The sequence below is a fragment of the Rhodnius prolixus genome, unplaced genomic scaffold (genome assembly GCF_049639745.1).
Source record: "Rhodnius prolixus isolate KJV_2025 unplaced genomic scaffold, Rpr scaffold_2, whole genome shotgun sequence".
Classification (NCBI taxonomy): Eukaryota; Metazoa; Arthropoda; class Insecta; order Hemiptera; family Reduviidae; genus Rhodnius; species Rhodnius prolixus.
Genome location: NW_027411592.1, coordinates 28,818,436 through 29,089,691, shown reverse-complemented (window position 1 = coordinate 29,089,691; position 271,256 = coordinate 28,818,436). Strand labels below are relative to the sequence as shown.

Below are 271,256 nucleotides of genomic sequence, written 5' to 3'. Positions count from 1 at the left end.
CACTAAACCTGTCGATGAAGACTTGTCACAGCATATCTATCCTGAACTTGGAAATTTCGTTTAATTAACCAGTTCTTTTTGTTTTCAAAAAAGTATTTTAAACGAATTTTTGATAGGGTTCATTTAATGAATAATTTTCTAGTTCTAATGGAAATATATAACATCTCTTTCTAATGCATCTAATTTTAAAGTAAAGAACATTTATAACCATCTTGAATTTTATAGTTATAATAGTCTAGGAAACTCATTTCATTTATACCAGAGTAAATAATTTCGTTATTCAAACTGAAATTACTTTTAAACATTTTCTGGTTTAGAATTCTAAATCTCAAAGATTAATCCACTGTCGGCTCTTTGGTTTAGAAATATGGATTCATAAGTGCATGGAAGCAAAATACGTCCCTTAAGATTTGAAAATGTAGAGATTTTTTTACAATGGAGTATCTTACAGATAAGCTAAATTTTGAAATTTTAGCTTTTTGCAACACCGCCAGGATACAGGGATAACGGATTGAGAAATCATTACAGATTGAAAATAATGAAGCTCACTCCAGCCCAATCTCATCAGTGGACTTTTCTCTAGAATCCCAGAGTGCCCAGGAGACTAGAAAACTGAAACAGTAATCATCGCCCAAGGAATTAAGAGTAGTATAGCAAATTAACTGTACTCTCTATGTTAGATGACCTAAGAGCCTTATTGGTGGTCTGGCTTCCTTGAAGAACCGAATATAAGTTTCAGTGAACCTAGTCAGCAGAACTGTCATTTCAATGATAATTACTAATCAACAAATGTTAATGTTCTCGAAAGAAGTCCGCTTTTGTTTGCTACAATTAGTTTTTTTTCTTTCACTTTATTTGCCATATTTACAACTACAACAAATGTTGCATCAAGTAAATTTGATGGTACTGGTTAAATTCACATGAAAGTCATGATAAGAGTAATCACCCATTGGTGAAACTCTTTCTCGGTGGATATTACACTCACATCAATAGATCCCTAGATCACTTCCGCTTCAAGCGACGAGGAGGATTGTCTGGAAGGTGTGGAGAGGAGAGTTGTTGCACAAGAGGATTAGGATGGAGAGCTAGGAGGCTGTGAAATTTGCGGTAGTGAGACTTTATTAGATCAGAGACAATAGAGATGTGAAGGTCATTGTGAATTGTAAGGTTAGAAATGTAGTGTGGAGCATTCAGGATTTTCTGTAGAATTTTAGACTGTAGTGTCTGCAGGCGTTTGGAGTTTGGAGGGTTTGGTTGAGCCCCACACTTCTGCTCCGTATGTCCATATTGTTCTTAACAGTGTCTTGTAAATAGTTAAGTTTGTGATTCAAGTCGAGTTTGGATCTGCGGTCAAGTCTAGTAAGTAGCTTGTAGCGTCTGTTCACGTCTTGTCGTTCAGTCGAGTATGTGGGTTCCACGTGAGTCTCTTATCAATGTACAGTCCTAGGTATCGTACTACGTTAGCTGGAGGAATCGTTACACCGTTCAGTCGAACTGGTGGACTCGCAGATTTTCGTAAAGTAAACGTATTACAGTCTTTAAATCTAGTTTTTATTTCTATCTACCCATCTGTGCATTTACTACCTTATTTACCTACTAACTAATGTATACGTAGGAAATATAGGAAAAATACGTAGGAATACTAATGTATTCGTAGGAAAATAAAAATAATGCTGCTTAAGTGTCAAACCATTACCTAAGCAAATATTTAAATTGACAAAATTCACCAGGAAATACGTATAAGGTAAATAATAGTTATTAAATTGATAAAACAAAGCAATACGAAAAAATAAAATTTAAAAAAAAACTTGTATTAGAACTAATAAAGTTTGTAGACAAATAACTCAGGAGAATCGGCTTTGCTCTACAGTCACAGAAGAGCGAAGATGCTAGCTTTCGCGGGCACGCGTACGCGTATGTAATATTTCAGAGTGTTACTTATACGATGTACGCTTCAATGACATGGAGAGATCTATGCCAGCAGTAGAGATGTGACTGCGTGTTCAGAAACACATATACCTCTAGTTCTAACAAAAATAGAACAGACGAAGCGAAGATAAGGGAAACACAGGCGGCCAGCTCTCTACGGCTCAAATAATTTTACTAACATAATTTGTTATCCAAAATTGGTGGCCTCCATATAATCTAACAAACCCTCTATTGAAACTGCAATTTGAAATTAATTAAAACTTTTTTTTTTTCTTTTTTAATATAAATCATTATTTAACTACTTCTTTCATTAATAAAGAGGCATACAAAAATATAGATAGTTTTTGTATTAATAGAAATTCTAAAAATATTTCTTTATACGTACCGTAGGATGATTTTTTACTTCTTTTATACATGAAAGGAACAAAGGGATATTGTAGGGAAATGAGAGTAACATAAGGGATGCTAGGGAGTATTTTTGTCTTCTTCCAGAAACTAATATTTTACTTGGCAATTTGTGCTGAGTAGGATGAAATCAGCTGAAACAAACATGTCATTGTTTTATTTCAGAAATATCAATAAATTCTATTAAGTCGTCCACAGTCTTTTTGATTGATACCGATGTAACTGAGAGGACTAAGTATTTGTAAGTAACAGTTACGTTATACTGGACTACTTTATAAACGTAGAAAGAAGTATGCATCTGACTACATTACACAAATTATGCAATCCTTATTACAATTTTCAGGTCCGAAGACTAATTGTTGCAGAACTACGTCAGAGGACATTAATGGGTACTAAACTTTTCAACCTCTCAAATGTACCTGAAATTACTATTTCAACATAAGCATAAGTTTAAGATATAATTTTAGCCATGGATATTAATAAAAGTATCACTAACTTACAAACATCTATAGTCATTAAATCAAAGTGATGTCAAAAATAGAAACTTAAGTTAGAGCCATCTAAGGCAGAAGCAAAAAACTTCTCAGTAGGTTTAGGAATAAAGATTTACCTTTAATTTCTAATAGCAACAACAAGGAATTGCTTGGTTTTACCAAACCTAGAAATGCGCTATATCTTCCTAATTCTAAAAATAAAATTCACCTGGAAACTTCTTGAAACTAAACTAAAAGTTTACACCCCTCTTTAAGTTAAATACTCCAATCAGGCATTCTTACATCTTACTGCTCTACAAGACACTCCTCAGGCCTCTTCTAACTTTCGCCAGATAGTTTCGATTGACATTCATACAGATGAAAGCATTAAAGACATTTAAAAATAAATTCTTCGTACTGTACTAAATATTACTTGGCTCATCAAAATCACAAACATTCACAGGGAACTCGACATCCAGATATACGTCTACAAATGACTAAAGTAAACTAACAGACTCCTCGTCACTCTACACTCTATCATCGGCTGCACAACATAGGTTAGCCCACCCACTTTTTTAAAGAAGACTGAAACATGGTAGAGTCTAGACTAGTTCAAAATTGTTTTGAAAGAATAATTTCACCAGTATTTGCGTAAAGCTCTAAGTGAGTTGGCCCATATTATAGTATGTAAATAAATAAATACGGGTGGACACCAAATACTGAATGGAGGAAACAGCCAACATTGTTTGAAAAGGTGTAATTGCTAAACTGTTCTGGTGCCATCCATGGAAAACAAAATGTAATAAGCCTCCAACAGCCAGTGGCAGTACATTTCTTAGCTATAAGAAATCGATACCATCAGCTTAATTTTGCGCATTACTTGAGTTTTCAAAACTAATTTTTGTTTTGTTGATAAAAGTGCATTTGTCTTAGATTATGAAACTTTTTAGTATTAAAAACTTAAATCACAAGTAAATGGCATTCAATTACCAATTATCAAAAGGTAGAAGGGTTTGAGAGAATATTTTTTGCATCCTGAATGAAGGTGGAGGATACTGTGTAAACTAATTTGTTTAAACACATCAAAGAACACATGAAGGACAGCTGAAATGCTTCATAATTGCATTATGAAAAAAACTTATTTAAGGAGAATATTGAGAACAAAAAAAATTATCGGTTTCTCTTATTCAAGAAAGTCATTATGAATATTTTGATTTTTCACTTACTGGTAAAGAAATATCTTTAAATTTTTAGAGGAAGCTCAAAAGAATAAACAAAAAAGTTATAGTTATATTAAAAATTGTAAACTTTTCAGAAACATAGTCTGTAACACCCTGAGGTTTGAAACGTCTTTTAAAAGAAGATAACTATAAATTCTGTTTCGTAAAATAAATATTTCAAAGATTACCTAAGGCTTTTACTACTTTTTAAAGAAATTAAATAATGGAAAGCATTAAATATATATTGGTTTAGTGACTGTAAAATATTAAATTAAGGATTCAAAATTGGCGAAGAATCAGCCAAATAAAAACAATTCGTCTTTTTACCAACGTTTCAAAAAATATGTTGCCTTCTTCAGGGTGTGGCTATGCGGGTTGGTTGAATAACAGAAAATCATTAAAGAGAAAAACTATTAAACGTAATTGAGGCCTAACAGAAAAAAAAAAAAAAATTAAATGAAATTTATCAATTGGATATTTTACAGACTTGAGGGCAAGAATATGACCAAAATCATTTTCTAACTCTGGTTATTTCATTGGATTAGTTAATTATTTAAGAAATCCTTAATTTCATTTATTAGTTTCCATTGTTTGTGTTTTTTTTTTCAGCTGGTTGGAGCAAAAATTGATGTTAGCTCTGAAAGGACTGAGGCTTTAGTAGATCAATAATCAGCCCTAGCACTCTGTAAGCCAAAAGTGTTTTCTAACACTCTCTAGTTCTTGAATATTAAGTTTTTAATGCTGAAAATCTTCTTAGTGTGAACTTTGTAAGGAAAACACTCAATCACCGACAAAATAAAAGTTACCCATATCTGAACTATCGCGCAAATATCCAGCCAAAGTATACTAGATGCTGTTGATAACTTGCAAATTTCTTTCAAAAAAATTAGCTTCTGATAACTATTCCATCTGCTAAATACTTCAGCAACAATGCCTAATATAGAGAATCAGTAATTGGGGACATAAACACCTAAAATAATCCAGCTAAACTTTTTATATATTTATATACTCCCAATTTATTACTGAAAGAAATAACTAATAATGGCCGGTTTTAAGCTGTCGGCTCACGATAAGTGTTCTTTTTCAACACTTCTTCAGCAGACAGTGACCAGTGGAGCTATTTGAAATTTTTATAAATTAATTGCTCTCAGGCTTAATTATATTGTATTTCTAAATTAAAATAAAAACTGCTGTAGTACAGAAATAATTAGTTAGTTAGTTAGTGCGCTAATATTTTTGCTAGAGTGCAGCAATGATAGTAAGTTAGTCCGCTAAAACTTCTGCTAGAGTGCAGCATATTACGGTGCGTTCCAGAATAATAGAATGCAGATAAAAAAAAACAAATTATATTTCAGTAAGCATATGCATCCATTGCCCGCAGAGGCGTTGATAAAAAAGTACCATTAGGAAGAAAACTCATTTTGGTGCTCCATTTGTTGTTTTGAGTTTTAAAAAATCCTACAAGGGCAGTGACTAAACTCACTCGTCATAACTAAATTGAGTTAGTGCCCCAGTATGGGTTATTTAATTTTCGAAACTAGTGCATCGTGCGCAATGAAAGAATTAATTATTATAAACTTCAAATAATTTCTTAAAAAATCATTAAGGTTCAATAAATTTATAATTTTCCTCTATATCTCACTCCCCTTGATAGATTTTTTTTTTTAACAACGTCAGAAGGAGTTTGGAATTTTCGCCAAATAATATTTGGTATAATTATTTACAATTTTCTTTCTTCGATACATCGAAAAAATCTTAACATCAGTTTGATACCCTTGTCACGTTGGTGCCAAGAACAGGTAGAAATTTTGCCTTAGACAGCTCGTTCTCACGATTAAAACCTGTAGTACATCGTTATAGGTCGGTGCTTAAGGTGTCCCTCAGGAGGAAAATAAAACTTGGATGTGCTGCGTCGTCGTCACCTTCAGCAAGCACAGCATTAGAAACCACAAAAGGAAACATTCTGGTAATCCCCATCTTATAAATAATATATTATCGTTAACCACGGTGACGTTTATTAAACTCTTTCTTTGAGTCCACTTTTTTAAAAACCATCTACTACATAAATTGTGAGGTTTCAAGGCTTTAACTTTACTTCTTTTGGAAGGTGCTAATTTTTTTAGTCACAATTATCTCTGCAATCTTATCAAAGTTACAATATTAATTTCAACAGAAATAAACGTTTTTTAGGTCCCGTAAGTTCAAAAATTCCTTTTTAGAATGCCTTTTCTCACTCTCACCTTTTTGAGTGAGTGAGTGAGTATGTCAAGAAACAAAATCTCAGATATTGTCCAGAGAGCCATTAAGCTGGTATTAACATGTTTGGATACTTTAAAGAACCCGTTAGAAGGTTATCATCTGACAACTTAAGTAAATTTCAAGCAAGAAAGATACTATGATCGTCTACACTCAATTCGTCGTAGAGAGGAGTTCAGTATCAACTTCTGAAGTAATAATAATTTGCAACATTTAATAATTTTTCTTATTTGTGTTAAATGTTAATGTACTAATTGGTGGATGCCAGAGATATAGGTAGATATATTTTTTCTTAACTTTCACTATTGCTATAGACATGAAAAGGAAACATGGGTGAATAAGAACAAATACAAACATAGATGAACAAGGGATAAAGTTGTAGATGTTGAGGTAAGAAGTGAAAGACAGCCGCAGTAGGCGAAAAAGATTGTTTTTGTACGGTGAGCCCCCTTCTCTTCAGGTGAAAGTGGAGGATGCTTGTGTGTGTATAGTGAAGTTTAGTGTAGAGCCGTTAGTCTTTGGTTTACCTGTTGTAGTGGCGCACTCTTCAATATATTATATAGTGTTTGCTGAAAACAAAAAATCTTAACTAAGCGATTGAATATCTGTAATAGTTTGAAATCATCAAATTAGCTGAAGAAGGCTGGTTCTCTTCGCCACCTAGCAAACCTGTTGTAAATATCATTTTAACATATTTATTAGTTTGTACTGATTAAATTCACCACGTTCAATATGTCATACATCCTGTGTACGTATTTTGCATGCCTGATTATGAATTCCTTATAATAACTCAACTCAGTTTCTGTGCAGCTCAAATGTACGTAACATTCGCACACATTTTTATTTTCTATATAATGATAATTTCATCAACATTCTAAGACTTTTTTACTCGCGTCTTAAAGTTGTTTGGAATTATAAAATACGCACTCATATACAAAAACATATGTGGCGATCCTCTTACACAAGTAGAAAGTTGACCATAGAGTTGCCGTCCGCGTTGATGAAGGCGAAAGTAGCCTCTCCTCTGGATGAAAGTTCCAACAGTGTTATGTCACGGACCGGTTCTTAAAGACTTCCCTAAAACGATACGCAAGTATCTTCTTCTTCCTTCTTCTTACAATCCTTATTGAGTACACATAGCCTGCCAGTGTTTGTGTAATTGTGTTATTTAGAGGTGTTTTTAACTTCATTTTAAAGCGATGATAATGACTAATTCTGATTAGCCTTAATTTTACTGTGAAAAAAGTAAGTTTAATATTTTAAACATTTCATGATTTTTGTTTAAATATTAATTTGTTGCTTCTGTAAATGTTTCGTAAATTTGCAAGGAGCAGCTATTAAATAGTAAGGTCAAGTTATTTCGAATATTCTGAGAATAATATTTATTCTACCATCGAGGATTAAAGAGACCAAAACATTAAAAGTAAAAATTGCTCATTTAAATCAAAATTCTCTTGTAAGAGTTTTTAACCCAAAATACAATACATTTTCTCTAAATTCACGTAAGAAACATCTGACAATATTATCTATATTTTGATGTATTTTAAAATTACACGCTTAGTATTATTAGCTGAAATAATACTAATGAAATGGGAGATTAGGGCTGCAAAAAGAAATTACCCATGAGTGCTGAGCCTTCAGAGACTCTAAACCCAACCCTTAAAAGTTTCATTTTACCATTCTAATTATAATATTTAAGCAAATCATTGACCTAGATATTTCAGTGTATAAATATCTAGCAAGTACCAGTTATTACTGGCATTCCGGAAACGTGGACACTGCCAAATATGATAGGTGGGCTGGCACACCCTATTCTTACGTTGATCTCCCTTCGGGTGGTATAAAGGTGACCATTGACAGTAGCTTATCCAGTCCTTCACCGCCATCAGAATCCTTAAATGCTTCTTTTCCAGTTCCGACAATGACCTTACAAGGTCTGAATTGATTCCCTTTATAAACTCTTTTAGGCTGACGACAGCCTCTCTCCTCTCCATCCAGAGTTTCTTCAATTCCTTCAGAGCTTTGTCTGTATCTCCATTGGAAGAGGAAGCTTTTTAACTTGAAAGGAAATGCATATTTTGATGTAAACATTTTTTATTTAAAATATATGGAAACATGTAAAAGTAATTCTCGATAAATTTATAATTTCAAATTTTCTAAAAATGCAGAATTATTTAAGTACAGTTTGAAGATACACAAATGGAGGAGGTTCAGAAAGTTTAGTACCACATATTATACTTACATAGAATACGTATTTTTAGTGAGATTTTTCTCAATTCAGAACTCAATAAAACAATTTATTAATAAAAGCCCTAAAGTTTGTATATTTAAATAAAAAGAAAGTGGTAATTGTTCTCAGAAACTTGCCCTTCCTCGTAAAAGATTTTGTCCGAAAGCTTCTTGCAGGTTATCCTGATAATTCCCGAGTCATTTACATTTTTTTTTTTTAAACCAAAAAACACTACCGGTTTTTTGGTTTTAAGAAATTTCAAACGGCAAATTGTACGTTGCGACACAAACTAATATCTAAGCATGCCTTTTTTTGGTACTACGAGTAGGTAGTCGTCAAACATATATGGCGAAAACTTGATATTCAACTCAAGCTAAAAATTGTTGCACTCTTCATTAATTTGTAAAATATTTATAGTAAATATACAACTAATGCGGGGAGAATAATACGAGTGTTGCTCAACTGTCAGGATCTGTTGAGGTTGATTCTAGAAGATCATTAATTAAATAAAATTATTTGAATAATTTTGAGGGTTTTTTGTCATTATCTATCAGAGTTTCTTTAATAATATTAAATTAAAAGTTATGCAGTGATTCTAATTTTAAAATGTTGACTTCGCTTACTTTTAGGTGAATTCTTTCCCAAGTTTAGTGTTAATATCGATTAATATTTGATATTGCTGCTATTGATTGCTTTCAATTGCGGTAACACTCACCTTTTTTGATTATTGCATAATCTTTCTTGTCTTTTAGTTAATGGAAATAAATTTAAAGTATTACGGATTTAAAATTAAAACCAATAAAATGATTGAAAAATAATAATTGAACTAATCTCTGCTAAAAATGAAAGTGACATTTAAACGTAATGACTCAAAAAAAAAAAAAAAAGCTGGGAAAAAAATAAGAAAAAGAAGGAAATATACGCTTAAATGAACAGGACTTGTATTCATATGTTCTGGCAGAAAGCATTCTAGCATAATGTTAAGAAAACTTCCGCGGCTCTATTAAGTACGTATGTTGTAATCTAGAAAGTTTGAAAAAAAAACAATGCACTTTGAATAATTTATTATAAACACAACATTGTTGAAACGTGAAATAATATTTACTTCTTTTCTATAAACTTTTATTGTACGTAAAAAAAATAAGTTAACTAGTTAAAAATGTCTACGATTTTCCTTTTTGAAACATTTAACTGTAATATCCCTGTGAAAATGAACGTAATTACTATTATTCAAGCAAATACTCAAATCCAGAACAGTCATGTGACAGGAAGTTACTATTTTATAGAATTAATGGCATAATTCATCAAATTTGTATGTTCATTTTATCCACGCAAATAAATGGCAAATATGAGATAGTATCAAGAATTCTTTGGTTTTCATTTTGTAACAAAAAAAACTGCCCAAAATTAGATTTCTATTTTATTAGAATGAATTGGCTAAAAATAAAAGTACAATCCATATATTGTACAATTTATTTACTTTTTTGAAAATCGTCATAATTAATAAATACTTAATTCCCAAGAAGCTTGTTCTTTATTATTAATTTTGTTTGTTCTTAAGATTTCTTAATTGTAAAATATTTAAAATTACATTTATTGCAATTCTCAACTCGGTGTTTGGTGAGAAACATTCGCATGACTTCCCGTAATCAACGTAATAAAATTTTCTTCCAACTATAATTGAAAAATTCGCTAAAAATCACAAATTTTATTCAGTTATGCATACGTAGCACTCTTACGAATTTTATTTAAATTTGAAATTTAACGTAGATCTTAAATCCTAGTGACATTACGCAGGTAATGAGGCCAATAATTAAATTACTTTTTAAATGCATTAACCCAAACTAAAATGAGCTTATGTAATTTATGAAAAATCGTTGGAGCAGTTTTGAGAAAATTCTAAAGAAAAAAAAACTGGGAAATTTATTCACTAAAGTTCTACTTTGTCATTGGAATGGTGGCACTCATTCCAAATATCGAATTTAAATTTTACTACAATTTGCCATTGTTTTGTTTTGCTGACCACTTACACTTATGCAGATCAATCAAAAACCACCTTTTCGATATAAGTGCCCAACACCAGATTCTCTAATTACTTATGTTCATTGTAGTTACTGAATTTCATGGTAAAAGTATCGAGATTATTACAAAATTATGATTAATTTGTTCAGTTGAAAATGAATATGAAAAAAATCTAGTGAAACAATCAAAAGGAAAACTAGATTGCATTACTTCATTGATACACATTTCTCACATTGAAACAGATTTCTTAATCACTTCCTCCGTCGACAAATACATCAGCCTTGGCTTTCTTACAGCGCAATCCTGGTTCTTACTGATGATATCTATTCACGAAATTTGCCTATTTTGTAAGTACTTCTTCTTTTTTTTTTATAACAAATTTCCATGGATTATTCCCTGAATAGAACGGTTAATCCATTACAAAACTTTCACTTTCTTTAATTAACAAACGCTTGGCCCATTTTCTTCAGACATAGAATGTTAACTGAATATTTAGTTGCTCATTACTAGGGAACGGATTCGTATGTATTTACATATTTTTTCTAGGCAATTTACAGACGTTTTTCAACTAGAAGTATTCATACTGACACTTTTTAAGCCGTTTGAGTCTACTTTTATTTCACATATTTCCACATATTTGGATGTTATCGCATATTTATACATATTTGATTAAAATAAATAAATATTTCTACATATTTAATCAAAATATGTACATATTTTTTCATATTTTTCATTTTGGGCATATTTTCATAATTGGGAGGTGGTTGACAGGAACTGTGAACCACAGACTGTAGGGCTGTGAATCACAGTGGGTACAATGCTTATTGTAATTTATACAGAATGCTGCTAAACAGTGACGGGCACTTGTTAGTTCTTTGAAGTTGTCTGTTCTTTCAGCTCGTTCGTTGAAGTGTCCAATTCATTTCGTTCGGTCACTTAGTGTATTCTTTTCTGACAATTGCGTATTTCTTGCACAAGCCATTACCCAACTTGAGTCCCAAAATGTTCGACTGACAGAAAACGTGTCCAACGTTAAAAAAGACATCGAAAAGGTGGAAGGAATACCTGGGAATAAGGGAGATCTGATCAGATCAAAACTGTTAGAAGTACTGAGCAAGAACAAAGGGTGGGAGACCATCTGCCAGATTTCTGATATTATCAGTGGAACAGAAGTCACCTCAGAACATCGTGTACCCTTTACAACCAACGAGATAACTTCTTTCAGCAAGGCACCTATAACATCTGTAGATGTTGAACCATCTTTTAGTCGTTAGAAGTCCATCTTACGCTCAGATCGTCGTCACTTTACGTTCCAACATTTGAAATTTCATGTGGTTGCAAACAATTTCGAAGAGTGAAGTTTTCAAAATTGAAAATTTAACACATCTTTTTATAAATAGTAAAAATGTTCTTTGTTGTATAAATCATTATAACTTGTAAAAACAAATTATTTTGTTCCTAATAAATTATTATAAATTGTAAAAATGTTCTTTTCTTGTATAAATAATTATAACTTGCCCCCCCCCCAAAAAAAAAATCCATTTTCATAAAAAAAAATGTCCATTTTACTTAAATATTTCAGAAAATATTTTAAGAAAATCACATATTTTCCACATAATTGACGAAAATAAATGCATATTTTTAATTAAATATTTGGTATTTTTAAATACATAAAAATCCGTTCCTTACTCATTACACTACTATTCTGACAGTTAGCATTGTGACCAACTACCTAACCAGAACTCCGATCTACCTTTCCATTGGGAGAAAAATGCAAACTCTCGATGCCATATAAATTGATTGTAATGGCGTATGCTGAATATTTCAAAAACTTTCGTTTATGAAATTTAAAGTCTCCAGAAGTTTCTAAATACATTTCTTGTTTTTATCTTGAAGGGTTTATAAATATTTCTTGTCGAGTTGGGAAAAGAACTTTTATCAAATAAATATTACATTTTGAAAATTCTTAATCTATAGTTTTTAATTTTTTAATGATTTAAGGCGCGTCAACATCTAAGGTTATTGGCGCCCGGAGCTTTTTTCAGTGCACTGCCGGACTCCGGAGAGTATTCTCTCGGTTCAGACAACACCGTCCATCACCGGACAGCGAGCTGTAAGAAGCTCCTAGGAAGAGAAAATCTAAGGGTCAGCAGCTGGATTCGAACCCGGGACCTCCACGTGGGAGTCCAGTACGCTAACCGCATAGCTAATCCCTTCCCAATCTATAGTTTACATACATATATACACATGTACATTTAATACATATATATACATTTAAAAACCTTCGATGAATTTTTTTTTTAGTGATTTGAAATAGAAAGAACATTTTGATCTCCAAAATTTGAAATATACCAACAAATTGCTTTTGTGTGAAAGTTCGATTGAGACCAATACGCTATCACTAAGTAGGAATTTCGAATTATATTCCAAGCAGTAGTAAGTTTTCTGAAAGACGATAATTGAAAACTGGCTATGTCCTCAGTGCTGGGTCCGCAGTGCTGACTTGGTCCGTCGTAGCTTGGGCGTGCTTTTCTTATTTCAGTTTTGGATTTTCACTCAACGTTAATGTGATTCATCAGATTATGGTAGAGATTTTAGCTTTCACTTAGAGAGATTCTGTCACACTGTACACTTTACGACTGAAATAGAAAGTTTAGTGCATTTACAGCCAGCCGGTAATCTCACTGCTCCTGCAGCTATACAAACAACATTTAGTATTGTTCTTGCAACCTTTTTTTTCTTCATTAATCTTGTTTCTTTTTGGTATTCAGAATATTTTTAAGGATCGATGCTCCCCCTTTCGGATATCTAGTCACTCTACAATTATCTAGGGTTCTCGGTCTACAAGAATGAGATGCCACTGCGTAATCTATGTATAAAACAAGACCATCCGGTTCAGAAGTCCCCCTAAGACTAAAGCACAACTCCTGTTTAGCAAAATTTAGAGCAGGTTAACCAGTTAAGTGTGTTTGACGTGATACACGGACAAACCAAATCTCTATTACGGTGCGTTCGACGTGTATACTAGTTGTGAAAAATATAAAATTGTCATTAACGATAAAAACTCGAAATTTTAATAAAATACAATAAGAATATTATTTGGTACGATGTTTCCTTTATCTTACCAACAGAACTGCTAAGTATTTTATACGCTGGGGGTCAGAGGGATTCAGCCAAATGATAAATGGTTGGTACATGTTTGGTCCCCGCATTAGAGATTGGGAATTACGGGCACAAATAAAAGCTCTCAACCTTTGAGCAATGCCGTTTTTACCTTAGATAGAGGTTCAGACCTCATTACGAGCATGATTTCATTTTGTACAGAATTCAAAGCTCTTTTCTTCCTTGTAAAAGCTCCTTGCGTCCCTAGTTAACTAGGCAATGCATGATTTTGAAATGCATAGAATGCTCTGTAATCTCAAGCCCCAGAGATTGCAGAAAAAGTGCTTGCAGTGACTATTAAGATGTTGTAAACTTTTGGTTGTTTTGCCCTGCGTTCGACGTGTATACACGTCATTGTCGTGTTTTTAATTCCGCTCACTTTGGGGGGGTTTTAAAACTAAATTCCACGCTTAACTGGCTAAGGTAATCTGAAGCAGAGCGTTCACTAGTCATTCCAATCATTGTTTCCCCCGGTCACAGACATTATTATTGCCGTTAAAATTATTATTAATTTTGATATTTTTCAGCGACAACTCGGCGCTTGTTTTAATTTGTACATCATAACACGTCCATTCGCCATTGTATTTTCTTTTATCAGATTACTTGTGTACGTAATAGCATTTTTTGACAGATTAGAGCACTATTTTTGTTTTTTATTTACTATTCTTAGGGTCCTTTGACCCAAAAAGTTATGACTCAATTCATTCATAAAGAAAATAACTTGAGAAAACGCTCATATATATGATAGAGTTAATTAATTGCAAAATACTAATTCAAGGTGCGACATTAGTTCCCACAGCGGTTTACATAAATTTGTAATTATTATAATTTTTTTTTTAAATTTCATTTCAATGCATAAATTACCTCAATTTATGATAGCACTTTTTATTATGATATTTGTTGACTAATGAATCATTGAGTGACGTTTATCCTTGGAAGTGGATTCTGATGGGTGCATTGTTTCGCCGATCGTTACTGTTCGTGGATGCATTGGAATCACTTTGAGATATCCACATCTTCGTGACATGAATACATTCGCAAAATATTTCACAAAGCACAGTACTGTAAACTAGCCCTGAGTGTCTCCTGCACTCCACTTCTCGACCGCATCCTCTTAAAAATATTAGCCACAAACTCCGCTAAAACATCCATTTTCCATCCGGCTTTCATAAAATCTATTAGATATTATTCGTAAAAAAAAAAGTGTTATCTGTTTCACCATTTTCGATTCTTACTCTGTGGTGATTAGCGCCAAAATACTATCATCAGTAAATAATAAGTTAAATTAATCCCTTGGTCAACCCTAAATAAGAAAACTTCTAAGTTCTTAATATGAATCTGTATTTCAGTTCATTTCTTCTGAGATTTTAATCAGCTCATAACATTTTTAATAAGCAATTATTCAACATTCATTTCCTTTTTTATTGTAATGTAAATTTATGAGTAAACTTCACTTTGTTGATGAAAAGTGTCGCATAATATTAATTTATTGTTTTGCTATTTTAATTGATTATAATAGTTAATTATTTTGTGAGAGTATAATTATTATAACTCTGTACTGTTTAACCCTTTAAAGTGTCGCGTGCTTTTCTAGCAGCTGAAGAACTCTTTTTGCTAATGTCGCAAAACTTTTACATTACGATGTATTTTAAATAATTAAGTATTGTTCATTGTTTTAGTGATTGATTCATTAAATCGGAAAGAAGATAGAAAATTGCCAATTTCAGACATTATTTTTACCAAGCTTACGACCTAGGGGACATGGTATATATAACTCTTTCGTAAATTATGTTCCACAGCCCTAAAGATGACCTAGTCCAGTGATGGTGAACCTATGACACGTGAGCTCATTTTTGGTGACGCGCATCTTCAAAGATAAAAAATTTCATAATTCAAATACTCGTATTTGTGTCTCATAACGGCCAGAGTTGGTTATTAATAATAATATTATTACTTACGTTAATAATAATTATAATTCATTAATACCAGACGTGCATGTACAAGTATAATAATATTGCGTAACAAATATACATATTAAAAACATTTAAATACATTATTTCAATATTGATATTAATATAAGAATGCCAAATTCTGGAAAGATGTACTTCGGGTACGCATCGAATGTAAATCATTGGTTTTATAATTTTGGTTTTTGTATTTTAAATGGCATTAAACAAATAATTAACTTGAAAAAATTATAAATATTTCTATTTTTTTTTAGTCTTTACTTTAGTGATGTGTGACACGCCACGAAAATTATGTTTCAATTTTTCAAAATTTCGACACACCGAGCTCAAAAGGTTCGCCATCACTAACCAAGTCCCTAAGTTGAAAGCTTGGCTGAAATAAAAATAATAATGACCGAAATGTGGCATTATTCTTTCTTCTTTTTTAAATAATTAAAAGAACACAAATTCATTATGCTAAAAGTACGTTAATATTTTTGTTTAGAGTTGTGTAATGTACGTAATATTTACTAACTACAATTAAGTAAGTGGCGAAAGAAGCAACATTAACAATGAACAGTATCCCTTATCTACTTTCATTCTTGTCCATGTCTACAAGTTTCGACATGCTTCAGAGAGTTCATTTGCAAATGCAATAAATTATGATGGATACATAAATCTCTCTTTTAGCGAAAATTAAACAAGTACTTTTTGATTTGAAAGTTCATTGACTTCTTTGCGACGACATTTTTATAATTTTTTAACGTTGAAATTTGAAAAAAATTTCAGTTTTGTTGCAAAAGAAAAAAAAAAAAATGTAGGTATCGTATCGTAAATGATAAATGCAGGACCGTTCTTCACTATTAAGAGACCTGATTGCAAAAAGCGTTTTAGGTTCCTCAAATTTTTTTTAACGTTAACATTCAAGATTTTGAAAAAAGATTATTAAAAAACCATCTTAACTGCAAATGATGTGACGCAGAAAAACAAAACAAGAAACATTCCAAATACATACTTATTAGGTTTACTGGCACAAAACAACAATATTAAATAAATTAACTGAGAAAAAATTATTAAATAAGTCAACTGAAACAAAAGTAACCCTGCCAACAACTAGTGAAAGAACGATTTACAATTAATTATTATTTAAAGTAAAATATTAATTTAAGCAAAAAAATCAAAATAAAACAAAAACTGTTATTCAACGATCAACTTACCTATATTTCTTAATAAATATTTATTTTAATGGTATTTCCTCCGACATTAAGGATTCTTTACAATTAAATATCTGTAAATCTTCTTTTTGACGCATTTTGTAGCAAATCCATTTAAGCGTTCTCCATTATGTACCACACGTATTTCTACATATATGATTCTTTCTCTAAACTTTTGTGTAGTTAATAAGCTAAAACTTGACTTCTAAATTGCTCTGCCAGTTTTACAGAATCTTCTTTTAGTTTGGGAAATACTTTTCTTCTTTTTCGAGTTTTTTTTTTAAGGAATTCAAGTTCCGATCTATCTACCATATGTGTCGTGGTCTTAATGATAGTTAAATTTTGATTTTATCAGAGTGAGTTATAATATAGTTGTTAACAACTGTTGATATACTTTTATGAAATTCTTGGTAAGCTTAATATAAATAACTCATAACAAATACAGACCTGTTATGTTATCGTTAATTGCAAACCAATTGACTACAAAGGGAAGTCAGTTCATACTTGGAAACCCGTTTTGTCTGCAACCATTTTCTACTTGATTTAGACTTAATATTTCGTTACTTTTTATAATTTCACAATTTTTTGTTGGTGCAGAAAATATTTAGTTATAAACGTTGCAATATTCCATTATAATGTAATATCACTTCTAGGCGTAGATCGTGAGGCTGGGTATCCAGTGGAAACTGCAAATAGAAAATCTGCATAATCAAAATATACTTCCACACTCCTAATAGAGTAAGACTAAATTATTTTATAAGCATATGGATATAACAAAAAAATTAAAGCTGTTTTATTCCAAACAGTATGTAGGTTAAATGCTGGAGGTAATAATACCTCAAGGCTTTACATGATCGCCAACTTTCTCAAAGTTCAACAACCTCGCCTTCACGTTCCAACTCAACCATACCCTTGCTTTATATTAGGTTCCTCTGATGTTATTTTCTAATTATTGTATTTTAAGAGATTTGATGTTGTTTAGCGATTGCCATAAACTATTAAAACTTGATTGGCTACTGGCAGATTTATTCAAAACAATTTAAAAAAAAAAAATACCAATCTCTTTTTTCAAACGTTTCGACAAGCTTTGCCTTTATTTTCAGAGGATTCCAAAATATGTGTAAAAATAAAAGTTAGAAAACAAAACGAACAAAAGTAAAGGTTTGCATGTTGTCTTCAGCGTCTGTATCAAATCTATCTCAATATTATTATTTTTATATAATTTATATTGTAAATATTATTTCAACATGCATACTCTTCTATAATCTTCTGAACTCGATAGCCACTGTAGAAGTTAAAAGGAATAATCTTAGGGCTGCTTTCCATTTAGCCTAAAATAAAAGAAAGAGTACACCATCATGGTGGGATCCAAGATCAATAACGGTGTGGTGGCCTGGGTAAACAGGCTTAAATTAGTCCTGCCAAGAAAACCTTAGAGAAAGTGCTGCGTTTAGGCTGCCTATGCAGGATGGTGCGCCTTGAGGACCTACCTGTCCCACGGTTGGGATGGAGAGCCTCCTTTATTTCACTACACCATCAGTACACTTATTTGTTGACAGGTAAACCAAAGGAGACGTCCTCAGAATGGACAGCAGAGTGGATATCCCTGTGAACAAAGAATAATCTGTATGCTGGTTTCCCTTATTATTTTCGTTTGCGATAGGTGCGGTGCATCTCTATCTGTAAATTCAATTAATGAAGAATCAGAATCTTGGTAAATTGTGGAAGTGCCTTCAAGAACAAATCCCCAGCAACCTAATTATCTACAGTGGCTCCTCTGTTCATATGCGTTTACTGAATATGTATGTATGTACATTAGGGTGTTTCAAAAAATGATGACATTTAAATTTTAAAGAGCGCCGGGCGGAAAATCAAAGTTCATTTAAAAACCAAAAGTTTCGTTCGAAATAGATCAAAATCGATTAATATTTAGAGGTCGCAACCATTGATCAAAATTTTTTGTTTTGCTTTTAATAAATATATATTTTTTATAAAGGGTTTTTAATTATTATTTTTTATTGTCCCTAAAGCGGTTTTAATGATTGCCCCTTTAATTTTTATAATTATCTCTTTAAACCTGAAACAATTTGAAAATTCTGTCTATAACATTTTTTTTTTCTGAGCCTCTTTTAATGTGATTGCTTCATCAAATAGCATTGTTTACTTCACCCAGTACTTGAATTTGGATACAAAACTTGAAAATTTGGGATTTTTTCAATCGTGAAATAACTTGTCAACCAAGTTACTACACAAACCTAACGTTATTATGCATAATTTTACCTATATTTGCGCTTTGGTATCTGTAAAATTATTTAGTGGCAGGAAAGTTTCAATTTAGTAGGTAGCATTTAACAATGGTGAGTGGGCTGAAAGATTTTTTTTTTAAATTCATTATGTGGAAGGAATCGAAAAGTAGGTTTGCATTAGTTGTACGTGATTATGGAGCCTTTACATGCTATTTACATAAACTTATCAAAAACACTGACCCCGACCCAACAGCTAGCTATTGCTCAACCGAGAGACATCAATAGTCCACTCCAATGCCGGCCTCGACCTCACACTCTAGTATTAAACTATTCTCTTAGTTTTTAAGTAGTAACTTTAAATATTGCACCTAGCGTTTAATTATATGTACTTGGATTACCACCTGGAAATTTGTGGCAACACAATATTTGTCCAGTTACACAATATTTAAAAATTATGTTAGCAGAACAATATAATAATTAAATAATTAGGTACTGTTTGTTGGGCTCTTAAGAACATTTCAAGCTGGCAAAAGTTCTTTTATTTCATTATATTTTTAATTGAGATCGGATCAAATTGTCTAAATAGAGTTTTCATCACTAAAACTTCATTTTATTGTAATTTTATAGATTTATAACATTAAATGCTAATTAGGATTAAATATTTAACCAAAATCCCAAATTTGAATAAAATCAAGTCCCAATTTACTAAATCAATTTTCAAGTTTTGGGTTTATTTCAAGAAAACAGGTCCTACAGTTTACTAGTTATACTAGGCACATTGATTGCCTAATAGATTGTTATACATTTATTTGGAACATTTCCAAGGAAAATTATTTATTATTATTTATTTGCAACCGGGGCCTTGCCCCACACAAAGGAGTTTGGGTACAATACTACAAAAGTATACAATAATAATAGCATTACAATAGTATAACCAAATATGAAATTTGAAACTGTTATTAGATTAGTAAATATTACAAAAAGTAATTGAAGATTACAAAAAAATGATTTTAGTTTGAAACAAAATAATGTGTAGATATAGAGACTACGGGTAGAATTTTGGAGAGCGTGTGAAAAGACAGAGCCAAAAGTTGTGATTGGTGAAAGAGCGAATAATGGTATGAATTTATTACGGAACATGTTATAGACTGGACAAATACTATAAAAGTGGTAAAGACTTTCTTCAATATTTTTACAAAACGGGCATAAATTTAGTGGATACAAATAATAGGTATTACCAGCTTTACCAGAAAATTTAAAAGTATGCTTGCCTGAGAGTCTAACTTGAAACATAAAGATTTCCAAGGAATATTAAAATGGGGTTCGTTTGTGTGGAGGAGTGAGGATTCTCAAAATGGCCATCCTAAAGCGATACCTCGCCATCTGTAAATCATTCGTATGAATTAAATAAGTAAAAGAGATCTTAAATCAAAATAAATAAATGATGATAACACCGATATGCAGGAAATCTCGAATATTTTTGACATTATAGAAATGTTTTTTTTTCCCATTATCTATAATTTTCTAGGTAGTTTAACAGAATTGAAACCTCTTTCTCAGAGAATGTGATGTGTTTCTATTGAAGCTGTGACGCTCCTTCTTTCCTTCAATAGAAATATTTATAAATAAGTAAAATTGTTCTAGAATGTTATTCACTTTTTGCAAATGTTCAATGAACTTTCGTAAGTGAACATCTTTTTTGTTCCTTTGCAACTCAGTTTATGTTTCAAACATAAGTAAAAAAAAAAAAGAAGTAAATAAACAAGTGATATAACGGAAAACTACTTAGAATAATGAACTGGAAAAGGTCAAGAACAATTTATTAAAGAAAACTGTGAAAATGTTGCACAATAGAAAATTTCTTCACGGCCAAATTAACGAAAAAAAAATTGTTTTTTTGAAAAATAATGATAAAAAATATTAAAAGGTCAAATCAGCTTGCGTCATTAGTAAAACAGGAAATTTTGAAAATTTTGTCCCAAAGTTTTATTTGATAATTACGTATTGAAATGATCAATTCTTCGAGATTAAATCTTTTATTGCAAATGTATATCATGTTCATAGCCATTAGTGATTCTATTGGACTCCAAAGTAAGAAACAGATTGTATTTGAGTGAAGATTCGGTCTCACTAAGCTTGAAAACAGGAGTGCAAGAGAACGTTCGTATGAAATCAGACGGAAACTGAATGGGTGAGAAATTAATATTTCAATGAAATATTAATTGGAAAGGGGAACTGATAAAATTTCTACTCTAAAATTGTTAACAATAAGATGTCGAGAAGTAAACCTATTTGCTTACAATTTATCGGAATTAGAAGTTTAATAATCGCAGTTATTTATTCACCAGCAAGCCACAATGGCTACAAATGGTTATAGAGAGTTTGTAGACGAACTGAGCCTTACTAAGTTCAGTCGCTTTTTGTACAAAAGATGCCGCTTCATACCAGTAGTGATTCCTCAGTTCAAAAATGAAATTTTAACCTCATTAATTTTTTTTTTTTACTTATTTTTAACAGAGGAGCTTCAGCTATATTGGGCGATTTGTAAACGGCAATTTCCGTTACAGACCCTGATTTAAGATAATTTCAGGTACCAAGTTAAAATCGCCTCAACCCTCTCTCCACATCAGGGATGCTGTATGTCGCCCACCCTTTTTAAAATATACCTTGACGTTGCTCTCAGAGGATGGAATGAGAAGTGTAGGAGAATGGGAATGAAGATTACTGATAATCTGTACATTTCTAATCTTCTGTCCGCAGACGACCAGTTCATTATTGCGGAAGATGTAGATGATGCGGGCTATATGCTGAGGAAGTTGTTGGAGAGTTATGCTGAATGTGGACTGGGTATAAATTTTCCATTATCCACCTATCCACTTCGAATGCAAGCACCTTAGAAATAGAAGGTTAAAAGGCATTAAAAGAGTGGATCATTTTAAATACCTTGGGTGAATAGTAGAAAAGGATGGCTCCTCCAAGCAGGAAGTAGAGAGGAGAATCAGGGAGGCGAAAAAAGTAATAGGCCTATTGAACCCAGTGCTATGGAGCGGAAATTTGTTGCCCAGAACCACGAGGCTGATCTGTACATCGATTCTCTAAGGTATCATATTGTATGCCGCAGAAACATGGGTGTTGAACAGAAGACAGCGCGAGAGATTCCAAGCAGTAGAAATGGATTTCTTGGAGGAGATCTGCGGGATGTTCGAGGCGGGACAAAGCGAGGAATGTTGATATCAGGGAAAGGAAGGGAGTGGAGAGAAACGTCCTGGAGATTAGAGAGGCTAAGGCACTCACATGGTATGGACATGTAAGGAGGATGGGTCCAGAGAGATTGCCTAAGGTGGTGATGGACAGCGAAGTGGATGGCCGGAGAAAGAGAGGAAGACCCAAAAGTGGGTGGAAGGACCAGATGAAGGAAATTGTGGCGGGATATGGTCTGCCAGAGGAATAGGCAGAGGATCGCGTCACTTGGAGGAAGGCATTTACTCGAGATGGCTCAAGGGAACCACGAGTTGTGGAGAACCCCTTTAATAATAAAAAATAAAACCCTGAAATGCTATAAGGTTCTTAACAGAACAGAGAAATCTGAGCGTCTTGAATTTGAGACATCGCGTTTCCTCCACCTGACGCACTTCCTCAGCCAAGCTCTCCTGTGGCTCTTACTTTGTTGGAAACATTATCAAGTAAACTAGTTTTTGGAGAGCTCAACAAACGTTTTTCACTAATGTGTTAATTTTGTAAAACGTTTTCTCTACAAGGAATAATTTCAGGAGATTTTATGGATTTTTATTTTATTTAGTAACAAGCCAAGGATTGAGAAGTTATCTTCATTAATCAGGACCTTAATTTTATTAATATAATATAGATGAAATTATTCCTTAAGTATTTATATCTGATGACTTTTTTAAATTTTGGACTTTAGTTTCTAATTGCTTTTAATTTTAACTTATCTTGGGCTTATTAGTAATACATATGTGTACGAGTATAGCTTTTTCTTATATTTTAGGCGTTTCTAGGAGGACGGGAAGTTATTTAAACTACTTTTTTCATTTTTAAATGAATCCCATTGAGTGTGTAGTCATTGGCGTCCAGAGCCTCTGTACTGGGCAACAATGTTCTTCCGTTATTGTCAACACTGGGCAGTAGTATTAAACAAAAAAGAATCAGAGTCTTTTTAGAGGATCTGTGGCGAACTTGTAGTTTTCTTTGGGAATTAAAGAAGTTGTATTGTAGATATAGTTTCAGGAAAAGAAGGTATAAATAGATTCCTGAGAATTTATATTGAAAAAAAAATGCAAGGTTTGTAAAAGGCGGAAGCCCAAAACAAAAACAGATAGCCTGAATGCCCTCTATATTTGGTCAGTATAAAAAACTTTAACGCCGTAACAACAAAGCATTCATTCCAGCATTCCAGTTTTATAGCATTCGAACATTATTAGTCAGTCATTCTATACGTCATTCTGAGTTCGTCTACCGTTTAGCCAATTCTATTATTATTTATTATAGTTTGGTCCTTCCTGATTGAATCACTTGTTAATTTTATAGATTAGTTTTAGAGCTAGCCCATAAAACATATTCGTAATTCTATATCTACTTAGCCCTTTCTATCTTCTATTCTTATTTAATAAACCATCTGCTCGGTATTTTATTAAACTTCATGCGTTTGATTGCATCTTCTACAACTTAACTTCATCATCTAGTCCGACTTTTTCCAGAAACGTGCTAGAAAAAAAATATACTCGGATCCCTAAAATCTGCATTTTTGGGCCATTCAAGTAAGGTCCACAAATAATTTCGTTGAATATTTCAACTGTTTCATAACAATGTTTATTCTTACCAAATTAAATCTACAATATCTATAGAAATGTTATAGAAAAGATTTCATTGCTTAAAAGAAGGAGATTTAAAAGTTTTATTTTGGCTGCTTAGGGACTGTAGAATAATGAATTTCTGTAATGTAGCCTACAAAATTAAATATGAGCTTGTATGAACGAGTTGATGACCAGAATTTGCTTGGAATAAGCAAAAGCTAATTAGTTGCATCCACCTTATAAATTTCTTCAAGCAGTAGTATACCGTTAAGGGTTTGGAATTGCAATTGAGCTAGTTCCTGATTTAGGGTTGGGATACCTCTGAAGAAGGAATTGATCTACGTTCTGCTCTGAGGAAAGAAATCTACTAGTACATTCAACTCTCAAGTTGAATTTCGAGGACGCACATATATTGACTTCTTTTCAAGGATTAATGTCCTCAGGAAAGTTAAAAACAGTTTTAGCGAATTAATGATCACTCTGTCAGCGATAATATGCTTAAACATTCTTTCAAAGTTGGAAAAAAAGACACAGCCGACACTATCTTGACAAGGGAAATATTTTGTCAAATTTTGAACTATACTTGTTAGAATCTTGATTTTGTAAGGATGTTTTACACGAAGCGCAATATATTATTGGTTGTTTAGGTGGCATGAGCAGTAATGGAATTAGAATCAAGCACAGCCAGCGAGTACGCGCTTACAATTCGTGGCGCTTACAAAAGGTATGGTGCTAACAACATCGTACTCAAAGGGCTCAACATGACCCTTCCTCAGGGTACTATGTAAGTAATAAACTATTATTTTTGTTTACAATTTCATTTCTATTTAAGTTTTTCACTTAAATAAAATGTTTCAAATAAAAGGTGTGATCTCGTTTGCACATTTGCAGTTACTCCCCTATTTCGCAGAAAATATAAAAAATTATTTCGCTTTAACAGTGATCAAGTTTAGTTCGTTCCCTTTGTTTGATGTCGCTATAAGCTGAAGAAAATTTTTGAGTTAATAGAGAATAGCTATAATATTTTCATTAAGAACGATGAACAATACTCTACACAATATTTTTGCGAGAAAGTTTATCGTGATTCTCTATCTCTGAGTCCGATGCGTTTTGGAATAGTCTGACACCTCCACTCTGCTCTTTGTTATTGATTGGTTCTGATCAGGGTGAAATACAGTTTAATTTATTTAATAGGATGAAAAAATAACTCAGTTTCTGTCATGATATATTATTATTAAAATGCCGAGCTTTCGACCTAGGGACTAGGTCATCTTCAGGGTTGTGAAACATATTTACAGTGTGTGAACAATAATTATATTAAAATGAAAATGTGTAATGTAACTAAATTTACAAAATTATTTACCTAATTTACACTGTAATATTTTACATCAGATTTCGTTACATTATACATTTTCAATTTAATATAATTATTGTTAACACACTGTAAATATGTTTCACAGCCCTGAAGATGACCTAGTCCCTAGGTCGAAAGCTCGGCATAATAAAAATATATCATGGCTGAAACTGGCAGTTATTTTTTCAACCTATTGAAATTAAGAATCAGTCACTAAAAATAATGAACAGTAATTAATTTATTTATTACTCAAATTTTGTTTTACTCCCATGTTGAGTTTATAAGTACTAATTGGATGTATTCATACTTGAGTAATATCTGTAGAACAGGTTTTAACCTAAGTTTTTATCAAATAAATAGAAAGAATATTTATTTATATCAAATAAAGAACAGAAAAATCAGTTTATACTTCTACTTCTTATAGATTCTATGAGAGCAGCCTAAAGTCTTTTGTGGTACTTACTCCACAAATGTACCATAAAAAGAATTAATCGAAATTTTAAAAATTAAATTGGCAATTATATTTATTAGTAATAAGAGTTTAAGTAAACTTTAAGCTAATTTTTATGAAAGTTATTTTTAGTTGGGTCATTTTAATTCTTTCTTCACTTAGTTGGTGACGCAATTTGAACTCGGATCTAACGGCCACATTCACTACTACTTTCGCTCACTACTACTAAGAAGGATTTATTGCAATCGTGACAAATTTTCAAAATTGATATTTCACTGGGGCGTGCATGTTTTGAGGTCTCCGGCGTTTCTAATAACGATATTTTCAGCTCATGGTCTGTGTGTGTATGTTATGTATGTGAACTTAGCTATTATTAGGTAACTCATCTCTTTTACTAGTTCGAGGTAAGGGATCCAACTTGTCTTGCGTACTTGTTCTGATTGGAGTTTTAATAAATTTCCATTGAGAAAATGAACGCTCAACTGAGAAACTTGGGGCCATTAATGTTAAAAAATTATCGAAAGCCTTAAGGAAAGGTGCATCAATATGTATGTTGTTTGCTTCAATCATATCCTTGTTTTAAATAAGTCAGTAAGAAGGGATACATCGGATTCGCTTAAAATTATATTATAAAGTTCAACAATATTTAATGTAAAGTTTAGCTCCTACCTAAACCTCCTCCACCAATGATTGAGTATACTTGGAACTAGCAAAAGCCACATTTACTTAAAGGCTGAATTGAATTTCACCTCATTCGTCAAAAATGGAACCGTTCCTTCGTACAGTTTTAAGGTTTACGTAACAACCAAAAAGGTCATAAAAACTAAAAAAAAAACTGTCGAAATGCTAATTTTTAAACCGTTATGTCTTCTGAACCGTTATTGAAATTAACTTCATTTTTTGTACAATTATTTATTTCGGACAGTTTAACAGTTTAGTCAAGTACGGATTTTTTTTTATAATTTTGAAGTGTTAAAAAAAATGTATTAATTTAATAATTTCAAACTGGAACTTTCATATTCATTTATCTTTAATCAATTCTTAATCCCCAAACAGGATTGTCAAGATTCCTGACTTACACTAAATTGATCCTCAGACATGGCAGTTTTAACATACATATATAATGCATTTTTCTTAGATTTCATAGTCTTAGATTGCCTAACGTAATAATTCTCAACTCATTCATACTATAAATCTTCGTTTATAAAAAAATGTATAAAAAATTAGCATTGATTTCAATTATACTCATGCCCCGAAAAGTTTTTAGGTATCGATAAAAGCGGTTTGGTTCTTCTAGTCTAATCTAAACGCTATTTATATTTTTCTATATTACATCTTTTGTAAGAAATTTACTTTTTAATGAGAACTGGGAAGACAATATCGAAAATTAGCGTTGAGTTTTTCGTACAAAATATCGATTAAGGTGGGCTTATTACTTAGTTTTCTTATTGTAATTATGTCGATATAGAGATCGGTGTTAGTGTTTATGAAGATAGCCTGAAGAAGAAACTGCTCGGGCTAAAAAGGAAGACAGAGCGGCAAATAGTTATGTTATAGTTAATTATAGTTACACGATTATAGTTATAATCAAGAAACCAAGTAAATTCTTTACTTCAATGAGATTTTATTACTTAAGCAATTAATAAAAAACGATTCCAACAATATGAACGTAAAATGTTTTTATTTCAGTTATGGTCTGTTGGGCCCTAGTGGTTGTGGTAAAACTACACTTCTAAACTGTATTGTCGGTAGAATAGAACTAGATGCTGGACAAATATCTACAAAAGCAAAGCATCGTGCCGACATTGGTTATATGCCTCAGGTGAGTTCACATTATTTTTAACAAAAAACCCTCTACCGACTTAATGCTTGATTATACCTGTATAGTTACGAGCTATTTTCCATTTTCTAAATAGGCAAAATTATTAACAAATCTAGATGAATAGTTTATTACTCAGACTCTGAAAATCTCCTGAAATTATTCCTTGTGCAGAAAACGTTTTACAAAATTAACACATTAGTGAAAAACGTTTGTTGAGCTCTCCAAAAAATTGTTTACTTGATAATGTTTCCAACGAATTCAGAGCCATAGGAGAGCTTGGCTGAGGAAGTGCGTCAGGTGGAGGAAACGCGATGTCCCGAATTCAAGACGCTCAGATTTCTCTCTTCTGTTAAGAACCTTATAGCATACAGTACAGGGTTTTATTTTTTATTATTAAAGGGGTTCTCCACAACTCGTGGTTCCCTTCTGCCATCTCGAGTAAATGCCTTCCTCCAAGCGACACGATCCTCTGCCTATTCCTCTGGCAGACCATATCCCGCCACAATTTCCTTCACCTGGTCCTTCCACCCACTTTTGGGTCTTCCTCTCTTTCTCCGGCCATCCACCTCGCTGTCCATCATCACCTTAGGCAATCTCTCTGGACCCATCCTCCTTACATGTCCATACCATGTGAGTGCCTTAGCCTCTTTAATCTCCAGGACGTTTCTCTCCACTCCCATCCTTTCCCAAAATTTTGTGAAGGATTTCTTAATGTGGAAGTCTGTCTTCAATAGTAGTGTGCCTAATCAATTTAATGTACTTAAAGAAGTATTGTTAACCTAAAATTTAAAGGGAGATCCTTATACTTATATAAATGCTTTCGCACCCAAACGGGATTACAAGTGCCATAGATGCTCGTTATGCTGGGAGCTGGTATGATTATGTACAGTCACCTTACAGCTACCAATATTATCATTTGGCTGCCAAATGTCAAGTGTGCTGTCACTCTTCTTGCTTTTAGAGCATTGAAATTCATTTCGCTGGAGGGGGTGAACATCTTGACGTAAACCGTCATAAAACTGGACTGGAACACCTCAAGTTGGCTGCTATAGTTTTTTGGCAGATTGAAAGAATATTTCTCGGTAAAATCGAGTTGAAGGGGCAACTTTCCTTGTATATTGAACATTATAATCTCTAAACTGTAGGGTTTCGTCTTTAAATTGAAAACCATTACTTTGATATACAAAACAAATCTGACATCTAGTCAAAATGTATCCCAAATAACTAAATTATAATGACCTCTTAGGCGCCACGGTAGCCGAGAGGTTAGAGGCGAGACCTGTAAAGCTAATATGCATTGTGGCACTGGGTTCGATTCCCTGTCTTAGGATTTGGATTTTATTTAATGGTTAACAAAAGAAGTTTACAGTAAAGTATGTTTGCTAGTCGCCTCCGTCCACGACACCTAATTGGTAGTTAGACGTAAAGCCCCGTCTGAAAAAATAGGCGATTACTTTACTTTTTTTTTTAATGATCTCTTGACTAAATGTGAGTATCAAGTATTATATGGGTTCCGATAAGAAATTTAAAACTGTCCGTCTTTTTGGTGAAAAATAATTTCAGAAAATATAAAACATGATGAACAGTTGAAAGATTTTTTCAAGAATTGAAAATCTGTAGTACTATGGGGTTTTCCCTGAGAGTGGTTGTCTTAGAAGCCCAGCTACCTAGTTTGCCCTGTGTTCCCATAATGTTGTTTAGAGGGTCATAGGATCTAATGTACCAGACTTTCGTAGAAACCTTTAACGAGATATAGAGGAAGAAGCAACCCTCTTTGAGTAAATGATTCTGATTATCAGATCTTGGTATTGGTAGAGCTTTAGGCGCCCACTAGTTAGGCAAGACACCATTGTCATTACAATCAATAATTTGTACTGTGCCTAACATTTCTTTCTCCAGAAACACCCCAAAATTGATTTTGTTGAAAAACGTTACAAATAAAGTTATTGAAATAAATATTTGAAATTAGAAAATGACGTTTTGTGAAAAATCACAGGAAATGGTAAAAATACAGGCAATTCCGGTTAATTATAAAATTCAGGTTAATCCGGTTAATTGTAAAAACCATTATTCTGTTTCTGGTTCCACCTAAAAGAAAAAGTAATATAAGTTTTATTAAATTTTGAGTTTTGGTTACACAGACGGACAAATGGCACAGATCAAAATTAAAATACTCTGTAACTAAATTACCATATAAGTAAAAGATCCTTGTCCTCCTCAAGAGGCCAGAAAAGATTATTTTTCTGAAGAAAAAACTTCTTTAAATACCAAACCCCGTTCTGGGTTGAACTCTTCTCTCTTCAGTTTGTCATCCATTATTTTTCACTGCACTGAGCTACACAATTTTTGTTTCTACTCGAGAGTTGCGTGACTTATGGGTCATTATCCACACAATTGTTTCATAGCACTGTACAACGCTCAATTGTGGTACGAAAAGTTGACGGAGATTTAGACATAACCTTTTGTATTACCAGTAATTAATTTTTGTTTACGAAATATTCTATTTCTCTAATAAATAATGAATTATTGTAATGTGCGATTAATATTTATGCATCCAAACTAATTTTTTCATTCATAATTTTTTAATTTTCAAAATCAAGATAATAATCTAAAAAGGATATTAGATTACTGAAAATACACATTACAATTTGAATACAATGTCTTCAAATTTAATAAGATCAATGCCTTTAAAAAAAAAAAGTTGTGATATTCACAGGCTATAATAAATTATAAAATTAAACCTTGAAATAAGGTCTCGCAACATATCTCGTACTAGGAGACCTACATCCATTACAGAATACTTACGTCATAATTCGAATGTCGATACTACCAGATGAACTCTCCAGTCACGTCTTTATTAGGTTTACCTTTTTTATATGAACAATGAATTCATATTAATTTTTAAAATCAAATCAGATCAATTTGTATCAATTGAACTGAAATCGAGCTATTCTGTATTAGTTGCAGGTATTTTAGTAAATAAAATTTTAGGTGAAATTTAATTTCTTTATTTTGGTTCACATTCAGTTTTAAATTTTCTAAATGAGATATGATCATTTACTTGTTATTCAAATATAAAGCCCTTATTTAATGTACTCAATAAAAATCAAAATAAAATTCCTTATGAAGTTTTATTTGTGTAGATTAATTAGGTGATCAAAGATTAGAAGGTATTGTAGATCTGGGGCTTCGCATTTCACATTTCATAGACTCAGTCAGAATTGCATTTTGTTCCATTTAACTAATTAGATACTTAGGAGCAAATAGGTATTCGTCCCACATTTCTTTGGATAATTTAGAATCACATAAAAGTTCTACAAACCTACCCAAAAGTGCTCCATGCGCATCCACTTATTTATTATACAGGGTGTTCAGCATAAGACTACGGTAACTTCGGGAGGCGTTTCATGCCATCATTTGCAACAAAAAAATCCATATAAACTATGGCTCGATTCGGCTCCGTTTTATAGATATTTTTAATTTTATGTTTTTCAAGGTGTTACTACTTTTTAGCAAAAACGTTGTCTATATTTCTCAAACTATTAAAGCTACAGCTATTTTAATAAGCTCATTAGAAAGAAGGTTAAATTTCCTTTTAAATAAGCTAATTTTTTTCATATAAAATGTTTTTGAGAAAAATGAAGTCAAAGTTTTTGGAAAAAATTAGAAACTTGCTATTTCTTATGTTTGGGCCACAATTTGAAATATTTTATATTATATAATTAGAATACAAATTAGCTTATTTAAAAGGAAATTTAACCTTCTTTCTAATGAGCTTATTAAAATAGCTGTAGCTTTAATAGTTTGAGAAATATAGACAACTTTTTGCTAAAAAGTAGTAACACCTTGAAAAAACATAAAATTCAAAATATCTATAAAACGGAGCCGAATCGAGCCATAGTTTATATGGAATTTTTTGTTGCAAATGATGCCCAGAATCGCCTCCCGAAGTTACCGTAGTCTTATGCTGAACACCCTGTATACAGGGTGACCAAAGTTTTATGCTCCACCCACTTTTTTTTTAAACGGCGGGAAATTTCGAAAAAATAAAAAACACGTATTTAATTATTTTTAGTCTAGTTTATTTTCAGTGATTGACCCATTTTTTTAAACCCTTGTATCTCGAGATACAGCATCCAACTTTGTTTTTTCAAATGGAACGTTATAATTTTTTTTGCATATTTTTATAGTATTTGGGCTCCTAAAAAAAACAAAAAAAAAACTTTTGAAATCGGTTAGGTTTTTCAAAAGTAATGGTGGTTTAAAATATGAAAAACAAATTTCAGTTTATTGTCAAAATCGCGTTATTTTGTTTAAAGAATCTGTTCAAACTGGGCACAATTAACGGATAGGCAAGCCAAAACTCTGGACTCCCACGCTTTGCTTGTAGCAGCACTTAAGGTGGCGAAGTCAAGATCTAGGGAGGCTAGAGTTATTCGACGTTCAGGTTGTTTTTTCTACAAACGTTTGGTGTAGAGTTTTAGGAAATCAACTAATAGGCCCATACTTCTACAGAGAGAACTTAACTGGTGAAAGGTATCTAACTTTTTGTAAGAGACATTTTGCCAGTTCTGCTAGAAGATGTTCCTCTACAACATCGGCTAGATAAGTATTTTCAACAAGATGGTTGCCCGACACATAAGGCGAGAGTTTTTCGAGGTTACCAGGACAGAAATTTCCAGGAAAAGTGCTTAGAGACCCATTGTCCCATCCAATGGCCACCTCGATCTCTGGACTTGACCCCAATGGACTATTTTTTGTGGGGATATCTAAAAAATAAAGTGTACAGTAACCTTAATCCCATGGATTCAGTCGATGATCTAAAACGTCGAATAACTCTAGCCTGCCTAGATCTTGACTTCGCTACCATAAGTGCTGCTACAAGCAAAGCGTGGGAGTCCAGAGTTTTGGCTTGCCTATTCGTTGATTGTGCCCAGTTTGAACAGATTCTTTAAAAAAAATAACGTAATTTTGACAATAAACTGAAATTTGTTTTTCATATTTTAAATTACCATAACTTTTGAAAACCCTAACCGATTTCAAAAATTTTTTTTTTGTTTTTTTTAGAAGCTCAAATACTATAAAAATATGCACAAAAAAATATAACGTTCCATTTGAAAAAACAAAGTTGGTTGCTGTATCTCGAGATACAGGGGTTTAAAAAAATGGGTCAATCACTGAAAATAAACTAGACTAAAAATGATTAAATACGTGTTTTTTATTTTTTCAAAATTTTCCGCCGTTAAAAAAAAAAGTGGATGGAGCATATAACTCTGGTCACCCTGTATTTACGCACTTATTTAATCAATGAATTTATCACTTGTCCTATGAGTACCTTTTATTGTGTAGAAAAGGTTAATATAAAGAGAGAATACAATTTCATGTAAATCAAAATTTAATCAATTTATATTTCGAAAATAGAGGCTTCTATTCTGACAAAGAATATTCATATGAATACAGATATTGATAGTGGCTCGATAGCAGTTGAGCTATTTCTTAAGGAGCAGCTGTGCAAACCTTCAAGTTACTATTTTTAGTTACTATTCTTTCATCCAAGCTAATTAACTTCACATATACACGCTTGTCACTTTTATTTGTAATATTTTTCCAGTAAAATAGATTTTTGGAGGTTGCAGGAGGATCTATAATAAAAACCTTTCTTCTTAAATTTGATTCTGTTGAAACAAATCAAATTCAAAGAAAATCCTGTGAAATCTGGCAGTTTCTTTAAATTTCACTGAAGATCACGCTAGCGAGTGGTTAGTGGCGACGCTCGCAAAGCTAAGATGTGGTACTGGGTTCAATTCCCGGTCTAGACCTTAAATTATTTAGTGGTTAATAAAAGAAATTTACAGTAAAGTACAATATGTTTGCTAGTTGCCTCCGTTCACGACACCTGAAAAAATAGGCATTAATTTACTGCATTTTTTTAGATGTTTTCCCAGTAAAATGGATTTTTGCAGGATCTGTAATAATAGCTTTTCTTCTAAAGTGATCCTGTTGAAATAATTTTACATTTAAATATTCATTCACAATTTCCCCTTGGAATTCTGAACATCTTTCACCAAATTACCGTGAAAGCCAAATCTTTCTTAAATATGATAATGCAATAAAAGATTTATTACACTAAACGTTCCAATTTAAAAGAAAACTTTTTTTGTACGAAAAAAATCTTATGTTTTGTCATCTTTGTTGATATGTGAATTTTAAAAGAATTTTGATCATTTTCTTCTCAAGATTACTTTTTCGTTTATTTATTCATTTATTTAAATTCTTGTTAAGCATTTGAGAATATGAGATTCATTGAGGATGCTATGTATGCATCATTAGTTAAAAATTTAAAATTTTACGTCACCAAATAGATTTACATTGATACGTCTTTCGCTTTATGACTTCCCCGTAATTTTAAGAAATAGAAAATTTACATAATTAATTAAGAATATCAATTTAAATGCTAATTTGTTGAAAGTGTAAGTTTGTTAAAGTGTGTTTGTAAAAGTGTAAGTTTAATAATGCAGTAATTATTTTTTTGCAAAATAAGCAAATAATTTGGTTTTCTAATTGCAGGATGTGGCCCTTTACTCGGTGCTTAGTATTGCTGAAACGTTTCTCTATTATGGAAGACTGTTTGGTATGACTTACGCTCAAATTGAAAACAGAACAGAACAATTAATAAAATTACTAGAATTACCATCAGCTAAAACACTTGTTGAAAATCTTAGGTATATACAAGTTTAATGTATAGTTTATCGTTGTTTAGTTTTGTTTGTTGTAACAATTGTTTATTTGTAGCGGTGGGCAACAAAGAAGAGTCTCCTTCGCAGTTGCATTAATTCACGATCCACAGCTCTTAATTCTGGATGAACCTACTGTGGGACTTGACCCTCTACTCAGTCAAAGGTCAGTCTAATAATTCCCCAATTCTCACCCTTCAATAATAAGAATTGTAATTGACCTTTAAATAAATTTTACTTAATTTTGATTACAGTATATGGGAACATCTGCTAAAACTTGCATCAAATGGGAAAAAAACAATAATTATTACAACTCATTACATCGAAGAAGCAAGGCAAGCACACTTTGTAAGCAATGAACTAATTTTTTATTTCTTGATTCTAATACTAACCTATATTGTGGAACAATTTCTATAATTTCTAGAAATTATAAACAATGCTTAATACTAATGTGCTCGATTTGTTGCACATTGTACATGTATTGTACATTTTATAAATTTGTATCTACACAAAGATACACCCTTCATATAAGTTGAATTGTGAAGCAATCCATGCGGCAATAGTTAATATCATTTATGATATTAATAGTAAAAAAGGATGTAATTGTGTCTGTGAATAAAGAAATATTTAATGAACTGAAAATGTGGTAAGATATTCAATAGTTAATGCTAATTATTTCAGGCAGGGCTTGACGTCCAACTACCGATTAAGTGTATTGGTCGGGGGCGGAAGTTCATCTTCTTTGCTACATTTTTTTCTAACAAAAAGTAGCTAGCTACTCATGGGATTTTAGTTGGGGATCTCCCACTTACAAATCCACGTTCGTGACCACTTACACCACGTTTATTTTTTTAAATAATTAAACTGGGGAATATTGTAATAATTGTGACCGACTGATAAAATGTGAGGAAACCCCGAAACAGACAATATTCATATAAAATTGTTCCTTTCATTTATTTTAATTTTATCCATCAATAAAGCTTCGCTATTTTTACTAAAAATAATTTTGAAATTAATTAAATCTAAGTGATTTAAAAATTCATGAGCTCTGACTTGAATTAAAAACTGCTCTGATTTGAATCCATACAGATTTGTATTAATGTATTCTATAAAGAAAAAGACAGAAACTGTAAAATTTGTTAAAAAAATTATTGAATTTTTTTAGCCTTTCATTTTGTATACAATTGAAAGTAAATAAGAACACACTTAAGTTACATTCTCCTCATACTGCAGCACTTAGGAGTGTTGTAACGATAGAGGAGACTCGTTTTAATAGTCATGTAAGAATTTCTACCTGTACTTCTCATCTGCGGCACTAGTTATTATTACAAAATAAAAATAAAAGATGTACAATATTGTACAATGTATTACCTAAACTGTGAGTCTATTTTACCTTAACCTGGTTTATTTGTTCTGCAAAACAGTCTTCAAAATAAAAATAAAAACTTCGTCAAAATCCCTTGTTTGCAAAAATTAATTTTTAAAAACTTTATATACGTATATAAAGAGAAAAAAAAATGGTTTAGACGCACTCTATTTTACTTTTAGAGAAAAAAAACTTTTACAAAACCGAAAAAAAATTCGAAAAAATTTACTGTTAGAATTATTGTTTCATGTAAATACGGCCAAATCGCAAACATTTTTCAATAGTATAATTTAGTTACATAGCTTAATTTTACCATTAATTTTATTAATAATGTCTCATTGAAGGTGAATATATTCTCAGGTAGGCCTGATGAGAGGTGGCGTCCTGTTGTGCGAAGAAACACCTACACAACTAATGATTACTCACAATTGTAATAATTTGGAACAAGCTTTCTTGCAACTTAGCCATAAGCAACATAATGCTTTCAACGAAGAAGATGATCAGGTATTAATCGCTTATTTACAATATTGCAAGCAAAAATTAGACAGAAACAGCTGTCCAATCTAGCTTAGTACTCGTAGATAACATGGAAAATATTAAAAGTGCTGAATAAAAATATAATACATTGTTAGTTACGCTGAGTGCAATGTTACATTGCATTTTTTCATTTTTTTAAATCATAATAATTAATAAAGATGCATTTTAATTTTTTAAATTGCTGGCATTAAGTGTATTTCTATTTTTGCACAACTAACTCGTTCATCTGTGAAGGTTAAAATTTCATTTATTTAATTTTATTCTATTCTAAAGAGATAAAAAGAAAAGATATACATATTATTATAATTCTAAACTTAAATTTGTCCTATTAACATTTTATTTATTTATTTTTTAAATAAATTTGTTAAAAAAAAGGTGATGTACTTTTAATAACTGTTTAAACCGAAATTTGTTTTTAGTTCTAATGAATAAAATATAAAGTAAAAAAAGCAACTTGTTAGAACTAGCATTGAATCCAAAAAGAAATTTTTAAAAGAAACAAGTAATAAAAATGTTCACTTGATTTGTATTTTTTCTTGCATCTAGAAAGTAAAGGCACTCTATCGTGCAGATTTTTGCTTTTGGGTTATCACCGGAAATATACTTTTGAAGTCCAATGATTTCGAAGATATGGTTTTTACAAATTGGTCTTGTGTGGTAAGCATTACTAAAAAACCGGAAAATAAAGTTGATGTTTGATGATATAATATTAAATAATATTTTCCCAAAACACTTGGATTCGTCCTTATTCTTTCCTTTTGGAACTCCCATCAGGTTAAGGCATATCTCAAATTCTTGCCAGGCTTTGCTTTGAAAGTTAGAAACTAAACTAATGAAGTTCACTAATTCTAATAATTCTACACTTAAGTTGAGTTAAAAATAACATTTTTTTTTTTCAGGAAGAAATAAGTAATTATCCTGAATTAACAAAAGAAAAGTCAAGGCCACACTTGAGCGGAGAAGGATGGTTCTTGTGGTCAAGATTTATGGCCCAGCTTATTAAGAATTGGTTTTTTATGTGGCGAAATAAAGCGTAAGTTCATTTATTCATAAAAAGTTGAAATCAAATTTAGATAAGTTGACATTGAAAAAATATTGGTTCAGAATTGTAAATTCGGATTTGTAATACACTTCTCTTCTTAGGGTCGTAACCAGAAATTTTCTTTAGGGATGGGTTTTGGTGAGAGAAGTAAATGCATTACTTTTTCATTTCTACAATATTTTTTATTTAGGGTACAAGGACTTCTTAATAAGACTGTTTCTGTGAATATATATATCAAATAATTTAAGAAAATGTCCACGAACTATAATAATAATAATAATAGTAATAATTGAGTATTTAAATTACTCTTATGTAGTAAGCTTCTTTAATCGAATTACCTACATAAGAAACTTATTTGAACAATAAACATATGTGACATTTTTGCAGTAGGGTTTTTATTATTTTATTTATATTACTGAACCTAGCTTAAACTTATTAATTAATTGTTTTTTCTATTATTTTTTCTAGAATGATGATATTTTTATTAGGATTACCTTTAGTTCAATGTACATTTTATAATCTTGCAATTGGACACGATCCTGAAGGACTTAAAATAGCGGTAGTTGTGGATGAATTGACAAACGGCCTCACTGAATGTTTAACGATACCTAAAACTGGATGTACATTAGATTTCCCTCTTAGTTGCCGTTACTTAGACAAATTACAAAGTAGGACAATAAAAGTGGTAGGAATTATTATCAATATATTAATAATAATAATAATAATAAGTTGTTTATTGGCATTTCAAAATATACACATAAAAGTAAGTTTCACATTTTTAACATTTAAGCATGGACTTCTCGTCCGTCTGCTTGAGTTGCACTTTTGTACTTATCAATATATTATTATACATTTATATTATATTTCTTTGTTTGTTCACTATCCAACTTTTTAAAAAAGACAACGTTGGTCCGATTGTGTCTTTGTTGGTACAACAGAGCCTATGATCTTCCTAAATTTTTAGTATTTTAATTTAATGTTCTTTGAGAACTTTTTTGTTTTGTTTTATACTTACATAAATTAGAATTTATCGTGCCACATACATAACAAAAAATAGTGGATTAACTCATAAAGCATACTGTTCTCAAAATAGGTTGAATACCAAGGTTTAAGTGAAGGAAGAAATGCTGTTTCCACAAACAAAGCATGGGGCCTTCTTCATTTTGCACACAACTATTCTACAGCATTAGCAGAAAGAATAAATTATACTTCCGATGCTTCTGATTTAGCAATAGAGTGGAGTCAACTAAATGTTTGGATGGACATGTCTAGTAAGTTACCAATTAAAAATTTGTATTTTAAATTTAATAATAATGAGAAAAAAATTAGTTATCATTATGTTTCTTTTCTTTGACATTGGTCTGACATTTATTTATTTTATTTTTATGTAAACTACATGCTTTTGAACGTACAATTAAAGTATAATTTTTGACTGAGTATCTTTTGACTTTTGACGATCAACTTACACAATTACTCGAAATTCCTGAAATAAATTCTTCTATTAAATTTCAAGCTTTTATTCTTTTTGTATCCATAAAAAATATAGTTTAAAAAGTTAAATAAATATAATATTTAGGGTTTTCTTCAAGCTGTTTATTAAATACTTTCATTAAATTTATTTTTTGTAAGTCTCTTTCTAACCCTTAGCAATCTTCCATCTTTGAGCAAAACATGATTTTTTCTTGGTTCAAATAAGAAACAAATGAATACTGTAGAACTTTAGAACCAATTTTACGGGAAGCTCTTAATACTATTAATAATTGAGCTCTTAATTACCTGTGTTTTAGTTAAAAGTCGTGGAAGATCACCGATAAAAGTCATTTAAATTTTACCATTGAATCGAATATTGAACTTGACATATTTTGTCCTTTAAATGTAAAAAGCAACTGCCTGATATTTACAGGAGGATCATTTTTTTTGTTTTTTAAATTGCTTTAAGCTATTACCAAGGTTTAATATTATTTTTCAACCTTCTAAAAATTATTACATTTTGATGGTATAGCTCCATCCAATTATTCTAATAAATTTTCTAAACAAATTTGATTTGCTGTATTTGTATCCGAAAATTTGTTTAAACTATTTTTCAGATCAATATATAGGCAATATGCTGAAAGAAGATCTATTAAGCGGATACTCTGGTTTCTTAGAAGAACTGTTATCTGACTGTGGTTGGCCTCCTCAGTCTGCAGGTATCCCAGTACGGGTGAGTGCAAAGATACTCATCTAATTCAATAATCAATAACCAATGACCAAATTAGTAACAAAGTTGAAATAAATGAAACTGTAATTTGCAGCATTTGATTTATTTAATGATATAAAGAAGCAAATGAGTGCAGAGTGTAATTTGTTTCCTCAAAAAGGCGTACCTATGACCCATTCAATTCAGTTTCTTCGAAAGGTTTTTAATAAAAACGAACCATGTTGAATGACAGAAGTCAGAATAACCGAATTCTTACACCTTCCAAAAATTGTATTCTTTCCCTGTTTTTTCCGTTTATTTTCAACCTTCATCAGAGACTGTCTTCACGTAGATGAATATCAACTAGAAACCGTAGCGATATACCATCTCTTAAGATGGATAAAAGTGAATCAAAGCAAGCAAATCCATTAATTTCAAGCAATAAAATTTCATGGATAAACAATTTGATTCCACTATAACTAATTTTTATCTAACACATTTTTTCTTCTAGGAAATTAGTAAAATGTCAAAAAATTTAACTGCATGGTAACGAATAATTTGTTAATTAATTGGTATCTAATGTAAAAACGAATCCGGTAAAAACCTTCATTATTCTTAATATTGCAGAAATATAATACTTGAATGCATAATTTCAGTTTGAAGAACCAGTTTATGGAAACAGACATCCCAGCTTTATTCATTTTGCATCACCAGCAGTAATAGTTGTGTGAGTATTATAGTAAGCACATTAAGCACGTTGTGCTGTTAATAAATAACATTTTAATGTTATTATTTTTCAACAGGTTTATGTTCTACTTACCTCTCATGTTTACAGTAGGAGTATTGCTTTATGAAAAAATGGCTGGAATTTTGGAAAGGTGTATGGTTGCAGGTATTTTAATCTTATCTATTCGATATGAAAATGTGAGTTATTTATGCTCAAAATAGTTATGAAATAAGCGGAAAGGTATTTTGTCCCTTTTTTCTAACAGAATTATTAGTATTATTATTTTTAAATATGGGTGGATATTATTGCAATGCAATTATAGAGAAATGCAAAGATAGAAATAAAGATTCGCTCTTGACATTTGTTGATTAATAAAAGGCACATGATAAAGCTCCGAGAGAAAAAGAATGCCAAGCACATGGAAAATTGGTGTAGAGGGAAGCTTAGATGAAGCGGTGGGAAGGATGTATGAATGAAACATCTATCAGGTAAAATAAGGAAAAGTTTATCTGAATCCTTTGAGGCATCCAAAGGGTTTAAGCAAGTTACTGCATGTCTTCCACGCTATTTAAGAAGTAGTGATGAATGGCTGTTTTAAGAAAGTAGGCAGATGGGTGTCCTATAGGAAATAGATCCCTCTCTACAATTTTTTCCGTGGGGAACTAGTGGTAATCGCCCAAGGTAGAGATGAACTCCAGCTTATGTTACAAAAATTGAAAGATTATGACACAGACTTGTAAGAGAACGTAAATCTCAATTATACAAAGTTCTACATGGAAGAGATGAGGTGTTTGGAGGAGCAAGAAGAAAAATTAAAGCTTTTGAAATCGTTTATTATTATTATTTGGGATTAGAGAACAGGGGACAATGTAATAAAGAAGTCAGGGTGAGAGCTCAGCAAGCCTGGTAAGAAATGAAAATACTGAACACAGTACTTTGGAACAAAACTATTTAGAAAGATAATAAGAAAATTATTTTTTACGCAATAATAGACGGTTCCTTACCTATGGAACAGAAACTTTGACAACGCAGAAAGCCTTCAACAAAGAAGTGAATGTAGTGGAGATGAACAAAGTAAGGAATGAGAATGTAAAAAAAAGAAATGAGTGTAAATTAACCCATGCAGAAATGACAGACGAAAACAAAGCTCGTGTTTTACACGAGAAAAATGGCCCCAGATGAAATTTAAACCCTCCTAGAAGAGGAAGGAAGGCCATAGGGGGAAGATATAGGCGAGCAGATGGGGAGAAATGGTTAGAGAGAGAGACATATTGATAGAAGAGAGACAGAAAGAAACTTGAAGTTACTCAGTAGACGAGAAACCGATTAAGTTTTAAGGTGCATTAACATAAAAACATAAATTATTAGCGACCATAGCCTTTTCTAATGTATGCCCGCATCCGCATAATGTTCTGTCGTTACGATAACACTGTTCATCATCTGACCATGCACTAATAAAACGAACTGTACGTTTAGTAAATAATAATAATAATAAATAAATAAATAAATGGTTAAATAAAAAATCGAATGATTACATTAAACACTCATTTGAGTATCTTTATTGTATTTTGTATCATTATTATTTGGTCTGTTTGTTGTAGGTGTTACAGCTTTGGAAGTTGTCATAGCCCATTCTGTTATTCAATTTGTTGTCCTCTGCTTGCAAGGCCTATTGATGATGTTCATTATGTATCAGGTTTTTGATAGTCCCTTTGTTGGAAACTTTTTTTGGACATCAAATTTGTTAATACTTCAAGGATTGAGTGGAATGTGTTTTGGTTAGTATTAATGGTTTGTTTCAGCTTATTTTACAATAACTAATTATTTCCTGCAATTAATTAATTTTTTTTATAGGTTTTTTGATATCAGTCATATCTGACACAATGAATACAGCATCATTTATGGGCATCGGTACATTCTTTCCTTTATGTTCAATGAGTGGTAAATATTAATTTAAGTAATTATAAATTCTAAAAATTAAAGCACAATTTCTTCAGAGGGGCTTAATCTCATATTATAAAATTGAATGTCTTGATCAGGGGTGGAATGAAATATCATTGATACTTTCCCATTAAATTAAAGTGGTTTCAAATGGAGTCAGATAATTACAAGTAACAACAACTTATTGACAATGATCTAAAACTTGATAGTTAATTGCTAACTTTAAGTAGTATCTGCACAATTCATTCAATGCAATTAATCATCTCAATAGAGATAAGCCATTATTGCGATAGAGTCCTGAAATTGTGTTTCAGTTAAAATAATTTTTTTTGAGATAATTTAAAAACTTTATGTTAATGTTGAATAAATGTTGGGACCGAACTGGAAATAAATACTTTTAAGGGGATCAGATCATGTCGCTGGCAGGGATGTAATGGTTCGGAACCATCTTTTGATTCTTACTTAATATCTAACATATTAATTGAAATACATGTGTTCAGTTACAATTTTCAGAATTCTAACAATTCTATCTCAAATTTCAAATCTGAACTTGCAGATGATTCCCATTTTAGTAAAATTATAATTTAATCAAATTCTATGCACTGAATAAGGATAGATTCCAGAAGAGGTGCGGATTTTCCTCTTCCTAAAAGAATCTTAAGATCACTGCTCGGAATTGGACATCGGCCTTCCCTATGATCTGGTATGGGGGCCTCCCAAGTTACTTGAGCGTAATACTCAACTGACATGATTGCTCATTCATTAACTTCAAAAATTCGTTTTCCTTATATTTAGCAACAGGAAGGTAGCCTTTTCCACTAGCCACATATATAGTCATGTTGAGCTCTACTGGCACTTCTGTCACCTTGAGACCTGGCACCATAGTGCTGCCACCTGATGGTGATATCCTTCTCATCGATCTCCGATATTCCTTCTTTCTCCGGTGGTAGGAAAGTGAATAGGGTAAGAAGAAGGATAAGGGCCCAGTTCAATTAATTTTAACAAATGTTAAGAAATTTTCGAGGTAATGTAGTAGACCTTTGTCAGTTGACTTAGTAACACTCAGGAGCCACGCAGTTGAGAGTTAGAGAGGAGAACCCAAAGCTAAGACATTAAGGAGTATTGTGTTCAATTTCGAGACTTGGCCTTGGATGATATTTAACGAGAGTAATTTATGTTGAGTATTACTTTCGCCTACGACACCTGGTCGGTAGTTTGGCGTGAAGCCCATATGAAAAAATAGGCATTGCATTACTTTAAATATACATATTTAATATAAATATATTTATATGAGTATTTTCTTAGGGATGTTGTGGCCTCAAGAAGGAATGCACACCCTTCTGAAATCTATTGGATGGCTACTTCCCACTTCACTGCCAACTGAAGCAATGCGCGCCCTCACTGCCAGAGGATGGGGCATTTATCATCCGGTTGTCTACAAAGGATTCATTTCATCAACAATATGGATAATTTTCTTTTGTTTTATGACAAGGTTGGTCATTAAAGCTAGAAAAGGTCTTAGGGCGAAATAATTATTAAAGAATTTTCGTTGTGTTCTAATTAAACAGGAACATTGTTACAAACTGTTTCAAGTTTTAAAATTCCAGTTCTAGTGTAAGCTGTGTAAAATATATGTATTTTAATTTTTTATTTCTCAAATGATCAAAATCGTTTGGCGTTTTCCTCCTACAAAAATTGTAAATGTTTTAATAAAACGCTAATTGTGATGATGATACAGGAATAAGATGTAAATAAAATATGTTTTGTTTATTTTTAATTTTCATACCTTAATTTTAATTATACCACTAGACGCGATATTCTTTGCTGAAAAATGTCTTTTAACTGATGCGATATTTCTAAGCATTTCAGGCTTTAATTTTCATATCTCTGTCAGTAAGAAATGTTGGCCTCGAAACATTATTTTATAATAATAAGGTTAAAGATTCAAAGCATTGATCCCATTCTCCACAAATCTTCTACTACTACATGCCAATAGTTTCCTAATTCTTCCGTAGACAGTTGAACGTGGCGAACTCAAGAGACACTTTAACACCTTAAAGTCTAGTAATCCTCCAGCCAGACAAAAACAGGAATGTTGTTTGCACGGAGGTCCTGAGCATCAAACAACCAGCGGTAGAGATGGGTTCAAAAGGCTTAATTCCATCTGTTTTTATTGTTATCTGTGATTGTCCCCTTTGACGTGTGAAACACACTTCAGCGTCAATGCTAGTACCGCTTTATTAAATATTTTAAAAGTGAAATGAAACATATCCGTGATGACCCAATTATACGCGAATGACTTACCATTTATAGTGCTTTCCACAGCGATGCCCAGTTTATTCAGCTAGAGTATAGAAATATAAAGTATAATCTAATACATTTGATGTAAAATAGATATTTGATATAAAACAGAACTTCACCCAGTTATAGTCACCAATTCTTATACAGCAATTAACAACGTATAACTTTCTTTTTTTTTTAATAGTTTAAGTTATTATACATTATTCTAAAAACTGCTTCTCGCAAAACTCAACTTATTTCAAACTGCAGATATTTCAGACTTTTTTCGTACAATGAGGCGGCATTCTTGAGGGATCGAGGGTACGCAAGTAAACTCTTCATGGTAATACTCTGCATCCTCCATTTATACCAAAAAACTAGCACACTCATCTTTCAAATGCTCACTCGGCAGCTTCTCCAACATATTGTTAATGTTGTTGGCAGAGTCGTTTGTTGGGCTGAGGATAGTTCTTTCCCCCAGCCACGAAGCGCTATCTAGACCAGCATGATGAATTTAGAAGTATTCTGTAGGTCAAGCTAATAAGACCTTATTACAAGTTAGCAAAGTTTGTATATTTACTCTACCCTGCTTATTTTCTTCTCTTCATCAAGTGACGTTGGATATGGACACACATAGTAACTGGACTTCGACATTAGGTTATATGAAAGAGGATTGTAAAGATGCTGAACTGTAATAAAAGTTTTTCAAGGAATTGAAATAAATTAAGAAATCGAACTTAATAGTAAGTGATTCCATTACAATACCTCTGTATGTCAAAGCTTTTGAATTTACTGCCATGAGGAATTTAACGCAAATCCTATAAAAATGTGACGGCTAGTTATTTAACAAGCAGAGCTGGCTCGTTCTGCAAAAGCAGAAGCAGAAAGCAGGACTGTCTGGTCAAATGGTGCCCTACCGCTCAACTTCCAAGAGGGCGTAGCTGAAAATGACCGGTATCCATTAATTATTAAGTATTAAGCTAAATAATTAATTAAAACAGAAAATGTTTCTAGTGCTATACACAAAGTATCAGATTGACGTTAAACACCTGTTGGAAGTACCAGTACACATTAAGTACCATAAAACACTAAATGAATTTTTACAACTTATAATAGGAAAGTTAGGAATAAGGATAACGTTTTCACGATTAGTTTTTCATCGCCTTTTGGTTATAAAATAAATGAATACTGTTTGAAGAAAATACCAGAAACCAAAAGGAAAAAATATAAACGAAGAATAAACTTGTCCGGAAGCATTAAATTTTAAAAAATGATGCTTTGAATAACAATCAGTACTTTTTAGAATTTTGTTCGCGGTAAGGTGTTCAGTTTTCAAAATGCTTGTAATTTATATTAAAAAATATAAATTACCACCAAGAAATTAAGGTTCGGTAAGAATTAGTTTCAAAACTCATTACTAGATAGCAGCGCCAACTGCTTCAGCTAATCTCATAGAGGGTAAAAAGTAATTGTTTATCTTTTATTAAAGGAACTATTATTTCACGATCAGTTCCGCACTGTGCCTGAACTGATCCCAAATTTTTTTTTATTATATGTAGGTAAATATACAAGGAAGTCCAGTGACAGTCAGTACTCAGAACTATATAAACTGACCATTCTCTTAGTTGAGGACTCCGACCATTGCTTTGCCTCATTCATCTCAAAGTATTAATGTCGGTGCTCTTCTTGTCATCAGTTTATTACAATTCATTCATTAATAGTTTTTACTAAATTTAATCTCGTTAACCTATTGTAATTATATCCATTTAGTTAAGTTAGTGTTATTACCAGTCAGGTCCGCAGGCCAAAAAAGAGCTCCGTGAAATTAAAATACTCGGTTTCTATGAAAAAGTGTGCCCTGTCGTTTTTTTCTCTTATCCCCTAGTGATAAATAAATCTAGAAATGGTAGCGATTGTTGTCCTTTATCTTATCTAAACATGTATGTCTGTTACAAGTATTTAGTTCATTTACTGTAGTTAAAAAAATCTTTTCCGGAACGATAGCTTCTGTGCTTTCTACTTAAATTTTAATGAGTAGAAAACGTTGGACGTCATGACTTTAAGATCTAGTACCAGAATCTAGTCAGCAAGGGCACAATTGGCGAGCCTAATGGATCGCGTAATATCTCCTTAAGGGCCCCAATTTGTAAATTATTTCTAAGATTCACAAAAAAATATTTCTTGTGGTTCGTTTTGTGAATTTTTGTTTTTCGTGCAATTTGCTTGCTAGGTGCCCCATCTGCATCAATCTACACCTCCTTTGTTAAGTGTGGACAGAATGTGTATAATGATCTGATGTGAAAGATATCTTTGGTAAGCAACTGTTTCTAAGGAATATTTTGCATTGTTATTAATACTTCAATTCGGAAGTGGTGTCAACGTTATTTATTATACTTTGAATGCTATCAGCTTTTATGACCACCACTTAACCTTGAAATATTTTTGCAAAAGAAAAAAGTTTAGTTTAAGGGATTCTAGAGATCATTGACTACTTTAAAATTGATCCACAATTTCCTTGTTTGATGATGGCGTCGTTTGAGTCGGGCAGTATAACTAGAGTAATTGGAGCCAGGGAGCTCGTAGTGTTCAAAGCAGATTTTTTTTCCCAAATTGTATTTTTACGGATGTCACTTCAAATCCCGGATTTTTATTGCTATGTAAAAATTATTAGGTAGATTCAATTCCTTTGTAACAAATTATATTTTCTCATGATGTTCTCAACCCTAATTCTATAATTTAACTATTTATCAATAGTTAAATATTACACGGATTAATTCTTTTCATGGTCACATTAATTGTGTATTATTCATGACTTTTTTTTTCCATGATTTTAAATATGTAATTTTGTTTGAAAATTGTTCGAAAAACAAAACAAAAGAAACCTGAGTAATAACAATCTAGACTATTACTCTGACCTCCATTGTGTTTCCTTCTATAACCATAATTCCCTCACCACCGAAGAAAATTGAACGACCCTTAGAAATTAATTATAACTTTACATAATTAGAATTAAGGTTTCAAACATTTTCATTTGATTGGATTCGCAAAGTAAAAGCAAAGCGAATGTTTCATGTTAAAAAAGAGTGCTAAATCAAATTTCAATTTTCTATTAAAATTATTTAATATTTATTTATTTGATTTGAGAGTGAGATAAAAGACTAGAAGACTTAGAAACCTTCGACAGACACACACAAAAATTAGGTTTGATAAAAGTCATGAGGGAAGGCTCTCTTTTACAGCAATGTTTATCTTACACAGAGATAAATCAGTACTTCTGCTTAACTAGCATCCAATTACTAACAAATAGCAGATCTAAGAGAGACATATTAAAGGAACACTGAGTGAAACTGAAACAGATGAATGCGGTTCAGGCAACCGCTTAGATTGCCACATCGAGTAGGTAAATACTCTCTAAGAAGATGCTAGTAGGCCACCTGAAGAAGAGTAACTGGAATAAATGTTATAATAAATCTGGAAAACAAAAAAGCTTTTGGGTTTAATGTACTCCAAGTTGAGCTTTTCAAACACCTGGAGCTAAATTTCGAAAAAAAGTTCACAACTTTTTAGTAAAAGTCTGGTTAGATAGAAAAATGCCCGTGGAGTAGGTCTAAGCCAGTGACTTTCAATCTTTTTTTTTTGTCGCGACACACTTTTAACAATTTCTACTAACAATAAGATAAGTTTAAAAGTATTTTACTTATCCATACTACACTGTGTAAATTAGTTTATGTTTATTTTCAATATAAAATAAAATAATATGTACTACAAAAACTATTATGGGATAATCGCATTTAATGTTAATCCAAAATGAATTAATTGACTCCTCCGAATATTTTGAAATTAAATCTCGATTATTACAAAGCGAAATTAGCTCTTCCCCTTCAATTAAAGTTAATTCAAATACAGACGTATTCGTTATCACAAATGGATTACGAACCCAATCAAATTTTTCTAAATCTAAATTAGTATTTTTTTTAATTTAAACTTTACTCGTAATAAAAAAAAAAAGCGTTATAATTTTTATTGTATGCATTTCTAAAATTAGGCGTCACACTTCAAAATTTTGAAGAGATTGAGAATCACTGACTAAGCAGTCTTTTCTCCTGAACATTAGCAAGCTTGATTTATTAACTAACTAAATAAAGATTTCACTCCTAAATTCTCTTGAATATACTCGTCAAAATGCTTTAAAAAATATGTTGACCAACATGTAGATAAATACAATTCTGAATATCGGAAAGATAAGACCACTACAAAATATTTACAATCAAAACTATCACCGAAAAGGTTAATTAGAACTTTATGGTACTCACGCGTTCCCTTTTCGTTGTCTTCTCGGCAGCCTAAGAAGTGAATATTTCAATCAAGCAATGACAGATGTGGGATTTTCTGAGAAATTAGATTCGTCATTAAAAAAACTGATGAGTAAATCAAGGGTACAATCAATGGTACACGTATAAAGAGTAAGCCCAAAAGTTTTGGAGTGGTATTGGAGTACGTCAGCGGAACGCCCTCGCATGTCATCTGTTTAATGTCGCTCTTGAAATAGTGGTAAAGAAGTAGAACTACAGACGTGGCCCACGGTGTACAATTTAAAAACTCAGTCTGTAAACCGCTGCAAGCAGGGATAGGGGCTAGCAGCCAAACCAGCTAAATGCAAAACAAATGAAATCAAGACGCAAAGATTCCACGCTGCCATTATTATATTGGCTCTTTCAATGTGTGGAACAGTTCATGTATTTGAAAAAATATATCAATCCCCTGAACAATATTCTCTAAAATATAGGAAAGCGAATAGGAAATTGCTGCAGCAAACGTATTTTGGAATCAGTTCATCTCAAGAAGTGTGAAGAGGATCTTATTAGATCCTAATTTGTTCAGTTGTCACTCAGAATACAGGCCCAACAGAATGTTGATGAAAGAAAACTACTGGTCTTTAAAAGGAAAATCTTCGTAAATGATATTCCTCTTTGGGATGAGCAGACACGAAAAAAGAACGAAAACCCATAGGATGGAAGATCCAACATCCACTAAGCTGACTGGTGTCGTTTTCTGTGATGAGAGCATTGTCTAGAGGCCAGCAGTGCAGATAGGGGCCTGCAGCCACCAAAGACAGAAGTTGACGTGCAATTAATTATAATAATTATAAAGTTTTTTAATTTTACAAAAAAAAATATTAATTTTTTCATTGAATGATGGTATCTTTGAGTTTAATTCAATCTAAAGAAGTTAAGTAATATTTCTATCAGTTTTATTCAATGATTTAGAAGAGTAATTTTAACCACTCTGTTATAAACATAAATAGAAACTGAAATTAAAAAAAAAAAATCAAACCAATAAAGACACTTATGCAGTTAATTGGATATTATTTAATGAAATATTAAACAAAAATAGAGCCTTCGAAAAAAAAGCTATGTCTAATTACCTTAGCCCAGAATGCTACTATACATTAAAAGTAGGTTAATGAACGAAATAATCCAACACAAAATCTTGAGATGTCATTCTAACATTGTTTCATAACAAAACATTTGTCAATTTATGACCTAATTTTTTAGGCTGAGAGAGTCATTGGTTATGGTTAAATCACATTTGTCATCGGAAAATAGAAATGGTCAAAGAAAATCTTGATATGTCCAAATCAATAGATATTATATAAGAATAAAAAAGCTAAATAATAGAAGATTTCGTTAAACTTAGACAAAACAATTCCTTAAAACGTAATGTGCATGTTCAATGATGAATGGTCGCCAGCTGTCCGCTAAAAGAAGTTTGTAGCTGTTCAAACAGTCAGGCTAAGTTGTTTTTTGAATATGCTAGGAAACTGGAAGAACTAGCTTCCATTAAAGATGTTCCTCTAGTTTGGGTTTTCTGGCGTACGTCAGCCTCTTAACATTTTTTCCTTGTGGATGAGCTACATAGGCTAGTGACTGTATTCAGGGTCCGTCCAAGATTGTTAGTGTGATGGATCTATTACGGAACTCTTTCAAGAATCTGCGTGGTTGGTTCCCTCACTGTATATTGTGGTTAAGAAGGGAGACTGCTCTACAAAAGGGGGCTCATGTCCGATTCTTTCTGTTGACTTTGTGAGAGGAGGAAGGGTTGCCTAGAGCATGAAGATGTTTGGTTTAGGATTTTGGTTGGAACAGCTTTAACTGTTTTCCCTTAAAGTCGATGCTCGGTTTGTTCGGACTTCTGTAAATATTCGGTTCAGTGTCTGAGGGACTGGATTCTCGCGCAGACTCAGTTTGTTGTTGATGTTTATGTCTATCTACCAAGAGCGACTTTGGATAGCGAGGGTTTTCCATCACCATTGACGAAAATACTACAAGAGGAAGAACTACAAACGAAGAATTGAAAAACTGTGATTTGCGAAAAGTCATTCTGGAATTGTAATATGCAGACTCGATTTGCATGCGAGTCTAATTATCTCTAAATCGAAAAAAAACGCCTAACCTTTGTATACTTAGAACGAACGATCTTATCCTATAGAAAGAATACTTCTTTGCGTTAGCTGATACTCTCTTAAAAATCTATGGAAGAAATGGTTTTAATGTTCAAATGCCATCGCACATTACTTATGTAATGTGAACCTATAAATTGTATTTAAACATTTCTCTGCAAAATCACATTTGGGAGAATCTGAGGAATTTTTTGTTGGCAATTTTATTGTATTAAAATTATAATTTTTACTGCTCAACTCTAATTTAGGCCAGAGAAAACTTCAAGGAAATATTATCACTTTGTACACTCTGTATTTAAACTCTCTTTGTTTAAAGTTGTTTTAATTCACCTTTTACTTCTTAGCAGCACAAAGGCATTGCAAGAAAGACTTTCTAAGCTTAACGTCGGATTAGAGTCGCTCCATCTTCTTCTTTCAGGAGCCGCGAGTTAAAACTTGCAGAGTCATAAACTTAAAGTAATTACAAAATTATTATTTTTATTTATTTTATTTATGTATTTATTTATTAGCGAAGCATAAGCCATACAAATGAGTACAGTATTTACAGCAAAAAGGTAAAAATAATAATAATACTAATCTTCTAAAAAAATGAATATAAATAGGCAACAAAAACTATTACTTTAACCTAATTGTTGAAAAAAAGAACATAAAATAAATATTAATTCAAATGAAGAAAGAAGTTGATATTATTAAAACGAAAAGGAATAAACCCACTTCTTGAAAAATAAAAAAGAATACCAAATCAATATGATTACCGTAAAAAATAATTAAAAAGTAAAAAACAAAAAATGAAAAACACTAATCAAACATAAACTATTCATTTAAAATGAAAGACCTCAATTTAAACATATTTACAGTAAATAAAAATAAATTGTCTAACTGATCGCTATCAGCTAAGGATAGCAAGCTCTCAACCTGCTTAGGATACCCAGAGAGATAATGTATTCTCATATATAGGACAGACAATCACTACATGATGGAGGGTCTCGAATTCATTGGAATTGCAAATTGTGCACAATTCATCACAATTTATAACATAAGAATTATTACAAAAATAGCATCTAATTCTATTCTTAAAGGAAAGTCGCAATTGGCTAATAATTCGCAACTTGACGATGCTAGTTCTGAACCTGAGATAATCCTCACCCAAACCCAGGGTACTGACAGATCTATAGAGTAGATTATACGGCGAGTTAATTGCAATGTTCACATCAATACTTAAGTAGTGTTTACTGAATTTCTCTATTAAGTCAGATACCATTCTTCGGGCCTCAAATGTATAGTTCAGGGACAAAAAATGTTCAGCACCAATTGTGACAAGCAGAGCTGTTAACTTACAAAATTATTAATGAAGGTCAATTATTGTTTATTTTATAGCTTAAAATAAAAATGAATAAATTATTTTGTTACATATCTTCAGAAACAACCTCATTAAGAAAGTGATTGTATCCTCATTGAAGAATAGTTAAAAAATTAAAAAGTAATACATGTACTTGCCAAATTAAACTCATATTCCGAAAAGCTGTGGTTACGCTCCTATTTAGATGGCGATACTTTTTTATTAGTTTTAAGAAAACTTGTTAATTAAGTAATAATTGCAGTATAAAAGGATGTAGATTTTTTACTTGAAGTACTTGAAATGGAAAAATGAGTTAACTAAAAAAATCACAAAATAATATTTTTTTAAACTTTTATTTTCTCAACTGCAATACATTTCAGCAACAGTGAAGCTAATACCACGTGATGTATTTAAATGCATGAGCTGATCGAAGGGAGAATTCACACAATAGTGAAACTCACAATGAAGAGCATTGCACTACAATGTGCATGTACACTACAAATACAGGCGCTTAAAGATCAAGTGGCAACCAGCTATCTTCTGGCAATGCAGTAAGTTGGAAAGCTAGTGGCGTGAGTGAAGCGGCACAGCTTTGAAAACATTGGAAACAAGGAGTTCTCACTGCTTCAAGGTAGCGCTAGAGAAGGAATCGTAAGGAACATTCGACAGTGTTTTTGATTGAAAAAATTGGTACTACTCTGTAGATACTGGAAGCTTTGCTAAGTCCCAAAGTTTCATTCCGTATGTTCAGACTGATTTGGGTATCATTTTGTAGATAAATGGTTTGTTTACTGAAATTTTCGATCCCTTATCGAGAAGTTTAGAGTGAAGTTTCAATCTTATGTTTAGGACCAATCGTTTGAATCTAGCTGGTGAGTCCCAGGTTAGAATCTGTTGTGGGTGAGGACTGTTGTTTTGGTAAACGGGTGGAAGCATAGTTTATCTAAGGAGCTCGCTGGACTGCAGAGTAAAAATAAATAAATGTTAAAATACTAAATCTCATAAATCATTAAAACATAAAACGCGTACATTGATGACATATAAGAATAAAATTCACATAATCACCGATGTTTAGGTTTTCAATTCTTACGTCCGCAGCTGTTAAGTGTGGGAAAATGCGAGTAAAAATATCGGTGATTTAAATTAATTGTGATTTTCCTTTTCAGAATATTTAATTCATTTTGATAGCCGCAGGTATTGTTTTGCATTCAAATAACTTTGGATTTCCCGCGCTCTCCTTTTTCTTTTTGTTTACTAACTAGAATTATCCCATTGATTAATATAATTTTTTGTTTTTACGAAATCAAAGCTCGCGAAGACTCTAAAAGTGAGTACTACGTTTACATTTCTTGAACTTTGACTTTGGTTAAAGATTTACAGTTCTCTGGTAAATTAATCAAACTTACTATAATCTTTAATCCTTTTTCAAACTCATTGTAAAACGTCAAGAGATAATATGTTTAAAAATATTTTAATGATGTTTGACAACAACATTCTAATCACTTCAAATATTAATCGGCGCACTAAATTACAAGCGATAACAATGTTTTCGTAAACAACCACTAGAAATTACAGTGAAGAAACTTACACTGATTTAATACTAAGAAAGCTTTCTCAATTTGAAGAACCTGCGGTTAGTTTAACGACTAGTCCCATTAGAAGGAAATAATTAGATTTTTGAACTCCATTTAAATTTGTTAAGGGGGATGCCACCTTCAACATTTTTCGATTCATTTTCTCATGAAAATTCATTTAAACAGAGTACTTCAGGGGAGGGGGAGTCGAAGATAAACTCCAACTAAATGCTGTTTTAATTTGTAGTAAATACGTTCAAATACCAGAATAACTGATATGAAAGGAGTAGCTAAAAGTCAGCTTTGGAAGAATATATGCCAACTGAAAGTGCTATCTTTTCCGTATTATATGATTGTGTAGTGTGCTAAAGTATCGTCTAAAGACTTGAACTTGAACCAATTTAATGTTAGGCCTTCCACTTCAGTTTAATAATTTTGTCAGAGTTAGATAATTTGGCTAGAAACAGTTGCAGCTGCCCCATGAGATCACGTCCTGAATAAGAAATATTAGCAAATTGCTTTTAATTTCATGTAAACTATTCTTACCTCTACACCAAATGGTAGAAGAGGGTCTGCTAAGGAAGTAAGTAAACTATTCTAAAAATACAGAGGAATTGAATTTTTCTCTTTTACATTTTAGATTTGTTTGGGTAACATACAACAGTAAAAATGAATAAAGATGGCCAAATTTGTTTGTTTGTTTTTTCTTCTTTTTTTTCTAGAGATTAGGCTACTTTTTCTAAACTGCATTTCTTTAGCGAAACATAAATCGTAGGAGGTGAATTAGATGCCTGTATGTAAAATCCTTGAACTTTTTAAAAAAAACTTCGTACATTTCAAATCTAATCTTTATAAGAAAATGAATGTTGATAAAACATGTAAAGTACCCTAATCAAAGTAAAGACACTTTGATAAAAGAAAGATTAATCACATTAATAAAAATAATTAAGCAAATAAATTTAGCCGTTTCCTTTCTTTCAAAACACCCACCTTGAAGTGTGGTAAGAGTAGTTAGATGCAGTGAGAGTGCTGTATCAATCCATTTGTCTTGTCAATATCTTAAGGTCGTTCACATTCTCCTGGCAAGAAGAACTCGTTGGCTGTATTACCTAATCTTCAAAGCTCAAGGTCGAATAGTTGATAACTTTCATGCCTTCCTAAAACATCCAATAAGTTGCATTCAGACTGGATTAACGTTGCACTCATAATTATTCACATTTATATTTATAATTATTTAAATCTTAATTTTCTTGTTAATAATATATTCTCCAACTCCTTAGCGTATATAAAAATATACATGGTTTAATACATCAAAGTTTTATGTATTGATTCTATATACAATACATATATTTATCTGCAAAAATCTCTGAATATTCAGTCGACTGACGAAATTCTGTTACTGAACAGGGACACTCAATGGGACATCAAGTCATTTGCTTCTTAAGTACAATAGTTTTGTGTCCCAGCGGATAAATCCCAGCTTAACCTCAATCTCATCCTTACACATATCCGTACACTACGGACGCCTACATTCTACAACAAAACTGCCTCTGAATTGAACCACAATAGATCTTCTAGATCGCATTGGCTTTGACTTCCCAATTTCTTTAACATACCGACATTGTGCAGCAATTCCTGCTTCACTGACAAAAGTAAATTTACTTTTGTAATTTAAAATTTAATTAATAATAAAAAATTCAAAGATATTTGCTTTTATTTTCCTTATACAGAACAATATACTGTAATCGGATTGGTTTATTCCCGTTTTCTATACACATTAGTGATACTAGAAAAATACCTGGCAGGCTGATAAATACCATCAATAATTATATGATTGTAACTTAATCTTTTAGAAGGTTAAATCGGAAACAGGTGTGAGACATGAAGGAAACAAATAATTTGAGTCGATGTTTGACCTTGTTGAAAGGACAGCATGATATCATTTTTTTAGATAGACCATATATTATTCTTGAAATTCAACAACTTAGGTGGAATTTCGCAGAGAAGGCTATTGGAGAAGGGGCTACAGAGGACATTTTGGAATTCACAACTGGGGTGGCTAACAATAAAAAAAAAGGTTGGGTTAAAAAAGGTTGGGTTAAAAAAGGTTGCACAAGCCTGTATTACAGGGGAGCTCACCCCACTTCCGACAGGGGCTACGAAATCGGAGATTGACATCCTCTCCAATAGCCAAGCTGCCATCAATGCGCTCAACTAATATGTTGCCAGCTCAAAGTTAGTCTGGTAGGTTTCAGCTCACACAATGAACTGAGCAGAGTAAACACAGTTTCCCTAATATGGGTGCGGGACATGTCCTAAAGGGGAATGTGTTTGACCGACGCCCTGGCGAGGCAAGCGCCTAAACTTTTAATGAAGCATGAACTCTTTTATGGGTGATGGTTTTCTTCGTGAGGTGTAGAAGAGGCAGGTAAAAATCTGCACAGGTACACTGCAACAGCTTTCCTGGTCTGCGTGGGTAATAATAGCTGAAACCGATCTGAAGCTAGCCTTGACCTGAATAAAGATAAGTTTCTTTAACTAACCGAAGCATTGTCATCTTAGTAGTCATCTGGAGAAGTTAGGCCTAGGACGAGTTGGTTCCAGCAAAAACGAAGGAAACTGCAGTACACTTCCTGACCGACTGCTATGCCATTTTTGAAGAAACTACCAGGGAACCTACATACTACTGGAAAACTACCAGGCGCTGGAGGAAGTCATGTTTTCGCTGGTACTCCCTCATATCCTTGGAGCTGCAGGGCACATCTAGCAACTGGGAGAGGACCCAATATATCGTGTTGGTCGCAGTGCACTAACATACCCCCAGTACAAAAAAAGAGTGGTAAAGCCCAGTTTTACAAAGTAATTAACGATAAAAAGAGTTAAATATGCTTTAAACTTGGAAGTCAGAAGAAGTTTTATAAGTTAGAACCTTGAGAATTGTGGTAAGAGTAAGTCATGTGAGTTTCTTAACAGATATTTTTTCAAAAGTGTTTAACTTCGATATATTTGTAAAACGTTGACAGGAAATCACTAGGCAGTTTGTTTAGTGTATTAGTATGTCAGAGTACACATATTGGCTGACATTGGCACACACTTAGACAATGAACCATTTGAATATTGCTGAGTGAGTATGGAGGCTGCAGAAACATCATCCACACAACTTTCAGATGATCTTGACCCAAATACAAGGTGATCCAGTATACTTACATAAAATAGAAAAGAAATTTAGGAATTCTAAATTCTGGGAATTTCCGCCTGGTGTCATTCCAAAATGATCGTTAACCTTATGTTTGTTTTCGTTCATTAGTCATTTATTATTATATTTTAACGACATAATAAATTTATTATAGTGTAAAAAAAAAAAATTAGTTGGATATAATAACAGATAAAATTCTATAAAATATAACCATGACATATTTGAAATTATCTGTCCATAGAAATCTCACATTTAGATTTATTTCCTTCTATTACTCGAGTTTCATTTTCCTTTTAAACATACTGAGCAATGATTCGGCTCGGTTTTATTTCTTCTGACAATTTGGTAAGCTCACAAAATTGGGTAAGCATCTTTCATTAACATTCTTTCTTGTTGAAATGGATTGCAATGGAGAAATTTTCTTCTCATATGACAAATTTTCGTTAAAAAATCATAAAAAAGTTTTTAAGAAAAATAAAACGGTTGTTTTTAATTATTTATAGTTATTGTCTGTCACTGATTATTCATATTTTGGCGGAAAAGTTCATAGCAAAAGGAATAATATTAATAAAAAATAATTGTGGTTGTCGGAATAGTTATTAATCTATGAATCTGTGATGTTAGCCAATTCCAGTTGGTATTGTATTTTGTGATTTGGGGAACTTTCCTCTCAATTTGATCTTGCTTGATACCAATTGGTACATTAATGAACTACATTCCCTCTGCACGGGACGCTTGGCACTTTGGGATGGTCTTAAAGGTAGAGGAAAACGAGGTTAGCTTGGGGAAGTGGCCCATCTTTAGTGTATGTTATATATTTATTTATTTTATTTTAATAGCAACCCTTCTAAAAAGTAAATAAATTGTCTACATGCTCTATATGTATAAATAGTAGGTACACGTGTTGCTCATACAATTTATGGGTACTAGAAATGTCCATTTCGAAAGAAAAAAATGTATGTATACATATGTATACCTCAACATTAATGCCGTAAAGTTTGTTTTCCCTGAAAAAGCTTGTAATAATTATGGGGTGTTTAAATTTATGTTTTGTACAAAATAGTAAAATTATCAGTAAAAATTTTTGAAATGATATTTTAGTTTGTAGCCGGCCAACATTCGTATTAAGGGCTCTTTCTGCCTGTCCAGCAGGGATAGTAGAAGGTGGAAGATACATTGACATGATCTGTCCGTTTCGATCTAAAACCTTTGGAGGCATGATCTTATGTGACGAGGCCCTGATAAGTATTCGTGTGCACTTGTAAAGTTAATGTAATTAGTAGTACAGAATAGGGTTCCGTGGATGAACTAAACCCAAACTACTGAAGCCTCTTATGAAATCCTGGACGAAGCAAGATTATTCTGACGTGGTAATGCAGTAGCTTTCTTCCTAAGGCTAAAGATTACCCAATATTTTTGTTTTGAATTCTGAAGCTAGTATTGAGAAAAATATTATTAAAAATAATTTCCAAATCCAATGAGAAGTTGCATACAACATATGTGGATTACCACATGATACTTCATGGGTTTAAGAGGTCTAACAACAGATTCAAGAATTCAACCCGATCGAATATGTTACTACTGTTAATAAGGTAAATTAAACAATATTGAAAATTGATAGAAGCAACAGCCAGAAATTAAATTTAGGAAAATTTATACAATATAAAAAAACAAGTAGGCTGCTTCAATGTTATTTACTATTTTTATTGCTAAATACATATGATTTGCGTGGCACACCATGAACTACTTTTTTCGCTGCGCTACGGATACTATTTTATTATGATAGTTATTACTAAAAATTATTATTTATTATGTAACTAATATTATTACTGTTATTACTATTTTCTTTTAGAAATTGAGTTTTTATTACGTTCACAAAGTAATTGAAGTAATTTAGTTTCTTGACGACTACTTCGTTAAGGTCATTGACACAGCTTTAACTCAGCTGAACTTGTTTCAGTAAGTGTTCATTTGTTAAATTCGTGTTTGTAAATCAATGTACCTAGTAGAGAAAGAAAATAATTGGGAAAAAACTGATACAATTTATAGATCAGCTAAAATCCTAAAGTTGTAATTTGTTTTTTTAGTCTATAGTAAGAAATTCAAGCATTGCAATTAATTTAAAAACCAGATGAAATCTAACGCGCAATTAGAAATATTTTCAAGTCAACAAAAATGATTCTAACTTTTTTGTTTTTAATAGAAGTGCCAAAATTTATATTTATATGAAGGTTGCTAAAAGAAACTACATATTATAATTATCAGGATAACCTCAAGAAACAAGAAGGAAGAAGTTAGAGAAATGTTCATAGTTTTGCTTTAAAAAAATAAATCTTCTACTTACGGGGACCGAACTAGCTGATTGAAGCGCGCACCAAGGAACCCAAGGAGTCTGGGTAGAGTTTAGACAAGTTGCCTTGAGGTCTTCTCGCTCAAGGAGTTTCACATCTTTTTAAATGGATTTAGTGGTGGAAAGAGTTTTTAAGGTCCGGTTTTAAAGCAGGTTGCGCGGTCTTTTAAGGTCGCAGAAAGTAATGTAGATATTCTAATTTTGATGAAGGGCTTTAGAACTCCATTCACCCTTGAACCGCTTCACTTAAATCTACATATTGTAATTAATAGCTAGATATCAATTATTAAAATAATGATTTATATTAAAAGTAATTTAATATCTTTTACCTTAATTTAATGCCTAACCACTTGATAATGGATGGTGTTTGATATCAACATGCCTCTAAATAATGCCACTAAAAATAATTAGTACAAAACACTGCCGGATTCGGTAACGTGTGGCTTTTAAGATTGGTGTCCAGTTTGAGGCCAGCAAGTAGAATACAGACTATTGATTTGATAACACCGTGGCCTTTTAACACGGCCGCCCTTATGGATCCATTGTATAATTTTTCTATTCAACAGCGTTAACCAGTGATTCAGACCAGCTAAACAAGTTTAATACTCACAAGGAGGTCCAAAGACGTCTGAGAGGCGTCTCCTTGTAGCGCAAGGCCTGCGGGCATTTCTACGCCTACTTTGAAAAACCTCGCTTCTACCGCACTCTCTCAACAGCAGACGAGCGGTGTCTCTTTCACAGCCAAGTAAAAATTGCAATTACCTGGCCAAGTAGCTCATATTGAGAATGTTCTAAATGTTCAGGCAGCAAATTCACCACTCTTAGAGCACTAGAGCCTGATTTGTCCGCTACAGTTGGTTTTAGGTTTCATTCGAATTTGTCTGGTATTATTTACTCTCGAAATGGTGCACCGGGAACGTACGATTTGTGGATTAGGGCCAGTGTTAGTTCATTGTACATCCTTTCACAAACAGTCGAATATCGCCTTATTATAAGCTCATCTATCTACAGGAGCCTAAGAGATCTCCCTTGCTCCAAGCCGGATGGCAGCAGAACCAGCAAAGTGTCTACAGACTCAGCAGGGGGAAGTCCATTAACCTAATACTGCGTCTCACCGAGGATCCGCTTCAATCCCCTCCAGCTGAGCCTGAATCCGCCAAACCATAGTTCCAGATATATTGGTGTAAGTCTACAACGCTTGTCTTTTGCTGATACCAAAAGCAAGCTTGGCGTGTGCAGTGGTTCTGAGAATAAGTGGATTCCATCCCCTGTGGCCTGGTTATCGTTAACACGAATATCACTTGTCACAATATTCAGTGCCGTGTAGAGCTTCTCCCCGTATCTTTGACATAGGAACTGCTCCAACTACCAGCACCAGGTCGACTCTTCGGATAGCCTATTGAGGAAGCCTACTGAAGTTCAAGCTTCCCGCTTAAAAAAGCTTGCTTAACTACTTAGGCTGGTCTCAAAATACCATTTTTTTTTTTTCTAAAAATAATAATAACCGGACATGACTGATACAATTATTTGAAAATACCAAAAAAAGTTTCTTAATGAAGTAACTCTTCAGACACTAAAATATGGGTTATGCCAATAAATTACAAATTAATGATCCCGCAGGAATCATCTTCAGGGGATTGACCTGAAGTCTGATTGATCTGTGGGTAGTAACGCACTAAACTGATATAGTCCTTTTTTTCTGTTTTTAACGAATAAGTTTTCTTTAATGTGTTTGTTTTGTATTATTTATAACAAATAGATAATTGATAATGATGTAGCGTGACCTAGGAAAACTAAAATCAGTAGGACATTATAATTGATGATGTGATTCTGCTATTTAAATGCTGAGAATTTCCACTTCCTTTAATTTTAACAATGTCATAGAAATTACTGCCTCAAATAATAACAGTCTCTTAGTTACATACTCCAAAAAACAATGGCCAAAATAGAAGTATTTTCGCAGATACTCAATGTGTTTAAATAATTATTAATAACATGTTTTGAATCATGGTTGATTTACATTTATTTAGTCCAAATTTAGATATACATATATTTTTAAGTAAAGCTGTTTATTTGTTTTACATTCATGAGTTCAAGTTGTCTTTAAATTTATGGGGATCATTCTGTGATTTAAGATACTAAATATGGAAAGCCAAAGTTACAATCGAAGATGTTCCAGAAATATTTTGAATTGTCCTTCACTTATTAATTTCAAATTTCCTGTATTAATAATATTTTTTGTATTCTTTTAAGCTGTGATTACTTCGGTTAATTTGCATAATTATAACCATTTATTCACCTTTTTTTTTTCTTTTTTTTTTTAATTTTTTGTTTGAGTCTAGAAGGTTTTTTCCTTTACATTATTTCGTTGCTTAAACTGATGATTCTCTCTACTACCACCAATTATTTGGGGTTCAAATAAAGTGCGTTTCCTAGAGTTCTAATTTTATTCTATTTCCTGACAGTTCTTCTACGGTTTTTGTTTTTATGTACCGTTTCCTCCTCATATTAGATGATTATTTATTGGAAGCTCGAAAGCGTAATTTACCTGTACTGGTAGCATAGTGGATATTTAAACTCTAACATTGTTTAAATGGTTCATCCCTTTTTAAATTAAGTTCTAGAATACCGCTAATTTTGTGTTTTTCTTTAAGTTAATATGATTTTATTATTTAATAATTGAGCTGTTATTTTTGAAAGTGGTATGTTCAATTTTTAAAAAAATAAGTTAATGGTAATTTCAGTAAGATATAGACATATTCTTTCCATATTTATAATCATACATTCAATGGAGTACGATTTTTTTTTATAAAGTCAACAAAAGAATTTTGAATATAAAATGTTATCACAAAAATATTTTTTTTGAAAGTGGAATAAACCCATTTCTAATAATTATAATTAAAACAACTTTCTTATTACAATTATTTTTGATTGTTGCTACTTCAGTTATTTTTTTATTTATATTTTTAAATATAATATTTTTAAATTAATTCAAATGCAAAACCTTAAATATCTCGATACATGGAAAAATGGACTTATACCACTTTCAAAAATAACAGCTCAATTGTTATTCAACGTATTTTTAAATGAAGTTTGCTTCTTTCTTAATTTTTATTTCCAGTTTCTTTTTTTGAATGAAATATTATCTTTGTCCATTAAGGACAACAAGATCGCGTCATAGTGCTGCAGCATAACGTCTCCTGCATGAGTAATCTATGTGAAATCTTTATTGCTTAAAGAGATTAAAGATCTCATTGCAAGGGTTGGCCTGTCCAATTATAAATACAAAATTTATTATATTTTTATTACAACAGTAATTAATTTGAATATATTAGTAAAAATTATGTAACGAAAAAAGTATCAGGTATTATTTAAATTAACTAAGGAGTATAATCTTTTGAACATAATTAAAAAACAAAATTAGAACAAGATTTAGAAAAATAAATCATAAACGAAGTAACGCAGTAAATCTACTTAAAATAAAATAACAATTAATATAAAGGGATTTTTGTAAAACATGGCTTATTTTTATTTATATTTTATTTGTGTTTATTTTTATTTGTATATTTTATTTATTTATTTTTATTTTTTAAATTATTATTATGGCTGCATTATATAGTTTAGAAATTGTATAAGTTAAGGTGAGCAAGGAAGTTTCATTGAAGAGCTACTTTTCTAAATTTGAGACTGTTAGTGACAAATAGAAAGATATTATGAACTTTCTCATTATCTTGAACATCTATAATCAATAGATTGGTAATTTTATTACTATTAGTACCACCAGGGTCGTGAGAGAAATACTTAGTGATGTACTTGTTTCTGTATCGTTTGAATACCAGATATGTTAAGAGTAGATGTAAAATGTTATCTAAATCGTGATTACATAGTGGTAAACAGAATCAAGGCAGAATTTAACAGAGTAATTTTGATAATTTAAATGGCTTGAAACTTTCCAGAGAGACGTAGTTGAGAAATGATTCTTAATTTATTTATGTGGAACTTCGCTTTTAAACAGCCTTCACAACCACCTGGCAAACTGTAAGTTCTATAGAGGGTATTAAAAAAGCTAGAAATTGCGGCATCCACATATTTACGTCGTTTAGGGTCGTTTGAAAAGTCCGTGCAAAAATAAAAACTACTTAATTTTTTGGGGGTTTAAGAATGAAAAAAGCAAGGTGCCAGTCATTCAAAAAATAATTATTCGCTAATTTAAAAGATGTTTTTTTTTAAAACAGAAAGAATTCAGCTATATAATTCTGTGTATAAAGAAACTTATTGACAGATTCTTAATATATATTAAATACTCTTAGATTGTTCTTTGGTCTCAGGAGTGTAGTGATGTATCCATGTTTCAACCACAGTGACGAAACGACGCTTAAAGTCCTGCGGATTCTTCTGGAACAGCTGCAAACCGTCCTTGCAACACTTCACACGATTTCGTTTTTGGTCAAGCGTGAACAATCGCGGCATCCATCTTGCGGATAGCTTTGTCATGTCCAAATGTTGATGCAAAATATTATGTACCCGTTCATTCGAGATGCCCACAGCACTAGCAATCTCACGCACCTTCACTCTTCTGTCATCCATCACCATATCATGGATTTTATCAATGATTTCTGGAGTAGTAACCTCAACAGGGCGTCCAGAATGTTCAGCGTCACTTGTCAACACACGAAATTCTTTTTCGTCCATTTTTTGAAAATCACTCGACTTCCTCGATTCAAACGAATGCCAAACACAAAGAAATAGACCAATCTGGCTGAAACTTGGTGTGTGTTCTTCCAAGAGATGCTACTAACTAAACATAACCTCGATACGCGCCAGTAGTGCTATCTCTCTGACTCTGCACGGACTTTTCAAACGACCCGTACTAATTAAGTGATTCTTCATTCTCTCCAACAAGTTCTTATACTAGTCTCTGATTACTTCCACATCCTGTGATACCCAAATGTCTAACGTAACTAGATAGAACTGTTGGCACCAGTTGTAGGGTATATCGATTATGTCCAATAGTTCTTTTTGTCTCATATAGCAAAGTTTTGAAAGATTGTTTGGTCCCATATTTAATAATTTAAGCCACCAATTCGGCATTCTCTTAAGAATTTTGTGTTTAAGATGAACTTGGCCGGTTTCAAGTCTGACAAAATAGTTTGGCAAGTTTCTAGGGAGTTGGAGAACTGAGTTAATGAAAGATAACTGTGCCTTTTCGACCATGTCCGCATAAGATGGAGCCCATACCTCAGAAGCACACAGAATAGTTGCCTCAGAAGTAGCTGCAAACAGTTTAATCTTTGTAGCCCAACTGTCAGATTTACTTTTAATTAAAGTATTCTTCACTACTGAATTGGCTATTACATCCTTGGCTAAAAAGTGTTTGCTTGCTTGCCAAAACTTTGCAGAGGATGACATTGGAACCCCCAGATACATAAAGGTATTCACTACTTGAAGCGGTACATCTCCATAGGTCAATTGCAATCTTCTTCCCGGTCGGCCACTTTTACAAAACGGAATTACCACAGTTTTGTCCGTATTGACTGTAAGGCAATTTTCTTCACAATATTCCTGAAGAACATCCAGCTTACGCCGTGCGTCTACCCAGCTTCTAGCTACGATTACCAGGTTGTCCGCATAAAGCAAGTGGGATAATTCTTTAGAGTTTCCGACTGAAATGCCATCCACATCCCTGGAAGAGAAGAAATCCTGCAAATCCTTCAACCAGCAGTTCAATTGTTGAATATGATTATTCTTTCTCATTAAAATATTTCTGCTTTTTCAAAACTTTTAGATTTCCCAACTTAAGCTGAATAACTTTGAATTACGTCTTTTTTACTTTCTCTCAATGTGTAAGAGAAAACTTTGTTCGTTGGACAATTTTTCTATGGATACAAAAACCCCAATGAATAGCTAATGGTTTTTTTTTTGGATGAGTGGTATGTGTAAAGGATGATGGTGTGTAAAGTACCAAACGATAAATCCCTAAAACCGATTTTTACGTTGCTGTCAACAGCAACATTTTATGACAAAAAGAAATATATTTACAATATACAGTAGTTTACAATATACTTTTTATTTTTGTGAACATAATTGTAAATTTTTTCTAGAACATTTTCTCTCAATTAGCAAAGGGTATATTTGGTGTGAACACTTACCAAGACTTTCTCTTATTGTTCTAACTAAATTTTCTTTGAACTCCGAACATTTGAGTAGAATTTGATTCTTAGCACTTTAGAAAGCATCTTTCCAGCACACTCTTAAAATCGTAGGAGCCGATTTGCGAGAAATCTTAAAATACGAAATATTCTATTTGGTAAAGTAGTTCCTCCAGTCTGTGTGTTTCTTCAAAATTGGGAATTCCGTCACATTTTATTCTAATTAACATTTTACTGAAAGTGGCAATCCAACGGCAAGCCATTGGCAATCCCACTCTAGAGGAATACCCAATTTCCAGAAGTGCCTTTAACCAAATGTTTGATGGAAAATTATCAAACTAGGATGGAAGAAAATCGTTTGAGCCGTTATTGAGAAAGAAAATGAACGGTCTATTCATTAAAATGATACTCAAGATTGACTGTTTTCGTAACAACAATACCCTGTTGTTGTTGCATGCTCTGTTGGCACTTAAGCTGAATATCAAATTGAAACTTCCTGGGATTTTTAATTTTTAAATTAGGGTGGACGCACACACACTCTGCACCCATTCACACACAGACAATTTGTGAAATCCACTTTTTCGGACTCATGGGACCTTAAAACGGATACATCCTGTCCAAACTCGAAATCGGAAATCCACAAGATCCTAGAAGACTAAGAGAAAGGGAGAATAAAGGGCAATCACATGATGTAAGAAATATTTAAACATTAAATACACTAGCTTATTACTATATTGATATTGCACGAGAAGACTAACGCTATACTCTTTACCAAACGTAGACCCTCCTTTAACTGACATATCATAATAATACTCTCATCCCGTGATCTACCGACGTCAAGTACTTAGGCCTAACTTCAGACAACAAACTGACTTTCACTACGCACGTTCAGGACAAAGTAAACTCAGGCAAACTGGACTACACGACTATTATTTCCTGTTCTCTCACGTGACTTCAAAATGACTATAACCAACAAACCCCCTCTACAAAGTAGTCATTAGGCTGATATTGCTCTACGCCTGCTCTGCCTGGAGCCTGACTTGTAGTAGCAACATCAAGAAACTTCAGACAACGCAAAACAAATTTCTGAGACTCGCAACAGACTGTCCAGGACGCACTAGAATTGATTCACTACACGAGACTGCATCCATTATCCCCGTAACTCCTATATCCAAAATCGTCTGCTCAAACTCCTTTCCATCCTAGACTGCCATCCTAATCCACTCTGTCGCGACATAGCCTCCAACAGATCCTTCTATAACATACATCCACAAAAGAATGAAACAGATACTCCTCTAACTCTCTACACTAGCTGCAGGTTTTTCCTCTCCTTTTTTCCCTGCGTTCCTATCCTACTCACTTAACCTTTCTCGTTTTTCACTTGTTAAGGTTAAAATGTATTAAACATTATACTTTGTATTTTTTTTTCCTTCTTTTTTTGGCATTGGCTTTCGCCATACAGCCAGCATCGTCTAGGTGCTTATCGCTAGAATATCACTCACTCTCCATTCTTACCTACAAATACATTCGCTTCACACATTCATCATTCTACTATATACCGCTATTTACATAAACTACTGCTAATGGATGGATCAGCACTCTGTGCTCCTGCCATCCTTATAGCTTAACCGAAATTAAAATCACGTAATCCTTCTCTAAGCATTTTCTTCCATTCATTCTAATTCGGCTATAGCCATTCTGTATTTATTTTATATAAAAATTTATAGAAGTAAATATTTGTTCATTTATTCATTGATATTGTTTGAACACTTTATTAAATTATTATTTGATTTTCTTCTTCCGGGAAATTTAACAGGCATTTGACCGGGACTACTGTGGCGGGTGTTGGTTATTAAGCGCGCATTTGAAAGTGAGAGATTCGCAGTTAAAATCCTCTACCTAGTTAGTTTTTATTTGTTAAAAATAGTGTTAATGGTAAAATATGTGCTTCCACATTACCAAATTTGGAACTGGGACGTTGAGCACCGCCTGAAAAAATAGGCGATTACCTTACTTACTTTTTTTGACCCGGCGGTATAATTACATCAGCAAAGTCGTAGTAGAAAGGGAGTTGACTCATGAAAATTTGTATCAGGCACTTGTCATTCCATCTTAGTAGAATGGAAACGGAGATTAGAGAAGCAGTCATCTGTAAGGACTTGAAAAAGTTCACTTGAATAATTTAGGTACTACATTTTAAAACATATTATTATTTCATAACCCGCGTATACCAGTTTTTGACAAAATATTGGCAAATTATTATTTGTTTAAGCTATAAAATTGCACAATAGAAAATGCAACCTGAGTGTCTGTGATAAGAAAAGTTCTGCAAATTATAGGTTTGTGACATGTTTGAATTCATAATAAGTTTCTCAGGTGCCAATGTTTTTTATACTTAATTCTATTCAATATTTTGTGGTTTCTTTATGAATAAATGTCTGGTTTATCCACTAATAGAAAGGTTATTTCTATTTATTTACAGGATTATGAATATTTACCTAGATTATCATTTAAAAGCAATCACTTTTGGTCACCATTTGTATAAACATGCCATTTTTATTTAATTGTTTTTTGTATATATTTAGCATGTTGCACTTGAAATTGTTGCAATGCATTGGATTAACCTAACTTTCTATTAAACTTCTGAAATCCTAATGTTAAACATTCTGAATTAAAGGCTCCAATTGACCGGCTAGATTCGCAGCAGTATCATGTTTTAGGCTCATCTGGGTCCATGACTTTCTCCAGCTCATCTTCATAGAATTAGTTTATATTCCCTTTCTGCAGAATGACGGATTTGACGGCGGAACTATTAGTGTTTTCAGCAACAATAAATTCATTCTGATGTCAGCCATTGTAATATAGCTGAATATTATTACTTGGCTGCGCGCTTTATAGGCAAAAATGATCTCAGTGAAGTAAAGAAAACAAAAATTAAATACATCTAAAATTAATATTCTATATTTTGTAAAGACCTTAACAGAAAAATTTAGTATTTATTTACATACATTGAAAAAGTTAGTTCAGGCCTGCGAATTTTCTCAGAATATAATATACCCTATTCTCTCAATGTTCCTAGGCTAATTTTCGGGCCTAATACGACACCTTTGTAATATTTATAATTCTGTAGCTTGCTTGACTCGATAAAGTATTCTTTTGATGAGAGTTGTGCGTTTCCTCAGCGATTAATTGCTAGCCCTTAGAATGACATCTTTAGAAAAGTATGAAACACGTAAATTGTTCATAAGTTATTAATAGAAGATTATTGTTCTACTTAAAAAAGAATTCAAAAAATGATTATCCAATGAACTAGGGGATGCTAGAGGCTTCTCGCGTGTGGTACTTCTTGGTCAGGGCCGGCATGCCCCCACTTGCCCCGTGGAGCAGCACTATCCCTCCATCTCCTACTACCTACATGATTATTATATACTCTACAAACTCTGGCTGAACTGCACACAAACTTAGTATAAATGTAACCTACACAACTACTTCACTACATTGAATAAAAATTAAAAGTGAAATAACAAAAAAAAGTGTAAGTGTAAGTGCGCGACATTGGGGATCACAAAAGTTCAAAATACTTCTCATGCTGGTACATAGACGGGCAACTGCTAACATCTTCACGTTCAGTTCACAAGAAAGGACAGCATGTTGCAGTACGCTGTTGAAGTGGAAAAGGCTTACAAAAATTATGGCCAAACAGAAGTTCTTAAGGGATTAGATATGACGGTAACTTCTGGCACCATGTAAGTATATATTCATACCTGTATTGGCTCATTATTAACTCTATTTTTCTAACTTTGTTGACCTGCAAACATTACAAGCCTGAATTAAAATAAAAATAAATTGTGTTATCTTTCATTTTGAGATAAGCTAAGTAATACGCTTGATGGTTATCATCAACTGTGTATTTCCTACTTCCACGCTCTTGGTGCTGATCAGGAAATAGGCTCACTTCTCAAATTTTTATAATTGAATTTTCATATTGTTTCGAAATTCTCTACGTACTAACCACTTAGTTTAGTAGTTTAATGTTCAGCTACATACATTTCAATAGGATGAAAAAATAACTGCCAGTTTCAGTCATGATATATTTTTATTATGCCGAGCTTTCGTCCTAGGGACTAGGTCATCTTCAGGGCTAATTTACAATGTATTATTTTACATTATTAGAGGGTTGGTGCGTCTTCTGTCTTGTCTGTTCATGGGCTGAGTGTGATAGGTCTGTACACAGATCTGAACCGACCTGGGGCCGGGTACAGCTTGTAAAAAATAAATTAACAAGCAATAAAGAGAACAAGCAGGACAGGAAGTGGGCGCACTGTTTCCGCACTAATACCAGAAGAACAGAAAGTACCATTTTGAGGCAAAGGCGTTAGCCACATTCCTATTTTGCCTCCGATTTCATTTGTAGATTTAAAGAAAGATAAACAATAAAAAACTGTCCTAAAAATAAACTAGTTGTTTAATAAAGTTTTAAAAACCTGCTATTAATTAACAAGTAAGATTAATTATAAATGTGAGAACGAGAAATTTTAACAAAAAAAAAAAATCGAGAAAAGTAACAAAAACCATAATTTTGAAGTTTCTGGAAGGCAAAAATTTACATTATCATTTATCAAAGTTTTAGCTCTTGTTTCTAAAAAATACAATGCATTGTGAATAGATTAATATTCTAAAAGGCTCACAAGGAGCACACGAGTATGAAAGGAAGCCTCAGAAAGGATGAATTTATTATTTCGATCAAGAGATTAGTAAATTGCTTAAAATTATTCAAAAATTCAAAACATATTAGAACATATTTGTGCTGTATTATGTCCGGAAGATAATAGATTCACTTGTTTCTATAAATCTTAGCCGTTTTGGATTTACAGTAATTTGCACCTTACAGAACGTTTTAGAAAACGTTTTTGTGCGGTGTTATTTGGTGGTACTTAAAGATTCAATAGTAATGCAAGTTCTAATCAATTCTATATTATTAATTAGAATTTTGAAAACAAAAATTTGATCTTCATTTGTCCTTCTAAATAACAGATTATTTTATAAATTCCTTTATATCGACTGCCAAGGTTCTGTTTGTAGAAAAATAATATTTTTTCAATTTTGAAAAAAAAAAATATAGATTTATATATGTTCTTCGCTGGAACTCCAGTTTTTCAGAGTACGTTTTCAGATAAGGAGAAAAGGCAGCTAGAATTGATTGGCTGAACAACTATAATCCTTCTCATCAGTACTGAAGAGATAGGACCGTATAGTACAAAACAAAATGACACTCTAGGGGGAATCTATTCATCCCTTCTCCCCCTAACGAACCCCTACGAACGTAGCTGCAAAAATGTTTCAAATAATAGCGATAGATCTATTATATTTTTCAATTAGTACAACTAGTTTGAAAAAAAATCATTGGTGCAAAAGAAAATATAAAATTACTGAGAAATCTCTTAAGTAAAGGGGTGGCTTTTCTGGTTAGCCGATCTTCTTCCAAAATTAGTTCATTAAAATTAAGGCCCACACTTTTTTCGTATTGAAACTATATCAGTTACAAAACAGCACAATGTATAAAAGTCGCGTTTTACAGGAAAGCCTATCCCACTCTTTCAGTAGTGCCAATATTCGAATGTTCCTAGAAAATAAAAAAAATTTAGATCTACTTAGACTCAAATGGATTAAAAAATAATTCTTGTTATTCAATCACATCACAATCAAATATTATTGGTCTGTTCAAACGATCTTTCATCACCAATCCATCCTTGAATTCTACAGTACAAGAGTTTTCGGATTTATTTTTTAAAGAATGACGTGGTCGAATGTTTTTGACTTATTACAGAAATACATGGCGTCAACGTTTTGATAATTACACCTGAACAGATGAACAGATTTTATTCATAATACATAATATTCAGAAAAAAAAAAAAAAAAAAACAAGATTTACCGTAAAATTGTCTATAAGCAGCTCAAACATACGAGTACGAGGGTCGTTTGAAAAGTCCGTGCAAAAATAAAAACTACTTAATTTTTTGGGGTAAACCTTTTTTATTTTTCAACATAGTCTCCTTTTAGGCTTATACACTTCGTTCAACGCTGCTCTAGTTTGTTGATCCCTTCCGAATAATAGGATTTGTCCAAGTCTGAAAAATAGCCATTCGTTTCTGCAATCACCTCCTCGTTTAAATAAAATCTTTATCCCGCCAGCCATTTCTTCATATTGGGAAACAAATAGTAGTCCGAGGGAGCCAAGTCTGGAGAATAGGGGGGATGTGAAACGAGTTGGAACCCTATTTCCATTAATTTTGCGACCACAACTGCTGAGGTGTGAGCTGGTGCGTTGTCGTGATGGAAAAGGACTTTTTTGTGGGCCAATCGTGGGCGTTTTTCTTGCTGCTCAGTTTTCAAACGGTCCAATAACGATGAATAATATGCACCTGTAATAGTTTTACCCTTTTCCAGATAGTCGATGAGGATTATTCCTTGCGAATCCCAAAAGACAGTCGCCATAATCTTTCCGGCCGAAGGAACGGTCTTCGCCTTTTTTCGCGCAGATTCCCCCTTGGTAACCCATTGTTTAGATTGTTCTTTGGTCTCAGGAGTGTAGTGATGTATCCATGTTTCATCCACAGTGACGAAACGACGCTTAAAGTCCTGCGGATTCTTCTGGAACAGCTGCAAACCGTCCTTGCAACACTTCACACGATTTCGTTTTTGGTCAAGCGTGAGTAATCGCGGCACCCATCTTGCGGATAGCTTTGTCATGTCCAAATGTTGATGCAAAATATTATGTACCCGTTCATTCGAGATGCCCACAGCACTAGCAATCTCACGCACCTTCACTCTTCTGTCATCCATCACCATATCATGGATTTTATCAATGATTTCTGGAGTAGTAACCTCAACAGGGCGTCCAGAAAGTTCAGCGTCACTTGTGCCCATACGGCCACTCCGAAAATTTTGAAACCACTTATAAACTGTTCTAATCGAAGGTGCAGAGTCTCCAAAGCTTCTCTTTAGTCTCCTGAGGCGTTTTGCCTTTCATAAAGTAGTGTTTAATCAATACACGAAATTCTTTTTCGTCCATTTTTTTGAAAATCACTCGACTTCCTCGATTCAAACGAATGCCAAACACAAAGAAATAGACCGATCTGGCTGAAACTTGGTGTGTGTTCTTCCAAGAGATGCTACTAACTAAACATAACCTCGATACGCGCCAGTGGTGCTATCTCTCTGACTTTGCACGGACTTTTCAAACGACCCTCGTAGTTCAAGTACAGTCTAGGATTGCAATCTAGTACGTTTTTAGAATGTTGAAATTGTGCAGAAGTATTTCCAGAATTTTATTTATTGCTAATTTTACGTTGTATATACAGAATATGAATAATCCCGTTTTCTTTATTAACTGACTCTTCGTACCTTGGAGAAATATTCTTAGTCTACTCGAAGATGAGAGATCCTATATTGCTAATAACCTGCTTTCATTCTCCTTGTTAAGGTTATTACATCCTTAGGGAACATATTAAACACTGTCTTAATTTCTATTTCTATTTTCGATTTAATTGTAATACATTTTGTCTATAAACATGAACAATATTAGCCAATATTGTTACACCCTTGTGATGGATTTGAAATAGGTGATTATGAGTGTACACTTGTAAACGGCAGGACTATATGGAGACTGGGATCTTGAGATAAGTTTACATTCAATAGACAAATTTTCGTTATGGAGCTTCCGCTTTCGGTACCTTATGTACAACTTATTTATGATACTTGGACGATTTATGCTTGACTGGTGTACTGGTTACGAAGAGATTCAAAAAACTGGACAAACTATCAGAAGGTGGTGTAAATCTTCCGCATCATTACGACCACATGTCTCCTTAGGTTTTATTATTATGTAACATTTTTCATTAACAGTTTGATCTGATAATTACCCGAAAACCTCGATTGTGTGATTAGTTTAACCATTAAAAAAACACCACATATGTATACGTATGTATATAAATTGTGCATATTTATTTTTTTTTTATAGCAAATTTGATTAATCTTCTTAGCATCAAAGTACTGAGTAATTGCCCCATTGTTTTTGTAATTTGCTTAAAGACAAGATGTGCGTGCAGTAGTTTAATGCAATAAAGTATAGTTTGTAACTATTAACTGCTTCCACTTAATAAACTTCCTAAACGCGATTTTGAAGGTTACTTTATTTCTTGGGGATAACAGTATTGTTGAGCAAAGCAGCGCCATATTCTTACTATTGTTGGTTAACTTAAAATGTTATTCTCTGATAGTCCGTTTTATTTACTTTTATTAAATAGTTTCTTTTACAATACATCTTAGTATGTACTTTCACTAAGGCAAATTAAACAATAGTATTACCACTGTCTGGGGTTGAAGAAGGTTAAATTGGGATAAGAAAATGTATTCACTTAGGAATGGAATACATGGCAAATATTTTTTAGGTTTCTAACTTCATACCCTGCAGGCTGATACCTATACCTTATAATACCTTATATTTGGGTCTCAGGAGTGTGGCTCGCCACCACTGGGCAGAGACAGGCGAAGGAGTTCATCAGAGTATATTCGCCGAGGCTGACTGCAGAATTAATCCGCCAAGGCCGTGGGGCAATAAGGATAATTGTAGGACTATTAACTGGCCATTGCAGGCTCAGAAAATACATGCATCGCATGGGCCTGGCTGATGATAGCCTCTGTAGGTTCTGTGAGGAGGAGGAGGAGGAAACGGCACTGCATGTGTTGTGTCAGTGTGAGGGACTTGTCTGGCTAAGGATGTTACTTCTCGGGGAGGAAAAAACCAAGGCCTGTGAGCTTTCCCAAGAGTCACTGTCCAGAATTAAGAGCCTGGTCAAAAGGACGGGTCTGGAGGGTGAGCTTTAGAGTGAGGGGAGCCACAATAGATCCAAAAGGGTTGCAGTGGCGTAGGCCTTGAGGCCGCCCTAGTTTAATCTAATCTAATCTTACATTTGATGATGATTACTCCTTTCGTTAACATCGAGTGGTTTTTCAATGAATTCTCTCACATTTTGTAATATTTAGTAATGAGAGAACTGACAAACTGGTACATCAAATTCCTAATAAGTCTACCAGAATACAATCTCCTAATGGTTGAAGGCAAGAAAATACAAAAGAGTACACCTTGTTCCCTCAATCTTGAGAAAGCTGCCATAAAACGGTAAAGAAGCTATGGTATTGAGACAAGCCAACTTCCAAACGCCTTCTTTGCTGTCTTGAAAAGCACCTAAATGAAACTGATATTACGAAGATTTTACAGCAAGAGGGGGCACAGCTTATGGCGGCCAAACGCCCGTAGCGACATCGCTTTTTGATCCTTCCATGTCGGCTCTTTCATTGCAAAGCATACTTCACCTCGTCGGTAAATGGCGCTATCTATGTATCTTGCCATGTTCTTGCACTTTAGAAATTATACCAACATGAGCAAGATAGATGTCTTTGTCGGAAGGGCGAGGTTATACTGAGTACGTACGTAGCTAGCACTAACGGCATAGATAGAGCATACTAAGTAATGTAGTTCTATCTCCGCTATTTAGCTAATTTCTAAAAGCTTTCTACTAGGTATCATAATAGCGCCAATTCGAAATATAAAATTTGAACTTTTTGCGATTATTTTTTTTGGTTATGCCGCTCACACTCACAATCGTAAACACAGACCAATCTATTTAAACCACTTTTTCGGACTCTGGGGGCCTCAAAATAGATAATTTCTGCACGATTTTCTTTCAAATAGGTGAAAGTATATTGGAAATCGATACTAGTTAAAAATGAGGAGAAACATTGCAAGTTACATAGAAAGATATAGCTGTTACAAATCTCAATAACTTATTGGTGCTAGTGTTATTACTGTAACGGAAATAGAACACTATTTTATAGATGAAGTGATTTACACAATCTGTTGTATGTTAGGGCGAGAAGTTGGATGTTGTTATATACTTATAGAAGTTAATTATAGCGGCAACGGAGCGATGAGATCTGAATAATCAGACCTATTAGTCCTGTATCTCCAAGTATCTAGTTGGATATTATCTAGCTGAATTACTTCCTGTTTGCGTAAATTATTAATATTTTATTATTTCTCAAATATTTCTTTCTATCACGCATTAATTGTAACCTTATTTTTGTTTATCAATCAAATTAGATCGAATATTTAAATAATTGAAAATAACGTAATTTTATTAAAGTTAAAACGCTATTTGTTTTCACTATTTTATTTGATACATTTTTCGGAACAAACTAATGTCGGGTGATTTGGGGCGATTTGTTTCTATCTTTCACAGCTGTGCGTCACGTACTTAAATAGAATAATATTTTATATATCCATACATTTTTGATTACATCAATCCACTGTGCATTATCTCAATTTAAACTTCTAGATAATCTTTTGCATTTTCTTTTCCGCTGTAAAACTCTAGAACCAATAAGTTCGTAATTCTAAATAAATATTTCGCTTCATTCTTTGACAATTACCATTTCTTTATTTTCTCAATCAAATAAAGTTTCTAATGTTTGTTGAGTTTGATTTTTAGCAGTTCCACTTAATTTAATACATTTATTTTTTAAGTGTTTTAAGTCCTTTACTAGTTTTACTAGACCATTTCTATTACTATATAATCTAATAGTTAATATTTTCAGCTTTTTACTAGGTAATTTTTGTATTGCTCTTTATATACATTAGTCAAGGGAAACTCACCATTAAAGAAATGCTACATTCCCAATACAGTCAATAAGTAATGTAAAATAATTGCCTACTTTTTTCAAGCGGGGCTAAGGTCCATCCACCAATTCAGTAAATAATTATACAATTTTTCAAAAAAAGTTTCATTAATGGTTTTTAAAAGAAAGTTTGACTCGTCGGTATGCAATCAAAAAATTAATGATAGCTGTATTTTGGGTGAAATTGCTGGTGAATTTTGGGCTTTAAGAACTACATACGGTAGAAATAGAAACAGTAATTGGTCACAGAACACAGCCAACTATTTGGTCAGAACAGAGCCCAAGTGAGTGAAACAAAAATACTTAATTTCAAATGCAACTTACAATTGTTTTGTAAAAATTTGATTTGGCATACTTCGAGAACAGTTATTCTAAACTTTTTCAGATGGATAGCTTTAGAGACAATATTATAAAGTACTGAAGTTTGTTTTCCGACTTACGCTAAGATTAAGAATGAAAAAAGCAAGATGCCAGCCATTCAAAAAATCATTATTCGCTGATTTAAAAGATGTTTTTTGTGAAAACAGAAAGAATTCAGCTATATAATTCTGTGTATAAAGAAACTTATTGACAGATTCTTAATATATATTAAATACTCTTACTTAAGATTTGAATATTTGGTATTTATTTTTATGTACATAATTGTATTAACTGCACAGATAACAATGTCCTCTTTTGTTATAAATGTTTAGTGTATATTAAAGCGAAATGTTAAGAAATCAATTCTAATAAAAATTGTTCATTATGCATTTGAAATAGGGTTGACATTTCTATAATACTTTTTAAAATATTGTCCATTCTCACAACAACAAAATATTCCAATAACAAAAAATAAAAGTCATTTGTTTGAAATTTATAATTTTATTCTTTATCCTTTAAAACTAATAAATTTTTTAATGGAAAAAGTAGTTTCATTTTTTCGTGAATAATAATAGTAAAAATTACTTCTTTCGCAATAATATTATTAATTTAAACGAAAATTATGTCAACAGTTTACAGATTATGTAATTTCATTTCTTTATCTACTCATATATGAACTGTGCTAACTTATTTTGTTTCCATTATGAAAAAGTAAAAATATTTGTGTATAGTTGTTTATTCTTGTTGGTTTTGTATTGTGTAATGCAATAATGAATGTTTACATTGTACCTGACAGCCACCATAGAATTAATGTTTGTTCTGAGCTTGAATTTCGCGGAAACTATCTACCTAGGTATCGTTAGAGGCAGCAAACTTTCCTACAAAAGCCAAAAAATAAGAGTCTGACATGATTTACGCACACTCTATCTTTAAATATTCCATCCACATTGTTCATATTTGCTAATCTTTTGAAGAGGAACCAATACTCAAGTTGATAAGGTTTTTCAAAGTACAGATAAAAGTAATTCGGATCTTGGCCAAAACAGATAAGTTTGCTCACTGCATATCAATATTCAGGTTACATTTGAATCTTTACTTTTTTATCGCTGTTTATTCTGGATAATGATAATGGACGTTCTAGCCAATAGCGGTCGTTTCGTTCAACTGGTCAGCAAAAAAAATACGGACTAAAAGATCCCATCAGATTGCTTCACACATTTGGCACAAACCATGAAGAAGCTGACAATATGTGGGCATGTATTTATTTATGACAAAATACCACAATGATACAGAATCTATAAAATATTAGAATAATGTTAAATTACCATGTGCAAATGAGGCATTCTCCAGGTCCAAGAGATTTTTTGATTATGACTTATTAGTTAATTGAACATTTCTTACAACTTCCACTGTGAATTCAACAAGAGTTGGTATAAACTGATGTTATTATTATGGTTATATAAACAAGATATCTTAATGCCCAATTAGAGCTCCCTATCTTATAAATATTGTAAATAGTGTTGTTTTTCTTTAATTTTAATTCCTAGATTTTGTTAGGAGTTTTACACGCTAAGTGAAAGAAGAATTTAAGCGTGGTGAAGTTTTTTATGAGGAGTGACTAATCAAATTGTGTTTTGCCACAGTAATACGACTTAATGGTAGAAGCAGAAAACGTGTTTCATACTTCCCTCTTGAAAGGTAAACTTACAGTGCTAAGCAGATTAGCGTGAAGAACAAGTAAACATTGGTATAGAAAATAAATTTAAAGGGAAACCATAAAAAATTAAAAATAGCGTTTATTAACATCATTTAATCAAAATAAAAATTTATATCACTGTTTTATTTTGATATTTTAACATAAAGAGCTTTTTCGGTTGTTGTATTATTTTAGTTATATAATTTTTTTTTGTCATACTATTTTTAGTCATTTATAATTATCGACTTGTAATAAAGTTACTATTGTTAACATTGGAACTTGGTAAAAACCCGTTTATAAATAAATAAATAAAGATTCCTTAAATCGAATTGTTCTGAAAAAATTTATCCAAAAAGTGTAGACTAGTGCAATGAGAATAGCGAGTTTAAATGAAATACTTCAAGCAACTGAAAATAAAAACTCAAAGAAGTAAATAATCCATTTCGTAAAGTGGTGAGTTCGTTGTCTGAACGGAACCATGTGATGAGAAAAAAAACATTGAAACCTTACAGTCTCCAATCTTTTCACAAAGGAGATTTTTCTTGTTTAGGTAAGTTTAACTGGTAGAGAGGTGTGTGCACTTTGCTGACTGGGTACTTATCTCAACATTGCACTTAATAAGACCAAACATGACTCGCTTAGTTACTCCTGAAATGGTTTATGGAAAAGTCCGGAACTGTCTTAGAAGAGAAAGAAAAAAAAAATTTATTAACAGTTTAAAGATTTTTAAACTTATTATAACCTTCTACTTAATGCCACAGAATTATCTGAATCTGATTGATGGTTTGGTTTATATTAAAACTAATAAAAAAAATCAAGGGTTTTATAAAGGATTATCAGTATCCTAAAAATTATTCTGATTATTGTGCAACCGTGTCTATGAGAAGTAGAGTGCTTATTATCAATTCTGGAAAGATTGTACTTAAAATAAAATAAAATAAAAATGGTTTGATAATCAAGCATGTTGAGAAGGGAAAGAATATTGTATTAAGGTAATAAATAATAGAAGTGTCAGAAGGCGTGAGTGGAACCATGTACTTGACCTAATTGTGGTTCTACCAGTCAGAGGTTAGTTATATCATTCTGGTATCTACCGTAGGATAGAAGAACTAACTTATACCATGCTTAGCAATATTTCGTCATTTTTTCCAACTAAAAATCCACCCTTTTTAACCTTGACAATGGCCCAGAGTCAACGCTAGAATTTTGTTTGTAAGATTTCTACGTTAGAAAGGTAGTATGGCGAAGTCTGTGTTTGTTTATATGGTAAACATAAATAAAAAGTGCCAGCTTACCTTGAGCCGGTCTCAAGTCTCAACTTAATAATTCCATAAGAACGTCTTCTAAAAAAATACTTCGCTTCCTAATCTGAAATAATTAACCAATTTCTTTCAATTATCCTTTTTAAAACTAGCTACAAAGAAAGTGTTTGCCAAATCATCTTTTTACGAGTTGTCTAATTTGTAAAAAATTGTTCTTAATATGTTGCTACTTTTTAACTGATCAAGATCTCATCCAAATTTCTTAAGAATACAGATTATATTGAGGAGACCAAATATCTCACTTGCTAAAGAGATATTTGCTGTTCGAAACTTAGTGCACAATGATTGGTTAACAAGCTACTGATGATTTCGAGTTCCTTAAGACCAAAACAATATTTTAAGAATTAATACCTAAGAACATAAACTTTTCCAACCAACCAAACATTTAGGGAACGTTTTTCTGAGTGACTGTCACAATACATTTTTTACAACTTCGATTAACCGGCCCTCGGTTAACGGGGATTCGGATCATGTTGAGTCATCATAAGAACACCTGGATCGGCGCCGAAACAAAAGTTAATTTTCAGTGAAAATTGAAAAAAAAAATTCAAAAATACAATAAAAATATGTATGTCAAAAATAAAAAAAAAGATTGCCGTCTAAGAGGAGTTGATCTCTGGGACGAAACGGCTTTTTAATTTACATATTTTGGCATAGGCATCTTACTGATGAGTCTATCTATGCACCCGTATAATACATATGTACAGTGACTCCCATTAATATTGGGACACCTATTACAAAATGATTTAAAAGGAAAATGAAAACAACATACAAAAGTTTGGAATTTTTTTTTTTAAATTACATTAGCAACATCTGTGGAAATTATATATAAGTATAAATCGATGAAATTCCAAACTGTTAGGTAGCACTTTTTGAAAAAGTGTAAAATAAGGCTCTCAAAAATATTGGGACACCAGAAGTGCTAGAGTTTAAATGTTCAATATTTAAAATCTCCTATTTAATATTTGGTTGGTAATAATTTAATAATTGCTTTTAGACTTACAATAGCCCTCAAACGATCAGGCATAGGTGAAACAAGTTTTTGGTTAATTCAGGTGGTGTTTTTTTCCTATTCTTCCAGGAAACATCGTTTTAATTCATTTTTGTTAGATATTATTCGTTTTTCTTAAAGCACTGGCTAAATATTGTCATAAATGTTCAATGGGATTAAGATCTGGTGACTGCGGAGAGGTTTGGAATACTTTTGGGCAATTGTATAACAGTCACTGACGTATCACCCAAACCGTAGGTTTGGGGTCGTTTTCTTGGTAGAATTTAGAAGACCCTAAAATACCAATGTTTGGGCACTTTTTTCAAATTATATTTTTATATGTTACTATAAACCATTTTGTGCATCATTCCATCAATAAACACTAATTCTCCAAATCCTGATGCGGACATCCAGCCCCAAACCAGAACTGACCCACCTCCACCCGGAGGTGCAGCTTTAAAACCCTTTAAAGTTGGCTGTAAATTCTTCTTTTCGAGTTCAGCATTCGCTTTCCTCCAGACCATAACCCTTCCATCTGACTGGAAAACATTAAATTTTCATTCATCGCTAGAGTATATCATTCCAAAAGTCACTATTTACATTGGAATATTTTTCGGCAAATTTCACTCTCTTAACACGATTTATCTTACTGACAAAAGGATTCTTCCAGGCTACTCTACCATGATAGTCGAGTTTTCTTAGCACTCTCCGAACTGTTTCTGCTCCTTTTTTGCTCTCTGAACATGTCAAAAATTTCACATAGAAGTTTTGGAGCACTAAGTCGGTGATCTTTTTTTAATTCTTTTAATATATAACGCTGCTCTCTCTCAGAGAGCAGTTGAGGACGGCCTTTTTGTGGGGTTGAAACAATTCTTTTTTCTTTTTGGTAACGCTGAATGATGTTCTACACAGTAGATGTTTTAGGTCCGATCAGTTTTTCTGTCCCTCTAACACTTTTTATTGTCTTTGTGCAAAGAAATCACAATATTTCTTTGTTCAATCGTTGTATTTGTATTTTTGCGCGGCATGTTATACCTGGCTTGATTTATATAAACTAATTTAACTATTAATTTCATACTGAATATACTTATGTTTAAGGTAAATATTTACAAATTGTATAAATATTCGGGCAAAACCTTGGACAAACTATAAATTATAATAGTGTCCCAATACTTATGAGAGTTAGAATTTGCTCTTATTATTGTATATATTTTTTTTAATCTACCATAACATTTTTATGTACTTATTTAAATAGTTTTTATTTAATTAATAGTAATTATAAAATGAAATGAATTTATAAAAATTTGAATAAATGGGTGCCACTTTTAATTTTCGTCAATTTTTAACTTCTGTATGTACTGTCCCAATATTGATGGGAGTCACTGTACATACTTATACAGGGTGACCAAAGTTATATGCTCCACCAAATTTTTTTCTAAGCGGCGGGAAATTTCGAAAAAATAAAAAACACGTATTTAATCATTTTTAGTCTGGTTTATTTTCAATGATAGACGAATTTTTTTAAACCCCTGTATTTCGAGATACAGCATCCAACTTTTGTTTTTCAAATGGAACGTTATATTTTTTGTTGCATAATTTTATAGTATTTGAGCTCCTAAAAAAAAAAAAAAAAAAAAAAATTTAAATCGGTTCGGTTTTTTAAGTTATGGTAATATAAAATATGAAAAACAAATTTCAGTTTACTGTCAAAATTGCGTTATTTTTTTAAAATAATCTGTTCAAACTCTGGTCTCCCACGCTTTGCTTGTAGCAGGACTTACGGTGGCGAAGTCAAGATCTAGTCAGGCTAGAGTTAATTCGACGTTTCAGATCATCGACCAGAACAAAAAATGATTAAATACGTGTATTTTATTTTTTCGAAATTTCCCGCCGTTTAAAAAAAAAGTGGGTGGAGCATATAACTCTGGTCACCATGTAAATGTACATATGTACATTCATAGGTACAAATGTACTATGTAATACTGTGTATTCGGTTTAACTGGGATTTTTAGTTTTCCGGAGTGGGTATAGCCGGTGGTCAGCCCGGTTAATCGAGGTTGTACTGTATTGAGAAGCATTAATAGAGGTCGTTGGCGCCCGCCGCCCGGAGCTTTTTTCATTGCACTGCCGACCTCTTGTCCTCTTGTTACAGAGCATACACACTGACCAACACCAGGCAGTGAGCTTTAAGCAACTTCTAGAAAAAGAAAATCTAAGGGCCAGCAGTTGGATTCGAACCCCGAATCACCGCGTTAGAACCCAGTGTTCGCTAACCATTGATCTAATCCCTTCCCTCTTTGATTTTCATTGTAAGTAAATCAATTAAGGAACAGTTTTTTTAAATTATTATTATTTTTCTTATTTGTCAAGGTTGGAACTTTAGTTTTTTCAAAATAAATTTTTTTAATATTTACTTAAAATTTTTAATCATAATAATTTTATGTAACATATATTTTTTCTTTATTACTTTGTAGACTTATAATTGTTTTCGTATTTACTTCTTATGATCTAAATCTTGTAAAAAAAAAAAAATATTTATATTTACTGAACAATTTTAATAATTTAGCAAATATTCAACGTATATTAGTAAAAATTGAACAATTCCATTTCGTCCATTTCATTAGTTAACTGGTTTTCGATTAACTATTTTGACAGAATCTGATATTGTTACTTCTTTTAAAATCATTTGGGGTTAGTAAACTCACTTGATTTCAACTTTCTGCTATTATCCTTTTCCCTTTGTTACAAACACAAACAGATAAATATATGTATATATATACATATTTATGTAGAGAGTGAGAGAGAATAAAGTAAAATACAGTAAGAGAAAAGTATTTCGATATGTTAATTGTAAAACATTAGCAAATAATTGAGACCTTAGCTCTTGGGAGTTAACCTCTAATATGAAAGCCATTTTTTGCTTAACTGTATTTGATCACTATTATAAGATAATTAGTATTCATTAATCGAGTTCAAAATACATTTAAGGAAATATGATGTTATATGTATTTCTAATAGACGAGAATTGATTAACAGCCAGATAGCGTTTGCAAACTCATTTTGATAATTAAATGTAATTAATTGCTCCTTTAACATGATCCCACACTAATGGGAGCTATTAGCGCTACTGTCATTATTTAATTATGCAATTATTTCTCAAGTAACTGAGAATGTTTTAAATTAATATAGAGGAACTTATTACATTTGTTTTTGTTCTATTGACTGAAATAAGAGGAAATATGGCCAACGTTGAAATTTTCGAAAATAAGTGTTGCAATCAAAAAAAATCAAATTTACGTTTTAAAATCTCTAAAAATCGAAAATTCTGATTATCACTTTTCTATTTTATTTTTATATTTACATTTATGGAAAAGTTTTCCATAATGATTAAAGAGGGTTTGGCCTTAAAGAAGTTCGTTTCAGCGATTGTTCACGAAAACTAGAAAAACGCTCTGGTAAGTCCACATCCAGTTGATGGACTTTGGATTTAACCAAATTTAATTCTTTTGTGGCGAGTGTCAACTACATACATTCGTCATCAGAATTTTCCATCCAGACAGTTGCAGCGTTGACACGTATATTTTTAATACATTCCTCATTTTTTATATTCAATACATTTACAGGCACTTCTTGAATAATCTTGATTGTTCACTTCAACTGTCAATTCTAGATCACCTTTTTTCCAGGATTTGGAAACATAATTTTACGTTTGACGTAGCTTTCTTGTTAACTGTTCTATTATATAGAGTCATGCCTCTTTTCGACTGTGGCGAAACTTGATTTTTATCGGAGACGTGACTCTTGCAAGCGTCTGCACAACATGCGGCTTGGAACCCTCCTGGAAGGTTTCACACTTGTCTGCCGTCAAGATAAACCCTTATTACTATTATTGTTATTTTTATTTATCTATTTTCTTCAATCCACTTCCTCAGCAAGTGCACAATTGCTTAGTATTTGCAAGCTATTTTCGAAAGAAGTTTACTATTATTTAAGTGCCTATATGTATATATATCTATATATAACTCAAAGTGGGATTCTAGAGAAAACCTGGCGAAACTAGAACTTATTCTTCCACAAAAAAAGTTTATCAATCATAAGAACGAATCGTCAGCATAAATACTTATAAAGCAACGTTTGTATAAGTCCACTACTTTTAGTATGTTCACTTAAAGAACGCTCAGTGTACTTTTGCCTTTATGTGTTTGGAGTTGGTTGTGTTGATTTGTTAAATTCTTTGTGATTTTTCTCTGTTTAATTTACTTCATTTTGTAAAGACCGAACATATGAGGAATTCCATCAACTTTCTTCACAAGATTGTGAGACCACAGGCTTTACAAACCTGTAAATGTTGTTGGTATTATAAGTCAATGATACGTCGAAGGATATCTTATTTAAAGATTTCTTGAGAATATACCTTTGAGTTCCTTGACATGATTAAACGATCTAATTAGTTTTTTTGTTTGTTTAGCTATGCACTGCTTGGCCCTAGCGGTTGTGGTAAAACTACTCTTCTCAGTTGCCTTGTCGGCAGACTGAAACTGGATTCTGGTTCGATTACGACAACAGTTACAAAACGAAATGAAATGGGATATATGCCTCAGGTATACAATTACAATTAATTGGAAAATTTGTTGCTTAGATAAAATGTTTACTCTTCATTTTTCATATATCTAAAGAAAACTTTCTATTTAAAAGAGTTAAGTATAAGGGTTTATTTACTGACAAAAGGTACAAAAGTCAGTAAGTACCGAGCATTTCATTCATTTTTTTTTTTCAAATCGTAATTTTAGCTATAAGAGATCATTCAAAGAATCTTGTGTATTTTATTTAAACTTACTTCCCTGTTCTTCGAAAGTAATCTTTCTTATTTAAAAATAAATATCATGAAAAAATAATAAAAGATAATATATTTTATAGTTTCACTTTCTTCTTTCAGTACTAACTAAATAATTAAATAATAATTAAAAGTAAAGTAAAGTAACTGCCTATTTTTTCAGGCGGGCTTTACGTCCAACTACCAATTAGGTGTCGTGGACGGAGGCGACTAGCATACTTTACTGTAAATTTATTTTATTAACCATTAAATAAAATCTAAAGCCTAATACCGGGAATCGAACCCAGTACCACAATACATATTAGCTTTACAGGTCTCGCCTCCAACAGGCTCGGCTACTTGGCGCCTAAATAATCATAAATTAAATGTTTTTACAAAACCTGACTTTAAATGTAAAAGGATGGTCCTGAGTAAATCCTAAAAAAATGGTCATGAAAAATGGGGGGGAAAAAAACTCGAAAAATTAAGTAAAAAGCCAGTTAGCAGGTTACGCTATTTCATTCCATTTTTAAGCTGTAAATCAAATGACTAGGATCGCTCTTCTTTAACCGATTGATCAGAAAATACTGAGTGAAGGTCGCTGGAAAATGGAAAATGAGCAAAACAATTTTTTAACCTCTCCTTTCGCTGTTAGTAATATCATCTATACTGAAGCATTTTCCAAAAAATTATGTTTATAACTCAAGACAACTTCTTTTTTCCCCTTTCAAATATCAATATTCAATTTCCTTTTCTTAAATATCTATTAATTAAAAATGCATGTATTAATTATGTGTATTTCTGTGTGACTAACTTTTCTTAACTTCTGTTTTTCTTTTCTTTTAGAGTACCGCACTATACCTTCAGTTGAGCATAGAGGAAACGTTCTCCTACTATGGCAGAGTGTATGGCATGAGTTGGATCGATATTAAAGAAAGAGCTTACATTCTGGATAAACTACTTGATTTACCAGAACAAAACAGAATAGTTGAAACATTAAGGTATCTAATATTTTTATTAATTGCATTTTTTCTTTAATTGGCAACTAAGAGAAATATTAGAAAGAAATATTAGCAACAACAAATAATCAGAAAGAAGAAAGTAGAGGGTGAGAAATTAATTCAGCGGTTAGCCCAACGAACTCCCAGGCGGATCCGTACTCGAGTACAACCTGTTCTTAGATTTTAACTGTATTTGACAGTGTAGTCTGTACCAAGAGGAGGCTGTATAGAGGACGACAGAGGACGACATAGTAAAAGACTCTGGGCGCAAGCATCTAGAGTGAGAGTTTCTAACAGAGTCCACATTATAAGTAGTCCTACTGAAAACCCTAATTTCTTAAGGGGTTATAGGCAGTCAGAGGCGCCAAAAAAATCATTTTTTCAATTTTTTTTTTGGGGGGGAAACATGTTTACTTTTTTATTCGGGAACTTTTGCGTCAGATCAGTCCATGTTTAAAGAACTTATTGTAATTTTTTCGTTACAAATTAATAATAATTGTACTAATGGCGAATATTTTAATGCCAAAATGCAACCCTCTCGAGGACATGATATCTTGAGACTGGGTCATCTGAAATCAAAATTTCGAAAAGATTTCGTTAGTAGATGACTTTATCTCGTACTTGACCGAAGGATTTAGAAAAAAATTGAATTTTTAATTTTTGGGACAACTTTTAAGTTTGATTCACGATTTTCACTAAAAAAAATTGACCATTTTATGTTTGTAAAACAAGTTCTATTCATTGAAAAAAAAAAAACATTCTTCGTCCAAGTACGATTTTAATATGTGTAAAAGAAATACGTAAAATTTCAAAAAGATCGGTACAGTAGATTTTGAGATATCGTGTCCACCGACTTTGAAAACGTAGTTTTGACAAAAACGCGTTTAAAGTTTTCAGCGGTTAAAGGTTTGCGAATAAAACTTGGATAATCTTATTTTCAACTTACACAGTGTCATCGATTCCAGGCCCATAAAATAAGTCCTCCATGTCTTCCAAAATGTCCAAGTTTTCCGATTTCTGCTGTCTGCGTAGGATTCTTGCCTCCCGCGTAGCAAGTTGAGCTCTGTGCTCAGCGATGGTAATTCGAACGGTCGGGGCTTGTAAACACTTTCACTCTTACAATTTTGCTCGGATCGACTTGAAATTTTAGGACAACATTCCTGAGATACTATACTTTAATATAAAAAAATTTAAAAAAAATCGATTTTTTCAAATTTCTGACTGCCTATAACCCCTTAAATCCTCAGGAAAATATTTTTTCTTAAAGAAGGAAGAGAAAAGTAAACTGTAAGCATTAACAATTAAAATACGAAAAACGGCGATGAAAGACAAATATTAGAAAATTTCAAAAATTTACATTAAAAATGTAAATTACGGGATATTTTTCATTGGTTTTGAAAATCCGCTTCATTTTTAGCAGCTTCTTAAAGATTAAGGGCAAATGTTATTAACTACTTGGATTCAAGATTGGCGAGGAATCGGTCAAATAAAAAACAAACTCGTCTTTTTGCCAACGTTTCGACAAATATATTGTCTTCTTCAGGGCTTGGATATTACAAATACCAAACAATTTACAGAGTCAGAAACATAGAAAATTAGTAAAAATCAGTAATACAAAAATAAACAGTAAAATATAATAAATTCTTTATAATTATTGAAACTTACGAGGCTATGAGGGTTAGTTGAGTTGCAGAAACTAAGAGCCAGAACTGGAGAAGCGGGTATTTATTGTATTTTACTGTTTATTTTTGTATTACTGATTTTTACTGATTTTCTATGTTACTGACTCTGTAAATTGTTTTGTATTTGTAATATCCAGGCCCTGAAGAAGACAATATATTTGTCGAAACGTTGGCAAAAGAGACGAGTTTATTTTTTATTTGACCGATTCCACGCCAATCTTGAAACCTTAGTTTAACAATTTACGGTCACGAAACCTATATGTTCATATTCTCGTTATTAACTACAAGTCATTTTATATACATACAGTATTTTAATCTATAGTCAATCCTAAAATTTACGATGTTCCCAATTCTAATATCATATCTGAGCAATTGGCATTTTTTTTAGGATGATCTATCCTTTGCTATCTGTTACACTTCTAGAGCTGAAATTTATTTATTTATTTACAAAATGGGCAATCACCCAGTTACAAAGATGAAATGAAAGCTTTCAAACAAAATCAACAGGTAGACTGACTGCAACCTATCACAATTTCAGCAAAGCCTTTTAATGAGTCCATTATAATCAATTTGATAGGAAAAATGTTGCCAATTTCAGTCATAATTATTTTGCCATTTTTTGCCTAGGAACTAGGTCATCTTTAGGCCATTACCAATTACTGTATTTTTTTTATATTGTTACATCTAACGTTAGTGTGTCTTCTTGTGTCCTGACGCTTAATTTACTGTTTATGTCAGGATACTTTGGCACTCCAACTTTAAATGTAGCTGCATTTATTCTTAATATTTTTTAATTATCTTTAAAATATCCTATATTCCATTTGCTTATGATTTAAAATTTTCAAACTTATTCTTAATTTTAAAATTCTTAAATATTCTTTAAAAAATCTTGTTAATTTGAGTCACAGAGTTTTAATATATATGGAGCAATTAATTACACATCATAGAATTATTTCGCTAGTTTACATTTCTTTCTGATCGATAATAGTATCTTAATCTATTTTTCAGTCAAAGAGCTAGCTCTATACATTTTAAATTGGTTTCGATTTTATTCATCATATAGATAGATTTAACTATGAGTACACTAGCTGCAGGTTTTTCCTTTCCTTTTTTCCCTGCATTCCCATCCTACTCATTTAACCTTTCTCGTTCCTCACTTGTTATGAAGGTTAAAATATATGTACATTATACTTCATTATTTATTTTATGTATATATTTATTGAAATAAATATTTAATTGATTCGGAAAAAAACCTATGAGTAAAGCATACAAAATGTTGGTTGTTTTAGCTAGGATCTCTAAACATACTCGTATACAAATATTCATAAAGTTCTCTTTGTGACCAATAATTTGACCTGCACTTGAGTGTCGTCCGCAGGAGTCTTCACTTTTACTCTCTACATATTACTCGCTTACATATTGTTTTTGGAAAATAATGTTAACATTTTTTAAAGAATCTCAAAGGTGGGCCACTGAAATAGTAATAAATCAAAGAGGGCCTTGGCTAAAAAAAATAAAGAAAGAAAGAAAGAATCACAGGTATTAGATAAAACACAACCTGCTAGACCTTGGTACATCAACAGGCCACAACAAAAAACATGAAGCCTCTAACGAGTCTAATTAAAATTAAAATGTTTTTAATGGTGCGTTATTTATTTCAATGAAAAGCCAGTATTCTTTAATGATAAACTTAGTCCTGAATAGTCCCAAAAAGTACTTGGCAAGGGAGTACTGCAATGACTGTTAAAGTTTTTTACCTTAAATCTCATTGAGTGAAGGTTAAAGAGGGAAATAGGTCTGGGTCTTTAATTAATGGCGACAACCAGACGCGCACAATTCCATTATCAATTCATGAACTTATTAGGTGATGTGTTTAATGTTGCAAATTTAACAATTTGCAACATTGCTCTCAATACAAAAAGATATCTACCAATAATGCGAGCGCTCTTTCAGGAGCCCTTTGCAAAACCCTGAAACTGTTAGGTTCTTTTAATCATTCTCTTGTTACCCACGTTTCTGACTACTTTAGGTTTCCGCTCAGTTTGTAAATTGATTACCTACTATTACATACTGAATAATTGGAAGGGCGATCGATACTTCATTGTTCTTTATTTATTTATTGGGTACTACATTTTAATTTTTTAATTTTTTTGCTTATTGTAGGGATTTGGCTTTTGCACCTAATAGTATATAATAAAATATTATGAAATAAGTATATTAAAACGTATATAGTAAGATTCTATAAATTAAATACGAAATGAAGTCCCAATTAGGTTTAACTTTACTAGGTTTAACTTACCAAAAAATAGTATAGTATACATAAACTGAAACAGAACCCTTTTGTGGCTTCCAAATTTAGACTTTTTATTTGACTTTTTTGGTGTAACCAATCTAATAGTTAATTTCAAGCGCTAAAGTGAGATAAAAGCGATGGAAGTTTTTTTAAGAATATTTTTAAAGCAGAAGTTAAAGCAAAATTTGAACATAGGATTGACCGTTTTCTTTTGTATGTAAGATTTAATAAGGGCTGAAAGAAGAAAAAAAGCCTTTTGATAATGTGACGCTGATGCATGTTCATTACTTCAAACCTTGACTGCGTGAACAGATCCGCTTAGGAGCTTCCATTTAACAGTTGAAACTTAACGTCACGTGAGACTTTATTCTTGAGCAACAATGTTCAATCAAACTCTTTATTTATGCCAGCATTGGCAGCAGAAATTCAGTCTAGTGATAAAACCATAAGCTTGAGGTTAGCGATTTAGCTAGGCATTGTTGGTAACAATTTACATTTTCTTAACTTCTTTTTCAAACTGTACATCACAACAATGAATCACCATCTTTGTTGGCCGCATTTGACTATTTAACATGTGCACCTCTAATTTTCATAAGGTATTTAATTATTCTGATACTATACTTTTCACTTCATCCTTGTAATGAGGTCCTTCTATTCAAATGCTATGTCATCTTTCGTGGAAGATATACAAACGTGTGGGAACCTAAAAATAAACCGTTCCATGAAGACGTATGGATACTGATCGACAATCCTTTCCTCTTATTGAGGAATATTGCAAACTCCAGCGTAATTATTGCGGGCGTTGATTCTACAATGGTTAGCATAGAAACATGTGCCCAGTAATTTCCATGTACTTAATCCAAGTTCAATAATCGGTGGGTAAAAAAGTGTAATATTTTATGAGCCTTCTTTTTGATACCTTTGCTTTTATTATTAGGGTATCTACGTCATTAGATGAATGGGAAAAGGTGAAGGAATTGTAGAAATTACCATTGAGGAATTCGCTGATAAAATTAAAGATGTAACCTGTTACTAATTGATTTTCAAGAGGCTGTACTAGCTCTTATCTCACCTTTATAGAACCATCCTTAAGTTTTTTGGTCAATGTTGCTATTCTGACGGAATAAACAAATTGAAGAGTGATTTAATGATGCAATAGAATACTGCATATTAAGAACAGAAATTCTGGAACAGAAGTTCTCGGCCAGCCTTCTCCTTCCATTCCTGATCGGTCTTCAGCTGGACTACTTGAGCGTATTTTCACGACTCACAAACAAAATAAAATTTAATTTTTTACTATGTTACTTTACCGCCCGAGTCATGTACTGCAAAATAACGGACTTCCAAAGGGATAAGCCAGTACCGCAACCTTTAATATTCGTTAGTTTTACTCCTTTTACGTAAGCATTTAAACAAATGGGGAGGTGGGTTCTTTGTTGCCGAAGTTGGCGGATATATTACGCCACAAAGCCGGAATGATCTCAGTGCTGCAATTGAATTAACCAAATAAATCCATAATAAATAAGTAGATTGAGCATCCTTTATATTTACGTTTTCACTTTTATAAAAAAGAAAGCTTATTTACGAACATTTGACTAGCAGTCGTTTTCCTTGAAGCGGTGGATGAAAGTAATAACAAAATATAATGAATGAACATAATGCAACATTTCCTACACACTAAGAGGTTAATTAAAATCGCGTTGGTATTTCCTTATTGTCACTTATTTTTGGTATCCGGTTTGATAACCAGATATCCTTCGAAATAAATAATTTAGTTTTTTTATTTTGTTTTTAAATGACAACTCATGATCAAACACCCCCGCTTAGTTAGTTAGTAGGTAAGACTTCATCGACCTAGCCAGTTTTCACAAATGACTAGTATTAATTATTACATATAAGATAAGGATATCTAAAATATCTGATTTTCGCATTAAAATAGAAAAATTACCAGTAATTGTATTTAAAAAGAAAAACAAAATACATTAACTTTAAGTGGTTAATTGAAACTATCCTTTATTAGCGATTTCTTGAGGCAACCTTGACCTACACTTTAGTATGAAATCTTTTTTTTTAAGAATTCAAATTAAAACTGATTCTGCGAAAGGTGGCGTATTCATCGAATATCCAAATTGTCTGAAAATTAAGAGCTTGAATGGTGTAGTATGTGCATGGTCAGAATAATTTGCAATTTAGTGCAGGTTTCATTGACGAACCGAAAAGTTTTTTCGCTAAAATCGGCCATCCACTGTAGCTAAAAAGGCTAGTTTACTGTTTCGAGTTCTCTTGTTTTTTCTCAAAAATAATTTCTTAGATGTAGATCTATACTTTTTTTTATTCGTGATTTTTTCCCAAAAAGAAAAATCATATAAAGCACTTTTAGGAGAGGGATAGTAAGTCCCTTTAAAGTGTATTTTCAATGTAATGCATGGACTTCCATCTTCCGTCACTTCATTGTTATTCAGTTATAAACCCACAATTTTACCAACTCGTATATAATGAGAGTAATAGTTAAATATTTTTTGCCATTCAAAGTTTGATTTAATCAAAATGTTTAATTTAAGACTTTGTTTAAGTGAAGGTCGTGAGCGTGTTCACAGCAGAGGAATCAGCCTGCCCGGTATCCACCCGGTGCCTATCCCGTTCCAGGCAACGATTTCCATCACCAGTCAAAAGCTGTAAGAGGTTTCTTAGGGCAGACTGATGGATCTGCAGGATACCCACGAATTCGGATCTCAATGTGGAGTCGTCTTCCCCTTATTGCTTTGCTAATCCCTTCGTTGTTTCCTATTTCGAACTATTTTAGAACGGTGTCCGCTAGGAAAAATTAGGTACCTATCTCCTTAACAGAGAGATCTTTTTAAAAAATGATTGTAGTTGCGGCTCCCAAACCATCCTCAATAACAATTTTTTTGAGAAAGCGTTTTGAATAACATAGGAAGGTATTTGTACGTAAATAGCAAAATTAAACTGCGATTTCAGTACTTTCTTTTAAGAGGAGTAAGAAAAATAAACTAGGATTGCAGTACTTCTCCCTAAAAGGCAAAGAGGCAAAGATTTTTTAATCGAACAATTCATTGATTTAAATAGGTTCACTCATTGATAATTTAAACGATTGCAGTACTTCCTCTTAGTAGGAGCAAGAGAATCAGCAACGTAGAGGAGCTTTAACCACTTATTCGAGCTGAATTTTATCAAAATCGGACTAAGCGTTATAGAAATATTGGTAATAATAGTTTTAGAAAGAGCCTTATTTGGGTGGGGCAAACTCCCCTCCTTATGAGGCACGGTGCCGAGACTTTTAAAGTGCAAATCTGTATAAAATTTCGATTCGAATGACACTTCATTCATAAAAATCGGTTCACGTGTCGATAATTTGAAACGATTGCTATACTTCCCCTTAACAAGTGTAAGAGCTGATCGCCGCTTTAATGTTATGTAGGGGAGCCCTAACCCTATCATCCTACCAAATTTTATCAAAATCGGGCCAAGATTTACAGAGTAATTAGTAATAATAATTTTGGAGGGGGCCTTACATAAAGGGGGCTAACTCCTCTCCCATTCGATGTACAGCGTCGGGACCCCCAAAAGGCACATCTACATAAAATATTGAATCGAATGACACCTCATTCATGAAAATCGGTTCACGCGTTTAGGCGCTACGTTGTTTACAAAAAAGGTAACAACAAGAACAACAACAAGAACAACAACAACAAGAAGAACAAGAACAAGAACATTTTTTGAAAAAGCCGTTTTTGCTCATTTTCGGCAACTTTTTTCTCGAAACCTATTAGATCTGGGTGGTTGCAAAAAAATTACAGTTACAAAGGAGGGTTTGGAGTAAGATTTAAAGAAAATTTGGGAATTTTATCTTTTATAGAAAAAGAGAAAAAAATTGTCAAAGTTGGGTGTTTTTCAACGTTACACTTTTTCGTGCAGTTTTTGATGGTCAACCCTTATACAACTGTCCTACCGGACAGTTTTAATTTTCAAAATGACCTCAGGAATATTTTGAAGAAGTTTCAGGTCTATTATGAAAATATTAACGAAAAAATTAGCCTTTTAACTTAGGTAAGGATTCTTTTCGATTTGTTTTATGGGGAGAGATTGTTTTGGCAAGAACATGAATATGGATAGTTTTGGAGATGTACTCAATTTTTACTAGAAGGAAAATGTTTAGGAAAGCGGCAATTTTGTTACTGCTACAGGAGAAATGTAATCGGCCATGTTCAAATTCAATAAATTCAAACGCATTTTTCATTATTATTATAAATGTTATATTTTAAAATAATGTTTACATGTTTTTTTTTCTTCATATATTTGGCACCTTGATCAAATGATCGTCAGGCGAGTTCCATACTTTTATTTTATAATTCAAATTAAACAATTATTTCCATAAACATACAAAATCACCCAATTATTTTCACTTTATTAATAGTTTGGTAATTATATTATGCCCACACAGGCTTTTACAACCCAAAAGAACAATCAAAGAAACTTAATAAACAAACTCCTCCATTACATGCATAAATATACTTGTGAACAAATAATTTCATTGCAATTCCTTCAGACAACTATTGTTGGAAAGTGATGCATCATAGAATTTTTTATAGGATCTGGGTCGTTGTAGTACTAGGAAATATAGTCGAATGATTAGAGAAGAATATTATGAAACCAGTGATACCTATATCTCAATTTTGAAAAATTTTGGGCAAGGATACTTTTGGAATTTGGCGCCTCAGATATAGAATAGAATAGAATAGAAAAGAAATTTATTATTCTGGGACAATTGTCCCCTAAGAATAAATACAGGAACAAATAGAGGCCTTAACAGTTTGGCCTGTGATTAAACAGAAAATAAATAAATAAATAAGTATTTACAAAAAGTGAAAATATAATAAGTGAAAATGAAAGTAAAAATAAAATAATAAAACAGCAGAAATTAAGGAAATAAATTAAAACAATTAGAATATTACTAGATCTTTAACTTTATCCAACTTAGCTCGCATGTTTTTGAAGTTTATGACCTGATTTGGATTTTCATTCATTATCAAAGGTCATTCAATATTTAGGCCAACATCAGTTAGATTTAGAAAATTTGACTTCCACCATGTGATTGCTTGTCTTACATTACACTTGCTGATTCTTCAATGTAATGTAGGATAGAAATATAGTGGAATAAGCGAGCTACTCAAACTAAAATCAACGATATTATCCAGTACTGGAAACCAAACAACATTTTATTATATTTTCGGTGTGATCAAGATTTTTTTTTTTTCTGGCGCATCAATTGCTAACATCATTACATTTAATATATCTTACAATTGTAATCAAAGTTTACAATGACTCATACTAAAAGTTTTCACCATTTAGAATTATTGTCAGCAGACGGAGTACTTCGAACATGTGGCAAGAAACATAAATAACAAAACTGTCTAACATTAAATTTTGATACAATTTTCAATATTTACTTTCCATGAAGGCAGTATAGAAGTAGTATTTCAGATTTAATAATATGTTTCAGCCAGACTATTTTTGAAATCAACTAATTACTTTTCAGTTTGTATTTGGTGTACAGCAGGAGTTGAATAAACCAAGAATATGTTACATCATCTAAAATTAATATTAAAGAAGATAGCATATGCATGAAGTGAAGCGGACTACAAAGAAACTTTCCTATTATTCAATTTTTCAGTACATTCTATAGATAGCATCTTTAGTTACAACTTCAGTTGATCGTTTGCAAGATTTATGAAGTTCGACAGGCGGTTTAGCATATGAACAAAATAATGTAACAGACCGACTAATAAGAACTTTTGTAAACTATTCTTCTTTGGCTGATCAAATTTTTGAAAAGGATAAAAATAAGTTAAGGACGCCTACATTGACATTACATTTACTTTACTACTTTATTAACTAATAATAGGTAGCATAACCCTAATACTATACAATTATTTCAGCAGAGAAAGTGCGTATTTTACCCGAATTATCATTACCGCTTCTCAAACTGCTCTTCAGAATAGACTGTGGTTCAGATTGTTGCAGTTCCCTGTTTTCTTTTTCTTACAATTTAGATAAGAAGAAAAAATATTACGATCTTGTCAAATATACGATTTTTGTATTTTTAACTTAAATTTGAGGTACCCTAGGGCCAAAAAAGTGATTTTTACAACTTTGTCAGTATGTGTGTATGGAGTATGTTTTCAGCATTACACAAAACTAAAAACCGCAGACACTTTAAATGACATTTAGTTTAGGTTTAGATTGTATTCAAAATAATTAATTATTTGCAAACGTCGTAGCTGCTTAAGGTTAACAGGTGTAAATATGTTTATGAAAATTCTATATCAAGATTTATGAATTATTGAGCATTACGTCATATAATACAGTTTATTGATACATTGGCATTGAGCTGTAATACCTAATAAGATTTTAGCGTAATCTTTAAAATACGATAATAATTTTATATAAATACGGAAGAGAATTGTTTGGCTATTTGGCGACCTTTTCTATAATCATTATTCAGGTTAAGGCAACCGTACATCGAAACATACTACTATTTTCATGTAATAATATTAGTGTTAAGAGTATGTATTATGTTTTTAACTCAAATTTCCAATGAGCCTTCAGTTTGACAAGTAACACATTTTTCATATTATATATTGTTAGATGTAGGTTAGTGCTTTAAAGAAGTAATACTTCAACAAATCGTTAATGACATTTAGTTTTAAGTTAATCTTACTTAGGTACACGGATGGCTCCAAGACGGAGGAGGGTGTGGGAGCGGGAGTGTACGGGGCAAAACCGAAATGTAGCTTTTCGGTTAGCCTAGGAAAACTAGCTACAGTTTTTCAGGCTGAGCTAGCTGCAATTAGGTTCTGCGCTACCGAGATTAAGGGGCGAGGAATTATTAATTCCAAGGTCGTAATTTTTTTGGATAGTCAGGCTGCTCTACAGGCAATTAGGTAGTTCCTACCAGGTCAACTCAAGGCTGGTTTGGGACTGTCTGAGTGCCCTGAAGGAAATTAGTGACCAAAATAAGGTCTTTCTGGTCTGGGAACGTGGTCATTCAGGACATAAGGAAAACGAAGCGGCAGATTTATTGGCCCGGGAAGGCTCTGCGGGACACTTCGTTGGCCCGGAGCCCTGTTTTGTGGTTGAAGTGTGTTAAGACTGCGACCATTAACTTATGGATGCAGAGTAGGTTTCAGGAGTGGTGGCTTGCCACCACTGGGCAGAGCTAGGCGAAGGAGTTTATTAAAGGCTATTCGCCGAGGCTGACTGCAGAAATAATCCTTAAGGCCGTGGGGCTGTAAGGATGATTGTAGGCCTATTAACTGGCCACTACAGGCTCAGAAAACACATGCATCGCATGAGCCTGGCAGATGATAGCCTCTGTAGGTTCTGTCAGGAAGAGGAGGAAACGGCACTGCACGTGTTGTGTCAGTGTGAGAGGCTCGTGTGCCTAAGGATGTTACTTCTCGGGGAGGAAAAACCAAGGCCTGTGAGCTTTACCCAAGAGTCACTCTCCATCATTAAGAGTCTGATTAAAAGGACAGGTTTGGAGAGTGAGCTTCAAAGTGAGGGAAGCCACAATAGATCCAAAGAGGTCGCAAAGGCGTAGGCCTTGAGGCCGCCCTAGTCTAATCTAATCTAATCTTAATAGCTTATATCAGTCTTATGTTTCCTTGGCCATTTATCCATTTTGAGGAATTGACTACAAATTTGTAGGGTGTTAGCCAAGAACATACAGTAACAAACATTCTTGAAATAAACTTAATCGAAACAAAATACTGCAACAACAATAGTATCATAGATATAACAGTAATGGTAATAAAGAATAAAGCAATAATTTTGAAACTCCTTTACGAAGACCTTCTATCGTTTCTTAATAAAATCTTACAAATCCTAGAAAAGTATATAAGAAGTAAAACGCTCGTATTACTGGTCAGCGTTTTTTAAGAAGTTCCTAGGAAGAGATATCCAAGGCAAACAGCTTGAAATTAGGAAGTTAAATAAATTAAATAAGTTGTTTTTTGTTTTCTCTCTCACAGGAAACAATATAATGATTTGGCTAAAATTTGTGCTTTCAAATTAAACTTCCAGAGAGCCTTCAACACGAGAACTAACAAATTTTATTTATTTAGTTAGTTTTTATTTATTTATTTTTTAATTTAAGGCGAGTCAACATCTATTGTCATTGGCGCCCGAAGTTTTTTTTCATTGCGCAGCCAGTCTCCAGACAGTGTTCTCTTGTTACAGACAACACTGTCATCCCGGACAGTGAGCTGTGAGAATCTCTTAGGAAGAGAAAATCTAATGGTCAGCAACTGGATTTGAACCGGTTGGAATCCAGTTTTCGCTAACCACTAAAAAAAATTATTATTTTTTACAATAACATTTGCATTTATCAAGATTTCCACATATTGTCTAGTATTTTCTTTGCCTCTATAATTCGTTTACTTGTTTCTAGGAAAAAATTGATTTCCAAATTTTAAGTTAATCAAAATAAATTTTATTAATCAGATATAATAATTATTTCTTTTCAAGTGGAGGTCAACAAAGGCGAGTTTCGCTAGCAGTTTCTTTAATACACAATCCATCGATACTAATTCTGGATGAACCAACAGTTGGTCTAGATCCAGTTCTCAGCGACAGGTACTTAATTTTACTATTCCTATACTATTTATTTTAACATTTACTTAAATTTTGTATTAACACTAAACCTACCACGACCGGTCAATTGACTGTTTTTTAAATTTGATTTAAATTTTCTAATTACAGCGTTATCATACCGCCATTAAACTTCACGACTTTTCCTAAAATATGTATACAATTGTTTTTTTAATATTCACTTCTTTTCCTAATATTTGATTTATAGAAAAATTTGTAGTCCGTCTTAACTACCGCGACCGGTCATTTGACCGGCTGAATATTTTCATTTTATTTACTTATTATTTAAATATTTAATATTTTATTTTATTTATTTATTTATTTTTGTAACAGAATTCTCTCAAAAACTCAATTTGATAATGCATTTATCGGATTATTGTTTGCATGTGGTGCATATGAGGCGAAAAATGTACGATATTGCCCTTTTCTATGGAACAAAAATAGGGACGAGCATTCTTTTCAAACACTGTGAGCAGAAATGTATAGACGGAAATTTTGAGGTTTATTCGAGTGGATCAAAGAAATAATCGTTTACAAACCGATAAATTTGCTTTGATTTCTAAATTTTGGAAAAAATTCGTAGAGAACAGTCAAAACTGTTCTAACCAAGAGCATATATCTCTTCCAAGGACATTTGTTCCCAACAAAGTCAAGATGCAGATTTACTCAGTACTTGCCAAATAAACCGGACAAATTTGGTATCAAATCTTGGCTAGCGTTCGATGCAATAAAAGGCTTTCCATTTTTGGGAAAACGTGAAAGCAGAGAACCTATAGTTCCACTTGGGGAGTTTGTCGCTCTGAAATTAGCAGAAATGTATACAGCTCGTGGAAGAAATATAACCGTGGAAAATCTCGGAGATGGTCTCAACTAATAGTTTTCAATATCCTAGACTTAGCCCCGGGATAAATGCATGGATTTTGTATAAAAAAAACTACCGGAAGCGAAATTTCTAGGCAAAATTTGTGTTACCATTGCAAAAGCATGACAAATATTAGTACACGAACAAATGGTCGGAAAATAGCCAAATAAGATACTGCAAAGGCAATAAGACTAAAAAATGCTGTCTAAAATGTAAAAAGTAAGTAAGCGGGAAATTGGCAATTGAGAAGCCTATAATTATAAAAAATGATGCATAAAAGAGTAAAATCTACGAGATTTATTTTTAATCAAAAGAAACTACGCTTTTTCATTGTTAAATAATTATTACCTTCATTATAAAATAAGAAATTTAAGTGATTTTAAGTTTAAAGGTCGCGGTAGGAATAGTTATGCATAAATGTCGGTAGGTTTAGTGTTAATGACTCTTATTACGCTCATATTTCGATAAAAGTAAGTCACTGTTCTCTTGCTTTTACATGCAGCAATTGTCGAAATTTTTCAAGTGGAGTTTCCACTGCAAATAATTATTTGTTTTTGTTAAATTAAGTCTCACAAAAACCTGAATTAAAAGATGATTAAATGACTTAATGCACCACCGGTTTCCGGAAAGAGTTCTCTTCTTCCGACAACCGTTTTGAATGAGACTCTTGATTAGAAAAATTCAAGTAGCATTGCCTAGACCCGGACCTCAGAATTATATGTGATTACCAATGATAAGTCAGTCTCAACTCATTCATATCTTTACCCTCTTATAAAATGCTTTGTATTCTCTGTAAAAATCTAATAATGTTTCATTTAAATAACCTGATTAAAAGTAAGAAATTTTTTAATGCTAAGTTTAAATAATTGACATATTTATTCAGCTTAAGATAATATTTTAAAGTTAAGAAAAAATGCAAGTTCCCCTATTTGTTAGATATGCTTGTAAATATGTTTCAGAATTAGGCCTTTAAATTCTTTGTTTTATTCTCTAATACAGAATTTGTTTTAAAAAATCAATTTATTATTTTTTAATAATTTATGAATAAGGTGTATAATTTGAATATAATTGTTGTTATCCTGATAATACATTTCAGTATTTGGCAGCATATGTTGAAGTTGACGCGCAGTGAGAAAAAAACTATAATTATTACAACACATTACATTGAAGAAGCACGACAAGCGCAAAAGGTAAGTGTGTTTATTTTATTTGTATGCATTTTTACTCTGTAATACTGACTGCGATTCTTTACGTTGGAAGCACAAGAATCGAGATATCACGATCATATCAATTTTTAATAATTACTTTCGCCGTATTTTTGTTTTTTGTTGGTACGCTTTAGGAGAGTTTAGTAAAAAGTACATGCATTCTACTCCAAGTTTATCATATTTTTTTCTCTATTTTTGCAAAATTCGTAGTTTTAACTGATGGATTTTGGCAGTAATTTTTGTGTGGTCTTATGATTGATTTGTTGTATGATATAAAATCCCACACACAAATTATGTGTAACTGTGGGTTTATATTACCAATCCTCAGAAACATAAAATATTAAAAATTTTCTACAATTAATAAGATAGTCAAAAAGTTTGTTTAAAAATCTATTTTTCACAAAGAATCGCAAACTATTTTAACTTTAAAAATTTTACAATTTGAAATAATAATTTTATTTTCTCTCTTAGGTCTCTAATATTTTTCATTTTTTTAGGTAGGTTTGATGAGAGGCGGAGTACTTCTCTGTGAAGAAACGCCAGCTGATTTAATGTCGAAAAATGACTGTGATTCTATGGAAAGTGCATTTTTAAAACTTAGTTATATTCAAGAATCTTCAAAAAGTGTAAGTAAATTAAAAAAAGAAATTTCCGTATGCAATAGTTTGTTTTTACTACTTATTGAGTCTGAAAGCTTTCTACATATTTCATTGCATCTTTAGATTTACCCCATTTTTAGTTCCTAAAGCTAGGAACGGCTCTACGGCACCAACGCTTTAATGATTCGAAAAGTGCGGTTTTTAAGCTTTTTAAACTTACTTATTTTCATAAGATTTTTAAAAATGCAAATAAGTTATAAATGTTCCAATAATTATTATAAATTTAAATAATAATAATAATAATGTATTGGTATTCAATAATTTTTTTTTTCTTTTTTATAGAAAGAAATTCCTGAATTTCACCGTGGGCCGAAGAGAAAAAAATCACATCTTCAGGAAGGAAATTTATTTTCAAAGGCCAGTTTTGTAGCTGAAATAGTTAAGAATTGGTTTTTTATATGGAGAAATAAACCGTAAGTGCTTGCCTTCTGTAGTAGATATCACGGCAGTAATAAGAGTGTTCTCTGGAGTAGAGAAATATTAAAGTTCCAGATTATCTTTATGTATTTACTTATTAGTATAATCTCATACATAACTGACGAATCTAAATCTAAGTATAGAAAATTCTTTGACTCTCTTCCATTCTGTACCAATCCTCTTGTTCTAAATCTCGCCTCCACAACGATTCCAGATCGTCCTCCACGACGATTGAAACGCTGTTGGCCTCGTGACAATCTCCAGTAAAGTAAGAAACTCCAGCGAGAGTGTTGCCGGTGGGCAGCTTCTCTCCTCATGTTGATCCAGTCAGGAAGACTTCCTTTATCGTATTCACTTATTACGAATTCTATTCTTTGTAGATTGTGAATAGCAAATAAATTAAAAAAAAAAAAAAACTTAGTTGCGATGTTAAAAAATATTTTTCAAATTGGAGTAATCAAGAAGCAGATAATTCGTTTAACTTCTAATATATTTAAATCTATACAAGATGAATTATAAAATTTAACGTTCATACAGACACACTTTTGGCAAAGAAATGTTAGGAGCAAATCATACAACATAAATTTCTTTTATTGCAATTTTCTTAAGTAATATATTTCACAAATGTTCTTTAATACTTAAATATAAATAGTATTAAAATAATCTGAGTAAATTAAGTAGTAGATTATTATCAAATCTGAATAGAATGTACACGGGGGCTCTAGTATCGCAGTTTTACTAAAACTTCCTAACAAAATTCTTAAACAAAATATTCTACTATTGCCAAAATAGAAGAAATCCTTTAAGCACTTTTCTAGATAATTGTAAAAAATTGAAATAATACTAATAATATTAATAAATAAATAAATTTCATTAAAAGATTGCCCATGGTGATCATGTCATTAAATGAAGTTCCTCTTTCAAATTTCTTGATGAAGTCTCTGTAAAGGATAGGCTTCCTAAGTGGTTGTGTTATGTAGTGTGTACCAGGATGAGAAAGAATGTTAGTTTAGACATATGAGTGTCAATGTGTGGTATGTCGGGGCCTCTGAAAAAAATATTCAACTTATTGGATGGCTTGGTGTTTCATTAGTTATTGTGAAGTTAAATAAATACAAAGAAATAGTTGAAGCAGTTTTCAAAATAATTGTCAAAAATTGAAAATAATAGTTTTTTTTTTTTTAAATTAATGCTTTATTTTTCGCAACACGTAATCATGTGATACTTATCAAGTTAAAAGAGTGAGTGGAGTTTTACTCATCAGAAAACAGTGAATTTAAACAAGGAGTATATCATTTTATATTGTTAGTCGTGACCTCTAGCGTATTCAAACAAAACTAGAGACCAAAACCCGTCTTATTCATATTTATAAAATTTTCCATCATTTTCAAAATATCACAATTTATTTTTTTACTTCACCCTACAAAACTGTTTGCTATTAAATTCTACTTTTGTAACAAAAAAAAAAAAAGTAGGGAAAAAACAAAACCCAAATGTGATCGTATGAATCAACAACTTTAAAAAGATTTGTTTAATTAAATTATAACATTGTTAATGAACTACGAAGAGAACGCACATTTTATAAGAATTTTGAATGTTTAAATTTGAATGTGGTCTTTACAAATCTTTCTGACAAATGAGTCTTAGAGGAACCTTTCTGAGGCAATTAAAAAAATAATTTTTTATTGCTACAGATATCAAAATTTGTAATTTCATTATCTTTTGAGTTTGATTGAGATATAATTATCTTAATCGATGATTTTTCTTCAATCATTAATCTTTTATCTAATATATTTTATGCCCCTGTATATATTTTCTTATAAGGGAGAACTATCTGAAGGCATAAATTTTAAATAAAGTTCCAATTTATACAAACTCGCTAGCTGGTCGCCTGTAACGCCTTTTGTACTTTTTTCTATTATTTATTTATATATTTTTATTTCAGACGGACTGTACGACTATTTTATTCAGGTGCCGCAGATCAAGGCAATCAAATAGCATTCTGCTCTAGACATTTTTCATATTCAACATAAATAAAAAACCAAAGCCAAAATCAGAAATACACTAGTATGTCACACAATACTTCTTAGTTTTGCGGTCGTCGTATCTAACCGTTTAAATTACGTGACATCCTAAATTGTTTATTTAACATTATATGCGGTTTATACATAATTTATGTGGATCATATACTATCACACCTTATACTTAACTTTTGGTTCATATGTTCATTTAATTTTTATCATTTTCGAAGAAGCTGTGATAGTAAATAGTTTGAAAAGTTTTGTATTTTTAGTAGGGTTAGGTTGAACAACCCAGTAGCAGATACAAATCAGACGTGGTCCATCTTATTGTAAAAGAGGTATTTTTCTTTGAGCGGTGTTAATTCATTCTTTCCATTTTTCAAACTAAATGAATAGGTTTTTAATGGATTTCTAAAGGCTAGCACGGAATCTTCATTTGGTGAGGGAATGGCAGTTTCATAAGCAAAAGTAGAAATTAATTTGAAAGGAGGTAATGATAAACCAGGAAGATAAGAACTGTAAAGGGACCAGATTAAGTACATAACATTATTAAGCCGAATTTGTGTAAACATATGGAAAAATGCCTCAGCTAAATCATGTTTTTCAATTTTTGTAAATTTCATATCAAGAAATAATGATAAGTAGATCTCATTACATAAATTGTGCCACTTTGGTTAGTAGACTCCTTGTGTGCTTTCTTATTAACGCATTTGTCCTATTTTTTTATTTAAGTGAATCTGTTGGTATTTGTATATGTTATATTGAAGGATTTAATATTTCGATTTTTGTAAAATCGTTTCAGAATGCTGTTATTTCTTTTTGGTCTACCGCTTACGATAACGCTGTTATTCAATATTGCAATTGGCCACAATCCTACAGGTTTAAAAATTGCAGTAGTAAATGAAGAAGATTCTAATGGTGTTTATAACTGTTTACTTAAACAAACCTTACCAGGATGTAACTTATCGTATGTAATGGGCTGTAGATTTGTAAAACAGCTGTACAGCAGTTCATTGGATATAGTAAATATAAATTCTCTTTTATACTATATTTTCAAATCGTAAAAATCTTAATTAATATTTATTTTATGAATTTATTTGAAAGGGTTAAGATGCAGTATTCATTGATATTGTAGCTGTATTACTTACAGAATATCCTCAGCATGCGCTTCATACGAAGAGGAATTTTCTACTCTCTTTCTAAATTTGGCAAGGAAGGTATTCCGAACGTGTCAAATTTTTGAAATTGTGTTTTCCTTATAAATATCTGTTTTGAGGTTTCGAGTCCAAAAAAAAACTTTTTTTAGGGAGGAAGTATTTTATGGCCACAATTTGGCTTGAAACTTTTCCTCAGGGATTATTTTATTCCAGCGGACATACGTTTTGTTGAAGTTAACTATCTTTTCAGAACAAATTCTGTAACGAATAAATTTAATTACAAAAACTATAGTGAAATAAATTAGTTTTCCATTCCCTGAGGTGAGGTTCACTGTGCTACCTTCACCTGTAGGCGGTTGTTTTTGTGTAATTACTTTGTGTATTGTTAAAGAATAGTGGGGGATGTGGTCCCCAACATAAGGTGAATTGGTGTATTTTCCTTCGTTGGTTTTTTTTAACTTCTTGTCCCAGCTACAATTCACTTAAATCCCGTTAAGTGTGACAACAGGTGACCGTTGTAAGATTTATACTCGTATTAGACAGTATGCCCCAAGACATTAAAAGGTATTAGTGAAATAATTTCACAACATTATTCCAAAAGTGTATTTATATCGTATGTACTATTAAAATTTAAATAACTAATTAATATTAATGTTTAACATACCTGTATAACATGATTAAAAAATGTATATTTGCTAACAAATACTTCCACAATTATAGTTAGAATATGACGATCTGGATTCAGCTTTTTATGCCACTAAGAAGAACGATGTTTGGGGAGTTATACATATACCTTCAAATTACACTCAAAGTGTAGTGGATAAAATAGCTGACCATCTCCAGTCTAAAAGATACACTATTGAGCATGGAACCATCAACGTTTGGCTTGATATGTCCAGTATGTAATTATTTTAATCTTTTCATATTATTTCATTCGTAATTTTTTTCAGTTTCCAAAATTTAATGTAACTTTCTACTTTTTTCTACAAATAACTTTAAATTTCATTTTATTTTCGTACTAAATATACAATTATTTTTAAAGATCAGAATATTGGAACTCTTCTGAATATAGATATATTTAGTGAATACATTAAATACATGGAAGACTTGTACGATGATTGCGGATGGCATAAACAGTTATTATATATTCCAATAAGGGTAAATTAATTTCAATTATTATATTTCCCAAAATATTCAAACAATACTTCTTATTAATAACTAAGAGCATTTTCTTTTATATAGATGATGGAACCAATTTATGGAGAAACAGAAGCCAATTTAAATCATTATGCGAGTCCTGCAATTATTATTTTGTAAGTATTCTCAACTGTTACATTCTTTTTGGTATAGACTTAAAAAAAAAAATTGTTTAATTAATGGTTATTCTTTTAAAAAGTAGTATAAAGTAAAAAAGTATAAAAAAACTTTCATTAATAATTTATCAATATTTATTTATGTGTATGCATGAGTAATAAAATAAAACAATCTTATAAAATTAAAATAAGGAAAAAAAAAAAGTTTTAAATCATCCAACCATAATAAATGTACATAATCCTTAATAATAACCTAATTAAATCATTTGGCCTTGCCAAGAAAAAAAAGGTATCCTAATATTTTATTATAAACTAATACTTTTTTAGAAAATAAGTAAATGAGGAATATTTTTATAATAAGATTAGCTTCAACAGTACCTGAAACAAATGAAAATGGCACAATAAAACTAGTCAGTGTCTATTTGTTGGGTGTTGTGTAATCAATGATTTTGATATTACCTGTTATAATTTCAATTAAATTAAATTATTTGTATTCATTAATAAAAAGAAAGCTTTTTTAATTTCTCTAATCATTCAAAAAATACATTAATTTTGTTTGTTTAATGTTCAATTGGGCAATTCGGACTTTAATGAATTCAATAAAATGCATTAGCATTAAGTTACATTACAAGTGATTCTTGTTGAAAAATTGATAATTCCTTTACAGGTTAATTTTCTATCTTCCTATGTCCTACACAATAGGAGTGCTTGTACAAGAAAAATTATTAGGTGTGCTGGAAAGAAGTTTAGTGGCAGGTGATTTACAGCTCAGTGGATACTTAATTTTTTATATTTAACGATTTTTACTCGGAAAAATTAATGTTTTTACTTATTTTTAGGTGTTACATTGGTGGAAGTGTTTATTTCGCACACGGTGATACAAATCATTATACTTGGATTTCAAATGAGTATAGCGATGGTAGTCCTTTACTATTTATATGAGAGTCCTTTTATTGGCGATCCATTTGGTACAGTTTTTCTTCTTCTTCTACAGGGAATTAGTGGAATCGCATTTGGTGAGAAAATAAATTACTGTTACAGTAATTAGAAAAAAACTTTTAATCCCTTTATTAAAAAATATTTTCTGAGTATTGACATCAAATTTTGCAATCATTTCTTTCTCATCTTCCTTAAATATATTTTATTTAAGTATAAAATATATAAATTGTCCCATAATTTTAAGAATCTGTTAAAGATTATCTGCCATTAAATTGTTCTTTTCTAAAACCAAATGAAGGCATCTCAAACATGTTAAGCCAATTCAAACAAAGGTATTCGAATTTTAATATTATTTGGCAAGCTAATAGAAACAAAATACTCGTATTTACTGACCCACAAAAGGATTCTGCCGGGAGTTGTCAGGACGAATAATATTCTTTTTTAAAAAAAATTGTTGCTATTAAACAAAGCGCAATAATGCAAGACGGTTTTTTTTAGTGCAATCTAGTGTTTTTTGTGATAAAGGTAGGACTGCGCGTGGTTTCAAGAACTTCCGTGAATATATTCTTTTGTTATGAGAAAATGCGTAACCTTGACTTTTCTTAAATGGCGTTCTTGCACCACAAAAAAATTGTAATTGGTTCACGTATTGAAGTAAAATATTTAATTTACTTATAATTTAAATGATTATAAAATGATATTCATTATTAATGATATTCATAAAAATTATTTAAATTTTATTTATTTAACCTAGAGTAACTTCAGTGATTCTGAGTTGAACTGCAAAGAAATAAATTTGTATGCAAATTTATTCTGTAAATTAATAATTAATTTGATTTCAGGATTCTTGGTTTCAATGGCGTTCGATAAAATGCTGCACGCCACCTTTGCCAGCTTAGGAAGTGTATTTTCTTATTTTTTCTTATCAGGTAATATATGTTAATAATGAAGTAGTGCCATAATATGGAGAAGGCAAGGTAAAAAATTCTAAAAGTACTGCGAAATGACTAGAACTTACAAAAGAGAATAAATACCTCTTTTTTGTCCAGATATGCAAAAGAAGAAGTCTGCTGTGAACACACACGACTATTCTTTTACTCGTACTATTCCCAAAGTTCTAACTTATTTTTTTTTTCTTTTTTTCATATTCCGAACAATTTAGGTAGTAATATTTAATTATTAACAACATTGTATAATTTGCAAAATTGTACAGAAAAGCTTACCCCAGCCCCTTCTCAGGAACTATAAAAAAATAAATAAAATAAATGCTAACGAAGTTAGCAGATAATCCTGTGAACCATTTTCGAGAACATTTCAAAAAGGCGAACAACCTATCGAGTAAAGTCTTATTTTGGAAGAGAAATGTTCTTTAAACGCGGAATTTTAGCACACATTAATCGACTTTTCTGAAAAAAAAAAAGTTTATAATAAAAGGAAAATGAAAACATTAACGGACATTTATCAATGTTCTTAAAAAGTTTCCTTGAAAAATCGAAAATTTCTAGTAAGAGTAGAACAAAATACTCTATTATCTAATTAAACTCAACAAAATGGCCATAAGGAAGCGTTCCTGAGTGTATTACTACTCAAATTAACCATTGATAGTATCACCACCTATCATTTCCGTCCCTATTAAATCGGTTTTGTTTGCAGACGACTTTACTGTCTTTGTCACAGTGGATAATGTCCTGCAAGGACAACACATATGGCAATGTACCCTAGACAATCTTACTGACTAGATTAAAATTTTCATTAGAAAAAACTGGATGCATGGTATGCTCTCGACGAGGACATTCACTATTGATGCCCTCTTTATATCTTACTAACCTTTTATTAATTGAAGTAGTCCAGGACTTATGATAGATATTAAACTTACATGAGCTCTACATATCAGAGATATTCGAGAACGCAGCTAAAAAAAGGCATTAATTTGATGAGAGTATTAGCAGGAACCAAATGGGGAGCCGATAAGGAAGTTCTGCTTAAAGTGTATCGATCTATGCCAATCGATATAAGTCGTGAGGTGAAAGAACATGTAAAGCTGGTTGCGTAAGTGGACATCCATAACAAGTAATAAACTCAGAACAATCAATGAAACTGTACAGGCATGGGACTCATCATACAGACCCATTAGAAGAGAGGAGGTAGTTGTGTCTCGGCTGCGAATTTGTCATACCCGGCTAACGCAGGATACCTGATGTGTAGCAACTCTATCATTCCGTTGTGCAGTACATAAACAACTGTCTGTCCGTGAAGCCCATGATTTCAGAATGTCTTGTTAGTTTTCTGTAATTATTGGTTTTTAAAGATTTTCGACATTTGTTGCACTATGAGAGTCTGAACTGGGTTTAACACCCTGGCACTTAAATGAAGTAATAGAGAAAGAAAGAAGATATTAAGAGCATAATAACCGAAAGGTTCCAAAAATTCCCCCCATTATTGTCACTTACGTTCAACTTTGTACATTGTATTTCAACTTTCAGGAATGGTTTGGCCACAACAAGGTGCTCACATTATAATCCGGTGGTTCCGCTGGGCGGTCCCAGTATCCTATTCAGTGGAAGCAATGAGAGCTCTGACTGCTAAAGGATGGGATGTGACTCACCCTCTTGTACTTAAAGGATTCTTCTCAGTAATATCTTGGATAATTCTCTTTTGTTTAGGTGCCCATATTGTTCTTAGGATAAGAAAAGGAGTATTTGTATCATAGAAATTTAATTTTTAATTATTTATTTATTTTGTTGCTAATTTTGTAAATATTTTCATTGCTCAAAGTTTGGTGATAATTTAGATTTTATTATTTAGTTTGTCCGTTAGATAACTTCCTAGTTTTAGACAAACATATGTTATTTATTGTAATTGTAGAACTGCTGTATACATAACTTATTTTTTACGAAATGAAAGAGTTCCATCCTACAACCCAGTCTGTAAAGATAAACACTCCCAAAACAGTGTTCCTATCGTTAGAAAGTAAATAAAAACGAAGTTTTTAGCATTCCTTTTTTATTTATTTTTGACCTCTTAACAATTTTAAACAGTATTAAACTTAAACAGTATTTTTAGTTAATAGATGTAACTAAGTAGAGGCTCATATCCGTGCACATTGCTTGGTTCATAGAAAAACCGAAACTGATGTTAGCGCAATAGGAAATAATAATGCACTATAGATTGTGTGCACCACAACATTGAAATTGGTTATCACTATTTAAACCACAAGTTAAAGCGGCAATAGATGAGAGCTTAAGTTGCAGTTTCTAAAATGTAATAAATTCATGCATAACATTATACGTTTTCATTTTAATAGGATAATTTAAAAAATACCTTTTTTAAATTTCACTTCTTATTTTATATGATATTTGCAACTTTGTTACGTAACGAACAAGCGCGACTACAAAGTAAAACAGAACGGGATTGTGGATCGAAGAAGTTACCTCCAAAAAGTTCAACGAAGATCTCTAGGCCATTTTCGCTTCTGTCTCCTTGATGGCTTACCTGAAATGAAGAGGTTCGATTCACCACTAGGGTGGTCTCCTGTGGATAATGAAACGGTAAAACCGTACTAAGTGTATACTCACATTAATACATTATTATGCAGTATTAAGGAAATTGATTAATAATTTCTTTCCTATCTTTCTCTCCCTGTTTAATTGGCCTATTTTCGGAAGCAGCGATTAGAATAGAACAATAAATTTTCGGAGCCTCTCATTAGAATATAAAATTTGAGCACTGCAAATTTTATTTTTGTAAATATCTTCATTAACTTCACATTTACTAAACCCAGATAATTTGTTATAATCGTTTTCCGGTATTCGGGAAAACTCTTATTCTAAGCTTGGAAATGATCTCAATAGTTCCACTTAAATCTGGTGGCAAAATTGGGATCAGGGAAAGAAGAGTGCGGGGTGAATGAGAATGAAGAAAGTTAATATCTGAAAATGATTTATAACGAAGCATGAAGACCTAGAATTATAAATGAGAAAAACTATTACCTAATACTATCTCAACAAAAAGTTAACTAGCTCGCAGAAAGCAATATTCCAAGTCTGTTATTATTAATGTTGTATTAATAATTTAACTAAAAAGAAAGGGCGTTAATATTGATCTGAAACCTTGAAGAAATACTACCAAATAAGTTACACCTCAGTCAATGTTTGGATGGCAAACTCACCACTTCAAATCGTGTTCTAATGTTCAGTCTTAATTCCGCACTGCAAGTAGGCTTATCAGTTATCATTTTCTGTTTTTGGCGCGAAAATTTAAAAGTTAAATTGGATAAGTTAATTTAAAAAATTAAATCAATCAATAATTAGGTAAATCTAAAACCTCAGTTTTATGAATCAGATCAACAATCCGTAAGTATTTCTTATTTAGTAAATTTTTATTAAAAAAAACATACGCTGCAATAATTCTGAGTCACAATAAAAAAAATTGTCTTACAATTCAAACAGACATATCCATTTCATAGAAGTACTGTAATTCATATTTATGAGTTTAATTATTGTTTAGGAGTTACAATCATATATTTATTTACCAAAATTTACTCAATTATCCGATGTCTTTCTTTTTCTTTTAAAAGGCGTTCTTTTTGTTTAAATTCATTTTGCGAAACCCTTACAACCACAACTTTACATTGGTTAGGTCTTCAGTGCTGGATAATAGTACACAACTTTATATGTTTCATTGACCTAGAGCAGGGGTCGGCAACCTATTTCAAGTAGAGAGCCATTTCTTCTTAAATAATTTTAATTAATCTTACCAAGAGCCGCAAGGATGATAGTGTAAAAAGTTGTAGTAGATCATTTGTATTCACAAATTATTATTTTATGATATTCAGTAACGTTTAAATGTTTTATTTATTTCTGTACCTCGGAGGGAAAAGGCACCATGTCCATTTTTTTCGATTTTCGGATTTTGGCATCATTTTACAAATTTTTTGTTGCTCTTTCTACAGGTGTAAAGCACTATGTCCTATGTTTACTATTTAGCGATTTATGTATTTTTAAAAAGCGCTATGATACTTCATTGCTTAAGGGTAAAAGGCACTACATGGGCATAAATTTTTTCACAATGGAGATGAAAGTAAAATATTTTAAAATATGGGAGTTAAAGTGGCCATACCAACTATAATAATTATGGTGAGAAGTACAGGAAAGAGTATAACCGGAAAAGTGGAACAAAAAATGAATTTGGAAAAATATCTTTATTTGGCTCCCAGTAAAATTTACTTTTTGTGACATGGTGCCTTTTCCCTCAGAGGTACAGATTTATTTTCACATATTGCAAAGTAAATTAACAAATAAATAATAACTAAACCTGTGTTTGAATGAAAATGGCGGGAGTACTATATAATTACGTACTGTATTTTAATATAATTCTATTCAATTTCAAACCTATCACATTTAAAATTCTTTTTGAAAAAATATCTTTATTTTAATAAATGAAATTTTCATTTGTTTCGATAAAATTGAAATATACAATACGTATATTTTAGACAGGCTGAAGAGCCACAAAATTTGGTTAAAAGAGCCGCATGCGGCTCGCGAGCCGTGGGTTGCCGACCCCTGACCTAGAGGCATAGCCGAGTTAGAGGCGAGGCACGTAAAGCTAAGATGAATTTGTGGTATAGCTGGGTTCGATTACCGGTCTAGTCCTTGGAATTATGTTAATTAATTGTTTATATTAATTAATTAGTTATTAATTTTATAAGAGAAATTTATAGAAAAGTATGTTTGCTAGACGCCACCGTACTCGAAATCTAATTTGATAGTTGGATGTAAAGTCCACCCAAAAAAAATAGTTATTGTAACTACATCACTAACTTACTTTAATTGCGCACAAAGGCCGCAAGTTTATTATTTTTTCTCAATTTTTTAAAATTACCAACAAATTTGCTTCTGGTTCCCTAACCCTAATTACAAATAAAAATAAAAAAAAAATAAAAATTGTTTTAATCAATGTTTGTGACTAAAAAAACGTTAACGTCTTCTATTAAAATTGGATTTTAAGTAACTTCAACTCTTGGAACGATTTACTACTTTACAGCAAATGGTCCACGATGGATGAAACGAATATCAATTGGTCTTGACTGCAATTCAGAAATGGGCTAATTTTGAAATGGACTTTTTTAAATATATCAGCCGCTAGTTTTTCATTAATGGACGAGTGTTCAACGCAGGTTGCCTGAAAACCTCCTACGAGGTCTTTCTTCTACATCAGCATAAACTTAAGTAGCAACCATCGCAGACTAGAGACCTAATTTTTATTATTAGTCCCTGCTACCTCTTCGTGGCCACACCAAAATCACAAAAATGAAGGGATAGAAATTTCAGCCTGGTGTTAGCGGTTGATTTCTTCCATGTTTCAGACAATAATAAATTTCTTAAACGTTGAAAGCCATCCAGCGACTTTTTAAAACCATATTACTTTAAATATTGTGAAAGAGTGTGTTAGCATGCTGATCAGTCAATCCGAAGATAATAACATAATAATACAAAAATGTAAGAAATTTATTGAATTTTGCAACTCGTTCTTTTATTACTTAATTACTATTTTTCAAAATGGTCCGAAATATCGCTGCATTGTTAAAGAAACTTACTACAATGGATTAAAAGAAGATACGGAATCTTGAAGAAATTTAACTTTAACCGAGATTAGTGACAAAATGAAAAATTATGAAAAAAACTGATTACATGAACTGAATGAACTCAAAAATTGGATCAGTTAGACAGAGAAACTCAGAAAAGAAATTTAATTCTATTTGTATTTTGTAGGAATTCAGTTTATACTGGGAATTAGAATATTTCATCTGATTTGTATTCAATGACAAACTGGATTTGAAACTAGAACAGTTGGACTTTTACTTTATTAGAGTAGAAGGAAAGAAGGTGCTACAGGAAAGTCCAGCAACAATTAAAATGACCTCATTTCGAAGACAACTTTTAATTTTATGTAGTACTGCACGAGACCGAGACGAGGCGAGACTTTATGCAGATCTCGCCTCGGTCTCGTATGACAAGTGTCTCGTCTCGATCTCGGTCGCGGTCTCGTCGAGATATCTCGTTTTTTTAAATTTTTGTTTAAGTATTAAAAAGGAAAAAAAATGAACCCAATATTGAGGCAATCAAAATGAATAAAAAAATGGTTTGTTATTAATAATCTTTTCAAAAATTGTTATTATTTTCTAATAATTATTTTAATTTATATATTGATATTGATATAAAATAAAAAAATGTGTGTAAAAGAAGACAACTACTTACCCTTCAATGCATCATATATTACTATTACTGTTATATATCTTTATATATCTGAAAAAAATCTGACGATTCACCTTTTGACGACGATGACGACTACATCAATATTTTTGCACCATTTACTCAAAAATCAGCAAAAATCACCGAAGCATGGAAGACAGAAATAATTAATTATACCAAATTAGACCAAGCACCAGTAGACGTTGACATTTTAGAATGGTGGAAAACACATGAGAATTCCTTCAAAAATTTATCTAGAAGGCCGAAAGATATTTTTAGTATCTGCGCAACTTCAGTGCCAGCTGAAAGATTATTTTCGCAAGCTGCGATGATAATGACCAATAGAAGATCTTCTCTAACTTCTGACTCAGTAAAAGCACTTTTATGTATCAATGCTTGGGCAAAGAGAAATTTAAAAACGAAAATTTGTGGCAATATTGTTTAGATGCATAGATAGTTTTTTTTTTAATTCATTAATTCTAAAATATAATTCAAATAATATCAAAGTTCAAAGTATTAGATTATTAATAGTGAAATTTATGAAATTGAATGAATGAATGATATGAATAGTGAAATTTAGTGAATTTATGTAAAAATTATGTAATACGAAGTCAAATAGAAGTAGTATTATTGAACATATAAAATAAAATCGAATCTTTTAATAATTAATTCAATACCCGTAATGATTATTTATTATTAAAGAACACAATTTTATAATTTTGTAGCTAAAAATTAATATTTGAAAAACCGAGACGAGACTGAAATTTCTCGAATAAATCTCGACGAGATATATATATAATGTCTCGATCTCGGTCTCGGTTGCTCAAGTCTCATCTCGTTCTCGGTACCGAGACCGAGATTTGTCTCGATTCTCGTGCAGCATTAGTTTTATGGTACTCAAGCTCAAGAATACTAAGTGAAGAAGTGTAAAATATTAAGAAAAGATTACTCAAATGAGGTACTGACGATACGTACGGCACTTAAATAGCAATTGATAGTGGCAAGAAAATTAGAAAAGTAATAAAATATGATATATTAATTATGAAGGATGCAAATACTAATTTGATTCAATTTAATTTCCTATAAAATATGTCAGTGAAACATCAGTTCTGTTAATGTCCTATTAAAGAATAACATTACGAATTTCATTACAAAAATTAAGAATCATTTAGAACACTTCAAATATACCCAAAAACAAAACTTAATGTTGGTACCCAAAGCGGGAGATTATTTTCAGACCCGAAAACGCATCCATAGTATCAGAATCCATGGTAAATAATGCAATTTGGCTACTGCTTGGATGTACGAGACGATGTATTGGCTTTTCAATGTTGAGAGCTAATAACCAAAAGTGAAAAATTTAGAACATATTATGTCAGTCAGTTTGATGTTTTTTTGTTCGAAACTTTTGTTGAAAAACATGGTATTGAATCTTGTGTAAAGTTTTAGATTTTCCGCTACCATGGACTCCAGACAAAGGCATTCGAAGGAAGCTGTATGGAATCAAACATAATAAGCGAAATCATAAGAAATTGTAATATTTCTGGTAGAATTATAATTTTTTTTTGCGTTTATTTTTGCTACAATAAGTGTTATAAGTAACAGTGAAAACAGAAACAATGAAGCATACAAATGGAGAAGTTACCAAATGAAGAAATAACACACCAAAACATTAGGCTGTAAGTCATTCTCTTCACTTGAAAGATCAAGGGGGCCACTGTTTCTTAGTGTACAATAGTTCGAAGTATTTTAGATTGAAGGGACTGAATCCTTTGGAGATTTGTGCGATTGGTTGAACCCCACAGCTCTATTCTATGCGCCCAGATGGGTTTTAAAATAGTAGTATAAATTAGTCTTTTGTAGTCCAGAGAGGGTCTAAGTAAAGTAAAAATATAATTAAAATAAAATATTAAGAGCCAATATTCTTGATTTATGTAATATATGTATTTACAGAAAATGATAATTTTAAATTCCGTTTCTGCTGTAGACATTTATTCAGTAATTTACAAGAAATATCTACGACAAATTTTATATAACCAATAATTTACGAGTATTTAAAATGCAGAAAATAAATTCCAATGATTCGGGTAGTAGAGCTTTTTATTAATTTTTTGGTTGATTTTCATTTTAATATTGACGCTCAAAAAGGTATGTATAGGCGCGCGAAGGCACCTACTCCCAGAAGCGGAAGACGCGAGAGTTTTAGAGAGGGTTAGCTCCTAGTATCCTTAGTACGTAAGCCCAACCACCTCGACAAGGTTGGACACCAAGTGGGGTCAAGGCCGGAAGGGCCAGGGCCATAAAGAGGACAAACAAAAGACACCGAGACAACCCCTGAAGATGGAGAAAAACTGATGCTGAAGAAAAGAATATGTAATGAAAGGATACAGGAAGGCTGTTATTGATCTTCTGGCCGTTGAACGAGGTACTCCGGTGCCTGGAAAGAACAGAAATGAAAACACATCTAAGGTTATAAGATGCGAGGTTACAGAAGTTTGTCGGGAACCAGAAGCGCGGGAAAAAGCGTGGCGGGAAAGTTAAAAGGGCCGCCAAGAAAAGCTGTGTACGACTGAACAGTATGCAATGGGTGAAAATTCCTATTTTCGATCGAATGACGCTTCAATAATTGATTTCGATTGTATTCGTCTAAATGTATTACATTATGTTAGAGACTTCACAGAAGATTTATGTTTATCATTTTTTTATTTTTTTTATTATTTACCGGTATTACAATCTTAATAAATACGAAAATAGAAACTTAAGGACAATGCCACAAAAAGTAGTTGAATTGAGATAAATTGATGATCCTATGTTTTCCTTAAAAAGTAATCCATTAAATCAATAATATTCATTATGATTTTTAACATTAATGAATTTACAATTGAGTGCTCGCATGGGTGTAATCTTATAGGATTATCTCAGGTTAACGCTCTATTACAAGAAGATACCAGGTTGCAATTCAGTTGTTGGCCCTGAGTTTTTCTCTTTCCACAAGCTTTTTACATCTCACTTCTCCGTGATAGTCAGTGTTCTTTGCAACAAGAGAACTAATCTTTATACGTTGATGCAACTTAAAATAAAAAAAGATATAAAATGACTCTGTCCGCACTGAAGAATTGAAAGAGGCTCCTAGGAATAAAAAAAAAACTAAGGGTGGTCTCCAAATTTAATTTCTATGAAGTGTAAATATTAATGTTGAGATGTTAAATCAATTGTAAAAAAAATATACTTATAATAATTCTGGTTTTTATAATGAATTACAGTCTGGTGAGTTAGAGGTAGTTTAGAAATGAGGAGTCAGGGTCAGCCTTGATTGTAAACTTCAGTTTTCCATTAAGCTTCATGACTCAGTACAGTGTAGTCTGTTCCTTTGGAAACTTGTGGAAGTTTATTACAGTTGGATTCAGTACGTATTATGTTTAAATATTAATATTAAATATTGCATGAATACTATTGCATGAACCAATACAAAAGGTGAACCAATAACCATGAACAACCAATGCATAAGCGTGACGATACAAACGAGTTTTTGGATTTATTTGGGTTTTTGTCTCATCATTTTAGTTAGATAAATATCAACTGTACTTACGTTATAAATAACAATTAATTTAGTTATTAGTATTGGGAAATGTTTAAAAGTATGTTCTAAATATTTCGAAATGGCAGCAATTAAAAGTAAACGAAAATTTTAACATTAATCTGACTGCGATTAAGAGGGTAACTAAAAGAAAACATTTTCTGTTTATTAATTCATTGAAAAAAAATAACCAAATAACATAACTTATAATAATTTAAATCCTGTTCATAATTGTATTCAAACAATTTGATCATAGTCTTGAGGTTCATTAATAAGGAAGATATATGCATGTACAATGAATCAATAAAATACATACATGCGAAAAACAGAGTAAATTACATGGTAGGACAGTTGTATAAGGGTTGATTAGTTATCAATATTAGTAAACAGGATCTATATTAGCAGAATTTAAAAGAAATACAATATTTAAGAAAACCATTGTTTTGGATATTAATAGTTACGTATAGTACTTTATTTATATCTTCTTTTTTAATTTACATGAACATACAGTTTAATCTTAAACTGGCAGCAATGGATAGAAATCCGACCGCAGAAATCGTCTCCTACTAATTTGTATATTTTATGTGTTACAAAAATGAATACTTCCAAAATGAAAAAAGAAGAAAAAGAAAACAAATAAATCTCAAAATAATAAAATTGTGTGTATAACTAAATATGGAACAGCGTTTAAGAAAAAACTAAAAATTAAATTCTTTAATCAAAAAGATTTTACATCTTCCGAACGCTAAATTATATTTGAATAGTTTGTTTATTAAGTTTTTAATATTGATCCTACTATTGTATTTTTTAAAAGTAAACAAAATGAAAAGTTTGTAAAATATAAGAGAATATTTTTCTCAAAATAGGAAAGTATGTGTGAGAATTGCCTCAGAAAGGGAATTTTTGAGGGAGGCATTATAGTTAAGAAGTTTAATCATTTGGTACCTCAATAGGGATTGTTTGATGTAATCATACATATATTAAGGACGAAATATTAGATTAGTTTGTTTTAATTATACAGAAAATTTTTTTTTGTTTTTTTTTTAAAGGAGGTGAAATGCTTTTTACGCACAGAGTGCCGGACTCCCAACTAAACGGCCTACCGGCTAAAATACCCCCTTCATCACTGGACCTAGCCTGGATTCACTTTACATCAGGCTAGGCCTCCCAACCTGACCCTAATTAGGGATTCGCATCCTCCTCATCCAACTCCCTTTATTCAGAAAATTATACAGAATAATAATATAAGAATTCTATATATTATAATAATAAGTTACTTGTTTAAAAAACTGCATGTTTTTAACGAATTCTACTTAGAATTATAATTTACAAGTGTCTTTGTTATGGGTCTGATAAGTTCGATACAAAGAGATGAAATGAAGTGGGTGTTAGTTTTTACCAAACAAAGAAATGAAACTCAGTTGGAAACTACGCGAATGTTATTAATAAAAACCTTTAAAATTTATTATCATTCTCTCACTATGACGAAATCATTTTAGTTTTATTGAATTTCCTCGCAACTTTGACTATTATAATACTGCTATTATTACTAGTAAAAAATAACTAATAAATCAGTGGTTTTTAATATTTTAGGTTTTTCTTAGTTTATGCAATGTCATTATTTAGCGTAGTATTTCTTTCTCATAACATTTAAAGTTATTTAGTTAACTTCATTATCTGCTGTTGATATTTTTAATATGGAGAAGTGATGAAAAAAGCCCAAATATTTCTGTCGTATTTCCTGCAGTTTTTTTTAAACATTTTAATCAAATTAGTTTTTATAATTACTCAAATTGTCCTTCAGAATATTTAATATTTGTGTACATTTGAATGTAATTTTTGGGGTAAACAATTATCAAGTTGGATAATATTGTTGAAACAGCTGAAGATGGCTCCGAAAGTATTCAAAATAAATTAGACCAAACTCAGTTGAAGAAGACAAAGCATTCTTTAAAAAAAAAAAAAATTAACTCAAACTAGGAACACTAGACACACCCATAAGATGAGAAAGATTGCTTTCCTTCTTGGAGAGAACATACCTTTGAATGAAATTTTTTGTTAGCCACATTTGGCCAACATTTTTAAATTAAAAAAAAAAAATTAAAGTAATCGCCTATTTTTTCAGGAGGGCTTTACGTCCAACTACCAATTAGGTGTCGCGGACGGAGGCGACTAGCAAAGATACTTTACTGTAAATTCCTTTTATTAACCACTAAATAAAACCCAAAACCTAAAAAGGGAATCGAACCATATTACTTCTTAGCTCTGCAGGCCTCACCTCTAACCGCTTCGTGGCGCCAAACATTACAACAGTTTAATTTGAATTTGAGAATCAATGTGTTTGTGTAATTAATTACCTTTGAAAAAATCACAAAAAATAAGGCTAAATAACTCGCAAAATAAATACGAAAAATGCAGTACATATATTGTAACTATAGGTGCACAAAAATAAAGTCTAAAATTTGTACTTCAAACTAAAAATTCAGAAAAAACAAAATGAGTGAACATTCACTCAAGGAAATGCACTAAAATGTTCACTTTAAAATGCTAATGCTAGACTTTACCTTGATTGCTCCGTTTGCTGCTTCAATAGGCCAACTGCAATTCTTGTAAACTTGTTTTAACACGTCAAAGTAGCTATCTATGCTTTACAAGTATCGCCTCTCGGTTCCCGTGGCGTCTTTTTTAAATTTATAATTATTCATATGTGATTGAAAAGATTTACTTCATTCACTCATTCACAGATAAGAGGGTGCTTAAAACACAGCTTCGCAATTGATAGTCCATATCTTTGGATGGACTTTTCAATAATTACATTTATCCCTTAGCATAGACTGATGTAAGTCATTCTGTTAGCTGTTGAAAATATAGTGCCGTAGTAAGAGTGGTAAGTCAAATGTAGGAAAGTGTTGCATTTGAGCGGGGGCAAGAGAAATTCATTGTCATCAAATATTTATCATTTTCTCTTACTCTAAAGGGAGTGGAAGTATCGCGATCGTATTGAATTTTCGAAATTGGGTTTAATAATATGCGTTTTAGGTCCCCTAATTTTTTATTTACGATTACTCTTAACGGTACTATACATGTTTGGTTGAAAATTATTTTTGTGACGAATGAGAGTGGAAGCGTTATGGAGTGAAAGAAGATGTCGAGGATTGAGAGGTATGTTGAGATAGTTTGAACATATAAAAAGGATGAACGAAAAGAGATAGACAAAACAAGTACACTAGACGAGTGAGGATGGAAGAATCAGATTGAGGACGTTGTAGGCAAAGGTCTGCTTAGTAGTGCCCTAATTAAGTTAACGATGTACCTATTAATATAATTGTTTTTAAAAAAATTGACTTTCTACTGATGATATTTGACGCTGTTGATCACTGCAAAGGGTCTTAACTAAATTACAGCACACAATCACCACCATCTGTACCTGTGTACGAGGTATATTTATTTGATTTGAATTTTTTTTAAATTTAAACACAGCTAACGATTATTAAAAACTCGAGATATTCGATAAATATCGCTAATAATATCCAGTACTGCAGTAATTACATTTTAAATAGGAGATTAAAATTCCAAAAATCGACTTTGAAAATTTATTTAATTAGTTACACTGTCAGCTCCTTTTCAATCTGAAATGTACATATTCAATTACCATGTAATTCTTTACATCCATTTATGTTTCTTTTAGGTGTTTCTAATAATGGCAGTGCAAGAAAATGTAGTATCGGTGGATTCAATATTAACTGTCAGAGATGCGTTTAAAACATATGATGGAAGTGAGTACATCCTCAAAGGATTAAATATGAATGTCAAGCAGTCAGAAATGTCAGTATAAAAAAATAACAATAATCTTTATTTTTATCACTAAGTTGTTTAATAGACTTTTAAAATCGTGTTAACAATTTGAGATCTAGGTGTATTTTAGAGAAAATAGAGATAAGAATTGAAAAAGAGATAGACATTCTAATTCCATTTGTTTTTTCTAGTTATTGTCTGCTGGGAGCAAGTGGGTGCGGCAAATCAACCTTATTAAATTTGATAGTAGGTTTAATGGATTTAGATTCAGGTATTATAAAGACAACTATAAAATCTAGGCAAGATTTAGGATATATGACGCAGGTAAGATACTGTTTGTTCTCTGATTTCATTTAATCTGATTCTAATTTCCAATTTTTTTACTTGCATAAAAACAGTCGTAAGTTTGATGAAGAAAAGAGTGCCTTTTCACTGTTTGCATCTCATTAGTCTGAGCTAGTAAACATACAGCGCAACCTGCCGGGTTCTCCAGCTCCTCTAAATTCTTTTGGATCATTAAGGATAGTACAAGAATTCTGGTTATAAAACCTTGGGCTATTCTTGAGGAGCGGATTGTAAGTCAGAACTGTAAAATTGGCCTGAGGATAGTATAAACTTCCGAGAAAAGTTCTTTTTTTCGAAAATTTGGTTGAAATTTTCCATACACCTGTTTCCTATTTTTTAGGATCCACGCTGATCTCAGTTCTTCTTTGTCTTCGATAATCCATGTACTTTTAGTCTGCATTAATCTTGAGGCCGCATTCTGCAGTAGTAACGCTCAGCGGCTCCCAGCAGCATTTTAATAGTGCTTTCTGCGATTCATGATTTAAGAGTAACGTCACCTGCTTAGGTCAGAGATTGATATTTCTTAAAAATAATGATAATGATAATAAAAAATAATATAAATAAAAAAATATACACAAATAAAAATACAAAATTATACGTATAAATAAAAATAAATTGAGAATGGGTTACATATCTGGGATTTCTGCTTTTGCACAACTTATCACGGGAAAATTGAAAACTGAAGTAAAATTCAATGTGTTGATCATTATTAGTATGTCCACACAGTCGGCTGAGACGGGGCTTCAATGGGGCACCATTTCGTTTTGGAAAGTTACAAAAAAAAAAAATCAGACCTTGGCTTACTTACATGACGGATGATAAGAAGGAGTGAGGAATTATATGAAAGAAATAATATGTTGTAAATTACAAGAAGGCGTTACTGCGTATGGTTGCTTAGTGGCTTAGCTTTAGATATGTTCCAGAACCAGCCTCCATGCCTGGCTCCAAATTTAAATAAATGAAGTAATAGTAATCGTTACCTGTTTTTAATATAGAGGTAGAAAAAGCATGGTGTAAAGCAATCTCAAATCTCAGCAGTAACTCACACAATACAATAAAATTTATTATTCAACTTCCACCACTCTGGAAAATTACAGAGTATTCTTCTCATTAAAAATAAATAACAACAAAATAATGAACTGAGTCCATGCTTCAGTGTTTGGGAGGTAATAAAATCTCTGTAATAAATAAATAAATAAAAAATTACATATTTATATAAAACAACTAAAACTCAATCTAAAATAATTAAAGTTCTATTTTAATATAACCTAATATAATAAAATAAAGTGCAATTTTTCTCATACATTTTCAAACTGTGATATTTCCCAACTATGCTAAAAAAACAAAAAACTCAACAATTTATATTGTTAATTGTTATTAATATTTCATAATCAATTCGGCTAACCTTCAATCCATCCTCCAGCCGACTTTTTATCAATTTTTTATCTCTTATTTTCATAGTTATTTTATCATGTAACTTCATATATTACTCACATGAAATATTTGAAAATTTGTAATAGCAGTGCACCATGTTGTCAGTATTTGACCTGTTATATTTTCTCGAGAAAACTAGTACTTTTGAAAAGAAAATGTTCAGTTTATTGCACTCTATATCCTACTACTATATACTCGTATACATATACTACTATATATTATATGGTAGAATTATATGCTCCTACCACTTTTTTTTTTTAAACAGCGGAAAATTTCGAAAAAATAAGAAACACAAATAAAAATGATTAAATACGTGTTTTTTATTTTTTCGAAATTTCCCGCCGTTCAAAAAAAGTGGTTGAAGCATATAACTCTGGTCACCCTGTATATACTCTTTACTACATTGATTTTCCTTATTTAAACGAAATCTTAAATGAGTGTACCTCATTCGCAAAAAAAAAAATGTTAAGGTATTTAATCATACTGTAAATTAATTCACAGTTTCCAGAGCAATTTTCTGTTGTAAAATTGTTAACAAGAATAAATTTCTTACATTGTAATATTCAGTAATTTACATTATTTGGGCTACTTAATTCTAATTACAACCCAATTTTTGAGATATTGCAATCTTATTGTTTCTTCTGAGAGTTATTTTAATAATATCTACCTGCAAGGCTCATTAAAAGCTTTGCTACAATTCAATGTTTAGAACAGATGGAGTAACCGAACATGTGACTTCTAAAAAGTCGAATTAGCTAAATCGCACAAGACTATGTAATTTTTAACGTTGAACACTACTATGCAGTCAATAAATATATTGTATCCATATTTAGAGGCACAAATAGAGGCGTTTAAAGCCCTCCTTTATAAACTGAATACTAACCTGATGCGCGGTTTCCAAACTTAGCGCTCTTTTCAAGAAAATTGCCTACAGAGTATATTCGCAGAAGGCTTTATTTTAAAAATATTTCAAGTTAAATGTAGACGTGGAATTAGTTGAGTAGTTAGTGCTCTAGATTCTTAAGCGAAGATCTCGGTTTTGAATTCAGCTGCTTGCCTTTTTCTAAGAGTCTCTTACAGTACACAGAGTAGTCTGCAACAATAAAACACTGTCTAGACTCTGGTAGTGCGCTCATATAAAGGGATTCCGGCACCAATGATCTCAGATGTTGACGTATCTTAAATTAAAAAAATACAGTATGATTTCTCACAAAATTTGCTCTTATTCAAGGTTCCAACTCATTAATATTCTTCATACTCGGAATATTTGACTCATATTATTTCTCATCATACATTATAGTTTGTTAAGACTATATTCAAAGTTTACAGAATAGCGTAGGAGCCATTTTTAAAAAGTGAATTATCCATTGAAAAAAGGGTTTCCTCCAGTTGAGGAACATTCTGCCAATTCGATACTCTTAGCTTCTCATTACAGTAAACAAAAGTTAAGGCCGTACCTTAAAGAAAAATGACACTTTAGAAGAAATTTACCGACTTTTTTTTTTGTTTTTAAGTAGTAACATTCAATTAATTTTCTGGAAAAAAATGTTCGTTATATAAGTTGTAGATTTGTTTTTAATTACCATATGAAGTAGAAATGAAACCATTTTCAAGGAAATCTTAAAATACTGTAAAATCTTTTCAGAAAAGTGGCATTCCAGCCCCCTTATTTTTAAATTTTGGAATTTTTAAATTTACTTGTGATTTTAGTAAATTTATATAGGTGGCAAGACAGAACAATACACAAAAATGCACTGAAGAGAAAACCTTAACAAACAACCTTTTCCTTCAAAAATATGCCCTTAATAGGATAATAACAAACTGGCGTCTAACCAAAATGTCTAATATGAACTTCCTGCGATTTCTCGTTTTGGAGTTACTGGGACACACCACAGAGGGGGGAGACCATTTTGTAAAAACCACTTTTTCTTTCCAATCTCATTACCTCATAACTAATATTCCAATCGTTAAACCTGGGAAAATCCTTAAATTTCACGTAATTCTTAACACAAGAGTAACTTTTCAACTTTTATATTTTCAATCCAAACTGGTTGGAGAAAAATTGAATTGGTTTACACTTCGCTGGGTAGCAAAAAAAAATAAATAAATAAATAAAAAATGACAGCGCATAATTTTCTTATTGTTTAAGAGGTAGTATTGGGATGATTCATAGGTTTTATGTTTCATCGTAAAATCCGTTTTTATGATAATTTCTAAATTTTTATAACCAATGTAGAAAACTACTTTTCTAAATGATAAAACTTTATTACGTTTCAAATGTATTTTATCCTGATTGCATCAGAAATATGATGCTACTTTTTCCATTAATGTTTTAGAACTACTAAAAATTAGTATTCCTCAGTCCTATTCAACACGGACGTAAAATTAATATTAAGCGATCAGAATATGAATAAAGTCTACTTAAGTGTTCATTATGAAAGAAAAATACGAATATTATCGAAGGTTACTTTAAATGATTACATACTTTAATTTAAATATATATTATACATTATTACATTATATTTTTTATATTTATATTTTCCTTTAACGTTGTCGTTACACCAAACTCTTTTGTATGGGGCTAGACCCCGATGGCATATAAATAAATAATAATATATAAAAAAACATTATTATATTCTTAATAAGTTATACATTATATATTATTCATTTTATTTAAAGCTAACGTCAAGCTAGTCACCGTCAAACTTTAACACGAAGATAAAAATTGTTGATTTTACGTTATCTCCGAAAATATTGCTTTGAAACAAAAATCTAGTGTTTACTGGCCTAGATCCTCGTAATTGTGAGTTTGTACTGAACATCTCTGAGGCAGTAGTGACGTATGCCGAATTTTGACCACCTGAGTTTTAGCTCTTATTCATTTTTATAAAATTCATCATTGACCATTGTATTAATTATCTTTCTAGATGTCACAAGCCTGACTTGAGTCCTCTGTTACTTCTAGTAACTATTTTTGTATACTTTATATTTGCTGATTGAACTATCACAGCAAATTCATGGATGCCCCTATAGGACCTTTCTTATACTTTATCTCTAATTAAGAAATATCATTCATAATTACAAACACCTTGCATCAAACCTATATGTTAGTCTATGAAATAAGAAAAATATAATCTAAATTTAACTAGATCTATCAGTTCATAAAAATGCCAACGACAGTGCCTCTGTATTCCCAAGACTTGTGGTAACGTTAATTGGTCAGATTCGTTAAAATAAAAGAAAGCAAAGTGCTCACAGAAAACGCTAAATGCATGCGATTTTACGACTGCATGTAACATAAGGCACTCGTATGGTAAAAACATTGCAGCAGGCGCAACATTGAAGGCACTTCTTGTAAAATCTATTGGCTTCAGTGCAAACTGATCAATTAAATGATTTTTTAAACTTGAAGGAACTACAATCCGTTGCTAAATGTTTTTGTTTGCGTTTTCTCTGAATCTTGTTAACTTAGTTGTACTTCTTTAGCGTGAAGTTGCGAGATCGGACCTAGTGTGGGTTGGTGCTTTATTCTGAAGAATGCTCATTTATAATTTAGTGCAAATAATTAATAAGAAAATATAATCAAACAATCTTTCGAAGAGTTATCCCGAATTGCATAATATGAAAGTTAAGGTTTTTTGGGCCATATTTTGGCGGGATCTACTGTTGTGTTTACTAGCGGCCTTTCTACAATATTAAATTCATTCCTTAATTTCATTCTTCCTGAGAGGTACATCTGTATTTGCATGCAGTTAAATGCTTAGCCTTTTTTTAAAGAAAGAACGTTGGTATTAAAATAATTGTAAATGCTCGCACAATTAAATCTAGTTATCTGTTTTTAATCAAACTGTATAAGGGTTAATATTTCGTTTTAGAAACTGAACAGGCCCTTTTAACAACATAACTCACTATTTGGAGGTCACATTGGCAATATATCACGAAAGAAACTTTTAGTTCTTTACCATTGGAAAACTTGCAGATACCCATAGCAATTTGAAAGACCGACGCCATTATCTTGATTATTCTCATTCTCATCAGTCTCTATTGCACAGCTCACCCCTCAGAAGATGGATCTCTGATCTTAACCAAAAATTAAAAGAGAAAAGAGAGTGCTTCGAAGTATTCTGGAAGCTATCAAGTTTTCACTTTAGTTTATTATGTTACATGTGACTGGACCAACAGATTAGCCTGGAATACTTCTTTATAAGAAATTAATTTATACACGCTATTAATTGCTTCACCATTTGCATGGCTAAACATTTTTGCCTATCTTACTAATTATCTTACTGTATAATTAGAATTTAAAGCTGCCAGATCTGCCTCTTAAAATTCAAGTCTTGAATACAATTTTTTTTAAAATTAAAATTATGAAAATACAGGATACAATTATAGAATTATAGGCCTTGAAAATCTGAGAATATATTACATAAAATTTATCGTAGTAGTTTTTCCTTGCAGGAAAGTTTGTATATAATTTTGTCTACGACAAAATAACGAAGAATGAAAACAAAAACATTCTTCAAAATTGTTGGTGAATGACTAAAAAAAAAATCTATCAATATCTTTTTTGTTTTAGGAAACTAGTCTATACGAACAATTAAACATTTATGAAACCTTTTTTTATTATGGCACAATTTATGGTCTTTCAAAAAAACAAATTCAAACAGAAATGAATATGTTCTATACACTCCTAGACTTACCAGACAGACTGTTGAATATACAATTTTTAAGGTGAGTATTTATAAATTTTTTAATACAACTGTTTTTGACCTTGTACATTTCATTATTTCAAAGTATATTTAAAGTACAATGAAGATAATCTTTGAAATGATTTGTTTATGAAAAAAGAACGGGGCTAGTCGTTATTTTATTCAAAATTATATATTTAAAATATTTTTCTGCGAACAGAAAAATGAAGAAGCTCTGAGCAAAATAAGCCGGCTGCTGGAATTTACTATTATCTTCATTTACTCAAGTGATGTTACCATCACACTGAACTTAAACAAGATGTTTAAATAATTGCTTGTCCCAGAAGAATTAAATTTACAAGCATTAAACTATCGCTTATTTTTCAATAACCTGTTAGATGATTTACAATTTAGAGAAAAAATTATAACATTTTAGGATGACGTTTTTAGTACAAACGTCAAAAGATAAACAAATTTAGATTTTACTCAATAAAATAATCCAACTTCGACTAGTGTTTGCATTTAAATTTCTGTATACTAAGAAGTAGATAAATCTAAAAAGAATTAGCGACTTCGGTACGGGAAGAATTGAATTCCGAGAAATCGGGTATCATCTGTACCGAATCCATTCTTCTGTGCAAAGAATTGAATCTTCCTGAAATTCTGTGCTAATAATTCTTTGGATGGACACAAGCAACGCTCCTAAAATGATATGTATAAAATTAAAGAGCATCGCACTTTTCTGTTCACCAAAAGGTTTTTTTTGTCCAAATTTTATAGTACACATTTTCAGTATTGCATATCATCGCTAAATAGAACAGTTGCTAAAACTTATAACCGATAGTTACTAATTAGGGAGCTTTTTTTATAGGAATAAAATCTTGAATTTACAAGACTTACGTCGACTAATTTGCTTTTAAGTAAATGTAGGAGAAATTAAAGAGTAAAATAATAAACCAAATTTATATTGATAAATTTTAATTACATCCATTGTTCACTATAATAAATACATACGTGTTTAAATTATATAGGGTGAAGGGACCAGTAATTGACTGCTTAAGAAAAAATTCGAGTTTAAGATAGAACAACTTCCGTTATTTTGGCTCCAGGTGTAGGTTATAAAATTGTACCGCTCCAGTAGGATGTATTTTATTTTATTAATATTTTAAAAGCAGTAAATTCGATCTTTATGTCAACCAAAAATGATTTTTTTGGAAGTATGTCAATGACCCAGTAATTGACATACCGAATTTTCGGTGGAACCAGTGTTTGATATGGGGTGGGACCAGTAATTGACATATAAATACATTCATGAAACGACATAAGGTATGCATTCAAAATCACTTTTAAATCTAAATAAATCACTTAAATCACCTAAATCACTTTTTCAATTAGATTTATAACAAAAATTAGTCTTATTCATAATTAATTACAATCAGTTTTTAAATAGGCAAACCTAAATAATCTAATATTTTTTCAACCTTACCCTTTTTTATGCAGCTTTTGACGATCAACCCTTACACAACTGTACTACCGGTAACATCACAAACATCACAAAGTTACCAACTCTCCACGTATGTTTGATTTCGCACCTGGTACTTCTCTTGAGGGAGCTTCATTTTTCCTCTGGCCGTTTTCTTTGATGGAATTCTATGGTTTAGCTATTTCCTCCCTTTCTTCTTTGTCATGTGGCTAGGACCCAAAACTGAGGGAGAATGAGAGATTTTCCAACTCCGTTACGTGGGCGTCGTTTTTATTAGTCACGTAGGCCTCGGAAGCTGTTCGGCGATCACGACTATTCCAGTTTGTTGTTCATACATTGTTGTTCTCTACAGAATAATCATTCTGCATGCCTTCTTGAAATAAGGCGTACATTTGCTAATTCATTAATTTAAACACATTTTGTTGGAAGTTTTACTATTTATTTTATGTTGCCGATTTTTATCAATGATTTTATTTTACAATGTATTGAATTTTTAATTATAATAAAATTTATCAACCTATCTTATCATTTTCCCAGGAAGTCAATCTCTGGTCTCAAATAAAAAAGCTGTAGGACTAGTAATTGACATGTATGTCAATTACTGGGCAGGTTGCCGTTTCAGGGACCAGTGATTGACAGCCCCATTTTAATCCTCAATGCTTCATATAATTAAAAAAAAAAACTACATAAATGAAATCTACAAGTAATACTAATTATAATAGAACATTGATAACCACACGAATATATGAACAAATAAACGAAAAATAAGAAAAAAGAAAAATTATTTTCTTATCAATCCTCCTTAGCAACGGCTTGTTTTTTCCTTGATTTTGAACTTTTAACACAAATAACCTTCCACTGATACCAAGGAACCTTCCAATAATTAATATTTTTCTGGAACTGCTGCCCAAAGGCTTCTCAATAACGAAATTGAAAGAATCACCACTAAAAACGGCTCATATCCCTTATAATACCAGTTTATTTCTGGTATGTCAATTACTGGTGCCCAGTCAATTACTGGTCCCTTCACCCTATATGCCTACCATCGTTGCTTAACGTTTCTATAAAATTATTAAATATCTAAATTTCAGGTGACAGGGATACCACGTTTGATGGAAATGAGACATTTTTATTTATCTAATATTTTTATATGTAATATCTATAGTATACCCATGTTAACTAGACAATAAGAAAAAATAAATATTAAATTATAATTAATTATGGTTGTGTTTTGAGAAAATTCCAAATAATAAACTAGGTATATGGGGAAAAGCTTAATTAGACACTCTTTATAGAGGAGTAAAAGTAGGTTAGAACCCTGCAACACTGTTGGTCCTATTGGATCTACTACTCGTTGTAAACAACCTCATTAGACAAAGGCACTTTACCGGGTCCATTAACCTGGCGGCACTTTGGTTGAATTTTGAGACAAAACTTTTGCACCGAGCTCGAAACACATTGCACTCTTATGCACCACCAAAAAAAAATCTAAATTCGCCAAGGAAAAGCCACAATAAGCAATTAAAGTTTTTTTCCCGCCAAAAAAAATTTGGCCGGATTTGATTGAAACTTACTTCATTATGTTAAGTACACTTTGCACTCCATTGCACCACTTAAAAAAATTCATTAACTTTAATAATTACGGAGATATGGCCATTCAAAAGATCAAAGGAATTTGCCGCAAACACTGAATTTCGAACCGCGACTTAGTATACAGGTAGAGGAGAGCTAGCACCAGCTAGAACCACAAAAAAAATCTAATAAAATATGCACACATTCAGAAATATAAGGAATTAAAGTGCTAAAAAAAGCATTAACTTGGCGGCACTTTGGTGGAATTTTGGGTAAAAAATTATTGCACCCTGCTCAGAACACTTTGCACTCCTATGCACCACCAATAAAAAAGCTAGCACCACCAAGGAAAAGCCTCAATTTTCCATTTAAAGTTCCGCGCGAAATTTAAATTCAAAAAAAATGAGTCTTATTTGCGGGAAAATTGGAGCGCTTTTTTCCAAAATAGCAAGTACTAGTATTAGAACAACTAGCCCCACACAGGAAATGCCAAAAATTAGCATATTTTCAAAGTAATTTACAAATTATTCGACCGATTTTCCCGCCAACTTACCTTTAACCGGAAGTGCTCTAAATTGAATTGAAACTCATCCTATTTTGTTCATGGTAGCTAGCACCAATATGCACCACAAAAAGAAATTTTGAATTTACACTAAAAGCTGAGATATTGATAATAAAAGATGCACTGACAGACGTGACCATTAACTTTGCGGCACTTTGGTGGAATTTTGAGAAAACAATTATTGCACCCAGCTCGGAACACTTTGCAATGCCAATAATAAGCCAGCAACACAACGGAAACTGTAAAAATTCACCAATTGTACGCCAAATATAACTTTAACCGGAAGTGCCCTAAATTGAATTGAAACTCATTCCATTTTGTTCGTGATAGCTAGCACCAATGTGCACCACAAAAAGAAATTTTGAATTTACACTAAAAGCTGAGATATTGATAATAAAAGATGCACTGACAGACGTGACCATTAACTTGGCGGCACTTTGGAGGAATTTTGGGTAAAAAATTATTGCACCCTGCTCAGAACACTTTGCACTCCTATGCACCACCAATAAAAAAGCTAGCACCACCAAGGAAAAGCCTCAATTTTCCATTTAAAGTTACGCGCGAAATTTAAATTAAAAAAAAAATGAGTTTAATTTGTGGGAAAATTGGAGCGCTTTTTTCCAAAATAGCAAGTACTAGTATTAGAACAACTAGCCCCACACAGGAAATGCCAAAAATTAGCATATTTTCAAAGTAATTTACAAATTATTCAACCGATTTTCCCGCCAACTTACCTTTAACCGGAAGTGCTCTAAATTGAATTGAAACTCATCCTATTTTGTTCATGGTAGCTAGCACCAATATGCACCACAAAAAGAAATTTTGAATTTACACTAAAAGCTGATATATTGATAATAAAAGATGCACTGACAGACGTGACCATTAACTTTGCGGCACTTTGGTGGAATTTTGAGAAAAAAATTATTGCACCCAGCTCGGAACACTTTGCAATGCCAATAATAAGCCAGCAACACAACGGAAACTGTAAAAATTCACCAATTGTACGCCAAATATAACTTTAACCGGAAGTGCCCTAAATTGAATTGAAACTCATTCCATTTTGTTCGTGATAGCTAGCACCAATGTGCACCACAAAAAGAAATTTTGAATTTACACTAAAAGCTGAGATATTGATAATAAAAGATGCACTGACAGACGTGACCATTAACTTGGCGGCACTTTGGAGGAATTTTGGGTAAAAAATTATTGCACCCTGCTCAGAACACTTTGCACTCCTATGCACCACCAATAAAAAAGCTAGCACCACCAAGGAAAAGCCTCAATTTTCCATTTAAAGTTCCGCGCGAAATTTAAATTCAAAAAAATGAGTCTTATTTGCGGGAAAATTGGAGCGCTTTTTTCCAAAATAGCAAGTACTAGTATTAGAACAACTAGCCCCACACAGGAAATGCCAAAAATTAGCATATTTTCAAAGTAATTTACAAATTATTCGACCGATTTTCCCGCCAACTTACCCTTAACCGGAAGTGCTCTAAATTGAATTGAAACTCATCCTATTTTGTTCATGGTAGCTAGCACCAATATGCACCACAAAAAGAAATTTTGAATTTACACTAAAAGCTGATATATTGATAATAAAAGATGCACTGACAGACGTGACCATTAACTTTGCGGCACTTTGGTGGAATTTTGAGATAAAAATTATTGCACCCAGCTCGGAACACTTTGCAATGCCAATAATAAGCCAGCAACACAACGGAAACTGTAAAAATTCACCAATTGTACGCCAAATATAACTTTAACCGGAAGTGCCCTAAATTGAATTGAAACTCATTCCATTTTGTTCGTGATAGGTAGCACCAATGTGCACCACAAAAAGAAATTTTGAATTTACACTAAAAGCTGAGATATTGATAATAAAAGATGCACTGACAGACGTGACCATTAACTTGGCGGCACTTTGGAGGAATTTTGGGTAAAAAATTATTGTACCCTGCTCAGAACACTTTGCACTCCTATGCACCACCAATAAAAAAGCTAGCACCACCAAGGAAAAGCCTCAATTTTCCATTTAAATTTACGCGCGAAATTTAAATTAAAAAAAAAATGAGTTTAATTTGTGGGAAAATTGGAGCGCTTTTTTCCAAAATAGCAAGTACTAGTATTAGAACAACTAGCCCCACACAGGAAATGCCAAAAATTAGCATATTTTCAAAGTAATTTACAAATTATTCAACCGATTTTCCCGCCAACTTACCTTTAACCGGAAGTGCTCTAAATTGAATTGAAACTCATCCTATTTTGTTCATGGTAGCTAGCACCAATATGCACCACAAAAAGAAATTTTGAATTTACACTAAAAGCTGATATATTGATAATAAAAGATGCACTGACAGACGTGACCATTAACTTTGCGGCACTTTGGTGGAATTTTGAGAAAAAAATTATTGCACCCAGCTCGGAACACTTTGCAATGCCAATAATAAGCCAGCAACACAACGGAAACTGTAAAAATTCACCAATTGTACGCCAAATATAACTTTAACCGGAAGTGCCCTAAATTGAATTGAAACTCATTCCATTTTGTTCGTGATAGCTAGCACCAATGTGCACCACAAAAAGAAATTTTGAATTTACACTAAAAGCTGAGATATTGATAATAAAAGATGCACTGACAGACGTGACCATTAACTTTGCGGCACTTTGGTGGAATTTTGAGAAAAAAATTATTGCACCCAGCTCGGAACACTTTGCAATGCCAATAATAAGCCAGCAACACAACGGAAACTGTAAAAATTCACCAATTGTACGCCAAATATAACTTTAACCGGAAGTGCCCTAAATTGAATTGAAACTCATTCCATTTTGTTCGTGATAGCTAGCACCAATGTGCACCACAAAAAGAAATTTTGAATTTACACTAAAAGCTGAGATATTGATAATAAAAGATGCACTGACAGACGTGACCATTAACTTGGCGGCACTTTGGAGGAATTTTGGGTAAAAAATTATTGCACCCTGCTCAGAACACTTTGCACTCCTATGCACCACCAATAAAAAAGCTAGCACCACCAAGGAAAAGCCTCAATTTTCCATTTAAAGTTCCGCGCGAAATTTAAATTCAAAAAAAATGAGTCTTATTTGCGGGAAAATTGGAGCGCTTTTTTCCAAAATAGCAAGTACTAGTATTAAAACAACTAGCCCCACACAGGAAATGCCAAAAATTAGCATATTTTCAAAGTAATTTACAAATTATTCGACCGATTTTCCCGCCAACTTACCCTTAACCGGAAGTGCTCTAAATTGAATTGAAACTCATCCTATTTTGTTCATGGTAGCTAGCACCAATATGCACCACAAAAAGAAATTTTGAATTTACACTAAAAGCTGATATATTGATAATAAAAGATGCACTGACAGACGTGACCATTAACTTTGCGGCACTTTGGTGGAATTTTGAGAAAAAAATTATTGCACCCAGCTCGGAACACTTTGCAATGCCAATAATAAGCCAGCAACACAACGGAAACTGTAAAAATTCACCAATTGTACGCCAAATATAACTTTAACCGGAAGTGCCCTAAATTGAATTGAAACTCATTCCATTTTGTTCGTGATAGCTAGCACCAATGTGCACCACAAAAAGAAATTTTGAATTTACACTAAAAGCTGAGATATTGATAATAAAAGATGCACTGACAGACGTGACCATTAACTTGGCGGCACTTTGGAGGAATTTTGGGTAAAAAATTATTGTACCCTGCTCAGAACACTTTGCACTCCTATGCACCACCAATAAAAAAGCTAGCACCACCAAGGAAAAGCCTCAATTTTCCATTTAAATTTACGCGCGAAATTTAAATTAAAAAAAAAATGAGTTTAATTTGTGGGAAAATTGGAGCGCTTTTTTCCAAAATAGCAAGTACTAGTATTAGAACAACTAGCCCCACACAGGAAATGCCAAAAATTAGCATATTTTCAAAGTAATTTACAAATTATTCAACCAATTTTCCCGCCAACTTACCTTTAACCGGAAGTGCTCTAAATTGAATTGAAACTCATCCTATTTTGTTCATGGTAGCTAGCACCAATATGCACCACAAAAAGAAATTTTGAATTTACACTAAAAGCTGATATATTGATAATAAAAGATGCACTGACAGACGTGACCATTAACTTTGCGGCACTTTGGTGGAATTTTGAGAAAAAAATTATTGCACCCAGCTCGGAACACTTTGCAATGCCAATAATAAGCCAGCAACACAACGGAAACTGTAAAAATTCACCAATTGTACGCCAAATATAACTTTAACCGGAAGTGCCCTAAATTGAATTGAAACTCATTCCATTTTGTTCGTGATAGCTAGCACCAATGTGCACCACAAAAAGAAATTTTGAATTTACACTAAAAGCTGAGATATTGATAATAAAAGATGCACTGACAGACGTGACCATTAACTTGGCGGCACTTTGGAGGAATTTTGGGTAAAAAATTATTGTACCCTGCTCAGAACACTTTGCACTCCTATGCACCACCAATAAAAAAGCTAGCACCACCAAGGAAAAGCCTCAATTTTCCATTTAAATTTACGCGCGAAATTTAAATTAAAAAAAAAATGAGTTTAATTTGTGGGAAAATTGGAGCGCTTTTTTCCAAAATAGCAAGTACTAGTATTAGAACAACTAGCCCCACACAGGAAATGCCAAAAATTAGCATATTTTCAAAGTAATTTACAAATTATTCAACCAATTTTCCCGCCAACTTACCTTTAACCGGAAGTGCTCTAAATTGAATTGAAACTCATCCTATTTTGTTCATGGTAGCTAGCACCAATATGCACCACAAAAAGAAATTTTGAATTTACACTAAAAGCTGATATATTGATAATAAAAGATGCACTGACAGACGTGACCATTAACTTTGCGGCACTTTGGTGGAATTTTGAGAAAAAAATTATTGCACCCAGCTCGGAACACTTTGCAATGCCAATAATAAGCCAGCAACACAACGGAAACTGTAAAAATTCACCAATTGTACGCCAAATATAACTTTAACCGGAAGTGCCCTAAATTGAATTGAAACTCATTCCATTTTGTTCGTGATAGCTAGCACCAATGTGCACCACAAAAAGAAATTTTGAATTTACACTAAAAGCTGATATATTGATAATAAAAGATGCACTGACAGACGTGACCATTAACTTTGCGGCACTTTGGTGGAATTTTGAGAAAAAAATTATTGCACCCAGCTCGGAACACTTTGCAATGCCAATAATAAGCCAGCAACACAACGGAAATGGTAAAAATTCACCAATTGTACGCCAAATATAACTTTAACCGGAAGTGCCCTAAATTGAATTGAAACTCATCCTATTTTGTTCATGGTAGCTAGCACCAATATGCACCACAAAAAGAAATTTTGAATTTACACTAAAAGCTGATATATTGATAATAAAAGATGCACTGACAGACGTGACCATTAACTTTGCGGCACTTTGGTGGAATTTTGAGAAAAAAATTATTGCACCCAGCTCGGAACACTTTGCAATGCCAATAATAAGCCAGCAACACAACGGAAACTGTAAAAATTCACCAATTGTACGCCAAATATAACTTTAACCGGAAGTGCCCTAAATTGAATTGAAACTCATTCCATTTTGTTCGTGGTAGCTAGCACCAATGTGCACCACAAAAAGAAATTTTGAATTTACACTAAAAGCTGAGATATTGATAATAAAAGATGCACTGACAGACGTGACCATTAACTTGGCGGCACTTTGGTGGAATTTTGGGTAAAAAATTATTGCACCCTGCTCAGAACACTTTGCACTCCTATGCACCATCAATAAAAAACCTAGCACCACCAAGGAAAAGCCTCAATTTTCCATTTAAAGTTACGCGCGAAATTTAAATTCAAAAAAAATGGAGTTTTATTTGCGGAAAAATTGGAGCGCCTTTTTCCAAAATAGCAAGTACTAGTATTAGAACCACTAGCCCCACACAGGAAATACCAAAAATTAGCATATTTTCAAAGTAATTTACAAATTACTCAACCGATTTTCCCGCCAACTTACCATTAACTTGGCGGCACTTTGGTGGAATTTTGAGAAAAAAATTATTGCACCCAGCTCGGAACACTTTGCACTCCTATGCACCACCAATAAAAAAGCTAGCACCACCAAGGAAAAGCCTCAATTTTCCATTTAAAGTTACGCGCGAAATTTAAATTTAAAAAAAAATGAGTTTAATTTGTGGGAAAATTGGAGCGCTTTTTTCCAAAATAGCAAGTACTAGTATTAGAACCACTAGCCCCACACAGGAAATGCCAAAAATTAGCATATTTTCAAAGTAATTTACAAATTATTCAACTGATTTTCCCGCCAACTTACCTTTAACCGGAGGTGCCCTAAATTGAATTGAAACTCATCCTATTTTGTTCACGGTAGCTAGCACCAATATGCACCACAAAAAGAAATTTTGAATTTACACTAAAAGCTGATATATTGATAATAAAAGATGCACTGACAGACGTGACCATTAACTTTGCGGCACTTTGGTGGAATTTTGAGAAAAAAATTATTGCACCCAGCTCGGAACACTTTGCAATGCCAATAATAAGCCAGCAACGCAACGGAAATGGTAAAAATTCACCAATTCTACGCCAAATATAACTTTAACCGGAAGTGCCCTAAATTGAATTGAAACTCATTCCATTTTGTTCGTGATAGCTAGCACCAATGTGCACCACAAAAAGAAATTTTGAATTTACACTAAAAGCTGAGATATTGATAATAAAAGATGCACTGACAGACGTGACCATTAACTTTGCGGCACTTTGGTGGAATTTTGAGAAAAAAATTATTGCACCCAGCTCGGAACACTTTGCAATGCCAATAATAAGCCAGCAACACAACGGAAATGGTAAAAATTCAACAATTGTACGCCAAATATAACTTTAACCGGAAGTGCCCTAAATTGAATTGAAACTCATTCCATTTTGTTCGTGGTAGCTAGCACCAATGTGCACCACAAAAAGAAATTTTGAATTTACACTAAAAGCTGAGATATTGATAATAAAAGATGCACTGACAGACGTGACCATTAACTTTGCGGCACTTTGGTGGAATTTTGAGAAAAAAATTATTGCACCCAGCTCGGAACACTTTGCAATGCCAATAATAAGCCAGCAACACAACGGAAACTGTAAAAATTCACCAATTGTACGCCAAATATAACTTTAACCGGATGTGCCCTAAATTGAATTGAAACTCATTCCATTTTGTTCGTGATAGCTAGCACCAATGTGCACCACAAAAAGAAATTTTGAATTTACACTAAAAGCTGAGATATTTATAATAAAAGATGCACTGACAGACGTGACCATTAACTTGTCGGCACTTTGGTGGAATTTTGGGTAAAAAATTATTGCACCCTGCTCGGAACAATTTGCACTCCTATGCACCACCAATAAAAAAGCTAGCACAACCAAGGAAAAGCCTCAATTTTCAATTTAAAGTTACGCGCGAAATTTAAATTTAAAAAAAAATGAGTTTTATTTGTGGGAAAATTGGAGCGCTTTTTTCCAAAATAGCAAGTACTAGTATTAGAACCACTAGCCCCACACAGGAAATGCCAAAAATTAGCATATTTTCAAAGTAATTTACAAATTATTCAACCGATTTTCCCGCCAACTTACCATTAACTTGGCGGCACTTTGGTGGAATTTTGAGAAAAAAAATTATTGCACCCAGCTCGGAACACTTTGCACTCCTATGCACCACCAATAAAAAAGCTAGCACCACCAAGGAAAAGCCTCAATTTTCCATTTAAAGTTACGCGCGAAATTTAAATTTAAAAAAAAATGAGTTTAATTTGTGGGAAAATTGGAGCGCTTTTTTCCAAAATAGCAAGTACTAGTATTAGAACCACTAGCCCCACACAGGAAATGCCAAAAATTAGCATATTTTCAAAGTAATTTACAAATTATTCGACCGATTTTCCCGCCAACTTACCCTTAACCGGAAGTGCTCTAAATTGAATTGAAACTCATCCTATTTTGTTCATGGTAGCTAGCACCAATATGCACCACAAAAAGAAATTTTGAATTTACACTAAAAGCTGATATATTGATAATAAAAGATGCACTGACAGACGTGACCATTAACTTTGCGGCACTTTGGTGGAATTTTGAGAAAAAAATTATTGCACCCAGCTCGGAACACTTTGCAATGCCAATAATAAGCCAGCAACACAACGGAAACTGTAAAAATTCACCAATTGTACGCCAAATATAACTTTAACCGGAAGTGCCCTAAATTGAATTGAAACTCATTCCATTTTGTTCGTGGTAGCTAGCACCAATGTGCACCACAAAAAGAAATTTTGAATTTACACTAAAAGCTGAGATATTGATAATAAAAGATGCACTGACAGACGTGACCATTAACTTGGCGGCACTTTGGTGGAATTTTGGGTAAAAAATTATTGCACCCTGCTCAGAACACTTTGCACTCCTATGCACCATCAATAAAAAAGCTAGCACCACCAAGGAAAAGCCTCAATTTTCCATTTAAAGTTACGCCCGAAATTTAAATTCAAAAAAAATGGAGTTTTATTTGCGGGAAAATTGGAGCGCCTTTTTCCAAAATAGCAAGTACTAGTATTAGAACCACTAGCCCCACACAGGAAATACCAAAAATTAGCATATTTTCAAAGTAATTTACAAATTACTCAACCGATTTTCCCGCCAACTTACCATTAACTTGGCGGCACTTTGGTGGAATTTTGAGAAAAAAATTATTGCACCCAGCTCGGAACACTTTGCACTCCTATGCACCACCAATAAAAAAGCTAGCACCACCAAGGAAAAGCCTCAATTTTCCATTTAAAGTTACGCGCGAAATTTAAATTTAAAAAAAAATGAGTTTAATTTGTGGGAAAATTGGAGCGCTTTTTTCCAAAATAGCAAGTACTAGTATTAGAACCACTAGCCCCACACAGGAAATGCCAAAAATTAGCATATTTTCAAAGTAATTTACAAATTATTCAACCGATTTTCCCGCCAACTTACCTTTAACCGGAAGTGCTCTAAATTGAATTGAAACTCATCCTATTTTGTTCATGGTAGCTAGCACCAATATGCACCACAAAAAGAAATTTTGAATTTACACTAAAAGCTGATATATTGATAATAAAAGATGCACTGACAGACGTGACCATTAACTTTGCGGCACTTTGGTGGAATTTTGAGAAAAAAATTATTGCACCCAGCTCGGAACACTTTGCAATGCCAATAATAAGCCAGCAACACAACGGAAATGGTAAAAATTCACCAATTGTACGCCAAATATAACTTTAACCGGAAGTGCCCTAAATTGAATTGAAACTCATCCTATTTTGTTCATGGTAGCTAGCACCAATATGCACCACAAAAAGAAATTTTGAATTTACACTAAAAGCTGATATATTGATAATAAAAGATGCACTGACAGACGTGACCATTAACTTTGCGGCACTTTGGTGGAATTTTGAGAAAAAAATTATTGCACCCAGCTCGGAACACTTTGCAATGCCAATAATAAGCCAGCAACACAACGGAAACTGTAAAAATTCACCAATTGTACGCCAAATATAACTTTAACCGGAAGTGCCCTAAATTGAATTGAAACTCATTCCATTTTGTTCGTGGTAGCTAGCACCAATGTGCACCACAAAAAGAAATTTTGAATTTACACTAAAAGCTGAGATATTGATAATAAAAGATGCACTGACAGACGTGACCATTAACTTGGCGGCACTTTGGTGGAATTTTGGGTAAAAAATTATTGCACCCTGCTCAGAACACTTTGCACTCCTATGCACCATCAATAAAAAAGCTAGCACCACCAAGGAAAAGCCTCAATTTTCCATTTAAAGTTACGCGCGAAATTTAAATTCAAAAAAAATGGAGTTTTATTTGCGGAAAAATTGGAGCGCCTTTTTCCAAAATAGCAAGTACTAGTATTAGAACCACTAGCCCCACACAGGAAATACCAAAAATTAGCATATTTTCAAAGTAATTTACAAATTACTCAACCGATTTTCCCGCCAACTTACCATTAACTTGGCGGCACTTTGGTGGAATTTTGAGAAAAAAATTATTGCACCCAGCTCGGAACACTTTGCACTCCTATGCACCACCAATAAAAAAGCTAGCACCACCAAGGAAAAGCCTCAATTTTCCATTTAAAGTTACGCGCGAAATTTAAATTTAAAAAAAAATGAGTTTAATTTGTGGGAAAATTGGAGCGCTTTTTTCCAAAATAGCAAGTACTAGTATTAGAACCACTAGCCCCACACAGGAAATGCCAAAAATTAGCATATTTTCAAAGTAATTTACAAATTATTCAACTGATTTTCCCGCCAACTTACCTTTAACCGGAGGTGCCCTAAATTGAATTGAAACTCATCCTATTTTGTTCACGGTAGCTAGCACCAATATGCACCACAAAAAGAAATTTTGAATTTACACTAAAAGCTGATATATTGATAATAAAAGATGCACTGACAGACGTGACCATTAACTTTGCGGCACTTTGGTGGAATTTTGAGAAAAAAATTATTGCACCCAGCTCGGAACACTTTGCAATGCCAATAATAAGCCAGCAACGCAACGGAAACTGTAAAAATTCACCAATTGTACGCCAAATATAACTTTAACCGGATGTGCCCTAAATTGAATTGAAACTCATTCCATTTTGTTCGTGATAGCTAGCACCAATGTGCACCACAAAAAGAAATTTTGAATTTACACTAAAAGCTGAGATATTGATAATAAAAGATGCACTGACAGACGTGACCATTAACTTTGCAGCACTTTGGTGGAGTTTTGAGAAAAAAATTATTGCACCCAGCTCGGAACACTTTGCAATGCCAATAATAAGCCAGCAACGCTACGGAAATGGTAAAAATTCACCAATTGTACGCCAAATATAACTTTAACCGGAAGTGCCCTAAATTGAATTGAAACTCATTCCATTTTGTTCGTGGTAGCTAGCACCAATGTGCACCACAAAAAGAAATTTTGAATTTACACTAAAAGCTGAGATATTGATAATAAAAGATGCACTGACAGACGTGACCATTAACTTGGCGGCACTTTGGTGGAATTTTGGGTAAAAAATTATTGCACCCTGCTCAGAACACTTTGCACTCCTATGCACCATCAATAAAAAAGCTAGCACCACCAAGGAAAAGCCTCAATTTTCCATTTAAAGTTACGCGCGAAATTTAAATTCAAAAAAAATGGAGTTTTATTTGCGGGAAAATTGGAGCGCCTTTTTCCAAAATAGCAAGTACTAGTATTAGAACCACTAGCCCCACACAGGAAATACCAAAAATTAGCATATTTTCAAAGTAATTTACAAATTACTCAACCGATTTTCCCGCCAACTTACCATTAACTTGGCGGCACTTTGGTGGAATTTTGAGAAAAAAATTATTGCACCCTGCTCAGAACACTTTGCACTCCTATGCACCACCAATAAAAAAGCTAGCACCACCAAGGAAAAGCCTCAATTTTCCATTTAAAGTTCCGCGCGAAATTTAAATTCAAAAAAAATGAGTCTTATTTGCGGGAAAATTGGAGCGCTTTTTTCCAAAATAGCAAGTACTAGTATTAGAACAACTAGCCCCACACAGGAAATGCCAAAAATTAGCATATTTTCAAAGTAATTTACAAATTATTCGACCGATTTTCCCGCCAACTTACCTTTAACCGGAAGTGCTCTAAATTGAATTGAAACTCATCCTATTTTGTTCATGGTAGCTAGCACCAATATGCACCACAAAAAGAAATTTTGAATTTACACTAAAAGCTGAGATATTGATAATAAAAGTTGCACTGACAGACGTGACCATTAACTTTGCGGCACTTTGGTGGAATTTTGAGAAAAAAATTATTGCACCCAGCTCGGAACACTTTGCAATGCCAATAATAAGCCAGCAACACAACGGAAACTGTAAAAATTCACCAATTGTACGCCAAATATAACTTTAACCGGAAGTGCCCTAAATTGAATTGAAACTCATTCCATTTTGTTCGTGATAGCTAGCACCATTGTGCACCACAAAAAGAAATTTTGAATTTACACTAAAAGCTGAGATATTGATAATAAAAGATGCACTGACAGACGTGACCATTAACTTGGCGGCACTTTGGAGGAATTTTGGGTAAAAAATTATTGCACCCTGCTCAGAACACTTTGCACTCCTATGCTCCACCAATAAAAAAGCTAGCACCACCAAGGAAAAGCCTCAATTTTCCATTTAAAGTTACGCGCGAAATTTAAATTCAAAAAAAAATGAGTTTAATTTGTGGGAAAATTGGAGCGCTTTTTTCCAAAATAGCAACTACTAGTATTAGAACAACTAGCCCCACACAGGAAATGCCAAAAATTAGCATATTTTCAAAGTAATTTACAAATTATTCAACCGATTTTCCCGCCAACTTACCTTTAACCGGAAGTGCTCTAAATTGAATTGAAACTCATCCTATTTTGTTCATGGTAGCTAGCACCAATATGCACCACAAAAAGAAATTTTGAATTTACACTAAAAGCTGATATATTGATAATAAAAGATGCACTGACAGACGTGACCATTGACTTTGCGGCACTTTGGTGGAATTTTGAGAAAAAAATTATTGCACCCAGCTCGGAACACTTTGCAATGCCAATAATAAGCCAGCAACACAACGGAAACTGTAAAAATTCACCAATTGTACGCCAAATATAACTTTAACCGGAAGTGCCCTAAATTGAATTGAAACTCATTCCATTTTGTTCGTGATAGCTAGCACCAATGTGCACCACAAAAAGAAATTTTGAATTTACACTAAAAGCTGAGATATTGATAATAAAAGATGCACTGACAGACGTGACCATTAACTTTGCAGCACTTTGGTGGAATTTTGAGAAAAAAATTATTGCACCCAGCTCGGAACACTTTGCAATGCCAATAATAAGCCAGCAACACAACGGAAATGGTAAAAATTCACCAATTGTACGCCAAATATAACTTTAACCGGATGTGCCCTAAATTGAATTGAAACTCATCCTATTTTGTTCATGGTAGCTAGCACCAATATGCACCACAAAAAGAAATTTTGAATTTACACTAAAAGCTGATATATTGATAATAAAAGATGCACTGACAGAAGTGACCATTAACTTGGCGGCACTTTGGTGGAATTTTGGGTAAAAAATTATTGCACCCAGCTCGGAACACTTTGCACTCCTATGCACCACCAATAAAAAAGCTAGCACCACCAAGGAAAAGCCTCAATTTTCCATTTAAAGTTACGCGCGAAATTTAAATTTAAAAAAAAATGAGTTTTATTTGTGGGAAAATTGGAGCGCTTTTTTCCAAAATAGCAAGTACTAGTATTAGAACCACTAGCCCCACACAGGAAATGCCAAAAATTAGCATATTTTCAAAGTAATTTACAAATTATTCAACCGATTTTCCCGCCAACTTACGATTAACTTGGCGACACTTTGGTGGAATTTTGAGAAAAAAAATTATTGCACCCAGCTCGGAACACTTTGCACTCCTATGCACCACCAATAAAAAAGCTAGCACCACCAAGGAAAAGCCTCAATTTTCCATTTAAAGTTACGCGCGAAATTTAAATTAAAAAAAAAATGAGTTTTATTTGTGGAAAAATTGGAGCGCTTTTTTCCAAATTAGCAAGTACTAGTATTAGAACCACTAGCCCCACACAGGAAATGCCAAAAATTAGCATATTTTCAAAGTAATTTACAAATTATTCAACCGATTTTCCCGCCAACTTACCATTAACTTGGCGGCACTTTGGTGGAATTTCGCGCGTAACTTTAAATGGAAAATTGAGGCTTTTCCTTGGTGGTGCTAGCTTTTTTATTGGTGGTGCATAGGAGTGCAAAGTGTTCCGAGCTGGGTGCAATAATTTTTTTTCTCAAAATTCCACCAAAGTGTCGCCAAGTTAATGGTAAGTTGGCGGGAAAATCGGTTGAATAATTTGTAAATTACTTTGAAAATATGCTAATTTTTGGCATTTCCTGTGTGGGGCTAGAGGTTCTAATACTAGTACTTGCTATTTTGGAAAAAAGCGCTCCAATTTTCCCACAAATAAAACTCATTTTCTTTTAAATTTAAATTTCGCGCGTAACTTTAAATGGAAAATTGAGGCTTTTCCTTGGTGGTGCTAGCTTTTTTATTGGTGGTGCATAGGAGTGCAAAGTGTTCCGAGCTGGGTGAAATAATTTTTTTTCTCAAAATTCCACCAAAGTGCCGCCAAGTTAATGGTAAGTTGGCGGGAAAATCGGTTGAGTAATTTGTAAATTACTTTGAAAATATGCTAATTTTGGCATTTCCTGTGTGGGGCTAGTGGTTCTAATACTAGTACTTGCTATTTTGGAAAAAAGCGCTCCAATTTTCCCACAAATAAAACTCATTTTTTTTTAAATTTAAATTTCGCGCGTAGCTTTAAATGGAAAATTGAGGCTTTTCCTTGGTGGTGCTAGCTTTTTTATTGGAGGTGCATAGGAGTGCAAAGTGTTCCGAGCTGGGTGCAATAATTTTTTTTCTCAAAATTCCACCAAAGTGCCGCCAAGTTAATGGTAAGTTGGCGGGAAAATCGGTTGAATAATTTGTAAATTACTTTGAAAATATGCTAATTTTTGGCATTTCCTGTGTGGGGCTAGTTGTTCTAATACTAGTACTTGCTATTTTGAAAAAAAGCGCTCCAATTTTCCCACAAATTAAACTCATTTTTTTTTTAATTTTAATTTCGCGCGTAACTTTAAATGGAAAATTGAGGCTTTTCCTTGGTGGTGCTAGCTTTTTTATTGGTGGTGCATAGGAGTGCAAAGTGTTCTGAGCAGGGTGCAATAATTTTTTACCCAAAATTCCTCCAAAGTGCCGCCAAGTTAATGGTCACGTCTGTCAGTGCATCTTTTATTATCAATATCTCAGCTTTTAGTGTAAATTCAAAATTTCTTTTTGTGGTGCACATTGGTGCTAGCTATCACGAACAAAATGGAATGAGTTTCAATTCAATTTAGGGCACTTCCGGTTAAAGTTATATTTGGCGTACAATTGGTGAATTTTTACAGTTTCCGTTGTGTTGCTGGCTTATTATTGGCATTGCAAAGTGTTCCGAGCTGGGTGCAATAATTTTTTTCTCAAAATTCCACCAAAGTGCCGCAAAGTTAATGGTCACGTCTGTCAGTGCATCTTTTATTATCAATATCTCAGCTTTTAGTGTAAATTCAAAATTTCTTTTTGTGGTGCATATTGGTGCTAGCTACCATGAACAAAATAGGATGAGTTTCAATTCAATTTAGAGCACTTCCGGTTAAAGGTAAGTTGGCGGGAAAATTGGTTGAATAATTTGTAAATTACTTTGAAAATATGCTAATTTTTGGCATTTCCTGTGTGGGGCTAGTTGTTCTAATACTAGTACTTGCTATTTTGGAAAAAAGCGCTCCAATTTTCCCACAAATTAAACTCATTTTTTTTTTAATTTAAATTTCGCGCGTAAATTTAAATGGAAAATTGAGGCTTTTCCTTGGTGGTGCTAGCTTTTTTATTGGTGGTGCATAGGAGTGCAAAGTGTTCTGAGCAGGGTACAATAATTTTTTACCCAAAATTCCTCCAAAGTGCCGCCAAGTTAATGGTCACGTCTGTCAGTGCATCTTTTATTATCAATATCTCAGCTTTTAGTGTAAATTCAAAATTTCTTTTTGTGGTGCACATTGGTGCTAGCTATCACGAACAAAATGGAATGAGTTTCAATTCAATTTAGGGCACTTCCGGTTAAAGTTATATTTGGCGTACAATTGGTGAATTTTTACAGTTTCCTTTGTGTTGCTGGCTTATTATTGGCATTGCAAAGTGTTCCGAGCTGGGTGCAATAATTTTTTTCTCAAAATTCCACCAAAGTGCCGCAAAGTTAATGGTCACGTCTGTCAGTGCATCTTTTATTATCAATATCTCAGCTTTTAGTGTAAATTCAAAATTTCTTTTTGTGGTGCACATTGGTGCTAGCTATCACGAACAAAATGGAATGAGTTTCAATTCAATTTAGGGCACTTCCGGTTAAAGTTATATTTGGCGTACAATTGGTGAATTTTTACAGTTTCCGTTGTGTTGCTGGCTTATTATTGGCATTGCAAAGTGTTCCGAGCTGGGTGCAATAATTTTTTTCTCAAAATTCCACCAAAGTGCCGCAAAGTTAATGGTCACGTCTGTCAGTGCATCTTTTATTATCAATATATCAGCTTTTAGTGTAAATTCAAAATTTCTTTTTGTGGTGCATATTGGTGCTAGCTACCATGAACAAAATAGGATGAGTTTCAATTCAATTTAGAGCACTTCCGGTTAAAGGTAAGTTGGCGGGAAAATTGGTTGAATAATTTGTAAATTACTTTGAAAATATGCTAATTTTTGGCATTTCCTGTGTGGGGCTAGTTGTTCTAATACTAGTACTTGCTATTTTGGAAAAAAGCGCTCCAATTTTCCCACAAATTAAACTCATTTTTTTTTTAATTTAAATTTCGCGCGTAAATTTAAATGGAAAATTGAGGCTTTTCCTTGGTGGTGCTAGCTTTTTTATTGGTGGTGCATAGGAGTGCAAAGTGTTCTGAGCAGGGTACAATAATTTTTTACCCAAAATTCCTCCAAAGTGCCGCCAAGTTAATGGTCACGTCTGTCAGTGCATCTTTTATTATCAATATCTCAGCTTTTAGTGTAAATTCAAAATTTCTTTTTGTGGTGCACATTGGTGCTAGCTATCACGAACAAAATGGAATGAGTTTCAATTCAATTTAGGGCACTTCCGGTTAAAGTTATATTTGGCGTACAATTGGTGAATTTTTACAGTTTCCGTTGTGTTGCTGGCTTATTATTGGCATTGCAAAGTGTTCCGAGCTGGGTGCAATAATTTTTTTCTCAAAATTCCACCAAAGTGCCGCAAAGTTAATGGTCACGTCTGTCAGTGCATCTTTTATTATCAATATATCAGCTTTTAGTGTAAATTCAAAATTTCTTTTTGTGGTGCATATTGGTGCTAGCTACCATGAACAAAATAGGATGAGTTTCAATTCAATTTAGAGCACTTCCGGTTAAAGGTAAGTTGGCGGGAAAATTGGTTGAATAATTTGTAAATTACTTTGAAAATATGCTAATTTTTGGCATTTCCTGTGTGGGGCTAGTTGTTCTAATACTAGTACTTGCTATTTTGGAAAAAAGCGCTCCAATTTTCCCACAAATTAAACTCATTTTTTTTTTAATTTAAATTTCGCGCGTAAATTTAAATGGAAAATTGAGGCTTTTCCTTGGTGGTGCTAGCTTTTTTATTGGTGGTGCATAGGAGTGCAAAGTGTTCTGAGCAGGGTACAATAATTTTTTACCCAAAATTCCTCCAAAGTGCCGCCAAGTTAATGGTCACGTCTGTCAGTGCATCTTTTATTATCAATATCTCAGCTTTTAGTGTAAATTCAAAATTTCTTTTTGTGGTGCACATTGGTGCTAGCTATCACGAACAAAATGGAATGAGTTTCAATTCAATTTAGGGCACTTCCGGTTAAAGTTATATTTGGCGTACAATTGGTGAATTTTTACAGTTTCCGTTGTGTTGCTGGCTTATTATTGGCATTGCAAAGTGTTCCGAGCTGGGTGCAATAATTTTTTTCTCAAAATTCCACCAAAGTGCCGCAAAGTTAATGGTCACGTCTGTCAGTGCATCTTTTATTATCAATATATCAGCTTTTAGTGTAAATTCAAAATTTCTTTTTGTGGTGCATATTGGTGCTAGCTACCATGAACAAAATAGGATGAGTTTCAATTCAATTTAGAGCACTTCCGGTTAAGGGTAAGTTGGCGGGAAAATCGGTCGAATAATTTGTAAATTACTTTGAAAATATGCTAATTTTTGGCATTTCCTGTGTGGGGCTAGTTGTTTTAATACTAGTACTTGCTATTTTGGAAAAAAGCGCTCCAATTTTCCCGCAAATAAGACTCATTTTTTTTGAATTTAAATTTCGCGCGGAACTTTAAATGGAAAATTGTGGCTTTTCCTTGGTGGTGCTAGCTTTTTTATTGGTGGTGCATAGGAGTGCAAAGTGTTCTGAGCAGGGTGCAATAATTTTTTACCCAAAATTCCTCCAAAGTGCCGCCAAGTTAATGGTCACGTCTGTCAGTGCATCTTTTATTATCAATATCTCAGCTTTTAGTGTAAATTCAAAATTTCTTTTTGTGGTGCACATTGGTGCTAGCTATCACGAACAAAATGGAATGAGTTTCAATTCAATTTAGGGCACTTCCGGTTAAAGTTATATTTGGCGTACAATTGGTGAATTTTTACAGTTTCCGTTGTGTTGCTGGCTTATTATTGGCATTGCAAAGTGTTCCGAGCTGGGTGCAATAATTTTTTTCTCAAAATTCCACCAAAGTGCCGCAAAGTTAATGGTCACGTCTGTCAGTGCATCTTTTATTATCAATATCTCAGCTTTTAGTGTAAATTCAAAATTTCTTTTTGTGGTGCACATTGGTGCTAGCTATCACGAACAAAATGGAATGAGTTTCAATTCAATTTAGGGCACTTCCGGTTAAAGTTATATTTGGCGTACAATTGGTGAATTTTTACAGTTTCCGTTGTGTTGCTGGCTTATTATTGGCATTGCAAAGTGTTCCGAGCTGGGTGCAATAATTTTTTTCTCAAAATTCCACCAAAGTGCCGCAAAGTTAATGGTCACGTCTGTCAGTGCATCTTTTATTATCAATATATCAGCTTTTAGTGTAAATTCAAAATTTCTTTTTGTGGTGCATATTGGTGCTAGCTACCATGAACAAAATAGGATGAGTTTCAATTCAATTTAGAGCACTTCCGGTTAAAGGTAAGTTGGCGGGAAAATCGGTTGAATAATTTGTAAATTACTTTGAAAATATGCTAATTTTTGGCATTTCCTGTGTGGGGCTAGTTGTTCTAATACTAGTACTTGCTATTTTGGAAAAAAGCGCTCCAATTTTCCCACAAATTAAACTCATTTTTTTTTTAATTTAAATTTCGCGCGTAAATTTAAATGGAAAATTGAGGCTTTTCCTTGGTGGTGCTAGCTTTTTTATTGGTGGTGCATAGGAGTGCAAAGTGTTCTGAGCAGGGTACAATAATTTTTTACCCAAAATTCCTCCAAAGTGCCGCCAAGTTAATGGTCACGTCTGTCAGTGCATCTTTTATTATCAATATCTCAGCTTTTAGTGTAAATTCAAAATTTCTTTTTGTGGTGCACATTGGTGCTACCTATCACGAACAAAATGGAATGAGTTTCAATTCAATTTAGGGCACTTCCGGTTAAAGTTATATTTGGCGTACAATTGGTGAATTTTTACAGTTTCCGTTGTGTTGCTGGCTTATTATTGGCATTGCAAAGTGTTCCGAGCTGGGTGCAATAATTTTTTTCTCAAAATTCCACCAAAGTGCCGCAAAGTTAATGGTCACGTCTGTCAGTGCATCTTTTATTATCAATATATCAGCTTTTAGTGTAAATTCAAAATTTCTTTTTGTGGTGCATATTGGTGCTAGCTACCATGAACAAAATAGGATGAGTTTCAATTCAATTTAGAGCACTTCCGGTTAAGGGTAAGTTGGCGGGAAAATCGGTTGAATAATTTGTAAATTACTTTGAAAATATGCTAATTTTTGGCATTTCCTGTGTGGGGCTAGTTGTTCTAATACTAGTACTTGCTATTTTGGAAAAAAGCGCTCCAATTTTCCCGCAAATAAGACTCATTTTTTTTTAATTTAAATTTCGCGCGGAAATTTAAATGGAAAATTGAGGCTTTTCCTTGGTGGTGCTAGCTTTTTTATTGGTGGTGCATAGGAGTGCAAAGTGTTCTGAGCAGGGTGCAATAATTTTTTACCCAAAATTCCTCCAAAGTGCCGCCAAGTTAATGGTCACGTCTGTCAGTGCATCTTTTATTATCAATATCTCAGCTTTTAGTGTAAATTCAAAATTTCTTTTTGTGGTGCACATTGGTGCTAGCTATCACGAACAAAATGGAATGAGTTTCAATTCAATTTAGGGCACTTCCGGTTAAAGTTATATTTGGCGTACAATTGGTGAATTTTTACAGTTTCCGTTGTGTTGCTGGCTTATTATTGGCATTGCAAAGTGTTCCGAGCTGGGTGCAATAATTTTTTTCTCAAAATTCCACCAAAGTGCCGCAAAGTTAATGGTCACGTCTGTCAGTGCATCTTTTATTATCAATATATCAGCTTTTAGTGTAAATTCAAAATTTCTTTTTGTGGTGCATATTGGTGCTAGCTACCGTGAACAAAATAGGATGAGTTTCAATTCAATTTAGGGCACTTCCGGTTAAAGGTAAGTTGGCGGGAAAATCGGTTGAATAATTTGTAAATTACTTTGAAAATATGCTAATTTTTGGCATTTCCTGTGTGGGGCTAGTTGTTCTAATACTAGTACTTGCTATTTTGGAAAAAAGCGCTCCAATTTTCCCACAAATTAAACTCATTTTTTTTTTAATTTAAATTTCGCGCGTAACTTTAAATGGAAAATTGAGGGTTTTTCCTTGGTGGTGCTAGCTTTTTTATTGGTGGTGCATAGGAGTGCAAAGTGTTCTGAGCAGGGTGCAATAATTTTTTACCCAAAATTCCTCCAAAGTGCCGCCAAGTTAATGGTCACGTCTGTCAGTGCATCTTTTATTATCAATATCTCAGCTTTTAGTGTAAATTCAAAATTTCTTTTTGTGGTGCACATTGGTGCTAGCTATCACGAACAAAATGGAATGAGTTTCAATTCAATTTAGGGCACTTCCGGTTAAAGTTATATTTGGCGTACAATTGGTGAATTTTTACAGTTTCCGTTGTGTTGCTGGCTTATTATTGGCATTGCAAAGTGTTTCGAGCTGGGTGCAATAATTTTTTTCTCAAAATTCCACCAAAGTGCCGCAAAGTTAATGGTCACGTCTGTCAGTGCATCTTTTATTATCAATATATCAGCTTTTAGTGTAAATTCAAAATTTCTTTTTGTGGTGCATATTGGTGCTAGCTACCATGAACAAAATAGGATGAGTTTCAATTCAATTTAGAGCACTTCCGGTTAAAGGTAAGTTGGCGGGAAAATCGGTCGAATAATTTGTAAATTACTTTGAAAATATGCTAATTTTTGGCATTTCCTGTGTGGGGCTAGTTGTTCTAATACTAGTACTTGCTATTTTGGAAAAAAGCGCTCCAATTTTCCCGCAAATAAGACTCATTTTTTTTGAATTTAAATTTCGCGCGGAACTTTAAATGGAAAATTGAGGCTTTTCCTTGGTGGTGCTAGCTTTTTTATTGGTGGTGCATAGGAGTGCAAAGTGTTCTGAGCACGGTGCAATAATTTTTTACCCAAAATTCCTCCAAAGTGCCGCCAAGTTAATGGTCACGTCTGTCAGTGCATCTTTTATTATCAATATCTCAGCTTTTAGTGTAAATTCAAAATTTCTTTTTGTGGTGCACATTGGTGCTAGCTATCACGAACAAAATGGAATGAGTTTCAATTCAATTTAGGGCACTTCCGGTTAAAGTTATATTTGGCGTACAATTGGTGAATTTTTACCATTTCCGTTGCGTTGCTGGCTTATTATTGGCATTGCAAAGTGTTCCGAGCTGGGTGCAATAATTTTTTTCTCAAAATTCCACCAAAGTGCCGCAAAGTTAATGGTCACGTCTGTCAGTGGATCTTTTATTATCAATATATCAGCTTTTAGTGTAAATTCAAAATTTCTTTTTGTGGTGCATATTGGTGCTAGCTACCGTGAACAAAATAGGATGAGTTTCAATTCAATTTAGGGCACTTCCGGTTAAAGGTAAGTTGGCGGGAAAATCAGTTGAATAATTTGTAAATTACTTTGAAAATATGCTAATTTTTGGCATTTCCTGTGTGGGGCTAGTGGTTCTAATACTAGTACTTGCTATTTTGGAAAAAAGCGCTCCAATTTTCCCACAAATTAAACTCATTTTTTTTTAAATTTAAATTTCGCGCGTAACTTTAAATGGAAAATTGAGGCTTTTCCTTGGTGGTGCTAGCTTTTTTATTGGTGGTGCATAGGAGTGCAAAGTGTTCCGAGCTGGGTGCAATAATTTTTTTCTCAAAATTCCACCAAAGTGCCGCCAAGTTAATGGTAAGTTGGCGGGAAAATCGGTTGTGTAATTTGTAAATTACTTTGAAAATATGCTAATTTTTGGTATTTCCTGTGTGGGGCTAGTGGTTCTAATACTAGTACTTGCTATTTTGGAAAAAAGCGCTCCAATTTTCCCACAAATTAAACTCATTTTTTTTTAAATTTAAATTTCGCGCGTAACTTTAAATGGAAAATTGAGGCTTTTCCTTGGTGGTGCTAGCTTTTTTATTGGTGGTGCATAGGAGTGCAAAGTGTTCTGAGCAGGGTGCAATAATTTTTTACCCAAAATTCCTCCAAAGTGCCGCCAAGTTAATGGTCACGTCTGTCAGTGCATCTTTTATTATCAATATCTCAGCTTTTAGTGTAAATTCAAAATTTCTTTTTGTGGTGCACATTGGTGCTAGCTATCACGAACAAAATGGAATGAGTTTCAATTCAATTTAGGGCACTTCCGGTTAAAGTTATATTTGGCGTACAATTGGTGAATTTTTACAGTTTCCGTTGTGTTGCTGGCTTATTATTGGCATTGCAAAGTGTTCCGAGCTGGGTGCAATAATTTTTTTCTCAAAATTCCACCAAAGTGCCGCAAAGTTAATGGTCACGTCTGTCAGTGCATCTTTTATTATCAATATATCAGCTTTTAGTGTAAATTCAAAATTTCTTTTTGTGGTGCATATTGGTGCTAGCTACCATGAACAAAATAGGATGAGTTTCAATTCAATTTAGAGCACTTCCGGTTAAAGGTAAGTTGGCGGGAAAATTGGTTGAATAATTTGTAAATTACTTTGAAAATATGCTAATTTTTGGCATTTCCTGTGTGGGGCTAGTTGTTCTAATACTAGTACTTGCTATTTTGGAAAAAAGCGCTCCAATTTTCCCACAAATTAAACTCATTTTTTTTTTAATTTAAATTTCGCGCGTAAATTTAAATGGAAAATTGAGGCTTTTCCTTGGTGGTGCTAGCTTTTTTATTGGTGGTGCATAGGAGTGCAAAGTGTTCTGAGCAGGGTACAATAATTTTTTACCCAAAATTCCTCCAAAGTGCCGCCAAGTTAATGGTCACGTCTGTCAGTGCATCTTTTATTATCAATATCTCAGCTTTTAGTGTAAATTCAAAATTTCTTTTTGTGGTGCACATTGGTGCTAGCTATCACGAACAAAATGGAATGAGTTTCAATTCAATTTAGGGCACTTCCGGTTAAAGTTATATTTGGCGTACAATTGGTGAATTTTTACAGTTTCCGTTGTGTTGCTGGCTTATTATTGGCATTGCAAAGTGTTCCGAGCTGGGTGCAATAATTTTTTTCTCAAAATTCCACCAAAGTGCCGCAAAGTTAATGGTCACGTCTGTCAGTGCATCTTTTATTATCAATATATCAGCTTTTAGTGTAAATTCAAAATTTCTTTTTGTGGTGCATATTGGTGCTAGCTACCATGAACAAAATAGGATGAGTTTCAATTCAATTTAGAGCACTTCCGGTTAAGGGTAAGTTGGCGGGAAAATCGGTCGAATAATTTGTAAATTACTTTGAAAATATGCTAATTTTTGGCATTTCCTGTGTGGGGCTAGTTGTTTTAATACTAGTACTTGCTATTTTGGAAAAAAGCGCTCCAATTTTCCCGCAAATAAGACTCATTTTTTTTGAATTTAAATTTCGCGCGGAACTTTAAATGGAAAATTGAGGCTTTTCCTTGGTGGTGCTAGCTTTTTTATTGGTGGTGCATAGGAGTGCAAAGTGTTCTGAGCAGGGTGCAATAATTTTTTACCCAAAATTCCTCCAAAGTGCCGCCAAGTTAATGGTCACGTCTGTCAGTGCATCTTTTATTATCAATATCTCAGCTTTTAGTGTAAATTCAAAATTTCTTTTTGTGGTGCACATTGGTGCTAGCTATCACGAACAAAATGGAATGAGTTTCAATTCAATTTAGGGCACTTCCGGTTAAAGTTATATTTGGCGTACAATTGGTGAATTTTTACAGTTTCCGTTGTGTTGCTGGCTTATTATTGGCATTGCAAAGTGTTCCGAGCTGGGTGCAATAATTTTTTTCTCAAAATTCCACCAAAGTGCCGCAAAGTTAATGGTCACGTCTGTCAGTGCATCTTTTATTATCAATATCTCAGCTTTTAGTGTAAATTCAAAATTTCTTTTTGTGGTGCACATTGGTGCTAGCTATCACGAACAAAATGGAATGAGTTTCAATTCAATTTAGGGCACTTCCGGTTAAAGTTATATTTGGCGTACAATTGGTGAATTTTTACAGTTTCCGTTGTGTTGCTGGCTTATTATTGGCATTGCAAAGTGTTCCGAGCTGGGTGCAATAATTTTTTTCTCAAAATTCCACCAAAGTGCCGCAAAGTTAATGGTCACGTCTGTCAGTGCATCTTTTATTATCAATATATCAGCTTTTAGTGTAAATTCAAAATTTCTTTTTGTGGTGCATATTGGTGCTAGCTACCATGAACAAAATAGGATGAGTTTCAATTCAATTTAGAGCACTTCCGGTTAAAGGTAAGTTGGCGGGAAAATCGGTTGAATAATTTGTAAATTACTTTGAAAATATGCTAATTTTTGGCATTTCCTGTGTGGGGCTAGTTGTTCTAATACTAGTACTTGCTATTTTGGAAAAAAGCGCTCCAATTTTCCCACAAATTAAACTCATTTTTTTTTTAATTTAAATTTCGCGCGTAAATTTAAATGGAAAATTGAGGCTTTTCCTTGGTGGTGCTAGCTTTTTTATTGGTGGTGCATAGGAGTGCAAAGTGTTCTGAGCAGGGTACAATAATTTTTTACCCAAAATTCCTCCAAAGTGCCGCCAAGTTAATGGTCACGTCTGTCAGTGCATCTTTTATTATCAATATCTCAGCTTTTAGTGTAAATTCAAAATTTCTTTTTGTGGTGCACATTGGTGCTACCTATCACGAACAAAATGGAATGAGTTTCAATTCAATTTAGGGCACTTCCGGTTAAAGTTATATTTGGCGTACAATTGGTGAATTTTTACAGTTTCCGTTGTGTTGCTGGCTTATTATTGGCATTGCAAAGTGTTCCGAGCTGGGTGCAATAATTTTTTTCTCAAAATTCCACCAAAGTGCCGCAAAGTTAATGGTCACGTCTGTCAGTGCATCTTTTATTATCAATATATCAGCTTTTAGTGTAAATTCAAAATTTCTTTTTGTGGTGCATATTGGTGCTAGCTACCATGAACAAAATAGGATGAGTTTCAATTCAATTTAGAGCACTTCCGGTTAAGGGTAAGTTGGCGGGAAAATCGGTCGAATAATTTGTAAATTACTTTGAAAATATGCTAATTTTTGGCATTTCCTGTGTGGGGCTAGTTGTTCTAATACTAGTACTTGCTATTTTGGAAAAAAGCGCTCCAATTTTCCCGCAAATAAGACTCATTTTTTTTGAATTTAAATTTCGCGCGGAACTTTAAATGGAAAATTGAGGCTTTTCCTTGGTGGTGCTAGCTTTTTTATTGGTGGTGCATAGGAGTGCAAAGTGTTCTGAGCAGGGTGCAATAATTTTTTACCCAAAATTCCTCCAAAGTGCCGCCAAGTTAATGGTCACGTCTGTCAGTGCATCTTTTATTATCAATATCTCAGCTTTTAGTGTAAATTCAAAATTTCTTTTTGTGGTGCACATTGGTGCTAGCTATCACGAACAAAATGGAATGAGTTTCAATTCAATTTAGGGCACTTCCGGTTAAAGTTATATTTGGCGTACAATTGGTGAATTTTTACAGTTTCCGTTGTGTTGCTGGCTTATTATTGGCATTGCAAAGTGTTCCGAGCTGGGTGCAATAATTTTTTTCTCAAAATTCCACCAAAGTGCCGCAAAGTTAATGGTCACGTCTGTCAGTGCATCTTTTATTATCAATATATCAGCTTTTAGTGTAAATTCAAAATTTCTTTTTGTGGTGCATATTGGTGCTAGCTACCGTGAACAAAATAGGATGAGTTTCAATTCAATTTAGGGCACTTCCGGTTAAAGGTAAGTTGGCGGGAAAATCGGTTGAATAATTTGTAAATTACTTTGAAAATATGCTAATTTTTGGCATTTCCTGTGTGGGGCTAGTTGTTCTAATACTAGTACTTGCTATTTTGGAAAAAAGCGCTCCAATTTTCCCACAAATTAAACTCATTTTTTTTTTAATTTAAATTTCGCGCGTAACTTTAAATGGAAAATTGAGGCTTTTCCTTGGTGGTGCTAGCTTTTTTATTGGTGGTGCATAGGAGTGCAAAGTGTTCTGAGCAGGGTGCAATAATTTTTTACCCAAAATTCCTCCAAAGTGCCGCCAAGTTAATGGTCACGTCTGTCAGTGCATCTTTTATTATCAATATCTCAGCTTTTAGTGTAAATTCAAAATTTCTTTTTGTGGTGCACATTGGTGCTAGCTATCACGAACAAAATGGAATGAGTTTCAATTCAATTTAGGGCACTTCCGGTTAAAGTTATATTTGGCGTACAATTGGTGAATTTTTACAGTTTCCGTTGTGTTGCTGGCTTATTATTGGCATTGCAAAGTGTTTCGAGCTGGGTGCAATAATTTTTTTCTCAAAATTCCACCAAAGTGCCGCAAAGTTAATGGTCACGTCTGTCAGTGCATCTTTTATTATCAATATATCAGCTTTTAGTGTAAATTCAAAATTTCTTTTTGTGGTGCATATTGGTGCTAGCTACCATGAACAAAATAGGATGAGTTTCAATTCAATTTAGAGCACTTCCGGTTAAAGGTAAGTTGGCGGGAAAATCGGTCGAATAATTTGTAAATTACTTTGAAAATATGCTAATTTTTGGCATTTCCTGTGTGGGGCTAGTTGTTCTAATACTAGTACTTGCTATTTTGGAAAAAAGCGCTCCAATTTTCCCGCAAATAAGACTCATTTTTTTTGAATTTAAATTTCGCGCGGAACTTTAAATGGAAAATTGAGGCTTTTCCTTGGTGGTGCTAGCTTTTTTATTGGTGGTGCATAGGAGTGCAAAGTGTTCTGAGCAGGGTGCAATAATTTTTTACCCAAAATTCCACCAAAGTGCCGCCAAGTTAATGCTTTTTTTAGCACTTTAATTCCTTATATTTCTGAATGTGTGCATATTTTATTAGATTTTTTTTGTGGTTCTAGCTGGTGCTAGCTCTCCTCTACCTGTATACTAAGTCGCGGTTCGAAATTCAGTGTTTGCGGCAAATTCCTTTGATCTTTTGAATGGCCATATCTCCGTAATTATTAAAGTTAATGAATTTTTTTAAGTTGTGCAATGGAGTGCAAAGTGTACTTAACATAATGAAGTAAGTTTCAATCAAATCCGGCCAAATTTTTTTTGGCGGGAAAAAAACTTTAATTGCTTATTGTGGCTTTTCCTTGGCGAATTTAGATTTTTTTTTGGTGGTGCATAAGAGTGCAATGTGTTTCGAGCTCGGTGCAAAAGTTTTGTCTCAAAATTCAACCAAAGTGCCGCCAGGTTAATGGACCCCACTTTACCTATGTATAAGAATTACTTGGTTGTTTCCAGCAATCAATCATCGCCTAAATGACAGAAATAATTTCTTATTATTTTTAACTATATTGTATTGGATAAAAGACAAAATCAATTCATTTTAACATTTAGTGGTGGCCAGAAAAGAAGAGTATCGTTGGCAATGGCACTACTGCACAAACCGGAGCTGTTGATACTGGACGAGCCCACTGTTGGACTAGATTCGTTACTCAGAGACAGGTAAATCCTAGATTCAAATTCTAAAAACCTTATACTCCAACATATATAACTTACAATATTATATATAATTTACAATTACATAACTTGGCTTACTGGGTTTGGATTTGAAATGTTGAATCTGAAAGGTATAAATGTAGAGATTTGCACAATCAAATCCCAGATTCCATTTAACATAGCTTTATTCTTTTCTTTTTATTTTTATTAAGATAATGGGGAAATTCGTAAGATGTGGAGTAAGTCCCAGGACGTAAGATATTCTTTGGTTAGAGAATGGTCTATGTTGGAAATGCTGGTAGTTCAGGGGGCCTCTGCCAATTTCGGTGGGAGGAGAAGAAGGTAGGAACATCAAAAAGAGCAGTTCGATATTTTACCAGTTCATCTGGAAGCTTTCTTTCACCACCTTTGTTTTTGCGAGAGATAAACAGAAACAATGGCATCTTAATATGAATCTAATTGGATATCATTTACATTGTTCCTCGAGTTGCTGAATCATTTCATGGTATATGTGAACACATCCAAGGAGTGCTTGTTTTGTTGTAAGTCTATTCTAGATGTAAGAATATGTTGTAGTAAGACAACAAAACAGAATTACCTTCAGTCGTTTCCAATGCGCCAATGGATTTCATTTCACCGCACCATTGAAGACCTCCTAAAGTCAACAGTTGAAAAGTCCAACGCTCAACCTGGATGAATTATTACCCAATACTTGAGCTTTGTTTTGTTTTCAGTTCTGTTAGTAAAATCTGCATTAAAGTAGATTGCTCATACTTAGTTTGAGGCAGTCAGAAATTTGGCCTGTAAAACGTCGCGTCACAGTATTTCAAATTTTGAAGTGGGAAAACTACATCTACGATTGAACTAGGAAATAAAGAAGAAAAAAAAGTCATTTCAATTTCGTCTTTTAAAATTAAATAATATTAGGCTAATTCTCGTAAGTGGGAGATCCCCAGTACGAATCCCACGTGTAGCTACTTTTAATTTGTTAGAAAAAAATTGTTTTTGGTAAAGAATGAGCTTCCGCCCACGTCCACGACACCTAATTGGTAGTTGGACGTTTAGCCCCTCCTGAAAAAATAGGCGATTACTTTACTTCATATTAATATTCTGTATTTAATTTTGATTCTAATAATATTTGTTTATTATGTGACTTGCAATCCCTAGACAGTCTGTTACAATTTTTATTCCATTGTCAAACTCTAAAACCCACTAGATCGTTCTTTATGAATCAATTTGCTCTCCAGGAATTCCAGATAAAGACAAATTTTGAATAACTTGTTACTATTACTTCTACTCATCAATTAACAATATCTACAATTACTGTAATCAATCGCTTAAAATAATAAGCTTTATTCTATCAGAATTTTAGAAGAAATCTGTTCTGTTTTATTGATTATCATCGTACTTTTACAGCGTTTATGAGTTTTCTTTTTATTTCTATTTTTCTTTCTTATTGTTAACAGAATATTATTTCTTTGTACATAAAGAAAAAAAAATATATTGTAAACAAGGCAAACTACCTGACGCTTGATTTTGAACGTAGCAAAAGTCTGCATTACGCTTTAGGCCAACCTTCGTGCTCGCCTTAAACTCAGCAGAAAACGCTATTTGGTATAAATGAATCTTAATCACATCATTTTATCCGATTCCTGTTTTTTGGCTTCTGTGGAGGCTGGAGTCTTAAGGTAGGTCTACACGTAGACACAGAGCAGCTAGAGCGTCTAGCTAGAGCAGGTGTCACAATGTGGACGGTTCGAAAAGCAGTCTCCTAGACCCAGTTGCATCCCCACCACTAGTGTCGGGAAGTGTCGACATTTGCCTAGAGTACACACGTGTAGACAGTGACCAGTAAGTGTCAGAGATTAGTGTCTCGTAGTTTCACCCAGGTGAAACTTTTCCCTAGAGCAATTTGAAATTATTCAAACAAAAATGCCACCACCAGCATTAATTTCGAACCGGCAGTGGGCGAAAGAGGAATCAGAGCTTTTCATCTCGCTGCTTGAAGTCCTACCAGATTTGTGAGATGCGTATGGTGGTTTGTACAAGGACCGCAACTGAAAAGCAGTTGTTGCCCAACTCGCAGCAGAGTTTACAAATCACAAGGAGGTGACGAGGAAATTACACAATTTTCGGACTCAATTCAATTTGTTGAATCCGCTTTTGCTTTTTGCCTGCACTTCACTTCTGAACGGGGACATGCAGCAGTTGCCCTTTTGAAAGCATGCATGGAGATTGGTTGCTCAGGTTGATTCACTTGTGCACTTCATTTTGCCAATTAATCCGACTTCTCATTTCCAAGCAGCACACAGTACCCTGGAATCCATTGGAGCGCTATAATAATCTTAGTACTTTCATTTGCAGTCTGCATTTCGCTATGACTGCCGACTCTGAATAGCCCGCTCTAGCTTTAGCTAGAATCGCCATGCGCGATTCTACAAAGACTACAATACGGCACTAAGGTCTCCGCTTCATTTTATCAAGAGCTAGTGATATTTCGGCAAGCTCGCCATCATAATTTGTGGATATTTTCCCCACAGATATTTGAAAACGTTATTCTCAGGCATTATTCCTTTCTTTACAGCTCCAGTTAATTGAAGGTTACATTGTACCTGCGCTAATCTTAGGAGGCTTTTCGGGTATATAAATACTTCTCGGTTTGTGCAGTCTAGCTGCTGGCGCTCCATTACTTCTTTGACATTAGTTAAGAAAGTCTTTTAGTTCGTTAGTCTTTGTGTTGGTGCCTGATATTGAGACCAATGTTGTCTTCGTGTAACCCACTGTTTCACCCACACTCGCGTTTTCTTTCTCTGTGCCCGTTTTCTTTTAATAAGTACAGCTATGGCTATATCCGCACGAGAAAATGACACGAGGTGTGTATCCATGATAAATATGCGAACAACTAAATTGCACTAGAGCAGTACAGGGCTAGAGAGACCATGCCCGTGTAGACAGATCTGACACTACTCTCACAATTTGACGCAAGACGTCACATCTAGAGCACTCTAGCAACTTACTCTAGCTGTTTTTAACTCTCACGTGTGGACACAACTGCGACACAGCTCTAGCAAACAGAAGTGGTCTAGCAACTAAAAAGTGTCCACGTGTAGACCTAGCTTTAAGAACTCGAATTGATGGTTGGCATCATCATTAATTATATTCTTTAAAAAAATATATATATTAAAATAAAATACTGCTTAATTTCTAAGTGTAAATTTTCACCGGACAGTTTTCTTGTGCAATAAAACCTTCATTTTAGCTAACCTTAGCCTTTCTTTCGTTAACTTCTTAAATTGGCAAGTTTACATACGGGTGAATTACTGTTATAAATTTTGCCTTTGAACTTCGGAATATCGCAATTAGAGAACGACAATTTATTTCTTAAAATATAAGTTCTTATTTACAATGACTTTCAAATAAATTTTGTGACAAACAGTTTTTTAAAATTTTGTCCATTTTTTTATTTTTTGTATTTATCTTTAATTTCAGTACATGGGAATATTTAATTAGATTATCAAAAGATGAGAAGAAAACAATAATAATTACTACACATTATATCGAAGAAGGAAAGCAAGCACACACAGTAAGTATGAAGGGATATTTTCTTAAAAATAGTGCCTATCTGCTGTAGATTACTTACGAGAAATATTATATATGAAATTTCCTCAGCAAGGTAAAGTATTTACAATTTTCATTTTTTACCGAGAATATAGAGGTCCAATGTGCGCAAAAGTAGTTCATTAGAAATCACAAGGTCACAGCTACAGCTGGTATGATTAATTAGTCTGATACCAGTAACTCGACCCAAGATTCTAGCCAAGTAACACGATTTCCTTAAACGAATGGGTGACTATTCTTCTTCATATGTAGCTTGCTGGCGACGAGCGTTGACGTTCATCACTGTAATAAGAATGTTTTCTGGCAGTAACCATTAGTTAATCATTAGAATAACCGGGGGATGTATATTCTATACATTTACTTAATACTCTAGACAACAATATGTAAAAAAAATATACTTGCAACCTAACCTCTTAAAGACGATTTTCTTAAAATTATTAAATGAATTTCTTGTTTACAGACACCTAATTTCAACAGTTATATAAAGTTTCAGCAGAAACACTTCTAATACCTTTCTTTACAGGTAGGATTTATGAGGCATGGTATAATAGTATGTGAAGAGTCACCACAATATTTAACTGAAGTGTACAACACAAACAGTTTAGAAGATGTTTTCCTTGAAATTAGCAAACAGCAACTTGAGCTGGATGTAAGTATCTCATTTTCATTACTTATCCAGTTCGTTTAAACGAATGCCAGGTACTTAGTTTCTAATGTGAAAATTTATTATCTTCAACCAATGTATGAATATTTTGAGCAGTCTTTCACTGAAACAATTTATAAATTACTTTTAATTTCTTCAACATTAAAATTATTTTTCTGTCAAAACTATAGTAGTTTTCATAAGACTACATTGGCATTAGACTATAAGCTTTTCTCAAAAGAATATTTTTCCTGTCCCGAAATATTTATTTATTTTTGCAGAATGGATATAGATAAAAGAAGCTCAAATATGAAGAAATATTTTGATACCAAACTGGTCTTTTTGAAAGCAAATCCATCAAACTATTTCACTTTTACCTACTTCAAGTTCGGTTATTTCCTGCATTCAATAGAGGAATTTAATGTTTATTTGTTAAGACAAAGTTTGTTAATGATTAATATGTTTCTGCTAAAATAACAGCAAACATCAATAAGTGCAACAGATTCTGTCTGAAAGACAGTGCTTTAACCTAATCTTATCGAGATAAATCTTCAGATTCACCACACACCCCAGCTTCCAAATTTTCCATGATATTGTTTCCATTTAGAATCATCTTGATCGATTCTCGCTTAAAAGTTTTTTTTTCCTTTTAAAAAAAAAACTGACGGATTTTCGAAGGTAGATTTAAGTAGGGGTCTTAGTTGAGCAGATAGAAGCACTTGCAGTAAAGCTCCTGGAGACATGAAGCAGGCTGGACGTACCTTATGCTCCGTGAGAGGCGACCAGAATTGGCTTTAGCACTGAGGGCCTGATCTGAATTAATGTGATGAGCAGTTCAGGCAGATACAGATAGATTCAGATTGGATGATGAGGGGGTGTTTTGGTGGGCCCTAAACTGTATGTGATTGCATCTGTTTACCTTAAACTTCACCTCCATCACTCTTTAACTCTGGTCTCTCGTTCTGAAGAGATTGATTAAATAAACATCACAAAATAAAAACTGCCAAATCAAATTGTGCACAAAACAAGACCGAAAATAAAATAAATAAATTATGCACAAAATATAATGGATAAACTACAGAAATGCCAACAATAGTTACAAAAATTTAAAATAAATTATATACATATATACCAATAAGGTAAAAAAATCAATAAGTAGAACTGAAGAGATGTGAAATATCAAATACAATAACTAGAAAATTATAAATGCCACACGGTAAAAGGAAATTCCAATGTACTATTTAGTAATATAAAATAACATAGATAGAAAATAGAATAATAAGTTAGGTAAATTAATAGTTCCTGATGGTACGTCGTGAGTTATGAGATGTGGTATGTGAGGATTTATTACATATGTACATAGCGGATTGTGAAATGTTATCGGAGGACAGAAACGAAATTGTAATTGTATTTTTAAATTGATTATTGGAATAGTGAAAGAAATCTAATTTGCAACCAAATTTATTCAACAACCTTGTAGATCTATTAATTGCGAATTGAATGAGTATTTGTGTATAAAATGTAGTAAAAAATGAATTGCCCTTTAATAAGGTTTTTTTGATGAGAATATGAATAGTAATGAATGACTACTATTATTCCAGGCTGTCAATAAGGCCATGAATTTCTTAAACTATTCACACGGTAGATAATTGCATCTGTGTGAATTAAACATTTTATTTCCTCCACAGATTAAAACTGTCAGGTAGGATGTGGTAAAATTCTGTTGGACTTAAGAGAATTACTGAAAATGGGAATAGATGAACATATAGATGTATTCAACTTAAGTAAATGTTGTGTTGGCTGTATGATGATAATGCATCAAGAAAGAAAAAAAATTATATAAAGTAAAATAAATGTGAGCACCTGGTTTTTAAAATGTCCAAATTATTTTGCAAAATGAAAGCATCTGTTTGTTAATTAAATGAAATATTTTAAGATTTTTTTCTTCATCAAGTCGTAGTTCTCTTTAACTGTAGCCTTCTAGTTGTTTCTTATTTTTCTTTAGGTATTTGTTCAACCGGAATGTCTTCTTTCTTTAGGTATTACTTTTCTGATAGATGCGCTTGTGATTTAGAGGCTATATGATAGTTCGCTTTCCTATTATATTCTTAACAGTTTTAAATGACTTATCAAGAAATTGAAGAAACAAACCAACCTGTGCAACCAGTCCTCAGAATGCAAAGCCAACTGATCACAAAATGGAGACCGGTGCATTTGAAACCCAGAATGTGTCGGTTCATTCAATATAAACCTATTTAGAAGGAAAAAAATGTGGTACCAAGCCTGCAATAACAGACATCCTTTCCTGGATGTTTGACTTTAGGAAAGCAGGAATTAAACCTTGAGTGTTTGCTTTGGATTTAATAAACATCCCACGTTGATGTTATGTATTACACATTCTCAGAGCATGTTTGATGCTAATAAAAATTTAGCTAAATTTGAATTCCATTAAAAATATCCGTCTACGGATTCACAAATTCGTGAAGTAGATTATTATCGCCAATCTGATTTTATTATTTTTTCAATCGAACTAGATAAAAAACGTGGCTTAAGCGGCCTTAACTTGGCGACAATTATGACGTGAAAACACATTGATTTCATTTTAATAATTCATTTTAATAAAATGGAAAAATTATTGTTGATTTAAAGTACAATACATTTGTATGAATGATTCGAGATATATGTTAGCACATATTACCTTTTAAAAGTTGAAAGAGGTTTGGTGACAAAATAGTTTTTTTCCCTTTCAATCGAAGATAACTGACATGGAGACAGTTTTGCAGCAAATCAAAATTATCGTTCAATGTTTGTTTTAGGTACAAAAGAATTATAGTAAAGCAGATAAGAAAACTCCATATTCCCTACAACTGAAGGCAACAAATAACCTGAATAAGCACAAGATTCTCGGTGAAATTAATAAAAATATAATTTTCTTGAAGAGGAATATTTCGTAAGTTAGACTGAAAATATTTTATTTATAATAGTAATAATCATTTGCTTGTAATTACTGGTGGCACTAGACAAGTAACGTCTGCTTTTGTGATAATATGTACTGACGATCGCAGTGCAGTGGCAAAAGAAAAAAATTATAAGCTCTCACTCGGTCTGCTTTTACAGAACCTGAAACAGTTAAAAAAAAAAAAAAGGCATTACTGAAAAGTAAAGGGAATATGTTAGACTTATGTGGATCAGGGTTCACTTAGGTACCAAGGAAAATGAAGCAGCGTATATAAAAAGGCAGATTATTCTACCAGTGTTTAAGGCAAAATTTAAAACTGTTTAAACACCATAGTAGGATAATTAGCAATTGTCCTGTAAAATATGCAGGCTCAGAAGTGAAAACGAAATTTATGAATTTTGGAATGCCCTAAATGTGATATGGAAATGGAAGTATGTAAAAATAGAATTTTTATTCAGGCTTCAACGCTCTTTAGCTATAAAACTGTTTTAGAAGAAGCCATGGTAGAAGAGTTCTAAATCATTTTTGCAACGAATGTCAGAATATAAAAAAAAAAACCACGAGAACAGCTCTGGTTTCACATACTCTGTTATGGATTTAATGCTGACATTGGTTGGGGCATTCTATGGCTATACGTTATAAAAAAAATCTATTTAGGCAGGAAGAAAACAAAACTTTTCTATCTATCAGAATAAGATTTTCATAAATATATTTTAAACTGCGCTGACTGCAATATAATCATTGATATTAATGAAAGTGTGACTTGCAGCCGGGCCTAGGCTCGCTTTTGCTTTCAATTACTAAGTACACTCGAAAATCAAAAAAACAAAAAACATCAAAACAACAAGTCATAAAGATTTTTTTTTACCTTTCGAACTATGTTACGTGTGCATTGGAACACCCCCCAGAGCTGTCATAAAATGAATTTTCCTGCAATAAGACGTGTACAAGGACGCCAGGATTGGAAGAAGTCACAGGAGCCAATTTCAAGAAAATTTTAAAAATGTATAGTGGATCTTCCGATTAAAGTATTTTATTCGTAAAGTTATATTTGGTTCAATGGTGGCACCAAAGTGTAATGTCCAATTTAAGTTACCTGTAATTTTTTATTTTTGGGTTCCGCTTTTCTTAACCAACATAGTCGCGCACAAACTACCTTAAAAGTGTCTCATTTTTACTAACTATCCAAGCCCTGGAACTTATTGCAAGAAATAAATGAACGAAAATTGATATCCGAGTAATGGTAGCTACTATTTTTTCAGCATTAATATTATAATAAAGGGAGTTATTTTTGTAATTTATCCTATACAGGAAAATCTGTTGCCTGAGTTTGATCGATTTTTAATCCATCTATCAGTATGTATACATGTATACAATCAGTAAATATGATGAATATGATGAACTGGTGCAGGAGGAGAGAAACTACCCAGCGGTAGCACTCTCTATAGGAGAAGGATGACGTTTAGGTCTTCAGACTGCGAGAAAGTCGCGGGGCTATTGGCGATTCAGTCAGCGAGGAGGATTGTTAGGAACGTCAGAGGAAGCGAGTGTCAGTACAAGAGGATTAGAGCTAGTCGAGAGAGTAGTATGGAACTTTTGATATTTAGTCTTGGCGAGTTGGTGTACGAATGGGAATGTTGAGGTCGTTTTGAAGAGTGAGGTTAGTTTAGTCACGTAGAAAGGAAAGTCAGCTAGCTATCTGTTGGAGTAGTTCTGACTGAAATGTTTTTACAGTCCGTATGTTTGTTGGTTTTGCTGAACCCCACAGCTCTAGTCCGATAGTCCACATAGGTTTGAGAATAGAGTAGTATATTAAGCGTTTGAGTTCTATGGGCAATTTGGAGCGCCGTCCAAGTAGTCTGTAAAGCTGTTTTTTAAGTCTAGTGTGTGGGTTCCACGTGAGTCGTTTGTCTATGTAGAGCCCAAGGTAGCGCACCAGATCTATGCAAGGAAGAGGATTGTTGTTGAAGAGGACAGGTGGACAGGAGCCCCGCCGGAGAGTAAACTTGGCATGCTGGCATTTCTGTGGGTTCATTTTAATCATCCACTTCTTTGCCCAGGATTCTGTTTTATGTAAGCGCGTCTGTAACTTGTATGAAGCTGATGAAGGATGTGTACTTGTAGCTAGTATGGCTGTGTCGTCTGCATATGTACAGAGTAGTGTAGAGGGTTGTACAGGTATGTCTCATGTGTATACTGCGTAGAGAACCGGGCTAAGTATACTTCCCTGCGGCACTCCCACCTCCACTGTATGATCGATACTTAAACTAATATTGGAAGCGTCGCCATATGTTTTCAAAAAAAAATTAATTTGCATTATCTGGCTAGGATTCTGCCAGTTTATACGAGATTAAATAGCTTATAGAGCTTTTGATTTGAAGAAACTGCTGAAATGAAAGCGTCTGTTTGGTTAGGTCCGCAGTGATGGATAGTTTCTTTAATTTTATCCCTCATGGCATGCATGTTTATTGTATCCCTGTCCGGTTTCCATCATTAGATGTAGATCATCAGACTTTTCGATATTTTCAACTAACCATCTAAAAATTCAGGAATATCGAATACGAAAATGCCGAATATAAAAAGGAGATATTAATTTCTTTTCTAATTTGCCCTCCGTCATGGCTTTAGAAAATTTGTATAATGATTGATGAATGTGGCATAACTACATAAAATGTGAATTATTTCAAAAGAGTACTACTATTCGTACGATTTGGTTATTTTGATTGCAATATGGGCTTGCGGAACCCATATTGGAATAAATCCCTAATATTTCTTAAGTGTTGTTTAGAATAAAAATGGTGGACAAGAAGAACGAATTGTAGAGCTCGGTTGTTATTATTATTGCGCCTCACAGTAACGATGAAACTCATCATGCTCTGAGAATGTATAATTTTCTGTTTAAGTTCGAGATTGAACTTCACCCGTTTAATTAGATAAATAAAATATTTTGAAACTGCTAAAAGAATCAAATAATGATGTAATGAAGCATATTTAAAGCTTTCTAAATTACTTTGGCATAATACATATTGTGGGTGTGGATCTCGTATAGCAAAGCATAAACATCCTAGCTTGTGCGGAAAAGACGTAAAAAGGAAACCACTAGATAAGGGCGCTAAAGACCTAAGAAATCGATGTAACAAAAAATAAAGAAATGTAAAAAATATTAAATCCAACATTTCCGGCACTCCAGTTTTGTTTAATACGTTGTATGTGTTTGTGTAATTGATTGTTATATTTTTTATACTTAATGTACAAGTATAAGGCAATACCCCAGAAAGTACATGTGGCAACTTTTTATTTGTTGAAAAAATATTAATAGTAAGTTTGAGCTTTCTGTCACCATCCTCGACTTAAAGTTATAAGTTAATCCCCGCCGTAAAAGCGATTATTTTACTATTTATTTATTTATTTATAATAATTTGTCTTGGGGACATACCCCATACAAATGAAGACTGGTCAAATATAGTGAACAACATGGTAAGAAAAAAGAGACCAGAATATATAAATAATACAATATGTAACAATAAAACATAAAATCTAGAGTAATAACAGTAAATATACAGCACACTGCATTGTATCCATATTTTAAGTAACAGATGTATAATTTATGAATACAAGAATATAAACGGACAAAAAGTGGCGATATAAGTATGTAATCAATCTCTCACACTGTAAACTATTCATTTAGTATAAATGATCGTGTTTTGAGGCAATTAATTGTAAAGAGGTATAATTGTTTAATTACATTTTCGCACCTAAAAACAAACACATTGTGGAACTGCTCCATTGATACATTCTTAACCTGCAGTATATACTGATTACGAAGAGATTCGTAAACCGGACAAACTACTATTAAGTGGTACAAATCTTCCGCCTCATTACGCCCGCATATTGTGCATATTTCCTTAGGTTTTATTAGGTGTGTGACATTTTTCACTGACAAATTGTCAGCGATTATTTTACTATTTGAAAATATATATACATATATATTTGCGGGGCAGATAGAAACGTGATGGGAAGAACGGCATTATATTGAATTTAGTAATTTGTATTTTTTGCATCTTTCTTTAAGTTAACTATTGAAACGGCAAACATATTTAATGTTCACAGTCATTCCACCACGTAACCTCGTACTCAATTCCATAGGCCGACGGTTAGTATGTACTAAAGTGGGACAAGCACTGAGATAAATCAATATTTGTTCCATTATATTTTATCCACTTTGGACAATTTTTAGAAAGTTATTATAAGTTTGAAAAGTTCTAATAAAAGTTTTGTTTTCTAAGACAGGTTACTGAAAGTATCTTGGTTTAGTTTCCTAAGCTTATGGTACCATCCTTACAAAATAGTTTGCGGTTTTCCTTTTCTATTTTCTTTTTCAGCGTTTATTAATGATCTTTTATAGGTAGGTAATTTAATCTAATATAGAGGTGGAATTTCTCGAGGCCTGTTTGGATGTTTTAGAACTTAAGTCATTGACTTTTTTTTTCTTTCAAATTAAAGTACCACATCCACTAAAAGGATCAGACTGGATTGTCAAAATTAACGAAATTAAATTGTGATCAGAAGCGACCTTTTTTGAGATCGTCAGTGTTTAAAAAAGCATATTTTACTCTCTTTTTTCTTACCTTAGTACACTAAATATCTATTTTTTTTTAATTATTAATTTCAGAACTAAAGAATTTCAGAATAGTGAGTCCAGATACAAACCAAAAACTTTATTTTTCTTGAACTAGTATTAGCTATTGCTGAATAAAACCAGCTTTATGTTCAACACTTGACATAAATGTAAAAATATTTATATTTTTACTTCATTAAAAAAAATTACAATTCTAATTACCTCTATTTCTTCTTTTTTCCAGAGTTACACTTTTTACAATGATTCTTCCTGCGTTTTGTGTAAGCATATTTAGCTTTACAAGTGGAAGATCACCTGAAGGACTTAAATTTGGCGTAGTAATGAACGAAAGTCCTTCTGGTTTATCATTCTGCAATAATGTAATACGTACTGAAAATTGCAGCATGGAATATTTATCATGCATATATTCTGACGTGTTGCGCAATAAAAAATTAAACTTGGTAAGAACATTATTAGATTTTGAAACCACTTTTTCAACCCCCTCCAAGAATAAGCCTGATTCGCTAAAGGTTATCCTAAATATTTGTAAACTCTTGACTATTTGAAGTGGGATGTTACACATAAATAAAATGGTATCCTTAGTCCATTCACGTTTAGTAAGTACCATTTATTTATTAGACAAGTAAATTAATGGTAAATAAGGGCAATGTATCTAATTTAGGTTGATAACTATACAATATTTCAATATGAGCCTTAGAAGGTTTACCTAACTTTCAGAAATTACCCCAAATCATATTCTTCTCATCTACCTGCCATACTTACTTACTATAGGGCGCTACGGTCCTGCAACCTCCTTCAGCACAGCATTCCACTCGTCCCTATCCAAAGCACGGAGTCTCCATCTTCTGACTCCTAGCCTTCTGATGTCGGTTTCGACATCGTCCAGCCATCTTAAGCGAGGACGTGCTCTTTTTCTTCTGCCCCTGGATTACCATATAACAATTTTTTGGGCATTCTTGTTTCGGGCATCCCTTCCTACGTGCCCTAACCATCTTAATCTGGCGGCTTTAATGAAACAAACCAGATCTGGTTCGCCATATATGTCACGAAGCTCATTGTTAGTCCTGATCTTCCAAATATTATTTACTTTTACGGGACCAAATATCCTTCTTAAAAACTACCTGCCATATCTACACGTTAAAAGTTATTCTATGTATTCCATAATTTCTAGTTTAAGACATTTCAATTAAATGGAAGAGCGATTTTAATGTGTAGGTTATGTTTTTTCAAATTTTTCAAATGACCCTAATATTTTACTTCGTTTACTGTTATGAGAATCATTTTAAGTGAATGATTTATAATGAAAATGAGTTTCTGGAAAGAAATGAATTTAAGAGAGTTCTAGACGACGGATTTTGCTCTGAAATTCAAACAATGATTCCGAGTTTTGTATCAGCATTCTTCATAGAAACTTCTGAGTTATAGAACTTAATTATATACCTTACGATCTATTAAATTGAATGTTATAATAAAAATTTGACGTCAAAATATGTGCTAATGAGGATAATAGAAAAATCGTCGAATCTTTCCATCTGAATTATCTCCTCACCCCTCTTAACACACTATGAATGTTTAGAGAGATTAAAAACCATCTATTCAGGGTCCTGAACCCTAATGTGCGTCGGTAATCCACTTTCGAAAATTTGACGTTTATAAAACATATTTCGTGTATAATATACACATGAAAATGTACGAATTTAATGTATATTATATTATATTTTTCTTCTTTTTTTTCAGAAAGAATATAATGATATTAATCAGGCGATTGAGGACGTAAAAACCAACAAAATTTGGGGAGTAATAGGTTTTCCTCAGAATTATTCGAATGCTGTCTACACACTGATTGACAATATTAATACAAATGACCCTTCCGTATTTGATAACAGAGCCTATGTGTACATGGATTATTCAAGTGAGATAAACTTAAATATAGCGTTATGTAATAATAATAGCAAAAGATTAACACAGTAGTTAGCGTTTACAGGATTCCAACTCGGTGATCCCGGGTTCGAATCCAGCTGATGGCCTTCTTAAAGCTATCTGGTGATGGATAGAACCTGAGGGTCCAGAGTGTATAAGCCGATTTCTTCAAGCTGCATGAAACGTCAATTGACTAGAACAAATTTATCGCGTCAGCTATTTGGTGGCGAGGAAATTAGAAACCAAACAAATCAGTTGTAGAGCTTCACTCCCAGACAGTTGTTGCCGATTGATTAATTGGCGCCTCCCTTGTCTAATTAGGCCTCGAAGTAATTTTATATAACATAAAAAAATGAAAACATAACAATTTTTGCTGTGGACATACTTCCTTTGCTTTTTTATCTCTTTGCCTAATTGTACCACGTATTCTATCTGTACGATGTTGCTCTTTAACGAGATAATACAGATACCAGTGAACTCAGATGTTTTTGCGACTTATATCAAATAAATTAGAAATAATTAATTGGATGTTGCATTGTTTAAGATATGATAATTAAAGACCTACTGTTACGTGACATCAGAGAAAGCTACTTTGACATGTTAAAACAAGTGTACAAGAATTGCAGTTGGCCTATTGAAGCAGCAAACGTAGCAATCAAGGTAAAATCTAGCTTTAGCATTTTAAAGTGAACATTTTAGTGCATTTCCTTGAGTGAATTTCAACTAATTTTGTTTTTTCTGAATTTTCAGTTTGAAGAACCGATATATGGAGATACGATACCAAATTTTAGAATTTATTTTTGTGCACCTGTAGTTACAATGTATGTACTGCATTTTACTTATTTATTTTGGCAATTATTTAGCCTTATTTTTTTTATATTTTTTCCAAGGTAATTAATTACACAAACACATTGATTTTCAAATTAAAGTATTGTAATGTTTGGCGCAACGAAGCGGTTAGAGGTGAGGCCTGCAAAGCTAAGAAATATTGTAGTACTGGGTTCGATTCCAGTTCAAGGTTTTGGGTTTTATTTAATGGTTAATAAAAGGAATTTACAGTAAAGTATGTTTGCTAGTCGCCTCCGTCCACGACACCTAATTGGTAGTTGGACTACAGCCCGCCAGAAAAAAATAGGATTTCTTAACTTACTTTTTTTGTAATGTCATTTGTTATCATACAAGTTGTTTATTTTTTGAAAAATTATTTTTATAAATACACTTTTCTTTATTATTTTCGGTTTAAAGTATCAATAAAAACAGTAGTGAAAGGAAATATAAATGCAAGTTACTGTATTTATTTAAAATGTATGTTTTTATAAATAACAGCTTTTCATCTACCTGAAACGTTACTCACATTATTAAAACCGAATTCTAATTATTATTCCACGGCCTTATTCTTGTTATGAATTGGAACAAAAAACTTTTAATAATTACAAATTTACATAATTGAAATGTTAATGCCTTCTTATTAAAATACTATTACTTATAGGACCTTGCTGACAACACCACTCATGTATGGATTGACTATAATGATTGAAGAGAAGAAAGGAGGAGCAACTGCTAGAAGCATTATTGCCGGTAATGCGTCATTCATAATTGAGAATATTCTTTAAGTCATCTTTATTATATATATATATATATATATATATATATATATATATATATATATATATATATATATATATATATATATATATATCTTTATTGCTTTTAGAATTTTACATTCATAGCAAGTGAGTGGGAATATAAAATAAAATATCAACTGTTACAAAAAAAAAAAAAAAAAAAAAAAATGTAAACATTGAAAATCAAATTAAATATCTTTCATAAATAAACAAATTTAGATCAAAGCTTTTTGAATACTGATCTGACATTAGTGACTAACAAAGACAGCATAAAACATAATATATAACTTAATTATTTCCAGATAAAATGATTTTCTACTATCTCATGTCAACATGAATTTTATAAATTTTAAACTATTAATTACAAATAGATATACATTGTTAATTTTATTAATATCTAAATCAGATAGCATACATTCAAGATTGTCCAACATATTATTACTTGTAATGTACTTGTCCAGGTATATTGCTCTATAGGGAGAAAGGGCTGGGCAATAAAGCAGAAAGTGAGGCAGATCTTCTTTCTCACCTGTACCACAACATCTACAATATACATCTTTATTGAATTGTATTCTCTCCCTATTTACAACAATCCTAGAGTATTTTTTACCTGCCATTCTCAATTGTGAGATCAATTTAAGTTTACAGAAATTTATATTATAATAAAGATAAGCTTCTGGTATTCCAAGGTTACTGACTCTACGAAAGTATTTATTAAATGAAGAGTTTAATATAAATTCTATATCTTTACTTAAATAATGATTGTTTATACTGTCAATGAGACTCTTCAAGTTTTCGCTGTCCAAATTTTGGCAATCCCATACATTTTTGGCTCCAAGTTCTCTTAGAATTACCCTTACATCTTTTGCCCAATTAAAAGGAACACTTTTAAAATCTATTATTTGCAATAATTTATTATAACATTGTTTGGGCAATTTTTCCTCAGACATTTCCAGTAATTTACTCCACCATCGAAGAGTTCGTTTTAATATTTTACATATAACATGGGAGCGTCCCGTCTCAACTCTAACAAAACTATCTGGAGTATTGACTGGCAAGCTTAACAACATTTTAAAAAATTTTAATTGTCCTCTTTCTACAACATTAGCATACTGTAATCCCCAGATTTCAGACATATACAGCAACACGCTTTCAGATAACGAATCGTACACCTTATTCTTTGCATCCCAAGAGTCAGACTTACACGATCCTAATAACCTTCTAACTCTTTGACTGGCAATGGCATTCTTCGATAGAAACGATAAGCTTACTTGTCTAAATTTCCCCGATGATGCAAATTTTACTCCCAGATAATTAAAAGACTTACAAATTTCAATTTTAGAGCTATTGTAAAAGAAATTATTTGTTTTGCCTAATATTCCCCCTTTATGGAATATTACAATTTTTGTTTTCTCGGAATTTACAGTGAGAGAGTTTAATTCACAATATTTAGAGAGGCAATTAAGTTTTAACTGGGCATCTATCGCAGAGTATGAGAGCATCACTAAATCGTCCGCATACATTAAAATGTGTAAATCCTTTTCTACCCCAAGGTTAATTCCCTTGAAGTTAAATTTATCAAAGTATTCAATAATTCCCGCAGTATAAACTGAGAAAAGGAGAGGGCTTAATATTTCACCCTGAAGCACTCCTTCCGAAACGGGGATTTCATTCGAACTATCTGCAATTTTTATGGAGGCTGAATCATAAAGATTTATTAATAACCGCAAACACTTACCACCTATACCCGCCTCATACATTTTTTGCCACAATTTACTATGCGGAATAGAGTCGAATGCTCTTTTAAAGTCGACAAAAGTGGCAAACACTTTCCTTTTATCTAACCTTAAGTGTATATTTATTGCGGACGATAAAGTAAATATATTATCTCTACACCCCCTTCCTTTTCTAAAGCCCATCTGCTCTTCAGGTAATAAACCTCTTGATTCAATCCATTTAGAGATTCTGTTATAAATTATGTATGTAAAAAGTTTTGTAATTGAGTTGAACATAGCTATGCCTCTATAGTTCATTGGATCTTTGGGATCACCTTTTTTATAAATCAGTTTCATTTTTATAAGAGACCACATTTTAGGAAAATCCTCACAGCTCCAAATACGATTGAAAAGTTCCAACAGAAAGCAAATCCAGTATGAGTTAAGTGATTTAAAACACTCATTTGGAATGAGATCAAATCCAGTTGCCTTACCACATTTACTGTTATTTATACTGTCTATTAGTTCGTCAAACGTTATTCGGTCGTCCAATTCAGGATGGTAAAATGTAAAAAAAATTATTTCATTATTATATTTAGGGGGGAGAATATTTTGGTAAAAAACTTCCCATTCCGTAACCGATATTGGGCATTCAGTGTAATGTTTACCTTCGAATTGTTTCAGTGCTGACCAAAATTCAGAAGGGTTATTTATGTTTCTAAGTTTTAATTTAACATTTTCAAAAAAGTATATTTTAGATTGTTTTATTACTTGTTTGTATGAAGATTTGGCTTGTCTATACAAATTAATTAAATCTTTACTTTTAAAAGACGTTTTACAACAGTTTTTATATAATTTAATTACTTCTTTTTTGGACACGTAACAATCAGCATTATACCATGGCTTATCTTTTTTAATTGAATTATTAGATCTAAATTTTATTGCTTTCAGGGCCCCAGATTCGTACATTGTATGTTGAATTATATAACAAAAATAATTATAAAGACTCGTTGGCGAGCAAACAAAAGTAGCATCAAAACATAGATATGAATAAGATTCTAAAAGTTCATTAAACAAACACATAGCTTCAATTGACCTGTTGTGTACGTAAACAGTGTTAGATTCATGTTTATATTCTTCTACATTACTTTTATAATCACTGTAAAAATTTATTAATAGAATACACATGTAATGGTCTGAAATATCTGACACATTTTCAATATTAAAATCGATTACGTTATTTAGGCAACTAGCTGAGATCCATACATAATCTATGACACTCATACCTTGATTACCCATATAGGTATAACTTCCTTTATTATCTCTACGCGATCGGCCATTACAACAGATCATACCATAAGATTCCATTAATTCAACCAATTTTACCCCTCTTTTATTGATAACGTCATCCAATGAACTTCTAAATCCGGACAAATTAGAATTAATAAAAATATCATTGTCCAAAGAATTTAAATTTCCAATACGAGAGTTATAATCGCCACCAATTATTACATAACAGTTTTCATATTCAGAATAAATGTTAAATAAATCGAAAGAAAAAGAATCTATAATTGAATCATGTAATGATCCGGGTTGCCAATAAACTATTCCTACACACAAATACACTTCCTTATACTTAATTAATACACACAAAAGCCAGTTAGTAGACACCAAAATTTTAACATTAGAGAATTTACCTTTTTTCAAACAAATCATTAAACCTCCACTGGGTCTACCTTTACCTGACGGCTTATTAGCGTTTCTGCAATAACAGTCATAGTTGGTAGTTAATAGTGCAAATTTCAGGTCCGAAGTGGTCAGCCATGTCTCAGAAAAACCCAAGATGTCCATATCAAGCAACTGATTAAATTCCGAAGTAGACAAATTAGAAAAATTGTTAAATCCATGTATGTTCCAAAAGCCAAATTTTACAGTTGTACCATCAGCATATATCACTTTTTTCCTTTTTCCTCTTGAGTGGTGGCTCTTTCTTGTAAAAAAGGACGTAAACGCAATTGATTAGGAGCCCTCCTCAATCTTTTCCTTGTTACACTTGTCCTCGATCCCTCAGATTTATCAGTCTCTATTTCTTCGTCATCCGAATAGTCATGGATAGTTAAAGAAGGTGTTACAGCCAGAAATTTATGAAAATCATCTTTCGATTTTATCAACAAACTTGGTGTTCCATCATCCTTTCTTACCCAAATTCTATTATTTCTGAACCACACATATTTTAATGTGCCCTGGAATTTATATTCTCTTAAAGTTCTAAATAATTTGTATAAATTTGGGCTCATGTGTTCAGAAATAAAAATTTCAGATGTGTGAACTTCAGACGTTTCCTCATTTCCCATAATTTTATCAAATGTTAATTTATTTTTATTTTTTATATATCTCCGATAACAGTTTAAAAATTCCTTTTTATCAACAATTCTTATGAAATTAAACAATATGGGTGGTTTAAAATTTTCATTTATCATTTTAGGACGATAGAAATCTTGTATTTTTTCTTTTTGAAATTCAAAATTAATTATCTTAGATATGCGCAAAATTAGTTCTTCAATGTCAACATTTAATTGCAAGGGAACATTCGATATTCTAATTTTATTATAAGAAGTAAACTGAACGTTTTCACTAAGAGAAGCCTGTAATTCAGACAATTTTTTCTTCAGAAATTCATTTTCTCGGCGTAAGGCAGTTGTTTCTTTATCTATTTTCTTAATATCGGTTCTGATATTACCTAGGTTTACTCTAATTTCATCTTTAAATGTTTGAATACTATCATTTAGTTCTTTATTTTTCGTATTAATCTCAGAAATTTGTCTCGAGACGTCTTGATGCAGAGCAGTAATTCTATCTAAGATAAGACTACTTACATCAGTACCCCCACTATTTTCACCAGTTCCAGTAGTAGACTCCCCCACCTTGCTCATGTTACTGGTAAGTCTGTGAACTTTGATAATCACTTAATAAGATAATATTTCTTTTCCCTTTTTTTCTTTTCTTTTTTTCGCTTAAAACTTTTTATAAATGCCACTTTTAATAGTATAAAACTATAGTACGGTATTCAAAGTTTACAATGACAAAAAATAACTGTTTGAAACTTCCAAGAAACACTAAAAAATTACACAAATTATACAGAGCAAATTACATACGTCTGATCACTTTGAAGTCTAAATCCCCACTCCATCTTTATTATTATTTTATTTATTGGAAGACATGGATTTGGCCGATGCTTCGGGGATCATAGCATGCTTGACTGACTGCTAATCAAAAGTGTGATTGAATGGATGCTAAGGTCCGCTGAGTGGTAAATTCAAAGAAATATGTTATAGCCATAATAGAACCTCCTCACTTAAATGTAAAGAAGTCGTAGTTCACTTTATAAAAAAGAAATTTTTTTTACACGGTTACGGTCATTCAGCAGCTCAGAAAGAAAAAGCAATAAACACATTCAAAACGCACAAATCGAAAAGCCATTTTCAGTACATAACTAAAAGCTACCGCCTCCTCGACTGTCTGCCTTTAGGTTGGAGGAGAGTAAACCCAAAAATCCATGGTCCGTCTAAATAATGGCGGGTGGGTCAACTACCCACCTCTTAAAAACAAAACATCGTTATACGAACACTCAAGTCTCAATAGAATTCAATCGGATTTAATTTACGGAAAAGGACATATAAATTCGTAACATCGAACGTGCTTATTTTGAGTAGAGCAGTGGCTTTTAAGAAATAAGAAAAGAATCCTGTAAAATGAATCTAGATATCCTAGAAATTCAAGAAGTCATATCAGGACCAATAGTGAAATTTTCCATAGGAAGGATTTTAGCGTATTTTAATTAAGAATAGGAGGCAATAAGAAAATTCACTATTTTCTGGTCTTCATCAGAGACTCAAGAACACTATTTTGAATCAATCAGAGATCAACTTAGCAAGCTAAAAATCAAAAGCCTATTGGCTAACATGAGAATGATTAATGCTCACACTCTCTCAGAACAAAAGAGCGGGGAAAAAAATACTTCTAGGACCAACTGGAAAGTGCGTCAGATGCCAGATGCCTTCCCTGGGCCCTATATCAAGTTAGGCCTGGGAGATTTTGCTGCTGTAAAATGGGTAGAGAGGAAATGTAACTGTTATTGGAAAGAACCAGGTACTCTCCAGATGGTAAAACAGCAAACCAGATTGAAAACTTCCTTAGCATATGGTTCCTCGATCTGCTCTTGAGAAACTTGTGAAGCTCTTGAGGTTGTCTTGCCTTAATTTCCTTGCTATATAATAAAAGTTTTCTCACTATATAATATCTTATTATATAATAAAATACTGGAATTATAAGGCCAAAACTATCTGAGTAACCAATTATGATTGTTAGTGAAATCCACTTACCAGAGATCTTTTAAATTCATCATTACCTATCTTCTCCTTACAAGTGATACAGAAAAGTACCGCATGAACTAACATTCAACAGGCTACTTGGGAGTTGATATATCCCTACTCCTCTTAAAAGAATACATTTTATAAGCGCTTCTAAAATATCTCAAGAGGTGTGAACTGATTTACTGGCAAAATCCAATGTTAGGAATCATCGATTGAGTCGCTAATTCCTCATCACTAATTTCACCCTATTGTTTTAAGATTTACACTTTTATTGCCCGCAACTATAGATTGTATTCGCGAGTGGCCCATCCTTTACTGCTGTGGTCAATCGCAAACAAGCATTGTTCTAACTCTTTCGCTAAACTGAGAAAAATGAAGAATTTCAAGACATTAAACTTAATGTAGCCTAATTGAAAGTTTACTGATGAAGATGTGGTTAGGTCTGCTGAATAATGTCTTTGATTTTATCCATCGCAGGGCGGATGATGATGGACGAAAGGCCGAACCCAGTGTCAGTGATGCAATAAATATGCGTCCTACTAGGGATAAAATCCTAGGCATGAAAGTTTACTATTCGTTTCGTAGAAACTTGCTTTTCAACTGTTAGCATCTTTTCGCTCGAATAACTAATCATTTAAGCACAACTTTACTTGTAAAGATGTTTTTATTTATTTATTTTTTCCAGGTGTTAACGTTTATGAAGTAATAATCTCGCACTTTATTGTCCAATTATTTCTTCAAATAATTCAAACAATGATGGTCATTTCAACAACTTATGGAATATTGCAGTTTCCTTTTAATCAGCCTTATCTCACCACAATGCTTCTGTTCATGCAGGGCTTAACAGGAATTGCGTTAGGTATATTTAACAGCATTTTTGAGAAAATTTGAATAATTTTGAATATTTTTATATTATTTCCTAATATGAATTGATTGATTAAGTACGAACTGGGAACCTTAAATTGTTTGAACAATATAATTTTAAATTTAGGCGCCATGCTAGCCGAGCGGTTAGAGGCTAGGCCAGCAAAGCGAAGATGTAAGTAATATGGGCAGTAGATTTAGCGTATTCCTCCGCATATCTGTGAACATATTTCGAAGTGGCTTTAAATGCGCAACTACTTTTTCAAAAGTTTAGGTTTTTTCCCTTTTTGTCGAATGGCTTAAGCACACCTGTCCAATGGTTTCTAGTTTTTTTTTTTTTTTACCTTTAATACCTTGCATTTCGTTATTTATTTGAGAGAAGGAATTGTAATCGTGCATATTTTCGATTTTGAGTTTACAATGGAAATATCTGTTTTGGGGTCTTCTGAATTCGAAAAAGTAGTTTTTACAATTCACTGTGTATCTGTTTGCATTCACCGGAACATAAAAATAAAAAAATAACAGGAAATTCAAATTCCATATTTCGCTTAGGTACCAATATGGTTTTGGTCAAAGTCGATTTACTAGAAAATTCCCTACCATCTTACATCAGCTTCATTCATGTTATATACACCTTACTTAAGATAGAATCTTAGACGAAGAAGTGAGGAATAAAATGAACCCCACATAAATGCCAGGATGCCACGTTTACATGGACAGCTCAGAACTAAGCAAATGCTCTAGTTCACAAATTATCAAAAGTTCAACCTTAAAACTTCCAAAGTGAATTGCTTTTAATATTTTCCAATTTGAAGATTTTTTTTTTAGATTATTTTTTAAATAGATGTTTTATAATTGTTTAAATGCAATTAAATACTAATGATTATATAATTTGTTCTTTCAGCATTTACTTTGGCGACACTAACTGATTCAATTAATATCACCAGCGGTTTTCAAACTGGTTTAGCAATGGTGTCAATGATGATTGGAGGTAAATAATAATATCAGTGCGTAAACTATTAAATTAATTTAATCATATCCTATATTTGTAAAGTCGGTCGGATTTTATAACGTGGCGGTAAAAATGGTATCTTGTTGTACAGTTTGGTACATAATTTGCCAAAGACTATTTAGGACCAGCTAGTTGATGTGGTTACACAAAACGATGGTAATTATTAATGAAAATAAAAAATAATAAAGCTGGAAAGAAAATGATAGCCTTCTCAGAAGCAAAACTTACTATGACATTATCGTTGTATGCTCTGTCCAATGCTCTTTTACAGAGTTTCCAAACTGAAATATATATTATTTATCTCTCTAAACATTTTTACAGGAATGATGTGGCCTTTGGAAGCAGAACCGGTAGTAATCAGATACTTCTCTTTGATATTACCAAGCACTCTGCCTACTGAGTCTGTACGGTCACTAACTATTAGAAATAAAGGGTTTTCTGATGAAGTTGTTTATAAAGGATTTATAAGCTCAATAATATGGTGCACTGCATTGACATTGTTAACGTATGTAACCGTTAAAAAAACTAAAGGTAAATCATTTATCAAAATATAATTGTAATAAATATTTGGTAATCATAAAAATAAATTATTCTATAAATTTTTTAATCGTAAGTGATTATTGTTATGAACGAATGAAACGAATCAATAAAAATATACTGTATTACAAAAAAGTACTGTATAAAAAATAAACTCTTTTACAAAATTAAAACATTACAAAATACATTACTCGCTTCGGTTGGACATGTTCTGAAATTGAATACTTTTATGAAAACTCATTATTTTAAAAAAAAATATATATATATATTATAAAAAAATATCCGGACAGTACAAAAGTGAAATGTAAAAATTAAGACTGATTCTATAGGTAACTTAAAATTCATAAGACTGCCAATTACTCTAAAACATGCAAAATCATTGCTGCCAAAACTTAGGAAAAAAAATTATGCATTTTAATTTTTTGCTACAATTATTAGTGGGTTGCATTCTCTTTCGCATTACAATTAATGGTGTACACTAAGCTTGTTTATTATTATTCTTATTTCACCTTAATTTTTTACACAATCCAATATTAATAATTCATTAAGATTTTTCAGTTTTGTTGTACACGTCAATTACTTGAAATAAAATTATTGGAAACCTCAAAGTATTTTTTCTTTAAAACAATCCCTTGACTTCAATAAAATAGTGTCAAAATAGAGTTGCATACATCCAAACAAGTTCAGTAGGCGAGCTAGCTTGATTTAGAGCATGTGCTAGTTATTGTAATGTTGTTACTTTGTAGTTCATGTTTATTAAAACCTTATTACTAATTTTAATTTATAATGAGCGTCAACATCTGCAGTCATCAGCTACGGAACCACTCCCATGAACATATTGAATCACAAGATACCAAAATAGATTGTCTAAAGAGAGGAACCAAAATTTATTATTTCCATAAAATTAGAAATTGCAATCTGGTTACATTATCATCTAATCTTGGACCACTTGGAATTGAGTTGTTTCGATATCCATGGCCAATAAAACTGTGGAACTAAATGAAAAACAATATGCAACTGGGAATTGATTTATGCAAACCTAAAAGCAATGAATGAATCACAAGTCATTCAGATCATGTTCAGAGATTGAGCAATCTTAAGATTAAAATTTTTAGAATGCAGGCGGCTAAGCATACTCCAAAGTAATAATAGTGGAAGAAATCACTAAAGCAAATGTGCTCCTCCCTAGTACAAATCTCATAAACAGGGCTGAACAAAAACTCACATCAACAACTGCCATGGCATCGCAATATAATAAAACAATTTAACTACTCTTTATACATATATAAATATGTATAAAAATTATATATGTATAAAAAAGAGAGTTGTGCATTACACTGAAATAATACTTTGTAGGGAAGAATAGCCACCCTCCCCGCTCAAAATTCCCATTAATCAAATTTATGGGGAAAACAATTTAAAAAAAAAAAGTTTATCTCTAAGGTAACGAAAATAGAAACTTTAAAGAAAATTGTTGGAGCAATTTTTAGAAAAATTCAAGAAATAAATAATCTATTCGGTAAAGTGGTATTCCAATTGTGGAATTTCATCAAACTGAATTCTACCAACATAATCCTTCTTTATAATATACAATAAATCCCAATAGTTCTTTAGTATAAAACCTTCACACCTCTCAGAGAAGTGTCTTAATCAAATTTCCCTGGGAAATCGTTTCAAATAAAAACTGTAGATTATTATGAGTAGAATGTAGGACATAGTTTAAAGGAAATCGTAGGAGCCATTTTGAGATGATCTCAAAAAAGCCAAAAGTCCCCTGAGTAAAGTGGTACTTCCAGATGAGGGTTTTTGAACGCCAGGTTTCAGTCAGGTCCTCTGATAGGGTCCAATCTAAATATAAACTTTCAGCTTCCTTCAATTTTTTAATTTTTTTAACTTTTTCAGCCTCACATGACCTCAAAACAAATATTATCTTTTATAACTTTTAGTTTTTGAAAATAAGTTTTTCACAAACATACTGAACAAAGCCAATTAAAAGGCAAGTTAATCTTCCAGTTATCAAATGAGTTTCCTCCGCTACTTTTACAAAATAATCAAAAACAATTTCTGAAAATGTTGAAGAAAGAAATGGTTAATCAAAATTTATCTTCATTATTATTATTATCATTCCACATTACACCAACTGGTTAGAGTACCTAATTAATGACCATGACACAGGGTACATTCGCCTTCTAGTTGCCTACATACTCCGGATACCCAGGATAGAGAGGGCTTATTGGAATTTATGACGTTGAGAGAATGAACACAGTTCCGCAACCGCCTAGAATTGAGTTGGTAGGCGCTGACGGCTTTAGTTGCCGCCTGACCGTCAGAATAGATAAGTACTCTCCTGTATTGGATATTTCGTTTTATTATACATCTCCTTGGCAATATATGACAATAACCTCTACTTGAAGTTTGGGCCCACCTTCTTATAAATTCTTGGACTGCGGTAAAAGAATGCCAACTTCAATCCCTTTCAGGGTCTTGGAGCCTGCACTTGTTCTTATTTTTGGAGCTTGGAGTCTACCTGATGGAATCACCAATCACCAGATAGTCCACAGATCCAATCTGGCCTATCTAATCTTGAAATTGCTCCCGAAGTTGTCCTTGAGAATCATGCAATCTTTGTCATCCCTAGGATTGAGTTCAACGATAATTTATAATACTTTCTTGATGGACAGACGAGTTCTTCCTGTGCATATGCGATTGCATGATTTTGCAAGTCGTCTTTCTGGCTTCACCTGGTATGAAAATATGTAAAGCAACAGGATTAATTCTGCCCTGAGTCCCGTAAATGTAAGGGGTGGTCCTACATTCTAAACAATATCGAAGGGAATGGTTTTACGTTCACAAAATTAGTGGGAAGTTTTCTAGCTCTGATGAGCGCTGCCTGTTAGTTATTTGATGCACTTAATAGTTTATTAAAATGTCGCTAGATTGAGCGGTAAGGCAGACATTTGTTTTCAATTTTTGCTTTAATTCCAGTAAATGGATAATTGCACCTTTCTAATCATCCTGAACCTCTAATTCATCGCTTTTCTGCTTTATTGCTTCCTAACTTGCTACAGTGCCACGCATTTACGCAATCCTACGACCGGTTAAAATCAGTAATATCTCAATCGAGAAATGAGGTCACGCCTATTATAAATGAGTGATCATGAGATAGATGATAGGTCTTTTGACGAAGAAAAGAGAACTAAATCGTAAAGAGGGAGATAGAATCCAGACAAGAGTCTACAACATCAACTCAAGAGGCCATTTGTTACGATAAAGAAACATAGGACAGGTGCACTCTGCCTAGTGAAGTTGGACGAAAGAGACAGAAGTAAACACCAACTGGACCGGATAAAGAAAATTTATTGTTATTTTCATTTTGTCTTATTGATTGCAATGTTTGTATTATTTACAGTTATAGTCTTTTGCATACTTGTCCTTACCTGATAAGGGTATGAAACGAATGGCCTGGGCTAAGTGGATCAAAAATAAATTTGAAATCCAGAAGCAGAATTATGTGGAAGGTTGCTCGAAAAAAACAAATAAAGAATATTAAATTAAAATTAGAAATACAAATATTTTCTATCTCATAATTTTTATTATAGAAGTATTCTAATTTACAGAGTTTCCAATAACTTTTTAATTTCAGAGAGGACGAGGTAATGTGAGAACCTGCCAGAAGCTGATGACAATTCAATTGTTAAATTTAATATAAATTTTATATTACCTAATTCAAAATTTACAAATAATCTTGCTTCAATGTTTAAATGTTTAAAAAATTTGGTTTTTACTTTATATTTGTCTTAGAATTTTCTAATCTGAATATACTTAAGTATTCTATATTTTCATGTTGAATTATTTAAACTGGGAAAATCCCCCCGTTTAAACCCAAGAATATTTCTATAATTTATTTATTTAATTATATTGGACTCTGACAAAAAATACTTACAAATAACCTGATTCATTATAAGATATTTTAAATCTACCGAACAGCCGACACTTCTGGTGTAAAAAAGGAAAAAAAAAATCAAGAAAACAGATAATCAACTAATTATTAAGACAGGTTTAAACTATTTTTGTCTACAACTATTTTTTTAATAATACCACTTGCAAGGTTAAAAAACCACATCCTTACTAAAATAAAACTAAAATAAACATAAAATAAAATAAAACAGTAATAATAAAGTTGAACACAAATTATAACCTTGTAAAAAAAGAGCATTATTTCTAATTTTTTTGTTTATTTATATATCCTTGACTTTGGCATTTATGTAGATCATGGAGTATGAACTAAACGCTGTCCTTGCTCCTCGCAAACGCCTACCCTTAAAAAAAAAAATCGTAACTACAGTAATACATTAGATACCCAAGATAAGATCGAAGGTGGATGATGAGTTACATTAATTCATGCATTAGGAGACAAAATGATAACAATCAAAAGAAGTATTTAGGGTGAACAATACTTTTTCTTACAAGAGAGTGTATACTCCAAAGGAGATGATCGCTTACTTCTTATGGCACTTCTTCCCAGGAGTACTGAAGGTGACAAAGTAGCCCCTCTAAATTATTCCCTGAGTAGAGGAAACATCTAAGGCGTTGCCCCATGCTTACATATTCTTCAGAGAACTAGCTGGAAAAAACAAACGTTGTACTGGTTCTTGATGCAGTAAAATCAAACGAATTCCTGTAAAGAAGTCCAACATTGTCTTTTGGAAGAAGGCACTAGCATGACTGTTCACCATGAAGATCAAAATTCATCTCAAGTTCAGTTCGCCATCGACGTATCCACGGTACATTAGGTAAAAAGTAGAAGTGACCTAAACCCAATCGCTACAGCACACCATCTCACAACACCTACTCTATGGCCGATATGATCTCGAGCAGCTAGCCAACCTAGTAACTATCACTGTTCATTTCATTACAAAAAAAAAAAGAGTCTCGACACTAAAGATAATTTATCAGGACATAAAGCAGATTTTGCGGGAGTGTATATCAACAGCTTTACATAAACTAAGTGGATGTGTGTATATAAGTATGCATGCAATGCATAATGAGATAGAAGAGCATAATAATGGTGTATGCATGAACAAAATGAAATCTTCTTACTTGCAAAATCTCAACTAATACGACTAAAATTTAAAAGAAACGTTTTGACTTGTATTGCTGTTCGAATTCTGTTTCTTTTGATGTTTTGATCAAGAGTAAAGTAAATCTTTAACTAATCTGATCTTGTAACGCAAATAAAAAGCGAATCCTTCAAAAAGGATGCATCTGGTCAGTTGTGGAGTCAAGGGCAAAGTGAGAGGTTGTTTCTGCCATGCCGGCGAAGGTTATGCAAAATGTGAAACACTATACATACATCTCATTCAAGCTCACGTGCTAACAACGTTAAAAGTATATAGCAGTTTAATGAAAACATTGGTTAACTAATTCGTTCTTCTATAAAACTGCAGAATATGGAGACGGTGTGCTGTCTTCATTATAAAAAAATAAAATGATATAAAAATTTTGTTTGATATCTTTGTGATTCCGGAAACTAAAAAAGCAAAGGTAACGAACGACCTAGGGACACCCGAAAATGCAGTCTTAAGAGTTGTTTTCATTGTTATTTACTCTGAAATTGTTCAAGCTTTTTAAATTCTAACATCTAATAGGCGCACTCAGGAGGTTGGTAGAAATACCCGGAATATTAATGAAAAATAAAAGTTTTCTAGTAATATGGTACAAAAAATGTAATTATAACGTAGATTATATTATATTATTATTATAATATATTATTTCAGGGATTTCAGCTCTGAAATAACAACTAAATTCCCTTACACCTCTTTAGAAACATGAATCCATCTGTTGTCTGCGTGCTAAATTTAATTCTTTTTTCTACATATTGGACGTAAATTTAGTTTAGATTACTAGGTGATTGCCGAGTTGCCTATTCCATCGTGACCTAGGGATCTTTGCACTAACCTCTAATCGGATCAAACCTGTCCTTTTTGTTTAATGACTTAAGTATCTGGAGAAATCCTCATGGATTGTTCTTAAAAGGCAAATTTGTCATTGCAAAAGAGCCGAACCCTCAAAATCGCATTTCGCACTGACGGAAAATGCTAAAAATGTTTAATGCAACTTTTCTTTTTTCTGTCAGATCTATACAGGCAATGTGTGGCAGGCTGCAGTGGCCATTAAATCGTTCGAATAGCCTCCCGGTCTATTGGACTAATGCCTCAGTTAACTTAGGTGAGTAGCTAATTATGAACTTTTTTGGCTGCCTTTCGTTTGAGGTTGTTACCCACCATCGCTTCGTCTACTGCGGCATTCTAACGCTAAGCGAATGGCTCAGATTCTTTAAGAGTAACTTGGAAAGTGTCAAGGGCTAGGCATATTGCCGTCTTGGTACTTTTTTTTTTGTATGTCCAGGCATACTTATTAGAATTTCCATTCACATATTCTTGCATTGTCCTGAATACTTCGGTGGCCAGTAGAGCCGCCTGGATAACTCTTCTCTTACTTCAGCAGCAAATTGTGGGAGCTAGCTCTGTCAGAAAAACTGTGGCCAATTTTCACAGCCTTACTTCTCGAATTAGCACCAGCTAAATCCCTTTTCAGTATCGGAACCGCAGAAGAACCAGAGTTATAAGCTTCAAGTAACTATTTAGTTATCTATGATTATCATTGTTTACTTTATAGCTTAAAGATACATTGTTATGTAAATTATTTTGTACTTTATAGCTTAAAGATACATTGTTATGTAAATTATTTTGTAAACATTTTCTCAGAGACAATCTCACAAAAAAAGTGATAATGCATTCTAAACAAACGAATAATTTTAAAATCAAAAAGCAATGAATTACTTCTCAAACCAACGTTTTCAGAAATTTAAAAATATGAAATACTGACATTTTTAAAACTAACTAAACTACACAAACCTTATCCCAGACAAAATACGTCAACCTAATCCGCTAGATAAACATTCAAATATCATGAATCAGGTTTACGAGGATAGAATTGACACGTCAATATGTGTGGCACATACTCATTTGGAAGGTCCTGCAGGTATAAAGGACGTTGCATATAATTATAAAACCAAGGACTGTCCATAATTTATTGTCTATGCGAGAACAAAACTGCTAACGAAGTAATTTGATTCTTAAGTAAATTATTTGTAGAAAAAATTATCATTAATTGGAAAAATTGTCGGCATATTGATAATTTGAATACCAATTTGGTTGCTGATAAACAGTAAAATTTATTAAAATTAAATTTACATCTTCCTACGGATAAGATACAAGGCATATAAAATGTATTGGCCGGTACTCAAGGTCCGCAGCAATATGTCTTCATAATTCAATTGCTCTTAGGTGAAAACGTCAACTACTGGAGTCCCTGGACGTATTTCAAGCAAAAAAAAACAACTTTTTTATGAGAGGACACTCAGGGCTTCGAAAGTCTTTGGATGGGTGCACATAAACGAGTTCATCCAAATACTGCCGCTGTTAAAGCATAGTAAACTTTTGCTGCATACATATTAAGTTTATATTGACGTAATGCAGTCTTCTAGATTGTTCTTCCTGGAAACATAAGAGATTCACGATAGATCTTTATGATGTCAAAAATTTACCGAGTTAATAATTTCCAATTGCAAATATGTGAAGTTAAATGCCGGTAACTGGCTGACTACTGATAGTTGTTGGCCCTATGTTAGTAAATTTGGAAATATTATGAAGCCTGCAAAGCATGTTGGAGATTCTCTGATAATTTGGAGTCTCTCCCCTATTTCAATTTAATTAAAGAGAGAGAGGACTGAATAGATAGGCACCACTATGATGTTTCAGCAGCCTAATTACAATACAAATATTTCAAAACCACTATACTCACTTTATTGTAAAGTATATACATGCATAAACTTTCTTACCATGTCAGATGTTTATTGAGGTTATGAATTAACAAAAAAATAATCTGATCTCATAAACAGTTAGAAGGAACACAAAATAAACCTCTCCATTACGTTGGTTAGTGCAGTCGAAGACTTTCAAGGTCAAACACCAGGGAGCTCTCAGTTACTTTCACCTAACGCTTAAAAATGTGACATAACATATCACTGAGAAAATGTGCTAATGTATTCAAATTCAAAACATTTAATCAAAAAACATACACTGCTCTTCCGTACTATTCTTGATGTTCTAATTTAAACATCTTGAAAATAATAATTGTAAAACATATTGCATTATTAATGTAATTTCTAGATTATAGAACTACACATTACACCGAATGGCACGTTTAGAGAGAACTTAGTAAACTGAAAAATCCATTCAGTTAAGTTTTAGTTCCGGTTGCGGAGAGGTAAAATACAATCTGTACAACCCTGTCGTGCCTCCTGGACAACTGTTCTTAGGAGTAGACCAACAGAGACTTATTAGAATTACCTCTTGGGCCGGATTGAGATATTCAACCTCAGGATGCTCAATCTCGCTGAGAACTGGGTAAAGAAATTCAACTTCTTGGGTGAGGAAAGGAAGCATGATATCCTAGACTATTGCTCCCCTCTTTTCACATTTCCCTTGCAGGTAGATTTACCTGAAAGCTGGCACCCCATCTTCTCTAGAACTTCCCTGGAGGGGTGGGTTTCTTGTAGATTTTGGAGAGCCTTTTGGAGGTTTTCTCAAGCAAAGTTGACTCAGAGGCAACCTGAAAAAGCTGAGTCAAGGACCGTGATAGCACTTGCAGATTTTGTTGAGTGATCGAGGCAACTTCAATAACTGATTACGATATCATTATTCAAGAGAGATTCAAACACTGACATGGGAAATTACCAGGAACAGAGGAGGAGGACTCTTCCAGGAACCTTCTCAGATCCTGGGATTTATCCGACATTGGAATTGGTGGGGTTATTGTAGGAATTTGTCTGGATTCTATTAAGGGGCACAACCGATGTACATTTAATTTCGTAGTACACTATCATTTCACGAGGGCTCTTTATGATGTAAAAGATACTATGCCGCACATTAACTATTCCATTTCTCGCCTTGAACATTTCTAAAAGGTTACTACTTGCGTTTTAACGCTGTTGTGTTGATTTGGTGTATAAATAACAACCCACCTTTATATACATAGATATTTTTAATCTGCAAGGACAAAAATGAATTAGTGATTCCCGTTATGTTGTTTTTTTTATTCCCTTTGACGAAAATAAAAAAAAACGAATTATCATCCTGTATTAGTTTAAACATTGCTTTTCGCACTAAAGGGAAGTTAGAAACACTACAACGTTAAAAACTGAAATCTATTTAAAGCATTTGTTGCAGCTAAAAAGTAAATAATTGAATTAATTCACTCTGTTCCCGCAATTGGCCTAGAAACTATTTGTCGCTTCATTTTGAAAGATTAAGGGCGAAATAGATAAATAGTTAGCTATAAATTTCACTATTATCATGTAAATTAGCTTTATCCCTCAAAACTTTTATCAGTACAACACTTGCCATATTTTTCGGTTCCTGCGGCGTGCTGCTGAGTTGCTGTAATCATCAACTCTTGAAAATATGAATGGTATTGTACATTTTGTGAACTAATTTCTTTCTAAGTCAAGTATAAAAATAAATTTCTAATGCATTAATATGTGTGAGCTAATCACGACTAGTAAGCATGGAAAAATCAATCCCTTATAATAGTAAATGGTGAACACAAGGCTAAATAAGAAGGGAAAAGACTTAAGCGGAACCAACCTTTATTGCAATTAGCCACAAAATATAACTGAAAACGTTTATTTTCCTTTCCAATGCAACAATAAATATTGAAGTGAATTAAAAACCTATATCGCAAAAAGATTTTCAATGACCACGTGTAATGGCCAGCAAAATCTTATTTCTGATTAAAGAAAAATTCAAAATTCTTTTACAGATTAGAATTAGGGTAGTCTAGAGGTAGTCCAAATATTAAGAAAAAAATGGATCTCATTCTGGATTTTCTGTGAGCCATTACAAGTAGCTCTACTATTTAGAAAATGTTCGAACACACCTGGTCTAAGTAAAAATGGCCTCACTTGAAAAACAAATTTTCACTTTGCAAAAATGCATTTCAGTTACTGACTTTAGAGAGTAATGAGATGCTTTAAAATATAAAATTTCATCATCTCTTTGTTCTCATAAAAGTTACTGCTTTTTTTTTCTTCTTACTTTCAGTGTCTTTAATAAATTTGACAAACTGTAAAATGAAAAGGCAAAAATACTAATTATTATGGAACGTGTTGCTTTATTAATAAAAGATTATATGAAGCTCGAGTAGGATTCTGTCGTTGAATTTTCACTTAAAATATCCCTTTTCAGTTCCCATGAGTACGAAATTGGTTTTCACAAAGTTTTCAGTGTTTTTGTGAGTTTTCAGCGTAACTCAAACGGATATTTTGATATTTCAACGGAGTTTGGATATTTTGACTCCTTACCGCCGGGCATACTGCACTTATGGTGGTAATAAACTTTGGACTGTTCTGTAAAGAACTACAGTACATTTTTAGAATTTGATTACATTTTCTCGAACAATTCAAGTTATTGCCATTTCAGTGCAATGTACGGCCACGTTATCTTCATAATGCTGTCAGGGATTTCAATAAGAAAAATTCCAAATTTTAAAAGACTCTAAATAGAAAAATCTTAGTTATAAGCGTTTTTTTAAAGAAGAAAATTCTATTTCGTGAATTGCCGCAAGAGACATGGTGCATGTGTAGATTCTTTTATTTTAGATTTTTTTTATTTCTTTCACTACAAATATATTGTGAATTATTGCTTTTTTGAGATGTGATTTTCCTTCGCAGTTGAAGAAATTACAACCAATTTTTTAATAGACTTTATTTTTGCAAATTAAAGAAGAAATTAGCATAATGGTGATTTGCATTGCACTCCTGCGCGAGAATACCAGATCGAGTTCAGTTTGCCTTCAGAGTATTTCTTTTTTAGGCTAGCAGTGCGTTAAAAAATGCTGCGAGCACCAATCATCTCAGATGTTGCCACAAATTAAAAAATAATAATATAGTCTTCCTTAGACAATGCAAATATTATTACGAAAATGGTAGTTTAATTTACTATATCTTAGTTATTACAATTGTGTTCCCATTAATGTCTACAATAACAAGCATTTTCCCATATTAAACTTCACGTGGAAAAAAAGTAATTTATTTTAATGGAACAATTTGTACTTATAAACATGCACTTATGATAATTAAAACAGAAATGAATTCAGAACCGAAAAGCCAAGAACCGTCACTATCGCTTAAGAGTTAAAATTCTGTAACTCATTTTTCTCTTACTAATTTCCATTTTGGCTCTCACTTGGTTTCGTTACATCTAAGGGGTCGTACTTAAATTACGTAACGAACGCAAGGGGGGAGGGGGGTAAGGCTCGATTGTTACCATTCGTTATGGTTCGGGGGAGGGGGTTTTTTAATGCTTGTACGTAATTTTTCCAATTGAATCTATAATTTTTTGGTCATTAATGGAAAAATACTAACGATATTTTTCGCGCCAAATTCTACTATAGCCAACCTTCATACTAAGTGATAATGTAATTAAATAAGTAATAAATAAAAAATATATGTTTGATTTTAATTAAATACTATGCAATGACGATATTCCATAACAAAAAATTACGTACATTTGGCTAGGGGGGGAGGGGAGGTTGACATTTTGTTACGATCTGTTACATCGGGGGGGGGGGGAGGGATTAAAAAGCTCTTTAAATTGCGTTACGTAATTTAAGTACGGCCCCTAAATGGCCAGCAACAACCAAGGTTAAAGCCAGCGAGAGTGTTGCCAGTGGGCAACTTCTCTTCTCCAGTTGATCCAGCCAAGTAAAAAATACTTAAATCAGTTCCATTAATTATATTTTTCCGTATTGCAAATAAATAAATATTATTTACTTTGATTAAATTAGACAATTCATTAGGAAAAAAAAAAGTATAATGCGATATATATTTACTGTTTAATGCCTACAATTAGATCCTATTTGTTAAGAGTCCGGAGAAGAACTCCAGGGTAAAGCTTAAAGGCAGGAATTCTTCTTTTCCGAAGGGCCGAGCCCTCTCAACCGTAAACGCCCTTTCAACTGACGGAATACTATGTGTTACTACTACCACTATTTCTTCTTCCCTCTTCTTATTAAGCCAACATGTATTTAAAAAGACTGCAGTGACTAGTCATCGACAGCTCCGGCCTACTTCACCTGTCTAGAAGCCGTCCGAGAACCACATTAAGTCCATAAGCTTAAGAAAATTACTCATCTAATAGTGTTTTTTTAGTTTAAAAAAAAGAATATCCATTTATATTTAGAAGAATTTCTTGGCGCGTATGCTGTGAGGCATTAATGCAATAATAATAGTATTATTAAATTATATTAAAATAACCATTCCATTTAATTAGACTTTAAATTAACATTTTATTCTCAATACATTTATTAAGGTTATTTATTTATTTTTTTCAATTAATAGTTTACTTAATTAATTTAAATATATGTAAAATTTTTCCAACTTTATGTTTTATAATAATTGCCATTAGAATATTTATTTGCGCGGCAATTAAAGAAATTGATTATTGCGAAAATGCAGAATATTGCGTCAAGGGCCGATGGCGAATTAGTAACTGGACGAGTAAGAAACATTTACGAACTAGTTATATTTTATAATATAACAATATTTTTTGTACGATTATAACAAATAAATTAATTAAATAAAAAAAAATCAATTATTATTCGAACTTCAAATATAGTTGGATTAAGGCGCCACGATAGCCGAGCGGTTAAGAGGCGAGACCTGCAAAGCTAATATGTATTGTGGAACTGGGTTCGAATCCCGGTCTTTAGGCCTTGGATTTTATTTAAAGGTTAATAAAAGAAATTTACAGTAAAGTAGGTTTGCTAGTCGCCTCCGTCCACGACACCTAATTGGTAGTTGGACGTAAAGCCCGCCTGAAAAGATTGGTGGCAGTTACTTTACTTTACTTTTTATAGTTGGATTCCTAAGCGGAGATCCTCGGGTTTGAATTCGGCTTCTAGGCCCTTAGATCTTTTTCTTCCTAAGAACCTTTTGTTGCATCCAGGCTATGTTTACTCTAAGTTCTATAAAGTTCTCTCAACTACACTTTCAAGATAAACAAGAAGCTCTTTAGATACAGAAAATCTAAGGGCCTAGCAGCTAGATTCAAACCCGAGGATCTTCGCTTGGAAATTCCACTGTATCAATTGTGGTAGTCTTTTTCTATTTGAACGAGAAAAACCCAAAGATGGGAACTAACGATTCGCAGTTTTGACAGAGTGGTGGCTATTTTCACGGGATTTGGCTACCAGAATGAAGGAATTTTTAAAAACACACTTTACACACTACATTTCACATTTCACACACTAGAAGCTAAGAAATCTTAGGTTTATTATCCCATTCGAAAAAAAAGGTTTAGTTTTACAAGTTAAGTAGAATTTTTTTTTTAATTGAAATTTGCAACTGCAACGATTGTTGCAACAAGCAAATGTGATGTAATATAACAATATCATGAATGAAGATAGGCGAAGGCACCCAGTGGCGACACTTCATTGACGTGAACAGATGCACTATATTTACGGTGACCATTATTTTTGTATCAAAAAACAGGACAAGGAGCAAAAAACCTATAAAAAATATTAATACGTTTATTAACACGAGATCGGTTATTACAAACAATGGCCATATAATATGGTATATGTAGGTTAGTTTAGTTATTAGTTTATACATGTCGTTTAGCGATCGATGTTTACACTAGTCGACTAGTCTACTCTATCGGTAAAACAGGTTGTGTTTTACGTTAAAGGTTCGTCCAAAGTTAATATACACAGAAAAAATTTTTCTAAACTATTATTTGCGAACTTAATTATTATATTTAATTAATTACCATTAATTATTATACATTTATACTATTTTTTTACATTCAAAAATTAAATTTGAATATAATTTAAATTTCATTGAAAAACAGTACAAATAAATAAAAACAGGACATTTATGCTTAAAAAAAAAAAAGGACAGCGTCTTAAAAACAGTACTGTCCTGCCAAAAACAGTACGAATGGTCACCGGAACTATACTGCTCTTATGAGGAGAGTAGATCGCGGGGCCATTTTCGCTTCTATCTCCTTGGAGGATTACCTGGTAATGTGGAAGAAGATAAGTGTTCAATTAAAGGATTAGGATGACCTGCTGTAAAGGAATGAAATGAATAATGATTAGAATTTTGAATAAAATCGAGGGATACGTTAATGTCTGAATTTATTTATTTCTCTATGGAAGTATAAACACCGTTGGAATATTTCATCAACAATGGGATCAAGAAGAGCTGATGGTGCGGAAGGAAGCGTATGGTATTAGAAGAAGAGTGGGGAGATAACTCCCACCTCTGTGTTTACTAGTGTCTAGACTGTTGCAGGGGGTAAAAACTGTAATTGAACACAAATACGAGAATTCACTCCACCGCTAAGAGGTACAGTGTAACCTATAGTTGGTGAGTTCGGGCATTACTTCATCTACTAGCCCCTACACCATATTCAGGTATCTCTTTTACTATATCTGTAGTTTTAGTGCAATTAAAGCAATGAATGTGCATTAAGTAATGTACAACTAGTTCAGTCTTGTCAGATCTGCTTTTTAATTAATGAAGTTGATTTTCTGGTATTTGGCTTAATGTTTTAAAAAAAACCTATTTAAAGACTTTGTTGCAGATATTATGTAAACTGTTGGTAAATTTAAGCGTTTTATTTCACATAATCACTATAAATCTCCGCCTTTATGCAACCTTATATCGCTTTTTCTTTGAAGTGTTCCGCACACTCATTGCTAGAATTGTTTTCTCAATGTAAATAATCGTAAATAATGAATAGACACATGCTTTTATTTTGTATGTAAGTACGTTCTAATGAATGATATTTATTTGTCTGACATTGTTGTATAAGAACTATTTTGCTTATAAGTTTTTAAGTTTATGAGCGAGTTGGCAGTAAGAAATTAATTATCCTAAAGAGAAGTGCAATAATCAGAAGGGATTCGTGCATTGGGCTCTCACGGGAAGATGCCGGGTTTGAGTCCAGCTTTACTCGATACAACAGAGTAGGACCTGGACTTTCTCAATAAGTTTTCCCCAATCATTCCGGTCTGCGGCCTTAAAACGCCATCTTCTCTTGTAAAACCGACGAAGGAGACTTCCCCTACGTCATTCAGCCATCTAAGCGAGGGCGCCTTTGAGTCCATGCACCATTTGGTTTGCTAATTAATAATTTTTTATGTAACCACCCCGCAGGCATCCTCTCCTCGTGTCCCAATCATCTTAATCTCACTTTTTTTTTATGTAGGCGACTATATCTGGCTGACCAAAAACATTTACTTCAATTCTTCATTTTTATACTTATCTTCCAATTGCCATTCACGCTCGTGAAGTCAACTATCTTTTTGGATCAAATTCTATGTTTTAAGAAATTAATTGATTTGAAATTAAATTAATTGGATGAAGACAAATTTATGAAAAGGAACACCAGAATTTTATTATTATCAAGCAGACATAAAACCATTGCATTTTCTGTTTCATTTAATGGATAGAAATTGTTATCTTATTTCTTTCAGCCGTAATTATTTTAACATTCGACTTTCGACCTAAAGCAGAGGAGTCAAACTGGCGACCCCCTGAATAACATTTTTGTGGCCCACGTTGTTCTGAAATAAAAATGAAAATTGAAAAAAATGGTCATGAAAAAAAATTAGCGCTTAGGGAAGATCGAGGCAATACCATATTCATAATTCCTTCCCACGTTAACCCTTTAGCTACTGAAGACAAGTATACTTTGGCCCAGTGCCTTACCTGGAAGCCTGCGGGCGAGGATAAAACACGCTGCCTCAGTTCTGGCGACGTTTGGAAGCCATATGTCCTGCCACTCTGAGTTGAATTCCAGAATGATTCGGTTTTAAAAGACAAAAAGTAGTATGAATTTCTAAAATATATTATTTCGTTCTCAGTCTTTGAATTCAGGATATAGCAAAACTTGTACGAGGAAATCGCTAGCCAAGTTGCAGGTAAAAAAGGAATAATTTTCGTTTTATAAATACAATTATATAGTGTTTGAAATATCCTATCCACATTCTTGAATCCTCACTGCAGACTATAAATTTAACAAGATTTGTAAATGTGATGTGGCCTGCGTGAATCTTGCCTGTAGCACAAATATGGCCCGTGTTTTAATTGAGTTTGACACCTCTTACCTAAAGGGTTCATCTTTAGTAGAACACATTCACTAAGTACATTTATATTACACAAGCACTGATGCGCAACTGATGATCCCTAAATTGTTAGAGGGATTTGCCACCGATATTTATGAATCAATTATGTTTTCTCAGTAATAAATACCCTGAAATTGTTTAATAATTCTTAAAATTGTCTTAGTTGACAATAAAATAATCATTAAAATAAGCTAGAGTGATCATTTGTTTCTTATTCACCAATCCTGATGTGACTGCCCTTTATGTATTTCAAAAAAAGGATAATGCGAAATGGGAAATGTCCAGTTTTTAGTTAAGCCTAATTATCTTAGATGCTCTCTAAGTGTTAAATAATAATCGATTTTTTTTTCTTTTTTTAAGCGATCGATGTGATAATTTCAAGCAACGTACCAATAGTACTGAAATCATTGGAACTGTTCCAACCTGTTCGGTAAAATCCCTATTTTTTAACGTTAGAAACTCATTGCGTTAAAAAAATCACTGAGTAGTTCATAAATATTGGAGGAGAGCTCTTACAAAAGTAAAACTAAATTCACTATTAGCTGAAAAAACATCTAAAGGTTCTCTTTTGAATGTCGTTGATTGTTCACAAAGAAGTTATGCAAAGTGGACAATGTGTAAATCTAACCTATTTTATGATAAACATTTTTGAAGATTCGTTTTGGGGTTCGCGGAAGTAAAAAAAAAACCCTGTTTTTGGGTCTATTTTTATTAATTTAATTTAACTACAGCAATAAAACTCCACAAAAAGTCTCTTTGCTAAGAAATTCAAACAACTGTAAAAATTAAGATTTAAAAAGATGAAGCTTTTCTCTGAGTGTGATAAAAGCGGAATTTTTATTTTTATTTATTTCATACTGCTTTTGGGGTTTATCCCCTTAGCATGGAGTTTGACATTGATACATAAATACAATAAATTGATACATAAATGGTAGATATAAATACGCAAAAAAATAAATTTAAATTCGTAAAAACAAAATTATATGAACATCCCAAGAGCTTTTCTTTTTCTTTCTGTCTTAAATCAGACCTTAACTTTCAATAGCTTTTTAAGAAGTTACCACTCTATAAAAGCGGAATTTGTAGAGCCAACATTTTTAAGAACAGAACTTTTTGAAATGGTATTGTAGAATCTTTTGCAAATGCTAATGGTATTTATCGTCGGTGCTGCAACAGGAAATTTCTTATGGCCACACCACACATTATCTGATGTACCTACTTATATAATAGATTAGTCCTTATCGTTCACCAATTGGTAATTATCCTTGAAGAATGGCTACTAAAATTGTAGCCGAATGATTCTATAAATTCTCTTGGTAGAAGCTGTTCATCTTAAGTCGTATTTTATTAATTTAATATTGCCAGGTACAAGGAATCCATTTTAGTATAGTAAATAGGTCGGTGATTATTGTTATGTAACATAACTTTTTAAAAAACAAATTAAATAGTATTTAAAAATCCATTACGTCGAATTTTAGCGGAAAAATTATAAAATGAAAAGAAACTGAAAATATGGAATATATCGTGATTATCCGGTTTAGAGCCCAAAACAGTCGAAATCCGCACGTGATTCCAACTTTCTCATATTCAGTCGAAATCCAGTGCACGCATAGTTACGAGGGTCGTTTGAAAAGTCCGTGCAAAAATAAAAACTACTTAATTTTTTGGGGTAAACCTTTTTTATTTTTCAACATAGTCTCCTTTTAGGCTTATACACTTCGTCCAACGCTGCTCTAGTTTGTTGATCCCTTCCGAATAATAGGATTTGTCCAAGTCTGAAAAATAGCCATTCGTTTCTGCAATCACGTCCTCGTTTGAATAAAATCTTTTTCCCGCCAGCCATTTCTTCATATTGGGGAACAAATAGTAGTCCGAGGGAGCCAAGTCTGGCGAATAGGGGGGATGTGAAACGAGTTGGAACCCTATTTCCATTAATTTTGCGACCACAACTGCTGAGGTGTGAGCTGGTGCGTTGTCGTGATGGAAAAGGACTTTTTTGTGGGCCAATCGTGGGCGTTTTTCTTGCAGCTCGGTTTTCAAACGGTCCAATAACGATAAATAATATGCACCTGTAATAGTTTTACCCTTTTCCAGATAGTCGATGAGGATTATTCCTTGCGAATCCCAAAAGACAGTCGCCATAATCTTTCCGGCCGAAGGAACGGTCTTCGCCTTTTTTGGCGCAGATTCCCCCTTGGTAACCCATTGTTTAGATTGTTCTTTGGTCTCAGGGGTGTAGTGATGTATCCATGTTTCATCCACAGTGACGAAACGACGCTTAAAGTCCTGCGGATTCTTCTGGAACAGCTGCAAACCGTCCTCGCAACACTTCACACGATTTCGTTTTTGGTCAAGAGTGAGCAATCGCGGCACCCATCTTGCGGATAGCTTTGTCATGTCCAAATGTTGATGCAAAATATTATGTACCCGTTCATTCGAGATGCCCACAGCACTAGCAATCTCACGCACCTTCACTCTTCTGTCATCCATCACCATATCATGGATTTTATCAATGATTTCTGGAGTAGTAACCTCAACAGGGCGTCCAGAACGTTCAGCGTCACTTGTGCCCATATGGCCACTCCGCAAATTTTGAAACCACTTATAAACTGTTCTAATCGAAGGTGCAGCGTCACCATAATGTTTATCAAGCTTCTCTTTAGTCTCCTGAGGCGTTTCGCCTTTCATAAAGTAGTGTTTAATCAACACACGAAATTCTTTTTCGTCCATTTTTTGAAAATCACTCGACTTCCTCGTTTCAAACGAATGCCAAACACAAAGAAATAGACCGATCTGGCTGAAACTTGGTGTGTGTTCTTCCAAGAGATGCTACTAACTAAACATAACCTCGATACGCGCCAGTGGTGCTATCTCTCTGACTTTGCACGGACTTTTCAAACGACCCTCGTATATCAAACACTGAAACTGAGATTGAAATGTTTGCAAAACTAGAAAATGCCGGATTTTTCCACTCCTTTTTTTTTAATTAATTTTTTTTTGTTTCTTCTAAAGGTAAAGCACTAATTAGAAGAGTATAATTACAATCTAGCTCAATTATAGATTAGATCTTGCTTCACTTTTCTCATAAAACTCTGCCTTGTGGGACGACAGTGTGCAAATTTATTATTTTTATTACGTAAAACATACTTTTCAACAATGGAGACTGCAAAGAATGTTTCAATACAATAGATGTGAAATACTCTTCTAATTGTTAACTATATTTGTTTTTAACCATACAGATTCTTGGCAGTTCCTTTTGATTAAAAAATAATATTAGGAAAATGAATCTAGAGATATACAAACTACGTTCTTTAAATGAGCCCAATATTAGAATTTAAAGGTATAGCCGATTTTTATTTAGCACGTTGTGATTTCTAATTGCGATATACTAGAATTATATAATGTTATAATGAGAGAGGGGTGCTTAGGAACATCTAATTGTCCGCTACAAAGTAAATTTTGGTGTGTATGCTTTTGGGTGTGGGCCTAGAAGGAAAGGCTTTAGGTTGTGTTGAATGTAATGTGTTTGAACATCTAGGTAATATTGCATTTAGGTTGTTATTTATTGGATATTTAATAGTGTGAATTTAGTGTGAGGATCATTAGCGGCAAGGCAACTTCTTGCTTTTTGTAAATATTTAAATATTGTAAATAATCGAATGTTAGTTTAATTTGTTGATTAATGAATGGTGAAACACACCTAATCTTAATTCTTGCTCTTAAGTTATTAGATTGGACGTTAGCGGTTAAATTTTTGGAAAAATTTAGAAAACTTAAAGTACAAATTGTTGTAAGTATTTAGTTTATAAAGTACTAAGTCGACTTATAGTATATTGAAAAATAAATTCTGTCAGTGGGATGCATGCCAAGAATATTTCGTGGCAGTCGCCTCAGTACGGTAAATACAAATATGGGATATTATAACAATAATTTTAAAAAATTATTTCAATTTCAAATTATAATGATTGCTAATTTAGAGAAAAGTTTAAAACATTCACTTCACAAAATAGAACTTAAAGTGAAACAATATTTAAAAAAAATGCCTACTTATATTTGTATTGGATCAGTCGTAGAAATTCTATTAGCTACGGTTCGCTCCATTCAGTAGCCCTGTTCTGAACTCCTTCTTCTGAACGGCTATTCTCAAATTCCCTTCAATCTTAGATAATGTGTTTCACAATCTTGACTGCCTCTTGCAGTCACAAGCTGAGACTGGGACAGTGTCATGATTTTGAAACGGTGCAAGTTATGATTTAATGCTTCTATTTGCGCAAATGGATAAAGTCAATGTCTAGCTTTACCAATATGCACTCCCTTGCAACTAACGGAAAATTTCTGTTATTTTCTGTTGCTACCGATTCTAGATTCTTTCAGTTGTAATAAAGAGGTGCCTGTATAGAAAAGCTAAGCAGAATACATTTCTGACTTTTCGAAATGTTCTCTGATTAGTCTCCAAAAATAGTTTTTTATTAGTGAGATACAGACTATTTCTAATTTTAAAAACTAATTTAGGAATCAGCAGAAGTTTAGATTTATACTTTGAGATAAAATTTTTTCTTAAAACCGTCAAGTGTAAATGAAATTAACCTAAAATAATGTATGATTACAAAAAATCCAAGTTTAAAATAGCTGCGCATTTTAATTGATAAAATTGCAGAAATATCGTGCAATTGTTCGCACCATATTTAGTACAATATATATATATATACTATTGCGAAAAAGATCTTAGTGTTTACCACAACATTCTCTTCAAATAAACTGCGAAGCCTTGAACAAGGGATTAATGTGTAATGTTAGACTATGTTGCAATTTTGTAGGGGAATGACCAGTGAATCAAAATAACAAATAACAAAACTTCCGTTAATTTGATTAAACAACTGATATTGCAATTTATATAGTTTATAACAATATCTGATTTGTGTATGGGTAATTGTTATCTTTTTTAACACAAAGGATTGATAATAATTTTTTTTATTAAGAAATTTAAAAATGGAGTCATCATGCACTCCACTTTTTTTTAAGTCATTTATTTGCTTTGTAAAACCTACGACTTTTTGAACGATACTGTTGCATAATGTTGAAGTAATTATCAAGTTAAACATCAAACCGTCCTCAAAATTACAAAATTTATTACCGCTACAAGAAGTGACTTCCAATTTGAGTAATACCCACTTTGAACGGTGCATTTACTTACAAATTATACCAAAAGTGCAATATAATATTTAAACAAATTTCTTTATGGCGATTGTACTAGTTGGCAATGATTTTTGTATTTTCTTGACTTCAGTTAAAGTAACACTTGATAAGATCTCAGTCATAAAGTGAAAAGGGGTTTAACTAGTGCTTTTAAGAATTGCTTAGCTATCCAAAAAAGACCCTTACCTCCATTGAAGCCCTTAAAGCGCTTTGCAGCGTTTTATTGTTCCATACAATTTACTCGGATGCAGGCACCTGCACCCAGATAACCCCTGTCATCAGGTACCACCCATAAAATACCATCCGTCTCTGTTAACCACAAATTAAGTTATCTTTCTTCCAGTTAGTCGTTGCAGATGTGAAATTTATTTGTGAAATCTTATCTTTTATTGGTCATATTCAATTTTGTAACCAGGATTTTGGCTTTATGAGATGATGAAATAACTTGAGAATAATCGGAACAGTCCAAATAGATATAATTTTAAAATACGAGGGTCGTTTGATAAGTCCGTGCAAAAAGAAAAACTACTTAATTTTTTGGGGCAAACCTTTTTTATTTTTCAACATAGTCTCCTTTTAGGCTTATACACTTCGTCCAACGCTGCTCTAGTTTGTTGATCCCTTCCGAATAATAGGATTTGTCCAAGACTGAAAAATAGCCATTCGTTTCTGCAATCACGTCCTCGTTTGAATAAAATCTTTTTCCCGCCAGCCATTTCTTCATATTGGGGAACAAATAGTAGTCCGAGCGAGCCAAGTCTGGCGAATAGGGGGATGTGAAACGAGTTGGAACCCTATTTCCATTAATTTTGCGACCACAACTGCTGAGGTTTGAGCTGGTGCATTGTCGTGATGGAAAAGGACTTTTTTGTGGGCCAATCGTGGGCGTTTTTCTTGCAGCTCGGTTTTCAAACGGTCCAATAACGATGAATAATATGCACCTGTAATAGTTTTACCCTTTTCCAGATAGTCGATGAGGATTATTCCTTGCGAATCCCAAAAGACAGTCGCCATAATCTTTCCGGCCGAAGGAACGGTCTTCGCCTTTTTTGGCGCAGATTCACCCTTGGTAACCCATTGTTTAGATTGTTCTTTGGTCTCAGGAGTGTGGTGATGTATCCATGTTTCATCCACAGTGACGAAACGACGCTTAAAGTCCTGCGGATTCTTCTGGAACAGCTGCAAACCGTCCTTGCTACACTTCACACGATTTCCTTTTTGGTCAAGCGAGAGCAATCGCGGCACCCATCTTGCGGATAGCTTTGTCATGTCCAAATGTTGATGCAAAATATTATGTACCCGTTCATTCGAGATGCCCACAGCACTAGCAATCTCACGTACCTTCACTCTTCTGTCATCCATCACCATATCATGGATTTTATCAATGATTTCTGGAGTAGTAACCTCAACAGGGCGTCCAGAACGTTCAGCGTCACTTGTGCCCATATGGCCATTCCGAAAATTTTGAAACCACTTATAAACTGTTCTAATCGAAGGTGCAGAGTCACCATAATGTTTATCAAGCTTCTCTTTAGTCTCCTGAGGCGTTTTGCCTTTCATAAAGTAGTGTTTAATCAACACACGAAATTCTTTTTCGTCCATTTTTTGAAAATCACTCGACTTCCTCGATTCAAACGAATGCCAAACACAAAGAAATAGACCGATCTGGCTGAAACTTGGTGTGTGTTCTTCCGAGAGATGATACTAACTAAACATAACCTCGATACGCGCCAGTGGTGCTACCTCTCTGACTTTGCACGGACTTTTCAAACGACCCTCGTATATGTATAAAAACAAGGCTACACTACACTAGACTGTCATGGGATTTAAAGGAAAAGTCTTTGTACCGCTACGATGAAAAACAAAAACAAAAAAAAATTAGAAAATAGATTTCTAGGCATTGTGGAGTGAAAGGTTATTTAACCTCAGAATATGGTATTCAAGTTAATTTTGTAAACTGATAATTTGATTGGTAGCTTTACTTTGATCTTTTTATTTTTTTTTTTTGTTAATAAATATTAAATATTTTTAAGAACTTCTTGGTATATGGTTTAATAATTACTATTTATGCTTTGTATTTAATAATGAACACTTCGTATTTAATATTGTACATTTGTTCAATAATTTAAAGCAATCAAATAAACAAAGATAATACTATTGATTTTGTAAATTAAGGACAGTCTTCTTCTCGGTTCATACTTAACTTTATTGCCCTTAACAATGCTACTGCTTTTAAGCGTGACTTATATAAATACTATACATTTGTATACCCTTTTATAAACTGATAGCGTAAAAACATTTTCTTTAATAAATTCCATTCTTCAATTTATTCTCTTGTAAAATACCGTTTAAAATAAATAAATTCTAGGATCCTTTATAAAATTAATGAAATATGAAGATTTTGTTTATTGGTTAAAAAAAAAAATATTAATTTATGACAAATAAAATTATTTAGCGATAGAAAGTTAGTTATTTTATTATTCTAAAAGAGTAAAGCGTCCTTGGTGAGGGGTTGAAGTGGGGACTTTATGTGTACATTGAATAAAGCGTTGTGCTCATTGAGTGATTGATTACGTTCCACTCAGAACTTACATTTCTAGTGATTTTATTTTTTAAAAAAATATGTTTCAGAATATTGTGACATGACATTACTGACGCTATAAAGGAAATAAACATCAAAATGCAAGCCAACATGTCGGACATGGTGATGGTACGAGATGCGTACAAGAGATACGGACAAGGGACCACACCAGTTCTCAATGGACTTAACATGACCGTCCAAGCTGGCACAATGTAAGTACAAATTTTGGTAACTTAATGGGTGCTCTTTTTTTTTTCTATTTGAGGCCAGTTTCGGATTGTCATTAGACGCAATCTTTCTATTCATCTAATTACAATTCTATGGATGTTTCAAGTACTTAGCACAGCTGTTCCAATTTTTTTTTTTGTATAGATTTGTCATTATAGTATAATGACTTATTATATTTTATCTATTTATGACAGTTTCTATGTTTTCCTCCATTAATATTCCTTTTTGTCTTTGCTTTTATCTTTATCTTTCATGGAAAGACGCTTGAATAATACGACCCTGTTTTTGGGCCACCCTAGTCTGATGAAAATTTTCATTCCTGAACTTAATTACTCATAAAGCCTATTTCAGGTGTACCGAATACTAATGGGAGTTATGCTATTTTTGTTTTTGTATCATAAATTTATGTCGATAAATCTTACCGGCTAAATAGTACACACTTTGGGCGCCACGGTAGCCGAGCGGTTAGAGGCGAGACCTGCGAAGCTAATAATGGATTGTGGTACTGGGTTCGATTCCCCGGTCTTAGGCCTTGGATTTTATTTAATGGTTAATAAAAGAAATTTACAGTAAAGTATATTTGCTATTTGCCTCCGTCCACGACACCTAATTTGGTAGTTGGACGTTAAGCCCCGCGTGAAAATAATAGGCGATTACTTTCCTTACTTTTAGTAAATACTTTGTAACCGACATCAACGATAGCAGATCTATCTACTCAAATATACAGCGCAAACAGACGAATATCTCCTTCGATCGACCGAAAAATGTTCTTTAATGGATACTTGAGCTACAGGTTTAGTTTTGCAAAATGGGGCTATCAAATACAACCTCTTCATTACGTGGGTAACTTCGAGGAATAATTTTCCTTTCATTCCAAAGCTTGAATGCTATTCTGCGAAAGAAATACTACATCTACTGCATTTTTTTTTACAGTTTTTTAGGCTCAACCACTTCTTATTTTTCTATCAAAAATCAGTAACTATTTTTCTATAAGCATTCTAGTCCGAGTGCTGTTGATGCGTAACTGTTCAGTTGCAATAAGGGCTTCCTCATTGCCAAATACTAGAAACGTAATGGTTGTGTCCAGTCCATAAAACCAAAGTAATTGAATTTAGGAAATTTGGTACTAAGCGGAGGTAGGTAGTTGTGATTGTTTAAAGAACTAGGAAGGTTTAGTACGTGTTGGTAAAGCTTGGTATGAAGGTAAGGGTACGTTCACAACGGAGCTGTGAGCATAGATGATAGCGGAGATGATAGCAGTGATGATGCATCAGCGATTATAGAATAACCTAGTACATTCTTATGTGAGCGTGCACAACGAAGCTGCGACTAGTGACTCATACTCGCTGCTATAAACGAGCATAGATGATAGAATTGAATTTTTCATTTTTCTGCTAGCTGAACTCCAGTATCGGAGCTTCAAAATGGACGTAGAAAAATTATTTAGTGCTGTCTTTACTCATTATTTTTGGTTATTATTTTATTATTTACTTTTAAACAATATTTTGTTTTTTAAATCGTGCTTACATTTACTTTCATGTGTATTTATTTGTTGTTTTTTTTATCAATAAAACCATTACTTACCTAAGAGTAATCACTAGTTTTTCTTCTATGGCTATAGGATTTCCATGACAATTTTTCCAAAGTTTTCTTAATTTTGACCTTATTTTTTCTAAAATATAGTCGAATGTGGGTGGACCCATCCTCACATATTAAAAAAAACGATCCGGATAATTTCTAAGTTCCTTATATAAATGGTGAAATTCACCCAAAGTACTTCGTTTTTTATTTATGGGATGTACATGATATTTTCTAAAGCGTTTTTTCTTTAAAATATACCATTTCGTTGCTGCTGAACATAAAAACTCTTCTTCACTACTCGGGCATGTTGCATGTATCACAGCTTCGTTGTGCACACTAATCAGCGATTATATTTTACTCTATCAGTTATCATCTCTGCTATCATCTATACTCACAGCTCCGTTGTAAACGTACCCTAAGAGTGCTGTAGTTTGCAGTGAGAATAGAGTAATCAAAGCAGTATCTTGGAAGGAGAAGGGAAGTTGTTGTAGGGAGGAAGAGAAGCGCAACAGGTCGCGGAAAACCTCAACTAGAATTGGAGTTTTCTTTCTGGACCAACATATTCCTGTTATATTAGATATTTTCCGAATAGTTGGATGGTTTTTGACCATTAGCTTGTCCACAATGAAACGAGAAGCTAAAAGCTTCCTCCTAATTTCAAAATCAAGGGTCTCTACCAGAAGTGTATTTGTGGGAGTTGAGTTCTAAATTACTGTTACTTCTAAATCTACACGATAACAAAAACTTTTTACTGTAATTGTCGGAAAAAGTAAAAAATCCTGATTATAAACCAAAAATACAACTGAGAAAATATAATATGTTGTTAATTAGATGCCTGAGCACTGCTTTTCAACAGTGATAACTGATAACAATTGAGAAATGTTAAAAATCGGCCCATAAAACCAATATATTACAAGAGAACTTAAAAAATTGGGTTCTTCAATCAAATAACCTAGTCTACTCATTTACATCTACTCATCTACACGATTCAAAATGAAACCTCTCAATAAATTAGAAAAGAATTAAATGAACAAATAAAAGATAAACAATTGCTTAGATATATGATATTAATAGCATATTTACTGAGTAAATGATGACATTTAATGTCGCAAGATGCTTTACGTGACATGTTTGTTATGTTGTCATTACAAACACCTTTCCGTGTATAAATATAATTTCTAACTTGTAAATAACTAAATTATACTAAAGGTTGGCGCTTTTCCGGCCCTCTGCACTTGCGCAGTCCTTCACTCTAATTGGTGATTACTTTAGGGCTCGCCTTTCGACTATAACCGGAAATCCTCTGCGAATCACTTTATCATTTTGAACTGAATAACTTTTTTTTTAAATGAGCTGTTTTGTTTTCTGTCCGATAATTTTCCTTTAATTATGGAGAAGAGTATCGATAAGTTTTTTTTACTGCGTTAGTGTGTAATTTTTTGTTTGTTTTTAAGTGTAAGATTTAAAGAAAAAGTCAGACTAAAAATGAAAATATTCTGTTTGAATTATTGCACTTTTGTAAACACAGTATTTTATGGTTTTAATAAAAAAAAAAAAAATTTAAATATACTCTATTTTTCGTCTCACTTAAGTTGATAGAAATACACTTCATAACTAGGGTTACCATATATTTTTTACGCCAAACCGGGACAGTCAGGTAAAAATAAATAAATAGTATAATTAGTTAGATTTTTTTCATTATTAATAAAGTATAACTTAGTACACTTTTATGAATATTTTGCTATTACAAATTATTAATATTATTGAGTGTCACAATACTAAACGTATACGAGGGTCGTTTGAAAAGTCCGTGCAAAGTCAGAGAGAAAGCACTACTGGCGCGTATCGAGGTTATGTTTAGTTAGTAGCATCTCTTGGAAGAACACACACCAAGTTTCAGCCAGATCGATCTATTTCTTTGTGTTTGGCATTCGTTTGAATCGAGGAAGTCGAGTGATTTTCAAAAAATGGACGAAAAAGAATTTCGTGTGTTGATTAAACACTACTTTATGAAAGGCAAAGCGCCTCAGGAGACTAAATAGAAGCTTGATAAACATTATGGTGACTCTGCACCTTCGATTAGAACAGTTTATAAGTGGTTTCAAAATTTTCGGAGTGGCCATATGGGCACAAGTGACGCTGAACGTTCTGGACGCCCTGTTGAGGTTACTACTCCAAAAATCATTGATAAAATCCATGATATGGTGATGGATGACAGAAGAGTGAAGGTGCGTGAGATTGCTAGTGCTGTGGGCATCTCGAATGAACGGGTACATAATATTTTGCATCAACATTTGGACATGACAAAGCTATCCGCAAGATGGGTGCCGCGATTGCTCACGCTTGACCAAAAACGAAATCGTGTAAGGACTGTTTGCAGCTGTTCCAGAAGAATCCGCAGGACTTTAAGCGTCATTTCGTCACTGTGGATGAAACATGGATACATCCCTACACTCCTGAGACCAAAGAACAATCTAAACAATGGGTTACCAAGGGGGAATCTGCGCCAAAAAAGGCGAAGACCGTTCCTTCGGCCGGAAAGATTATGGCGACTGTCTTTTGGGATTCGCAAGGAATAATCCTCATCGACTATCTGGAAAAGGGTAAAACTATTACAGGTGCATATTATTCATCGTTATTGGACCGTTTGAAAACCGAACTGCAAGAAAAACGCCCACGATTGGCCCACAAAAAAGTCCTTTTCCATCACGACAACGCACCAGCTCACACCTCAGCAGTTGTAGTCGCAAAATTAATGGAAATAGGGTTCCAACTCGTTTCACATCCCCCCTATTCTCCAGACTTGGCTCGCTCGGACTACTATTTGTTCCCCAATATTAAGAAATGGTTGGCGGGAAAAAGATTTTATTCAAACGAGGAGGTGATTGCAGAAACGAATGGCTATTTTTCAGACTTGGACAAATCCTATTATTCGGAAGGGATCAACAAACTAGAGCAGCGTTGGAGGAAGTGTATAAGCCTAAAAGGAGACTATGTTGAAAAATAAAAAAGGTTTACCCCAAAAAAGTAAGAAGTTTTTATTTTTGCACGGACTTTTCAAACGACCCTCGTATCATAAAAAATCACATAAAATGTAGGTATTAAATATAAAAATATAATAAAACGCACTTACACATTAATAGTAGGTAGTAATATATGTATATTATTTACTTGTACAAGAGTATTTCTCAGAAGATTGTACTTTGTTTAGAAAGTTTTCGTCATTTCTAATTAAATCATAAAATTTACTACATTTCAAATTTATATTAGTTTTGCAAAGTAATAAGGCACCTATGTTACACTCAAGCAAACGATTTCTTTATATTTAACAAATATTAAATCTTTTTTTTTTTAACCTTTAAAAACCGGGACACATTTAACAACCTGCTGGGATGCTGGGACAAGAGCTTAAAATCGGGACAGTCCCGGCCAAACCGGGACGTATGGTAACCTATTCATAACAAAAATCTTTAAGATGGCTTCAAGTGAAATTTACACGCCTTTTCGAAATTTCAAGTATTTTTTTTTGTCAGGAATTGAGAAATTTAATTTAATTTTTTTTCCCTTCACAGTAAGACATCTCTTTAAGTCCTATATTTTATGACCACAGCACAGACAGGTTTAGCTGGAGTTCGTAAGAGTTTTACTGATATTAAATTGAGGAGTTCTTCCCAGTTAAAATATACACGCTATGCTTCTGACTCTATCATAGAAAGATGTTGGGCAATGGTTCAGGTTGAGTTTGTCGTCTATTCACAAAGGAAAAATTTGAGAATTTCAGTTTACCGAATTAAACTTCCAAGAATTTTTTTAGCCACATACAACCAAGTTGTATATAGTAGAAAATAAAATATTGAATTTATTGCTTATTATTAACTTCTAATTAAGGTATATTGTTAGCAAAGAGACTTTCCCGGACACGCATTTAGATGCATTAGGCAATAAGTAAACTGCCCTTTTTAAATTAATGATAACATTAATATCAACTACTTGCGCAAAAATAAACTAATAATAGAAATAATAAAATATTATTAGTATTATTAGGTAGTACGAAATGAGTGCGTTCCCATTGAAGAGGGAAAGTTAGCATTGCCCATTCTAGAGTAAAATTGTTATATTTATTTATTTATTTTGAAAAAATACGTTCTTTTAACTTTGAGGGCCTCGGTTCAAACCGCTTGGCTATCGTGGCGCCTAAGGTACGTTTACAACGGAGCTGTGTGTATAGATGATAGCAGAGATGATAACTGATAGAGTAAAATATAATCGCTGATTAGTGTGCACAACGGAGCTGTGATACATGCAACATGTCGAGTAGTGAAGAAGAGTTTTTATGTTCATCAGCAACGAAATGGTATATTTTAAAGAAAAAACGCTTTAGAAAATATCATGTACATCCCATAAATAAAAAACGAAGTACTTTGGGTGAATTTCACCATTTATATAAGGAACTTAGAAATTATCCGGATCGTTTTTTTTTAATATGTGAGGATGGGTCCTCCCACATTCAACTATATTTTAGAAAAAATAAGGTCAAAATTAAGAAAACTTTGGAAAAATTGTCATGGAAATCCTATAACCATAGAAGAAAAACTAGTGATTACTCTTAGGTAAGTAATGATTTGATTGAGAAAAAACAAATAAATACACATGAAAATAAATGTAAGCACGATTTAAAAAACAAAATATTGTTTAAAAGTAAATAATAAAATAATAACCAAAAATAATGAGTAAAGACAGCACTAAATAATTTTTCGACGTCCATTTTGAAGCTCCGATACTGGAGTTCAGCTAGCAGAAAAATGAAAAATTCAATTCTATCATCTATGTTCGTTTATAGCAGCGAGTATGAGTCACTAGTCGAAGCTTCGTTGTGCACGCTCACATAAGAATGTGCTAGGTTATTCTATAATCGCTGATGCATCACTGCTATCATCTCCGTTATCATCTATGCTCACAGCTCCGTTGTCAACATACCCTAAGACATTATTATGCTACTATCAACCTGGTGAGAGGCACCATCGAATTTTTAAACATTTTACAAAATAATTGTACGAAGAATAGCTTATTAACCCCAATGTTAATAAAAAAAAAATATTTTATTAATTCATAAAGATGGAAGTAATAAATCATAAAGATGGAAGACCCAAGATTATAGTTTTTTGATGTAAGTCTGGAGTTGAATTCGTCAGCCTTACCTTGGAGACCCACTCAAAGTTCTGGCATGTTTGGACAATCGATACGTACTTCTTGGGTTGTCCGGAAAATAATGCAGGATTTTATGTTTTCTTTAAAATACCCCTCCAAATAGTAAACTGTTTATGTTTGTTGGACTTTTGACTTTTATAAATGTAAACACTTATTAATCCTCTTTCAAACAAAAATGTTTGTTTACCTCTGTAACATTTTGCTACTTGGAAATAATTCAGTCTTTACTAAGATATCAAAGCGTGATTTTGGCATAATTTTGTTTTACGAGTTCAAACTTGGCCGGAACCATACGGGGCCCAAACGGCCAGAAATATCAACGATGTCTAGGGCGAAGGCAGTATAAGTAAGTGTACTGTTCCACGGTGGTTCCAGAGATTTCGAGAGGGAGACTTAAGCCTTGAAGACAAAGAAGACCGTGGGAAGAAGTTCTGCCCTAGATGACGATGTTCTCCGAGCTTTGGAGGAAGAAAATCCCAGAACAACTGTACGAGAACTGGCTGGGAAACTCGAAGTCAGCAAATCAACCGTCGATGACCATCTCAAGGCGATTGGGAAGGTTAAAAAGCTTGAAAGTTGGGTTCCTCACACATTAAACAACCTTCTTTGCCGAAACAACAGCGATCCTTTTCTGTCCCAGAATTGTGACTTTGCGATGAAAAGTGGATCCTCTACGCTCTGGACAGTGGCTTGACAAAGGAGAAGCAGCCCGACATTTTCCAAAGCCCCCAATTCATCCAAAAAAGGAGATGGTTACTGTTTAGTGGGCTTCATTTGGTCTGATTCATTACAGCTTCTTGAATCCCAATCAAACCATCAATGCCCAATCTTATTGTAACCAAATTGACGTAATGCATCAGAAATTGGCAATAATGAAGCCATCTTTAGTCAATCGAAAGGGGCCCATTCTGTTGCATGACAACGCTCGGCCATATATCTCACGTTTGACTTCCCGAAAATGGTTGGAGCTGGCCTATGAGACTCTGCCACACCCGCCCTACTCACCGGACCTCTCTGATTACCATTTTTTTTAGACACCTGGATCGCTATTTACAAAATAAAAAATTTACTGACCAAAGAACATTAGAAAATGCGTTTTCTGAATTTATAAATTCTAAGGATTCCAAATTCTATACAAAGGATATGGAAAAGTTACCCACACGTTGGCAGAAATGTATAGAAAGTAATGGAGACTTTTTTGATTAATAAAAACAGTTATAAATCATTAATTTTTATTTTTTTCTTTTACAAACATAATCCTGCATTATTTTCCGGACAACTCAATATAAAGTTGCCATCTCTTTATGTGGAATATATTAAAGGGCACTAATCTGATTGTTGAATGTCAACTGTGGTATTCAATGACACATTGTGGTATATGTCTGAGATTTGGGTGTGGAAGTATGGAAAAAGTGCGGAATGTGGGCTATTGACTTTTCTTAAAAACAACCACCTTAACCAATAACCTCCCCTGATGATCATGATGAAGAATGGAGACTGGTCGCACTAATTCCCATTTTTAGATTTTCAAATACTTGGTTAAATGGTGGATTTCTTTCATAAAGAAGCTGAATGAGAGAATCCCAAAAATATGTTTCAGTAGGATAATTTCCCTTTTAGACAGTACTTTGCCAGGCGCCTCGATAGACGAGCGGTTAGAGGCGAAGCCCGCAAAGCTAAGATGTGTTGTAGTTCTGGGTTCAATTCCCGGTCTAGGCCTTGGAATTTTTTTTTAATGGTTTATATGAGAGATTTATAGTTAAGTTTGTCTACTAAGTTACTTCCGTCCACGACAATTTGGTAGTTGGACGTACATCCTTCCTGGAAACATTGCTGTTTAGTTGGGTAGTTACGTTAAGATCAGTTCTCCATCTTCTAGGTGTTGATTATCTTTTGTTGGTAGAAAAAGGCAGATGAGATCAAAGCCGAATGTAATAACCTGGGTTACCTCTTTAAAAATAATATAATTTATGTAGATCATATTCACCTGTAATGAATATAGCAAACTCTTAGATTTATGTAGAGAATTGAATAATACTCTGCGAAATTTACTCGGTATGCTCTCAGCTTGACTGCCTCCTGAAGATTGGTTTAACCATGAAAAAAAAGCGAATACTTCAATTTCTGGTTGAATGATCTTGATTACAAAACGGTAATGGTACTGCCTAAAATACGTCAAGTTTGACCTTGGAATTTCAGTTTTTTTAAATGATTTTAATAATTTTTTTGAGCTTTTGTGTGTGTGTAATCTCCTATTTTTTTTTCCTACAAAATAAAATGATAATAATAATACACTTTTTATTTATTTATTTTACTATTAATATAATTGTATTTTATTTTGCGAAAAGAGAAGGGAATAGTCCAAGGAAGAAAATTAGGTCAGGGTCTAATGCAGTAATTACATTTAGATTCTGTCAGTAGTTATAGAAATATTTCCAATTTTTCAAAGTGAACGTAACCACAATTAAGAAACTCCTTTGGTTTATAGATTTTTGTTTTGTAACCAGATATTATTAGGATGTAGGTATAGAAAATTGCAATGTATTATTATGACCAAATACACAAGCAGTTGTGAACATGATATGAATTTGTTTGTAGATAGTAAAATGCAAAATGATTTGTTAAAATCTCATGTCAACAGTTATTAAGAAAGTCGAATATTTCCCTTCTGCCAAGAAATGATACAAGTCAAAAAGAGTGAAACATTTTTTCACCGAATGCATTAATAGCATAAAAATTTAAAAATAAAAAATTCGAAGGTAAACAAATACTTTATTTAGACAGAGATATGATTTTAAAGAAGTTTTATTGTGAGGCAGTAATTGACGTATTTGCTTTAATAAACGCTAAGCAAAATTGTCGCGTCTTCTCTAAATTGAAGGTGGAAAAATCCATTATTTTTTTGATACGGATTTTTGTTTGCTGTTTCTTCTTCTTCAAAAAAAAGCTAATTTATTAAAATTGAATGCATGGGTAAATAAAACGTACAAAATTATTAATTTTCCCACATGGAAGGATAACGTTGGACCTTTTTAAGCCTGATAATTTCATTTAGTTTGTTGGGCATTGATAATAAATAATAAGGTTCATTCACTAATTGTGTAATGGAGATCGCTTAAAGTACTAGGATATTAGGGGGAAAAAACTCTATTTTGTCAATACTTCTCTCTGAACACAGATTGTAAGGTCTTAACACGAACATTATTTGCCCACTTAGAGAATCTACTTTGGCGATAAGTAGACCTTACAAGACAAGTGTTGAAGACGTTGTGGATATGAGTATTACAAGCAGGTTCCTTGAGCGTTACCCTGAAGACAACTAATTTCCAAGATTACAATGGGTCAGCGAGAAGTGCCACAAAACAAGCTGGTGCAGGAGTATTCTCTAAAGTCTGAAGCATTTCAGATTGCCGCTCCTTTGGGAAAATCTACCCCTAAGTTTGATGGCTACGTCAGAGCGCTCCTTTTTGACCTTGTAAAAGCTTAATATGTGATGAGGACTGGGTACAGTCCACTTTTATACCGATTCGCAGACTGCTGCTATCACCATGACCACACTGCATGTTTTACAGGATGTAAACCAAAAAAGAAAAAAATATTTTCGAGATAAGGAAGCTCAATTTAATGCTTAATGTTCATTTCAGAGCAAATCAGATTTCTGCCAAGTTCTTCAAAAGCTTCGAGATAATCTGACCAATTTCATTTAAAGTACGTTAATATTAAAAATGTGAAACTAATAATAAACGTACAACTTTTATTCTTCAAAATTTAGGTAATTGTGGAGAAATTTCATTTCTAAGTTATCATACGAAGTCACTATTTTAATTCAATGTAACGTGCTAACTTTTTTTACATAATATAAAGTTTAAATTAATTTTAAAATGTTTAAATGATTTTCTTTTTCTTTTCTTTTTTGAAATTTGGAAACTTGAAAAAAATCATTTCCACCGACAAATTTTTGTTGAAAATGGCTCCCATCTTCAGTCTCACAATAGCGCTTGCAGACATTAAATTTACATGCAATACTGTTTTTAAGGCGCCCTGAAGTATCATAAGTCTATTTAGCTTGTAGGAATTGTTGGAATCTCTGTCTTCAGTTTGTATAAAATCACTTCCAAATAAACTACAACTTACCAACAAGCAATGAAAGTGTTAGATTAGATTAGATGAAATTAGGGCGGCCTCAAGGCCTACGCCACTGCGACCTCTTTGGATCTATTGTGGCTCCCCGACTTTAGAGCTCACCCTCCACACCTGTCCGTTTAATCAGACTCTTAATTCTGGAGAGTGAATCCTGAGTAAAGCTCTCAGACCTTGGTTTTTCCTCCCTGAGAAATAACATCCTTAGCCATACAAGCCCCTCACACTGACACAACACGTGCAGTGCAGTTTCCTCTTCTTCCTGGAAGAACCTACAAAGGCTGCCCTCTGCCAGGCCCATGCGATGCATGTGTTTTCTGAGCCTGCAGTGGCCAGTTAATAAGCCTACAATTATCCTTATAGCCCCACGCTCTTGACGGATTAATTCTGCAGTCAGCCTTGGCGAATAGTCTTTAATGATTTCCTTCGCCTGTCTCTGCCCTGTGGTGGCAAGCCACCACTCCTGAGACCTACTCTGCACCCACAAATTAAGGGCCGCAGTCTTAACACACTTCGAAACCCCAAAACAGGGCTCCGGGCCAACGAAGTGTCCTGCAGAGCCTTCCCGGGCCAATAAATCTGCCACTTCGTTTCCCTTATATCCTGAATGTACCCAAACCAGAAAGACCTTATTTTGGTAACTAATTTCTTTCAGGGCACCCAGACAGTCCCAAACCAGTCTTGAATTGACCTGGTAGGAACTAATAGCCCGTAGAGCAGCCTGACTATCCGAGAAAATTACGACCTTGGAATTAATAATTCCTCGCCCTTTAATCTCGGTAGCGCAGAACCTAATTGCAGCTACCTCAGCCTGAAAAACTGTAGCTAGTTTTCCTAGGCTAACCGAGAAACTACATTTCGGCTTCGCCCCGTACACTCCCGCTCCTACGCCCTCCTCCATCTTGGAGCCATCCGTGTACCACAACGAGTCTCCCACAACTGGGGGTCCACGTCTCCAAGCCTCCCGGTCTCCAATACAGACTTTGAAAGGCTTGTCGAAGTTATATTTGGGAGTCATAAAATGTGAAGGCAGGACCAGAATTGAGTCGGCTTCCAGCTCCTCGTATAACTTTTGATACGCTCCTCCATGTCTAACGGTAATAGGAGCTTGTCCTTTCATAAGCCTAGTGACAACGGCCCTTAAGGAAAGTGTTATATGTCCTAGTTATAAAATTAAAAACAACTGAACTTTTTGTGATAATTCAGGTTCGGAAACTTTGCCAATAATTTGATAATTCTAACGAGAGAAGTTTGGAGCGAATGTCCTACAGTTCCATTGAAGTTGGCTCTGAAAATTTACTCCATTTCCTGACATTCCGTATTTATTTATAGTTTTACTTTGAAGTGATTCATCACCCTTCAGTGATAAGTTTTTTTGTGGTAGATCTCTGATTAAATATGCAATTAAATGAAATCATGTATGTGGGCATGAAATAAACTTGTTTTCTTGAACGCTAAACTCAATCTTCAACTTCTTATTTATGTGTGAACGTACCTGGAAGGTTGCCAAGATCTCAGAAGCAGAGGTTAGTACACTCCTTAAAGAAAATAAAAGCTGATTAAAAATTAAAATCATTAATGTTACAGGCAAGTTGTTGAATAAACAATGTTATAAGAGACATCACTATATTAAAAATTCTGATATAATCAAATTTACACATTATTCGCGCTTGGGTTATTGTTTTGAAAATAATTCCATTCACTAAATTGAATAGCTCGATAAAGATAATCAGATTTACGGAAAGAACAAAAGAATTGTATAATAATACATTTAAATTACTAATATTACAATAATGAAATTAATGAGAGCAAATTTATAATTATTTCTTTAAAATTATTCAGTTATTACTTGCATATATAAGCTGCAATTATATTGTTCTTAATCTTTGTCTAAACATCTAATAACGGTTAAATATACGTGGTACACGGACGGCTCCAGAACAGAGAGAGGGGTGGAAGCGGGAGTGTACGGGGTGTAGCCGAAATGTGGGTTTTCGGTTAGCCTAGGAAAACTAGCTACGGTTTTTCAGGCTGAGCTAGCTGCAATTAGGTTCTGCGCTACCGAGATTAAGGGGCGAGGAATTATTGGTTCTAAGGTCGTAATTTTCTCGGACAGTCAGGCTGCTCTACGAGCTATTAGTTCCTACCAGGTCAACTCAAGGCTGGTATGAGACTGTCTGGGTGCCCTGAAGGAAATTAGTGACCAAAATAAGGTCTTTTTTTGGTTTGGGTACCTGGTCATTCAGGACATAAGGGAAACAAAGCGGCAGATTTATTGGCCCGGAAAGGCTTTGCGGGACACTTCGTTAGCCCGGAGCCCTATTTTGGGGTCTCCAAGTGTCTTAAGACTGCGGCCATTAAACTGTGGGTGTAGACTAGATCTCAGGAGTGGTGGCTTGCCACCACAGGGCAGAGACAGGCGAAGGAAATCATTAAAGACTATTCGCCAAGGCTGACTGCAGAATTAATCCGTCAAGGCCGTGGGGCTATAAGGATAATTGTAGGCTTATTAACTGGCCACTGCAGGCTCAGAAAACACATGCATCGCATGGGCCTAGCGGAGGAGGAGGAAACGGCACTGCACGTGTTGTGTCAGTGTGAGGGGCTCGTATGGCTAAGGATGTTACTTCTCGGGGAGGTAAAACCAAGGTCTGTGAGCTTTACCCAAGAGTAGCTCTCCAGCATTAAGAGTCTGATTAAACGGATGGGTCTTGAGGGCGAGCTCTAGAGTAGGGGAGCCACAATAGATCCAAAGGGGTCGCAGTGGCGTAGGCCTTAAGGGCCGCCTTATTAGAATCTTATCTTATTTTACTTAACCTGGCAAGTACACAGCTATCAGTTTGTGCATGTATTATTAAAATAAGTAGTTAGTAAGATTTGGGGTAGTTGATATACCAATTGGTATGGCAGTTCAAATAAATCTGCAGGTAAACTTTCTCAACATTTAAATTTGAACTTTATAATTTACCACCACCTGCTTCAATAACTTTAATGGCCTCTTGATAACAACGTCATTTCCGCCGTTTTTCTGTTAGGATTGTTCCTAGGGAACGGATTCGTATGTATTTACATATTTTTTTCTAGGCAATTTACAGACGTTTTTCAACTAGAAGTGTTCATACTGACACTTTTTAAGCCGTTTGAGTCTACTTTTATTTCACATATTTCCACATATTTGGATGTTATCGCATATTTATACATATTTGATTAAAAAAAATAAATATTTCTACATATTTAATCAAAATATGTACATATTTTTTCATATTTTTCATTTTGGGCATATTTTCATAATTGGGAGGTGGTTGACAGGAACTGTGAACCACAGACTGTAGGGCTGTGAGTCACAGTGGGTACAATGGTTATTGTAATTTACATAGAATGCTGCTAAACAGTGACGGGCACTTGTTAGTTCTTTGAAGTTGTCTGTTCTTTCAGCTCGTTCGTTGAAGTGTCCAATTCATTTCGTTCGGTCACTTAGTGTATTCTTTTCTGACAATTGCGTATTTCTTGCACAAGCCATTACCCAACTTAAGTCCCAAAATGTTCGACTGACAGAAAACGTGTCCAACGTTAAAAAAGACATCGAAAAGGTGGAAGGAATACCTGGGAATAAGGGAGATCTGATCAGATCAAAACTGTTAGAAGTACTGAGCAAGAACAAAGGGTGGGAGACCATCTGCCAGATTTCTGATATTATCAGTGGAACAGAAGTCACCTCAGAACATCGTGTACCCTTTACAACCAACGAGATAACTTCTTTCAGCAAGGCACCTATAACATCTGTAGATGTTGAACGATCTTTTAGTCGTTACAAGTCCATCTTACGCCCAGATCGTCGTCACTTTACGTTCCAACATTTGAAATTTCATGTGGTTGCACACAATTTCGAAGAGTGAAGTTTTCAAAATTGAAAATTTAACACATCTTTTTATAAATAGTAAAAATGTTCTTTGTTGTATAAATCATTATAACTTGTAAACACAAATTATTTTGTCCCTAATAAATTATTATAAATTGTAAAAATGTTCTTTTCTTGTATAAATAATTATAACTTGCCCCCCCCAAAAAAATCCATTTTCATAAAAAAAAATGTCCATTTTACTTAAATATTCCAGAAAATATTTTAAGAAAATCACATATTTTCCACATAATTGACGAAAATAAATGCATATTTTAATTAAATATTTGGCATTTTTAAATGCATAAAAATCCGTTCCTTAATTGTTACAAATCATTGCTGTTAAGAATGTTATTCATTTTGTACATTTTTTTTATCAATATAAAATTCCTAAAATAAATGAATTTTCAGTCAAATCTTATAATTCATTACGAGTACTGAACTTTAAATAATATAATAAATACAAAATATATTAATTTTTTATTAAATAATATTCATTTACATTTAAATTGTTTTCATTTCAATCATTTACTGCATCAGTGTCTACTCAATTCTTAAAAACAGTTCATATTAGTAATGAAATTTTCCCTAATTAAATTGGTTTTATGAAGGATATAAATAAAATAATGTCAGAAAATAAACAAATAACTCTCCAAGGATGGGCAATTGGAAAATTACATTTCCCTGAGACTAATTAAAACTTTTGTACTTCAATAAATTTGCAACACCTGAATATTCATAAATTGAATAGATTAAGGATGCATCTATGCAGATACTCAGGGCCAGAGATATCACCGGCCAAACCGTTCTCTTAAATAATTCAATTCATTAGAATCAACTCTCTCAAGTTGAAAGTGGAATAAAAAAAAGAAGAGAATTCAATAAATAAAATGTTTAAAATAACAATTAATGATAATAGCTTCTGAGATTCGTGATCGGTTACCTGCTTCCATGTGCAGGAACTAGATTATTTTTTTTACAAAACATAAATATTGCTTTGTTCTTAATGTTAATTGTGTTTTAATTAATTCTTTTGTTTGCCATTCTCTCAAATCTTTTTTTATTGAGAAGGACACTAACTTGGTTCTAATTTGCATATCAACCAAGTTTTCGTCTCAATTACTTTTTTCTGCGTGTTTAGTAAATAAATAATATCTTTCCCCATTATTAAACATGGCTATGTGCTAGGAGAAAAATCTATTCACTCTCTGCAGAAAAGTCTCCAGTTACTTCTCCATATCTTAATACTATCCAGGTGAGATATTTTGACGTGTCTACAATATGTTGATCTGGAAACTCGCCTCTAATGCCGAAACTGTTGAGATGATATAGCATTGTTTCGTAGACAAATGATTAGGCTTGTTCCTCGCAGACATGACTAACATAACTCCTGCATTAACGACAAAAGGGATGTCAGTGTGAATGGTAAGGTTAGAAATGTAGTATGGAGCATTCAGGATTTTCCGTAGGATTTTAGACTGTAGTGTCTGCAGGCGTTTGGAGTTAAAAGGGTTTGGTTGAGCCCCACACTTCTGCTCCGTATGTCCATATGGGTCTTAACAATGTCTTGTAAATTGTCAGTTTGTGATTCAAGTCGAGTTTGGATCTGCGGTCAAGTAGTCTAGTAGGTAGCTTGTAGCGTCTGTTCACTTCTAATCGTTTCAGTCGAGTATGTGGGTTCTTACGTGAGTCTCTTGTCAATGTACAGTCCTAAGTATCGTACTACGTCAGCTGGAGGAATCGTTACACCGTTCAGTTGAACTGGTGGACTCGCAGATTTTCGTAAAGTAAAAGTAATGTGCACAGATTTTTGCTCATTAATTTTTATTTTCCATTTTCGGAACCAGATTTCGAGAAGCTTTAAATGGATTTGAATGTTCTGACTGGCTTGGACCGGATCGGAGTGGGATGAAAGAATTGAATGTTGAAGCTATTGTATTTTGGGATAGAGGTAAGTCAGCAGTGTATACTAGAAAAAGGAAAGGGCCTAGAATGCTTCCATGAGACGAGAGGGCCTGCCCATGACGAACGCGGCAGTACCGATCGGTTAAGTAAGATTTTAATATCAAATAGCAGGTGTAATACATTTAATTTGAGTTAGCTTCATAATTTGTCGATCTGTAAAAGGAGTAACCTAATTAGCAAGTAATGAAACGGAGAAATGTGAGCTGAATAAGTTTGTGTTGTTTAAATCATAGAAAGGAAAGCATATTACAGAGCAATCCTCCAATAAAAACTGACCAAAGAATAGTAAGATGGCATCATTAGTTCATCAATAACATAACTAACTAACATAACTCCTGCATTAACGACCCAACCAGTGGAAGTTTGGCCAAAAGTTCCAACAGCCTCTGTATCCAATCCACCAGTACATAGCCTTAAGAAAAATTGTAAACCTCCATTTTTTATGTACACAATGACGAATGATGAAATTTTTATATACACTGCAGCCATACAATAGTTCTTTTATAAATGGTTCCGTGCCAGATACTGTTAGTTGTGCAAGTACCATTCTATCTTGTACCTCCTCTACTTCAACTTTTCTCTTGATGCGGAGAGGAAAAGAAGGGCTAAAGGGGTAAATAAGGTGCAAGAAAGAGTAGTGACTTGCTTAGTTTGGACCAATTCATTTGAAGAAAACTTCCACAGGATAAGTTGTTCAAGAAAGGAATTATCAATTAAATAAAAATATAATATACAGGGTGTTCATTTTAAGACGGCTCAAATGCATTTCACGCTTAAACGGTTAATCTGAGCAAAAAATGGTAGAGGAAAAATTTGTTACCCGTCACCTCTAGTTTCAGAATATGTGATTTGATTTTAGATTCCTGCCCGCATACGCGGCTGACGCGCGACCAAAAGTGAGGGTTCGCAGTTGACCCCCATTTTCATATACACACTTTTAAAGAGTATAAAAAGTTATGAAAGAAACCGGAAACCGCAATTCGATATCTTCAAAATTAAAGGTGCTAGGCCATTTCAAAATCTGGTATTTATTAATCATATTTCAATTTTTTTAACTTGTTATCAAAGAGAAAGAAGAGCACGCGATAGGTCATTTTTATGTATTTTTTTCATCCCCTTTCTACTAAAAATATTGCCAAGGCAGTAAAACTAGTATTTTTCTTAATATCGGGAAATAAGTCGTTTTCCGAGTGATTTTTCTAAGAAAAATCAAATGTTAAGAGCTTTAGATGTTCTCAAGCATACACAAAATGGCTAAAAATTAATTTTACATCTGTTACAAACAAGAAGGTTTAATAATTATGTGGTAATTTTGGGACAGTTGCGTTTATTTAACAAAAATATTGGAAACCTCCTGCCACATATTTAAGTGATCTTTCATGTAAAGGATCAAACTTATTCCTTAATTTATCAAATAATGTACTTTCGCAGCTTTTGCAGCATGTACTTTAGAGAATTCTTCCTCTACCATTTTTCGCTCAGATTAACCGTTTAAGCGTGAAATGCATTTGAGCCGTCTTAAAATGAACACCCTGTATAATAATACACCAATATTAGAAAAATAAGAAAAAATTTAAATTTAAAAATGAAAGAAGAAATCAAAATAAAAGGGTGACATAATTAGGCTACTTCTATCAATTTATACAAGTTTAAAATATTTATATTTTTCTAAATATTCTATATTTACATAAGTTATGTGAAATGTAACTAATTAAATCACTTATTTAATTTTGCTTATCTTTGCTTAACTTTGTTATTTATTATACACTTTCACATTTTACTTTTATAAGATTAATATTACTTTTATTTTAGTTCATTGCACTTAATTTTTAAATTGTGTTTTTATATAAGTTTTTTAGATTGTTCTGAATTTTTTTTTTTTTTTTAATGATTTCAAAAGTTACATCAGCGCTAGATGGGATGTTCTGATAAGAGTAAATTTTAAAGTAAATATTTTTACTATTATAGCTCTTTTGTAGCTTGGTTTTAATTTGCACATCAACCGAGTTTTCGTCTCACTTACTTTTTTCTGCGTGTTTAGTAAATAAATAAAATCTTCTCTATTATTAAACATGGCTATTTGCTAAGTAAGAGAAAAATCTATATAAAAGGATTTGAAGACTTCAGATTAATGTGGTTTATGTTTAAATAATAATTTCAAAGAAATATAAATATATTTAATTTTGTGTTACTTTCTTTGACTATATTGAATACAGTTTAAAATTAAATGTAGAATATATATATTTTTTTTAATGGAGTAATTTACAAATACAAGCAAAACGTATATTTGAATGGAAGAACTTCTGTCCCTTTTTTTTAAGTAACTGATTACTTAACTTGTTTTTAAATAAGTTCTTAACAGTAAATTGAAGACTTTCTAATTATTTATGTACCAGTTTTGTAAGTGTCAATTTAGGTTAGGTAACGCTGATGCAACTCTGAAAAATTAAATTATTTACAAAAGAAAAAATAAATTGTAATTACTCGGAGATTTTCACCCGTCTTTAACGCGGATATAACTAACGCCCCTCAGTTATTTTCTGACAGATAAATATGCATATATATTGTTTGGCGGAATTTGTATTTTTATTTACTCAATTAATGATTAATAAAACGCTAATACACTCAAATTGAAAGAATATAATTTGTATTGTGGTACTGGGTTCGATTCCCGGTCTTTAGGCCTTGGATTTTATTTAATGGTTAATTAATCCGTCCACGATACCTAATTGGTAGTTGAACCTAAAAGTTGACATCATATAGCAATAGTAAAAAATTTTTAACATTTCCATTGCAAGTGTATAATGTGTGCCAACAGAGCAAAAGAGGACGAAACCTAGGGAAGTTTTTATGAATTATTTGCTAACAAATATGATCATCTCTCTAAATACTGTTTAAAGTTAATATTAGGGGATTTTAATTCAAAAGTAGGTTAACTATATACCCACGATTGGTATCATTGAAAAGAAATAATTATAGATTTTGGGGGCAGAATCTGGACAACGGCTCTTCGCAGCCTATCTTCTTATATCATAAGTTGGTAGTTGGTCGTAAAGGCTGCCTGAAAAAATAGGCATTACTTAACTTATACTTTTTTCTTCTTCTGTCATACATAAGTATATTTTTCTTTTTAAATAAAAGTATTTCTTAATAATAATTATAGAAATTTTTACTCTTTCGATGAATATACAGGGCGAACCAGTAAGTATTGTCCATAGGCCTACTGTGTGTAGTACATCTAAAGTGGAGTTCAATGACGTATTGGCCAACTTCATATTTTCCTCTGGTCTTGAGTGACGTCACTTTAATTTTTTTTTCTAAAATCATTACTTTTTTCCAATAAAAATGTTATTACTCAGAAAGTTTTAGTCCGAATTCGATTCTGATGACACCGTTAGAAAGAAAGATAAATTTTCTAAAAATTGATACCATTTCGAAGCATAAGTGATTCCCCAAACAGCCTCAAACTTCCTCCGGATGCTGGAAAAATAAAAGTAATCGACATTTTTAAGAAAACTCATTAGGCTCTTATGTGATCATTATCCGACCTAGGTGCTGGCACTTTTTATAAAAGTTTCCTTGTTTAATGGGCTTTCAAACGGTATATCATTTTCCAGGATTCCTTTTATTTTCGTATGAGAAATTATGTTTGTTTTACAAGAAAACGTGTTCACGAGCACTCAAGAGTGTTAGTTATCAAGCTGTTTAATTCATTGAAAACTCTTTTAGATGGACCAGTAGTCAATTTTTAAAGTAGATTGTCTTAAAATAAGGAAGTCAAAGGTTACAAATTAAAATAATAAAAAAAAAAAAAGGTTAAGGTTTATTCACAGTCTTTTCTTTTTCAACAGTGTAGTTGTGTGTGAAATTGTAATTTGGAGTAAGTACACAGGGATTTTTGTTTATAAAAATAGCACTTGTTTAAAATATTTCCTAACATTTTCTTAAATATTTCAGAGAGATCAGAAGAAAAAAGAAAAAAAAACCGCTTTAATTAGTCTTTAAAAATTACCAATATTTCAGCGAATAAACACAGCTTGGTTGAAAAAAATCATTTCGAATTACGACCTCTACAAATAAATGAAGGCCTTAAAAATCCAAGCATTATACCAAATGCTGTCGCTTTTTGTAACTTCTTACAATTGCACACTTGTTCGCCCCAGTTGTGAGTTGAAAGTTTATTATTATTGATTGTCTGAACAATATCTTTCAGCAGCCGTCGTAAGTTTGCGAAGAGATGAAACACGTTCTCGTGATTATACCATTTTAAACTTTATTCAGTTTAATGCTTTGATGCTGCTCAGTGTTAATTGGTTCGTCAGTTCCAGTTTGAATTCAATTGAAAACGAGTCTTAATTCTCTCGAGAGTATTTAAGATTTACTTCCTAATCACTTAAGAAAGCTTGCTGGGAAATATATAATACATATACAGAAATCTTTCTGAGGTACAGATCTGTATTTCAGTCAAAAACTTAAAAACTGTTATTTAGATTTCTTGTTAAATTAAAACTTTCCTCCACATGAAGCATCCCAAACATGTTCTCGAGACTTTGCAGGTGGGTTAAGTTAATTTGCTAAGTATAAAAGTCGTGAAATATTACGAGAAATTGCTTTTGCAAATAAACTTATCACACACTAGAAAGTGGAATTGTGTGCAGTGACTTAATATGTTGCAATCCATGGGGATTCGAACCTCTTCCTAGTCAAATTTGTATTTGTATCTATGCGGTAAATTTGCCTTAAATGCGGTGATGGCATTGGCGAAAATATTTTTGCAAAAGCCAATATTTCTCCAAAGCTGAAAGTAGGTAAATAAAGACAAAAAATAAATATGATATAATAGTAATTTAAATTTAATTTACGTGTTTTCTTTTTTCAACTATTGCGAGTGATTCTAATGAGAAAAACAAGGTAACTTTATGGTACTTTTATAATTTAATTGCAATCAAAACAGGAAACAAATGAATAATATAATTGCATAATTATCCCGTATGTAATTAAATGCCGGATGCTTGTAACTTGCAGAATAGTTTTCTTGTTAACAGTATGGAATTCATCCTTGCAATGTGCATTTAAGGGGCTCTAATTTATTCTTTCAGAACGAGAATAATTGGCTCCAAGTTGATGTGCATTATTGACAAACACATCTACAGTACATCACTTCCTAAAAACCCCATTTTATAAAACAAATCTAGAAGGCCGCTGTAAAATAAAATAAAAAATTGGTGTGAACCTACACAAGACCGTATCATACATCGACTTTTCATCATTCTCTTCAAACTTATTTTGTAGTGATGTTTTTTGAATGCAGTTTCTTGCAATAAAAGCTACATTGAAGACTATTTGATAAATGCATTGAAAAAAACTCTTGACTCAGAGAAGGGATTAGTTCATTGGTCTGAGTACTGTATTCACACGAGGAGATTCTAGGTTCGAATGCTACTGAACACATCCCAGACTTCGAAATGGAGAAGCTTTCACAGAAAATTTCTTTTTCAAAGTCCTCTAAGTTTGCACAATGGATTAAAAAATTGTTTTTATTAAAAATTGGCATCTATTTTTCAAATCCAAAACGGATATTGTCAGTGAAAACAGAAATGCTAAAATCTGCACGATTGCAATTTCCTCTTATGAAGTAAGTTAAAGTTACAAATAGACAAATAATCATCAAACTAGGCGCCTCGGTAGCCGAGCGGTTACAGGCGAGACCTGCGAAGCTAATATGTATTGTGGTACTGGGTTCGATTCCCCGGTCTTAGGCCTTGGATTTTATTTAATGGTTAATAAAAGAAATTTACAGTAAACTATGTTTGCTAGTCGCCTCCGTCCACGACACCTACTTGGTAGTTGGACGTTAAGCCCCTCCTGAAAAAATAGGCGATTACTTTACTTTACTTTTAATCATCAAACTTTTCAATTTATCTAACGTAGAGTTGTGTAAGTTTTCACTTCCTAATTAAAACAGTATCTAATTAGGCTACCAAAGAGCTGCTGATTATTCTCTATTTAATCTGTTGCGTCAAGGCAGTAATCTTTTTAAAAATACATTAAAGACTCTTCATTCAGTATGTGTTTAAGTGAATTTCGCTATCACTTCTTTTATTCCTGGCTAGGAAAACAGTCTGCTTCAAATATTTCTTAATGTTTTATCTGAATTTAAAAAACAAATAATCCGCAAAAAGAGTCATTTCCATTTTCGTACAGATTAACTATAGCGCGAACAGTCCAAATATTGAGGGATATATTGATGAACTAATGATGCCATCTTACTGTTCTTTGGTTAGTTTTTATTGGAGGATTGCTCTGTAATATGCTTTCCTTTCTATGATTTAAACAACACAAACTTATTCAGCTCACATTTCTCCGTTTCATTACTTGCTAATTAGGTTACTCCTTTTACAGATCGACAAATTATGAAGCTAACTCAAATTAAATGTATTACACCTGCTATTTGATATTAAAATCTTAAATTAACCGTTCGGTACTTCCGCGTTCTTCAAGGGCAGGCCCTCTCGTCCTTTACACCCTTAAAAGCTAGAGTCCCTCAAGGAAGCATTCTAGGCCCTTTCCTTTTTCTAGTATACACTGCTGACTTACCTCTATCCCAAAATACAATAGCTTCAACATTCAATTCTTTCATCCCACTCCGATCCGGTCCTAGCCAGTCAGAACATTCAAATCCATTTAAAGCTTCTCGAAACCTGGTTCCGAAAATGGAAAATAAAAATTAATGAGCAAAAATCCGTGCACATTACTTTTACTTTACGAAAATCTGCGAGTCTACCAGTTCAACTGAACGGTGTAACGATTCCTCCAGCTGATGTAGTACGATACTTAGGATTGTACATTGACAAGAGACTCACATGGAACCCACATACTCGACTAAAACGACTAGAAGTGAACAGACGCTACAAGCTACTTACTAGACTACATGACCGTAGATCCAAACTCGACTTGAATCACAAACTGACAATTTACAAGACACTGTTAAGACCCACATGGACATACGGAGCAGAAGTGTGGGGCTCAACCAAACCCTCTAACTCCGAACGCCTGCAGACACTACAGTCTAAAATCCTACGGAAAATCCTGAATGCTCCATACTACATTTCTAACCTTACCATTCACATTGACCTTCACATCCCTTTTGTCTCTGATCTAATAAAGTCTCGCTACCGCAACTTTTACAGCCTCCTAGCTCTCCATCCTAATCCTCTTGTACAACAGCTCTCCTCTCCTAACCTTCCAGACAATCCTCCTTGTTGTTTGAAGCGGAAGTGGCCTCAGGATAAGAGTGATCATCCACCGAGAAAGAGTTTCAACAATGGGTGATTACTCTTATCAAAACTTTCATGTGAACTTAACCAGTATGATCAAATTTACTTGATGCAGCATTTGTTGTAGTTGTAAATATGGCTAATAAAGTGAAAAAAAAAAAAAGTATTTAATTTTACCAGAAACGCATGATGCACAGTTTTTGTAAAAAGATGCGATTGGTCCAGATTGACTGCCCCACTCTTTTACACACTACACACCAGATATCACTCCCTATTCTGTAATAAGAAATCTGTATACCATAATATATTTACAATACTTCCGGAATCAGGTTAAAGAGGATGGTTAATTCAGCTACCGACACATCTATATTCTCAATGAATCAAACAGTAACATGAAAATGTAAGAGAGCTTAGCCTTAATTATTATAAATAAATGTCAATCTGAAGAATATTTGATACTTAAGAAAAATCCTTATAATATAATCATTCCAGATATCTTTTCCTTTGTTTTGGAACCAGTAACCCAGTATTTGTTTCCTAGTTGCTATTGTGTAAATACAACGGTACTTTCAGCAGGACAAAATACTATTTCGTAACCAATATCTCTAAAAGTGTAAATTATTTTTGCAAAGATAGCTAGACTTGTAAGTAGGTGTCAAGTTATCTAACACAGTTATTCGACCATTTGTCAAATAATTTCACAATTCACCATTCTTTGTAGACGGAAAAAATGATGTGATAACATTATGATGTTCACCTCTCAACATTATTATCTAGATATCCACCGTATCATATCCGTGTTTCCTTAAAGATCACTACTGGTTTTAGCGAGTAGAATTACATATACAAAATGGTGCACATTCAAGAGAGAAAACAAAAAATTATAGAATCAGAAGGAAGATTGCCTATGACGTTAGAGATCAGAATAAGACTTCAAAGATAATATCCGCGATAATGGAACAATCAGTTTTGGGAAATGCTCTGTACCATGTCTGAAATAGTTGACCGTACATTATGATCTCATTGGTTCTGGAATAATTGTTTGTGAATGCTTCCACACCTTTAAAAAGTGCCTGATCAAAAGTAGGATCCGATCTCTATTCCTCTTCATGCCTTAGACAAATGTTTCCAGAAGCTAGGTATGAAGGGAGAGATGAGTTGATTCTAGGGATTGGATGTCCTTCGCACAGAACGGGCAGAAGTAGGTGCAAAGAACAGGATGTGATGTACAGCGTTAAGAAATATTTTACTCCTCTACACGAGCATCAACATTTCCTACAACTTTATATTTATTTGTACTGAACTTATTTTCTATTTTATGTTTTTTTTTTTAAATTCTGATTGAATAATTGAACTTTTGTAGAAAATGTATCATTTATAATTATTGCAAAAACTGAAATAAAAGACCAGAGTCTTTTAGTTTAGCTAAGACACCAAGTCAAAAGGCTGACACTTCTTAGTTCGGGGCAGTCTACGTATAAAAGAGAGTAAATGCTGACTAATTATTATATCTGGTTTCCAGTAAACTGGACATTACGTAACACCGTTTACGCCATTAGTAACTAGACCTGGAGGCGTGTTATTATGACCCGATATCGTATTAGAATCCACTCGACCCAAGGCACCCGTATTGAGTTGAAAATATTCAGTTTTTTTTTTTTTTTTTTTTTTTTTTTTTTTTTTTTTTTTTTTTTTTTTTTTTTTTTTTGGCGCATCAACAGCTGAGGTCATTAGCGCCCGGAGCTTTTTCCAGTGCACTGCCGGTCTCCGGACAGTGTTCTCTCGTTACAGACAACACTGTCCATCACCGGACAGTGAGCTGTAAGAAGCTCCTAGGAAGAGAAAATCTAAGGGTCAGCTGCTGGATTCGAACCCGGGACCTCCGCGTGGGAGTCCAGTATGCTAACCTCATAGCTAATCCCTTCCCTCTAATATTCATAGTTATTACCGTTTCTAGTTCTTAAATCACAACTTTCTTGATTTTGTAACTAATATCTTGAAAGATCATTTGAGATGAATTCTTTCTCAATAAGGAGAACATTCATTATGTTATGTAGCGAAGATTATGTATTTAATAATAATAATGAATACAAAGACAAAAAAATGTGAAATATGCACTTTAAATAAATTAGGTCAAAAAAAAAAAAAAGTTTAAGAGAGCGGTGAAATTACTGAACAGTGGGGAAAACAATGGAACATGAAGGCAACAACAGCTGAAACAATGTTGGAATAATGCTTATGCAACTAATTGATCAAGTTAATTAAGGCAAGACGCTGAATGAACAATAATATCTGCTTCCTCTTTCTTTCTGCAATCTTTCAAAATTTCCAAATTGAGATTTTAGCAGGAATCGAATATAAGTTTTGGACTTTTGGGTTCTTAAAAGGAAATGATGATTTTGAATTTCTCTTAATCTGCTGAAGTATGAAATAGTTTGGTAATTCTGAGATCACGCTGAGTGCGAAAAAGTTGAAAATTGGCTTGAAGATTATTGGCGATTATTTTGCAATCCCGAAATGTTTTGTAAAACTAGTCAAATCAAATATCTATCCTCAATTTTAATTATGAAAGTCAGAATTTGTGCTGAACCGAGCAATCCATCACAGAACTAAAACTATAACAAGAAAAAAGCACCTTTTTTGTTATTTACTTAGTAGACAAACATTTACTTTAACACCAACCACTTTATTTTGTGAATTATTAATTTAATGAGTTTTCCGGAAAATGGACGCACTTGAGCTTGGCAAGAATAAAAAAATGTCACGAAATTCTGTTAGTTAAAGTCTCTTAAAAGGTACATCTTCTAACCATCACCACTTCATATCTCGTAACGATTTGTTTTATTTTCAAGATAAAATCTATTGTTTACTCGATTGATAAACTTGTCGCTTTTGCTTGAAATTCTTTTCATGAAAATCTTAAAGGGGAGTAATCACGCGTCCCTTCAAAACGTTTAATTTATTGCTAAATCGCAATAGAGCAATTTTTCAGTTCTTATTTGAAATAAAAGATTTTTACACCCCTGAGAAAGAAAAATACGTTTTTATAAATTCTTCTGTGCCTCACCTTGATCAACATAACCTACATTAAATCGGAAAGCACTAAAAAATCGAAGCCTACCAATGTTACTCACTATTAGGCAGTCTCTGGAGTATTGACTCAACTAACTCCTCTACAACATTTAAAAGTTTGAAATATCTAAAAGAAAATTACGAGTTAAGAGAATAAGGGACCTTGTTCGTTATCCAGGCAGTGTTCTTGGACAAACTTCTTACATGGAACCGTAAACTTTACTTCCTTCAATAAACGCTTCAGATTATTTCCTAGAAAACGGTTGCAAACTCACTTTGCTGACTAAGACTTTATACTTTACTGCTTGCACCCGATTGGATGTGCGAACTAGAACTCTACATAATCACAACTCGAACCAACGTAAATATTTAGAATAACAACTGTACAATCCAAAATCCTCTAACGTGTAGTCATTGCTTCTTTCTACGTTTTTAACGTCACAATTCACATAGACGTGAAGATTATTTGTCTAAGATCTAGCAAAATCCTGATACAATCTGTTCTACCGTCTCCACAGACTCTTGTCACACCCGTTCCTTAAATTCACTTCCAGGAAACTACCACAAGGTGGATAAAAGGTCATTCAGATTTTTTTACAGATATTACGATTTTTCAGTCACTTTAATTTGGAACTTTCGTAGAGTCTAATAAAATTGGAATGGAATTAACATCTTATAACGCATTTTTATATAGTTAATATTATTTCAGAATTTCAAGGGAATTCACTTTCTTAAATCGCAGTAAGAAAATGCAGTCTGTTCACATCCAGGTTTTTTTTTAAAAAATAGTTCAACTTCTAATTTGAGTTAACGAGGACCGTGATATCATGCTAAGTGAAGGTCGGACGTGTGTTCCTTTCACACAATTTTATTTTAATTCGATAAATATTTTCCCTTGTAATTTTTTTAATTTATTTATTTATTTTTTTTCTTAAATTCCCTGAGAAACATTTTCTGATTTTCAAAAACGAAAGAAAACATAAATACTAAAAACTCTTACTATCATACGACTTTCTGTTACCACAATTCTTAAAATTCAAAAATTTAACCACCAAATTTTAGATACATAACTCCCTTAATAATATATTATAGGGCTGGCATACATAAGTTCACAATGAAATGGCAGAGTAGTCTACTCCGCCCCTCCAAAACTGCCCTAGACCAGCTTTACCATGCCTATTTAATTAAAATTGAAATTTTAGAAAAAAAAATTTAGAAGCAATTTTTGTTAAATTCTATACAAAACGAAAAAAGAGTTATTTAATTACTTACGGAATGACCTTCAAATTTAGTATTTTGGTAACACATTTAACTCTCAATAATATTATTTTAAATACTTTTCACCGACAAAAATGTCACTTCGAAGGGAACCCTCTTGCCTAAAAAAGCCTTAATCAAATTTCACTTTGTGCCTAGTCACACAACGATCTCCAGATTACTGTAGCATGACTTTCTTTGTTTGGTGAGTGAAGTGAGAAGTTTCCTGCACTAATGCCAATTTACAAATCTAAATAACAATAGTTTAAAAGAAAATTCATCCTAATACATTTGAAAAGCGGTGATCTAGAAATACAATTTTACTGATTTTATTATTTAATTTTCCTCTCAACAGATTGTTTACCATAAGGGACATCCCTTTCACTTCGGTGATGAAGGACTGCGGATGCAGGAAGAAGGATGACTGACAAATTACAGTGATATCTCAAACAAATATGTTAATAAAATTTTTCTTTAGTACCGTCTGAAAAGTCGGACAAGTGTTTTCTGTCAATGGCGTAAAGTTATCTTCAATAAATAGGCAAATAGAAATACATGTTCCAGCCAAAATTCCGCTGGGCTACGATTGGGCTAAGATCTGTTTTTGTACAACAATCTATTCATTACTAAATTTGACATTGATTCTCTACAAATTCTTTGTGGTCTAAGAAATAACATACACAGTTATGGAACTGGAAATCAGATGGTCTCTATGGTTTTCCTACTCATCTGATAAGTATAACAAATCCAAGATTCATCTTCCAGACTACTACTTTCCACTCATCCAAGATATTCCGATTTGGGATAGTTGATGAAGTCAAAGCCATTGATCTTGAAGGCCTATTTAGCTTCCATGAGTGAGTGTGCGTTCGTGGAAGTTAACTGTAAAATACTTAAGTGTAAAAATGTGTGGATATTAAGCTAAAGTTTGTCTGGGCTTCGTAATTCAAGTAAATCAATGGTAATTGATTTAGAAATAAGGGAAACAGTAGGAGCGCTGTTGTTTGTTTAGGGTTCCAAAAACTTTACTGGTCTGTAAAGTACTCCTTCTGCTCTCCGAAAGTAAAGAAGTGTCTTGGCATGGTAATAACTAAAAGACGTCGTCTTAAGGACATTGTCGACCGACCTTCTCTTCCAGAAACCCATCAGCGTTGTAGAGTACCACATCTAGAGCGAGAGCCATCAGACTTTTATTAGGCGAACACTTTCAAATGCAAAAAAAGTCATCAGGCCAAACGTCCATCTTTACTACGAAACAATCTTTTTAAAGCAATTTATTAAAAGCGGTAAATAACTTTTAATACGTAAGTTAAAAATTAATGAAATTAATATGCACTCAAAAAGTGGAAAATTTTACAAATTCCAGCTGATTTACTTTGTTTTTCTAAATAGTATTAGAAAGAAAGAATTAGTAATAAATGTAAACAAAATCATTAATGCAGGTATACTATAATTTCCAAACAAAAGGGTTGTAGTAAGGGCCAGATATACAATCATGACCAAACAAAATAACAACTTCTTGTAATAAAACTAATTTATCAAAATGTTCGGAAAAAATGGCAAAAAACTGCAGACAGCAATTGTCAAAAATAAATACATACTTTCTGTATAATGTTTAATTCTCTTATGTGTACAGTTTATTTGTAATATATCACCTCTGATCAGGCAGTTCTCATTTTCAGTGATTTTGTTGAAAAACAGTTCATTAAATCTTAACATTTCATATGTATAAGAGATCAGTTGCCTCGAATAACAATCTCAGAGGCGAACACCTGGATGCAATAAGCGCAAATCTCAAAAAAGTGCCCCTGTTAATACATGGCTCAAAGATTGAGTTGCATTTAGTAAATCGGCTTTATTAAGACTTTATGAATATTTTGCTTTAAACTCTAAGTTTAGAGTCTCTAATGTTAAAAGCGATACTTTTAGAGCGACCTACTTTTCCAAAAGACTATGTCTTTTACAATACATTATTATCTTGCTGAATTTTAGATTGGAATCAATGGTGGCGCGTAAATATTAAACCGACTGCAACCATTTCAAAGCGTTATTCTGAATTTTCATTTTCTCTTCTACGATTGTTGAGGATTTTTGTCAAGAAGATTCACATTGTTTGGTCCATATTTAAAATTTATGTTCCACAGATGGAAGTAGTTCAAAACTCAATTAAGATATTACATCAGTACAATACTTAAAACATAGATAATTTAAGTTTTAAACAATTTTTTTTCAAGTAATTGGTGTAAGAAAAATAAACAAAAGAAGTGCCCGTTAGCATATTTATTCAGATTGAAATGTAATTTATTGAAGACATACCGGTTTGACAGTATTTTTATCCAGATATCATCGTAACAATCTTCTCATATTAGATTAAAAAAAAAAAATCATCTTTAAATAATTTAATTATTTGGTAAAGTGCTCTACTGAGATCTAGAGAGGAATTCTTATCTTTAAACTAACCTGAACAATAGCCTAGGCTAATGGCATTCCATTGTACTCGCTTATCAATGTGGTGAAACTTCAATCCCCTCTACAGGAGAACATCGAAAATCAAACTCTCCTTAAATGTACTTCCTAGATAAAAACATTAGACTCAGTTAATTTACTTGCAGTTAGTAACTTTTCCGTTGACCTTATTCTGATTGATATTCTGCACAGGTATTTCTATTTATAACAACATTGTTCAATTTAAATAACTTTACATCGAGTGCAAAATGATGGGGGGACTCTTAGCGACTAAAATAAGAGATGCCTCTTTTTGTCAAATAAATATTTTCAAACTAGTATATTTATTTTTCGGCGCATTGACTGCGATGATCATCAGCGCCATTTTCGCCGATAGTCTTCGTGAACGGGATGGCACTAAATATTTCACGAACATTCATCATTACTTCTTTATGAAGTCGGAGGAGCCTGAGAATGGTAGCGTTAGCCGTCCCTCTCGTATTAGTAGTGTTTATTAGTAACTAGTAATGTTTGGAAAATTGTAATTTTAATTACCATCTTATTAAAATTACCTGCTTACTAACCTTATTCGTCCCGCCAAATAACTAGAAATACGAGGTGTGGCTATTAAATAACGAGACTATTGCTGTAAAACATTTTATTTCAAATTTATACATATTTAGTTATTATCACCTTCAATATACACCCCTCTCCTATCCCTACAACGCTCCATGCGAATTTACCATTGTTCGAAATAGTGCTGGAAGTCTTTTTCTGTGAGCTCCTGCATGACGAGTGCCGCTTTTTCTTTCACAGCTTCAACGGACTGAAATCGTGTTCCTTTTAAATGAAGACTTTGGGGAACAGATAAAAGTCACATGGGGCCAGGTCAGGTGAATAAGGCAGATGGCCTAAAACTGGGATGTTGTACTTGGACAGAAACGTCTTGATAGACAATGCAGTGTGAGCTGGTGCGTTGTCTTGATGGAGAACCCATGACTTGTTCTTCTACAAATCGGGTCGTTTTTTCCTTAATCTTTCACGGAGTTGAGCAAGCACCTCACGGTAGTAATGTTGTTTAATAATTATATGTTAATCTATATTTTCATCCGTTTTGGACGTGGAAAAGCGACCCGGGTGGTCCTCATCTCCGACGTCTTCTCGGCCAGCTTGAACCACTTAAAAACTAGCGCACGTGATAAACGTTCATCGCCATAAATTTCTTTTAATAACAGATAAGTTTCAGAAGCGGTTTTACCCAGTATCATGTGAAATTTCACAACAATTCGTTGCTCTACTACATGTGTAGTATCATGTTTTCGGCAAAACGAAACTAGCACCTCTTACACAAACGACGGTTCCTGTCAGACAGATTTCTCTACAAACACGTGAGACGCTGCAATCGAAAGAGAAGGCTTTACGCTGCACAGCTGTCGGTCGTTAGGTTTTGGCGCATGCATAGTTCTTCTGTAGCAGCATCAGTCTCGTTATTTAATAGCCACACCATTGTAATGTTAAAAAATTCTTCTTTTTTTTTAAATTGATTTCCAGAAACAATCTACTGCACTCAACTTCCAAAACTCTTCTAGTATAATATTACTAGTTTTTAATTCTCAATATTTACTTCTTTCGAAATGCGATGATTATTAGGATTTGCCCATTTACAACGTATTCAAGGTTAGAAAAATTTTGTTTAGAGTGGCAGGCAACCAGAGGAATGTGGAAGTGAGTAAGAAGAGAAGATAAGGACAGTCAAGGAGGTCGTTTACTAGTTGAAAAAGGAATATGATGTTGGAATTCCTACTTCTTACTTCCAGCGTTTCAATGCCAAGATGCACCACGTTTATAGTCAACGCGAAAATTGCTATTTGAAAACCTCAACACGGAGCTAACCAGTTATAATTGAGAAGACAAGTCGCCATGAAAAGAGGTAAACTACTCTTGACATGGTATACCGTAAGAGATATAAATATGGTCTTTAAGCGCAAGTCGACAAGCCTAATGATATTCAAAAGTCGTAGGTTTCACACAAACTTGAACTAAGTGGAAATAGTCAATTTGGTATGGAAGCGCTTTTTAGAAATACTGGAGGGTTAGAGTAGTAACGCCATACTAATGTAAGTGACCAAGAAAAAGCAAATTATTAACAAAATGCCCTGTATCTCTGAGCTCCTTTGCATTATTTAGTATATTGCGAACAGTATTATTTTTATTAAATATAACTTTATTAGCTTTTTCTTTTTACTGGGCACATGAATTGGTGGTGACTGCTTGATCAATATCATTGCAGGCTACATCAACTCCCAGCACTTCGGAACAAAAGTTACTAACAATTTCTACATTTGAGCTTTTTAAGTCATCAAGGCCCGAAAATATTAAATTATTTCTTCTTGAAAAAGTATCTTAAGAATCTAGGCGCGTTTCCAACAAATTATTTTTAGACACCAAATCCTGAGCTATTATTTTCTGCTTGCAGTCTTCAACTCATTAATGTCCTCCTTACGGGCTAAATTTTTAGCATCAATTAGCGAACTAAATTGTTTTAAGTAAATTCTTCATTGAGATTTTACCAACTTCTAATTCATTATCCATTATATCAACTGCCTCACCAACTAAACCAGCTTTTCTATGTTTAAACTTTTCTACCTTTAATTCTGATTAAGAACGAGTTCGTTTTGTTCGAGAGTCACTTGGCGTGGAAATAAAAAAATCTCTCAACGATCTCGACATGAACGTGATAAAAGTGTTGTAGCTTCAATAAATTGTCTTTTAAAATGTCAATAAATAGCAATAAATAAACAGTTCACAAAACAAATCACTGATCAAACTTCAGTTGAAAACGAGACAAGTAAACGTCTTCCCACCACAGCAATAAACCAAACTGAACTCACTCAAGGCCTTTAAATTCAATTTATTTAAATTACTAATTACCAAAAAACGGCTCGATAGAATTTTAGAAAAGTTTTCAGTATTAAATATCAACACAAAAACCTCTAGCAGCAGGCCAAAAATGATCACAAACAAACAATTCTAACTGAACAATCTAATGAGTCCGATTTCTTACGATGTTAACTGTATGCAAGCTCAAATAGCACTCCTATCTATCTATCTATCTGTCGATCTATACAAAAAAACGTATGAAACTGAGCAAATAGGCGTACTTAGGATAGTAATGAAAAACATTTACAGATTGGATGCTGTAAGGATGGATCATTAGTTCCTCTACTGATCTGGGACATCTATAAAAAAAAAAGTAAATAAATAAATACAAAATAAAAAAAATGTTTAGCAATATTTTAATCTTCATACTACAAAGAAACCTATCCAAAAACCCATTCACTCGCTCGAACATAACAGTATAACCAGTAAGACAGGTTTATCATAATTAAATTATGAATATTTAATTTAAATGGTCCTGATTTACATTTCAACTGTTAGTGTAGTAGACTTTTGAATTCGATTGATTACTTTCAGACTTTAACGCAACTAATGCAGCAGTCGTACACCATTTGACTTCTTATTAGGCTATCTACAAAATTAGAAGACATTTGACGTTGAAGAAAGCACTAGTGTTTTGAAGAATAAAGCCTATTTTCTTACGGCTTCTTACTGATATAATCAATGTGTTCATCGAAAGTGAGCCGAGAGTAAAAGAAAATGGCACTCATATCTTGGAGACAAAAATAAGCAAATTATTACCATTACCTACTTTGTATTGGTAGGATATGCCAGATTTACAAACGCTGAACGATTAAGTGCATGCACTTAATCCACATAAAAATTTATTCGCGAAAATATAATTTTTACATCCATAATGGAACCTATTCAGACTTCATCAGCTTCATGTATAAGTTCCACTTTCTAGCAATAGTTAAGAGATCTATACCTTTAGTTAAAATTTCAAATTTCAAATTAATTTGTAAATCATACTATGAGAACCGAGACAAAGCGAAGTCATGCGGCAGTACACACTTAAAAGCACTGCCGAAAGTATTGCTTTTACATTTGCATTTTAAGATTGCAATTGTGTTGACTTTATGTAATTAACACTTCTTTTTTTTTATCTCCTTCAAAGCATTACTTTCTCCTAGACAGAGAAGTCAATGACCTGGTATTCGTAGCTTTAACAAATTGAACATTTACGTTTACTGCTCAGAGAGCAAATACACCTTGACGGATTCGCTTAAAAATGGTAATATTCAATTCCCAGCTGTTGCAGAAATAATGATCGGATTAATGCGACTTTCTTATATCCTTCTGGTTAGCCTTGATTCTTTGATTTTGGTTACACATGAACATTTCACATTCTTAATAAAGAACTTACTGCCTTCTATCCATATTAAAAGAATAGAATGAAATAGTAAAAGTGTTAAAAAAATAATTCGATTAAATACGGCATTTTTGCAAACAATAAGTTTTTGACATCAATCACTTACACTAATTAATTTTAGATAGGTAAATAAACTTCGTTATTAAATGTTTACAACCTATTACAAAGATAAAGTACAAATGTAAATTTACATATTGACCTTCATGACAGTTTAGAGGACATTTAGGATGGGAAGGATAAAATATGCAGGCTGTTATTTTTAAAATTATTATTTTGTTTTCTTCTCTTCACCTTAATGTGGTGCATTCGAATTTGAGTTTCACCTCAAATACTTGTGTTGAAGGTCGCCTGAGTGAGTGAAAAAAAAACCTCAATAATAAATAAAAACAATTGATATTATATTCAGAACCAATACAGGATACGACAGGAACTTAATGACCCAAATCCATGAACTGGATTGCTACTACACTCGTTGCTTACTATCTACAGTGAATACTATTTTACTTCTATGACACTCATTTTTGTTTAAGAACATTTTTTGAATGTGTATTCGAAGACAATTTGCACATTTATGTTACAATAAATGTGAATCACCAGTAAGTCACGTGCTGACTTGATTTTTAGGTCGCCAATTTCTAATGTTTAATTAATCGTGCCAAGTTGAGTGCATGATAATAACTTATTTTACCAAACATGCACATTAATAATTTGCTATTTTGTTTTTCTTTGGGAATTTTCTAGAAATTAGCTCTGAAAGTATTCTCTAATCTTTGTTTTGAAGATTATCTATAAATAGATCTATTTCAAGTATTCCATTATTCTATTATTTCATTATTCTAATAATTAGGGTAATTAGCCGTATAATGTTTGTAAAAAGTAAATATGTCCTTTGATAAAATATCTAAATTAGAATGTTTACTACAATTTTAATAAGAGAAATTCGTGTTTGCACCAGATTTTTTTTGTTTTAAATTAAGCCGCTTCACATCTATGGTCATTTGCGCCCAGAATCCATGTTAAATTAAAGAGGAATATCCATGTTAATTAAATTTATTACCCGTTTCAATTTTAAAATTAATGTTTTACTTTCTTCCTTTTACCCTTGTAGTCTTTTTACTGGCGGTGGGTCGCGAAACTTAACTGAATTAAGTTGAAGAATTTTATTATAGATTGTTTTTAAACAACCCTCAACATTCTATACTTATTAGAGGGCAAAAAGTTGTGCAGTTCTGTCATGAATCAATTAAATACAATTCTCTTCGTACTCTTGAAGGATAGAAAGACCAGAACAAAAAGTGTGCAGTTTTTGAGCAAAAATATACTTCACACCCATTGGTAACTTGATTGAGCATTGCAAAGTGACAGAGAAATTATCAAAATTGGATCGATAATGAGATTGTGCTTGGATATTGTGAGTAGATGGAGATTTCTTTACTATTCCGTGACTCTTCTCCAAGAAACCTTGTTACTTTCCTTGCATTCGATGAGGATATTTTCTCTCCGGAACTGTCCTAGCTTTAAAATAAAAATTCTTAACGAAAATGCCTTGGAAGATAAGGCTTTAACATTTAAGAGCATCTTCACCTAGGGTATCCTTCAGAGAGCACAATAAAACTTCAAGTCGAATTGGTCAATCTCCCCTCAAAATCATACATTTTTTTCAGCATTAACTGATGTACCTTAAAACATTGTAGAGGCCACTACCAAAGTAGATAGACTGGACTATATTCAATCAGTAGAGATTGGTTTCCTAGACATTGTGGTATTATTGTATTACATAAGCATGACCACTGAGAACTGACAAGGACACGGCTTAAAGTATTGAATTAAACAAAAAAAAAATGGGTTAAGTAACAGCAGAGTAAAGGGGAAAGGACTGCAGGCCGGTCGGAATAAGGTGAAAGCGTTTACTTGTTAATACTTTACTCACTCAGTGTACGTACAATCTATTTCTATTCCATCTTCTTTCTTTATCACTTCCTTATTTTATGATCGTTGAATTAACTTTTGTGAATATTTCAGAAGAGATTATCTAAACCACAAGATATTGTCTAGATTAGAATTTCTTTTTGTACCATAAATACGGTTGGAAAATACAAGTACAATGATTAATACGATCGATTTCAATCATTGCTGTAATCGTTTAGAAGAATCATATAATTTACAAAACAATGATTCTATTCCGCTCTAGTTACAATGAAGATACCTATTGTGCTGCTGAGATTGTAAGAGAAGAATAATCAATTTGTTCGCCGGAACTTTCTCATGCATCAAGGTTGCTCTACTAGTAGTTAACCGTTTTTCATACAATGACTCTAAAACTGACCTGATGATCCAGTTCCTGCAAGTTGATTGAAAGAAAAACTTGAAGGTGATTTACCTTTCTCCAAAGTGCCTAGGTTTAAATATGGATAATAAGTCCATTTAAGGACCTCGATCTATTTTCGTATTATACAGGGTGTTCATTTTAAGACGGCTCAAATGCATTTCATGCTTGAACGGTTGTTCTGAGCGAAAAATGGTAGAGGAAAAATTTGTTGTCCGTCACCTCTAGTTTCAGAATATGTGACTTGATTTTAGATTCCTGCCCGCATACGCGGCTGACGCGCGACCAAAAGTGACGGTTTGCAGTTCACCCCCATTTTCATATACACAGTTTTAAAGAGTATAAAAAGTAATGAAAGAAACCGGAATCCGAAATTCGATATCTTCAAAATTAAAGGTGCTAGGCCATTTCAAAATCTGGTATTTTTAATGATATTTCAATTTTTTTAACTTGTTATCAATGAGAAAGAAGAGCACTTCTTTCCCGATATTAAGAAAAATACTAGCTTTACTGCCTTGGCAATATTTTTAGTAGAAATGGGGATGAAAAAATACATAAAAATGACCTATCGCGTGCTCTTCTTTCTCTTTGATAACAAGTAGAAGAAACTCTGTCTAAATGAAGGTTTAAAAGAAAAACTACGTCAGGAAACAGTTTAGTGTAATCCGCGCTGTTATGTCATACTTTGGGGAGAAGTTGTTCTTGTTTTTTATAGTTAAATGCAGAGATATTGCCAGGGTGAATGGTCTAAAAAGAGGAGGGCAAATGTTTATCTGCTACTGGCCTGAACCATCCTAAAAAAGAATCTGACCAAATCCCTGGTGACAATACCGTAGGCATACCATACTTTCTTACATTTAACAAAATTACCTCGTCTTACAAATCGTGATAAATATTCGAGTCGGAGTTCATTACAAATTTCCTACAGCCTTAACTTTACCTTACTTCTTACAACAACCTTACTTCTTTTGTGTAACTTTTTTATTAAAGAGTTCAGAAGCTTTTACAGAAATCATTCAAACTTCCAAATATAATCCGCTCGACGAAATAATCTAGTCAGAAAAAACTTTAAATTTTTAATGGAAGATTAAATTTAAATAAAATCAATGTTCATGGAAGATTATATAATCGAAATTTGAAGTTAACTCGCTGGTAATATATTCATGGTTTACCAAATACATCTGCGTACGCAATGTATATTTTGTTAAAAGGACAAAATATTGTCTGTAGGTTTTAATGAAACATTGTTTTATTTAGTGTGTGAGGGATTTAGTTTGTATTTTCTCGTGATAAATCAATAATGAATATTTAATTGGAATAAAAAATAAAGGTTTTAAGTGTGTTACAAAAAAGAAGAAAGTTTCCAGGCTGAATTTTGGAATATGAATATTTGGCCAGTATACTCTCATATCAATCCAAAAAGCTTAGCTTTAGAAATCTGTTAGAAACTCAAATATCAATAATTCTAAAGTTCTTAAGAGCAATTATAAAATAATTTCCAAAAATGGAAGTATACCACATAAAAAGGGTAATTAGCCAATAAAAACGGTTTGTTTGTTTAAATTTATTTTAACCTAATTTTAATTCCTTAAAATTATTTAATGTTGCGCCAACTTGTTAAGTGCATTTAAAAGGTATTTAATGTTTAGTAATAACGGTTTCATTAACTTCTTGTTCCAGATATGCACTTTTAGGAGCTAGTGGCTGCGGCAAAACTACACTACTTAACTGTGTTGTGGGTCGCAAACATTTGGATTACGGCGTTATCAAACTTGGAGTGAAAAAAAGATCTCAGATTGGATATATGCCACAGGTAAATTTTTTATTTATTTAACTCAATTTTCTAGAATATAACTAGCTGTACCCGGTCACACGTTGCTGTGTTTGAACAAAAAGGCAGTTTTGATACCTCAAACATAATTTATTAATGACCAAATGTATACAATACATCGAAATGAAAATTAACAATAAAATTACCCCTACTTCAGAGTACAGTAGTGTCCTTGCAAAGGTATCATTTCTACATAATGTGAAAAATTCAGTTAATGTTGTTGGCGGTGGTGACATTGCTCTTGCACGTACATTTTCTGATGTAAAATACACACGCTGTCCATTTTCAAGATGTACAGCTAAATGAACAACCGTTGAATATCGTTCATGAATGGAAAATGATATACAGGTAATACGCCATACAGCCTCATTGCTACTTATGAAGCGTCCCAGTTGATATTGGGTGACTTCATCGTTAGATGCAGTTGTATTTTCCACTCCAAACACTGCCATATCGCTTCCTTTGTTCACATATTTGCAAACATATTTTCTAGCTTTCACTGAATTGCAGTACCCAACATTTATGTGCGCGTTATACGTTTTTAGTAGTAATGGAGAATATGGTACTACCCAACGATTATCAACGTCAATAGTATTGTTGAGTACTTTTAGTTTAATGGATTTTCCACCATCTTCGGTATAATTTATTCTCGTATTAATAATTGCAAAAAACTGTTTTTCATGGTTTTCATGGTTACACTTTCAACAAATATTACTAATTAAATGTTATTTTGATATTTTTGGGATATTTGTTCGGGAGCACCTAGAGCCCCAACTCTGATTTTAAAAAAACTTTGCAAAAACCTTCCCGGGGATATACCTAATAATTTCCCAAATTTTCATGGCGATTGGATGTATGGTTTTTGAATCTATCGAGTATAAACAAACAAACAGACACACATTCATTTTTATATATATAGATGAGCAAATAGATGGCCGATTTGTTTATTTATCAGGACATCGATCGGGTCCTTTTCCCCAAGGCAATCCAGCCAAAAAGGCTCAGTGTTGGATCAAATAGATGTAGTAGATCAAACCTCCTATCTATTCGAAGTCCATGGTAGTACCTGTTAGTCGTTTTTGGACATGGTATCCTCTGGCATGTCCTAGCGATTCGAATACCGGCAAATTTTTTCTAGCCATTTTTCCATTTACCCTGACACTGCAAACAGAGAATCATGATCTATTTCAGCCCAACTCTGTGAAGAAAAGAGGCTTTTTTTTTTTTTTTTGTAACAACCCCTTATATTTCTTATCCCCGCCTTTTTTATGGATCTAGAGTTTCGTAATCTGAGATACTAGTACCAGAAGCCACGTAACGAAAAACTAGCGTGTATAAAAATTTTAGTTATTTCAGCTTAGCTGAAAGCAGTAAGTAGCACAGTGGACTAGTAAGGTTCAAATCCAGACGCACTGTCCTTAGGATCTTTTTTATTCTTAGGATCCTCTTACTTCACTGACCGGCGATTGAAAGTTTTGTCTGAAGCGATGGAATACGGTCCGAAGGCCGTCAGTCCATTAGGGAGGCTTGAGCGTTGTCAATAACCATAGATGTTGCCGCGCCTTAAATTTTAATGATAATTTATTTCCTTTCGTAGTTCTGCATTACATGTGTAATACATTAAAGCAGCAAAAGCTCAGCCTTGTCTTTATTACCATAAATAAACAAATAAAATTCTAATTGAATATTTTTATTAGCTGAGTTTATTAAGTCGTAAAGGACGTTTTGTCAAATTTTTAGAAGGACATTAAAGGAGTGGCAGTAGGACCTTGCAAACGCGACGATTATCAAATTAACACAATATTATATAACCATTCTAAAATTTGTGTTGTTTCAATTTAGCCTTTCGGGATGGAATAACAGAAGTCACTTCTTTTTGTGTGCAAAATTCACTTCTCAAACTTGTTCCCTAATTGGTTCAAATTTTACATCTACTGCACCAATAGCAGCTACCTGTTTTTCATCAATCATAAATATCCTTTTTCTGCAACCATGTAGGAATGTTCTCATTACTCAATTAAAATCAGCTGTGTAATGCCCAATTTCCCTCACTAGTGGGGAAAAATTCCCATTAGTGTCACTTTCCTCACTAGTGAGTGGAAAAACTTTATTGTACTTCCATCAGAAGTGAGTAGTGGAAAAAATGTGTCTTCAGTTTCGTTCAGAATATTTTAGTCATCATTTGGAGAACATTATAAAAGTGGGACGGGACCCATGCTCCACAGCATCACAGCCACACGAGGCTGTGTCAAAAGTTTGGTGATTCTCAAAGCGAAACAATTCGTAAGATTCAGCTGGTGTTTGGAGTCGAAGCGATGGGTGAAACACAAATTAAGGAGTGGTTCAACCGTTTCACAAATGGCCGCACATCAGCGGAGAGTGACCATCGTTCTGGCAGACCCCAAACTGCTCGGAGTGCAGCCGTTGTTGAGACTGTGCGAAATTTGGTGATGGCAGATAGTCGCTTGACCGTGCGGGAGATTGTCCAAGAGGTTGGAGTTAGTGCAACTTCAAAACGGAAGTCCTTTTGTTCCGGGGTCAACAACTTGGTCACTCTCCACTGGTGTGCGGCAATTTTTGAAGCAGTTGAACCACTCCTTAAAATTAAGGAGTGGTTCAACACAAATGTGTTTCACCCATCGCTTCGTCTCCAAACACCAGCTGAATCTTACGAATTGTTTCGCTATGAGAATCACCAAGCTTTTGACTAAATTGATGCAGTGCCTTTGCTCAACACGTTCAGTCATCTTGAGAGAAACGGTAATGCGACGAACACGTTGTGTGCACCTCACTCAGAGACCCACAGACAGCGACTGTCGCGCTGGAAGGCGGTGCCTGTTCACAGTACAATAACATTTGAGCTAATGCTAAGCGCCCTGGTGGCCAAACATTCTCAAAACTCCCCATTGAGGTTTAAAAGGAAAACATTCCAGGAATATTTTCTTTCTTAATCTCAGTCAAATATTTAAGGGCTAGTTATGGCATTAGAATGTGGAGGGATTTTTGCTTTCCTTACCTCAACAGATGCGTTTAGGTATAAACAACAAAATGGCTATTTCAAGTCAACTCATTTTGTCAAAAAAGTGGAATGTTTTTTCTTTTTAATCTCTCCGCTTCATTTGTAGATCTATTAGTTTTATTTTGAACTTTTTCCATTTAAAGTTTTTTAAGGAGACTCTTTTGAGAGGGAATAGTAGGTACTTCTTTAAAGTGTCATTTCAACATATTGTGCTGTCTCATGACACTGTTTTCGAAATTCAACTATGGAACTTGATTTCAAATTTGAAGAAAATTGGCTGTCTTGAAGTGCCACTTTACTTTATATTTTTCATAATTGCCCCTAGGATATTCTGCAAACTTCGAATATACAGTGCATACATACATAACTTATAAGATGTTCTGTAGTTGGGATGTTGGATAGATACCCTGTTACGTTTCAGTGTATTGCTTTACACAGTTTATAGTTTTGATAAGAATTAAATATAAATATTGTTGTTTAAATTCAAACCTTTGGAATCGTGTATACTCACAAGATTATTTTTCACTTTAATTTGCTATGTTCATTTTGACTACTGCAGACTACGTATTAAATATTTAAAATAAAGAAGTAAGAGATATCCAGAAAGTCCCAAGTGCAAGTAAAACAAATCTTTTATAAAAACACACTGTTTTTCTTACTACAATTCAATTCACACGTAAAACTAAATGTTCACTAGGAAAATATGCTAGGATAAGATTTTGGTTACAACCATCTAACTGAGATTAATTGTTGGGCCTATATCGTCAGGCTGCGCTCTCATTTTTTTGTAAAATTCGGGAAAAACAATTTGAGTTGGTTGCGCCAATAGATCAGAATTGTTGGTAGATCATTATTTACTGCGGTGGATGATTTGTTTCAAAAACGTAGGATAAAGAAAACTACTGATTTATCTCTAGATCTGCATATTGTTGAGCTTATCAAGAGTGTTAAACCTTATGAAATCAGCTTTTCCTTTATGTGGATTTTTTTTTTTTTTTTTAATTTAATGATAACAAATCTATCTAGCAATTAGTGAAACAGTTAATTTTTATGGAATACCAATTTTATTTCAGGATGTGGCTTTATTTCAAGAATTTACAATAAATGAAATTTTCACATTTTATGGAACACTTTATGGGATGACACCTGGCGCTGTCAAGGAAAACGGAAGAGAACTGGTAAAAATGTTGGAATTGCCATTTCTTAGCAGATATATTCACAGCCTGAGGTAAAATGATGAATTCAAATTTTAAATTTTATTTATTCATTCATAAAAAATATTTCATTGAATGGGTAATAAAAGTTAATTGATATATGTATCTACTAAAACTTTCTCTTCATTAACACACTTGAACCAATTTTGAATCTAGTGGAATAATTCATTCAGTTTTCATTCCTTTATATATTTTTTTTACAAGCAATAAAGCTTATTATTATAGCAATTTTAAATTACCATTTTTCTTAGATATTTTGCTGAGTTATAGTTAGAATCTCCCTTTTTTTTAAAAAAAGTTTCTAGTGTTTAAATAACAGTTTCAACATGCAAGATAGATGGGCCCCAGGCTGATCCTCAAATTCATATTAAAATATTTGTTACGGCTTACAATTGTTTTTTGGCTTAAAGAGAGGCAATAATAATTAAACAATTCAATCTTAAATTTAAGCGATGCTCTAGCATTGTAAAAATTGTGAATACCTGTCCGCCATCGATTTGATTTTGTATTAATAATATATTTCTTTTTCAGTGGCGGTCAGCAGAGACGAGTATCATTTGCCATAGCGTTACTCCATAATCCGTTGCTGTTGATACTGGATGAACCTACCGTTGGTGTGGATCCAATTCTTTGCCACAAGTACAGATTTATTTCCACATTCTCTTACAGCAATCAATTTTATGATAAAGACTTCTGGATTTCCAAGTGAAATTAATGTTTGTGTTTAAATATTTTTTTTTTGTAATTATTGCATTTCCAGCTTTTTTTTTCTAATATAAATTCAATGGCGAAAGCAGACTTTAGCTTACCGCATTTACGTCAAATCTGGAGTTTTTTCTCACATATTGAATTCATATGAATTAATTAGTGAATAGATGTTTGTATTGTTAAAAGTTAGTTCACTGATCTAATCTAAAAAATGTAATTTAATTTTTTTAATCAACAGTTATCTGTAATTCTTTTTTTCTTTCAGCATATGGAATTATCTGGTGAAAATAGCATCTGAAGAGAAGAAAACAATAATAATTACTACACATTACATCGAGGAGGCGAAACAGTCACATACAGTAAGTAAATTTATCACGTAATGTTTTAATTATTTTGTAATTATTGTTTTGTGATGATCTTCATTTTGTACATTTAGATTGGACTTATGAGGCGAGGAGTTTTATTAACTGAAGAACCTCCACACCATTTAATGACAAATCAGAATTGTTCAAATTTAGAAGATGCTTTCCTTCAACTAAGTAGAAGGCAACAAGAAGTATTAGATACTGAAAAACTTAAAGGAGTAATAAAAAAAAACATTAATATCATAATTCAACTAATTAGATACACCTTAATTACAAATTGCTCTACTTTTCTAATACTTCTTTTCAGATAAAGCATGAATATCCAAAGATATCTCCAAGTTCTGTAGCTTGCCCAATAAATAACGAAGTTTGGTTTAGAATGTCTAGATTTTTGGCACAACTTTTTAAAAACATCCGTTGGTTGCAAAGGAATATTGCGTAAGTGACCACAACTTCATTTAAAAGCACTGTGTGAAATCCTCTGAGATTACTTTTACTGCGATTTTTTTTTTTTTCGCATTTACATCTAGGTAGACATCTTTTACTGCAATCGTTACAGTTAGTGACTACAACTTTTTACTAAACTCTAGCTTTCTTCAAGTAAACATTGAATAGAGAGGAGGTAAAAATGCTTCACTCACAGGTTTAGTCAGCCAAACCTGTGCACTACATTTTCTGATCTCTTGAATTCCTGGTTGGATTCCTTGCTGGGCATTGTGATTTTTTCTAGACAGATCCACTTTATGGGATCATATAGAACTTTCATGTAGAGTATGTGAGGGAGAAGAGGCCGCCCATCGATATCTGATTGCTTGGGATATGACATCAGCATCAAGCTCTCTGATCAGATGGCTGTATAGAAGAACTATCCAGAATTGAACCATCATCATCTCTTCATTTAATATTTAATCAGTAATCTTTAGTAAACCAGTTCTCATTTCTCAGCCATGTTAACATCACAACATGGTGGACTCACTTCTAATGATCCATTTTTACCTCTTCTTTTACCCTAAAATCATACAAATGTTCGTCATTGGTAATTTAAAGTAAGTAAAGTAAAGTTAAGTTTAAAGTAAAATAGGTATTAAGACAGTTCTGTGAAATGAACTTTTATATTTGGGAAATAATCTGCTTGACTAATTTGTCGACTGGAATCACTTTAATCTAATTTGTTAATAATAGAATTTTTGTTTCAGAATTCTTTTATTTCTTCTACTTCTTCCTCTTGTGCAAGCCTATTTATTTTGTGTAACCTATGGACATGACCCAAAAAATCTTCCTTTAGGTGTAGTGTCAGAAGAATTGATAAGTATTAAGAGAACCTGTGATGATCCATTCTTCAATTATTCTACTTACAGTACAATTCTAGAATGTGAAGTTCCTAAATCATATTCCTGCCACTACATTAAACAATTAGAAAAAACTTTTAGATTAGTAAGTATACTTGAAGATTGCAAAAGTAAATTTCAATTAACATGAATCTAAATTGTTTTAATTATTTTTTAACAGGCATTTTATGACGACCTTACAGAAGCAAAAGTAGCAGCTTCCAAAAATGATATCTGGGGTTTCCTACATATATCAAGAAACTTTACTAATTCTTTAGAAGAAAGAATTGCAAACGGATTGAATACTAATGATTTCAATGTTGATCAAAGTATAATTTCAGCTACTTTAGATATGTCAAGTAGGTTTATGTTCTTTATTTTTCCATTGGTTGCTCGAAAAATATCCTTTCTCCTTCATTCTTGAAAAATACAACTGTTCTGACGAATGATTGCGTTAAATCAGAATGACAAAAATCTTTTTACTATCCAATTTACAAAACATTACGGCTAATATTTATATATATGTATATATTTTCTAGACTTCATTGTGTCTTCCTTAATCAAAAGAGATCTTGAAAAAGGTGTAATTGAATTAGTGAAAGAGATTTTGTTAATTTGTGGAATACCAAAAAAAGTCGGAGAAATGCCAATTAAGGTGTGTGTTTAAAATTTTTATTTTATTTTTTCTTAACTCCATTTACTTACTGAATTTTTAGCTTAAACTTTGTACGAGAAATCGCTAAAATAGTAAAAATTCATTCAGAAAAGACCATTTTCTTCAAGTGTGAATTTTACAGTATTCAACATATTGAATTCCTTACTATAATTATAATACAAAATATTGTACAGTAGTGAAGTTAACCATAACATTGAATGACTTTTTAGAGTGAACCTTAACAGCCCTTGTATTCAAGGAATTGCTTTTAACAGGTTTTTCTGAAAAAATTTCTTAAATAAAAGAAAAAAAGATTTTCACGAAAGTATCATACTTGGAAAATCAGCCAATTTCGAGAAACTCTAATAAATAAAACTTTTAAATCCAACTAGAAAAGTTGTGATTGTCCTTACGATAGCTACCCCTAGGGGCATCAAAGTCGATATGAAATTTGTACTTACCGTGATTTTTCGTTGACCAAACATGTAAAGACATGTCATCGCAAATTACTTTATAAATATGTAAAGATCGAAATACCTACACTTATTAGGAGGAAACTAAAATAAATATTTTGCGACCATTATCCACATTACTTCATGTAATTGCTATTGTTCTTATAAAATAAGCACCTTAAATATTTTCACCACAACTTAGTGAGGAGATGAGGAAATATTTACTCTCCATGCCCATTTCTGAGATAGCGCACTAGAATTTAATACATAAAGTAACCTAAATCTTAATGAAATGTTGCTAAATGCATCAATCTCAAATTTTTGATATTTTATCCAGCGTTGTGGACTTATCTCTGGTTTCTTTCACAGATCCAAGATGCTATTTTTGGTAATAATGAACCCGTACTTACCCATAGTACTGCTGCAGCATTTGTATGTTCGTAAGTTTTTTTTTTTTTTTGCATGGGTAAAACTAATATTGATGTTAATTTCTGTAACTCATAACTTAAATGCAAACCTTCTACATCAGTACTTAAGACAATCCTTCATTATTTATCCATTCACCGTCTTCAAATCTCTATAGTTAACGCTATGGAATTACCGCCCTATTAAAGATAAGTCTTAAAATTTCCTCTTAGTTTAGCAAATGTAATGAAACAAAAATTCCCTTGAAAAGAGACTAGAAGTTACTTTACTTTTCACATAAATTTCAGAAATAACGAGGATCGCAGCTATGATGAAGTGGGACACTTTTGTGATTTTTCTATGCATTCAGCCGAAAATAATAGATTTGTTGATTGGGACACCATTGCATTCAGTGAGCCCTTGATAAAGAGATTAGGAAGGGAGAAGTTTCAAAACCTAGGCGATCCAGGGGAATTTAAGGATAGAAGTCCCCCTCAAAATTTTTATTTTTCAATTTGCTTTTTCAAACTTTCTTATGCCTAATCCTCTTTCAATAAACAAGGTTCGTTATTAAAGAAATTCCAGTTCTTGATAAAGATTAAATGGCTCTATTAGTATTTGAATAACTCGTATAAGAATAATATGTAAGGAATCATTCTGAAGAAATGGATTTCCTCGTCGTACCACTAAGTGAGCCACTCTGTACCTCTTTCAAAATTAAGTTTTGTTTTAAATTTAATTTTTTCCATTGAATAAATAAACGTATAATAATAATAAATTAAGTGCACGTAAAGACAATTAATTTAAAAAATAAATTAGCTGATGTTAATGTTATAGATTTGTGTTTTACTTCACTCTAACATATACAAGTGGCGCAATTTTAATGGAAAAAATGTCTGGACTCCTAGAAAGAATTATGGTTGCTGGTAAGTAAATTCAATAATTTTTTATCGGTTTATACGTTTTGTTTGGACATATGTGACGATATGATTGTAATTCAAAACTTTCAACAGGGACAACTAACTGGTTGATTTCAATTCCTTCGTCAGAAATTCACATACATAAAGATATTTCAGTTTTCGAGATTTACATGATAACGCTTCCCTGGAGATTCTTGATTTAAGCTGGCAAACTGATCCTGGTCCTCTTCTGCAATTTACTAAGAAAATTTAGGTTTCTTTTGAGGGATACATTACGCTACTCACTTAATGCATTTTTAAGATTTTTCAAATGCAATTTGAAAAATTAAATATACGTCGCGTTTACGATACCCCTACGTGGTGTGCGGTTAATATATGTCACAGAACTGAATATTAGTCTCAAACGAATCATACTCGTATGAGTTTCTCATGCTACCGTTACATTTCTCCACCTACACATAAATTGCCAAATACGAGCCATATTTGTGTTTCAGAGGTTTTTCGTATTTATTAATTTTTTTACCTTTTTTTACAGGAATGACATCTTCAGAAATAGTAATGGCACATTTAGTCGTACAATTCTTTTTGATGACTGCTCAAACATCGATTATGATGTTAGTCTTATACATAATGTTTTTGCATCCTTTAAGTGGTAATCTAGCATTAATAATAGCATTGCTATATTGTGTGGCATTTGTGGGTATAGCAGTTGGTAAGCATAACAAATCTCTAATTGATAGTAACTACATTTTTTACTTTCTCTTAAATAAATTTAAACTATTTTTTAACTTTTAGGATACTTTTTAAGTGAAATATTCAACGAAGACAGGTTAATAGCGTACGCGGGAACTGGATTTTTACTTACCTTGTTCATGGTCAGTGGTAAGTAGAATTTAGTTTTTACATTTTAGCTTGCCTGGTAAATATATTTCATCTTTGAGATATTTATACGTTAAGAGGCACTTGAAGACTGGTATGTGTATGGAAACTGAACACTAGCTACGAAACGAAAAATCACATGAAGCGCTTATGCTTTTAACATCGTTTAGGAGCCGACCATAACTCAAGTCATTAAAATCTGTCAAGCAAAAGTACTCTTTATTTTTTTTAATTTTTTTTTTTTTTTTTTTTGGCGCATCAACAGCTGAGGTCATTAGCGCCCGGAGCTTTTTCCAGTGCACTGCCGGCCTCCGGACAGTGTTCTCTCGTTACAGACAACACTGTCCATCACCGGACAGTGAGCTGTAAGAAGCTCCTAGGAAGAGAAAATCTAAGGGTCAGCTGTTGGACTCTTTATTTTGAGATTTCATCAAACAAATACCTTTTAAATACTGCACCTCATTGCATTAATGTTTGGATTAATATCTATTTACAGATTTTTAATTTTGTATACGTTTAAAGAATACTTTCTCAAAAATTTGTGCGACCATTATGTATTATCATAACGTTAGATCTTTAACTTTTAAACTAATAGTCAACTATAAAAATTTTGTATCATTTCAAATAAATCACTTTTTCGCTGTTAGCAGGACTAAAACAAATATACATATAGTTAAAAACAAGATTTACAAATATTAATTTGACGCCATCATATTGAGAATTCACAGCAGAATCCCCGTCGCTTTGTATGAAATAATACCAACTAGGCACAGAGCTAAGAAGTTGCTGTTAACAAACTGCAGAATTCAAAGTTCAGACTAATCTTTAGTTTACGTGTTACCGAAACGATTCTTAATCACGCTGAACATATGTGTGACATATTAAACAATTTGCTTTAAAATTTTAGTTGCGACGTATCTCTAGCTTGAAAATAGTAAACTGAATTTCAAGAAAATATCAGTTTGATTATTTTTTAATCAGAAAATCTAATAAAGAGGTTCACCCAGTTGACTGACTTTGACCAAAGTATTAACTGTCACATTTCCCTGAATGCACCTAAACGAAATATTAAATGTGAACGTTCTGCAATTCCTTTTCTTTTAAATTATGATGGGCAAGAGATGAGAGAGGAGAGACAAGAGAGGAGAGCAAGCGCAATTTGCAACCAACTTTTTAGTTTTCGCACTTGGGGTTTCTTAAACGGAGAAAACGGTTTCAAAAATGGTGCGTTTCCTCATCCAAAAAATAAAGACTGCTTTTTTTTCAATTTCAGGAATTATTTGGCCAATAGAAGGAGCACATATCTCTCTGAAGTCCTGGTGCAGAGCATTTCCTATTGTGGCAGCAGCTGAAAGTTTTCACAGTATAGCTATGAAAGGATTCATTTATTCACACAAAGTGGTGTATATGGGTTTTGTATCTTGTGCTGCATGGATTGTTATATTCTCATTTTTGACGTATTACATTTCTTGGAGGAAAAAGGGAACATAATTAAGAAGAATCTTCAAGTATTTAGTTTAGTTTTTTTCTTTTTTATAAACACACTGTAAATTTTTAATACAAGTAATTTACTAAATATTCAAGCCTACTTGCTTATATCTAAATTCATATGAATATTCTCATTCTCTCTCCCTCTTTTCATAAGCAAAGAATCATCGCAAACAGCATAAAAATTGAAAAATCCATTTCCAATATTGTCCATTATGAATAAATATTTTTGTATTTTAACAGTTTTTTGTAACCTTTTGAAACATCACGAAATATCTAGAACACCTTATCTTGATCTTATAAATGATTGGTGCTCGCTTGTCGAATTAAACTAACGCCAATTAACGCCCTTAAATTGTCTCTTTCCTAGGAGCTTCTTACAGCTCACTGAACAGGATGGACAGTGTAGAGTTGTCTGTAAAGCGAGAACATTGTCCGGAGACCAGCAAAGCTATAAAATTAAATTTACGCCAAAAAGTGCGTACAAATTACTTTTGCAATAAAGACAAACCTGCTTTACTGAATTAAAATTACCAAGTAATACCTACTTCCAACGAACACTGCTACCTGGATAGTATGCTAACTTGGAACCCACACACACGACTGAAAAAACTAATAACCGAACAGGAGATACCGCCTTCTACGATGATTATGGTGTACGAATTTTATTGTGAACACAAAAACAAAACTGACTATTAATGAAACACTTTTACGACCTCAATGTACCGTTTATTTCCGCACTAATCTGCTCTTGTTTCCTTACTTTCTACATCTTTCCAGTTATCTTAATCCGGTTGCCAAAACTCTCTTCCATTTCCCTCCCCGAGAAGCTACCACGCTGCTTGAAACAGCGGTAGCCCAATGATCACTTCGTGTAATCAAGGCTTTTCTATATACTTGGAGAGTACATCAATCTTCGCATCTCTCATCAAGTGCTAAGGAGCTAATGGGTGTGGTGCTTAGGTCACATAACATTACTTCTAGCTGCTGGCCTTTAGATTGTCTCTTTCCTAGGAGCTTCTTACAGCTCACTGAACAGGATGGACAGAGTAGAGTTGTCTGTAAAGCGAGAACATTGTCCGGAGACCAGCAAAGCAATAAAAAAGGTTTCGGGCAACAATAACCTCACATGCTGATTCTCCTTAAATTAAAATAAAAACCTCACAGTAATTATTTGTTTTGATTGGAGGAACGCGGTATGCGGAAATCCTTTGCTAGTTTCCAAATTTTTTGAATTTTAGCTACCATCCAAACAATTAAAGAAAAAGCAATCCTCTTGGGGCGTATTATTCACAATGTGGCAAAACGTTTGTATACTTAATTAAGAAATACTCCCACAATTTTATCTATTTATCCTTCGCAGAGATCCCAGCTAATTATTACTTGATAAAACTATAATCCAATTAGTTAAATCAAGAATAATATTTCAGTGGTAATGATTAAAACTGTCAAGTAAGACAGTTGTATAAGGGTTGATTGTCAAAAGGCGCATGAAAAAGCGTAACGTTGAAAAACAACTAACTTTGACAATTTTTTTTCTTTTTCTGTAAAAGATTAAATTCCCAAATCTTCTTTATAATATAGGGCGAATCCTCCTTTATAACTGTAATTTTTTGTAACATCCCAGATTTAATAGATTTTTAATATAAGGTATCATCATCCAAGAAACATCAAGAAGAACAAGGATTTGTAACGATGTAAACCGGTTAGACGGTAGAAAATGGCTTATTTTTCACCAAATTGCAGCTGAAGCTCTTGAAAGAGATTCCAACCCAACTTTTCCATATTATCTCAATGAAAACAAACTTACGAACATAACAACTGTCTGCGAACGCCAATATCCAAGCGGGTGCAGTGTTGGAAAAATACAATACTAAAGCAATCAGCAAACATTGAAACTGATCAATAAAGACAAAAAAAAAAAATCAAGAGGGTTCATCCAGACAATTGTTAAAATTAGCAATCTATGACCGTCTACATAAATCATTCGACTAAATAAAATCTTAATGATACTCACATATGAGGGCTCTTACTCGCGTATACCGATTACTCCAACTTTTAGAGCCTGAAAAATAAAACTTTTTGTAAACAAATATGTAAATACACTACTCTATTATTTTTTTTAAAAAAACATTTACTAATAACTTTCAGATTAATAAGTGATCAGCACATAACTTCAGCGATCTTGGTGGTAACAAAAAATCATCATGAGAAAAAGTCGTAATTTTATTTCATTTTGAACCATTTGAATAACTAGTATAAGCAATAGCGTAAAAAAGTAATGTATTACTTTTAAAGCTTTTCGCGAACAATTTAAATTAGCAAACAAATTGGTAATGAGATAACCTCAGAGATTCTTTACTAAATTGAAAATAACACAAAGAAAATTTAATTCCTTTTAAAACTTAAGATTTTGATTTTTATCACTGATTTTTTTTTCTCCCCTCTTGAAGTTGTTTCTTTGTTGATTTTTTATTTTAGATTATATTCTAATATCTCTTCCTCAACATTGATTTCAAAATCTTTTACATAGTCTTCAAGAAACAGAATGGTAATGCAATCATCATAAGTTTTTTACGTCACGAGATGTTTCGGATTAAGTATATTTTCCGTATCCAATGTGTAACATAATTCATATTCTGTGAGATATTTCTTTAATTTTAATTTACTTGTTAACTAAAAGTCATACACGAAGTTATTCTAAAAATTTTGATGAAGAAACCAAATAACATTTTCATTAGGGTTTATTCAGAAATGAATCTCGTTCCAAGTTATTCATGAGATTAATATGAGAATTATGTCTGGTATTCGCCTACATCCACGTCGTCATCACAATGAAAGTTAGACGCAAATTCCGTAAGCCCGCATTACTTTACAAAATCAATAGAAATTATATGTTACATTAATTTTAAAAAATACAATGAAGGTTATACCTTTGGAATTTGGCAATTTTAAAAATGGTTTCACAATTTCAACAAAAATTATTTTAAAAATCTGAAGATTGGTAAATGTAGCACATCGAACACTTCATGGGAATGATAGGAATTGAAAGTGTTAAGTAAACAAGGAACTTAGTTTATACTGAATTAATGTTTGATTTGTTAAACAGCACCACTATACAGGGTGTATACAGAGGAGTGGTCGAAACTTCGGGAGGTGATTCAGCAGCTCAAATGCAACAAAAAATATTCTATTCACTTAGGCCCGATTCTCAATAGTGTCCAAGATATTTGCATTTTTAACTTTTCCGTCGCTATTCGCGTTTTTCACCATAAAAATGGTCGTAACTTTTCTATCCTTTATCCTACAACAAATCTCCTTATTCCAAACGAAAGAGCATTAAATTTCCTATAAATGTGCTCAATAGCGAGCCTCAAAACGTTTCTTATAACAATGAAATTTTTGCTTGAAAGTCTAAACATTTTGTTCTCGATGATTTTTGTAAAAATTTTCAACTGCATTTTTTCAATGATTAATGAATCAAGGAGTCACATAATTTCAGAAAAAGCTGCCCATTTATTGAGCTTCAAGACCATATGGATTTTTTTTTGTTTTTAATAAAACCCTACCACGAACAGAGGAGGGGTATAAATGTAGAAACCGACTTTTCACTGCTAATTTACTCAAATGTCAATTTTTGGAGAAGGAACAAAAAGAAAAGTAACCATTTTAGTTTTTAACAATTATTATTTAATAAAACGGAAGTAAAAAATAAAGCAGCAATAAAACGTAGACTATAATTGTTTATGCAACTTATTTTATTGGCACAATGGAGGTTTTTTTTTCATCAAAATTAATTAATAATGATTCAAAAATAAAATGGTTACTTTTCTTTTTGTTCCTTCTCCAAAAATTGACATTTGAGTAAATTAGTAGTGAAAAGTCGGTTACGCAAAATCCCAGTTTTTTGCATTTACACCCCTCTGTTCGGAGTAGTAATTTTATTAAAAACCAAAAAAAAATCCATATGGTCTTGAAGCTCAATAAATGCGCAACTTTTTCTGAAATTATGTGACTCCTTGATTCATTAATCATTGAAAAAATGCAGTTGAAAATTTTTACAAAAATCATCGAGAACGAATTTTTAAGACATTAAAGTAAAAATTGCATTGTTATAAGAAACGTTTTGAGACTCTGTATTGAGCAGATTTATAGGAAATTTAATGCTCTTTCGTTTGGAATAAGGAGATTTGTTGTAGGATAAAGGATAGAAAAGTTACGGCCGTTTTTATGGCGAAAAACGCGAATATCGACGGAAAAGTTAAAAATGCAAATATCTTGGACACTATTGAGAATCGGCCAAAGTGAAGAGAATATTTTTTGTTGCATTTGAGCTGCTGAATCACCTCCCGAAGTTTCGACCACTCCTCCGTATACTCCCTGTATACATGCGTCCACCCACATTGAACTCCTTATATTCTTGCATGTTTATTATGATGAAAATAGAGGCTTCTAAGTTTGTTTTGCAGCTCAGAGCGAGCGTTGAATTCGCGATTTCTTGATTAACTGTATCAATTTTAAAACTGCTGATGAGTTTTAAAAGGCCCATCTAACATCATTATTTATCTATTAGGCATTCTGGACAAATCTAATTTTCCTGAACATTTTGATCATTTTTGTGTTTGATGTGCAGAAGTTTGGTCAGGAATAGCCAATACTCCCGAAATTTAATGTAAGGTCTTTAACCTTAAAAAAATATTTTAAAGTAATTAAGCATAAGTTTTCAGAGGTAAGACTTTCTTAACCTATAAGATCGACTTTTTGGTAGGCCTTAAACAAAATAATAAGAAAACATGATACCATAATCGAGCGATACAGCGAAATTATTTGAGCTATGACAAAAATTATTGCGGTACTAAAGTTACTTTAATCTTATCTATAGCAAAAAGTACATTCTTATTGAAAAAGTGGCTTTCAGAAAAAGTAAAATAAATTATAGTAGAGGAATTCAGCTCGTACTTGTACAATATAGTTATGATAATAACACATTTTTCAAGAAAGTTTATTTATAGAGGCAAAAGAAGGCGATTGAAGAGAAAATGCATCGGTGGTGAAGATTTTTGGTTGAAACAGACAACTGATAATGCAAAGAAACTTACAACAGAAAATAAATTGTTTCAAACTTTTAGGTTGTGACATTTTTGGGCTGTTGCAACATTCTATTTGTTTGTAGCATTATAAATTGAAGTTATTTTTCTGGCCTAACCATGGTTTAAAACATACTGTAGTATACTACATTACTTCCATTTTGTATTTCATCAACAAACATTGTAACATGTATTACGATTTCATTCAAGAGCAAGTTTTCCGTTACAAGAGAAAAGAGACATGTAATATGCGAATAAATAATCGATAAGATTTTCCCCTATCAGAAGGGCATGTCGATAAACTCAACTTTTTGAACATTTCTTCACCAGAATGTATGTTAGGAAATCAAAAATTTGCTCAAATTCATTAACTGTACACTTACATTCACCAGCTCTTCAAAATTATACACTGAAGTTTGACCAATGGCATTTCGAACGTCACTGAAGTATAGTACAAGCATGTGATTTTCATTTTATATGTCATCTGAAAACAAAGAGGAACAAATATGAAATATGTTAGGCATTCTTTTATCTTCTTAAGATTAAGTTTTTTTTTGAGGTAATCAGATTAATTAATTCCATCAAGATACTTCAGCGATCTTGGTGGTATAAAGAGTAATCATCAGAATGAATTTATAAAATTTATAATTTCAAGATAAAATGGATTTTATACGAGAGTAAGTAATTCATAGATTTGTTAGATCCAAAATTAAAAATACTGTTTCAATGATCGTAAGCCCCCAAGAAGCAGAAAGTAAAAATTTATAATACCGGATCACACGACTCATATAACGAAGGCTATTGACACAGTGGAAACTGAAAGTCCTTCCAACCTCATTCAAGTTTCCCCCAACCCAGCATACAGTTTTAACAAACATTATCTACTGCTGAAATAGTAGCGCTAAAGTAAAATAAATATTTTAAATTTGAAAACTGATTTAGACAATAATTATAATTTACTGAGCTTCATATTTAAAAATAATTCCTCCATCAGCAGTGGGTAGTAGAACATTGAACTGTCATCAATAAAATTCTGATCTTCTCATCATCATTTGGAGGAAAACATTTAATATTACTGAATTCTACAACGGGATCTGAGACCAAAAATAGGGCAGTTTTTTTTTTTTTTTTTTTTTTTTTAATTTACGGCGTGGCAGCATTTAAAGCCATTGGCCCCGCGTCTACTCATGATTACTGTAGGTCTCAGTGTTCCCGCTACATACAACTGCTATCTACAATTGGATCTGAGATTAAAAATAAGGAACAGCTTTTTTTTTTTTTTTTTTTTAATATCTTGTCCTTCACCAGGCATTGAGCTTTAGTAGAACCGTAGAAGAGCGGTATGTTGGTTTGATTTCTTACAACTTTTCAGTGTTATGTACCTATCATTAAAACTGTCCGGTAAGACACTTGATATTTTCCCTATAAAGCGCCACTTAGAAAACTACATGGTTTTAATACTAGGAAGAACTTCAATATCTTAGGAAAATGCTTCAAATAAAATGGTGCAAAGAGAAAAAAAAAAAGACCAATGTTTGAGAAAGTCATAACTTTTGAGAAAGTGAAAAAATCCTAGAAAAATAATACATCCGGTAGATGAATTTTGACGGCTGATGTATCAGTTTGAGCTTCCCCATTCGTTTTTTAATTATTTTTTACTTACACACACATTCATACACCACATTTTTACATAATGAATATAATAATATATTCCAAAAGTAGCCTTTTATACGTGTATTTTTTTGTGAAAACTCTGTATCAAAATTTGTCTTGATAGCAATACTTACTCTTATGAAGAGTAAGAAGAAAGTAAAAAAATGGAGGGCGAGACTGAATTTGTTGGTGGTTTTCATCAGTTTACAAGAACGATTGAAGCAGTGCGACTATTAAACGAAGCAACTGGTCGATAACAAATCTCTGATTACTTAAACACACGCTTTTGTTTTTCTTGTACTTAATTGCGGGTAATTAAAGATGGGAGAAAAGTGGCTGACTTATTCATTGCAATAAACTTATTTTAATTCTTTCTGACAAATTTACATTCATCTTAGAGAATTAAACTTCCACTTTCCAAGTTGCCGTCGAACGCTGCGCACTTTACTATACTTTACTGCAATATTGTGAATCGCATATTTCCTCCATCAGCAGTGGGTAGTAGAACATTGAACTGTCATCAATAAAATTCTGATCCTATCATCATCATTTGGAGGAAATTTAATGTTATTGAATTCTACAACAGGATCTGAGACCAAAAATAGGGCACAGTTTTTTGTTTTTAATTTAGACAGCGTTCTCTCTTACTGATCACACTGTCCATCACTGAATAGTGAGCTGTAGAACCTCTTAAGAAGCTGAAACGAAAGGGCAGCTCGTCTAGATTTTAACTATGAGATCGCAGTGTCTTTTTTTGTTTCTTAAATTAACTTGACTAATACAAAAGCACAGAAATATTCACAAAATCGTACCAACACACACAAACAGATACGCGTATACAGTACTCATACTTCAAAACTTACTTTATTAAATGAGGTGCCAACACGTTAGGTCCGAAGAAAAAGCACTAATTCATTTACACAGCTCATCACGCTTATATCGCTAACAATAATTTTGTAAAAATACTTTTTTCTGCAACCATGTAGGAATGTTCTCATTACTCAATTAAAATCAGCTGCGTAATGCCCAACTTCCCTCACTAGTGGGGAAAAATTCCCATTAGTGTCACTTTCCTCACTAGTGAGTGGAAACACTTTGTTGTGCTTCCTTGATATAAGAAGTTTTGTTATTAACATAAATATTTTCTGTAAAACTTTAATAAGCTTATTTAACGTAACTAAATAATTAAAAAACGAATATTAAAAAATAAAATAAAAATTGAAAGGAATATAGAAATAAAAATAATACTTTAATAAATAATTAGATATTTTTAATTATAACAGTTGAAAAGGTTATAGTGTTACCTTATAGAAATTTAAAATGGATTCTAGTGATTCCTGTTTAGAAAACACTCCTCCATCACTAAAAGAAACAGCAGAAAATGTAATAAGTAATGTAAATACGTAAGTAATGTAAATAATTGTAATATAACAATAAATGTTTATAAAAAATTAATTACTTTTTGTAGACTGTAAAAATGAAATTTTTAATTTTTTTAGTTAATGGTTGCAGAAAAAATATAATATTTAACTCGAAAGTAAAGTATTTTCCTCACACTCGGCAATTTGCAATTGCACTCGCCTTGCTTCGCTCGCTCGTGCGTGCAAACCCGGCCTCGCGTGAGGAAAAGTACTACTTTCCACACTTGTGAAATAATTAACTATTTTTTTTTTTTCAATTTCTCCATCAGAAGTGAGTAGTGGAAAAAATGTGTCTTCAGTTTCGTTCAGAATATTTTAGTCATCATTTGGAGAACATTATAAAAGTGGGACGGGACCCATGCCCCACAGCACCACAGCCACACGAGGCTTATTGTGCCTTAAATTTGTGCATAATTCAATTGTAACCAATTTATATTACACCCAGAAGATGTCATTGTCATAAAGTGGAAACGTGGCTCAAATTATTTAAAAATAAAATTATAGAGAAACTGGCAATAACTTCTCCGCCCTCATCAAAAATTGTTTACACGATTTTATAAATTTTCTGAATTTTTGCAACAATGTGTATACTGCAATGCAACGTATTAAATTTGTGCCAAGTTGGTAGAATAACCAAGAATTGGAAGATGGCTGAGGAAATCCTAGTCTGGAAGCCGAAGGAAGAAGCAACGGCAGACAGACCCAAGAAAAAGTGGATAGATGGTGCCCGAGAAAGCCTCCAAGGCTTTCAATAACTGAAGATTTTTCCAGTTCGAAAATTAATCATAGCAAAATTTAATTAACAAATATTATTGCAAAAAAAAAACATTGAGATAGAATTTAAATTTCTCTGTAATGGAAAAAGTATTTTTACAAAAATCTTGTTATCGTATGCAGTCATTCATAATACTTAATTCATCATAATACTTTTTTTTAATAGATGTAGTCATACGCGGGATTCGAACTGGGGATCTCCCACTTACAAAGCCACGCTCTTGATCACATTAACATGACGTGATGGTTGCTTTTATTTGATGATAAAACAAATTCACTCTAATTCTCCCACAACCATTACATTACACATACACTACATTTTTTAAAATCTTCAATTATTATTATTTTTGTTCTTTGCGTCGCAAATAACATTTTTTGTAGTCAGATGATCTCTCAAAACGTGTATTTCTGTTAGAAATTTAATATTGAAAACCGATCACGATAGATAAAATTATAATTTTGATCTTAAATATCTCGACAAATATTAGGGATATCGAAACGGAATTAACATCATTTTTCACAATTTTTTATATAGTTTTCATAATCAGTGTCAAAACCAGTGGTACTTACGAAAACCTTTATCAGTTTTTTGGCCGTAACTCCGCCAAAAATTAAGATATAGCATCGGAGGTGGAAAATTTGAAAACTAGACAAAAAACATATAGTTTTTCAATAGGTTTTTCCGGATTTCTATTTTCCTAAAAAGTTAATAGCGATTAGTGCGTTTTATTTAAATGGATCACCCTGAATATTACGGGCAGAATGTCATTTTATATAATTCCTAATTATATTATAAAATTCAACGAATTGGCTAAAATGTTATTTGCTACACATTGTTCGTTAAAAATTAAGGCGAGATATTATTTAGGCCTTGTTAAACAGCCTGTTTCTTACAAAATGCAAAAGGAAAAGAATAGTTACTTTGAAAACTTTCAACACACAAACATAAAATTCTGTCAATACATTCATTCTTTTCAATGTCTCAAAAAATACGTTCCAGTAAAAACTAAAATTAGTTTATCAAAATATGATCGCTACATTGCTTTCTGTTGCAGAAACATTATGTTTGTATTGAATAGATTTTAGTACGATTTCTCCATCAGAAGTGAGTAGTGGATGAAGAATATGTCTTCATTTATGTTCAGAATATTTCAGTCATCATTTGGAGAATTTTATAATTTACTAAACAATGAAAAATGTATTCAATTACCATTCATTCATTAGCGTTAGAGTATTAAGGTTAAACACCAGCAATTTAATTGGCCTGAGGCTATTTAACGTGAGTACATTCGATATCTGCACTAAATAAGTCATTATCGAACCAGGTCAATTTGTTTAGTCCGTGTCTTTGACGGGATGCGTTTTCAAAAATAAATCACGAATATAGACGAAGATTCATTAATTTAGCATTCGCTGCATTTGGCATTAAAAATAATAATAATAAATAAATAAATAAAATAAAAACAAATGAAGGATTACTTTTAGCTGCAATACTATTGAATCATTCAAATTTAGTTCATCTTTCGCTCGGACTTCTAATTGGCGAATTATTTCAGAATGGATGAGGCTAGTTACAATACGTTACCCCAAAACGAACATGAGAGAAGTTATGTTCACAAGATGTACTTTGATACTTAGTGAATGTATATATATGAAGAAAGAAACTTCCACGCACCTAATTCATCACCAGAAAATCTGTTCCAGGCTTTCGGAATGATAATTTTCAATTATAGTAATTCATCCTTGGATTGATATAGTTACGAGGGTCGTTTGAAAAGTCCGTGCAAAGTCAGAGAGATAGCACCACTGGCGCGTATCGAGGTTATGTTTAGTTAGTAGCATCTCTTGGAAGAACACACACCAAGTTTCAACCAGATCGGTCTATTTCTTTGTGTTTGGCATTCGTTTGAATCGAGGAAGTCGAGTGATTTTCAAAAAATGGACGAAAAAGAATTTCGTGTGTTGATTAAACACTACTTTATGAAAGGCAAAACGCCTCAGGAGACTAAAGAGAAGCTTGATAAACATTATGGTGACTCTGCACCTTCGATTAGAACAGTTTATAAGTGGTTTCAAAATTTTCGGAGTGGCCATATGGGCACAAGTGACGCTGAACGTTCTGGACGCCCTGTTGAGGTTACTACTCCAGAAATCATTGATAAAATCCATGATATGGTGATGGATGACAGAAGAGTGAAGGTGCGTGAGATTGCTAGTGCTGTGGGCATCTCGAATGAACGGGTACATAATATTTTGCATCAACATTTGGACATGACAAAGCTATCCGCAAGATGGGTGCCGCGATTGCTCACGCTTGACCAAAAACGAAATCGTGTGAAGTGTTGCAAGGACGGTTTGCAGCTGTTCCAGAAGAATCCGCAAGACTTTAAGCGTCGTTTCGTCACTGTGGGTGAAACATGGATACATCACTACACTCCTGAGACCAAAGAACAATCTAAACAATGGGTTACCAAGGAGGAATCTGCGCCAAAAAAGGCGAAGACCGTTCCTTCGGCCGGAAAGATTATGGCGACTGTCTTTTGGGATTCGCAAGGAATAATCCTCATCGACTATCTGGAAAAGGGTAAAACTATTACAGGTGCATATTACTCATCGTTATTGGACCGTTTGAAAACCGAGCTGCAAGAAAAACGCCCACGATTGGCCCACAAAAAAGTCCTTTTCCATCACGACAACGCACCAGCTCACACCTCAGCAGTTGTGGTCGCAAAATTAATGGAAATAGGGTTCCAACTCGTTTCACATCCCCCCTATTCTCCAGACTTGGCTCCCTCGGACTACTATTTGTTCCCCAATATGAAGAAATGGCTGGCGGGAAAAAGATTTTATTCAAACGAGGAGGTGATTGCAGAAACGAATGGCTATTTTTCAGACTTGGACAAATCCTATTATTCGGAAGGGATCAACAAACTAGAGCAGCGTTGGACGAAGTGTATAAGCCTAAAAGGAGACTATGTTGAAAAATAAAAAAGTTTACCCCAAAAAATTAAGTTGTTTTTATTTTTGCACGGACTTTTCAAACGACCCTCGTACTTCATAAAAAGCTCGATTTCTCGTGACAGCCTTCGTGGGTTAGCTGCCATAAATGTGTTGTAAATATTTTTTTTAACACTTGAAGGATAAAATCACGCACTCAAAGAAGCGCCATCAGTTTTTTTTTTTAAAGATTCAACGCCTGATTTCATTGGCCCGATTCCCACAGGTCTTTCCGGCATCAGTGTTGCAAATTAGAA

The 271,256-nt window shown here is 32.9% G+C and overlaps 4 protein-coding genes and 4 long non-coding RNA genes across 18 annotated transcripts; 4 read left to right on the top strand and 4 right to left on the bottom strand.

Annotated features, from left to right (window-relative positions):
* The first annotated feature begins 6,787 nt into the window (after nt 1–6,787).
* Nucleotides 6,788–43,844, top strand: LOC141449432 (ABC transporter G family member 23-like). Of its 4 annotated transcripts, none has more exons than XM_074118866.1 (16): nt 6,788–6,957; nt 24,562–24,698; nt 27,409–27,541; nt 34,109–34,263; nt 34,334–34,441; nt 34,530–34,623; nt 36,002–36,145; nt 37,078–37,211; nt 37,689–37,905; nt 38,314–38,491; nt 39,308–39,423; nt 40,056–40,126; nt 40,203–40,291; nt 41,728–41,904; nt 41,981–42,067; nt 43,373–43,844. In XM_074118866.1, exons 2-16 carry the CDS (start codon nt 24,577–24,579, stop codon nt 43,597–43,599), a joined length of 2,052 nt encoding a protein of 683 aa, XP_073974967.1. In that variant the 5' UTR covers nt 6,788–6,957; nt 24,562–24,576; the 3' UTR covers nt 43,600–43,844. The 4 variants fall into 4 exon arrangements, with proteins under 4 accessions (XP_073974967.1, XP_073974969.1, XP_073974968.1 ...); XM_074118868.1 differs by lacking the exon at nt 6,788–6,957 and adding an exon at nt 7,220–7,528; XM_074118867.1 differs by lacking the exon at nt 6,788–6,957 and adding an exon at nt 23,570–23,878.
* A 24,990-nt stretch (nt 43,845–68,834) lies between these two features.
* On the top strand, nt 68,835–110,551 carry LOC141449420 (ABC transporter G family member 23-like). Of its 2 annotated transcripts, none has more exons than XM_074118856.1 (15): nt 68,835–69,161; nt 84,990–85,122; nt 86,181–86,335; nt 98,858–98,965; nt 100,939–101,032; nt 101,548–101,676; nt 101,992–102,122; nt 104,950–105,169; nt 106,025–106,202; nt 106,347–106,462; nt 106,547–106,617; nt 107,285–107,373; nt 107,457–107,633; nt 108,399–108,485; nt 110,040–110,551. In XM_074118856.1, the coding sequence occupies exons 1-15, from the start codon at nt 69,064–69,066 to the stop codon at nt 110,264–110,266; spliced, it is 2,013 nt and encodes a 670-aa protein (XP_073974957.1). In that variant the 5' UTR covers nt 68,835–69,063; the 3' UTR covers nt 110,267–110,551. The 2 variants fall into 2 exon arrangements, with proteins under 2 accessions (XP_073974957.1, XP_073974959.1); XM_074118858.1 differs by lacking the exon at nt 68,835–69,161 and adding an exon at nt 84,409–84,653.
* Nucleotides 109,345–115,015, bottom strand: LOC141449431 (uncharacterized). Its single transcript, XR_012455510.1, has 2 exons — nt 113,123–115,015; nt 109,345–112,241 (listed from the first exon to the last, which is right to left on the bottom strand). It is a non-coding gene; the product is annotated as an uncharacterized lncRNA (long non-coding RNA).
* LOC141449419 (ABC transporter G family member 20-like) lies at nt 111,701–184,650 on the top strand. Of its 3 annotated transcripts, XM_074118853.1 has the most exons (17): nt 117,830–117,988; nt 118,070–118,212; nt 122,072–122,208; nt 122,370–122,502; nt 128,534–128,688; nt 160,036–160,143; nt 163,627–163,720; nt 164,279–164,404; nt 167,215–167,348; nt 172,220–172,436; nt 173,734–173,908; nt 174,461–174,576; nt 174,667–174,737; nt 175,406–175,494; nt 182,315–182,488; nt 183,398–183,484; nt 183,827–184,650. In XM_074118853.1, the coding sequence occupies exons 3-17, from the start codon at nt 122,084–122,086 to the stop codon at nt 184,057–184,059; spliced, it is 2,037 nt and encodes a 678-aa protein (XP_073974954.1). In that variant the 5' UTR covers nt 117,830–117,988; nt 118,070–118,212; nt 122,072–122,083; the 3' UTR covers nt 184,060–184,650. The 3 variants fall into 3 exon arrangements, with proteins under 3 accessions (XP_073974955.1, XP_073974954.1, XP_073974956.1); XM_074118854.1 differs by lacking the exons at nt 117,830–117,988; nt 118,070–118,212 and adding an exon at nt 111,701–111,908; XM_074118855.1 differs by lacking the exons at nt 117,830–117,988; nt 118,070–118,212 and having other exon boundaries at nt 122,072–122,159.
* LOC141449429 (uncharacterized) lies at nt 122,500–125,046 on the bottom strand. Of its 2 annotated transcripts, none has more exons than XR_012455507.1 (3): nt 124,841–125,046; nt 123,504–123,701; nt 122,500–123,023 (listed from the first exon to the last, which is right to left on the bottom strand). It is a non-coding gene; the product is annotated as an uncharacterized lncRNA (long non-coding RNA). The 2 variants fall into 2 exon arrangements; XR_012455508.1 differs by having other exon boundaries at nt 122,500–123,020.
* LOC141449428 (uncharacterized) lies at nt 184,430–192,347 on the bottom strand. Of its 2 annotated transcripts, none has more exons than XR_012455506.1 (3): nt 191,946–192,347; nt 188,510–188,666; nt 184,430–188,361 (listed from the first exon to the last, which is right to left on the bottom strand). It is a non-coding gene; the product is annotated as an uncharacterized lncRNA (long non-coding RNA). The 2 variants fall into 2 exon arrangements; XR_012455505.1 differs by having other exon boundaries at nt 188,546–188,666; nt 191,946–192,335.
* A 6,081-nt stretch (nt 192,348–198,428) lies between these two features.
* LOC141449417 (ABC transporter G family member 20-like) lies at nt 198,429–259,157 on the top strand. The gene is made up of 16 exons (XM_074118852.1): nt 198,429–198,583; nt 208,127–208,288; nt 247,484–247,616; nt 251,727–251,881; nt 252,399–252,506; nt 252,841–252,934; nt 253,012–253,158; nt 253,248–253,378; nt 254,137–254,374; nt 254,450–254,627; nt 254,808–254,923; nt 255,745–255,815; nt 256,618–256,706; nt 257,236–257,412; nt 257,496–257,582; nt 258,853–259,157. The coding sequence occupies exons 2-16, from the start codon at nt 208,176–208,178 to the stop codon at nt 259,068–259,070; spliced, it is 2,055 nt and encodes a 684-aa protein (XP_073974953.1). The 5' UTR covers nt 198,429–198,583; nt 208,127–208,175; the 3' UTR covers nt 259,071–259,157.
* On the bottom strand, nt 257,798–269,908 carry LOC141449427 (uncharacterized). 3 transcript variants are annotated; one of them, XR_012455504.1, is made up of 4 exons: nt 267,267–269,908; nt 267,112–267,169; nt 264,538–264,638; nt 257,798–261,132 (listed from the first exon to the last, which is right to left on the bottom strand). It is a non-coding gene; the product is annotated as an uncharacterized lncRNA (long non-coding RNA). The 3 variants fall into 3 exon arrangements; XR_012455503.1 differs by having other exon boundaries at nt 267,112–269,896; XR_012455502.1 differs by lacking the exons at nt 267,112–267,169; nt 267,267–269,908 and having other exon boundaries at nt 264,538–267,105.
* Nucleotides 269,909–271,256: the final 1,348 nt, after the last annotated feature.

Coding starts and splice junctions, on each gene's coding strand:
- LOC141449420 (XM_074118856.1), top strand. CDS start 69,064: ATGTTGCAGTACGCTGTTGAAGTGGAAAAGGCTTACAAAAATTATGGC. Junction 69,162..84,989: donor ACGGTAACTTCTGGCACCAT/GTAAGTATATAT, acceptor TTGTTTGTTTAG/CTATGCACTGCTTGGCCCTA. Junction 101,677..101,991: donor TTCAAGAATCTTCAAAAAGT/GTAAGTAAATTA, acceptor TCTTTTTTATAG/AAAGAAATTCCTGAATTTCA.
- LOC141449432 (XM_074118866.1), top strand. CDS start 24,577: ATGGAATTAGAATCAAGCACAGCCAGCGAGTACGCGCTTACAATTCGT. Junction 40,127..40,202: donor TCACCAGCAGTAATAGTTGT/GTGAGTATTATA, acceptor ATTTTTCAACAG/GTTTATGTTCTACTTACCTC. Junction 41,905..41,980: donor ATTGAGTGGAATGTGTTTTG/GTTAGTATTAAT, acceptor TTTTTTTTATAG/GTTTTTTGATATCAGTCATA.
- LOC141449419 (XM_074118854.1), top strand. CDS start 122,084: ATGGCAGTGCAAGAAAATGTAGTATCGGTGGATTCAATATTAACTGTC. Junction 172,437..173,733: donor GCAATAAAAAATTAAACTTG/GTAAGAACATTA, acceptor CTTTTTTTTCAG/AAAGAATATAATGATATTAA. Junction 174,738..175,405: donor TGTGCACCTGTAGTTACAAT/GTATGTACTGCA, acceptor TATTACTTATAG/GACCTTGCTGACAACACCAC.
- LOC141449417 (XM_074118852.1), top strand. CDS start 208,176: ATGCAAGCCAACATGTCGGACATGGTGATGGTACGAGATGCGTACAAG. Junction 254,375..254,449: donor TAGAAAAAACTTTTAGATTA/GTAAGTATACTT, acceptor ATTTTTTAACAG/GCATTTTATGACGACCTTAC. Junction 257,413..257,495: donor ATTTGTGGGTATAGCAGTTG/GTAAGCATAACA, acceptor TTTAACTTTTAG/GATACTTTTTAAGTGAAATA.